The 210,783-nt window shown below is 41.8% G+C and overlaps 2 protein-coding genes across 10 annotated transcripts; both read right to left on the bottom strand.

The window, feature by feature from the left end:
* Positions 1–787: 787 nt before the first annotated feature.
* ush2a (Usher syndrome 2A (autosomal recessive, mild)) lies at positions 788–113,187 on the bottom strand. The gene is made up of 93 exons (XM_061276698.1): positions 113,104–113,187; positions 111,781–111,995; positions 111,456–111,677; positions 110,166–110,334; positions 104,383–104,518; positions 102,589–102,652; positions 102,036–102,137; positions 101,756–101,945; positions 101,440–101,648; positions 100,537–100,758; positions 99,424–99,517; positions 94,095–94,290; positions 93,597–93,727; positions 93,252–93,459; positions 90,562–90,845; positions 89,978–90,203; positions 89,767–89,904; positions 89,529–89,709; positions 88,758–88,921; positions 88,493–88,651; positions 88,186–88,414; positions 87,953–88,076; positions 87,705–87,852; positions 85,847–86,131; positions 84,542–84,717; positions 84,315–84,462; positions 81,013–81,119; positions 80,532–80,655; positions 75,283–75,413; positions 73,131–73,257; positions 72,392–72,493; positions 71,955–72,143; positions 71,597–71,727; positions 71,240–71,519; positions 70,448–70,672; positions 69,225–69,305; positions 67,718–67,906; positions 66,596–66,736; positions 65,673–65,748; positions 65,192–65,277; positions 63,987–64,146; positions 62,671–62,833; positions 62,448–62,595; positions 59,942–60,099; positions 59,285–59,432; positions 57,802–57,957; positions 56,546–56,693; positions 55,622–55,764; positions 50,583–50,653; positions 50,343–50,509; positions 50,044–50,210; positions 49,889–49,977; positions 47,240–47,574; positions 46,456–46,611; positions 45,928–46,091; positions 45,124–45,333; positions 43,543–43,745; positions 43,368–43,480; positions 43,062–43,290; positions 42,678–42,846; positions 42,368–42,589; positions 35,614–35,837; positions 34,696–34,996; positions 33,529–33,726; positions 33,278–33,432; positions 30,030–30,231; positions 26,302–26,409; positions 25,349–25,532; positions 22,890–23,047; positions 21,215–21,373; positions 20,627–20,789; positions 19,698–19,915; positions 19,491–19,627; positions 11,201–11,282; positions 10,975–11,120; positions 10,556–10,897; positions 10,116–10,477; positions 9,394–9,763; positions 8,948–9,229; positions 8,696–8,865; positions 7,778–8,108; positions 4,656–4,865; positions 4,464–4,556; positions 4,191–4,336; positions 3,976–4,094; positions 3,775–3,873; positions 3,509–3,685; positions 3,131–3,214; positions 2,850–2,991; positions 2,661–2,748; positions 1,903–1,971; positions 1,509–1,703; positions 788–1,381 (listed from the first exon to the last, which is right to left on the bottom strand). The coding sequence occupies exons 1-93, from the start codon at positions 113,185–113,187 to the stop codon at positions 1,295–1,297; spliced, it is 15,813 nt and encodes a 5,270-aa protein (XP_061132682.1). The 3' UTR covers positions 788–1,294.
* Positions 113,188–119,755: 6,568 nt separating this feature from the next.
* esrrga (estrogen-related receptor gamma a) lies at positions 119,756–207,462 on the bottom strand. Of its 9 annotated transcripts, none has more exons than XM_061277115.1 (9): positions 207,243–207,462; positions 169,965–170,123; positions 157,441–157,865; positions 153,731–153,859; positions 145,249–145,359; positions 142,586–142,768; positions 126,972–127,078; positions 126,733–126,895; positions 119,756–124,385 (listed from the first exon to the last, which is right to left on the bottom strand). In XM_061277115.1, the coding sequence occupies exons 2-9, from the start codon at positions 170,120–170,122 to the stop codon at positions 124,141–124,143; spliced, it is 1,521 nt and encodes a 506-aa protein (XP_061133099.1). In that variant the 5' UTR covers position 170,123; positions 207,243–207,462; the 3' UTR covers positions 119,756–124,140. The 9 variants fall into 9 exon arrangements, with proteins under 9 accessions (XP_061133099.1, XP_061133100.1, XP_061133101.1 ...); XM_061277116.1 differs by lacking the exon at positions 207,243–207,462 and adding an exon at positions 205,749–205,804; XM_061277117.1 differs by lacking the exon at positions 207,243–207,462 and adding an exon at positions 190,085–190,187.
* Positions 207,463–210,783: the final 3,321 nt, after the last annotated feature.

Here is a 210,783-nt window from a genome sequence, read left to right as displayed (position 1 = left end):
TCCATGAATGTGTGTGTGTTTGTGTGTGCGCCCTTGACTGGCGACCTTGAGTGAGGCCGTCGTTCTCACTGCCACTTTTCTTCATTTTCCAACTTGCCTTGATGCTCCCTGAAGGGACGCAGGGGCAGAAAGTAAATTAACGCTGCGTCTTTTCGTATAGTGAGGCAGGCCCCTGTGTGTGTGGTTGTGCACATGCGTGTGTACGGTGGACATGTGAACTAAGCCGTTGCTTGGCGAACTCAGCAGAAAACATCATTAGTGTGATTTGGGGGGAAAAAAAAGTTGCAGGTTTGGTCCCCTGGAAAGAGATGAAAGCAATCATTTCTACTGCTATACTAGTAGACCGTGTTATTTTATTTGCTCTATTTTAGATTATCCCTAAAGTTTGTCCTTGATCCCCATTACTTAAATGCCCTCAAACATTTTAAAATGATGGCTAAAACATTAAAGTGACACGACAAACTTTAGAAATCAATAAATGTGGCTTTAATATTTATATTAAATCAATTTAATATCAAGAGTGTGGAAAATAAAATTTAAACTAAGCAATAACGTTATTCACATTTTTATAAACAACATACGTAAGATACTATAAAATATGAAGTAAAATATGGAATATTTTAATATGAATCATAAATAAAAATGCAACATTGAAATAACCTGTGAAATATAAAATTAAAAATATTTTTTTGGTTCACCACTATCCTGGAGAAGACTTGTTTTTGTAGTTCCTATTGTGTGTGTGCATTCCGTAAAAGGAAAGAAAGAGCAGAGTGTGTGTTGGCCACATCGCTTATATTTGCCTTCATCTACACATTATTAATTTACAGCAAACATAAATAATACTGCCACAGTAACAAAATAAAAAACAATGTCATAATACATTAGGCTTCAGGTTTGTCCAGAACAAAAAGTCATCTAATAAATACTGGAGTCTCACATACACCGTATAACAAGCACCACAGCTAAGTTCTAACTGCACCGTATGCTCCACTAAAGGCTAAACTCGCACGAAACCTGTGCACAATCAAAATGACCTCACTGTAGTTAAATGAAAACAGCAGTTCATCTCAGAAATAGTTGGCATTTAAAAAGTAACATAAAAACAAGGCCTTAGAAGTCATCTACGGGGCGACTGGTGAGTCTTTAAATGAGGCACAGTAACTTGAAGAAGCAGCTAACAACAAGAAAATCAACTAAAACTACACATAAAAATGTGAGGCTAAATTAGAGCTGTTTTGTTGTGTATTCTTTTCAACCATGAATGAATGATACCTGATTGGGCGCAGTGTCCTTAAAGATGAGTGTCAGTGAAAGTGGAACGCTCCTTTCTCACACAACTTAAAGACTTGATGGTATCCGCAAAGTCTTCCTCCATGTACTGAAAACAACATGAAACTTTTTCACTATTAATATACACTAAGAGTTGTTCAACTCAATTGAAAAAAAAACAATCTTTTAAGATTTATATAATAGGAGCGGACATCAAGCTATAGTTGTCATCTCACCAGTGCCGGTCCCAGAGGGTTGTCCCAGCAGCCCTCTTCCGTCACCAGAGCTTTCCTGTCAATCAGCTGGCTCAGGCTGTGGTGCAAGGGATGATGGGAGTAGGCCTGGCTCAGGTCCGATTGCCTGGGGACCCTCAGGACGGACATGGGGTTGAATGCCGAGCCACCGCCCACTATCTTGGTGTCGGACAGGCCCTGAAATGTATATTTGGACTCGATTTATTGAATGAATATATAAAGCAGTGGTTTCTCAACCAAGGCATTTATTTTACATGGGGAAAATATCAAGGCACACGACCGAACAAAAACATCACAAAAATATTGTCTAGTTGACACACACAGCATGGACACGCACAACAATCACACGCGTGAAGACAGCATGCTCGCTCAGTACCTCAGTATACACAGTGTAGCTTTTAAGTGTTACGTTGTTGATCTCAACACAGTCTGCTACAGTGTCAAACTGCAGGGGGGAGGGAAACAATAAAGCGGACATTTAGGGTTAGCCCACAGTGGGAAGAAAAGTCTTACTGTGAGGCCATCGGGATGAAGCACAGAGCCGGAATGATGCTTAGAGCACAAGTCGGGATAAGGCCTCTGAGGGATGGACACAGAAAGAGGTCAGAAGAGGGGAAAGATGGAGGAGGTGAAGAGGAAGAGGTGTTTGAATTCAATGAATGATACAAAAAGGAAATGATGGCGACAACATAGGTAACCATGAATAAAATGCTGTCAACAGATCCGAAAAGAGATGTATTTTTTATATATATAACAACACTGTATAAACTTATAACATAATAAACTAAACTGCTAAACAGAGTTTCCTTTACATTACATTTAGACTGGAGGGACATATTATTAGTCTCATTACAGGTATTTTTTTTCATTAACGTAATACAATTCAATTCCAAACATTTTAATTTCTAAATTCAACCACATTGCCTTCTTGAGAGGGGTAGTTGGTTTCCAGCTCCCACTAGTGGCGGTAAAGTAAATTGGCTGGACAAAAACATTGCCATTCCAACGTGCAAAAGTTGCAATAAAAACAAGGATTAATAAAATTAAATTTAAAAACGCCATACCATTTACAATAAATACAAATTCCTTCTCTATCTCTTACTGGCTCACTGTCTCGCTCGCTCATTCACTCACCGTGTATGTCTCTCCTCCCGCCTTCCTGCTCTTCTGAAGCATGACCAGAGGAGGGCGATCTCTGGCTGATGGATTCTTCCTCAGAGCTCTGGGAATGATGGGGAAAAACATTCAACCTCTATCTACCCATCGATCTATCTATTATGTTTTGTATAAAGGCTGATTGGGTTTGAGTGGTAGTGAGAATACCTTTGCAGCAGAAGGCCCGACAGGATGGCCAGCACAAAGAGCCCTAGCAGCGCCAAAAGCAAAATGAACCACAGCTCAGAATAGACTGGAGCTGCTGGCATGCTTGCTCCCTCTTTACTTGCGTCCTCTGGATCAACAGGACCTGTGGGTAGAATGCCAGAATATTTGGACAGAAGTATCGGGACAACTGGGCAATTATCAAAAATATTTTGTCATTATTTCTTTTTTTTCTTTTTTTAATACAATGTCAAACGGTGTGTGCGTGGGTGTGAGTGCGCTACCCAGGCCTGAAGCGGGGCTGTATCTGACAGTGGGAGTGGTGGCACTGCCACTGTCTGTGGTACAAGTCACCTGAAATGACAGCGCTGCGGAGGACATGGGGAGAAAGACAATGTCGTTTGAGAATCTGAGTGGATAAAGCTGTTTTTTTACAGGTTTGAGGAATGACACACAAGGTGGGACGAATCCTCCTTGTGAAAACAGAAGTGAAAACACAACCCTGTCTATCCGAAAGGGATGCTCGTGTTTTGAGTGACTCTTTTTGGCGGCAAGGTTAAAAGGTAAAGCGTGAAAGCATATTTCATGTGCAAGGATTGAAGGACCAGGAATCAAACCAAGAACCTCAGGAATGTGAGGCAAAGTTGTTAAAATGCCTTCACTTTTCTCTGACTTGCGTGGAACATGAAGATAGCTGTGGAAGCCGCTGTAGATCCTGAGCTGGCTCTCCGTCACCGTATACTGCCTCAGGTAGTCGTTCAGGGAGAAGGAGCCGGTCCAGTCAAGCCAAATGACCGTCAGGTTGCTGCCCACCGACAGCGGCGACACATACTGAGGAGCTGTGAAGAGAGAAACATGACACACTTGCATCTACACTAACTGAATGAATGGAAGAGGTGGAACGAGGGAGTGCAGAGACGTGACAAACCTTCACTGAGGGTAACGACGGTGGTCCAGTTGGAGGCGGTGCTGCCCATGTTGTTAAAGCAGGCTACTCGAAGCTCATAGGCAGAATATGGCTGAAGACCTGCACATATGTATATCATTAGATAATACATAGAAAATCAAAACTTATATTAAAATCGACTGCAGAGTCCAAAGGGGCATTTTTTAGATAGTAACTTCAAACCTGTCACATTGTAGCTCCGCCTCTTGCCAAAGAACGTGATGTCTGCTGGGCCAGTGACACAAGGTTGGCTCACAGGCTGGGGGGGTTGCGGGCAGGCTGTTCTACGATGAAGCTCACAGCTGCACGGCGGAACGACGAACAGTGAGATGACATCATCGCTATGACCCCTGTGCCGTAACCTCCCTTCAAAGTACAGTTGACGTTCTCCTCCTCACCTCTCGATGATTCCGTTGGGTTCCAGAGGCTCAAACCAGGCAAGTTGAGCAGAGCGTGAGGTCAGTGTGACGGGACGGGGAGGTGGTTGGCGAGCTGGGGGTGCGGCCAGGGTGCGCAGCTCAACCACAGGTCCCTGGCTACAGCACTACAGTCACAGGCATTGGTCAATTTCACTTTACTCTTGACTTTTGAGTAACAAAATCACTCATACTTGAGTTCTTTTAGGGTATTTTGGTTTGAGTTTTAAAGGTCTGACTCCCTAGTTTCATTACCTGATAACAGGTGCAGGCCTCCACTCCGACCCTGTACTGCGTGTAAGGCAGTAAACCATGAAGTGTATGTTGATGGGATGTTCCCTCTGAGAGCTGTGGAAAAAAGGCAGAATGGAGTTTGTGTTCATACCACTTTAGGGTTTCAAACTGCTGAGCAAGTAAGTAGAGGGGAGAGAGCAGTCTATTCTTTACCAGAGTGACGTGGTCGTTACGGTCCAGCGAGAACACACGGTAAAGGCTGACGACACCATTGGGCCGGGCCGGAGGACGCATTTCCACCACGGCCGTGGTTGCCGAGACGTGTCGTAAACTAGGCGGAGCGACCCCCTCGGGCGGGGCGGGGCCGGTTCTCCCGCTGACCCACGGACTAGATGAACGGCCGGCCGAGTTCACTGCCCACAGCTGCCGGTCAACCACACACATTAGAATTTCAGACGCATGTTATCGGCTCTTAATCAAAGTGTCTCTTAATTAGGCGACATGCAACAGGATATAAGTCAATGTATCGGATCATCCATCAAAACTAGCATCGGGCGTGAGAGCGAAACCTTTTCACCATGCGAGCCATCGCTAACATATCTGCATGACAATTACTTTTCACCTTCATCAAGGAGTTAGACACACGCACGCACGCACGCACACACACACGCTAATCTTATTTGTGTGCTTGTGTTGGCCACAATTAGGGGGTGTAAACAGCGCAGGGTCACGCAGGGTGGAGATTTGCATGTGTAAGTCATCTGTAGCCTGTCAGAAGTAGTGCGGCAGGCAGATGGATGGGTCTGAGCTGAGTTGTTAAAAGTGTGTACGTGTGCGTGTGAATTGTTTGTGGGCAGAAACGGCGAGGCCCGCGTGTGAATGTGTGCGCGCAACATGTTAAGAGTCGAATTAACCTCAATAATAGTCAATTAGGGTGTGATCAATCAGAGTGATTGATCTAAGTGACAGCACAGATGGACTGAGAAGTGAGAGGAAGAGAAGGGGGGAGGATGGAAAGACTGGAAATGAGGGGGGAAGAGTGGCCAAAATATTTCTGAGCAAAGAGAACACAGAATTAAAACCAATAAATAAGATTAGTATCACTATTAGTAGGGAAACAAGTTGCGTCTTTACACGTGCTTGTTTTTTCCCATTGCAGTATAACACATAAAGATTATTTATGAGATATACTTATGGCAAATAGAAATAAAAACAAACATTTTAAATACACTTAAATTTACTTTGATTGCTTAACATGGGCAACAGCAGCAAATAAACGTAAATTCACTGAAATCACCCAAGCTATTACGTAGTGGTCAACTGTATAATTGCAGACAGGCATTAACCTTGGAATCTGATATAAACTCAAAATGAGACACATTTGGTTATGAACCCCCAGTTGGGATATTGTAGTGAATATAAAATGCAATAAAATATAAATTGGGATCTTGTGTATTGTGTGATTGTGCTCCCAGCTTCTCCATAAGGATCCACTCCATTAAAGTGTGTGCACTCTTAACTGGGCTCATTTCATGTCCATTATTAAGGCCCTAATCGGATTTATTCAGATGTTGATGCACCTTTTCTGATATCAGTTTAAGTGTTATTTCATGTTTATAATATTTATCAGAAAAGGTGCATCAACATCTGAATAAATCCAATTAGGATTTACTGATTAAACATCAGTTTAAGTGTTATTTCATGTTTATAATATTTGACTAATGTTGTACTTGGCACTGTTTGTAAAATATTTTTTTTAAAGTTGAGAATTTCTGAGTTTGTACATCATTTAAAAGTACAATTTTACTTTTGAAATATAAGTACAACAGTTATCTTGGGTTGGATGTAAGCATGACAACATCTAGGTAGGCCTACTTCTCTCTATTTGGGACAATGCTTTGAATATTGTGAGTTTCTTAACATCTGCACTTTTGTGTATAGAATTTGGTCACTCATTTACGGTTGATCCATGACATAACTCCACTGTTCTTTTCAATAAACTTGTATCTTAAAACAACTGATCTAGTTTGCCCAGCAACAACAATGCTCTGAGGTAGGCAGCAACACTGTTAAAATGTCTTGCGTTGCAATAAGTGATTAAAAAGTTGCTGTCACGCAGACGAAACGGCGATGAAAAAAACTTGCAACCCGGAGCGGGCGAGATCACATTCACCTTGATCCATCTCGTGGTCCTTAAATCATAAACAGACTTGTTACTGCGTCCACTCCTCTCTTGTACTCTCTCCTCCTATTGGGCCACCATTTGGCTTGTTAGACACAAAATAAAAATACACTCCGTTTGCCGCCATGGCAACAAAGGACTACGGGGAACTTCCCGGCTGAGTTTGAGTGCTTTTATTGGCCCGTTGGACCACAGGCGGCGTGGGAGTGCTCTGATAGGCCGACGGACGACTTGGCGGGTGCATCCAGTTGGGGTGAAGGGGCTAAGTTGTGTGAAAGTGGGCAGTAATTAAAACGACGCATAAAGCTGTCAATAGGAGCTTATGACCCAGTGTAATTAGCCTAATATGATTTCTCTCTCTGGCAGGGCTAAACTGAGCTGACGTATCGTCCTTGTGTACGCCTGAAACACCAAGATAGAGACGGTAACCGCCAGTAAACACGGCGACGTTGAAGTGGCTCCAATATTGCGATAGCGATGATTTCTCGCTGACTGCCAATGAAGAAATGTGACAAATGTGGAAAAAGAGATTTATCATTTGTTTAACTTTATGGTGTGACTCTGACACACTCACGTGGGGAACGTCTGGGTGCCCATGTGACCGTGGACAACACAAACATAGCGACACCTCGTCCCCACCGTCGGAAAATCCCCAGGGGACATGTAGCGGTCACCATTAAAAGGTCTTTCCAATACAAGCACTGTTACCAAGGGGACTAACGGCTAATTCGATTGGCTGGCCGGTAATCAGGAAGTGGGGTGCTCTGAGGGCGGCGTGATTAATAGCGCCGTTGCCCGCCCGTCATCTCCCAGAGCTCCTCCTTCCTCCCGTCATAAATTAAGACCCTCGTAAATAAAAACAGCACCGCAATCAGGCAAACTCAATCAATTACGCAGGTTCTCTGGCCTCGGTTCGTACATCTGACAGGCGGGGATGCTAATGTTATTGTTGCTTCCAAAGGGCTTGCCTGTCAATTAACATATCAACGCGGAGCACAACAGGACGGATATGGAGCCTTCTATTTACCACCTGTCTGAATGCATGGCTCCTGCATGTGTGGCGATCAACATTTGGCAACGAAAAAAATGTTAAGGCACACCAAACTACATATAAAAAAGATAAAATAAAGTGTGGCCATAAAGTTCAATATACCTGGTACTCATAAGCAGTAAATGGCAGGAGCCCCTCATCCTTGCAGCTTGTGGATGAAGAATTGTAGACAAGAGTCGCCACGTCATTTCCACGGCTATCGGCGGTGAGCTCCAGTCTGCGGTACACCTCGTAACCTGGGCTCCTCCCATTTGGTTGAGCTGGAGGGGACCAGGTAAGCAGGAAGGTGGTCTGGAGGCCAGTGTGGGGGTCAGCTTGCAGGTCTAACAGTGGCGCCGTCTGTCCGGTGGGGGGAGCCTCTGGCGTGAGAATGGACGCCCAGTCGCTGGAGGAGCAGCCCAGCTCCGTGCATGCCTCCACCCTCACCTCATACCTGCAACGTTATTCAACATGGAGTCATTTGTGTGGAGTTGATGGGCACTCGCGCTACTAATTGAAAATATCTATAATTGTGGTTTGAGGTGTTTGTACAAGTCAAGACTGGATAAGGTAACAAAAATAATAGAAACATCTGATACAGTTTTGTTGTGCAGAACACTGACACGTTTGGTTGAGCCTAATATTGTGGTCAGTGAGTGTATATTGCAACATTAAATACCAAATTTTATTGGGGAATGGCTATAAAATCCAACAAAACTAGGAAGGTGTTTTAATTCTAGCTTGATTCAGCAGTTCTGTATGCTCCACATACTATTTTGCATGAGTAATTTCAATTTGGGATCCAATATCGTGAAGGGCATTCTGGTCCATGGAATTTTCAGTGTAATTTTGTTATACTGTGGGGAGTGATAACCAAAGCAACTAAAGCGTTAGAGCTGTTGTAGAGAAATGCAAGACAGCAGGATTAAAAAAAAAAAAGCTTAAAAGACACACATCATGTGTGAAGTTCATTTGGAATTACCCAATGAACTTAGTTCCCTAACGGTGTATTGATAAAATAGGAAACAATTGGACAAAAACCTGCGGTAGGGAGCGAGCCCCTGCAGAGTGGTGTGTCTCTTGGAGAAGACGTCGTCCTTTGGAGTGTACACGGTGTTATTCCCACCGAGCAGGATGGGCTCCCTGTGATATATCGTGTAACTAATAATATCTCCATTAGGACGGGCGGGAATATTCCACTCCACTTTCACCTAGACAGGACACAGAAAACACAGGTCAACACTTTTAAACAGAAAGATAAGCTCATTGGCGACTCAGTGCGTTTGGGTTGACCTGATTGGGCCCCAGAGGTGACAGCAAGGGGGGCCCGACACCCGAAGGGGCAGCTGGGTGAGTCTGGGCTGAGGCTTCAGCGCTACTCACAGCTCCTCGGCTATTGTTGGCCCTGACAAAGTAGCTGTACTCCACATTGGGCACAAGAGTGAAGTCGTGGTAATGAGTCTCCGGGCCCACGTAGATTACTTGGCCATCTCTGCGGAGTTCGTAGCCTGTGATGATGCCATTGGGATTCTGTGGTGGTGCCCAGCTTACTTCTACTGACTCGGGACCGGTGACCTTCAGTGGAAAAGTTACAGGTCGCATTGAAAACGGTTTTCAATGGCCTTCAGAATGTACTGCTAATTGATAAAGAACAACGACGGGCTAGATATCTGCCTAAGCATCATGATTCTTGATAAATAGCTACATCAGCCAACTGTTGATTATGTATGCTAATGTACCTTTAGAGTGGGGATGTGCATGTCCAAAGGAGGAGCCTCCTCCGTCACTGTGGATGTTTTTGGACTGGCGGCGCATCCACCGCTGGTACATGCCAGCAGTACAAGCTGGTAGGACGTGTGAGGATGAAGATCTACCAGCATGGTCTTCAGTTCTCTACCTCGATAAGCCTCTTCATTGTTCACCTCGAGTACATATTCGGTTACCTCCCCATTCTGGGTGGGTGGTGGAGTCCAGGAAATGTCCATACTGCTGGATGTAATGGAGTTCACTGTGGGAGCCTCCACTGTTGTGGGGGGAGCCTCTAAGGTTGTAATGTTGGTGGGAGGGCTTGTGATGCAGCCCTCAGATGTGCACGCTGTGATTGAATAACTGGAGGAGATTGAAAAATAAACATTTTAATAGCTTGATTTGGTTATTGTAGTCATTAGCAGGTTGTTCATTTTACAGGCACGATTTTAACATAGGCCCAAAAAGTCCTCCGAAATTGTCAACATTGAATTATGGACTAAAAATTACATTCAAAATGTATTAATAGTCAGTCTGATATTGACAATTGATGATTCAACCTCAGAGAAAAGGGAAAGAGTGTTTTCATTTGTTTCATTTCTGGCATATGCAGATCTTACACTATTGACCTCTGTATGACCTCTGGTCCTTACTGTGTTTAGTGTGTATTTTCGTTCTTACGCTGTTTTAATCTCTCATTTTGAACAAGCCTTACCTATATCTCGCAAAAGGAAGAAGATCCTCGTCGGTGTAGCTGAGCACGGTTGGGTCAAAACTAAAGGAGAAGCTGATATTATTCCTCTGGATCCTGTAAGACTGGAGCACGCCGTTGGGTTCCAGAGGAGGCACCCATGACACCACCAATTCACTGGGTCGGCCCTGAAGGTGACTCACGGTCGGCGGGGCAAGGCCGCGAGGCGGGGCCTGCCTGGTCGTTACCGTTATCCAGGAACTCTGAGTGTGGCCAGCGGGGTTGTGAGTACGTACGGCGAACTCGTACCGAGTCCAAGGACGCAACCCGGTCACTGTGAAGGAGAAAGTGTCGTTTTCTTGTGGGGATGATTCTCGGAACAGCACCTGGGTGATTGACAATGATAGCAAATTACATCTTAGTCAAGGAAAAAAAAATAAACCAGGAAGAACCATTCCATGTACTTTTTCTCTCTTAGCATCCTCTTCTCTGCTTCTCCCCCTCCCCACCTGATCGGCATTTCTTCCCAGTAGGTGGTACTCGTAGATGGGCCCATTGGGCTGAGCGGGACCTTCCCAGGTGAGCCACACGTGGTCTGAACCCACAGAAAGGGGCGCAGGCGGGGGCTGTGAGGCGGGTGGAGCTGCAGCAGTGGTGACATGCTGAGGTGGGCTACGTGTGCACCCGGCTGACGTGCAAGCTTCGAGAGTCAGAGTGTACGTCGTCCAAGGCTCCAAGCGGCGAAACAGGAAGCTGCGTGAAAGCCCGCTGAACTCCAGGTTGTCCTCGCTGTACAAATTGTACATCTGATGGAGAAGAGGAAGCGGTAAGGTTTAACTGTCTTGTTAGCATGTCTGGATATGGTCTATTGAGCAGCATATACCGTGATGACTCCATTTGGAGAACTTGGTGGATCCCAGTTGAGCAGCAATGACCTGCCCTGCTCTTTCTGCTCCACACTGAAGTTAGCCAGTCCAGCAGGAGAAGCCTCCAGGGTCCTCGCGCCAACCCATTGACTTGACACACTGCCTGAAGGAGTTAAAAATGAATGTTAAAAAAAGCGAATCAGATGTTTGTAAAAGATTTTAAACTCAGTGGTCACAATCCACCTGCTTCATTTACAGCTTCCACTTGTAGACTATATTCACTGTCGGGCTCAAGGCCAAAAACGGTTGCTTCGAGGACTAAACCCTGAAGATGACAAAGGAAAAAACAAGTAAGCAGACTGTCATAGTCACGCAAACAAAGCGTAAATATTTTCCCACAACAAGGAAAGACTGGAACAATGACAAGCTAAAATAATGTGTCATGGGGATTTGCCATATCAACATTACAGCATACTGAATGAGTAGGAAGCGGCAACGACGGACTGGCAGACGGTCGTCCCTTAAGGCTGCCTTCAAAGCCTGCTGAGTGTTTGTATCACACGTGCATCCTTTCATAGCTCTCTCGCAAACAAACAAGAGGCACAGTGTGTCTGCCAGTAGCTTCGGGCAACGGGATTCAACCCAAAAAAGCTGGCACTCGCTCCAACAGCCGTGTGTGTAACATCATTTACGCATTGATAAGGAATGCGCTGTTTGAAAAGGAATGAGATGCTTTTTGGGAATGGAGATGGAAAGCAACTTCTGTATGTGCGTAGACGTTTAGGAGAAAATAATACAACATTATTTTTAAATATATTCAGGCGCTCACATAAAGAGATTAGCTGTTAGGCCAATTCCATGCAGTGGCGAGGGAATCCAAATGGCTCCGACTCAAACGGAATCAAAGGAGAACCCAGACAAATCAGCGTGCCGTGGCACCAAGGATGAAGTGCCCGAACAATGAGCCCAATACATGTCTTGACTGTCTCCATGTCTGCCAGCCGACATGTTTGTCATACGCAGTAAAATAGGATTAATAAATCCCCGGACACCCGAGACGCACGCTAAATCCTCCTGCAAGTTTGCAGCGGAAAAAGGAGAGAGAGGGACTTGAAAAGACCAATAAGACAAAGTACATAAGTAATGATATTGAAGGCAGGGAATTAGGCAAGAGTGATGGGGAGAAAAGCGAAGAGCTGAGTAGGTAAATAACAGGTGAAGCAAATAAAAAGCGGCGCGACAGACGGAGGGAGGGGAGGAGGAAGACCCTGAACGACTGAGCCACCCTGGCCCGAGAGAGTCGCAGGGAAAGAGAGAGATAGATGTTACAAAAGGGAGAGACGGATTAAGTGAGCGCGAATGCAAGATCTCTCCACCTTAAAAGCCAGTGAAATATGTGAGGCATGTGGCCTATAAAGCGCTTAACATATGCACATTGTCAATAGCAGCATCTGGCGCCGGCAGCTTTTATAGGAGCGCCGAGACTCTGCTACACGCCTCTAGATGGCAATACATTCAAACACTTTATCGCTGGAACGCTTCGCATTAATGGCCTCCTCGCTGCACGTGCGCCAGGAAATTGAGCACATCAGCTCACACACACACACACACACACAAGCAGGCTGTAATCAAACGCTTTAACTCGGAAGCGCACCACTATTACATTCCATTAACAGCCCCCTTCATAATAATTTGTCCCTTAACACACACAGACGCGCACATGCAAGCAAACACTTGAAGAAATCAACAAGATGAGGTAACACAAGGTTTAAGGTGCGCGATGGCAACAGGAAATAAAACTGTGCTGTGAAGGACAACACAAAAGAGGTTCACCTTGTTATGGATTTAATATAGTGCTGCATGCATGCAATTTGCAGTTTTCTGTTGTGTATATGTGTTATAGCGGTACGTATAGTAAACCCTCGCTTATTAGCTTAATTAATTAAGTTGGAACGTGGACGACAAATTCTTGCACTGTGTAACCTCAAAACATTTAATTGCCTAAATGTCTTTTCGCACTTGTATGACAGTCAAGCAAGTAAAGATGTCACGTTGGCCTGATCAGTTAAAAGTTATGATGTGACAGTTTGACTTGGGAACAGGGTTGCTGTTTGGGATTTTTCATTATTGTTTTTTTTTTAAAATATGAGTTATAGTATTCATTCAAATGTCTGCAATGGACCTTCTTGTGTACGGACGTACAGCAAAACCCAAATAAATAAATGTAAGATGAACCCTGAACGCTCATGTATGATATTAATGTAAAAGATGAAAATAAAATACATTTTTGTTAGCTATTTTTAACACAGTTTCTTTTCAGTTTTCAATTTTAGGTTTAGTTTATTAGTTTTTGACAATGACAACAATCTTGCCCGGGAACATTTTCTATTTGCATTATTCCATAGGGGATGGAGTGGGTTACCAACAACCGTTGAGGTTCCACAGCCTCCTATCTAATCACGCCGATAAAGTGAGTTACAGTTATGGTAATTAGAATAAAAGATCGCAGGTCAATGTGGAGAAAGCCAGACTGCCTTTGGTGTGAGATATGAAAAGAAAGGTTCAGGTTAACCTGAAATCAATGCGCAAAAGCACACGTATGTTGGAATGACCACAACCTCCAGTTAATCACGACAACGGAGGGGGAAGGGGGAGAGAACTGCGGAGAGACCGCGGAAGGGGGGGAAAAAAGTACCAGCGAGAAAATTGAGAACGATGCCACATTCTGTTTGGTGTGTCTGGACTGGCACACAAAATACTTTTCATAAACCTGCGGGCATGCCGACATCCGCGCGCATCTTGTTTTTGGGTTCTCTGCGTGTGTGCGTGATATTCAGGTGGAGAGGCATGGTGCAGCCGCGGGGACAAGTGTGTGATACTAATTAAGAGTAACCATGTGTAATTGTCAAAAGAATTATGCTGATTATCTCACAAAAGCCCCAGCCAGTACCGGGCCCTGCAGAGACACAGGGACAGAGCAATATTAGCATATGGCCACGTACTCACACGTGTACTCTTCTTCTCTCTTTGTCTCTCTCACTGACACGTGCACAGGTAGCAGTCAAGTGAGCGATCATACAAAAGCGAGCCGTGTCTAATGAATGGTGAACGTGGACCAACTGGTGGGTCTCGGGTATGTCCCGCTCCACAGGCCACCTCTGCCCTCCCTGCTCCATTCTATTAAGTCCCGGAGAGATAACAAAGCACCACGCCGGCCCGCCTCTGCTCATGTGTCGCAATTCTTTGTCTGTATGGCAAAGCGCAGACACGGATCACATTTGACTTCAATTCAACCGCGTCCTGTCGTCGGGTCGATTAGCGCAAGCTGTGGCGTGAGTGGCGCTGTAATTGTTTTTGGAGGTTTCTGAGGTGAGAGCACTTTGAATGCGTGCTGCTCTTTGGTGCCCCATGCCAAGCTGGCAAGCCTTCTTCGCATGTGCGTGTGTGTACGCAATTATTTGTGCATGCCTAATTCGATGTTGCTGGAACAATTGCCGCATGTATGTTTGCAAATGCCCTGCATGGGTGCCCCCACGAGTCATCGTGAGTTAGACAAACAATGACACTCACACACATTTTAGGCCACACACGCACGCAGACCCAAAGCGTGCCATTAGGCATGTGGGTGGCCGCCACAGAGGTAGCGAGGGTCTGGACCAGGCATGTCCACTTCACAGCGACATCCAAAAATAGCTTTGGCGGCTTCCAACCGCGGGAACACAATATTTACAGTCTTCATGCTATTCTGACAGTGCCTGTTTACCTATGACATGTGGTTAAAGACCAGTCAATCGAAGTCTGGTAAGATGAGAGTAGAAGGTTGAAGATGATGTGCATGTTGCTTTTTAACATTCTTGTTTTGATTCCAAGTGATGGCATGCCGTAGGCATTATTATTCCTCTATTATTCCATCGACGGTGCTGTGGTGGAGAGAGTGAGCAGCGCCAAGTTCCTGGGGGTGCACATCAGTGAGGATCTCTCCTGGTCCACCAACACCGCATCACTGGCAAAGAAAGCCCAGCGCCGCCTGTACTTCCTGCGGAAACTCAGGCGAGCGAGCGCTCCTCCGGCCGTCATGACTGCATTTTACCGCGGCACCATTGAGAGCGTCCTCTCCAGCTGTATTGCTGTGTGGGGTGGCGGCTGCACTGACTACAACTTGAAGGCCCTGCAGCGCATAGTGAACACAGCTGGTAAGATTGCTGGTGCTTCGCTCCCCTCCTTGAAGGACATTTACACCTCCCATCTCACCCGCAAGGCGACCACGATTGTGAGTGATGTGAGTCACCCCGCTCACTCTTTGTTCGAGCTTCTGCCCTCTGGGAAGAGGTACAGAAGCCTGCGCTCCCGCACGACCAGACTCTCAAACAGCTTCGTACACCAGGCTGTTAGGATCCTGAACTCGCTCCCCCGTTCTGCGTAGCGTCTTGTACTTTTACTGTCTGAACTGTCTGTATGCACACTGGCTCTTATTTGTTGTGTTATCTGTTTATTTATTATTTATTATTACTCTTATTATTTATTGTTTGTGCCTTTTTGTTTATGATGTTTTTTACTTTTGCGCTATGCTTGCTGGCTCCGTTTTGCTCCTCTTATTTATTGTGTTATCTGTTTATTTATTATTTATTCATCACTCTTACTATTGATTGTTTGAATTTTTTGCCTTCTTGTTTTTATATTGTGTCGCGTACTTGTATGTCTATCGTGTTATGTGTCTCGTCACCGTGGGATAGAGAAAAACGTAATTTCGGTCTCTTTGTGTGTTGTGACGTGGAGAGATTGACAATAAAGCTGACTTTGACTTTGACTTTGACTAGACAAGTAGCAGTTTCCTCAAAAAAAAAAAAAAAAAGGCAAACAGACCCTCACACTTTGAAGTGATGACCATCATATAGTGGCTGCCATTAGGACAAGTGAAGGGGCAGCGTACTGAATGGTCCAGGCTCTTCACAAGACACAATAACACCCAACCTGTCATTACCGGGACTAAGAGCTAGCGAGCGAGCTGGCCAAAGAAGCAATATAAAACCTGTCTTGAGAAATTATCACTTGCACGAGTGTGAATGGTATGGACGAAGAGAAAGACATAACAACTGTTATTTAGAAGTGAGGTATAGAAAAGCCAGACGGAAACGTACGGCCGGAGAGGGAGGAGTTGGGGAAAACACCAGACGATGGAGATTGCCGCAAAGAGGAGCAGCCTGATTATTTGGCCGCTTATGCAAAACGCCGAGAGCCCTCCAATCAGAGTTGAAGACCTCTAACGAAGTTGTCCGATAGGCCGGAGGCCCTAATGAACTCTGCATGCGAGTCCTCTTATCCCTTCTTCTCTCTTCACCTGTTTTCATCCTCCTCATCGTTCGCCTCGCCGCCTCTTCTCCCCACTCCTTTCTGTCGGCGGCTCGTTAAAAAAAGGAACGCAAGGGCAAAGCCCGAGAATCCGCCCTTCTTCACCCACGTCTGGTGGGTCATCTCCAACATGTAACTCTCAGGTGGGCGTGGCACTAAAATGATGGTATCCACCCTACGTGCTTGTACGGCATATGTTTATCACAATCATTTATTTCACTGCCACATCTTCCAAGGGTGTATGATGAAGTGTACGCGCGCCATATTTGAAAGCACATGTTGGCTTGAAACATACTTAGCTGGCTGGCCCGTGCTCTCTGATGGGCCCTTAATGATAAACTAACAGATTGTAAACATGCTGCTTGCTTGCTCTCCAACTAGCGCTCCCTCCATCAATCTCTTCCTCTTTTCTTCCCTAATTCCACTTCCATCTCCACTTCCATCTCTTCTCACCTCTTCCTTCTTGCCCCTTTTGCCCATCCCTCTCTCTTTCCCTCTCTCTCCGCCGCCTTTCCTGGGGTGTTTTTTAAACAATGTGTCCTTCATGTACGGTTGGTTACGGGGCGTACAGAAGGACATCATTAGCGCTGGTGGTTAAGCTGTAATTTACACCATTACCGAGGTAGGGGCCATTTTTATTGCCTAGTAAATTTCAGCTCTGAAATATTTAGACCATATGGCTCAATTTGTGTAATAACCTTAATTTCCAAGCACCCTTCAGCTCCCTTCCGCACCGGCTGTTGTTGGCGGATGATGTGTGTGCGCGTTTGCATGCGTGTGCACGGCGAGCATACATAGACACACACGCGCGCAGAGGCAGGTGCATGGTGAAAATGTAAGCGCATACACTTACACTTAATCTCTAACATCCACATTAAACAATGTCTTGGTTCACGCAGACGCGCACACACACGGACATACAAACGTACGCATACACACGTACGTATGCATGCCGCTAGCAGATTAATAGGGTGTCAGCTTGTGTTTGGGTGAGGGAGCGTCAGGCGTCGGCCAGATGGTTCTCAGGGATGATGACTGTCAGGGGTCCTGCTCTGATCAATGGCATGTATTAATACGGCACACATAAGAGAGACACATTCACATACTGATGCACGGGAAAAAAAAAATGTCATCCGTGAACACAACATCATGGAGTGTATCCAGAAAAAAAAGGATGCACAAATTCACACATACATACACATGATCTTCTTTCCCTAAGGGGTCCCGAGGGCCAGAGTGAAACATCTGGAGGAGCCGAGGGAGGGAGGGAGGGAGGGATATAGAGGACGGGACAGTAAAGAGGAGATAATGGGAGGGAACAAAAAAAATAAAAAAGTGATGCGACCAGACAGGGATGAGACGGTGGCCTGATTGGTCAATTGAGATGAGGAGCTGGAAGCACTAAGAAAGCTGATCAATGGAAAAAGACAGGCTCTCCAGCAAGTAAAAAAAAAAAAAAGAAAGAAAGAAGCAAGCCAGAAGCAAGCTCCACTAAACAAATGTGTGGCTTTTGTCCTCTAAAGTCAGCTCTCAAAATGTGGTGATCAAGCAAAAATTAAACCTGAGTAATGAGAATCGTTCTAGTGTGGAAATGAACTATAAAAAGGAGGGAGAAAAGCTTCGGAAGAAGCAGAATGGCACGCAGTAGAGCCTAGACCTCCGCCAAGGCTGAACAAACCCAAGCCTGTCCGTCTCCTCAGAACCTGCTGAGTTGTTCTTACTGTGCTTAGCCTCAACTTCAGAGGATGTTGCAACAGACTTAGTAGAGTTACCAGCATATGGAAAAAATCTGAACCAGTCACATAAAATGAGTGACGTGGTTATTGCTAGTGTTGTTTTGGTGAAATCCTGCTAACAGGCAAGCCACAAAATCCTCATCAAAGATATCAGCAGATATCGAATCGGATTGGAGAGCGTAGAAGAAAAAGAGGAGGTCCAAAAATAGAGCCTGAATGCAAGAAAGTGAGTCTGACAGCCATGTCAGAGTGACTAACACGTCTGTCACTGACTTGCAAGGCATGGCGAGAGAAAATGTGCGTTGTGAGATTGCACGTGCGTGCGTGTGTGTGTGTGAGCGTGCCAAACAGCGTGTCGGGGGCTAGCAAAGCAGGCCGCCTGCGCTCCGTACCCTCATTCCGTCCGATTGGCGTGACGACCCCATTAATCAGCCGGGCTGGCACAGAGCAAAGTTCCCAAACCCAGCTCCATATCAATACACACACAAATATATACAGGGCCAAAGGACATTCGTGTACATGAACACACACACACACACACTGGCAGCAAATCGAGGGATGTGAATAGAAGCAATTTAAAGGGTGTGTGTGTGTGTGGTTTTGGGGTAATTTGTTATTTGTTGCTTCTGAAGACTGCACAAGTCGCACAACCTCAGAACAGCACTGGAATGCTGCTCCTCCGAGTGCTGACTCACAAATCTGTGACTCCTAAAAATAAAGTCAATGCTATCATATCAAGGTTTCAGCCATGTCTTTTTTTTGCTAACTCTGACTAAAACACAAACTTCCTCATAAACTCCAAGTGGCTTCTTAACAACTTCCCATCAGTCTTGAATGCCATTTTATAAGCAAGTACAGTGAATAAATGTTGAACCCTCTTTTAATCCACCCTTCATTGACACCCTTTGTGTGTCTGTGCAGAGCTTCTGCGATGAAGGCAGGTGCGTGACAAATGACTGCCACCAAAATAAGTCTATGCCATGTCAATGAGGCCCCCCCCCCCCACACACACACACAGAGTGTTCCATATCAATGAGAAGGTGAAAGGTCTCCTTTTACATCTTGTATTAATTATGAGTGACAAGCCAAAGGTCACGGAGGGAGAAGAAGAAGCCACACGTTTGTCTAGAATATAGATCTCTACTTGTATCTCTTCTCCTGTATTCACTCTCCTCCCTCTTTTCACTGATCTATCACCCTGCCTCACCCTTCTTGAGGTCCGAAGCGCCTCTTTTACTTCTGCACCGACACTTTCCCATTTCTATAAATATATTATCGAATGACTGTTCATATTCGAACAATTATCTTGGGGCCTTCTGCTTTAGTCCTACATGTCATCTCCACAAATGAACATTATGATGACACAAACATACACATTACCAGAACTAGTAGAACGTGAGCGAATGTAACATGTATCAAAGAAGATATTTGGGAGTGTGAACATTTACCTCTACAGTAAGTGCAAGTGCGGCAGGTGAGTTGAATGTCGGGTCGGGCTGGTGCTTCTTGTAAAGTAGTTTATAGTGAGAAATGATACCGTTGGGCTGTTGTGGCTCACTCCATTTCAGGTGGATCGAGTATGCACCTGTGAGCAACACGTAAGGCTCATCATATGAGATATTTTCAAGTTAAATAAATAATAAAATTGAACTCACCAGTGGGTGTGGCAGCAGGGGTGGTCATATTTCTTGGCCGTGCTGACAGGGTCCGAGCTGACGTGCTTTGGCTTTGAACCGAGCCTTTAGAATTGTAGGCACAAAGTCTGTACTGGTAGTAGGTGAACGGCTGCAAGGAGGGGCTGGCGTCGAAAAACTCTAGTGGTCCACTAGACCAGATGAAAACCAGCAGTTCCTCCTCCGTTTCCATTGGGGACCTGACAGATCACAATTTGAAGGTAGAACAGATCAAATCAAGGTACTACTCAAGATTCAAGAGTTTTTATTGAACCAGACTTTATCAAGAATATTATTTAAGGATGTTTTTCATTTTTACTTGATGCAATATTATTTTTCCATAGGGATGTTCCACACCACCTTTTTTTCCAGACTGATCACTATTTGAGTATTCATAGATCTCTATTAATTATAATAAATGAAATTTAATTTGTTACAGTGACACAAAATTGTGAACAAAGGCATTTACTTCTAACATGTGATGATTCACCGTTATGTCAAATGTTGAAGGACTCGTCCTTTTAAAAAAAAAAAAAAAATTAAATGTACTTAAAACGTGAGAGAGAGAAAAGAATTATCGTTACTTTTGTGGCTGTCTAGCTAAGTGTCCTCATGCCAGGTGTGTCAGAGTGCCTATGTGTGCTTCTATGCTAATGTATGTTTTCTGAGGATTTAAAGGTCTTAGTCCAATCTGACCCTGCATCCAGATCACACACTCTTTGGTCAACAAGCAGAGCGCGACCTTCGATGGGACTAAAAACACACATAAGCACATGCACACACATAAGAGAAGGCTCTGCTTGAAGATGAATCCTTCCAGAAACCTTGAGGGTAATCTGAACTACATTCATCTGGGATCCACTTAAAAAGCAATAGGCCATCATTGAAATATGAGGTAAACATTGATATACCTGTATATATGGTAGGACGTGATGATGCCATTGGGCTTTTGTGGGGGAGACCAACGGATCTCCAGGAAACTCGAACCAGCTGCGTTAACCGAGGGCGGTGATAGATGTTGAGGTGAAGCTTCAAAAGTGCAAACATGCGCAGCTTCTCCGACGCCGCAACCCCCTACACGGGACAAAACAAGACAGTTTGGTGACATTTCTGAAAAGGTCACACCAAGAAATCATCTACATACAGCAAGTCAATAATTCCAAATATACAGTCAAGAGTTGTACAGAGCTTACAGAAGGACCTTTCGAACCGGCATAATGACCTCAACGCCATTTAACCTGGCTGATTAAACAAGAGACTGTAGTGACTCAATACTTTAACTTCAGGACAAGGCGCAATATGGATTTATTGCTGAGTAAGCGCCATGTGTGTGGAGCTCAGGAGGTGAATCAGAAACAAAACATTTTTCTTAGATATTGTGCAATTGGTAAAGCTTGTGGATGACATAAATATAAAAAAAACATAAAAAAAAAAAATTACTTGAAATTTAAATATATATATATACAAATAAAATATCTAACTTGAAATTTTACACTTACCATCTTGACAAGCCTGCACACGGACATCGTAAGCAGTGAATGGTTGAAGTCCTTTAACATCGAGGTTCTGCTTTTGGCCTGTAGCATGGATTGTGGCACCTTCACGTCCGGGATTCAACAAGATGTTATAATTGACGGGCTGGCTATTGTTGAAATAGGCTGGGGAAAAATAAATTACAAACACACACAATCAATACTATCATCAATCCACTTTTATAATCTCGATCTCAATTTCTATTGGCAAAAATGTTATTGTCGGCTGAGCTTCGAAAGAAAGTTCCCAAGTCCTGATTAATCATTCGGTACCTAATTTGATTCTGTGTTTACAGATAAACCAAGTCCCCTTTGCGAATATTGACAACAACTTGACCATACAAAATTCTACATTATATTTGGTCCTGAAAACTGCCAGGTCTTAACTGTGGGCTCACAACCCGGCACAAGCACACCAAAGTAAACAGAAACACACTGACCACACATACTCATAGACTGCGTTAATATTCCCCCTGAAGATTTTTACATAATTCAGGCCAACTGTATTGTGATGGGTAATTCAACATTCATGAACTCTGGATATCTTTGAGAAGGAACTGATTACCGGACAAATGAGAGACTTCAATTATTCACCCTCCCACCAACTTACATATGCACACACTGGTGCAACACACACTTCTGGACTTGTGTCTCTGGACTTTTAATAGTAACACACTAAAGATATTTATAAATATGCCACTTTCTCCCCTACATAAATCTGACGTATGATTTTCAAGTCATTCTTTCTCAAAACCTAGCTGTATACACTCATACACAAATGCAGCCACAATGAAAGAATTTATTCCGTCATATTAATGGCCACACGTCAGCGCTTTGACTGTTAATGTATGCATATGAAGACCCAACCACATGTGAATGTATGTATACCCAGACACACTGTCAGGAGCAAGGTGCACATGCACGCACACACAGACGCACACACACGTCGGAGACACTCCAGACTCTGGGAGTTAACCAAGCGTGAGAACCCAGACGATATTTCCTCACCTTTAAAATCAACCCGTAATGACAATAGAATAGACCTGCCTATGGAAATATTTCCACTGTGATATGCACACACACACACACGCAGACACATTGGAAATATAGCCAAGCAAAACCGCACACAAAGCTGAACAAAGTGAAGTGTCTGTGCTGGTTGGCCCTATAAAGCAGGTTCCGAGATAGGAAATCATGCTAATGAGACCTTAATGAGCGGCGATAGATGGGTTAGGGCAGACAATCAGTAGCCCATAAGCATGAAACTCATGCCACCAAAGTGTATGCAAGCGTGTGTGCACAGGTCCCGAGGGGCCAGAAGGTGACTAGTAAACTACTTTGGGATTTTGTTTGTGCTTGACCTGAGGAAGAAATGATTCAAATCGGAAATGCTCCCTGCTCAGTATGCTGTGATGTACCTATTATCACTATATGTTTTATTTTTTTACTTATTGATGTTAAATAATGATGTCTATGACAATGTTTCTTCACATGCACGCACACACACCTGTCATGATAAGACAAATATGTATTTCATAGTTCATTATATCATTAAACACAATGACAATGGTGACTAATTTGCATGTCATTTTGATGAAGACGCTGTGAAAATGACCATCCATCTGTTTGGACTGCTACTCACCAGGAGGGTCCCAGGCCAAGGAGATGGAGTGGGGGCCGGTGACTGTCACGTTGTGTGGGGCTGGGATCCCAGTGGGGCATGAGTATGGTGTTCTTATAACATATTTGTCACTCAAACCAGAGCCGCCGCCTGTGATGGCCTCCAGTTCATAAACATATCTGAAAAGGAAATATTGGGAGAGATGATTAGAATTCACTAAAGATAATGTTTACACATAACTATTTATTTCTATGTACAAAGTGTATGTTTCATCCTTAACTGAAGTGTTTTAGGCTCATTATCTGTCTGGCTGTATTATTTGGTGAGGGTAAAAAATATGTTTTTTTTTTCTTTCATGTGCCCTTTTTGACTACATTGCAGTTTGGTGTTCTTCAAGGTTCTGTTCTTGAGCCACTCTTGTTTTTATGGAAAAGGTTTTACTAGGCTATGTTGATTATCTGTTCTCACATCACTGACTATATACATATTCTCTGCTGAGAAAATCTGATCAGGTGTGATTTGAGGCAATTTCTGAGCCATTTAGACATTTGAATGCCTTAAATGCGGATCCATTTGGAAACCGTGCAAAATGGCTTTTAAAAATGTCAAATGTGAGACCTCTGACTATCTTGTGATAATTCAAATCAGTATCTAAAGGATAAAAACTCGTAAAGGCACAATGCCTGCTTAAATATTCAAGAAAGTTGGTTCAAGATGTAATACTTTCAACTTCAACCAGCCTTGGGTCCCACATTACAACTGCTCTTTCTTCACTCCACTAGCTGTAGAAGTCGGAGTCAATTAGAAGAGCCTGTTCATTACCCTTAAGGGATATATAACCTCACCCCTGGCAACATTAGGACCTTCACGTTCCTCATTCAATTCATAGAGTGCAACACTTTTTTTCAAAATCATTCTTGCACAATAACCACAGCTCAATCTTAATTGTACCCTCTAACATTTTTTCCTCTGTATTATTTTTCTATGGCACCGTCCCTTGAAAACAGCAATGTAAATAAAGCTTTACGTTTCACGAAAATGATCAAGTCAACATCCCTCTCTTCATCATCCTCATGCACTTTTCCATCCGTCCCGCCGCCTCGGCCGGCACGCTCGCTACCTCTCTCGGTCATGACATCATAAGATAGATTTACCTTTTAAGAGCGCGCGGCCGGCTGGCGCAAAAGCCTACATTAGCTGTGTAAGTGGGCCGCCATTTAACATTAAAAGCCTTTAATTTGTTATAAACTCGGGCACACATGCATTAATAGGTGGCGGTGCTGGGTTATTGTTCCTGGGCTGAGCGTTTTAAACAGAAGGCCATTAGCACCTCGGCGGAGGGTTAGAAGCCAGTCAGGAAAAAAGGGATTAAAACGACTCATGTGTTCACACCGGCATGGACATAAAAATATGAAACATATCGTCAACAGTCAACACGATACCAAAGAGTGATGGAAAGAGAAGTAATGAAGAAAGAATGGAGCATAAATCTAAACATTATCACAGTAAGATAATCGCTTAAACGCAAACACCACCATGACATATCAAAGTAAAATGACACACGTGTGAGTGGACTATTTGCATCAGTGTGTGTGTGTGTGTGTGTGTGTCCTGTGGGGCCCGCCACAGGGAATAGGTTAATTCTCTCGTCATCTTAGACACTTCCTGGAGTGCCGAAGCAAAGTGACAGCTAATCAACATTGTCATAAATAATCAATGGCCACTTGGTGCAGACTGGTGCACGTACACAAAGTCATGCCTGGACACACGAGTCTGCTTAGATAATGGGGCCCCTGCTCCCGGTGTAATTCTCCATTGCACGGCTAAATTGGGAAAAGAAGGAGGTGGAGGATGGGAATGAGGTGAGAGCGAGAAGATGGGAGGAGGTGAAGTGGATATTGGGAAAGTCGGGGGGGATGCCCTCTGGCAGACAGTATGGAATTAGGGAAAATGAAACGTCACACACGTACAGTCTTTACATTCTTACATCCATGATGATTTTGATCTATTCCTCTATCCACAAACACATAGAGAAGATGAGAGAAAACAGGTGGTGGGAGTGAAAGTATCGCTTTACACCGGCCCCCTATAATTAAAAACGGTAAATCCATCCCGGAAAGAGGCACAGATTAATAAAGGTTAAATGAAAATAAACAAATACATAAAAATCTACGCTCCGTTGCCGTCGGCAAGCAAAAGTCAGATCAGATTTGTGATTTCACTGCACAGGCAGCGTGTGTATGTGTGTGTGTTTGCATCATGGGCACGTCAAATATTTGCACATTAAATGGCACAAACAGACGTATAGAGAGAGCAGTCCACAGAGGGAAACGCGGACGGACAGAGAGCGGAGCCTTTAAAGCAGGGTCACCCCGGCTAAGAATACGCATAAACATGCATGCAAATCTAGAATTTAATTATCAATGAAGCTACAAACGCAGTGTGGTTTTTGCAGGTCCCGTGTTTATGATCAGATGTACCTGCGGTTTGGCAGGAGGCCAACGTCGGTATAATTCTGATCACGGTAGTCCCCGGTAAAAATGATGTGACCGCCTCTGCGCAGTCTGTACCGGGTGACCAGTCCGTTGGGTCTGACGGGCGGATCCCAGAACAGTTCCACTACAGATGCGTTGACGATCATGTGTCTGGGCCTCGACCACACACCTCCGGTTGGAGAGAAAGCACAGAAAGTGATTCATTGGTTGCTGTGGATTGGAGATGGGCTGTTGGATAGATTTTGATCCAGCACATCAAATTTAGAAACAAACAAAATCACAGAGGATACAAAACAGCATCGTGTGTTTAATACATATTGCATGACGCCGCCCCACTGATGTATAAATAAGCACAGCCTTTTAAATAAATGCTTTGAGACTCTCACAAGATTTTTTTTTTTTTGTGCAGCCAGACATCATTTTTAACCAAGAATTGCTCCACTGAGATATTTTATACTGTGACATTTAATTATGCACAAAGTGCAGTTTATTGAACAACACAGGCAACAATTCATTATGTTTGAATGACAGAAAAAGACAAGACATTATTTTCCAGGAGCTCAGGGAGACATCTAGTAAATCACATCCGCTCCTGAAGGATTTCCGGACTTTCAAAAAAGATAATAATTTATGATATTTTCATGATGTCAGTCCGTTTTTTTCAATTTCCAATTAAAACGGTTTTCTCATGATCAACCCGCTTGTCTTAGACAGAGAATACGTTACTGTAAATTACACAGTTTTAATTAATTTAAGTTGATGTGATTGATTTATGTGGCGGTGCTGTCAGTGACATGAAGACACCGGAATAAGCGAAGGGAGGGGCGTGAAGGGACAAACGAGTCACTAAAGACATTGAACGCAGCATGAAAAGATAATATAGAAAAGGGTTGCCAAAATAACAATGTGTGTTTGTGTGCGTGTGTGTGTGTGTGTACCAGTGGGGGAGGCTTGCAGGGTGCGTCCTGTGGAAGGTGAACTGGTGCCACATCCCACAGCTGTGCAGGCCACCAGCACAAAAGTGTAGTCTGTGAATGGATGCAAACCTACAGCATAAAAAAATAATAATAATAAAGTACAGAAACAAATTTTTTATTGAACTTACTCAATTTGCAAAAAATAAAATCATCTGGATCCAGATACTTTTTTTAAGTAGCCTATAAACCTTTATTTTGTTCATCCAGTTGATCATCCATTACAAATGGTCAAATTCAACACCACTTTTTTCAGTGTATAAATATACAAACTACATACTTATAAATCGGTTCTTGACTCAGACTGTTGAGTTTGAAGTTTAGAAGCTAAAGGTTAATTATGCTAATGAGCTTTTATTTAATGAATCTACACAAGTAAAAAAAAAACATAAAGCCAAACAAGGTGACGTGATTGCAAAAGTAGGAAAAAGGACAGTTTTCCAAACATATCCGTCCTCTCGCATTGAGTTCCCCCTCCCTTCGTTCTTGCCACTCTCAACGGATGGATCCATATCTGTCCGCGCTAAATTATGCATGCCATAACTCAATAATGAAACAACGTAAAGACAGGCAGCTGCGGCGCTGACACGGGATGAAAGCGGTCCGACGCTGTAATGTCATCAGCGTTTGATCTATGATAATTATGATACCTTGGTATGCGTTTAGGCTGCGGCGTCCTGACATGATTATTTATGCCCCCCCCCCTTGGTACGCAGTCTTAAAGAAATCACACAGCCACTTGAGTGGATCTTTAAGTGTATGTGAGATTTATTTGTTGGGAAATTTAACAGGTTTTCATTTTATTTTAGATAACGCAATACAAAAACTTAAAATTTTCCCGCATTCCTCACAGTGACCCAAAGAGCGAAATGCAAATGCTCCAAGGTGTGATAGACTTGACAGAATGTTTTATGGTCATTCACTTAGCAGCTGACTGCACACAACAGCTTGCAAATCAAATTCACGACAAACGAAAAGGCGTAAAACTGTTTTCGCTCAAATGATGACTCCAACAATAGACTGTGGCACTGCCATGATATGTGCTTTAGAAATATGAATATTACATATATTATACATATATTCATGTCAAGCTATAAATAATATTGATCTAATGGATGTATACAGACACAGTGAATCAATTCTTTATCCCCAAGCGGTTTAAAAACATGCTTTAGGATGATCTTTTTAATGTCTTAAAATGGACTCTAGGCTTGAAAATATCCAATAAGTGACTTTAATATTCATCGTAATATCGATTAGAATGGAACAATAACATATTGTAGTGTGATAATTTAGTCAATAATCTAACTGAGCTGCAGCTGGTCCTCCCCCTCGGTGCAAGTTTGGAGGACAGAAAAGGAGACGATCGCACGAATAACACACAGCGCCGTCTCCTCACTCGCAACTGCTTGGCCTGCTTAACATGCCTTGTGGGCCTACGTGCTTAAAAACCACTGATCAATGGGCATGTGTGTGTGTTCGCACTATTGCTTGTGTTTGGGTTAAATAAAGAAAATCTGTCAGCCAGGGTTGAATTGTAAGGCCACGGTGCACCGTTTAATCGCGTAGCTAAGGATGTCTGTAAGTAAGCGTGTGCCCATACTAGCATAGTAAATGTCTGGGGGTTCAATGCTGAATAAAGTAGCAAGCAGAGAATCACTCAACAGAAGTCCGTAAATTAAAACATCACTTTTCGGCAAGTATATAATGTAAAGAAAATAGAGTGTGCTTGGGAAGGGGTTTCAAAGATGACAGAAATTTGAATAAAAAATATGTAGACAGTGTGAAAAGTGCTGTAAGTAAATATATGGGAATAAGAGCAGACACTAAAGTCAAACAATTACGCCAGAACTCTTATCAACTTCATTTTTTGTGCTGTCTACTCAACACACAAGGATGACCTTTATCACTCATCCTAAAGAGGGCAGTGTTGTTCTGCTGGTGAAGAACTGGTAAGTGTGTGAGTGTGTATGTTTTTTGTGTATCCATGTGTATTGAGATGAAGGTGCACCTCCACACACTCTCATCCATACAGTACATGCATGTGCTTATATGCCTGATTATGGAAAGGGAAAGGAAGCTTCAATCATTTTAACAGTGATCACCAGCAAGTGAAAAGCGGATGGAGGGCATTGGGATGGCGGCGGGACGAGACGAGACCGTCATCCCAAGGTGTGCCTTTGTGAGAGATGAACTTTGAGAACATGGTATATACTGAAGGGCAAAGAAGCTGGTGGCTAACTTTGTGTGTTTGTGTTGTGGGAGGAGAAGACAATAAAAAAAGTAACTGATCCAAACTGGAATTTTATTGACAATTTGCCATTGGTCGTTTGCGTCAGAGAATATGACAAGATGATGGGCCCAACTGTCAGCGCAAGGAGTGAGCGTCACCTATTTGTAACATCAAGTAGGTGAGTTTACCTACTCTGATGAGTGAAATCATGATGAGGAGAATGAGTGAAATCATGATGAGGAGAATGAGGAAGCAAAGAGGGAGGGTGCTATGATAACACCTCTTCTAAATAATTAAGAGTTTGACTTCCTGTCTGTGTGCCTTCATCGGAACGCTGAGATCAGATATACACACACCGACTTGTTCGGTTGTAGAAGAGGAGCAGATGCAAAGTGAATCTAAATTGTAATGTACAGAAAATAAATGCATTTAGTATTCTTTAATACAACCTAATACAAGGTCATTCTATGTGCTTGTTTTGTGTGATGTGCTTGAATTCATTTTTGAAAAGTTTATTATTCTTTTTTTTAAATGTAAATGTATATAATTTGGGTTTTCCATAGAATTTGATGTGTTTTTAATTATGCTACATACTGTACATCACTGATACTGATGGAAGAAAATTCCCATCTTATTTCTCTCCATACACACTTTGGAGCCCACACCAATCAGTGCGTACAACGGCCCACGATAAAAAAAAAAAAAGACAGAAAGCATGAATAAATAAAATAACATACTCTATTCCCTGCCGTTGTGAATTAATAATGAGCCTACAAAAGGCCAATTAAACACATGATTAATGCCATAATCTATATAATTGCAGGCAATCATTCATTGCAAGCTAATGATGGCAATGCTTAATATCGATTCACATGGGGTACCTTTGAACAGCAGAGCTTAATTTTATCTATGAAATGTCATAACTCCTACCAGCTAAAAATTAATAAAGGGCCTATGTGTTGCTTTTCCTGATCAACAGCGAGAAGATGGTAGCTCTTTATTTCATGCAACTTCTATGTGAACCTGTCATGTTTTTTTTAAAGGGTTCTGATTTTGAAGTGTGTTATGTTAATTTTTGGTTGTGCTTTGCGTTCACATGTGGGCTGGATAAGAGAGTGAGCGTGGTGGAAATCAGATGTATATTCGGTCATTAGATGGCTTCCACCCAAGGAGCAGACATACATAAATGCATGGAAAAGATAGAGGAGAAGAGAGGAAGAGAGGGGAGAAGAGGACGTGACGGACAAGGAGACGGTTTGGAGATGACAAACGGAAGAAGGGAAGATGGAAGAGTATTAAGGGGAGTGACAAGTTTGTGTTGCGGGGGCAAAGGGATGGCAAGAAAAGAGGCTGAAGGAAACAAATTAGTGAAAGGCTGAGTACAAAAAAAGAACATGACAGACAAGCCAAAGAAAAATGAACATGAGTTAGAAACAAGAAGATGATAACTGTTTCTTACCAGTCAGTGTAAAATTTCCGGGTGCTTCTGTGTGTGTAAATATGGTGGTGCCAAGACCGGTTTGGTTCAGGTGATACTGCTGCACTCTTCCATTGAGACTCGTGGGTCGGACCCAGCTCAAGTGAAGAGAGGAGGGGCTCAAAGCTCTTACCACTGGAGACTGCACCCCCTCTGGGACTCCTTGAACTGTTACTGCCACCATCTGAACATATGGTGGACATGCACACATACAGGAAACACACAAGAAAAAATATTGATGACAAACTTGGAACTTTTTTTTTCCAATAGAGTCATCTATTTGGTTTAAAATGCATTATAATTATGTGTGAGATTTTGGTAATTTTCTTTTTAAGCAGAAATATGGAAATTACTATAAACAAAAAGTTCACAGAAGGACTGATTACAGCGATATTAACTTTATGAATGGAATTTAGGACTATACACGCTTGTAATTAAAACTTTCATGAAGGCACCCGGCATCAACCACGAGATGGCCGTGGACCGTTCCCGGTGGAAGAAAGCCACATCGAGAACCCAGTCCAACCCAGCGGCGCCTGGAAAGCGGACTTTAAACCGATGATGATGATGATCATCATCATCAATCATAACTTAACAACTGGACAAACAAATACTAAAATGAATGGATTGCGGTATCAGTAGTCGCCTGGCGGATGAAAGAGAGAGCGTCGAATGGCTGGGCAATCTGCTGCTAATGGCAACAGGGATATCCTGCCTTAATAGACTGTCACGGACACTTCGCCCACCTGTCCCGCACAGTGCTATGCAATTAGAACACTGCTACTACAGCTAAAGAGACGCTCGTGCGTCAACAAACAAACAAAAAAAAACAATTAAGTCAAACATTAATGATGGAAAGTTATTGTTTTTGGCTATGTTGACAGTATAGTGCTAATAGACCTAATTTAATTATGCCATTTGCATCCCCATAGAAATAAAAGGTATACATAAATATAAAAATATAAAATAACAGAAAAATATATATATTTAAAATGAAGCAAACTGAACAGTAATCTGTCTGCATATTCATTAAATATAATTTAAAAGATGAATTTAATCTTTCAAGTTGACAAATCAATATACACAAATAATCCTTTAGAAATGTTTTACTTTTATATAATTGTGTTACTCCATATCCCAACTATATTTTAAGTTGATTTTCTAATAACAAAACAACAAACAAAAACAGTATTATTTCATGTTTCACTCATTAATGAATATTAAAAAGCATTGTTCGCCAACTGTAATGAAGTTTGTACTTTTCCTATTTTGCTTGTGAAGTCACAGGAGTGGAATTTCAGCAACTCGGGAAAATGAGGTAAAATAAAAGGGCGAGGGGTGATTGTCACCAAGAAGTCCAAAGAGTGGCTAGAAGGGGCAATGTTGGAAGTAGGGAAGAAACCAAAGTAAGGACAGCAGCTGGGAGAGGTTGACGTTCCTATCACAGGAATGACAGCAGACAAATAGCAGAGGCAACAAGACTCGAGCATTTCAAGACAAAGGAGGACCAATTGCTCTACCAACCTCTCTAAGTGACCAAGCGTATTAGATCAGCACCTTCTGTTGTTGCGGCAGGCGTGCGTTCAAGTGTGCGTTTGTGTCTGCTGGTGTGTGTGGATGCCAGGTAATTGCGCTGGTGTATTAGGTTAGCCCACCTTGTCCCATAATTGGGAATGTTTGGCCAATTTTCACTGGTGTACAAACTAATCCAAGTCACTCCCTTTCCACTCTCTACTGGGACTGTGTGTGCTGGGTTGTGTGCTTCATGTGTGTGTGTGTGCGTGTGTGTACGAGAGAGATTGAGTTTGTTGTTTAACTGTGCTTGCTTACTGGGGGGCTCGCCTGGTGGTCATACGGCTGGATACTTGGAGAAAGTTTCGTCTTTAGGTCATGACAGAATGTTTATTATTGGTGACGTGCGGTTCTGAGATAAATACAAGACCTTAATGCAATGGAACCACTGAAGTTGACTGATTGTCAATCACTAATCCCTCGAAATATTTAACTCCAAACCACCACGCTTGACATCAGAGACATCAGATCAGCAAGCATCAAAGGATGACTGAACTGTGTGACAGTGGTTTTGCTTTTTGCAAGAAGTCTCGTCAAGCGGCGTATGAATGAAGTTTTTTCACATTCATGACTTGAATTTTGTATGATGATTATGGGGACACAGAATGAAGCAATAATACAAATTAAATGTGGCTAACATTTGCTAAACTCGCTCGCTCGCTCGCTCGCTCGCTCGCTCACTCGCTCACTCACTCACTCACTCACTCACTCACTCACTCACTCACTCACTCACTCACTCACTCACTCACTCACTCACTCACTCACTGTGACTAAAAATGACAACCAAAACACATGATGAGCGCAACGAAATGGAACATTTCAATTGATGCATCTTTCACTATTTATCTTTTTAGCCATTTATCCTCCTTTTAATGTTTCTCCCATGACCATAGACACTATCATTCTTCCAATTCCTCATTTATTGTAAACATTTATCTACTCATCATCAATTTCTGTAGAAACCCAAGTTGAAGCTCACAAAAGTTCCATAAGACCCTCATTATCCTCCATGTAGGCCTCCTGGTGACGCATTGGCCTCTTTACATAACTTTTTGCCAAATAATAATACATGTTCAGTCAGCTATAAAAGCAAGACAGACACTTTTCAACAGGAGCTTTCATCTGTGCTAAGCCGGCGAAATTAATTGTTGTGTTGATATCAGCTCAGCTACAGCTCAAGAGATAGCGGAAGGGAGTTACTGTGTGAAGCTATTATGGATGCTATCACAAACATCAGGTGGACTCAGCAAATCCAAAGCCTCACATACAGTACTGGGGGGAGAGCGCGAGCGGCATCCATGTTCTGACATGGAAACAGCAAAGCATCCATAAAGCGGGAAATTATCACGTTAGAAAGTAAGCAAAGCTGTAAATGGAGTACACGGACAACCTAAAAATGACAGAGTTCAGTAAGACAAGACTGAAATGAAGTGAGGTCCTTGAGTTCAATAAGCTAAACAAGAGATTAGATAAGAGCAAAAGGAAAGGAAATTCAACTAATTTGCCATTAGAGCTGCTATCTCGGCCCTCTTGTGTCAGATATTGTTCAAGAATGCTCAAGAAATTGAAGGCCTAAATAAATTTCACATGGATTGAAGAAATATTCTGTCACTTCACGGGCACTCTAAAAAACAAAAATCATACAAATGCAGTCTTACCTTTGCACTATCAGTGCACCCGGCCCTGTTGCAAGCCCTCAGTTGGTAACTAAATTCCTGGAAAGGTCTGATCCCACCCACATCTGTGAAGCTGTTCTCATCGCCGCGGTAACGCTCTTGTCCATCACGTAGTATCACATAGTGGGTTATGACTCCTAGCAAAAAGCAATAGGAGAAAAATTATAAGCGTAGATTTAAAAGATGAAGCGTCTTTAACCACTTAGGTGCAAAAAATCCGCATAAACACAAACCGTTAGGTCTAGCAGGTGCTTGCCAACGCCACTGGATGACATCCCTCCGCTCATTCAGGGGTCTCCACCGAGGTGGGGGCACTCCCCATGGTTTGTCTTCAGCGGTGGTCACTGTGATCACATTGCTGGAGCATCGGCCAAAACTGTTCCAGCCCCTCACTCTGTACTCGTAGGTGGTGAAGGGCTCCAAGTCTGAATCTATGGAAAATAAGTCGGACAGTGGTGCACAGTTTCGATAATTTGCAGCTAAATAAAATGAGCAAAAAAAATCCGTCTGCTCCCGTGCATTATTCTACATTGCAAACCATCCACAATAACAACATATTGCCAAAGCCCTCAAAATATTCCAAGCAATTGCGCACTCAAGTATAACATAGGGAGCATGTTAATGTGCAGGCCCTAAACATTATGTGCTTACAGTAACAGCAGTTCAATTTATGTAAACCACTAAGGGAACATTGCCAATGGCAGCAGACATGACACGAACATATAACAAATAAATGCGCCGGTCGCTCGCCGCTCGGCAAGCTGTAAATGTAAGGCGGTGACGGGGGCCTCGTTACAACCCTTCTGCCGGGGTACGCGTACAGAAGTATATATAAAGACTGACCCACTTGCCAACACTCGCGCACATATGTGGCAGAGCTTTTAAGGAGAGCTGAGGGACCGCCGCTGTAAATGAAAGCATGTTTTAACCACCAGTCTGGGACTATTGTCTTTACTACTATGAGAACCCAGGCTGCAAAAACACACACGTGGTGACATGCACATGCAAATGAAACAAAGGCTGTGCCCCCATAAATAGACACATGCCTCAAAACTGTTTATGTATTTGATTAAGATGTGACGTGTGTGTGTGTGTGTGTGAGTGGATGATACATATTTATAGCGTGTGTGTGAGATACATGCTTCTATCTAAGGGAAGTATAGCATGATAGCCAGTGTGTGCATGGGCAACATCTGGTGGATGGCGGGTGGTGACAGCTTTATGTGCCTCTGCCCAGATGGTGTCACAGCATCGTCTCGAAACCCATCTTAACCACCTCATGCACAAACACACAAAGCAACGGAAACACAGAGAAGCACATTGGGCGGACATTTTGGTTTTTGACCCACATAGGCCTAAAAAAAAAACCTACTACCATACAATGACACAAATAAAAATACCTGTATAGGTGCATCTTTGGGCATCCCCACTGTACACGACCTCTTCATGCGACATGCACAAACTCGGCTCATTCACCGAAATGACATTATTTAGATGACTGATGTTTGCGTGTGTGGGGGATCCTGTGATGAGTGCCTCAGATGTGGCATCCATTGTAGGCGAGTATGAAGCGGAGGGAGTGTCAGGATGTGCAGACATGACCCATGTGCAGGCGGTCGTAGATGGGTCAATGTCACAGGAACCACAGTATGCTGTGGAGGATGCTGACACTGGACACAGGGCACCCTGGAAACACTCACTCTGGGAAATAAGGGGCAAAATACAGTTCAGTATGCCAATATTTACTCCCTGAAGGTGTAATGGCAAAGTGTCCTAATACTTTTGTTCATGTAGTGTTTGTTTGAGGTATGTGATGCAATGACCTTAATGACATCATTACAGCTAATGGGTTGCAACCCTTTGTGCTCTTGTGCGCACACCATAGTGTGCATGTCCGTGTGTGTGTGTGTATGCTGACACCACATGACCCGAAATGATGAATTGAAGACGGAGCAGCCCCCAACTCCAAGAGTTGATCTGTTCTAACAGAATGTGACTCTTCCTCCATTCAGTGTCATTTCGATTGGTTAATACAATTACCACATTGACTCATCGAATGTTAATTTTCACAATAGCTGATCAGGAAAATTTGGTGAGGCAACCATGCCTACCTCAGATACAATGAAAATATTTCTTTGGTGCTCGGAGGAGCGTTAGGACGAAATCCGATTAGGCAGTTTATAAATTATGATCTTCATGCTATATTGTTTATCTTGGCATGGCAGGAAGAAACAAACAAGAAAATCTATCCCAGATGACTGTGCTATTATGTGCAGTTACAACTTTTAAGCACAATAAAAAAAAGTGAACAAACAAACCTCCATCAAAAGGCCCGGCGTGGGCCTGCTGGCACACACATGTCGTTGCGAGTCAAAACCAATTCCATTGCAGCACTCTTGCTCTTGAAGCACAACCTTTGACCCACAACACTTCAGTCTGACAGTACTATTGCCCGATGGATGTATTGTTGGAATTCCATCACTGTCCATGCAGCAAAGAGATGTAGAAGAATTGATATACTCTTGAGCACAGCAGGAAAAACCTGAGGAAGAAAACGAAAATGAAACAAAGCTAATGAAAATTCATTCAATGCCAGCCATTTTCAGAACCTCATTTATGCTCCTATGTGAGATTGATACTTCACTAAAACCTGTTAGTTGTGTGTGACATTGGTGTGTGTTGGCAAAAGGTGAGGTCGTAGATGTGAGGGTGAAACAAAAGTCAGAGGGAGCTGAAGATGGTCCCGCATCTCTCCCGTGGCTCTGGTAATTACCCAGGTTGAGGCAATCAGGTTAGTGAGACATCAACACGGCTTAGCTGAAGGGATTGTCATGCTCTGGCCTTTCAGTGGATTAGGGCCGTAATATTGTCCTGCTATAAAGCTGAGTCAGCAAATCACCTGCTGTGAGGATGCATTGGAAATGGAAATGAGCGACGCACACAACGACTTAAATATTCTTCCCGTTCTTAAAGGACAAATTGCATTTCAACCAGAGTCAAATAGTAAAAGCTTCTCATTCTAAATCAATGTGGGTAAAACTATAAGAAGCTCGAGCTTCTGGTTAAAATAATGCAACTTTCATGAGGTATTTAGTAAGTGTATGCCAACGGTTGATGACATGCTGATCCGCGGTGGCGTCCGCCTCCAGCTGTGGAGCTCATTTTATTTGACAGCCGACATTAAACACCAAGTCATTGCTTTGTGTCACGGCCTTGTCCTCTAATGGGGCTTGCAGCTAGTTGCAGCGTGATAAATAACTGATTGTCTAACACCTCCATCAGTGTTAACTCCTCATGCAAATCGAATGCCGCGGATTCAGAGCGAATCTCATCTCCTGCTCGGCGCATTGTAACCTCGGCACCGTGTGACAGCGCAATATGCGCGCGTGGACGTGTTTGTGATTGTGTGACATAAAGGCAGTGTGACGGCCGGTAACTCACTTAGCGGCGGCAGCTGTTGCGGAGCAGAGGCTCGCCGGCCAATTCCCTCAGTGACTTACTTCAGCTTCAATGACGAGCAAATAAACAGCTCAACACTTTTCCAAATAGCTTTTCTACACTCATCGCTTGTCCTCTCGCCATCGTCACCTTTACGCCAGGCTTTCTCCTCAGCACTGGCAGCCCTCGCTCGACATTACACCTCGACACCGTCTGCATATGACTATGGAGAGGTATCAACCTGGGGGGGGACGTAATCCTTAACTGGAATATTTATGGTTGCAAACAACCATTGTGTTTCACTGGGCGTTTTCCAATTGATACTGTATGTACCGTAAAAGTCGCTCAACAAAGCAATCAGGTTTCAACAAGGGAGGGTCAAATGAAACTTTGAAACTTTTCCTTTGAAGGGCATTTAGTCTGAGCAAAACATGCCACAGCTTCTTCAAAACTGAAAATAGATGAGAAAGTATTACCATATTTTGTGCGGTTAAGAAAAGTTGAAAAATGCACTTAACTTCATCTTTAGTGTATTAATTGATGCTGCGCTGTTAAAAATAGTATTGGTCAAATTCCATGTTTAAGAAATGTGCAAGCAGACAATGTACATACAAACACAAAAACGTGTATTTAATATCAGGGTGGACAATGTCAGGGTGGACATTTTGCGCTAATGTTAAAATGGATCTTTGACATCTATGGCCGTCAATGGCAGTGAATGAGTAACCACATAGCATAAGATACGTTTGGTTTGACAAATGTATTTCAAATTTCATTTTTTTTGTTCAAGTCACTTGATATTTTACTGACAGAGTGAATACATTAATAATTAAAATGTCCCTCTCCCTTCAAAACTTTTCTGTGGCACTTTTCCATCTATAATCTTCATTGTTATCAGCACACGACTGTATTTCCAATAAACAAAAACTCAGAATACATGTCACAAAGTTCCTCCAGCATTTGTGAATGCACTGTTTACTATTGTGCTTTTAAACTTTTGTTTCATATTATCGCGCATTAAACAGAAATACGATCCCTGCCTTTTGCGAGCATTATCTATGTTCACGTTTTGAAACATGCATCGGGTTTTCTCTCCTTCGTTGTGTATAGGTGTTTGTGTACGTGTTAACAGCGACTTATCACACACATACACACACCTCTTGTTTTCTCTGTAGCATCGCGGAACGCTTGGGCCCTAATCTTCAGATTTATGCTGGATTTGCATACATTCATTAGCAGCGTTGGGAGCGCTGCATCAACACAAGGTGCTTAGACAACGTGAATTATTATTAGGGGTTTCCACATTCCACTTAATGATAAGTCAATATTTAGCCCTGCCAATGAACTACTGATAAAAATGTGTGTTGTGGATTAGGGTTATCCGGGCTCTCTAGGAGACTAAAACCCCTCCACAACTTTAAACAAATCAAACACTTTTAAATACCTGAATATATTACCATGGCTTTGGCAAAGGGAGAAGTAAAATATAGACACAAATGGTGGGAAATAAAATGGTGTAACACATTCAAACCACATATCAGACAACTATTTCTTGAGAGTCTACTTTGGAAGATGTTTACTGCACAAAACATGGCCTTTTTTTTTGTTTGCGTTACAGTACACTCTTTCCACTGGGTGACATGTGAGATCACACAAAGCAAAGTTTCCCAGTGGACACACACACTTCTGTGTGGCTTGGCACAACATAATGTACATGTACACATGTCCCACGTGATGACTTGTCCTCTTGTCTTAATGAAGTCCTTCATCTTGTCAACATTACCAGTTATTTGTGTAACATCCAAATGCGTCCAGTACTGTAATAAAGTATATTTTTTGGCTTCCCATGCTACCGTAATTTTCGGACTATAAGTCGCACCGGAGTATAAATCGCACCAGCCATAAAATGCCCAAAAAAGTGAAAAAAACATGTATATATGTATATGTCGCTCCTGAGTATAAGTCGCCCCCCCCACCCAAACTATGAAAAAGAAACGCGATTTATAGTCCGAAAATTACGGTAATTAGTGGAATGAAGGCCTCCTGCACGCCACATTTTGGTATGTAGATCAATAATATCGTTTACCATACTCATCATACCACTACAGTGCTGCCGGCCAAATGTAATAAATTATGCAAATACTTCTAAAACAAAACTAAATACAAAATATACAGATTAACAGAAGTAGAACGTAAAACAAAGACAGAGCTGACTGTCCTTTACTGTGTGCAGCGGACAACCTCTGGATTTATTCTCGCCAGCCAATGTAATAGAAAATTCATCATCATAAGTACATTAACAGAGAGAGAAACGTCTCCCTGTGTTCAAAGAGCACTTTATCTTGCAAAAAGAAAATTACCCAGACGCTTCTGTTTGGAATCCACCACTGTTGGCCGTTTGCTACCCATCATTGATGAGGGAATTTTGGCAATGATTTGCATGGACAGGCGTACGTACGTACACTCTCACACCGACTGACATTTGTGTTATTTTGGCAGAAACCATAAAAGAATGTTTAGCTATATAGCATGAAACTAGGTAAATATATTCAGAATATGCAGAGACAACGAGTTAAAACAAAACATATGGAAGCACACATGCAAAAAAATAAGCCGCACAACTCTTGCACGCACACAGACACTAACACTCACACACAAGTACACACACACACCTACATACAAGCACACACACGCATCCACTCTCCCAACTCCACTCGGCTCAGACTGCGCAAGCTTAACTACTAGGATAATTTCCCCCCAGCAAATGGTCACTGTGCCCTTGAAAAACATATTTGATTATTACTTTTTCTCCCCCTTCTCTTTTTTTCTTTTAGCATCATCACAGCCATTTTCATCACGCGCACTGATGATGGCACGGCAAGGCGCGTTAAGATAACACCCCGCCACCGCCAGGCTTTTAACACTTAAACGGTGAAAAGGGATATTCAGATTTGTCCTTGAACGTTTGGATGGGGCCTGCTGGGCTGGGACAGAGGGAGGGAGTCAGTGAAGGAGTTAAAGAAACGCTGGGATTTTTTTTTTAAGCGAGGAAGACGTGAACTTGGGGAGGCTATTTACAGTGGCGCGCGCATACTGAGAAATGGGTAAGGTGGGGGCTGAAGGGTCAGTGAAGGAGTGCATGGTATAAAGTGTAAGTGTGAAGCGGAAATGATTAGCGGAGCTCACACTGCGGTGGAGACCGAAGTCAATGGGAGGCCATAGACACCACACGCGTATCTTTAAACACCATCTAATCTCACCTTAATCTTACAAGAACATCTAGCATGCAAACTCGAGGAGATGAAAAAGGGGGCAGAAGAAGAATTTTCAAAGTTGCTCTTGAACTCAGACCACACAGGTTAACGTGTAGGAAAAATTGCAACAATATTTCCTACAACTTGTTTGACGAAGAGGCATAGGTGACACTGTATTCAAAGAGGATTTGTTTCCTTCCCCATACAAAATGGACTATCAAGTAGGGCTGGGTGATATGGGGAAAAAAAAATCATGATTAAAAAACAATTATTCATTGAGTTAGAATCGTAGCATTTATTCGAATAACAAAATTCAATTTTAAATTTAACTTGAAAGAACAACCATAAAATAAAATTGTAAAACCTAAACAAATAACTAAAAATAAAATGTTGTGCTCACTCGCAACCCTAAAGAAGATAAGCCCCAGAGAAAATAGATGTATGAATAGATGGATGTTATTAGATGTTTCACCATCAACAGGGTTTTTGCTTTCGAAAAGCGACAATGCATGAAAGATTGAAGAAGAACAATTGAGAATTGCCGCCGTAAAGTGCTGACAACACTGAAAAGAATCTTAAGGTGGGATGCTGACATTTCTGACCCTGATTCTATTTCCTGTGATTGAATTGTCCCGATTCACAAAAAAACATTACACATTAAAGTCTGTTTTCCCAGTAATTGTGTTGCTTTAACTTTATATCTACACCCTGATAGTTATTGTGTTACCGTGCGAGCATCTCCGTGCGCGCACATGTGCATGCAGGCCAGCGTATCCGTTGCCAGACGGCTGTCTCCCGGCATTGGCGTTCCCCTGCAGCGCGTCTGTATGGTTGTTGACAGTACGGACGGTAATGTGTGATAGATCGCACTTCAGGGACCCCGTAATCACATCAGCCTAACCTAGTCTATCAGCTGGGCACAATGGGATACCCTTCACTCCTCCTTTAATCTGCTCCATCTAGTTCTTCGCTAGCGCACACTTTCTTCTTTTGGATCAGCCGTTTGAATTTGGCTGCATACATTTTAGTCATTCAAAAGAAAACAGACTGGCACTTTTTCGCCACTTTTTGGATTTGAATACATCTGTCATTAATCTGTCCATCATAAAAGCGACAAATTTGTCAGCATGTTGCGAGGGAGCATCACGACTGACCTGTGCCAAGGTTAAGCAGGCTATCCTCTAATAGGTGAGCATGTTGTGTTTGGGAGGGTCTTGAAACAGACGTGTGGGGTCGAGGTTGCATCGCTGGCCCCAGGGCTCCCCCTACACCGCGGCGCACCCGGCAAATGGCCCTTAGCCTCGCTAGCGCCGCTAGCTCTGCGATCCATCATACCATATGCTCTCAACGGGGAAGCTAACGCTAATGACTGATGAGTGGCTGGGAAGGGAGAGGGAGGGGGAAAAAGCAGGAAGAGGAAGAAAAGGTGCCTACATGAGTTCCGAGGAACACAAGGCCAAAGGATGGAGCAGTGAGAAACATGAAATGGCGAGTCTATGGAAAAGCGATTCTTGACTTTTGTGTGTGAAATTTTCTAGGCTAATAAAGAACCATAGGCCCCTTCAGATGGGGCCATTGCTCATATGAGATGAATTGAGTCCATGTGTCTGTATCTGGCACTCAACACAAAGTGAACCCCGCAGAGCGTACCCTGTTGACTCCATGCATGTGTGTCTGTGTGTGCATGTAATAGGTATAGGTGTGAAATTATGGGAGTGAGAATGTGTGTGTTATTTATCCTGCTGTGTGCTTGGCAGTGCCCTCAACTGAGCCATCCAGAGTGTGTTTCATCATCATCTGCCATGACAAAGATGTCTAATGACACACACATTCACCTATATGTGCGCAAACCCACTTGTGTGTATTCATATCCAAGCGCACACATGCACAGTCCCATCTGTGCCATGGTATCTGGGTGCGTCGGGACACTGCAGGGGGAAAGAAAGGGAAACGACCCCACGTTCCTGCACCATGTGTCTACCTCTTCCCCTGATGCTTAATTCTTCTCTGTCATTTTCTCTAGTTGACGGTCTTTTTTTGTTCCTTTACAGATTTAATTAGAATAGCAGACATGGTCATTCTTATGTGGGTCAGCACTGAACTGAACGCCTGTATAGACACACCTGTCAACTGCATGTGGTGCTTTAATTTTGACATTCAGATTCATCACCAAGAAGCTTGTTTAGGGGGAAACTGCAATGTTATACGTTATTGGTTTGCGTCGAAAAAGTTTTGCAAAACTCTTTTTGTATGCATACAAATTGGTGACACCTTTAAAAGTCTTTTTTTTTTTTAAATCTTATTTTCTCTGACCTGACTGTGCAAAATGCCTTTTGTGTTTGCTTGCTGTCACATCATGTTGTGTTCTTTATTCTCTCACCTGGAATGTACGCATGCGCTTGTCCTTCTTCAGCACCACCACAGCAGACGAGTGCATCATCTACAATGTGGCCTCCGCAACACTGGACTCTGTAACCATCGTGGAGGCTCCCACTGCAGCACAGCTGTCCGCCTTTGGTGGCGTAAGGAGCGCCCCCACAGCAGCTGTCCCCAGGCCCCACTGAGACACGGCCCTGCGAGTGGTCGGGGCAGCAGTATTCATCTACAGAGACAAGGTCGGATGAAGGGAACTGCTGTAAAGTCAAACAAAAGTAGGAAAAAAAAAAGGAAATCCCAAGGAAGATACTTACTAGCTTTCAGGTGAACATAGTATCCCCCACAGCAGTGATGGTGAGGCAGAGTTGGCAACAGTTTGCCATCACAGCAAACTGGATTGGTAGAATTAGTAAAGCTCAGATAGTGCCCGGCACAACAGTAATGATGTGGCATCTTCTCGTATAACATTCCAGTGCAGCAAACCTGGTCAAAAATGAGAAGAAAATAAAGTAATCAAAAGTGTAAAAATACTGCAAAAACGGATATGTTTGCTTTTTTTCTAATTCTACTTTTTTCCTTTGCTTTGACTGTGATTGCAACACACATTCGTAAAACAGAGAACCTTGCATTGAGTATAGAAGGAGACTTTTTGATATTGAGACAAAAGAAGAGGACAAAATCTATACAGCGCTAATCACCTGTTGGTCAGGGTGGAAGCAAGATGTGCCACACACATGATGAGTAGCAGGACACTGCAAGTAGGAGCATCTGAAAATCACGCCATCTGAATCTCCTGACTCTTTCCTCACATAGGGCGTGACCTCCGCTGACCTAGAGCCACATGACCCCAAGGTCCGTTTTAAGACATCGTAGCCGAGTATGATGCCATTCGGTCGGCCCGGAGGTGACCAATCCAATTTGACAACCCTGGCAGGAGACAAAAATGCTGATGACAAAGATGAGCTGAGCCAAAGACCGACGATTCAAAATATATTTAGCATCACCTCGGACTGAGTACTTGAGCGTGCGGTGTGGTCATGTCGGCGGGTAAGTCCTCCACGGTGGTTGTCTGAGTAACATTACTCCTCAAGCACGCATAAACAGTGCACACCTCCACCTTAAATACAAAAGCATTAGTAGACATACAAGACAGTACTTTGTGTTTCTCAATATGTGTACCTGAATGTTGTAAACAGTAAAAGGCATCAGATTGCCCAGCAGGTAAGACCCCGAGCTGTTGTCTACGCCGACATGTAGGCGGTCGTCAACGTAAACTCGATAAGCAGTAATGACTCCATTGGGTTGGAAAGGAGGCGACCAGAGCACGCGAACAGCACTGCCGTTAACCGGAACCACCTCTGGGGCAGACATCCCATCTGGCTCTGAAGATTGGTGCACAGATCCAAAAACTTCAATGAGCTCAGGCAAAGTCAGTCAGTCGAAACAAGGACAGCATCATACAGCAACTTTTGACACATAGTCACTGCACACTGATTTGATGACATCGCATATAAACTGTTAGACAAAATCCACAGTGCTAAAATTTTAAAATGCCCTGGAACTGCTCTATGGTTGAGATCATAAGGCTAGACTTGTAAAACTGTCAAAAAACTATAACGAAAAGTCTACAGAGTGTAGCAAACTGTTCAACTTGTAATAGTTCTCAATTTTAGTGTCCACCTCTGAACTGTTTTGGTCCAATTCTTAAAATAAAACTGGAAATGGATCGCTGAGCGATTTGCTGACAGCTAACAGAGGCAGCATATTATTGCTCCTAAAAGGAATTGACTGACGGGTGGGCACTGCCCTATTATTGCATGACAATAAAGTTGGTGGGTTTGGACCGTTTTGGTTCAGTTGTACTCGGTAATGTGTGTGGATGACATCTTAATGCTAAAAGAAAAAAAAACACCAAAATTACCCCGAGATTCCACTGAGTTAAACGAGCCATCCTTTGCATTTGGCGCCCAATGATCAGCTAATGTTTTTAATGCACTTTTTAGTCTACTGCACAGATTACAGAGGAAAAGAAAGGCATCTCCGTGCTATTATACTTCCAAAGACAGCGGGGTAATAAAAAGAAAGCGATGGTTGGAGCCAATGGAAAGGAAAGACAAGATAACCTTTATTAGTCCCGCAATGGGGAAAAATTGAAGAAACTAATGAGAAAAAAATACTTGTTTAAGTAATAAAAGTACAAAATAGCTTCTGTAGTGATGACAAATACTATTAGCTACTTTTGTAAAGCTCACATTGCTCTGTACAAGGTTATATAATTGAAATGCCTCTAAACCGTAAACTAAATCCTCAGTACTTTAAAAGTACTCCACCTAATTAGTGGCCGCTGGTAAATACCAATTATTATTGACTGTGTTTTTTTTTCAAATGTATAAACAATAACCTTGACAGAAAGGTAAAGTAACAGCAGCTGGGTTGCCATGTTTGCCGTCAAGCGCCGTGTGTATTTTGTGTGTGTTACGCCTGTACACACGCTTTTTACAACACCTTCAATCTGCCTCGCATGCACACTTTGTATTGATTTCATGCCCGGCAACATGTATTTAACATCTCCCCTGAAGCACCGAGACACAGCAGAATGTACATTAACGCAGACACTTAGCAAAAGTGTATTGAATTTACACACTTGGTGCAATAGCAGCACTCACGTTAACACTTGTAAATGATATATGCTTAACACACAAACACGGGAAAATTAATAATTCGGACTTGAAAGCTTATGACATGCATACATTTACACACCTCCATCCTCTGTGGTGACATTAACTAGCGACTTGGTTGTATTATGTGCACCATTAGACACGTGTATTGACACTGTGTAGGTGGTCCTGGGCCAAAGGTCAGTCACAACTGCGGAGAGGATTTCTGGGGGAAACACAAAGGTTTGTCTGGAGTTGGCAGAGATGACTGAAAGAAAGTAGGACTCCACGTCACCCTGCAGGTTGTGCAACGCTGAGGAAGGACAGAGAGTTTGGTTAAAATTATACTCCTATTGGTTATATTATTTTGTGATTATTATATGGTATGGACACAGACTGGACACTTCATTAGGTAAGCCTGCTCAATCCAGATCAGATCAATACAAGAGCTGCACCTTTTTTTTCTAGATGGGTTTATTTCAGGGTTAGAATAGTTGGGGATTTTTTTATTACAGTTAGTTCTTTTTTATTTTGATTAGATTTTTATATTCAGGATTAGTTTTTAGAGCAGGTCAGTTGGTAATTATTTTCTTAAATGTTCAGTTTTTTTTTTTTAACTTTACTTTTAATATTACATTTATATTGAGTATGTGTTGAGTGCAAAGTCAGCTGGGATATTGTAAACAGATGATGAATCTAAGAAAAAAAGCAAAATTATCATAAAATCATTATACTCTGATTACCCCGGTGCACTACAATACTGCTGTGTTGCTTGACACGGAAGTTACAAAATAAATGAAAACCAAACTACAAATCAGCCGACTTGGACCTTCCTATATTCAACTGAGCAGGTTGTACCTAAAAATGTGAGCCTGTTACACAATGTTTGAATCATTGTTACTCTCACAGGGTGGTGTCCAGTTGGCGTGAAGCGCTGTGTGATTGACAGCGTATGCAAATAGAGTTGGACTTTGGAGAGGAATCCCAGCCATGGTAACCGCAGTAACAATTTCTCCTGAAGTGAAGCCCGCATCATTCCATACCACTAACTGATATTGGTACTGGGTAAATCTGGCGAGAGATGACGACAGTATGTTTACACCTCAGTGTTAAGATACAAAAAAGCAAGCAGTGTGCTGATGAGTAAAAAGAGTATGTCCCTTGATTGCTTGAAGCAAAACGAAGACTCCAAACAGTACACCCAGATTGAGCAAAGTGAGAGTTAAAATAACAACAACAATAATACATCATCTTGCACCAAGTGCCAAAGCGAGATTAGGGTGGCGCTGCGTGAAAAACAATTTAATTCTTTGGAATATTTGCTTAATGTATCTTTGAGCGGTATTAAAAAGATCGGCATCAGCCGCGGCTCGCCGATCGGTTCTGCACACACGGCCGGCTGCGTTTGCTCTAGAGCTCATTTCAGTAATCTCACCTGCTTAGGCCTTTATCTTGGTAGAACAATTTGGTGCCGGAGTAAACATGGAACCAGCGATGGAGATCTTGGGAAGGGTTATGGGATGGGGCTGTTACCATGGGGACCACACTGACGGCCAGAGGCTGGTGGCTTTTACGTCGCAGCAACTCATATCTGAAGGGGAAATAGGAATAAAACGAAAGCACACGCAGGATTAAACGTTCAGGAGTGTGTTGACATACAACACGAGTACAGCTTTGGTTTTAGCGCATACGTGCTAGTGTGGCTAAACGCCTGGGAAAACAAAGAAACAACTTTAGCTAAGTCCTTATCACTAATTTCCTCCTCTTCTGCCTGCTTTCTGTTTGCTATCCGTTTATGTCGGCTGCACATTCTTCCCTCCTTCTCTTGTGTTTTTTCTGCAGGGTTTGTGTTTTCCTCTCCCCACAGTGATGCTAATTTCTGCTGTAATCAGAAAAGAAGGGCTTAATGCCACCTTTTAAGCAAGCCACTTAGACAAACATGCAGAGCTGAGCTGTGCAGAACACAGAGGCGGGCTCATGCATTTTAATTGCCTGTAATGAACAACTGACTTTTACATTGAGACTTGTTGCCACAGAAGCACTTGTCAGAACAGAAAACAGTGGCGGAGGGAGGACAATTATCTGGTCAACGTTAATATTTTACCCTTTCAAGACCTTATTGAGTACATAACACGCAGGAGGCTTTAAAAAGTTTTTTTTTTTACCGATGTTCAATATACTTTTAGGAATGAATGAAACATTTCCTGTCTCAGTACTACCTGATGTTTGGTCCATTAGGTCTGTGTGGAGGTTGCCAAGAGACCGCAAGGAAGGACTCACTGACGGCCACCACTGACAGCGGTGCGAGGCCTTGGGGGCTGGTGGCTAATGTGGTAGCCGGAGAGGGCAGACTTTCTGTGCATCCGCCAACATATCCACCCCCATTGGAACACACCAGCACACTGACGCTGTAGTTTGTGTAAGGAATTAAGTCCGCTATTGTCACGACAAGCTCAGACGTATTGCCGCCGTTGTGGAAGATGCGAGGCACTGGGAGACGGATTTCGTAACCTTCGATCTCACCGTTGGGAATTAAAGGTGGAGACCATGTGACCTGGAAGAGAATGTTAGAGTTGGAAATTTATATAAACCCTAGATCTAAAGACAGTAGGGGAACCTTTAAATGACAGTTTGAATGAGCAAAGATTTCTTCAGTCAGCATTCCTGAGCTCAAATCAAAACCGGGTGCAATTTCTAGGGCTGTTAATGATATTACAACATTTCAAAATACGACTCAAAACACTGCGTGAACATTTTCCGTCATGATAATTTCATACTGCCAACAGAAAATTCACTTTCCATTATTTCCCAAGTGAAAGATTGTTTCAAAATATGAACAAATCAGAGTTTCGACAGCGTCCTTAGAGGTGCCACTATTCTTAGCTTGCTGAGGACAGCAGAAAGCTTTTAGATGGATGAACTACTGGAAGTCACGGCACAGTGTGTGTGTGTGTGTGTCGAGAGAGAGAGTATCTTGATCAGAGAGTGGGCACAGTGGACAGCATGTTGCCAGAGTCCTACAAAGTGTTGTCTTGTGGGTGGCATTGCGTCTGCAATCAAATTTCTCGTGAGGAGAGATAACCTGACTTTGACTTGGACGGACGATTCTTTTCATCACATTTAAAACGGTGTGTGTTTGTGTCTACGCACGCACGTACAAAGATGCACGCGCACGCATGCACAAACGGCATGCTAAAATAATGAAAGGGCGGCCGGTAATGGAATTGCCGCATGCAAAAACAAAAGCTTGCAGTTGCCGAGCGGTGCATCTGATTTGGAAGCTGTTCAGGCTGTCAGCATTTTAGGGCGAAGGATGAAGGTAAGTGGTACACACAAATGTTAAAACACACAAACTCATTTGAATCTTTCGCGTGAATTCATAGACAACCGTGCAAATGTGTTTTCTGAATACATTCAAACAAAAACGACTGCAAATGCGTGTGTGTTTATACTTTTGACTTACGCCTGCTACTCTACTTTATGCTAACAGACTGAGAGTGTTAACACGCAAACTGTCATGTACAATAAGTCATCAGTTCAGAAACGCTTGAGACTTATGAGTGTAGGTGATTAGGTGGTCAAATGCTGATGAGAATATTATGAATGAATGTCAGGAACAATTATTTCTCAGGCAACCTTGATATTCATTTAACAAGTGTCACCGTGAGGTGATACAGGACACCCGCGCACCCACAAAGTTGCATACACACACATATCTATATATCTCTATATATATATATTTATACACACACACAGCCAGCTGCATATGTGCAGGGTCATGTTGAGTTAGGTAGCTCATTTCCCAAAGTGCGTGTAGGCTGCGCTTTGTGCTAGAAGTCATTTACAGATTGAATAGCCTGATGTAATCTGGAGATGGTGAAGACAGCGCAGACCCTCGGCTGACACGGACCACAGGGGCTAAGGCCAGTACAGTCTGTGTGTGTGTGTGTGTTTGAGCAAGAGAGCGCCAAATGATAATGTGGTGAGTGAGGTGTGTGAGCATCATGCTATTATTATATTCAAAAGAAGGCATTGGGAGAGTGCTTTTTGGCTGACAGCACAATTCTCTCCTTTCAACATACAAGCGCCAATGCAATGACTTGGGTATGCAGGTCAACGAGGAAAAAGGGAAATTATCTCTCTGATTTCCAATGTAAATGTTAAACAGATAAATAGCACAAAAACTACAGAGCTATTTATTCATTTTACCCGATTCTACAATATATATCTAGAGCGAATTGTGTAGAAAAAATGAGCATTTAGAGAATGGAAGCAAGTACAGTAGTCTAAATCCTCTCTGTTGTCAAGGTCAATTGGTAACCAGGAAGCGTCAGGCCTGCCTGTCCAATTAGCATCAACCAGGAAGAACATTTTCCTTCTTGGATGTGTGACCCCTAAAGCTTTGCAGCTGGAGAGATGACAGGGGTGGTTCTGGAATAATGATAAGCATTAGCATTTTTTGGCTGTTAGCATTAGTGCAAGGCTGTGCGTGAAAGTGTGCCTGCACGCTTTGTGTGCATGCTTAGTGTCTATGTGTTTTCTTGATAGGCCTTGATGTGGGATTAGCCAGAGTTGGAATTTAACGCTGGCCCCTCCTTAAAAATGGCCGACAGGAAGGAAGCCGTCTTCGACAGGGTCACAGCGCCGCCCATTTTGTGAAGGGGACCTTGAGTTGAATGTTTTTGCTTTCTCATTAAATCCCGAGAAGCAAAGACAGAGAAATGAGTGTGACATTGCTTTGACTTTTCAACACTGTCAATCTCACAGAGAGTGGATAGATGCACAATCACACTTTCTTGTTTGGGGGTATTCTACAGTTGAAGACACAAAGACACAGTTAATGAAGTTCACATCAAAGTAGCGATCACCTGTAGTGACTCCGGTCCCAACACTTTGACCCTTGGCGGAGTAACACCAGCAGGTCTGGAAGGTCTGGTGGTGATACCCACCCAAGGTCCTGCAAGTACGGAGATACGGAATCATTACCTTTTTAGTATGAAATGCCTTGCAATCACAATCTTACCTGTGGAAGTGCCAGCCTGATTTTGGAGAACAAGTCTATAGTGATAACTTGTCCATGGACTAAGTGCTGATGAGGAGTCCAGAAAGGAAAGAGGAAGAGGGTCTGGAGGAAGATGGCCTACTGTGGAGATCTGTTCCGTCCCAGAAACTTTCCGTTCAATTAGCCACCTTCACCAAGATTTTTAACATCAGAAATTCAGCCAGCAATCATAGTCAAGGTCAACAGCTGCTAGATTCTATTGATTCTCGGGTGTTTGATTTGTATGTTTGCAGAGTATAACATATATGATCATATCTCACCGCTCCAAAAGTCCGTTGGGGTTTTGTGGTGCACCCCAGGACAGAAGCACCGAGGTAGGGGTGTCAGAATAAAGGTGAGGTGCCGGGAGGCCTTCAGGAGGAGCTGGCAAGGTTCGAAAGTGCAGAGCTTTGGACACGGCGCAACCGACACTGGTGCAGGCTTCCATCTAGACGGTTGGATAAGGATACATTTATCAAGTTGAACAGAAGTTCCATCATAGTCAGAGGGCCGTTATTTACCTGAAGGTGGTAGGACTGGTATGGCAGGAGGTGAAGGAAAGTGTAGCTTGTGGTGTTCCCTGAAACATTAACTGATGAAAGGGATTGACTAAAACCTGTGAGTGGGTTTGATAAATTGGTGGAGCGGAGGACATCTTGATTGATTAAACGTTCACTATTCGGTCGGCTTGAAGTGTATCTGTTGGGAGTCACTACTGGGTTTTTATACACTTCTGAAAAATCTGTCTGGTTGCCCTTTGATCCAAGCATGGCAACATATGATGCTGGCTCCGAGTTTTGACTTGAGTACAGATGATCCTGTTCAGTTTTTGGATTAGAACGAAAGCTTGAGTTAGGTTCCAAATTGGCGCCCGCTTTGTGAATTAAATCAGACATATTGCCAGGATGTAGATAGAGGCTGTAACTTCTTATCATGCCATTTGGTTGCAGGGGTGGGACCCATGTGATTGTCACATTTCGAGAATGCACCCGTGCAATAGTCGGAGGGTCAAGGGGACCTGGACCTGTTGGGAAAATGGAGACAAAATAAATGTACACAATTGGAAAGCAGTATCAACATCTTAGTTACCTTAAAAGCTTCTCTTGCAATTCAAACCTAAGTGATTATCATTTAAAGATGAAAAAGGGGAATACGTATTTCTAGTAATTTCTCTTATACAATACTAAGCACTCACACATCTATTTTTAAAATGAATTGAAAATTGAAAAAAAAAAATACGTGGGGCTTTATTTTTGTAGACTGCACTGCACCAAATGGGCATTGTGGTAGAGCCAGGGCATATTTTTTTTTCTTCTTTTTTTAAATGTTTTAATCGTTCCTTCATAACTGCTCATTTAGTGACTGAAAGTAGATCAGCTTGGAGCAGATCTAAGTTGTGGCGCAGTGAACGACAATGCTTTGTAGTTTTCGATCTCTACTGTTGCATCATACTGATACATCCTGTCTAATTTTCATTAAGATTGAAGAGATGTACCTAATCAAGAATCCAGTAAGTGCAAGTGACTTGTATATTTTATGTGTGCCAAAAGACCTGTGAAACTGTTACGTCCTTTCCGTCACAGGGCCTGCACCACACCTCCTCTGGCATTTACATGCCACTGTACTGTACGCACTCACATGCTTACACTCACACACACACACACACCCACGCACACACACACACGCACGCACATGCACGATGCAGAGAGCAATAATGGGGCTCTGTGAAGGGCAAGCAAATCAAGGTGACTGAGCTGACTGAGGAAGCGTGCTGCGCCACTAAGTGCTACCGCTAACCGTTAACGGATTTCCTAGATGCAGATGTCTGTGTGCATGCATACTAGAAGGGAAAATATGAAAGAAGATGAGCAGTCGAGAATACACATGTATGACTGGTTGAGGAGTCAAGTATGAGATCAAGCACACGTGTAAAGATATACCATCGGCTGTGTGAGTGTTGTACCAGTATGTCCCCATTTTTGGTCACCTGGAATGAACCATAATTATCTTCTGATCTTTTTTGACGTCAGACTTGAAGGTTTTCTGATGGTTGTCAATAATGCAAAAACTCTGACTCTAACTACTCCCCTAACTCTTGCTACCTACCTCCCCCTCTGTCTCTCTCTCTCTCTCTTCCCTTTGCTCTCTCTGCTAAATAAACAATGCAGCGAGTTGACCTTTTGGGTTAACAGGTTTTTATGCTAGCTCTACTCAGCACTCACACTGATTCAATTACCAGCAAAGGACCAGTGAACCCCACGAATAAGCGAAAGCCCGTCTTGCTGACTGTCTTCTAGGTGCATGTCTTCCTCTGGTGCCTTACTTGCAGTTCCATCTCCACAAGTTGGGGCGCTTCTCTTTGTAATTTAATGATATGGATAATTAGACATGCGTCTGTCTGTAGGAGTGGCCGTAGTGAGTAAGTAAATTAGGGAGAGCTGTATGTTGCTTTACTCTAACATCGCTCTTGTGTTCACAGTACAAGCACATTTTTAGTCATTCATTTCAACAATCAATCATGGATTTCAACTTTCAGGCCAGTCTTTCCATCCAACAGTCTTTGAAAGTCAGTCACCTTGATCAAACCTCGCCCGCACACAAAGTAACCCTCGTCGTCGCCACGCTCCCCTTTCCCTCTCAACCCCCCCAAGTGTTGAGTGTTATTTAAGCTTTACTGGCGCGTGTAAAATTCTGCAATTTGAAGGGCTGTTAAGTTTTTCAATTGAAATTTTCATTTAAGATGCAGGTGATGCTTTTTTTTTTTTCATTTTACTGACACTTTACTACACTCCGGATAGGAGGAAAGGGGCGTTGCAGGAATGTGTGGTAAGGCCCCCACCACACTTATCGTGGTGTCTTGTTTTCCCCGAGACCGCCTCCGTTCCCGTACCTCGACAACCCTGCGTCTTACCTTCCTCCTTTATCTTCACCCTCCCTTACACCTCCTCTCTTCAGTAAAACATGGTAGCAGAAGGCTAAAGTGGGAGCGTGGGGGCCACTGAGCCCTAAATCACATTTATAAGGATTTGGTTAGCATAGTAATAACACAATCAAGTGACAAGAGGCGAGGGAGGGGGGAGGGTCGGATACGGTTTGCATCTATGTACGTATAGAATTACTTTCCAGTCCTTTGTGCATATCTCGTGCATTATTATTATTATTTATCATATTTGCCATAATATCAGTTTCCCTACATTTCAATATGTAACAATATCAACAATATCTATCAATATCATTTGGGTGCACGCGAGTATGGGTGACAGGTTTTCTGAAGGTGGATGGAGCTGCTAAAAGTCAGAACGGAAGCCAAGCTTTAGCGTTATCGGCACGCTTACGAAGCCATGTCAAAGCGTGACAAGCAATAGTGTGGGAATTTACATTGCATTTCATATCTTTACTTCCTAATGTCGACGTTGCTCGAGGAGACGCCGAGACGAGACGGGAAAAGAAGCCAGCGAGAAGGCGCGATACGTTTCCAAGGTCACGAGGTTGATTTGTATCCCTGACATGGAGAGTATACCTAATGTGCATTATATCCTTTCAAGAACTACGACTGAGCAAGTAACTCAGAGATGTCAGTCATTCAAATTTGTTTCAATAGAACTTTCAGCTGCTGACATTTGAGAGGGATTTATATAATTCCTGCTAACCTTCAGACCAATCTGTGGGATATAAAAGGGGAACCAAACATTTGAAAACCATATATGGCATTAGAATCAAATGTGTGTCTTAGCCAGGGCATGAAATAATTTAAATCAGGGAAGCTACATTTGTACTGGTGACGGCTAAAGATTCTCAGAACCTGAGAAAAATAAAGACTTTATCTTGCTGTCTTAAATAATATGGTAGGCTAACTTTATGTTTCCAAAAATTTCTATAAAATACATTTTAATTAATGGCGAAAAATAGCTGACAAAGCCGGTATACGTACTCTACCTTACCAGCAATCTACTAAAAGATTAACCCTTTTCCCAGAAAACAGGAAAAAAAAGATCACAATAAGCAAATCATTCATCATATTTTTCCCATCTTTTTTTTCAGTCATCCTTTTGGATATTCAACAAAATAAGGCATGAAAAAGAAACTAAACTACCAGACAAAAGAGTGTGCCTGACTAGCATGAAAGTGAAAATGCTTTATTAGTGCAGTCACTTCATCATTAAACAACATGAATTCCTTGTGTCGTGTCAGTACCTTTCACCTCTCCTTTTCACTCTTTCCTTTCAATTCAATTTGGTGAATTTAAAAACAGTCACTACCTCACCCATACGGACGAATCGTATGCGTGCTGTCAAATACTGCTAGGCTGAGAACATTTTGTCAAAACGGCGCTTTTAATCAGTCTCTCCAACATGCTAGAACACACTCACACTTGAATACACAGCTAGGCACACACACACACTCTCTTAGATCACTTAGCTGGTGCGAACATGCGAGTAGACAGAGGAAAGGGAGCTGTCCGACACGGCCGGAGTTTATGTTCACAGGAGCCATCTGTCTGTTCTGCAGCGGCAGGAATTCATAGGGACCAAATTACATTAAAAAAGATGGATATAAAACTTTAATGGAATGATAAAAAGGAAAGGAGGAAACGTGGGTCCCTCCATTTCTGTGTTCCGTCATTAGGCTTCTTCTTTCTTCCCTCCCCCATTTTTGTCTGCCGTTCCTTGTTCTATACCTTTGCTCTCTTTCTGTACTTAAATCTTGTCTTTATTTCGGATCTTCTTCTATTCTGTCTATCGCTACTTGTAAATAGTTAAAGGGCAAGTCAGTCAAGTAGGAGAGGTGGAATTCTGTTGAAATGTAAAGAGAGGAGGCGAGAGGAGATGAAGAGGTGAGGAACGTGGAGAGGGGGAATGGAAACCTGTATTACATAGTTTATATGAATTTAAAAATTCAACATTTGGTACACCACAGTAGAGTATATATAACAAATGGGGTCAGCAGGGTCACAGTTCAGACCAAGTTACATTGGAGTTAAACGAAATGGAAAAAGTACTGAACACAAAGAGCATGTTTGAAGGTGTGTTTTGTGATTATGGTTGCCATAATCATGATTTTTAGAATACGTGTGTGTGTGTGTGTGTGTGTGCATGCGTGTGTGTGTGTGTGTGTGTGTGTGTGAGCCTGGAAGCACCAGCGTACAAGGTGCATTTGTGTTCGTGTGAGCACCACCACTAGAATTTGTACAAACATCTTGTGTTGCGTACATGCGCACAGATCAAACGTATGCAAATCTCAGCTGCTTAATGATTATGTATGCCGCAATAATGTGCCGCTAATTAATATATAACTTTTCACTGAAGAGGCTGCACCAGTGGCTAATATGATTCTATTACCACAATTAGCCCACAATGACACTGGCGAGGTCACGCACACAAACACGGACACACACACACACTCAAGCACTGTACAGTACACTAAGCAGGTCTCGCTTTCTCATACTGTCAGTTTCAGCCTGTTCATGTCGCTATAGTAACTTCCTCATCTTTGGGTTTCCCCTTTTTCCCCTTTTTTAGAGTTACTCCAAATCCATAAAGAAAAATCACTGTGTACTTACGGTCCTCTGCTGTTCGGAGGGTTTCCCAAACGCCTGCAGTCTGTCCATGTGTGTGCGACACCACAAGTCGGAATTGATACTCAGTATACGGAGAAAGGCCCGGCACGTTGTAAGAGAACGTATCTGTCATGTTTTCCAGGAGCCTGATAACGAACAAACCAACAAATAGCATTAGCGGCACACATTTCATAAACCTGTTTCAATAAACAAAAGATAGCAGTTATAAGTGAAAGCAAATAATGCCCGGATGTTTTATCAATTTTACCATTGTGGAAAAGCTATTCATAGAGCCTCTAATGAACTCGCCATTAATGCAAGAGCACTCATATGAAGAAAATGGAATGGTGATAATCAAGTTTTCATTAAAATCCACAGACATTTGTCAGCGGTGCACGAGACATTCAATCAACAGTTCGGTAAAAGAGGTATCTCCCTCCGTTAATTGCATGAACCATCCTCATTGCTTTTAATCACATGGTACCCGCTTGGCTCTCATGTATTCGTACACGATGAAGAAAAAGCAGGCTAAAGTAAGAGAGCCTTGTCATAAATGAGGGACCAGCGGCCATTTAGCATTAGATGGACACAAGGGATGAATGAATGAATAAATCAGGGAACAATGAGATCTGCAAAGCAGAAGAAGAGGAGGGCATGCTTGTCTGATATATAATACATGTACCTAGTCATTTATTTATTACCACAGAATGAGAGCCTCCTCTTCTAGGATTAAATTGCAATTTGTTGTCAGGAAGCATGTAATGAATACATATCAGATGCATAGCCCCGCTTGCTTTATTCGGGCTCATGTTCTGTACCTGTCTGTTTCCTCTGTGAACTGAAATTCCTTTTCTGGTGGCTTTTTGTCTCCACTTTATCAAGTTAAATTTTCTGTAATTTATTTGCATGCGACATATTTTGCGCCACCTTATCATAGCTTTCTGGGGTGATGTCCTCATTTGAAGGCCGTAGCGAAGAGGGCCCGGGGCGTTGGCGCGGGTTGGTTCGGACCAAGACACATTTAGACTGGTGCTGGTAGAATGACTGAGTCTCAAGGCAGACAATCCGTCTGGAGCTGAAGAGAGAGGAATGGAGGAGGAGAGAAAGGAACAGCATCACCATGAGTGCTCCATGAGTGCATGTGGTATTTCTTGCACTCGTGTTAGCATTCCAAAGGGTTCACATAATTTTGTCTCCCACCATATTGTTATAAGACAAAATAACATAAAAGATGAACTGACAGCACAAGTGGTCTCTATTTAACAAACACAGGAAGCTTAACTCTTCAGCAGGTTACTTTTACTCTCAAGAGTGATCAAAGTATTTGTGCTGGAAAATGACATCTCGAGTCAGGGTGATGACCACACTCTTGGTGGCAAAGGAGGGGACCCGAGGATAGACGGGATGCAAATACGTTAAGAGGAGAAAAGAAGTGTGCCGGTTGTTTTGACTGCGTTAAAATAAGAGACGCTCTTTGGGTGCCAAGAAGTGACCCTTCAATCAAACACTCTGGTCTGGCGCGACTACAACCACACTGATTGCACAAGTCATTTTAGCACAAGGATGGCTATTAGGCGCGTGCACGCACAAACACGCGTACACACGAGTGAGCCTTTGTCTCTCTCATGCTGCGTTAGCAGGTACAATATCAGAGGTGTCACTAATCGTTTTAAACTATGCACTTTTATGTTCACTTCTCTGGGCCTGCTCTCCTCCTCCTCTCCTCTTGTGTCTCCCGCACGGCTCGCTCGCCTCTGTTCTTTCTCGGAACAAGGACGCATCAAGACAGTTTGCCTTAAAGACGTCTAAAGAGATGCCAGAGGCGCAGGTAGAAAGCCGGCTGGAAAGAGAGGAAACGTCTGCTATTTAAAATTTATACTTTCTCATGTCTTTGTTTTGAACTTGAACACTGGAACTTTTCCTGAGTGGGTCTTTTTGTTGTTGGAGAAATGGGCGCGGTACATTTAGTCTCTGTTCAACTCTTTAAAATTAACTAAAGCGCAAATGTGTGTTCTTGTTCCTTCACTTTGGACTTATCAGCTTGAACTAAGGTGACTTGTTGATGCACATGGAAAGTTATTATTGGGGATAGTGAATGAGATAAAGCAAATTTTCCCAGTGATGAGATTCGAGGACAACCAAAGTCAGATAGTTGCCAAAGAAGCTTTATACATTTGCTGTACCTGCTGGAGACGTAGTCACGTGAAGGGTCGGGCTCTCAACACACCCCTGCGTGTTGCAACCTTCCACCCAGAAACTGTAGTCGGTGTACGGCTGCAGGTCCGTCAAAGTCAGCCACCCGCCGGCAGCCGTGCCCGCGTCCAGCGCCGCGTCGCCATCTGACAGACAACAGAGAAGCGCCGTGAGAGGACGTCGCGTACGTCGACAGCCATTTTGGTCACGCTGCCATTTATTTATTAGCGTCATCCATGTGATGGCGAGAATGTGATTAATAAAACATACGCACGTGGAACGGGGAAACGGAGGCGGGAGAAAGAGTTGAAAAGAGGCGAATACTAACTGGGAATGATCAAAAGGGAGGTTTCCATATTGAGGTTATGCAAGGATAGTCAAAGAAAAGGGATCAGAAAATCCCACAATGGAAGCCTATCCAATATATTTAGATGGACAGACGCACACAAACACATATCAGGCCTGTGTGAACTGATGAAGGCACCGCGTGTATCAAAGCAAGACTGGCTTATGGGGAACTAGAGCGAGACACCATCTCTCTTTCTTCTGCATCTCTTCCATCCCTCCCTCCCTCCACTCGTTTTAATCTGTCTGTTCCTGAGTGAGGCGCAGATCAAACACTGACTAGAGTGCGTGCGTGTGTGCGTGCGTGACTTGATGAATCTGTGCAAGTTAAAGGACCACTGTGCCAGTTTGTGGTTCTTTTCTCATTTTGTTCAATTTTCTTCTTCCCACCTTTCTGTCGACTTTTCTTGTTTGCGTTGGCTCTCTTTCCACTGTTGTTGTTTGTCATGTGTTGCGTAGCTTCTACTTGCAATCTTTTTCCAACGCATCTATGGAAGCGGGAATCTCTCATCCTGTTGTTTTACAGCAACTTGACTTTGTTCTTCACTCAATCTTCATACTTTTGTTTTCTGTTTTTTATTTACTTTGGTCTCACGAATTCTCCCCAAGATACACAGGTGAAATCATTTCTACGTTTTTTTCCCAACCACCACAACAATTTGATTCTTCTTCTTATCAGGCAACACTTTTTTTTTTCTTCGTGACTTTCACCCAAAGTTACCGTGTTGGTTTACAGAGTCTTTGCAGTCGTATTCTTGTGTTTTACTTATTTGCCCTGAATTTATTCTCACAGGAAAAGCTGATCATGCTGAAGCACTGAGGTTTTAAAAAAAACAAAGTTAACTAATACAATTTAAGATTCAAGATTCAAGAGTTTTTATTGAATCTTAAGGTTGCATTGTTAAACTAGTGCAACACAAGGCATTATGGATTACCAAACAACCTCTTTTTTTTGTTTCAGAGGAAATAACAGAAATGGAAATAAAATATGTCACATCATGACAAATTGACAATATATGGCAATTTGACATCCAAAATGTTGTGCAAAATTTAAAGTATATTTTTTTCTGAGAAGTATCTACAATTTGAGATTCAACTGTAAATATTCTGCTTAAATATATGAATTACCTTGACTTCTTTGGTGTAGGGAGTAGCTCATGTAGCCATTAGGTCGAGGTGGTGCAGTCCAGCGGGCTCGTAGTGACCGAGAGCTGTGATTGGTCAATTCTAGCAGTATTGGGCCTTCGGGGGCCATCTCTAATGTGCGTACTTCCACCTGATTTAGAAAACAAAAATCTGTTAAAAGTGCAGATATACAACTTAAGCTAATCGCCAGAGTGTTTGTTAGAAATATGCTCTTTTCCTCTATTTTATTTGTTTGCCTGCGTCAGCTGTTTTTTTTTTTTCACCGCGCTTGACTAAATACAGCATCCGTATTGGGAAAATGCCCAAAAATAGGGCCTGTCGTCAGAGGCATCGTTGAGCAAGGAGTGACATTTGCCGGCAAATGTCAGTGTCGTCACGGCGACCCTCGTTATTGAGCTGAGAGAATCGATCACCTTTATGACACCCGGCAGCACGCACGTGCACATCAATGCACAGACGTTTTATAATGCTTGCAATAAGAAGACCCATATTTTGGTCAACCTTATTCAGAGGAGGAATTTTGGCAACATCTGCAGTATGTGTCGAATTCAAAATATTTAACAAAACGTGAAGCCAGTATCTTAAATGTTTGTTGACAAAAATCAACACATAGATGTGTGCCAATAGCATCTCACTTACCATTGGTCCCTTGCCACAGCCACGAGCCGTGCACGCCTGCAGCCTCAGGACGTGTCTGCTCCACGGGGAAAGCTCCGTCACCTCAAAGAAACTCTGGGAGGAACTGGCGTTGAATATAAGAACACTGTCCATCCAAAGGCTGTAGCTGGTTATGATGCCTGAGGAGAAAAAAAAAAGTGATTTCAGAATGTAAAGCTTGACATACTGGTGATTCTACTTAGATGAAAAGAATTGGGACACCTGTTCATTACATCTACAGGAAGTGAAAATAAAATATAGAGTAACATTGTAAAAAAATAAAAAATAAAAGAATAAACGGATTGGGGACGTGTCATTCAAAGACAAAGACAGCAGTAACACAATGGAGGGATTTAAAGAATAACCTAAGAGAGACCGATGCCATGCGCTCACACATACTGGTGCCTTTAAGTATGTGTGCATATAAACTACACACGGACACAAGATACAGGACTAGGGCAAGCGCGCATAGACGCTAGCCCAATAATTACATTACATTACCTCCACCTAATATAAAAAAGGAGAATGGCACCCAAATGTACCTTTCCTTCATAAAAATGCATACTGCGGGGGCTCAAAAGATCAGTAGTAAGAACTAAGAGTCTACTCTGCTTTAATCATGTGTGGGTTTTATTATTGCTCAATACAGATACACACACCTATCAGGAAAATGAAGACACAAAACCCTGTGGACCCCGGTTACATCAGGGGAGCTCTTAATGTGGCCAATCACATGCATGTGAGGGTGTCGCTATGTTTGTGTGTGCCGATGCGTGCGCGTGTGTGTGTGTGTGTGTATGAATAAGCCCATATCAGTATAGGCTGTAATAAAGACAGGTTGGGAAATGAAGCAGCCAATGCATAACAGGCTTATTTCCCCTCTTTGTCTGCGTGTTGCCCCGACCTAATCCCCGAGAGGATTATCCCCCACAAATCCCCCTGGAATTGGGGAGAAGGAGGAGAGAGAGAGAGAGAGAGACAGGACGAGTGAGGGGAAAATAATACAAAATCTCACTTCTCGGTAACCATCACCATTGTCATTTTCATTTCTTGACAAAAAAAAAGAGAATGGAGAAAAGGGCGTTGCGCTCCTCTGCCTTTTTTTTTAAGTTAATAACTGAAAGCTTGTTAACAATGAGGAAGTCAGGTAATCGTGATTAAGTGTCTCCCTTGTTATACATTTCTGTCGTCAGATGAGGAAAGGTTTAAGTAATTTACCCTGGCTAATATGCGCACACATCACAGGCTTTATGGAGCGAAATGCGCTCATGTGGCATTAAGCCTAAAACACACACAATCCACACCGCACGCGCACACACACATTATGGAATTACACATACGTTAACGAGCATGGCAATACCATTTGATAATATACGTTTGTATGTTGGAAGCTGTGAAATTGGCTGGCAATTCCTTATATGGTTTTCCTCACTCTATTTATTTTGTTTTGTTATCACACTGTAGTCAGTTCATCATGAATATGTCGGCGTATTGTGCGCTAAGTGGTGTTAGCCAAAGCTACAGGAGATCTTTGTTATGAAAACTGAATCTCATACATACATTGAAATGGATTCATAAATCCTGAGAGGGAGAGAGGGAGAGAGGGAGTGAGAGAGAGAGAGAGAGAGAGAGAGAGAGAGAGACTTTCCTCATGTTGACAGAGGTAAACAATTTGTTTTTAAAGAAACCAAATATGTTAGGAATTCTTGACTAAACTCAAACTCTTGTTGAAAAAAAATGTGAAAGGCATTCAAGTAGTTTATTTCATAATAAAATAAAATAATAAAAACTATGCCAAACAAAGTATGCGAGCAACTTATAGAGGCGACTCCTGATGGAAAACCCGAATGTCACGACATCGCAGCAACATTGCAAATCCTGTTTACTCACACACTGATGCCAGACAAACATTGAAGGGTGTAAAAAAATATAAAAACTCATAATTCATAATAATGTATTTAGTCTCAAGTTCTTCAATGTGGGGATTTTATGCCAGAAAATTTGTGGAATTTGCATTAAAACGTATTTTTGCTCAACCAAATCAATGCTTAATAAGTTTGAATGAAATTGGAATTTTAAACATTGCACATTGAAACTACAATCTTGTGCGTCCTCAATCAAAGCAGGTCTGTAGCATACAGACATTTTAATTGGCTGCGCGAATGGAGGTAAAAAGTACCAGACAGAGGAAAAGGGGCAGAAAAGGAAAGGCTGCGAGGAGACGCGCTCCAGCATGCAGTTCTCTTCTCAGTCAAAAGGGAGCACTTTTCCTCCACTTAAAGGAGCAAAGGAAGGCGGCGCGCTCTTCTCGCACGGTATGGTCTCCTGGTTTCTACCTCTCTCTCTCTCTTCATACTATGCATATTCATATGATTCATATTCAACCATTCTTTTTAGCCCCCATGTGTGGTCTCAACATAAATGTCTTCTACTTGGACGTTCTACCATGGATGGGGGATCATGATTGCAAAATTAAAACATGCCTCACCATTTGGAGTATCAGGAGGTGTCCACCTGATGTGCAGAGCATGCGGGGACAAAGGGGTGACCAGTGGTGCCGGGACATTCTCCGGGGTGCTTTCCTCAGTGACAGCCTGAGCGGAAGGGCTTCGTGTGCAGCCACCGCCTGTGCAAGCCTGAAGCGGACACACAAAAACACGTTCAAGGATTCAAGAGAAAGTAAGGATTGAAAACCAAATCAAAAGACTCACGGCCACTGTGATGGTGTAGGCCGTGCCAGGGGTGAGGTCGCGGAGCGTGTGCTCTTCAATAAGTTCAGAACTGTTGTGGACTATGGTAGGCTCCGCCCCATTCTGTGACACCAAGATGGAATAGAACTCCAGAGCACCATTGACCTGAGAGGGGCGAGACCACCTGATGATGGGGAGAATTCATTTGTTACAATAAAGTCAAGCATTTTGCATAATTACACTCTATCAATTTATCATATAAATCTTTCTAAAATTCATGTCAACCCCTGAGGAGCCCAACTCCTTTTAGTGTGTTTGCAAAGGGGTGGTAATTTTAAAGTGTGATGAATTTTTTGGTTCCGCCAGTTGTGGGATGACTGATAAGCATGTGTTAGGACACAATTAGCCGCTCTGACTAATCTATCACGTTCTTTATAAGATTTCTACTTTGTCAAGTGGCATTCAAAAAGCTTTATGTTTAGGAAAGCTCGCATTTCCCTGTGCAAATATCTTTTTTGGTGATCCGAGGGCAGAGGATAAATCTGCTGATATTGCTTCATCCCCATCCCGGAGCCTCCCTCAACCTTTCTCACAGTCTCTCACACTCACTTCCTTCCATTTCCTCCCCTCCCCGTCAAGCTTTCAATTAATCACCTTTCTCCCTCTTCATTTTTCTCATAGATGTTGCACATTTCTGTCTTCCTCGGCCTTTCTCACAGACATAATAGGGAAATATTGACCACGTGTGATCTTTTGACCCCTGCCTGTTGTCAATGTGCTAACAAGGCAATACATACTCCTTCCCACAGCAGGTGAATTTAGAGCCGAAATCACCCGCGGAACACCAGTTTTACAATTTGCCAAGACGTTTATGTTTACAGAATTAGAACGTGTTGAAGATGCAGTTTCGGTAACTAGTACAATTGTACACAAAACATTTTTCTTAACGTCATCATCTAGCGTCTGCTAAGAAATAATGTAAAAGGAAGAAATCAAATATTGTGTTTGCCTGCGTTTAGGTCTTTTTCATTTCCCATAACTTCTCGTGGACGCGCCGCACTCGTAAACACGTACACAAAGTCCGGCGACATTTCCAAATGACCAGGACGGTAAAAGGTGTAAGAGATTTATCTTCCTCTCTCTAGAGAGGAAAGGTCAAGTGCAGTGTGTCAAGTGAATATTCTGCATGGTAAACACAACTTCAGAAGGTCACCACAACCCCATTGCCCTTTCCCTCCTTCTACAGTATATGCACAGCTATGAGACGCCTTTATCGCTCTTCCGTCCCTTCATGCAGTCTCAATTTTCAGAATGTGTCAACAACAGCGAGCGCTTACTCCACCAGAATGGTCCGCGAGTCGAGCAAGGTCAGAGTTGGCGCTCGTAGCGGGCCGGGAGGAAGCTGAGAGGTCAACACTGTGACCTTTGAACTGTTGGTGCATCCCACAGCAGTGCATGCAGACAGCAGCAGTACGTGAGCAGTATAGACGCCAAGCCCTGAAATGCACAGCGAGGCGGCATGAAACAGACGCAGAGGATGAATGATGGCATCGTTTCATAAAACTAATCCAAGCATGACAAGAAAGCTACACGCCATAGCCACAATATTAGGTACACTTGCAGTAAGAAGACCAAATAAAAAACGCTGTATTGACTCATGCAGTCACCGAAATATTAATATAGCAGGGTTTAATTGTTCTCGTAGATTGCATTTACACATCAAAAAAAAAAGATCTGCTTTTTTATTGTATGTCTTTTGTACCTAACGAAGTGTCCTGTGAGGGAATTTTTTCCCCACTGTCTCTCAGGCCAAATTGCAGCCTCGGATTATTTGGACTAAAATATTCCTTGTTTCCTTTGTGGTTGTTTCTCTTAGTGTGTCACAAGCGCTCCCGCTGCCCCTCCCTTGCATACTGCATAATTACTATGTCCATAATCCTTCCAATCAACATGAACATCAGACACATTATTAAACCAGTGTGAATGATATATCTGTTGCCTTCATTGACCCAAATAGACACGCACGCACTGTATAATGTAAGATTCGGGGCTAATTTACTGTACTCTTATCAAATATGAGGAGATTCTTTCTGCTTTTTGTAGAATGTGTTTTTGTATACTTATGAGAGCTTCTGCATCACATAACCACTGTCTCACTATGTTTTTATTTGCATCCGATGTCTCAGGAGTGGATCATGTGTTTTGTCCCCTTTTTAAGTATCTCATGTGAACATTTTCAAACTGTGTGTTGGCAATTGTGCTGTTATGTAGTGTTCTTTGTTTCTCTGCTGCCGCAGTTTCAAGTGTGTGTATTTTAAAGTGCTATCCCCATGGTAAGAATAGCGATGCTCTCGTTTGGCTCTTTCAAATGCAAATAACCTCCATTTTGCTTTTCCTTACTCCCCCATTTTCTTTTTTTTTTACACTATGGCTGGGTCCTGAGGCTGGGACATGCACACACACAGACACGCACACACACACACACAAACGCACACACGCACGCACGCACACACACGCACGCACATTATTGCTCTCGGCATACCGGTAATGTTGTGGTGTCCCTCCTCCCCGCTGTAGACCATTTGGTTATTCTGATAGAGGCGGTACCTTGTGATGACACCATTGGGCCTATCAGTGGCACAAAAAAGTCAGATGGGGATCATTATTCACTAGTTAATACGGTCTTAAATATTGGCATTTAGATGCTTTCAAATTATTCTTTAAACACTGGGAAAATAATCCAAATGTTAAAAAAAATAATACGGGCAGAAGATAGTATGCCATATATTGTAGTGCAGGATATTATTATTAGTAGTATTAATGTGCGACATTCAAGGTACTGAATGGAATTCTGCATTTGCTGCAAACTCACAGCCAGTTGTTACATATTTAACCAACTATTAAATGCCTGGAAAGCCAATGATCCGCAACGTGGAAAAAAAATAGTGTACTGTATCCGCAACGTGGAAAACAATTGTGTACTGTATCCAAGTAAGCGCTGTGTATGCAGGTGTCCGTGTTACCTTGCGGGAGGTTTCCAGGTCACAAAAAGAGCTGAGGGCGAGGAGAGTGCATTTGGAGCAAAAACAGCATCAGGAGCTGAGGAAGAAAATAAATAATTTTGAAATAAAAAAAGTTAAATTATGAATTAAGTTCAAAGACTGGTATCACCAAAAAATATTTCAAACCCAAATTAATTCAATGTGGGACATTTGCTTTGTTCTAAGTGTCACAAGAAGCCAGAATGATGGCAGGACAACTTGAGGCTGCTTTACCACAACAACGTGGCTGCTCACAACGTCCCGACTACCGGAAAGTAGAAGATCAAGAAGTACATTGTTCTGTCTGTGTCTTGCTTGACCAGGCTATGTGTGATCGCCCAATTTGCAATGTGACACCGGTCCTGGAGCTTTCCATTTATTGTATGACTGTTGTCCTACAGCAGTGACCAACATTTAAAAGGCAGACTGATAAAAAACATGAAAAAAGAATCACGCAATCCCCAATGTTCTATTATTAAAATTGTTGATGTTGAGAAAAAAGTGATTTTCTTTTTTATGTGTGTGTATTTTTTTTCCTTATGGATATATTCTGTCTCGAACACCGGTATCCAGTATCTTAACTCAAGACTCAAGGTGGATCAATAGTAATCTTTTTTTTCCCTCTTTTACTTCAAATTGATTTTTGCTACATCTCCGCTGACCCCAACCGTCACATTAACACCCCAACAAGACACGCTAGTCCCACGGCAGATTCATGTAGAAGAGTGACATAACTAGTCCTTCCATTTGTCCTCATTTTCCCACTGCTGTTTAGTTAAATCTTTTTCTTTCGTCTTACAAATGTCAGATTGGTGCACGTGTGTGTGTGTGTGTGTGTGTGTGTGTGTGTGTGTGTGTGTGTGTGTGTGTGTGTGCTCGGTCTACGGTGAAGTGTTTGGTCGTACCTTCCTCTGGAGTTTTGAGGACTGATCTCAAATCAGTAACATCGGAGTGCTCATTGCCAAGACTCTCTGTGCAGCCAGACGTAAAACAAGCACTTACAGTGACCACGTATTGAGTGGCCGGAGTGAGACCGGACAACATGCCTGAAAAAGAGGAGCACTGACTTAAAACTGAGGAGTGATTTTCAAAGACAACCTATAGAAGGACTTTGTGTCTTAATAAAACAAAATATTCAAATATATAGACATATTTTTATACTTATGGACTTTAGCTGTAAAATTCCAATTTCCTTAAACGTACTAACTGCATGTATTACGCTTTCCGCTTGCGTGTCTGTGTCCTGCTCTTGAGGCTGATGTCGCCAAGTACTTTGGTCATCAGCTCTGTGACGCTGTTGCTATGTAGAAGTACGGCAGTTGGCAAGTGGAGTGTCCTTTTATTGTTTTTCTCTGTCCCCATCCACTTTTTCACTGTTCTCCCCACTCATCCTCAGTCAACCTCTACTTGTCTGATAGAGCCTCGCTCTCCCCTTCTCGTTCTCCCTCTCTGGTTGCCGCCCGTCTTTTAATTCAATTAGAGGCCAGGGCCCCACTCCGCTGCCATTACACCCTCATTTGCGTTCTGTGTTTTCCAGCCGTTGGTGTGATTCCACAGTCGGATGTCGAGGCCGTCATAAATTAACAGGAAGCCTTATCACGGATGGACATTATGTCTGGCAAAGAGCGAGGGGAGGGGAGGGGACACCGAGACGATTGGGAGACGTTGAGAACGACTGGGACGGGCAAGCTCATCTTCATATTTGCCCGGAGACATGGAAGTGTGGATGAGACCGGCGACGAATAGCAGGAGCGGACGGCGTCATCATCGTTGTCGTTGCAGAAGACGAAGTGAGGAAAGATCGAAAAATGAGAGAGAGTTGGAAGAAGCGATGCCAAGGTATGACATCATGGGGATAGTCTTGAGTGTCTTGCTCCAAATGAAGACGGTCGGCAAATGCTGGGCGCTCGCCAAGGAGACATTAACGGGTTTGCGTTTGTGAGGAAGACCCCACAGTGAGTGAAAAGGACAGTGGCGATCTGTTTTTACAATAAAAGTTGGGGAAAGAACATGCAAGAACATTTTACCTGTGAAGTTTCCATTAGCCAGGTGTACGGTTTTGATCGGCGGCATCTCTGGCTGATCTCTTTGGTAGGCTCGCAACTCATACCTGTCAATCACACCTCTGACATCACCAATGGGTGGAGCCCAGCTCACCTTGGCACTGAAACCATTCAGACACTGCATAGCAGAAGGAGGTGGAATGAAGCTTGGTACTAGAGTGAGAGAAATAGAGGGGATTATTTGATGTGCTGAAAAAAATAAATAACATGGTTATGTTTTTGGAGTAGCAAAAAAAATAATAAATTTAAGGTAGCAGAAAAGTAAAAAGGGACAATCATTCCCGTTTCTGACTGACCAATTAAAACAATTACGTCTATTAATTGAAAAGAAAAAAAAGAGAAATACACAGTAGTGAATATGTCATTAGTTAGCCAATCCTGTTCAAAATAAAGACCAAAAAAAACATAAAAACAAGCCAAAACAACAGGTTGGAAGTACAAGAGGTTAAAGTAAAAGCCTCCCCCATCTTTACATGGTTTAATAGGCCCACTAAATCATGCCTGCTATTAGCATAAATAGTATTTATGAGAGTAGTAACTTTTTGAGCGCTGATTTAGTAGAGCCGCCCATTCATTCTGGGCTATATTTCACTGTAATCAACCTCCCTCCTTTTCAGCCGTACTCGCCTTCCCTTTCGGGACATGCCAGGAGCGCCGTCTACTGTCAAACCAGCCTCATCCTCTTCACTTCCTGTCTCCATCCATCTTTGCGTGTTTCTATACATCTGTCGCGAGTCGTCGCTTATTCTCATCCCGGACGATTTACAATGGTTTTGACGAAACAACTTCAAGAGAATGTGTACAATTTTCTTTTTCTTTTACACCACCAAGCAGCTCTTTTATCATTTCTGTCTGACATGCAACTCTTTAATGGAAAACACTTCCAGAATCAAAAAATTATTTTATGACCGAAGAGTAATTTCCTCCCGATGCCAATACTACTTCTCCACTTTCACTCCAGCCATGATTACTCAATCATTTTGCAGCTTTTTCCTCCATTTTCATTCTCACTGTCCCTCCTCCATAAGCGCTCACCTTTGCCTCTCAATCCTCCCGGCTCGCCTCTTCCCTGGCTTCTTAATGTATTTATTAGCACCTCCCCTCCATTCCTCTGTGTGGTCACAGCACAGCAGACCTACCAGTGTATCGTTCACTACTAATGAGCAGCTTTATATTACACAAGGGAGAAGTCGGGCCATTCTGGGTTAACAGCCTTTTACTGGGATGCCCTTTATAGTGGCTTTATCAATCTCTCATAGCGTCAGGCGCGTGTAATATCACTAGCTCGGGATGACTCTCACATACTGTACAAGATGTAGTGTTTTTTTTTTCCGTCCAAAATCTCTTGAGAACTTGCAACAGGTGGGAGTAGTTCCCGTTTGCCTTGAGTCACAGCAGGGCTTAAACAGTTTTGTAGGAGAATTTGTGAATGGAAACAAAGTCGTTAAATTAGATAACAATATTGTCTTACCTTTGCCGCAGCTGCGTCCTCTTTGCCAAGGCGAGGCTGTCCAGCCTCCTGCGCCCAGAGCTATGATCCTGTATAAGTATTCTTATGTATGTGTGAATGCACATGGCAGCAGGAGGTTAGAGAGAGAAGGAAAAAAAAAGGCATGACAAAGATTTTCGGTACAACACTAATTTCATGAATGTAAAAACAGTACATATTAGTAAGTTCTGGAATCCTATTCTATATGGGAGGGAAAATATTAAGCCCATGATCATAAGCGTATTCCATCATGTGTCAAATGTGATGACGGCAGTGTGATGGCATCGGAATGTATGGATGCTAATTGAATGGGCTCACTGGTGTTTTATGGATGATGTGTCAGCTAAATGACAAGATTAATTGAAATGTACATAAGACTTTGCAAAACTGACCAAACTGAGCAAAAATAACGAAAAGACTGAAGCTAAGTATTTAACAATGAGGGAAGCCAATGCATATATACAAGGAGTTTATTTATCTGATCATCGTATGAATAAAATATATTATTATTATTATTAAAAATATTTTCTGAATTTTATGTGCGTGTCCTTTGAAAAAAAATTTTTTTTGTCATTCTGCTGACAAACCCTGCAAAGGTGTAGCAAGTTCCCTTTTGTGTCACTAAACATAATTCTGCGGCTTTCTTGGTGAGCTTCATATTCATTTCCCTTGACTTTGCCCCACACATTCGAATTTGCATTTTCAATTTTAAAACACAGCAAAGTAAAAAGTGCACTGCACCGCCTACAGCTCACGCAAGGTCAAATGTAATTTTGGAAAATGTATGTATGTGTGCGGGACTGTCTGTGAAAGCCACGTAAATCTCCGCTCTCAGTAATGTTTATGGACCAATGTCATGCTGAAAAAGCCTGATGTTCAGATGTTTTTTTTCCCCTCAGAGGACCAAGGAAGCCCAGCTAACCAATAAAGCTTCAGCATTTATCTGGAGTGGCTTGGTGCATACCTCATATTCAGTTTATTTGTTTTGATGTAATACATGTATGAGATCAAACTTGCAGTTGTCAAAAGAGTTGGTGACCTTGAAATATGCATCACATGTTGGCTACAGAAATTCACATTCCACTGAAGATATTCACCGGTAATTGCGGGCAAGTGTGACATCATACTTCCCAAATGCACTCATCTTATACAGTCTACGGGTCAGACGCAAAGAGTTGATGAAAAAGATGATTTGCAATTCTTACCAGTGAATGGCTGCAGACTGTAATCAAAGGCGTGTGTCTCTCTACCAGTGAAGGCCAACACTGAATCATTCCCCCTGCAGTTGTAACGACTTTCACTGTTAGGACACCCGTCGAGGTAGATTCTAACGGAGCGTCCCGAGGCTACGGAGAGATTAACACTTTGACTGACAGGAGGGCTTGTTTTATCACTTTGAATGGTGAGGCCTCTTATGCAACCTCCAAAGCCTGTGAGGACGGACAGGGGAGAAAGGGAAATGGAGAGGAGAAGAGGATAGAAGAATGAAGTTTGTGTCTCAGTATTGCATCTTGTTCATCAAGTCCTGACTTCATTTAGTGTTGGTAAATGTGGGTTATCATAATAACGGCCTAGAACTTCACTTTACTGACTCACCTTGTTAATTTTGATGTATGCAGTTTAACACCACAATAATATTGTACATGTACAGTGATATGAGTTGCACACATTCACTTTGTAACCAGACACATAATACAAAAAAAATATCTTATCATGTCATAGCAAAAAAAAGAAAAAAAGAAAAAAATCATCCGAACAACTGTTTAGATCTCAAAAAGTTCATAATCTGGGTCATATGTATCGGTAAATTAATGCCTGTATGAGCATTACTAGGTATTTCATATTTTTGACATGACTCTTATTATTACTAAGTTCTACAGGTGTCCCTTATGCATCATGTAAAAAAAAAAAATCAATGACAATTTAGAAAGAGACCTCAATATAATTAAATGATTGTGATCAAATTTGGCCGATTCTTTTAGGCATACATATCTCACCATGTCTGTGACTGTGGATGTCCAGAGCCCTGTGTTTGAGTTGAGGGGGCACCCCACCCACGTATAACGGTGAGTCAACCTGAAGCCTCCCCGCCGTTCCCGCTTCCCTCGTCTCCTCTGCCCAGTCATCGACAACAGCAGAGATGAGCGAGCTGTGTTTCGCCAAGGAAAGCTGCTTCCAGTCTCCATCGCAGTAGCTAAGCCCCGCCCACATGCTAAGCTCGGTCACGTGACCTCCGGTGGAAAGAAGGAATGACAGGAGACCGCTCTTCAGCTCCACCTAAACGCATGCATCAACAGAACTATCACAATGTTGTCCATTGTATAACAATCTGATCTTTTCTTTCAAAAACTTACCAGCATATAGTCATCTCTCTTTGTGTTGTATGTAAAGAGCAAAAGTGCATTCAGTTGATCTGTTCTGAACTCCATTGAAATGTCAAAGTCCTTTCCTCCACTAAACACATCTCTATTTAACTCCAGGTAACCTAAACACAAAAGGGGAAGAGCATTGAAAAATAAGTAGCTACGCTAAGTAGTCAGCGAGGGAGCAGATCTAAAACTCGATGATGAATTAAATGTGATTGATGATCCCCACTTAATATACTCCCGACTTGCAAATCTCAGCTTCCCTAAGCATTAAAATGACAAGTACAATAACATCACTCAATCTAGAAATCTGTACCATTATCAACAACAATCAAGTTTGTCCTACCATGACCCAGAAAATGGGCTCCCTCCACAGTATGAATGGGGCATCCCTCCCAGCTTTCATAGGCTGACATTTTATTTGTGGCTTTTGTCCAGTCCAGAGATCTCCACTGCTCCGAGGGGCTGTCAGTCATCTTGAAACGCAGGTCTCTCAGGCAACCAGAGAAACCCTGTCGTATCAGCTGGGCAGACCCTGGTGGGCACAGACAAGAACAGAAAAAAAACAAAAAACCTTGAACCGTCAGTCTTAAAAGGTTTTTACAACGTTGGTTCTATGCTTGAAATATGCATCCAAAGTGCAGACATAATTAAATTCTTGACCATAGAATGACCAGATGTTTCCAAGGAGACAATTACATCAGAAAAAGCCTTTAGAATCATTCCCCCCAAAATGTCAGCTAATTTCATTCATATGCCAAGAGAGAATAGAGTTTGATTCACCTGAATCTTTTCGCTGCAGAGCAAACTCTTTTGGCAGGCCTCCAACGAAAACTCCTGTATTCTCACCAATTATCTTGCTGCCACTGGATGCTGAGGAACTACCTGGTAGAGCACATGTGTGAGGTTATACATACCACTTTAAGAAGAACTGAGGGGTGAGGGTAACAAATATAAAAATATTCCAAAAAAATTTAAACAGCACATTAACTGCATTGAAGGTATCACCAATGGAACAAAGTATGGAAATCATCATCGATCATATAGTTTTCTCTTATGATAATGTGTTGATACATCATCATTAAATAACTATCACACTTTTTACTGGGTTCCAAATATTTAGTGAAGATTGATATGCAATTGAGTTACTATGGAATTCTCTGCTCTAAATATACTTCTAATTTAATTGATTAAAATAAATCTAAATGAAAGTGATAGCATGCTATACACTAACCAGCTGCTCTGGCATAGAAGGTTCAGTAGGTGTGTGTTTGTGTGTGTATGTGTGTGTGTGCGTGTCTATGAGTGTGCGTCTTAAGCAGTAGTTTCCTCAAAGAGTATCTGGGATTAACCTGCTTAATACCTTAACAACTGGAAAGTGTACACACAATGAAGCAGACACATACACAATTACTTCAACATCCCACACAATTTACATGAACAGACTTGCATGCGTGGACTCTCGCATTAGCACTTCCACACCCACGCAAGCAGGCGATACATGTCGGTATGAATGTGCTACCTCTGTATTGATTGTTCACAACGATTGTTCCCACGGCCCCTCGCCTTGTTGCAATGATGTGGTGCCATTTTCCATCGTTGTAGCGGCGTTCTCCGTCCCCTTGTGCGCTCACAGCCACGACTGAGCCCTACATTAAAAATACAACAATGTGGAATCCAATAAGAAGATGAAAAGTAAAAGGATTGTTTAGACACTTTATTGGGGAAATCAGGAGTTAATCAGGAATCTCGCTGTTAGCTAGCTCCTTGGCTCATTAGCGACACACAGTTAGCAACACTAAAATAAGAGTTTTATAGAAATTCTGATTGTTGAGCGGATCCAAACTACAGACTGGACCAATCTAAGGTCTTCTATTTCTTGTGTATCCAGGCAATACTACACGTCACTCGCTCATGTAAAATCACCATAAGCGCACTCCAGTGAGCCTGAAGATGAATGTCTCCATTAAGTCTGACATCATTGTTGTGATCAGCTTTTAGTAAGTTCCAGACAAGTAACGTAGTAAAACATGAGCACCAGATCGGTAAATGCTCACAAAAAGTCAGTGACAGCACAGAGGCCCATACAAACAGTGATGAAGATTTAATGATGGGATCAATAAATGTATGAATGCCAAAGTATATCAGCCTCTGGCATCTTTACAAGCAATGCTAGCTGGCTCTTCTTAACAAGACAGCGGGGCAAAAGGTGCTCTGCCTCATCCTCACTCTTTTAATGGGACACACAACCGGACCAAATTCATGGCAATTAAATACTCAACAAATGCTAAACAACTCACTGTTGGTGCCCTTGAGTAAGTCATTACGAGAATTAACTGCGCTACGGGCCAAGCTCTATGTGATTGATAGATTAAGGCCTAAAATATTAGAATGTGAAATCACAACGCAGAAGGATCAATCGTTAAAATCACACCCAGTTTTAATCCACTGTTTGTACCATAATCAAAAACAGACAATAAATAACAGCTTAGAACATCAAAAGCCATCTTTTAAAAGACTTCTAAAGAAACCAGTGAAAATAAACCTGCAAGCATGAAACACGTTGAAATTAGTGTTATTTTGCTCACCAAAGCAGTCATTGCCATCTGTTGTGTTAATCTCTTGACAAAATTAGCACAGATTTTATCAGGACACTGTATTACTTTTCCTAAATTGTGTTGATGATACACAAGTGTTTTTCTGCTTACAATAAAAAATAAAGAAGAGGGAGACAGCCAAAACACACTAAGCAGGCATTTCATATTTTGTAGTCCGCCATGTTTGTCATGTAGGCCCTTTGTAATCATATCACTTGCCTGCGTCATGCTAAATTACACACCGTGCACTAGTAATCCCATTAGCCTAGCGCAACAGGCTAATCGGGAAAAGTAATGGGCCTGGCCGGATGTATCTAGGGGAACACCAATAAACCGTGAGACTGGCCCGCTATTAATTATCCCAAACTAACCCGAAACAAAAGAGTCAGCTGAGTTGCTGAAAACACACACACACGCTTAATCATGCAGCAGCATGTAACCAACACATAAGCTTCAATTTGATTAAGACATTTGGATACGGATGAGGATGGCATATACTGTATGGGCTTGTATGCATGTTTTTTGTTTGAGAGCCTAATTAGATGGTCACCACATGGAAATACGTGCAATCATCTGCTATCATTGCTTTCATCATTCGAATCATTGACTCTTCAACCCTTCTACATGTGTCTGTAAGGATGGATAAGGGAAGAGAGGCTGCTGTGTGTGTGTGTGTGTGTGTGCGTGCGTGCGCGCGCGCGCAAGGGTGCAAAGCTTAATTAGCTTGCAATTGGTATTCACGCGTGGTGACTGCAGGGAATGAGTTAATTGCAGTCCAATTCAAACGTTGACACACTTTTAAAGTTTTTTTTCGCCCCCACTCTCGCTCCATCTCCCTGACAGAACGCAATGAGCGGGGCTACAGATCACATTTATAAGATGAGAGCAGGCGAGGGAAGAAAAGACAAAAAGAGCCAGGGGAAGACTTAAGAGGAGGTGAATTAGAAAAAAAAGGTGTGCAAATATGTCAAGTGAACAGAATTAGATTTGAAACTTAAAAATTGTCTTAAATGTTCACCGATACAAATATTATTATTACTTATGTGACTAATGGTGAAACATTTGGAATGTTCATACCTGAGGGTCAAACAAAAAGTAGGGGTGTCCATTTTGAATCTGAATAGCCAGAAATTCTTCCTGACGTCCAGGAGACAGGGCACAGAGCAGCAAGCCATCTGGAGAGTGAGTCTTGAAACTCAACTCAACACCTGAAAAAAAATAAAATGAGAATTTTGTGATAAAAGGAAACAAAGACATTCATTTACATTTCTCGTTACATCTCCATCAAGTTCACGATATCCCAATTACACCAAAGCACTAAGCGGACTTCATTTTCTCTATAAGCCAACTGTCGAGGATAATCTTCGCACTAAGATACTTTGGGAAAACATGAAGCTCGGAGGACGAGCCTCAGAGGACGGACTTGATTCCGCTATTTTAACAGATCTCACTTGTAATCTCTTGCTTTTATCTATGAAACCAAAATCCTCCTAAGATATTTTTGGCTTTTCCTCCCCACCTCAAATGCATCACATTACTTTTCATCGTCATCCTCTCCTTCACAGTGCTTGCGCAGAAAGTGAAACCCAACAAGTTTATTTTGGAACCAAACTCTTCTGAATTGTTTTCTCTCAATACTTTTTGTTGTCACCCCAAAGACTTTTTGGGGTGATTTTGAATCCAGTACATGTCTAGTTCCTCACTGATGCCCAAAACCTACTCAATAAAAAGTCTTCTTCACACTCAAGAATCTACCAGCATGCTGCGCTGTCATGTACCAAAGGATCCGAGATTGAATCTTAATCCTCGACTAGGTCTAAAGTTTCATGGGTGCGTCTCCAAACGTGTGTGTGTTTCTCTCTGTAGGGAACGCAAGTGTGGGAAGAGCTCAAGAGTTAAATGCAAAATGTTCAGGGTTCAACACGAGCCGCTCTTAGCAAAATAATTAAGAGTGGATTCACTTAGCATGGAGCAAAGTCAAGCAGTTACATGGACTAGTCAAGATGAGTGCAGATTTACCATTTCCAAATAGATTAGAACACTTTTCTGAAAAGGAACATTTTCTCACAGGCTACAATGTTGCGTGGTTTTATACCATTGAAAAATGAAATTACCAACCAGTTACATGACACAATACGTCGTTTAAAGCTAAAAAAAGAAAAATGCGCTGACTGTGACTGATTTGTTTCTCTCTTGAATGTTTTATAAGCACATGTACGGTATATAGAGTGCACAACATGCATCGAAGACATAATCAAGAATTCCTTCCATTCAAACATGCGTTGTGTACATCAAGCAAGCATGTCATTTACATTGCTGACCTTGTGAGTGCAAAGAAGAGTGAAGTCATGACAGATATCTGACATTACATTAGCCCCCTTTAACCTTCTCTTGGCTGACACTCTCCTGATCTCTTCCTCTTGCTTTTAACCTTCCCCCTTTTCTTCTTGACCTCTTTGGCATTACTCACTCTGTCTTCCATATATACGTACAGTATAATGATATATTTTTCCATTGTTTGCATTTCATTTTTTTTATCAATGTACTATATAGTACCTGTATGTAAAGATAGTTGTTGTCTGAATTAAAGTGACACTAATACAGAATATATCATTTTCCAACTTTATTTTTGCAATGTCACTAAACGTGAAAATCTATTTTCTCTCGCGACTAATCGAGGATAGCCCCACTACCCCATCCCACCTTAAAAATGCGTATATAAATGAACCACAATACTGGCTGCGTCCACTGTACTACTTGTTGGAAAACTTTCTCTTTCTTCCAGATTAATAGGACAATCAATAGACCTCTGTAAAATGTAATGTATAGCCCCAAAGAGATTTAGTGAGGAAATTGGGTAATTCCTTGTTCCAGTCTTTCACATTGTGCTAAGGAAAGCAGCAGAGGTCTCTGCACAATCTTGCCAACAAAAACTTCCTTTGCAGAGATATTGACACATTGTTATTATTACAAACAATAAACAAACCAATTTGCGCTAACTCAAATTAAATATCATCCTTTATCGGCTTTTGTCATAATAATAAAGCATTTTTTTCATGTTTTCAACTGATTGTGTTTATCTGCTTGGGAGGGATGGACTGTCAACACATGCTCAGGAAGGTCCAAGTGTACAACGGCTAAGTAACACTCTGCCCGTGCTCAGCATTACTTCCCTGGGATTCCCCCCCAGGACTTGTGCTACTTCACACTGACAACCACTTTGGAGCCATCAACAAACAGACCTGAGCACGCATCATGACAGGCGCGACACACACAAACGCACACACACACAAATCAGCTGAAGCGTTTTGGACAAGGATTCAGCTAATTGGAAAAGACTTATCAGAGTCTCGTCAAAAGTATCTGGGAGCGCTCCGTTTAAGGGTGCTTTCACACTTTTGTGTGTGCCTCATTTGGTAGAGGATGGCATTCAGTCACCGAAGGATCACAAGTTGACTGTCCGCTGTTCAGGTGTCCTTGTGCAAGACACTGAACCCCCGCTTTGATTTGCAAAGCACTTAGGACGGTATTTAAGTGCACTAGATTTAGCATTTTACCATTTATCTACCACATATAATTCACTTCCTTTGGTTGCAATTAAAAACCCATGTAAAGCAAAAGTGCATCACACCAAACCATACCGGACATAATTTTCTTTGTGTGTTGTAAAAATTGTGATTCCGATTCAGTGACTGTGTTCACACATTACAAAATGAACCCCAAAAAGGAAACAAATGTTATTAGAGATCATCACAATATTTCCATAATATTTCATGATCAACCTTAGATTTTAATATGTCGAACTCTTTCGATTTAGTTATTGAGTGGGTCCTATTGTTGCCCGTGTTGTTAAATGTTTCTGCTCTCTCTGTCTCGGTAAACGGACGAGGTTGTGTGTAATCATCTAGCCAACATAACCTGAATAACTCCAGTCATGTTAGCTCTCTGCTGGCATTAATCAGAGCTTGGCGTATTAATGAGAGCGCGGCAGCTAGCTAATTACACCCATAGATTCTGCTGCAGCCCATTAAATATACAAATGACAGAATTAAAGAGCCCAGCCTCTTCTGATTAATCTTTAAATGGGGAAAAACTAATGATGTCTGTGCAAACTTTCCTTTCACACATTTCTCCCCTCTCCTCTCAACATCAATGCCTGGCAATCAATCATATTAATTAGGGAAAAATAATTTGTATCATTTAACATTTCCCTCTTTCCTGCTCAGTCACTCCAGTGGTGCTGCAAGACCGTACTGAATTAAACGTGACTGGAAACGAGCCAAGTCTATTTGTTCCAGCATCCACTCGTTCTTTTTTGGGGGGGCGGGCCTAACCACTGTTTGTGATGTTTCATTTCTCTTCATTTAATGAAGGCTGAAGAAATACATCTGGATTAGTTGAAATATGAGGATGCATTAAAATCAGCCCCTTTCAGGCTCCAATACCAAAGAAATACAAATGAGGAGAGAGAACTGCATAATCTGTTTTAGAGCCGTGTCCATTTAAATCCATTATTTCTTTCAGTGTAATGTATTCCACACATATTCCTTCAACGATAAAAGTCGGAAGTCACATCATGGGAATTTTATGTAGAGACGCATCATAGAAAAGATGAATGGACTAACATGCATTTATGGAAACAAGCACTTAATGGGTATTCATATCAGTGCACTAATTGCATATACTTATAATCCTCTTTTAGCTAAAGTAAGATTCAGTGTGGTACATAGTAACCTTAAGTACCCCGGATTCGTTCAGGATTAAGAGACGTCGTTAATCACAATTGAAAAAAGAAATCTTTTTATGGAAGTGTGCTGTCCAATCACAATAAAAGCAACCTACTCTGAACAAAAATAATCATTTGGAGGCCATAAGACAAGGTCAAAGGTCAGACATGGGCGTACAGATGTAAAGAGTGGATACTTAATATTTCTCAACAAAGATTTAGCATCCTTGTAAATGTACCTTTAATTGACAGATTTGGAAAGGCGATCAGAGACTATGAATAATATAAGAAAAAAAGATTGCTGATTCAATAACATTAATAATAGCTCCAAGGTGCCTACCAAATGGGACGTGAGTTTTGTATGTAGAAGCATTATAAGACGATCCAGTATAAAGGAATCCAAATGTGACAATTGTCAGTGCACAAAGTTGCTTGGTTTCCGCAAGGCATCAACGATTGACGACTCTCTCCTCTGTGATCAATTGACTCTCGAGGGGGCATTACACTGCATTACATTCATAATCCAATTTGGCTTTGATTTGTTCACTGTTCCGTGCGCTTCGATGGGAATAATTGTCTGTAGATGATGCTATTAGTATTGATGGTTGGAAGAGGGTGATGGTTTGAGGACTGCTGACACATTGATGGTCTACAATAGATCCGGTCTGAAAGTGATTGTCTGATCCATTACCTTTTATGAAGAAGAAGATTGGAGTAGAAGAAAAGATTCCACTCAGAGAGAATAAGTTTTCTTTGTGATCAAGATGCATGGGTGGGACAAAATAAAAAACAACATGGCCTTGAGTGTTCACTAGAAAAAGGCCGAAGGCCAATGACGGGGTATCCGTGCATCCTTGAATCGTATCACACATCGGGTATCGAGATATGTATTCAATTGTCTTTTATGAGAGATGTACACCAAATATATGTCAATGATTTTGATGTTGCTGATGATTTGTATTTGTTTTTAATTTAATCAACTTGGCTAGTTTGGGCTTTGGGTCGCTTCTACATGTTGCGACAGCTGTACCACATCGAATTGAATCGTAATCCCATTGTGACCAGTTGACGGGGTTTTGCATCGTGAAGCAATTGAGACAAGTTGGAATGATCACAAATTTTTCTCAAAGTCGATTTCGTCAAATACCCCTTCCCGCATTAAAAATATGAAACACATACAATGAAGTTGCAATACAAGCAGGGCAATGAACAAGTTTCGGATGGCAGAGAAGAGCTTTTGTCGCTCAAATCGCACTGATTAGTATCAGCAGTCATTAATTATGAGCGTCAGACTGGCTGATGTTCTCAGATGAAGCAGAACATGTTTGGCTGAGCAGCTCAACCCTCTAATGATGCTAGTAAACAGAAAGATAATTGTCCTTTAAGATGACTGTAGAAGTCATCCGAAAGAATTGTCACGAGAAGACTCCGTTAATGCAGAGTAATTAGTCATAAATAAAAACAATAAAATAAAAAAATATAATTATAAAAATACAATTTAGTTCGTAGAGCTTGAGATTTAAAATACATCAAATTGTGTCACTAGAACCATGTTGCGTTTACTCAGCCCTCTTGAGTGAATCAGAATGTGACTTCTTACCAGTGAAATCGGTGTTCACAGGCAAGGTGTCACTAGGAAACTGGTAGTAACCACTGCCAGAGAACCTGGTGCCTCTGATGAAAGGACCTTGAGGGTTAGAAAGAGACACGTCTGTCCTCTCCACCTGGGAAAAAAAAGTATGACTGAATGACTACAACAATACTTCTACCGGAGAAACAATCTCCATTTCAGCCTATTAGACGTAGATTTCAAATCGTCGTAAATGGCTTATGAATAATTGAGCCATCGGAAAAAAATATGTGTTTCACGAGGCTGCCGTGATGGTGACCTTTGACGACCAAAGTTCCTGTTGACTAAGTGCATGTTTGCACTGGATGGATTGAAAGCCACTGGAGACTCACCTGGAATGTCATGCTAGTTATAAAGACAAACACATTGTCCCTCTTGTTATGCACAACTCTTTCCCAGGATTATTCTGGGGTGCGCATCTGCAAAAACCGACATTGACTTGTTTACATACCTGGTACATAGGGGGTGGTCCATTGAGTTGAGCTGGGACATTCCAGTCTATCTCAATGGTACTTTCGTTGACTGAGAATAGTCGAGGTGCAGACAATCCTGTTGGAGCTGCAAAAGGGCGGAAAATGCTCACTTTCCACTTGCTAGAACAAAACATGCTTGTTTAATTTATTAAACATATCTGCTGTGGAATTAAAAAATAAATGCATGTTGTGATATGAATGCCAATTACTCAACAATATTTTCACCGTGTGGGCTAAATTTTACAGTCAGAACGATATGGTACAAATACATAAATCAATATACTTTCAATCAAAACTGCTAAACTGTACTTCATGTTGAATCCTCTGAGTGCATTTTGTATACTACCTCGTTTTGAAAAATTTGTCAAAGTCCTTAATTGGACGTCACAAACACATTGGTTCCCCAGATGCCCGATCAGAATTATATATATTATATATATTTTGTAAGAAAATCTCATAATATCATTATATTAAGACTTTTTATTAGTATGCTATACCTACAGATAAGCCTGATAAAAACTAGGTAGGTAAAAGTTGATTGATTTACATAAAGTGTCTTGATTGTTATTTATAGTATACAATGATCTTGTTCCCTCCAGACCTCCAGTGTTTCTCAACATACAGTCTTAGCAAACGTCACAATTTCATTTAGCGGAGGGTCAATTTAATTCCCTTCCTTTAGATGTTGAATTAAATGTCTCGTTGAAACACACAGGGTGCTACCAGAACCGTGGCTTCAATATGTATTCTATATAAATCACGCCGAGACCGGCTGCCATGTTGAGCAGTGGTATATTTAAGAATGGAGAGAGGAAACGGCCAGTGACGGAATCGTGTACGGATGTGTGTGTATTAAGTGTCTGTCCATTCTTGTGTTTCTCGGAGTGTGTGTCTCCCTCTAATGGTCTAAATGGTTTTTGGTGGGCGTAAATTAACTCTTCGTGACACACGCGTGCGGCCATCTTCGTTGCGACTTCTAATAGAGCTCTTAAAAGGGGAGTGGACAGCTTCTCATCTTGGCACATCAAACCATAAATTACTGCCAATCAATAGCTTACCAGTCTATTGAAATTGAGCTATGGTGACATTAGGGACATTGTCTCCTGCACACACACACACACACTTGCAGGTATTGCTTTAACTCGCTGTAATAAAACTAAAATACAAAATTACACATTTACCTTACAGGCGTAGCCTCAAACACACATCCCTACACAGGCAAGGTTAAGAGTCCAGCAGAAAGGTTAATTTTAGCTGCCGAGATTGTAATGAAGTAGCCAAATCGTGGAGCAGCTCCCGGGAGCCAAAGTGCATGTTGGACTTTTCTGTTTTTGCAGCTCGTGACATATCTTAACAGGCTCTTAAGCGCGCCGTTACACCACACACACAAGCACGCAACTTATTGACATGGTCATCGCTTACCATGCATATTTCTCCCCTCAAGAAGGGCCTTAGGTCAATTATGCGGAAATCAATAAAGTCCCTGTTCTGTTGAGTGGTGCTACAGTGTGAGTGTGTATGTGTGCGAGTCTCCGCGTGTGTGTGTGTGTGTCTTGTAGAACAAGTCTTTATTGCTGTAGAATACATAAAACATCACCATCAGCCCCTGATTAGCCACTCACTTTACGTCGTGATCGATAAGTTACCAGAGAGACGCACGCATAGAAACAATTGCAAATGCTTCAACACATATGGACAGTTTGCATCTGTCTCAGCGTGCACGTTAATATTTGGTCATGTGCTTACTTGTAGCTCCGCTGGTTTTGCAGATGCTGCCTGCTCACTTACAACAGATGGTAGCAGCCTCTAATGGCCCGCTCGTATGTATGCTAGATTTATTAGTGCATCAGTAACACACTCAAGTGCACCTTACTAGCAGTTGCGCTTAATGTACCACTTAATGCGTTTTGTGGAATTTCTCCATAGTTTCCTTTAGTACACAACATTATGTTGCATTTGATTATGTTAACCTGATTAAAAGAGATTTTGAACCAAACATGCAAGAGGTTTCCATTTGAAACGAAATGCCCGGAGCGTGGAACATTACAAATTTGTACTTCAACCAAAGTTGAAGACAATATATAGTGATTTTAATTTTTTTATATTGCAAAAACATAGCATTTGAACAGGGGTGTGTAGACTTTTTATACTCACTCTATTTAAAACAATACTGAGAAGTTGTATGTACCTTTTACAGGGAAAGAAACTAACCAACTAATATTGGAATAATCTAAATAATGACATTTGTGGAGGAACCTCATGATTGCAGTTTTAAACTACCAAGAATAAAGTGATACACAGTATAATGCATCCTATGCAAATTGTTTTGGGTAAAAAAAAAAAAAAAAGCAAACGGCATATGTCGCTATCATTTCTTAGAGTTGAAACAAGGGACATCTTTGGCGTTGGATGAAACAAAATGGAGGCAACAGATGTGGCTGTTAAAAATACATTCAAAAAGTCAACTGGGTACAATAAGCCATATTGTATTGTACTGTATTACAGTCAAGAGAAGTCTTTGGAATCGCTTAAAACAAACATTGGAGCTGTGTCAACAGATGTAGCCATTAAAAATACATTTAAAAAGTCCACCGATTACAATACGACGGATCATTCATCATCATAAGCAGAGGAAGGACTTTTTAAGAATCGAATGGACTGAAAACATGACTATGTCGACAGATGTAGCTGTTAAGACTACATTCAAAGGCTGAACTCCCCGAGCTACTATTTATAGACGAAAGCTTGTTTTTGTCCGCCTCGACCATCCACTCACTGTCTACTCACCCAAAACGATAAACAACACAACACAAAATATAATGAGGAGTAAACGTAGTACTATCCAGAGTGAACAGATGGAAAAGTATGTGGTGGGATCAACAGTACAAAAAAAATAAAACACATAAATGCACACACTCTCATGAAGATTGATTCATGTTTCTCTACAACCGTGTTCCATTTTTTTAAAAGACAGAAATGACAAATGGAGTTAGTGAATATGGCAAAATAAAGTTGAAAAGGAACATCAATGCAAATGTATTTTTAAGGTGTATTTTAAGCTGAAGTGTGCAATACATCTGCCTACCACTTGGACTGACTGTCTTTCCTCAGCTGGTGTTAGGTGAACATCACATATTTTGCATATTCCATTCAACCTAATATAATGAGTATGACTGTAATAAATAATTATCCACTGAGTGCCAACTATATTGCTGCAATACAAAGCAGCACATGCATTATTGACTTTTGAAAAAAAATAAAGCACGTTTTAGGGTGTTACCTGCTGGATGTGTCTGTCCAGATCTTGCAAGACTAGTAATGCAGCCTTTCTTTGTGCAGAGTGTCACAGTAAAGTTGTACAGATGGTAAGGCTTCAATCCTTTTGCTATGTAAAGGGGCTGGGCAGAGGCTCCAAACCGCTGCAGGACCTTCAAGGAAAAAGAAAAAAAGACTATTTTATTATTTAGTTCAAGAGACCTTCACATAAAAGTGAATAGAAATACTAACCTGGCTGACAACTGGAGGAGCATAAGTGCTGTTGGTCTGTTCCGTCAGCATATTGACATGATATTCTATCACCTGCCCTCTGGCAATGACCCCATGACCTTCAGAAGTATTCCATGTGACTTTAAGACTGGTGGAGGAGAGCGCAGTCACATCCGGAGGAGCCATCAACTCTGGAACTAAACACATAAGTGGCTTTAGATTGTTGATCCGACTGATAACAGAGTCAGTCACAAAGCGGTTTTGGAATATAGCCTAGCATGTATACATGTGTGCACAGATTCAGTGACACACACGGCACACTTAAATGATGTTATCGTATGCGTTTTACCCAGAGTGATGTTGGGGGGCAATCATTTAGTCTTAATGAGCCATATCATCTCTTTGAAATTCAAATACCTTAATGAGTACCCCCCTAAGAAAGCACACATTGAACCCCCCACGCACACACACACACGGACATATTTTTCATTTCTTCCCTCATTTCCCTCGTTCTCACTCACATTATGTCTAACAGTCTGTTGTGTTATTTTTAAATAAAAATCGGATTTTATTGCGTCTGTTGAAAGCGGGTCATTTTTACCGGTAAGCTTTTACACACCACGTTCCGTTTCATTACAAGTGTAGTGAATGAGAAAATGCTGCCACAGCCAAATATAGATAATTGCTGAATGTTAGATGATGAGCTACAATTTTATCCCTCAAACATGTTTTTATTTTCAATGTTATAAAACATAGAACTAAAAAAAATGAAGAGAATAAAAGCAGAAGATTTAAAAATGATTACACAGTCACAGTGTTACTTCAAAAGAAATTTATTATTTTTTTAAATCTCGTATTAGGAGTTTAACATTTTATTTCTCTTGAAATTACAAGTTCTATTTTAACCAAATACCACTTTATTGAAATTGTAATTCTAATGCTTGATGGATTTTTATTGTTGAACAAAAAATTGATTCTGGTCATTTTAAGACTTGAATATTTTTGCATGACTGCTTTTTCATTTCAGTCAAATGGAAAACTAATTTTGATAGCTAATATGTTGCTGAGGTTACCTAATCAGCAAAGCTCTGAGCTTGTGTGTGTGTGTGTGGGGGGGTGCATTAAACCTTAATTGAGTCCAATGGATATTTCCTAAATATTCAAAAATATACAACGACAATCATTTACATTAATAATACATCAACCATGTGACTTTTTCATGTTTTACAATGATTAATGTTTATAATGTAGAGAGAAAAAAACCACCAAAAGTAAAACAATTTTTAAATGGAAACGAGTGAACAGGGCCAGAAATGGCGTACAAACCTCCCTCCGTTGTGCGTGCGGTGCTCCACCCTGATGTGACACTTCCTGCCATATTGACGCTAGCGACTCTCATCTGATAGGTGGAGAAGGCTTGCAGGCCGGCCACAACGGTGCTGCTCTCAGGGGGCAAAGCGCTGCTCCCGTTGACGAGCTGTGCTTGGAATGGGGTGGCGCTTGGATCCAGCCACCCGGTGCTGACAAAGATCCTCTTTTCACCAGTCAGAGTTGACAGGCTGTGAGACTCCGCCGGCCCCCGTAAAAACAGCTCGTACCTTGTGATAACTCCTGTAGAGGAGCAGTTAAAAAGGTTATGTGGAGTAGATTAAAATGCCGCCATCATTATTGATTGATTCAATGTTGTAGTATGCGATATAAAAAAAAAATCGCTTCGCATCATCTGGCTCTGGCTTGAACCTGTAACAAGCTTTTAACAGTGCGGGCCAGATGTGAGGTAGGTAGGGAGCATGTTGGGAGTAACGTTGCATGAACGTGAACTTTATTTCTCTTCAAAAGCAGGCTGTGGATAACTGCACCGCACCCTGCACCTGTCTAGACACTTTATTGCTGAATACTTAACCATCCCTGACAGAATGATTTTTTTTTTCTCCCACCCCCCTTTCGCTATGTGCTGGTATCTCTTACACCGACAACACCCGTTGACACGCGACAAAACTGCTAGATTATCGATCTCAGCACAATAAGACTCCAACAACTCTTTCCAGATACTCTGTACTCTATTGCCATTGCACTTTCGGAATAGGCCCAATTTCTTCCTACCTCTGCTTCCACTTTAATACATAAAGACTTTATAAAATTAATGGAAACAAAAAGCATGCTTACTACTCTTTTCTACTGGTGGCAGCAAAATGAAATCACATCTTTTTTTTTTTAACAAATGCTGACGCTGTAAGGCTATCATAGAGAGTCAATAGTGAAGGCCTGTCCTGACAAGGCCAGCTTTGTATTCAAAGGGGAATCACTCGCTCGTCTGATCTCACTGACTCCAATAGAATTTTTGCAGTAGGAAAATGACAGAGCTAGATTAGAATGAAGATAAGCCTGGCTACTGCTTTTTGTACAAATAAACTGAACAGAGAGTTGTAGCGAGGGTGCTTTCAATGTCCCTCCCCAACCAGACTAGTCTTTGACTCCAGTTAAGAAGAACACCATTAAAAAGGTTAAGGTTAAGTCTTAATAAACTGCGCTCATGGCAACCGATACAAAGGTGAGGGCAGCATGCTACTCGGTGTAATATATGACAAAGATTAACAGAGAAAGACTGAAAAGACACAGACACATATGATGTGAAAACCTCTGTCTTTGGAGGACACTGAGCCTTAGAGCCATCGCAAAGCCCTCTGGATTTAGCAAAGGCACTTGCGCTTGTGTGTAGTCCTGTTAAATGGAGCAAGGGGGGGGGGGGTCACTTGGAAGAATTGAGTGACAAACACAGTTGAGTCGTTCTTGATGAGAATAATCAGCATGTCAACAAGTGAAAGTGGCATACAGTGGTGACAGAAAACTTCCCTTTTTATTTCTGTTTAGATTTGTATGCATTTAGGAGTCATTTTAGTGCAGCACCTACTTTGGACTGCTGCCAAGCGTTGAAATTCATTCTACCTTCATTGCCTCAAGACTACACAATGTAAAGTTGTTAATGTGAATTTTAAAAGTAGATGAGAAGATGAAAAAAGATCTCCATGCTTTACAATGGCCATCCTGAGCAGGTTCTGCCTCAGGTTAAAGACACTTTAAGAGTGTCCGTTTATGGAGAGATTGTGTCACCGCTATAGATTCAACAGTACACGAGGCGGTCGTGAAACTTTACAGTTGTGTAGTTTGGTTGATGATGACTCACCGTTTGGCTGAACGGGTGGCTCCCATGAAGCAAACAGGGAGTGAGGTCCAGTGGCAGTGACCTTGGGTGGCGATTGGTTTTGTGGGGGTGCAGCAGCTGTCAGCAGTGACAAGGGTGAAGTGGAAGTGCAGCCTCCAGATGAACACGCCTTTCAAGAGAAGGGGAGACATCCCATTTAGTGCTGAAACAAATCCTTGCTAGACCCATAAAAATGCACGCTTTTGTAAAGTAGCCGTTTTCTGACCCACCTCCAAAGTGACAGTGTACTGGGTGAAGGCTTTTAGGCCACTTGCCACTGCCTCAGTCAATAAACCTGTGTAGTGGATGACAGGCTCGGCTCCACTAGATGATTCTGTTGACGACAACACAAACCTGTGGAAGAAAAATCAACAAATGTTAAGTGACAATCCCTTTTCTTCTAATTTCCCTCACGGATAAAATTATTGAGACAAAATCTTTTTAGCTCCTGAGACTTCCATACCTCTCCACTGGGCCGGTGTTATTCAGTGGAGAGCTCCAGCTAAAGCTGGCACTGGTAGGGCCGGGTCTTCCCACAAGATTGAAATTCAGCTGGTCCAATTTAGGCGGTGCGGCCAAAGTTTGGTAGTAAGAAGTGGCGCTAACTGTCTCACCGGCTACGTTAGCCGTAATTAGCCAGTAGGAATAGTTGGTATAAGGAGACAAGTTGACGTCTGTGAATGATTCAGCACCTTAAGATGACATGAGGATGGATGTTAGAGGACTTTCAGAATGATAGGAAATATACAATCTAGTGTGTTTACACTTACTGAAAGGATAGCGACGCTGTATGCTGTGCACGGGCTGCCTGTCTCTTATGAGAGTGTAGTTGAGGATGTTGGAGTTTGGGGAGTCAGGCTGATGCCAAGTCAAATTAATGGAAGAAAAGCTGAGAGCAAAAGCTACAGGGGCAGGTTGCTGTGATGGGGCTGCAAGGACACAAAGAGGCACAAGATCAAATTTGATAGACAAGACAGGAACTGTGTCAAACAAAATCAGAAATCTGCGCTCTTGTGTTTGTTTTGGAAAGCAGACCTTTACTACAGCCATAGATGTTCTCTGCACGTAAAAGGCTTGCTCCGTGTTGACACTCATCACATTTGGCCCCAGTAACCAGCAGCTTACACTGACACAGTCCTAAATCTAAATCACAGGAGCCATTGACACTGCCCACCGGGTCACAAGCACATGGTTGGCATCTGGACAAGCAGCAGGAGGGCGTAATTAAAAAGGTGTGCAAGACGATCAAAGCACGTCTTTTTACTGACAAATTTGAGGTATTGCACAGGATGATATGTTGATAGACAAAAATATTGCGTGATTATGACACCCGTTTAAGGGCAGACTCTTTTTTAACAAGCTGATCATATGATAAACATTTTGTCTAAAGATTGATAATACAATTCAAAATGATGAAAACAAAAACTAATTTGGTGTTTCTAATGGCACTTCATTGTAGTATTCATGAAAAAATATATAAATAAATTGAAAATCCTTCAAATATCACATCATGTAATTTGTTATACTGTAGAATTTTTACTATATACTGAATACACTTAAATGTCATGAAGTGTGTGAGTGAGTTTCACAAAAACTGGACTCTGTCAGTATGTGTGTGCATGTGTGACTAACAGTATCGTGTGTGTGTCTTGGTCACTCGTATGGTGTTACCCACACTAGGGCTGGGCAGTGGATGATTTTCGGGCCAACCGCCTCACACTTTCACACGTACACTGTTGAGTGTTTTGTTCCTTCTCACTTATGCATCACCTTTCTAAATCATCAATATTGTGTTTCTTAGTGTACCTTCCTAGACCAGGGTTGAAACCAAAGAAGGTCTCCTGACAGCGATCACAACGCCGCCCTCCCACCGAGGGATGGGCACACATACACTGGCCAGTTTGGCGTTCACACTTGCGTTGTACTGCCCCCATGGGATGGCAGTCACACTCCACACACATACTCTGACCTGGAGAAAGGTAGAAACCTGGGGGGAAAAAAAATTACATTCTTGTTTGAAATCCTAGTAACCGAACACACCCACCTGGTCGGCATGCGCTGCAGTCTTTCCCATAGCGTGTTGGCTTGCACATGCACTGTCCTGTCGAGCTATCACACACTGAGCCAGTCACTGTTCCTCTTGGGTCACATGTGCAAGGAGCACAACCCTGGACTGAGCCATCTGATAGGACAGTCAAACAATATTAATTTCTCTTTCACTTTCAATCCATATTATTATTATTATTATTTCTTACTCTGGATATCTAAACTTGTGTTAAAGTAGTTGGGGGCACAGTTGGTGCACTGCATGCCCTCGACCCCCTCCCTGCATGGGCACTGGCCAGTCCGCATATCACATACTCCCTCCGGCGCGGTGCCGTTGATGTCGCACGCACACGGCAGACAGCCCAGAGAATTTCGCCGTTCCATGGTGTGGTAACCTTGACGACAAGTGTCACAAAGATGGCCTTCCACATGTTCCTAAAAGGAGAGAAACATAAGAAAGATGAAATCTCATGGAAACACGGGAGCGACATGCCAACATGTGTGGCAACCCTAAAACAAATGATAAGCCTGTTTATAGTCTTATCTCCTATCGTGCTGACTGGGAAGCAGTTTCAGGCTATTTGTCATGTTGTGGCAGATCAGATACCAGTCGAGAGCCTGGACATAGCTGTGGGAATGATCTAAAGGAAAAAATCTACATTCTTTGTCCTAAAGTCAAAGTTTCTCCAACAATAACCTAATTTAGCCAAACAGTGGCCCGCTGCGACTTTTTGATTGCTCAACATGGTGATTTTTTGTGATATAATTAATAATGAACAATGAAAACACTTGCCTTGCACACGCATTGGCCTGTGTGAGGATCACAATCCGTCCCAGGTAGCGTTCCTTCTTTTGAGCAGTTGCAGGGGGTGCATGTTCCCTCCAGCCTCAAACCAGTCAAACCAGGACCACATGAATCACAGCGCTGACCTCCCACCCCGGGCTTACACTCACATTGGCCCCCCTCAGGCTCACAGAATGGGCTGAGGGAACCCATGGGGTCACAATTACACGGAACGCAGCCGTCTGCATGGGACAGGTTCCAAAAACCAAATTCACAACGGTCGCAAGACAGACCTGTGAGGAGAGCAGAGGAAAGGAGCGACGTTACAAAAAAGGTGTGTGTGCGTGAGTGTGAAGGGGGGGGGTGCTGAGTTGCGCTCTGATTTGCCTCACTTGTGCATGCATATACTATGAGGGAAAGTGAGAACAAGAGAAATGGTGTTTGAGTGTATAAAACTGCCATCATTAGGGCTAGGCCCTCTACATATGATGGATCACTTACCTAAGGCCAAACACTTAATTTCACTGAGCAGGAAAATAAATAAATTAAGGAACTACAAAGAATGGAGGGGGGGGGGGGCAAGGTGATGGAGGGATACAAAGATGGATGGAGGTACCTATAAATACACTCTGTTACAATCTACTACCACTTTGGGGTGGAAACAATAAGAGGTGAGGTCCGTTTGACATCTCAAGAGGCAATCTGACGTACTTATGTAGCAACACTTAAGCCAAACACAGAAAACATGTCTTCATTAATTATTATTTTTAGATTGTGTAAATGATAAGTTCATAGCAGAGGACTGAATTGTACTAGAAGCGGTTTTAGCGCAGCAATATAACTGGGCTGGTTAAAGTGTGATATGTGGTATGAGTGAGCTGTGCTTATTTGAATATGCCATACGTATTCCATGACAGGCAATCTGTCCCTAAATGGATGCCTGGGGGCAACACAGTCCCCTCAGCCCTTTATGAAGGGAGCCTGTGTTCATATATGCTGGGTGTGAATGTGTGTGTGTGTGTGTGTTCTGTTCTGCAAAGTGTGTGGCAGACACTTGGCATTACCCCCAGTGCTCCCACTTTAATGGTTTTATAGATATGAGTATTTCTTGCCATAGATCATATTTCATACTAGTACAGATCCACTAAAAAATTGTGACTACGACTATGTGCGTGGTGTTAATGTAAAGAATTACATCATGATATACTACATGGTACCGGACCCTCACAATAAAATGACAATATAATTACAGAATTTAAGACTGCAATCTTATATCAGAAAACCATTAAGTCGTGTCCATGGATTCAGGCAACCAATCACACTTAAGGACAGTTTAGAGTTTTTAATTGAATGTGGAAAGAAAAAGGCATGCACGGCAAGAACAAGCCGGGTAGGACCGGGATTCGAACCTGTGAGCTTTGGACTGTGAGGCAGACAGGCACAACACTGTTTTTGTAGGGGTGTGTGTGTGTATTTTAAGGATCTGACCTAGGCCTTTTATCAGTAGCCAGCTGGTTAACAGGCTCATGCATCACCATTTCAAACACTATTATACACACAGAGCACCCTGGCACCACGCTAAGAGTGTGTGCCCGCCTGTACACATTCCAGTGGCGTCCCTCTGAAGCGCGCCGCGCCTGCCATCGCTCTGCTCAAAGTATCAGCTTGGCGGTAATAAATTGCCATAATCAAATCTCATTTTTGAAAAATACCTGTGGGAGCGAGCAAACAAACAAGGACAGAAGAAAGGGAAAGCCAGCTCTTGTAAGAGGGGGAGGGAGGGGGAAATACAAGGGGCCGCGGCAGTTTGTTTTAATCAACTTGGCATTGAATTAGAGAATTAAATAGCAGCTTAGTCCTTGATGGAATGCGTTCACACCCACACATGGGTGTGAAAGGAAACTTGCAGAAAATTGATACCGGAAAAAAAAAGGCTAAACCCATCCACTTGCTCCCCCTTTCACATACGCTTTAACGGACATTACACATGTTAGCAACTTTGAACAAACACACGCACACACACACAAGCGAGAGGGGCCCTTGGTAGCGAGGCTTAGCTATAACCACGTTGCGTTGAGTTGAGGAGCGCTGGCCGGTTTTGCATTTCATACGAGCGCGCTCTTCAAAGACACACAGGGGAGAGAGTGAAAGTATTTATCACAAAGAGACGCATAACGGCTGCGAGCACCGCCGGCGGAAAAGCCTGTTTATTTTGGCTGGCATAACACTTTGGACTATGGATGTGCATGTTTATGAAAGCGGGTACACACATGCCTATTTTGAGGGCACGCACAGTTTATCTGCTTTAGCCTGGCAATGATGGGACAGTTGATGTATTGACATTTCAGGACTTAGATGACAAAGTTCATGCATCCATTTGCTACAGCCATTATTTTAATTAGGGTCGTTGATGTCATGGCGATAGTGATGGGAAATGAAGCTTCAAAGTTGCTTCATGAACCAGTTATATTTTTCCAGTCCTCTAAAGGGTACTCTTTACATTGGACTAAAAGTAAAAAAATACAATAACTAATTCTTGAAGCTTCATTTTCACATCACTACATGGAGGCTATGTCCTAAATAACTGTGCGAGAGGCAGGGACTGCTCAAGACTGGTCATCATATAGGAAAACATACAGATACCCCTCCATTCTTATTAAATGACTCACATGTGCCTAATGTAATGGCTGCGAATGTACCTGTCACATGGAGTTTGCACCGACACTGTCCTGTATGCCGGTTGCAGCTGGCAACCCTTCCCGTGGAGGAGATGACGGTCCCTATGCCACTGCAGTTACAGCGAGTGCAGCCCTCTGGATTGGAAGCTTGAAGACCATACCAGCCAGGTGAGCAATCCGCACAGCGCCGTCCCTCTACAGCGGCCTTGCACTGACACTGGCCTCCGAGCTTTAGGTGTGAAATGAAGGGGGGTGATGGCACATAAAAGCAAAATACATATTGATTCAACTTCTACTCTTATTCCCAATCCAATTACATATCAGTCATGGCAAGTGAAATTGTCACTGGTCAAATAAATGTGTTACCTGGAAACACTCAGTGCTGCCATTGACAGTTCCAGCAGTGTGACATTCACAGGGCTGGCACACGTGGACTGAAGTGGCATCTGACTGCTCCAGCCTGAAAAATCCACTTACGCACAGCTCACAGTTCCTACCTAATCAAGACAGGGACAAAATGCGCAAAAGCACAAAGCCATCAAATCAAGGGATAGGATAGAATCCATTTAAAGATCAAGAGAGTCACTAAGACTACGTTTCAACTTGGTTTGTCTCAGTTGTGGTAAAAGTGACTTTGCAGGGATGAAAAAAAAAAAAAAGGAGAACTGAGAGGTACAAAAAGCTCAATAAAGCAGGTGGGAGGAAGGTTCAAGGCACTGCCAATAATCCATTCAATGACTAAAAAGTATAGCTACTTAAAACATGTAACATCAAAAGGATGTTAAGTACCAGTACTTTTTTCCATTATTCATATTTTCAAAGAATGAATTAAGACTGTTCCGGCAAATGTGGCTAATACAGTACCCGTAGTATTGTGCATGCAGTTGTCACAGACTCCTCCCCCTCCGAGATATCGTTCGGTTGGTTGATCATCAGCCCAGACCTCGTAGTGACAGGAGTGGGCGTGGCCGTGGCACTGACAAGGCCGACAGTTCATTGGTTGGAGTTGATCACCGGGCCGGAAGGGTTTGTCATTGTAGAGGGATGCGCAACGTTGGCACTGGCAAAGAATATAGAATTACATTTGTATTTCACATACTACCAAAATGGACAAAGCAAGTTAATTTATCACGCATAATTGTTCTACAGTTGAACAATCTTGACAACAATTAGTTACTAGCTACAAGCATCGTCATTTTCCGGCCTTTCAGAAGCTTTTTGAATAACCATATTCTAACAATGATTTTGTCAACGCACCGGCCACACACAAGGCAGCATGAAATAAAACATTGGAAATGACAAAGGCCTTTTCTCACAGTTCATAAAAACAGTCCCGTGACATATCACTCATTTTAAAAACACAAAGATCGAGACACAATAGGAGATGGAAAATGAAGACAAAAATCAGCGGCCCTTGTTAATCATAATACAAAGCGTGATAGAATACACAACTGAACAGATAATCATGAGATATTGTATCCTTAATAATAGGAAGCCTGTGCATTTACACACAAATCGACTCATTCACACAGCGCAGGGAAATCAGAGCGCTAATGAGATATGACTTGCAACAGCCAGCGTTCTCTCACAGGCACACTTTCATGTCAAAATAAACATAGCAAGGTGTACGTGTGCGGCACATGGTGGGTTGGGGGTATGAAATAAAAAATGCATTTTTCTGTTGTAGAGAAACAGCAAGTACAAGGCCTTTGATTTTGTTCAGCAGTCAGTACAAATTATGGTGGACAAGGGGGGCATCAAATGGGGGTATTAAAAATGTATTAAAAAACACAGGAGTTCCTCTCGTATGTGACACGTGCAGACCTGCACTAGGCCTATTAGCTATGGCAGACGGAGGAGGGGAACTGTGGGAGGACCGGAGAGGAAATTGGGGGTAGGGTAGCCCCCATTATGTAGAATGCCAAGAAGCAAACTGGTGTGAACAGAAATGAGGTAAAGAAACAGCTTGTCGTTTTGCTTAATAAAACCGGTGGGGCAGTGGGAGAATATATTGGTAATACGAAAAACAAACAAGAAAATTCTCGAGATGCCTTTGTTTTAGCTTATTATTCAATCAGGGGTTGGCTGGACCTCTTAGATCCTCTGGAATAATAAATCTTAGAACATTTTGTACAATGCACTCTCGGGCACAAAACTGTGTCGACTGCAAGCTAGTTTCAAGCATTAATTATGAATATTCATCCAATGGACTTCGTACAAATTTTCATGGACCGAGTTGAAAACGACCACAATTCGGTGAGACAGGTGGGTTGCTGGAGATTGCAGAAGAGTGGATTGACTATTGTGTATTAAGGATCAAATAATACTGCATCCAAGGGAAAAAAGCACGAAAGTCAAAAGGTATCGTAATCATCCTCAAGAGTTAACAGGGGTGGCCACGACAACCCCTAGCCACCATTTAGCAACACCCCTGTACTCACACAAATTGGGTGCGATGCATGCTCACATTCTGCCACTGTTTTGTGCATGCCCAAATCTCTTCTCCCTGTCCAACTTGGTACATCTCAAAGTCCTCCAACTGCATCAAAGTGAATCCAAGTACTTTCCTCTCTGTACTTTGAAGAGACAGCTCGTGTAGTAACTTCCTTTTCTTGGCGTCATCCACCGGGGAAGGAGTTCAAGAGCAAGACGTAGCCAGTTTACAAGTCTCTCCCTTATCATGCCCCTTTCGTCTCCTCAACCTGAGCATAGCCATCTTCTCAGCCTTTCCCACTTCTCTCCTTCCCCCTCATCTCTGGCGTCCCCCAACAACTTGTTCTCATAGCTAGATGGAGTATGTGAGCAGGAAATATTACCATAGCAAATGAAAACGGGGATGACCCCCTCCCATTTTCTTTTTATTCAATGTTGCATTAAGCTCCCTTTCTCGCAGCTTGCTAATTAGTCGAGGGATTCGCGTTTGGGAGTTAAGAGTGCACACTTGCATTCTTTTCTTTATATCAAAAGATTTTGATGCCGCTGCTCCATTTTCTTCAAACCATATATGGCAGATGAAAAAAGTTGATATGTTATCAATTCTAAAAGTCTCTTTTAGTCGATATGTCTACAAATAAGATAAAGTACATATCAATGCAAATATCAAATTGTTACATGACTAAAATGTTAATTCTTAAAAAGTTAATTTACACAATGTTATTGATAATTGCTACAATTTCATGTCATACATACACTTGCAAATAATAACAATTTATACAACGAAAGGTGTCACATTATGTCCTAAAAATGACTTCAACAAAATTTATGGATCTGAGTTTTTACCAATAACAAATGATAAAGAGAACACTGAGGCCACGGTGTGTTCTTTTTTTGTTCATTACCGGAAGAGAGGCAAAAAACATAACGTCCTCTATTATACTTACAACAATGAAGCTCTATTTTGATTATAATGCTACAAAGCCATTACCTTACAGAGGTTGCAGTATATCGTGAAATAGAACTGCACAGCCATACCGTTTATTATATGCTTTTATGTAGCTAAATGAGAGGTGCTCTTATTTTCTAACACCTCTAGCCCGTACTACATAACACTTTTATTACATACTTTTATTCTAATTTGTTGTGTAAACTTTATCTGCATGCGTCTTCTTTACCCACTACACAGAATTTACCTCCAGGGGATCAATAAAGGATTATTTTATCTAATCTGAGTAGATGTCTTTGGACCAAGCAGATGTATCTAATGTAGAAGAGGTCATTGATTAGAAGTGCTTGTTGGCTGTAGGGCTTGACAGCATTACACTGTGTGCTGCATGCATGGATGGATGGATGCTGGGTAATATCAATTTCAGAAAATCTCTTTTTGTAATGTCACTTCTCGACTTATTGGAAAAGATCATTTGATGCAGATAAATGAATACACGAGTCAAAATGTAGGAAAGGAAAATATATTGTAAATTGTATTTTCCCTGAGAATGTTCTGGAAAAACCTGCTGAGTGAGAAACCTGCTCTAATAGATGTGTGGACATTCAGATGGCCTGTCACAAGCAACTGTGCATGTGTGCGTGTGTGTGTGTGTACAGCATCAGTGTGCAATAATCTGCTGGGGCAACTCATCTTATCCTAAAAGCCATGACCAATTTCACGCTCTCACTGGAAAGGTCGAGCCCCAAGAGTGTGTGTGTGTTTGTGCACACACTCGTGTTGTGTGTATCTAAAGTTAACCCAGTTAACCCCTGCCTAGGTGCAAATCTGCTGTTGAAGCAGATGTTTGCAGCAGAGATTGCGGGTGGCCCTTCTTAACGTCACAGCCTATCAATATCCATCTCCACAGATGCAAACGCAAACAGAAAAGTGCCAAATTCAACTAAACACAACACGTATAAATGCCTGCTACGTTAAAACAGCCATATTAGTTTATTAATCTTCTCGATCAATAAATTAGCAACTTTTTGTATTCACTGGTCGGCCAACTTCCAGTCTTCTATTTGACACTGGCATTTAAACAGAGGCTCGGAACATTTAGGGAGATTGCGTCCCCAAAATTAGATTTCTCAGTAATATGATTTTTTTTTTTTTGCTTCATCCACTAACACTATTATGCCATCGCTTCAAATTTAATTTTGCACTTGCAGAGCTCTCTCTTTTTTTTTTCCATTGTGCAAAACCTTCAGCGCTACATAAGGCCCAAAATTGTCTTCAAATATGGCGCACCACAAGACTTTTACACCTGTTGCCAACAGTGCGTGCAATCTATTAGCGTGAGTGAACATGCCATTTAAGCATGTTGCTACGGGGCGAGATCTTGCTAAATCAGGCCTACAGCATAATATGGGATGGTGCCATATGAAACACAACACATGATATAGTTTTCAGATATGACTGAATCCATCAGATGTGGAGGGGAAAGAATGACAGATTAAGTGTGACTCGGAGTGCGCATAAGAAAGCATCAAAAGACACGGTGAGAAAGCGAAGGGTGAGAAGGGGGGTGCATGTTTGAGTGTGTTTGAGCTTCCGCGAGTTATAAGTGTGTGTCTTCCGAGGCCCCCGTTGATCATCTTGACACATGTCTGAGCATTTCTGTCACTTTAATGTCACTGTGGAAATTCTGCAGATTAGTTGAACATCCGTCATGGTGCGGGGCCGATTCAAGTCAACAGAACGCATGCAATATTAAACGCTAATATTCCCCACAGCCTTTTATTACAGAGGTAGAAGAAAGGTCTTGAATATTCACTGTGAGGGATGACGCACAGAGGCTTTGGGAGAAACGTGCACAGGGAGTCACACACACACGCACAATTTGCGCTAAAGTATTTTGCCAAAATCTCCAGTGACAGAAATGTACATGGCATACGCACAACAAAGTATGTCCAAGTTACGGAATTATAGAAACTCAGTCAAAAAAAAACTCAATTCATTAGAGTAGGAAAAAAAATGTCTCCAAAATATGAACGATGTTAATGTTTCGCCACACCTGGGACAGAGGCAAGTTGGATTCAAATGAATCAGATGCCTTGCACCGCAGGCAATATGAATTGGGCAGCACTCAAGAAAAAGAGCAGTGAAATGGAGCAAAAGACAAACAGAGAGAAAGACATCTGATTAGAGATGCGTGCTGAGGGAATGTCATTGTTCTAGTCCATTTAAGACATTATTTCAAGTGAGACCCGGGAGAGATGGCATGAGACAGAACAGTCGACAAAAGGATGGAGACGGAGGGTGTCGTGCTAAAAGAGATAACAAGCGTAAAAAGAGAAACAGCAGAAGAGATTTTTTTCATGCGCATTAGTCAAGATGACAAACTCTAATTGACAATGTCTTATTAATTGCACGCCTTATGTGACAAATTACAATTTTGTCTACAGTCAAATAAGGCACTTGGGAATCAATTGGGAAGTTTTGATGTTTACTTATCAACATAAGAAATGATGAAAACCAAGTCACACGTGTATTAATTGATAAATTCAGGCAGGCATTTCTCAGGTGAGGCGTTGCAGGCGTACAGAACTTTTCACTGCTGACCAACTTGGGCGTGAGTCAGAAAAGCTCCAGGACTGGTGTCATAAAAAATATATTTCAAAATGCAAACTACATGTTTTCCTTTTCATTGTAATCACCCTGGAGTATCAACTGGACTTCTGGAGCTATTTATATCTTTACGTTTTTACCTCTAGTTGCATTTTGTCCAAATTTTGTCCAACTTTTACATATAAAGTATTTTCTACTCACATTGTTTCCCTCAGTGTGGCTTTCAGCCAGGCACAGGCAGCGGTAGGGTGATACGCTGGTATCGCAGTGATCTGCGTGGCCATGACACTCACATCTTCGAACAAAAAAAAAAAGATAGGCATAGTATAAAATAGGAACTCGACAACACTGCACAATCAATAATGATTCTTACAGATGTAAGAAAGCAAATAGATGAGAAGCTTTGCCTGCTTTATGCTTTGACCGGTACGTTCATGGAATGATAGAAGGGCCATTAGGAAGAGCCCATTCAACATTTATAAATGTCATGCTGAAAATGATCAGAGCAACAAAACATCCAGCAGACAACCATCTCACTCTCTCTCTCTCTCTCACTCTCGCTCTCTCATGCACGTACATACAGCGAGACAGCCTTTTTAATTATTCATTCAGACATTCCGATGATTTTCTTTCTTTCATTCCTTCTTCTGTGGATCCTTGCACCTCTTGCTCCCTCTGTGCCATTTTTCAGTTCTTAAGTACGTGGCTCGATTAATGGAATGTGATGCATGTCAGCACCCAGGGCTTTTCCCTACATAATTAACAAGTTGTATTGTTTTGATGTAGCCGAGTGACTGCCCCCGAAATGTGTTGTGCAGCATTTAGGGTTGATTTTCATTACACAAAATTTGCTAAACTAACTCAGATGACAGTTACAGACTCGTTTATGCTTCAGAACAACTGATAATAATTGCTTACAGTATGTTAGCCCTGTGAACACATGTTTAAAATAGCATCACCCAATCATTTTGTATTATGAGTCCAAACTTTAACAAGCATGCTATGAAATGAAGGAAAAAGGCTTTAATCATAACTACAAAGCTAGCAAAATATAAAACTCCAAATGAATAAAAAAACAGTAGCCTCTTTCTATTTGGTAGATATCAGATAGAAAGAGGCAAATTATTTAGAACAGTAGAATGCTACAAAAAACAGTGAGCTAAGACAAATTATAATCAATAGTAAAAAAATGACAATATTTCCAGAAAATTTAATTAATGCACTGCTTTGACATTTCACAGCTCATTTCTATATATAAGCAGCGAGGTTCTGTCAGTATCTCCTGTGAATAATAAGATTTTATTTGTAACCTACCTGCCACTGATTGTTATTTCATTGACAGCATAGTGTCTGTGTCGGTGGTCCACCCCGGCTGCTCTGGTGTGGTACTGTCCTCCCAGATGTAGCCGCACCTGAGTGGCATGCACCATCTCCTGAAGACTCGGAGTGTTGTAGAAATCATTATAGCCTGGCCTCGAGTTTGGTTCTGAGCTCAGCAGGCTGATTGTGATGTTACCGCCAGAGTAGTGCTCCTCACTGGAATATATTGAGAAAGAAAAAAAGAAAAACAAACTGCCTCTTGTGGGATTAAATAAATATAACAAGATAAGAGACTCAAATCTTCCAGATCAAACAAAGCTTTCCCTTATTGACATGATTATCAGCCGCTAAGGTCAGAAAGTGTTTTATTATGTTGCCAATGTGAGGTTCAACTGCTCTCCTGCCAAATTAACTCGTGCATGCAAGTGTGCCAGGCACAGTTGTGTGTGATATAATCTGTCAATCAAGCAAAAAATGAGAAGTGACTACATAATCTCTGATCTCACAAAGGTAGGGGACCCCAGCCAACTCGGGCCTTGATACCAGCAGAAGAGCCAAAATGTAGCCGGTGAGACACAGTGTGTGCGCTCACAAATATGTTAGACCGTGTTCCAATTTTGGTGGGTCTGCTATCAAAGGAGGGCCACGAAAAAGGAATCTGCCAAAGGCTGAAGGAAGGTGAGGTGAGTTATAATAAAGTGTGCCTCTAGTCTCGATGTTCATAAATCAGAATTCACGTTTAAGATTTAATTTGTACTTATTTTATGACAGCTTTCTGACCTCAAATCAAATCTTAGCAATATTACTACAGCTTGCAATGACTTGTCAAATAAAATTATTTTTGTGTAGAATGTTTAAAATACAACTTTTGTATTCGAAAGTATGTGTTGGGTCTACCTGGGCAGTTGTAGACAGTTGACTGAGTCCGGTGTCAGCAGCGGGCCATTGTTCTGCATGTCAAATACACTGCAGTCTTTGGCCACATACTGCCAGTCCAACCAGGGCTGCTCTCCGTTGGTGCTGTTCTGCTGATCAGTGAGTCTTTGCCTTTGGATCAAGAGCGACTCAGGCAACGGGCCAGCAAACTGAATTAAGACATAGAATACCTGAAACGGAGAGTTGGGAATAAAAGTCAAAAGAAAATAGACTGCCAAAATTGTATTGAAAAAATCTCAACAAGAGGTGAAGAAAGTTAAAAGGAGGGGCACATTACCTGGTACTGTCCATTTGCTAGATCCACAGTTATAGTGAAGCCTTCGTCCAATTCCTGCATAGTCATGAGCTTGGAGCGCCACATGGTCCCCATGTCTTGGTCGTTGATGTAAGCCAGTGGGTGTGCATTCAGGTTAAGTCTTAAAACTCTGTCATTGGTAGTGTCTTCAACGCCATTGGGGATACAATATCTGTTCATAAAATAAATAAATAAATAAATAAATAAATAAATAAATAAATAAATAAATAAATAAATAAATGATAAAAAACATTGAGTGTACCTTTCTACTAAGGGATGCACTCTGGGATGAGTGGCAGGGCAGCGACATTCAGACTGAGAATGGAGCTGTGGCAGGACACCGGAATAAATCTCTACTATTTCCCTGTTGAATCAAAAAGCATTACAAAGAAGTGTTTGATAAAGAAGGATAACTGCATGATTAAAATGTTTAAATGACACTTAGTTTTACCCAAACAGACACTTAATATTTAGCACAAAGACCCCAAGTCTTTGTTTTTAAAAGAAAATCTTTAAGCACTTGGTAATTGTTTTATTTGACAGAACATAAGCACAAAATAATCATAATTTGTCTCATTTAAGTCCTTACTATCTACATCAGTGTCAAAAGAAACACTAATTGTCTTGTATTGAATTTCTAAGGAAAATCCTCCAGAAGCAGTATGGACTTTAAGATGGAAGGATTAGACATTTCTTTTTTCCTTCAACTATTCATCATTCAAAAGTAATCCACATCTTTCGTTTCCCAGCATCAGACAGCCTCCGTCGATTCATTCACAAAAGCATCCATTGACACGTGTGTCTATCCACCTTACCTGTTGGTCAAAGTGGCAGGATAAAATCTAAAGTCCTGCATCCGCCCCATGAACTGATTGGACCCTGGAGGGATGAAAAGAACACCGGTAAGGTGTTAATGGGTTGGTACTAAAGTCGGAGAGTGAGAGGATTTCACAGTATTTAGTAGATTATCTTATCGGTTTCTTGATAACAGCTAAGTGAGGCTGCCCATATACCTGCTCATATAAGCTTGCTTCATGATCCAAGGCTGACAAAGATCAGTCACAGTCTGCATTTGATGCCACTAAAGAGCAGCAAGGCTTTTAAAGCATTTGCATTAGCCTGGCAAGATGCCAGAAAGTCATTAATTACTGAGAAACACGGTGTTTATCACACAGCTCTTACTCTATACCTGAAGATGTGATGTGTGGATTCTGAACTTCTGTCTATATAATAGAATACAATATAACCAAACTTTATTTATATGGCGCATTTTACAGCAGCAGCAGCTGTCACAAAATATTTCACATATAGGACAACCATAAAGTCAGTGAAAACAGAGAATTAAAGCAAAAATTATATAAATTAATATACAGTAACAGAACAGTGACAGGTGAAAGTCAAAGAATAAAAACGGTGTGCGAGGAAACGACTGGACTCTACAAAGAGGTGCCATCAAACCCAGAAGTGAACACATCTCAACACACAAGCTTCTAAATGTGACAATGCTGGCTTGAACATGAAAGACTAAAACACAAACGGGCAATGATGTCGATCCAAAGACAGCCCAGGTGTTTTCGTGTCCAACAAAGTTGACAACAACTGTTAGAAAAAGGATGTCGTCCCTAAGCGGCGACAGAAGCCCTGCCATATCTAGCTTTGTCTGAATGTGCGCGTTTGTGAGTATTCCAACAAAGTCCAAGCGTGAGCACGCTTGGGTGCGTGCGTGCGCATTTGCATTTGAGGGAGGCTTTGGCGCGCTTGGCTCGACTACACTGTCCAAGGTGGTTGAGTGTATCGAAAACCGAAAGACAGTACGAGAGTGTTATGGGATCTAAGTGCGTTCGAACAGTGTGTGGTTGTGCAGCCTGAGACTTTGGCTGAGGATTTCTTTAGCGTGTGGAAATGGGATTATGGCTTCCTCTGTAAAGCACTCTGCCTATTGTTAGTGGGATGATGCAAGGTATAAGCCTTAATTCTCTCTTCTGTGTGGAGGTATCTGTCTTCCAAACTGCACGTTTCAGTCATCCGCTGCATCCCTAAGTGGCTGTTTATGTATTTCGTTGGAATTGTTGAAAGCAGATACCGGCGACTATACGTGTTTTTTCTTAAGGCAAAAATATTACACATGATCCTTTGTTTCTTGTTATTCCTCAGACACAGATTCCTCCCACCAACAACAGACATAGTTGCTAATCAATACTTCTGATCAGCATTCGCACAATCAATTCTCTGGTCAAAATTCCAGACACAGCCCCCGGGGTTCGACGATCAGCTACACATACACACACACCGCCAAGCCAATCACTTGTATTGATCACAACCTCTGATGTGATCTTCAACTTATCAGATGCTACCTGCAGTGAACCAAAGATCAATGCCTGATAAACGAGAAGAAAAACACTCGTTTATCACTCTGGAGATGAACGGATATCATTTTTCTCTCAATCTCTCTCCTATTGACTTAGAGATGGCTCATGGGCACTACCAATCAATCACAAAAGAGAATGGGTGATATCATTGACATCATATTAACAAACACACACATTATGAACATGAGGCACATGATTAACTTGTCAACATTAGCGGTTCTCCAAATATCACCCGTTTACCTTTGGAGCCGAGTCCCACCCTCATGGTGCTGTCCTCATTGCTGTCATGCAATCTGAAGGGCAATGATTGGGTCTCAAAAGGTGTCCCGTCCTCCTCCAGCCCATTCAGGAACAAACTGGCATGTCTGTCGTGCACCTGAAAGTCAGTCAGAATGACACGTAGAAGTTGTCCGGCATCTTCAGAATTTTTTATAGCACTGCTCCGAATTGCAATCTCCTTTCGTCATAAAAGAGCAACTTGTCCATGCATTCAACCTGTGCAACAATCTAAGTATACAAACATTTTTTTTTTTGCATATCTTTGTGTGACCCAGTGTGCGAGTGTGAATTATGCATACGACTAATCTTCCAACTCATTTCCCCAGTAGCGGGAAAGCCTGGGGCTAAACTGCCTCAGCGCAAATGAGCTTTCTGTTTGACCAAAAATCTCTGCGCTCTTGCCTCTGTCCTCTTTCGATCTGCAGCATGAATATGGAAAACGGCACAGCCGACAACATTGTCAAAGCAGCGGCGGCTCCCTTTCACATCAAACCCGCGGGAGGGAGCGGGTAAAAAAAAAAAGACACCTTCATAAGAAAAACTTTAATGTGTGCACTCTTTCCCTTTGCACAATCTCCGAATCCGCTTTTTTGGGAAACACTCTGTGGATCCTGATAATCGTGATTCTTAAGACCCCCTTCCCTCCGTCCCTCATCCTCCATCTTTCATTTGGACTGGTCTTCCTTGCTTTGTCCATTGCATCATTTCACTACTTTTTGTTTCCCTTCTCTTTCCCTCAGCACCTTTATTAAAACAATTAAAAGGGATATTTACAAAAGTGATATCTTTCTGTCCACTTCTCTCACTGTCTCTCCTTTCCTGCCCTGTCGCTCTCATTTGTTGTCATCTCGAGGAAAGTTGAAAAGGTGTGAGGAGGGAAATAAGTCAAAGAAAGAAAAAAAAAAAACGCCTTTAGGGGATGAAGGCAGTCCCAGACAAGTGTCTGCCTCTCAGAGGATGGTTAAGACGCGCAGACAGACACTTTCATGATGGCTGATTGAAGACTGGCAAGCGCACGAGAGCTCAGGAGAGAATGGGAGTAAGAGGAGGAAGGGGAGGAGGAAGCAGAGGCAAAGTCAGAGAGAGGGAACCAGAAGAAGGGCCCACTTTAAGAATCTTTAAGCCCGAGCCATGTGGCTCTTGGGGACATGTGAGGCGGTTGTCAGAGCTGATGTAAATGAATGGTGAAGCGCTTCATCCTCCTTCGCTGCCACGTGCCTTTCTGAAACATAGCCAAGTCCTCTTTGTTAGCTCTCATAAACACTTAGTTTTTATTTCCTTTCTTCGATTCATCTGCTTTTACTGCAGTTCTTTCCTTTACCTCTACATCAGGAGAATTTTAGAACTCTTTGACAATGTGGGAAGTGTTTTTTTACTTGACTTTTAAAGTGGCGACAACTGGTTTCATTTGGACTGATGCCATTTTGTCTATAGTGAGATGAAAACGCTGCTATGAAGGTACCTAATCCGCCTCGTGTTTAAAAAAATAACTTCTCTTTTAAACAGAACAAATATTGAGTTGCTTGGTTTCTTCTAAGATACCATGTTGGCAAGAAGTAACTATTGTTGGCACCAGCTAGAGAGCCAACAGTGGCGTGATTGAACATTCTGGTAGCGGTCCGACAGGTGAGGCTCCTTGTGGGGTTGACACTGGAGAAAGCCTCTCAAGATGATTTATTAAAAATTAAGTAACTGAGACATCACATGTACACACCTTGAAATGTTTCTGTACGCTCCGCCTGATTTGTACGTTTAGGTGAGTACCTTTCCAAATCATGTCCAATCAATTTTTCACAGGTGGACTGAATTTAAGACCCTAACCCTATTTTCTGCCAATATCTGTCACTTATACAAATATTTCAAATGGAATAAGACAACACCTGGAATGCACATGTTCTAAGATCCTTTAAAACATCTTTTGCGTTTATATAAAAAAAAAAAAAAACACTGGCAAGCACCTAAGCCTCCGTGAAAGCGAGGTAAGTCATACCATGAGTGGAAAGCTTTTAGTGATCTGTAGAGAAGCATTTTGAATCAAGCTCTTCTCCGTTTTCACACTTGTGCCAAGCTGTGGCTAAGTACATAGTGTGGACCACAGTGTTTCCCCACTAAGCTCACTTGATAGCGGTGAGCTACAGATAGATGCGGCCGAGAGGAACTCGACATACAAAACAGGCCTGCCATGGTATGGAGACACCGCACACAAAGCAAATGCATTTTATCCATAAAGAAAACCGCCAAACGTGAAAAGGAGGATTTGATTTTTTCAAAAAGAAATCTCTACTGGCCTTGTCTTGATTAAATGTGGCACTTTCGTTCTGTATAAACACCAGCATGTTGTTTCTCCTCATCTCAAACATCAACTATCTTCTTCCCAACACCCTGGCCCAGACTGTCTTCACTTTCTCTTCACCCCCACCTAAGGCTTTACTAGTGACTGAATGAGTGACAAGCCACTCACTGATAAGACAAATACTAACACAGCCAGGGAAGCTGTCAATAAGGAGCAAGGGAGTGAGATAAAGGAGGGGGTGTGGGGAGAAGTGAATCAGGGATGCTGGAAGGAATTGTCTAATAAAAGACAGATTTCAATGTTGACAAAAGCAAAACTGAACAAGAAAAGAAAGAAACCTGACGATTGGTGAGGCTTTGAGCTTCTACGTAGACTCCAGAGAGTCGATTTCTGCTTCCGCTTTGTCAAAGACTGCGCAGGCCTGATGATGAATTTAATGAATGAGTAGAGCTGCTGTCATTGGCTAGAAAGTAAGTCGGCTGTATTCACTCCCACAACGACGCAGACACCCTTTTTCTACTCGCACCGGTCAAAAAAAACTATGCACAGCAAGACTGTACTTTGTTCCAGATTTGTACTGAGCATGAAAATGCGGCCCTAAATATAAAATCAGCTAGACATTTCAATAACACTGCACCTAAGTTGGGAACTGGTTCTCCTCCATTACCTATCCTTGAATGTGTCCTCAAAAAGGACCAGACAAACAGAGACCCTCAGGGCCTCAGTGTAATTTTATAACAACACTGAATGATCTCTCCTTAATGCCATTACATCGGAACTAATCATAATAAACTTAACATCATTTGAGCTTGAGACACAATTAAAAGTCCAATGTGATTAGTAGAACAATTGCATCATCTTCACTTTTCCTTCACCTTTCCTGCTCTCTCTCTCTCTCTCTCCTGTTTTGCACTTTCTCTTGTTTTCCCGAGCTTCTCTTTCATACCCCCTCCCCACCCATTGCCACAATGAACTGTTAGCAGCTCTGATGTACAGCCAATATTCACTCTATCGTATTACGTCGTGCAAGGCAAAAGATAGGAAGCGAAGGTGAGGAGCAAAAGGAATAAAAAGAGAAAAAGAGAGGGGGAGATACATTTGTTCTACTCATCTCAGTGCTAAAAGATACAATTACCTCTCACAGCATATTATCCATGTTTTATACCAGCCCAGGGCCCCGTGCCTTTGCCTCGTCGCGCTCGCCCCGTGTAAGGCCCATATTTTAACACTAGCTATGACAGTTTATTTAAGAAAAGAAAATTGTCCCCAGGGAGATGGAGAGGGGGAGAGAGAGAGAGGAACAGGGTGTGAGTGTAAAGAAAATGAGAGGCAGAGGGGGAAGGACGTGGAAGGTGGAGGCGAAGAGACAATGAAGGGGTGGTTGGCGGCGGGAGGGGGTCTTTGAAGAGATAGATGAGGCTGGGAAAGAGAAAAGGAAAGAAGCAGAGAGAGGGAAAAAAGAGATCGAGGGCATATATAAGGTGACATGCCAACCTTTTAATAAAGACCATTAGTCTAGAAGACTTTTTTTTCTTTCAATGCAGGAAGCAATGACGGGGGCGCTCTGAAAGAAATAATAATTAAAATACGAGAAAGGAAGGATGGATACGTGGATGGTTCTTTGTAGTGGCACAGATTACAGTTGGCTCAGTCATGCCCACTGCACCGACCTTAACCTTCGTCAACACAAACTACTGCTTAATTAACTAATAAGAGAATAGTGAACTAGAAACGCATGCATGCAAACACGGTCTTGTCCATTTGGTTTGGGGAAAGAGAGTGGAACCTCTACACGTCTAAGTTCATAACATTGAAAACTCAAGCAGAATGTTGGTTTAGAAACACCTTGAAGTTGAACAAAATGTGAAAAAAAAACTAGAACGGCTCTCACTTTTGCTCCAATCGCATTCTACCAATGGAAAAACGAGTTTCCAGCCAGTGTCCCAAAACCGCTTTTCTAATGTTGGCTCCGGTAACCCATCACTGCATGAGAGGAAACTCCAAGGCATCATCTATGAGACAGTGAGGACTTTAATAACCTAAACGTATGAACATGTGCTGCTACCTTGGCAAAATCCTGCTACGATGTTCAAATGAGCCACAGATTAGAGTCTTTGAAGTGAACTATCACTACTTCCTAAACCGCCCCCCCCCCTTTCTCTCTCTCGCTCCAGTCCCCTCCCGGCTACCTTTTCCTCCGCTACTCCGTACATTGTTATCATAATCAGATGAGACAACTACCTTGGGAGCGGCAGCCCCCCAACAGCACCTTGCTCTTGGCCCTGTGTGTGCACACATGTGATTGTGTGCGTGCATGTATGCGCATTGCTCCCGGCACTCGGAAACCCGTGTTCCTTTAGACTGTCTTTTTTGCTGTTTTGATCTTTTCAAACCGACAGATGACTGGTGTGTGTACGTGTACGGGAATGTTTCTAAATCTCCTTCATGGGGAAATATCTGTAGCGCGGCTGACACACAGCAACAAATTAGCACTAAACTGCAAGTTGCTGCGCGAGCGTGTGTTAGTGTGTGTGTGTGCGTGTGTGTGTGCACAGGCATGAGAGTGGCAGTATGCGAATGGTGTTTGAATGTCAAGGATGATTATGTTACTCTGAATGGTCAAAGCCGATCACATCAGCACACCATTAAACAAAAGGGAGACTGATTCACAGGAATACACGCGAACACCTCTAAGACATAACACCCTGGTAGCAAATTGGCTACGAGGGTTGCGCTATCTCAAGCACATATATTTGCACCGGCATTGTGGAGATACAGGAACCTGCACACATTAAACTTACAGTAGTGTAACATGCAAGTCAACTGCCTAAAAACTGGCGAAACAACAGCTAACTAAACTGAACTAGCTAAACAGATGTATCACCTGTATAGATGTATCAGTGTTGAATTGAGTGTCTGATTAAAGACACTTATACTTAACAAAAATTGATCCAATCACATTTTAAAGCCAAAAGCATGAAAAGCAACAGCAACAGGTATTGAAATGTTTTCTCCCACAGTCGCCTTGTTCTTGTTCCGAGATGCTGAAAGGGAGATTGTTCAGCAGAGCAACGCGTAAAACGATACTCTTCCACCAAGCACAAACATCCTGAGAGTCTCTTACAGACTAAAAATGTCCGCCCTTTCACAGGCGCCATTTGAGAAGTTTTATGGCCAAAGAAAGACTGCTTCTGTTCTTTGAAAACAATCCCTATGATATTTGTGGTCCTTGCTCCACTTGACTCCACTTGACTTGCTCCACTCGTATTTGAGGAAATCTCATCAATATGTTTTAATCAAGTTATGCTATGTCTGTATTTGAGAAAACAATTGTGTGCTGACTTCAGGAAGAAGAAAAAAAGTGCTGGCCCATCAATTTCATTTTCAAAAAAATAAAAAAGAATTCACATAGAACTAGTTTCTGAATGCATGTGTGTGTGTGTTTTGTTACCTGTAAAACAATGTGTGTCCACGTATCCACAACGAGCCGTCCCTCGGTTTTAAAGCTGACAATCAGAGGTTCTGAACTTGTGGACTGAGTGTACTTTAGACTGACGTCCCTTTCCGACACTGTCACTGCAAAGACTGACTGGTCCCTTGAGCTTTTCTCCAACAGCATCCTGAGAAAGGAAAACAAAAGAAAAAAAATGCAAACATCAATAAGAAATGACACGGGGTGAAGAGGCTTCTCAGCACCAAGACTTGAACCACAAACATTCATGTTGAGTTCAGCACCACTGGACGCAGTCTCTCATTTTGACATTTATACATGTAATATTAATATTTTACACGACTACTGGGGTTCTGGTGCTACACAGGTTGCGGACTCGCACAGGCGAACACCTTCCACGTGTCATATTAACCACCATCAGTGACATTTTATGGGAAATCACGGCTTTTATAAACCCAGGGACGCCTTCCATATAAGTCACTGATGGATGAATGAGACAAGAGCATCTGGGTGACATGATGTACGAGTGTGAAAAGAAGCGCAGGAAATATAGTCAAAAATACTTTGTCAATTTTTTGGGTGATTTTCAACTTGAATTATAAACATGTCATCTTGTTTATTCAGTCTGACACTGCTAAAGGACATTTTGAAATTTTGAAGTCATGGAAAACTTCTCATGGTATGTTTCATGATCATCTCTTTTAGGCATTGTAATAACTCTGCTAAGTAAAAACAGGTGGCTGGTTCCGTCCATTCAAATGTGTGCGAACGACCGAGGGACAAAATAGGAGATGGACGGAGGTGAGGATTGAGACCTCTTTTCATCTGGAGACTTTGATGGCGGCCATGGCTGCGCCGACTACAAAAGACAGTCAGCTGACGACAACATCAGAAAGCCACAGAGAGAGAGAAAGCCGGGTACAGGTGTCATGTTCAGCAGGACAACAAGACTCTGAATGTCCAGGGAGACAAGTTGCACAAACAGAAACTCAGGGTGAATCATGAATGAGATATGGCAGACGTATTGACAGTTACGCTGAAAAGATAAAACCCATTGAGCGGAATATATTGTAAATTCACTTTTTAAGAAAAAACACATGCAACCTGTGCAATGGTTCTGTCAGAAATGTCAATCAAACACTTTACTTTCTGGCCTCTGCATCTCTTTTCCACTAAGAAAATCTAAGTGTTCCATGACAAAAGACCAAGAGCAAAACCAATCAAACTCAACTGAGGCTAACTTGGATTTTTAACCTATTAACCCATAAAAATAGAAAAAAGCAGACTCACATCTCTCCGAGAGAGCTTGGTTTAATCCACAACGCCAGAGTGAGGGATCCCGAATCTCCCATCTTCTGAGAGGGAGGAGACAGCAGACATTCCTGCTGGCCTTGAGGAAACACAACACTACGGGAATCCCTGCTTGACATCGATGTGGTCAAGCGGTTCAACTGTGATCTCTGACGGAGGATAGGATGAATGTCTTTAGCATCTTCTGTGAGGCAAGCATCCCTGGTTTGAAAGAAAAGAATGAAATTGGTCAATATTGTCCCATGAAGATACTCACTGACCAGAATGCCTCGAAGATCTGGTCTTAGTCATGGATAATCATTACCTGTAAGCAGGCAATAGTAGTGGGGCATAAGGTGGCATGGAGTCTCTATAGGGACACTCCTGGATGCAGGAGGCCCGATGGCACGTCAGAAGCTCGGCTTGTGAGGAAGCCGTCCGGCAGTAGACGCTCCGATCCGGAACCCCACAGCTAAAACGAGGCGGCGAGGTGGACACGGGTTTGAAGGCACCAATGTTCTCCATTGGCGGGAAATGTCCCTGTTATAACGACAGAAGGTTGAACAAGTGTGACCGTTCCTATTTTGCCTGGACCTCGTGTACTTATTCTTATCAGCAGTAAGCCGACACACATGGATACAGTAATGACAATCTCGTTGAGAGCCACGCAATTTAACGGCCTGTGAGTTAACTAATGTATGTGGAACTCATCCGGTGGATGGCCTGTCTTAAAAGCACACCGAGCGATTGCTCGCGTACACTGAAAATGTGTGACATTAGTTAGCAATATAAAAACGAGAAAGTCTAAAGCAGTTGTAGCAAATACTGCTATAAGAAAAAAGAAATTTAGAATGGTAGCATTTTGGAAGGACTGGAATATTGCTTTAACCATTTAAGATGATAAGCTTGTAAAATCCAGTTGCAGTTGACTGTAAAGGTACAATTAAGGTAACAATAAAAAAAAGGTAATATTTTACCATTAAATGTGAAATGTGTCAATGAAATGGCTCAATGTTGAACTACCATTAAACAGTGCCACATTTACTATACTTAGTTTATTGCTAACTAGTGATGCTATATTTATTTTTTATTTTATTTAAAATTTCATATTTTGTACCTATTTTATACATTTTATAATTTTAGACATTTTTTAATGATTTTATTTCAAACAGATTTGAAATTGAGATCCTATAGAACAGTGCTTCTCAATTATTTTCTGTTACGCCCCCCCTAGCAAGAAGAAAACTATTCGCGCCCCCCCTTCCCCACCGTGACTATCCTAACTTGTCTTGTAAGTCGTAAAATGTTCCACTGTCGCAAACGTCACAGAAGTAACAATGAGAGCGCCACTGCCCCCTGCTGTGAAGATTCGCAATTACACTTTATTATCGTACTGCCAAAAAAAAAGCCTGTTCCCCAGGGTCACACGCGCCCCCCCAGGAATAGCACCGCGCCCCCCAAGGGGGGCGCGCCCCACTATTTGAGAAGCACTGCTATAGAAGAAGAATAAAATGCATGTAAATACTCTGCAGAAAAAGTGCTTGAGCCAATCGAAGTCAACACCACCTCTGACTCAATTCAAGCCAGAAACAACCCAGAGCAAAAAGGACTCCAAATAGTCACCAGCAAAGCCAAACATTTTTCTTACCTGTGATGAAGCAGGTTTTGGAACCAGGCCAATGAAGAGGACACATATACAGAAGAAGATAGCTTGCCACCTCATCACCAACATTATTTTATAGCCCTCCTTAACACGTTCTTCCGTACAATTCTTTACAGGATAGTTGTGGCTTCTGCTCTTATTTTGGTCCTGTTGGAGCTCATCTTCTCTTTGTACCTCAATGAATGAAATCCTAGCAGCTTCTCCCTCAACTTTTCCAACTTGCCAGTTGCAGTCAATCCATAATTGATCTCGCCATGTTCTTCTCTTTCCACCCTTTGGTGGTCTGTCATGTTTGCAACCCCCTACGACCCTAAAAGATGGTAGAATCCAAGATTTTATAACAGTATATGTGAGTTTTTGGAGCATTCCTAAGGCCAGTGGGATGTTCCAAGAGCTGGAGATACCTTGGAAGCCTCCCAACAGCGCTTGAATAAGTGATGACTGGCATGGTGTCACGGTGGCCGAGTTAGGGAGACATTTTTTGCAGGCCGCTGCCCCCAAGGGTGAAGGTGCAAAGCTTAGGTGTCGGTTACAGTGCCTCTGTCCGCCACACACACCGAGCACAACCAAAGCCTTCGCATGATAGCTAGGATTTCACAACCTGTGGAGGGAGGGAGAGCGGCAGAGAAATGTGGTCAGAGCGAAATCCAAAATGAGACAAATCTGAGGCAAGTGAAATGCCATGCAGGCTATTCCCTGGCCAAAGCCAACACTATCATGTACAGCTTGATGGAGGCACGGCTCAACTGATACTGCTACATCACTTTCCCCCCTTTTCTTCATTCCCCATTGAATTAAACATGCCCTGTTTCCTCCTGGCATCTGGCCTCCAGGTTCTCATACAACCCGACCGTTTTTTTTTTTCCGCATTGGTTTGCAGGAAATTGAGGCTTATGTCAAAATCTCTCTTCATTGCAATGCTTATCAGCTTCAATTTCACATTTTGACACACATACACACAAAAGGAGGCCAGCGGAGCAGTCGGGCTCAAGTGTTGAATTACTTGCACCCCGCTCACAATAATGTGCCTTGTAGAGGATGGACACAGTGTATCTAATAACGGTGGCTCACTCTGGCTGTATGCCGTCACAAATTTGTTGCAAATAAGCAAAAGCAGTTTGTGGCTCACCTGTTGCTGTTTGCTCCCGCTGCACAACGCTGTACGTAAAAATCCAATTTGTTAATTCGACGCAACTACCTGTACGTGCAGCCAAACAGCCGTCACTTGCCAGACAGGAGGGAGCGCGGCGGAGTAGTCCTTAATTTGACTCCTAATAGTTCCTTTGGCTCAACTTCTGGTATTATGAAGGGGGGGGAAGAAACTCCCCAATACAAAAAAAAAAACAAGCAATCCGGGTTTGCCAACTCGTCGCCGTGCTCTTCTCGTCTTTTACGGTGCAATCTCTTTCAAAACAAACAACACACGCGGACGCTGCACCTAAGTAGATTAGCAGCAGCCAGCCACCATCTGGTCACAGGCGCAACAAGCCGCGCTCATTTCAAAGTAACAATCGCCTCACATATTACACGATACTCTGGTATAAGTTACTGCCGCGGTAAAAGGAAAATAACGCTCACTAATGACAGCCGTACCTTGAGCATGTTCAATAATGTTCTGACGGTACGCCCCCACCTGTGTGGGAAGAGGCTGTCACTTAAGTGGCTCTTACGGTGGAGGGGACGCCAGCGCTGTTACTAGGCAACGAAGATTATTACTGGTCACTGGAAGCATGGTCACGCATTACGTCACTGATTAAAAATATGGACTATGTCTCATACTTTTGAGTGGTCATTTGATCAATGTAGGGTGATTGACAAAACAGGATAGACTCTAAAACGTGGATCAGAAATAATTCAACTTGGGTCAATTTGACCCAACTATCTGGATTGTTTTCAACTCATAAATTGTCTTTGGCTCTAATATTTTGGCATACTAACAAGTTTTGTTATCATACTAATCGTGTTTGAACAGCTGCAATTTGCTTTGGTGGAACAAAAGCATTCTAACTAGGTTTTAATTAAGTGTTCCTAATGACCTTAAGGAGATTAGAGGTTCGCCTTCTAATCAATAGCAGCCAGAGAGGAGCAAAGGGAGGGGTGGGGGGAAGGAGGTGACTAGGGGCTGGGGAAGAGTTAGAGAGGGTGGAGGAAATAAGGGAGGAAAAAGCAAATGGGGGAGGAGGAAATTGGGGTGAGTGAAAATTGATTGATGATGGAAGGAAAAATGGAAGAGTCGTGCTGGAGACAGGCGGAACCACACTACACACTTGATCTGAAATATTAGCCAAAAGCAATTAGGAGAAATATAATTAGAGAAATCAATATCCTAGATATGAAGAGTGGATGGATGACTGGCTGGAAGAAAAAGTGCTACATGGTTTGGGTGGAAAACGGGATCATGGATGGATGGATGGATGGATGGATGGATGGATGGATGGATGGATGGATGGATGGATGGATGGAGGGAGGGAATAATACATTTCTGGACTGAAATGTGAATGAATTCATGGTTGGACCAACCAAATTTAATTGTCGTAAGTTGCAGGACAAATGTGTATGATTGAAAAGATAGGAGCATACTGTACATGCTGGTTGGATGAATGAGAGATGGATGTTTTCACTGAGGATCAGGCGAACTAATGGGTGAATGGATAAAAAAGATGCATGGTTGCACTTAAAATATCTCTTGGTCTCCTCACAAGACATTAGGACAAAATGTTTCATCTCCTCCTACTTTGATGCATTAATTTATTCAGCCAGACGCATTAAATTCCAGAGAAGTGCTATCTCACAAACCGGATTAAAACTAGAAGACGAGCACCCAATTAATAATGTCTCATTTTGTAAATTACTTATGTATGACTTACATTTGATTAAATTGTGTTTGCTGGTCTAATAACATTAAGCGTAATATGGTAATGTGTGCAGTAAATGTATTATTTCTCTGAATCTCCGCAGCAACATGGATATGAGGAGACCCTCATGGCTGATTAGGACTCGTTGTCGCTGGCCACTTTACGATATGATACTCCTACCCTGCTAGATGGGAGGAAAACTGGATTGAAATATGTTAATATTTTTTTTTTTAAATATTTTTTACTCATATCGTACCAGTTACCATATAAACAAAATGCTGCTTCCGATTCATACCAGAAGCAGCATTAAATCTTACATTAGTAAACCTTAAATCTATTCTTTTTCCACAAGCACTGTTCATCCAATCCTCCATTCTACCGGCACCTCACCATGCCCCCAATCCCTCACAATTTTCTAAATGTCCTCCCATTTCTGTCCCTGTTTCCTGCCTCGTTTTCTTGACATAAATGAATATATTCTAATCCATGTTTATCATTCATGCACCTCAACTCAAAACGAAATGCACCAGAAAGTAGATATAAAAAACAATTTGGCTTTTCCTGGGCTTTCATACCCTCAAGTCACACTGTCCATATTGTGTGTGCACACTGTGTGCCCCTTATTGGGGCCGGGGCCAGTGGCACCCTCAGGGCTCTGCCGTCCAATCCCCTCCATGCTGCGTGTCTATAGGATTGAATTAACCTCCTGCCTCTCTTGTCGACGCACATGCGCATAATCATCCCTTCTCATGCACGCCCCCCCCCACGTCCCCCCCCCCACCACCATATGCCAGTTACCTATCTCCTATCCTGTTACAATTAGCAGTGTTTACGTCAACTTTTAAACGTTACACAATTTCTACATAGTATTTATGGTTGAAGGTTTTCAAGGCTGTTTTTTCAGACGTCGATTCTTGATATTTAAAATATTCTAGCCCATAAATGTTTTCAGTCTTTTCATATTGTTCTATAATGTGACACATGCTAAAGAAAGTTGAGATATTCTATATTGGTAACCAACCTGGTGAAAGATAATCTCGCCTGTAATGTTTGGTGTCTTGATTTTGTTATTAATAACGTTCATGCCATCTCTGGCAAGCTTTAATTGGTTCGCCGAGTAAAAGTGGTTGCTGCATATCAAACGCTCCAGCTATCTCTGGGCCGCTAGCAGGGGATTTAAAGTGCCACTAATTCACTGGCCAGTGACACGTCAGACTATTTATTAAAGTACACTAACTTAATGAATGGCCCATAGAATGGAGAGTTAAAACATTTAGTGTCCTTCGAGAGAGATCTGGAGAAATAGACGCACAGGGTGGGTTCGCAGGCGGATGGAGGGTGCTAAAGAGGGAGGAGAGCGTGAGAATAAATGGCCCATCGTATAGAGTTAAGACATTAAAAGTGCAAATAGACATCTGACCCTCTTATAGCTCGCAAATGCAGTTCAGATGCGCAGCCACCTATGCTGCTTTACACCCCGGGAGGTGGAATGGTAAAGGGATAGGGAATGGTGGAAAATGGGTTGACAGTGAAAGCGAAAAGGAGGGCTGTCATTGGAAATGTGAGACAGAATCGAGCAAAGATAATTTATAGCGATGATGAATTGAATGAAAAAGAGTGAACAGGAAGTGTCAAAAAAGGCATATAAAGGAAGAGAGCAAAGAGCGAGTGCATCAATCATGGAAGGTTTGTGCAAACGTGTGGACATTAATTGCAAGATAGCATGTAAGCTAATGGAGGGAGGGTGTGGTTGACCATAGATCATGGGGGCTCTGCAAGTACATTCAAAATAAGCGCAGACCTCGGCCAAGGCCGAATGATGGCAAGCCGCGCTGTAAATATGAATGTTCAAAGAACTGCGGTAGAAAATATTCCCCTCCAGTCCTGTAGGTGGGAGTAATTTGCATTACATCGGCCTGTGAGATCTGAACCAATCTATGATGGTTATTTCTCAAAAATGACTATATTATTTTTGGGTACAACAAATGAGTGATGAAAAAAAAAATTATGATTAGACCATATTCAATTATGGCAATTGCTATATTTTGGGTGTCGCTTACTATGAACCAATCAGGATACAGTGCTGTTCTTGGTAGGCGGGGCTTATGAAGACACAAATGTCTATCATTTCAATTCACTTGAAATCTTCAATCTCTCCGATGTATTCAGATATACTGTTGTTTTTTTTGTGTCTGTGTTCATGTGTCTACTGTGCAAATCAATCACTCTTTATCTGAGTGTTTAAGTGTGTGTGTGTGTGCGTGTGTGTGTGTGCGTGTGTGTGTGTGTGTGCGTGTGTTTGTCAGGGGGACTAAGAGATGTGAAAAACCATTACCACCACCAGGCCATGTCACTCGACATGTGAAACCCATGGGAACCACCCGACTGATACAAGGCCACAGACACACACACACACACACACGCACGCACGCACACACACACTCTAAGGTTACGTTAGTGCCACTGGTGCAAAGTTGCACATTAACACTTTTCCAAGGCCTCAAACAAAGATGGTTATCCTTCGGGACTGTCTACCACTGCTCAGATTGGGGGAGAAGTGAGGGGGACACCTTTTCGGTTACGCTTCATGCCAATGGCTGGAGTGCTAGATACATTTTATGACGTTCATAAATGTATTTAATAAATTGTGTGTGGTTTCCTTAAGTTGGGAATATGGTCCGTTTTCCACTGAATGGTTGGGCGATTGTGTTTTGCTATTACAAAAATCTATGAGAATTCACACAGGCCTTTAAAGCATTGAGGGGATATCAGACAGACAGATAAGAAAAGTAAGAGATGCTCGCCGGGAGACGCAGATTGAAGGAGCGATGTAGATGAAGCCAGAAGGTGGAGGAGGCGCAGAAAGAGAGAGGAGTTAAGTCGGCTATTAGCGATGCAGCGTGCGGCGCCCACTCTTACACGCGTTCCACAAGGTTAACGATAAGGGCCCCTCGGCAGCTGAAATGCTCAAGTAGCTTTTATCGTATCATAATAATGAATCAAAGATAAAATAAAATAAATGAACTCCAAAAGGCAAGCAAGTAAAATGAGACATATGCGCACGGAGCTGAGCAGGCAGACCGACGTGAGCGGGCGAAATGTGCGAGAGTCATCTGAGAAGGCCGGAACTTGTAGAGAAAAAACATAAGAATAAAATCTTGTTCATGATGGTGAAATCTTCTGATGTCATCTGGTTGAAAAATATTTGCCTGCAGGTCAGATCCCACCCTCAAACCCCCCTGTTAGAAGAAGGCTTCTTAAAAGGCTTCATGGCTCTCTGCTACATTAAATCTTTGGCCTCTGCATCCCATTTACTGCTGCTGGCTATTAGATGGGGGAACGGGAAGAGAATAAAAAGGGGAGGGCACAACAGACATGGCTGAATGTTATCGTCTGTTTAGTGCCGCACGCAGCATGTCTTACATCCCTGAGTGTGTGTGCCGTGCCCTTGGCAAGAGGAGAAGATCGAGTTTTTTTCCAAATGGACACTAGTTAGCCACCCACTGGAGCAAGCTGTTCACACTTGCCCACACCTCATCCTGCCCTCCCCCAATTTTATGAGGGCAAATCAACTTTTACTTGTGACTGACTGACTATCCACCCGTCCGTCCGTCCGTCTCTCCATCCGCTCGACTGTCCATCCATCCATCCATCCATCCATCCATCCATCCATCCATCCATCCATCCATCCATCCATCCATCCATCCATCCATCCATCAATGGTATCAGAATAAATGTCCTGGAATAAATGTAATGTCATTTGAAGGAGGAAGAGAACAAGATTCAAAACTGGAAGCCTGGTTTTAATCGATATTGCTCTACTGTAATAATCCTGAAAGGCATAGTCTGGAGTAACACATGTAATGCTTCAAACAATAGTCGTTTAACTTACAGAATCATAGGTCTCTCTTTTTGCATTGAACAATATATACAGTGTGAAATAAATACATTTACACAGATGGACATTATCATTGGAGCACACTTGTATGATACACATCACAAAAATATACAGGTAGTTTTTTTTTTCCTTTTTCATTTTATGATGTGAAGCACATCTAAAATCTACGAACATGTTTTTAATAACAATACAGGGGGTCTCCCCCTTCGTCCGGAACTCTTCACAAGGCAAGGGTCTTTTTTTTTTTCCTCGAAAAGTTTTTATCCAAACTCGCCCTCGCCCGTGAATGTAGGGGCAACTGGCGGCTACAATTAAATACAACAAAATGAGTGTCGAGCTGGGAGGGACAAACAATCCTTTGCTGCTCCAGCTACACAAGTCATAGATGGATTACATACAATATTTGCAGCTAATGCGTCTGAGTAACAGAAGAACATTTCTTTCATGGTGCTTAAAGTGCAGCCAGGTCAAACCACCCCACTCCTTTTCCCATTGCACCTCATGGAAAATACCAGACGGTCTATTTGTATCGGTTTAAACTTCAATAATTGGTCATAAGTGCAACTTGTCAAGAGTTCAGAAGTAAAATATTGCTTCTAAAAATGAAAACTTTTACAAAGTTGAAGCATCCTGCATATTGATGCATATTGATCTTGGACAAGAACGGTGATACCTTTGCGATCAACTGAATTGGCCCATACGAAAAAAAATGACATTAAAGATTGCTGCTTTGAAGTCACATCAAGTGCACAGTTGCGATCTTTGAAGGATTTTCTCTCGGTTGAATTTGACAGGTGACAATTTAGACTGCAAACACGTTTTTTTGTTAAAAGCCCCTTTTGTCTTACTGTATAAAAGAGAAACAAAAAAGCAATAATGTACTTTTACATTACATGTTGAACTTCAGGATTCTTATAAGAGTTCTAGTTTACATTTACAGACTTAGAGACAATTAAAAGATACGAGTTTAGGCCTCACTTTTCCTCAGAAGTGATTAAATACATATAAAAACAGCATTAAATCATTTCAAGAACAAATGAACAAAATGGTTGAGGTGTTGTCAAGCTGCGTGGAAGGTAGTTATGTACATGTACAGCGAGCCTATCAAAAGGTTCTCCTCGTCAGTCTGCCTTTTAAAAGATATACAGAATATTGTTTGTTCTACAGCAAAGTTACACAAATGACCCTTCCCCTTTTAATTACTTGTGTTTAGCATTTAGATACTAAATAATTTATTAACTATGAGTAGTCAGGTAAGAGCTGAGTGCTGAAACTTAACCCGATGCACTGATCCAACAGCCGGACCGGATGGCCTCTAGTCTACTGAGATTCTGCACACTGTATGAGGACGGGAGTCCGGACAAGGGAACCACTCACACGCGCCTCCGATTGCTCAGCGGAAGTGGGGTGGAGCCAAAACAGAAGGAAGACTTGAGGGGGTATTAAAAGCAAAAAAAAAACATTCCACCGCAGTAGACATGGCGTAAGGTGAAACTTTCGAGGTTGAGCTACGTTTTTTTTACTTTTTAAAAAAATCTTTTGTTTCCAATAAAATGTCTTATGTTAGAAGTGTAATCTGTCTGTATTTACAATATACAATGTTAACGAAGGCTGAGAAAATAGCCGCTAATATTTAATGCTGTTTGCGAGCAATGTTAGAGATGGACTGTTTAACTCCTCAGCTGCCAGGTTCTAGTAGGTTGGACAAATATTTTTATCCAGTTTTGCAAATTACATAAATAATGTAGATTATTATGTTTAAATCCCCAACTGTTAAAGCTATAATGAGTGATCAAACTCTGGGCTATGGTTGTATTTAAAAAGTGAACAAATAACGTGTTAGTCATTACAGGCTGTAACTTTTGTTTTTATCTTTGTCACTTGAAATGATTGCACTTTAAGAAATTCAATGTTCCAGAACAGGAAGTGTGATAGCAAACTGGGCAAATCAGTGAGTCTAGGCATGCTAATTTTTTTTAGCACCATTTCCCAGTTTCCCATACACTTTTGCTTATTTATGGCCCATTTCCACCAAGTGCTACAATTCAGCCGAGACTGCATAACCAACATTTCAGAGTTCTAACAGAGATTTTCGTTTCAAACAGAACCAAAATGGGATATTGCTGTGCGTGATTTTTTAACAGCAGTCAGTCACAGATTGATTCACTTTGACTTGACTTTCATCGCATTATATTCAACGACAAAAAAAATTGGAAATAAGTGAACGAAAAATACCAGATCATAATTATGGTTCCGAACAGAAGTGAAGCATAGCACTTGGTGGAACCATGGCTTTTAACTGTCCCTGTCTTTTCCTACTTAACTATGGAGAAAATGTTACAGAAAATGTTGCATTTGGTCACATGACAAGTTACAAACATGAGTTGAATAAAGTGAACACTGCTCATGTTGACGCCCATCACAATCTGACTTCATGCTACAATGTCATGACTGCTATGTATAAATTTCCAACTCACGAAAAGAGAAAAAATAAGCTACATATTCTCCCTAAAGCCCGTCCTTGCACACTCTTGTCAATACACTCTTGCTTGGAAGCCCCTAAGATAAACTTTGATTTGTTAATACATGATAAGTTGTTATATTTATACATACATGATGACCACTGAGGGTGGTCAAGCTGGTAGAGGAAAATACAGGATGACTTATTTACAAGCCTAGTATTGGTTACCTTAGCCACAATTATTATGAGATGGAAGCCAAGAAAGAAAAATAAAGCAACTTTTTAGTCACCTTTTATCCCGACAGTGGCCCGTCACACTTGTGGAACTTTTGCTCTGAGGCCATCTTGTTAAGATGATCCTGTGAAGGAAGCTGAACGAGGAGGGAAGCACTGAGGCGCCACTTGACTGTCTCTTGACTGAAATACGTGCAAGGTGAAAATACTGCAGATTGACAAAGACAATATGAGGAGTTGTCAGACCGTTGGCCACTTTGGCACTGCATGCTACCAACTTCCATGGCTTTCATGATTTACCAAATGTGCATGTGAAGTGCAGGTGTTATTGTTGTTTAATTGGGGTTGCTTTCCCCAACCCACAATATCTGTGTGTGTTGCTTTAAAAGGCGGGGCTGAATGGTAAATGACGTGGGAGCCAGCGAATAAGTGCACACAATTGGCAACCAGTGGCTCACTGGCTAAAATGTCTTATTACGTCTTTTTGTTACAATTTGGTCAGTAAGTGATTTATCCTTGACCACTTGTGTTGGGATCACAAAATATTCTAAATAATGGTGGTGGACTACATTGAATTGAAGTGTGGAATCATCCCACATTTTGGTCTTTGTCTGAGAATAAATCAGTTTCCTTCGTTAGCTTGTCTTCTTTCGACCGATAGCTTCAGTGCATGTTCAATCCAATGTGGTTTCCGTAGCTGGCAGCTGACCTAGTATGAAGCAGAAATGTGAGCTGAACTGGTACAATGCAGTGGAAAAGCGACATTTTTTTCCTTCTCTTAAATTCATCACGTTTATGTCTGACGTAATTTTGCCAACAGGTCACAAGCAGGTGACTTTTTGGGGAAGCAAGTCCAGCAACGAATTCCAACTACAATCTTTGGACACGCCTGCATGTTATCAGCACAAGGAGACCGCTTTTGAATCATTCGGAAAAGAGAACAGTCCAGGGCCTCAAATTGATAAATCAAAATAAAAAAGGCCAGAATTTGGGGTCATGGCATAAAGTTGCTGGCATCCGCTGAATGCAGTTCCATCTTTTGGCAGGCAAAGCTCCTCCTCACCCTCTTCTTCTTTGTCCATCCAAATGTCAATGTACACATAATGTGATTACAAATGTCTTTAATACTTCTTTAGGATTTTTTTCCCTTTATCTTCTTAAACCCTTAAAAAATTATATGAGGAGGGCAAGGGAGAAAGTTTCATCAGTTCTCCAAACATTTCCTTTTGAATTTGTCTTCATTGGAGCAAGTTCCGTATAATAACGTCATCATTAAATGCATATGTGAGTGCCATTGTCAGTGTTTCTGCACACAACAATAACAACAGCAGGAAGTGTCATCCTCTTCCCCCTTAAGAGGGGGCGGGGTTAAAGCAGTCAGCGCCCACTTCCCAAAACAAAACGTCAACCAAGCCTTTTCGTTTGCAATCAGAGATAGCAGTGGTTGAAGTTAAGAGGAGTAGCTTACTTGTTTAGTCATAAGGGGTGAACTTAAGGGACATATTATGGTGTGTGTTTGGGTGCGTGCGTATGTGTGTGTGTGTGTCAAAGATAGTTGGTTGGACTTTACGCCCTCACACTTTGGCCTCCAGGAGCTCCAGGAAGAGTTTGTGCATGGGCACTTTGCCATCTTGCTTGATGCTGTAGAAGTGCTGCACGGCCTTGGTGGATGTCTGACGGAGCAGTGGCAGGGTCATGAGCAGTTTGCCCGTCCGCCGGGGGTCCTCCTGGTGCTGGGAAGCCTCAAAGTCCTGCAGGGCCTCATGGAGCACGTCCTGGAGCTTCTGCACTGCATCAACATCCTCGATATGCATGGAGTCTGATGAAGAAAATGAGGATTTAGTTATGTTGGAACTGTGCATGAATGTGACTGTCATGTTTTCTTTTTTTGCCTTCAAAGTTGCATTAATTTTGTAATTTCATTTAAATTGAATTCAAAACATTAGTGCTCCTACTGTACACAGTGAAGGCCAATAAGTACACTGCCTTCATTTTCCAAACACGTCATCTGACCCATTAACACAGAACGTTGTGGCTTTTTTAGATTCAAAGCTCGTTCGAGCATGTGTCTTTAAAAGTGCGGAGCAGTGGGCGTGATGAATGAACAGCCACACAGACAGGTGGGCGGAGTCCAAAAAAGATGGAGTTGTAGGATGATGGAGGGATCGGGCAACACCTTAACCGTGTGTGTTTGTACACACACAGATGTAATCCCTCTTGTTGGTGGCGTGTCGTTTTCAGCACACGCGGCAGTGTGCAGGCTGAGAATGTCCCTCAATAATAATGCTTCATATTGGCCCTTGGGGACGCCGAGTCTTAATGTGAGCTGGCCTTTAGCTCCCGACCTCTGATCAATGGATTTGATCAATGGCTACATGCATGTTAAATAATAATCACAAGGCAACTGCTGATCCATACACCCACACTAACACAACATGTTGCCAGTTAGTGTGGCTGGATAAACACAAACCAGTATTAGCCGATCTGTGTGTTGCAAAATATTTACAAATAATCAGTTTTGATGGTAAAATTGTGTGTTGTGTGTCTCAGCCTTCAGTTTACAATACGGATGGATTACAATAAAATAGCAAGGGAGCCGCAGATGTCATATATACACAAGGCTGGATCTATAGAGTGTAATGCAAGTATCAGTATGCAGGAGCAGACCACTCGGGTTTGTCCTATAAGGATCAATAGAAAACTCAGCTTGCATCTTCACAGTTTATAAAGGACTGGGTGGTCCGAGCCCATATTTTATTTACTAGATCATTTAGTAGTTTTATTTGCATGACAATACACAAGATTTAAAATATGCAGTTTTTTTCTGTTTAATTGTGGATTCAGGAAATGTGAATAAAACACAAATGAAATACAGCTGGATTAACTCGACACAAGTGTAGTTAATGTTGTGTGTTTAGTGTTTTGCCTTCTAGTCATGGCTGCTGCTGTACACTCTCAAACTAAACAGCGTGACTTAATGAGCGGGAGCTGTTAAACCACAATATGGAATACGATTCATGCGCATACATGCGCACACACATGTCTCCTGTTTCCCATGGCTAGTTGAAGTGTCTTTACATGTGGGGCACGTTTGTTAACATTTCTTAAGGCTTGCATGGCTTCATTAATGCAGACGATTAGCATCCCGTGAATTAATTAGTGTCAGTGCCCTTCAAAATGCTAATGCTAGCGCTCTGTTGTCTTGACGAACACTTGGAATGATTGGCCCGTGATGCAAAGCTGTTGTGATTCACAGATTTTGTTTTCTTACAATTGAAATAAAATAGTTATTCCAGAATATGACCTGTTCAAGCTATTCTGACATAGCTGTATATTGGATAAAATTTAATGTACTGAAATTATAAATCTTGGGGAACACCAAGATGTGTCTTTCATTTATGCTGTGTACAAAAGAGAAGAGAACTCGGGTCCATCGCCCCGTTGGAACCCCCCCTAATCACACCACTGCTACACAAACCAATAAGGTATGTCAAATACTATTTCTAAATTTCAGTGGCATCTTTATGTGTTTCACACTGATTAAATTGTTGGAAAGTGTGCATGTGATTGGCAGATTTGGGCTGTCGGTGCATTGATGGTGTCAGGATTGGAACAAAAGGCCCCTCCCTCAACATTCAAAGCTCCCTCCATTGCATCTCCCATTTAAACACATTGTATTGACAGTTCCCCCTTGTAATTAAAGAGTACTGAGGAGCTGGCCGCCATCCAAGACAAAGTTCAAAAGACGGGTCATGGGAGGGGAGGGGCGAGCCTCGCGCCTCAGTATACGTGTGTGTGCAAGTGTGTTTGTGAGTCAGTCAGCTGTCGATGCAGCCGGACACATCAGAGGGGGGCCTTTATCGACAGACTTTGGGCTCGAATGATTTCACCTTATTTAACAGGCATCTGAAGAGACGACTATGCTAATTCTAAAAAGGAAGGCCACTTTGTACAAGGTGGGCTACAGGTCGCACAAGCTGCCGTGTGAGAATGTGTGTGTGGGAATAATTTTACACAGGTTGTTTATGCCAGTGTTACTCACTTTGGATGAAGAGAATTGAAAGGAGCTCTTTGATGGCTCCGTTTAAATGAGTCCCTCAGGAATGGAGATTCCTGGGATTAACTCTCTGCACTTCACAAACAAACGTACAGAGCTTCTATGTTACCTGAATTAGCCAGTGCGATGGCCTTCAGAGTGACAAACTCCTCCTTGTCCAGCTTCATGGCTTTGTACTTCTTGACCAGCTGAAGGATGGTGTTGTTCAGCTCCAGAAGTCCAGCCAGCTTTGACTGCTCCTCGTCCATGATGTAGTCCTCGGCGTACACCAGCTTGTGTCACAAACGTCAATAATTAGGAACCTTCGGCTGAATTTTTAAGCAGAGCTAGAATAAAGAGAATACAAACCTTGTCTTCGAAGGAAAGCGAGCGGTACACGACACGCAAGATCAAGATCTCCATCCATGCACTCTGCAAAAGACTCATCTGGTCTGCTAGAGACAGCGTGGAGAAACCTGGCAAAAAAAACAATAAGCACAACATGAGATCCATACTCCCTAAAAAAAGAAGAAGGTTAAAGGTTCAAGTCCTATTCTGGTGGACAGGATCAAAAATGTTTCCTCCTCCCTAACTGCCTTCCTCCCTGCATCCACCCAGCTGTCCATAGGATTCCTCCTCCTCATCGGCTTGCCGCCCTTCCGCCCTCCCCTGTGACCAGGGGCGTCCTCTGGGGACAGGTAAGCCTTATCTTCCCCTGACACAAGCCGTCTGGATCAATGTTGCCCATCGCTGCTGCACTGCTCAAACATCCTCTCTAATTGCACTTGTAGCTTCAAATTTCCTCCTTTCTTCAATGACAACCCACTCAATTTGTAATTGCCTATTCACTTTGTTGACAAAAGTATTGGGACACCTGGTCATTACATCCCCAGGGAGTGAAAAGCCATCCATTCTCAATAGTAGACGAGTTGGAGCTTATCCCGGGTAACTTTGGATGAGAGGCGGGGTATACCCTGGACTGGTCGCCAGCCAATCATGGGACACGTAAAGACAAACAATTCTTCACACCAATAGTCACACCTACAGACAATTTAGTCCTGATTGGTCCAATGCAACATTTCATTTTCCTCTCCCTTCCCCTTTAATGGAACACATGCCCACTCACACCTTCCTCACAGCTGTCCTCACCTCACACACCTGTCCACCCACACCTGCGCCAGAGTGTGCACGCCACATGTGTGTGCGTGGAAGTCTTTCATACCAGAGGTGGCCCATGTGAGCGCACCTGTCATACTGCACCGCAGCACTCCGCTATGTGTGTGTGTTTGGATGCACATCCTGCCAGGAGGAGCGCGCAGATGAGAAGGAAGATATTTCCTCAACAACATCTGCTGCCGTGCGCCTCCTCTCGAGTCGGGGGACTGCGTGCCAGTGCATGTGTGCGTGTGTTTGCGCATGTGTCTATGCGTTCGGGGGCTTCTTATCGCTCGGTGTGTTGATGGGTAATGGCAGACGTCTCATTATGTTCAGGTTGCAGTCTATTGTTGCTTGAAACATGCTTCAATTCATTCCATCTACAACTACTACTGACATCCTAAGCTCACTCAGATTGTTGCACACACATAAAAGCCCCTGAATGCATACACACTGATACAGTGAAAAAGATCGACTCATTGCCAAGTGGCAGTGCCTTCTACTTATGATATAGTACGTAATCAAACAGAGCAGGGCTCGCCAATGTGGTGCTCACAAGGACCATAGGAATATGACATGCATGGGCCTGTTCTAAAAATAGCTCACCAGAAATGGTGACATTGTGATTGTCTAGGGACGTTGTAGAAGTATTCAAAGTAATCATTTGCAAATGTGGAAAAAATAATAAAAATAAATATATACACTGCACACAAACACATGCTTACATTGCTGTCAACAAATGTCCCTCCTGATTCCAGCTGATACACCACAAACGCATGCTTACTCCAGTATAAAGGGAAACACCAATAATTAAAAGCCTCATGATTAATTTATCAAGGCCAAGTGCAGCGTTTCTTCTCAAAGTGCATCAATGACTTTTATCTGGTGGAGGCACTTCCTGCGCTTGTTCCACTGCAACAGCACACGTGCCAGTGAGAATGTGCATAACGTGTTGTCTCATCAGCATGTTTTCAATCTGTGTACAGCGCGTACACTGCGTGTGTATGCGTGTGTGTGTATTCCAGTGTGCAAATCTGAGCCCAACGCGAAAGCCCTTCTCCTCCTCCCCCCGATCCTTTCCTCACGAGCCTGTCTGTGCCGTTCAGCCATCCAATGCCTCTTATCTGTCTGATTAATAGGTGGCCAGCTTCAGGACAAATTAATTAACAGATAACGCCATCTCGCAACCCCCCGCCCCCTCGTCGCTCACCCCCCCCCCCGCCTCCTTCTCATGAAGCGATCGATATGGCAGAAGAAAAGAAACATCAATGGGAATTTAGTGCTGATGATGGAGAGAGAGAGAGAGAGCGGTATTGATGGAGCGAGAGCACCGGGATGAGTGAGGGAAGGGAAAGTAAAACTAGGGGGAGGGAAACGGGATGAAGGCTGGCTACCCTTTCCTTTCATACCTGTGACTTCACTGGACAAAAGGGACTTCCTTATTTGGCTCTAATTACATTTGCTTTCTGCTCGTTGTTGATAAGGCATCTCGTGCTGTGTTTGTGTACAGTAACCACATACAATATGTCTTTTAATTAACCCTTTGCAATGATGTCATAGCCTGCTTATGTTATAAATTAACTTGACAATCAATTTTTCACTATAAATATGTTGTTTATTTTTTCAGCACACTACAGCAATCCCCAACTTTTGTGTGTGTATGTGTGCGTGTGTGACGGTGTGACAGAAAGAGGCTGAAGTGCAGTCACGCAGACTTAACCTCCACCACTCGCTCTGACAGGCTCTTTTCTTTCTTTCTCCTCTCTCTCTTCTATCAAATACAAACACACACATACACACACACACGCGCGCAAAGGCAAACACACAAACACAAGTAGATTCCCCAGCCAGCCTGCGGCCTGTTTGTCTGCCAAATGAGTCCTGACTGCACGTTTACACCCGAGACCGCACAACAGCCTGGCACACACACACACACACGTACGCACACACAAACACACACGCACACAGGATAGCCCTCTCTCATGCCCCAGTTGCCACACAAATTCACCAACATTTGTTTTCTTGTGGTTTCAGGGCAAATGAGAACCAGTGAGGACTGCGTGTGATGCTTCTAAGTACCTGCATGTGTGTGTGTGTTCTCTTGTGCGCATGTGTGTGATGTTGTGTGCATTTGTGCATTTGTGCACGGCCAATAGCTGGTGCGTCCAAGAAGGCGATGGTGTGAGCGTGCAGTAATGTGACAGGTGTGAAAACAGGCTGCAATGGTGATCTTGTCCAAGTTATTAACACATGACTTGCTGTCGCCGAATTTGACACTTGGAGGACATTTGGATGTATCGATAGATTAACTATCAATCATCAGTTTACAAATTAAGAACATGAATTTTTTTATGTTAGTAGGTCACTTCCTGGTTAACAGAGGATGGCATAAGATTATGGGACAATGGGATGGGGGACATTGGCCACCTGGGGCAGTATTATAGGAATATTTATGTTAGCTTTATTAGCCACAATTTTGTAAATGTTTTTGTTTTAAGGTTTAAACTAAACTGTGAATAGCAATAAACAGCATAGCTTCATTTTTTAAGTCTTTTTTTGCTATCTGCTGCTTGTTGTGACGTTTCCTGCTACTATTAAGCACTTGTAACTCAATTCTGTTTTTAAATCATAGCTCAAGGCTGATCACTGGCCCTTATTCTGAAAATCTTTAAATTTGGACCAGTTTTAAGTTATCAAAGGCTGTGCTTTTGCTTTAAACAGGAGTAGTAACTGGATTTTTTTTAAAGATGATCTTATCTTTAATCCTACAGTGTTAGTTTATGAACAAATTGAAAAGTATTGAGTTGCTCAAATAGATGCAGCCATTTTATTTTAAATATCTCTTTCCTACAGGATGATGTAAAACGGATGTTCTGCAAGAAAACAAGAACCATTACAGTTCCTGGTTTTTGTGTGAAGAAAAATAGGAAACAAATATTAATATGTGCATAAAGACATCCTGCCTTGGAGCCATCTTCTCTGTGCTAACAATGACACTGAGCTCTTTCTTATTAGAGCGCCGCCTCAGGATACAATAAGACAAAAGTCCGTCAGACTGTCTGAACAATGAAGTCGCGGAGATTCGCAACGTTATCAGCAGCGTAGGAATGTGCTTCACACGCTGTCATATAAACGGAACAACTCATGGGAATATGGAGCATTTTGCTTCATTAGTTTAGTCAAGAAGCACGACAAGCCACATCGGTTTGAATGTTACCCGCAATTTAGTCGAAATTTGAACAAATTGTAAACAATTATATGGAATTGTAATAATCTGGCAACATGCTTGAAGACTTTTTCCACTTACACAAAAGAAGCAGGAATAACAAAGGGTGTTAAGTCAAAAAAGATCAAATATAAATGATTAACTTATTTCAGACTTTTATTACAGTAAGGAAAGTGAACGCTTATTGTGCCTCTAAAAAAAGACATAAAATTGCCAAAGATATGTTCGGTTTAGAATTTTTTTTTTTTTTCTACAAAACAGGTTCGGTGCTTTTACATTGAGAACATAAAAGAAACGTTTTGATACAAGTAACTCAAAATGACATGTTTTCTAGTAATAGTACTAGTTTGCTTTCGCGGCTTAATATATGCCGTGGAAAGATAGTGGGTTCTCCCTTAGTACTCGTTTTTTTCGGGGCATGTGTTTTTGTGTGTGTGCTTGTCAAACTGTTTGGTACCATAAGGCCAGACGCCGGCCCAAATGAACACGGACCCCCTGTGATCGCTTTGGCCAAGCCCAAACAAACAAAGTACACACACAAAAACACATACACACACCACTCACCAGCTGACCCAATTATACAGAGATGCGCAATGAGATGGAAACGCATCTTCGCAGAGAACCAGTTAATTTAGAGGGGTGTAAGTAACACACAAAAAAACACTAACTCATAGACAAACACACACGCACACGGACCTCAGGTTGTAGAGTTCAGAATGCAAGCCAAAAATGTATTTCGAAGGTTTCGTAAAACCAATGTCTTGGAAATGGCGTAATGTTTGTGTCACATGCAAAATTGAATATTTACAAACAATAAACACACAACAATAATACAAACAATAATGTGAAAATCACCAATGTATTCGCGGATCGAAAAAACTGGTGAAAATCGCAACTATATTTGTTTAGACGAGAAAATTTAAAAAAATCATTTATGTGTGGATGTATGTGTGGATCCGAAAAATAAGTGAACATCGCGGATTTATTTGTGTAAATAACTGACACAAATTTCTCCCTATACAAAACAGCTGTCAGTTGACAAAAACAAGAAAGCAAGAAAAACCTTTGAGGGCTCGAGTAAATAAACAAGCAGAAAACCCCATCGATGTTAGAATATTAACTTTCTAACAAACATTTCACCCCTCCCCCGTACAGTTAATAAAAAAAAGTGAGAGGTCAAAAGATGAACAGGTGAGGTTGCGGTCTACTCTGATGATAAAATGACTTTGGGAGCAACATTGAGAGAAAAGTGACACCACATCAGTCACTTTTATTGCTTAGGAACACATTCATTATGTACATAATCACCTTCACCACCTCTCACATTGTTGGCTAAAATATCTTTCCTCCATTTCCTTAGCCTCCCGAGCCCCTCCGCCACCTCTCCTTGGACCGCACCCCCACTTTCCGAGCGTGTGCGGCCTCAGGGAGAGTGGAGCAGTCATAGGGCTGCGCTCGCCTCTAATCAGTGTGAACAGCCAGCTAATTACCAAACCCTCAGCCCTGGCTGACTGTTAATTGCATACATTAGACACCATCAGCAGCACTGGCAGATTAACACTTAAAATCTTCCCATTGCTTTAGTGGATATGAGTGTGTGTGAAACGGAGAGGAGCTTGTGTGTGTCAACCGCGCTGCCTCGGTGGTTGCGGCCGCTCATATTTAATAGTTAATTAGAGCCAAACCGGAGACGCGGCCACACCGAGGTGGCTGCGGGGTGTGGGTGCACCCGGGTCGCCTCGGAGGGGGCAGCGCGGAGGCCGGCCGGGGTCTCTGCGGAGTCGCCAGATGGAGTGACATTAAGAGGACTGCAGTGGAGCCATTTCAAATAATAAAATATCAATATTTACATTTTAATTACCCACTTCCAGCTCCACCAGGGCTGTGTCAAATAATGTGCGCGTGTGGGTAGGCATGTGCCACTTGGGTCCTCTGAACTCCGTACAGTCGTGAGCCCCGCCCGACTGACAATCATCCACTCGGCTTGAGAGTGAACACACTAAATACACTCTTTTTTTTTTTATCTTTACTTTTTCCATCCTGCATCCTACTACTTACTGCCTTTCATGATTCAATGCTGATGCAGGCAGGAATGACCACTGTGTGTGTGAGCGCGTGTGCGCAGATGTGTATTAGCTTAGACGTGTTAAGTCTCTGTAGGTCTCACACACACTGACACTGCTGACAGACAGTTTTTCCAGAAAAAAAAAGGTGAACAGTGAAAAATGTAATTAGAGCTCCAGAATAAAGAGACAGTAGGAATAAAATGGATTAAAAAATACAGTAAACAAAAAGATTTATGAACAAATGAATCATATTCAGGCCACAGTTAAGTTCGTTTTGTGTTCTCTTTGAGATAATTCACACAATGAAGATGGCAATATATTGTTTTAAAGTATTTATACACTTACTCAATTTTTCATAATTTTTACGGTTTTAATCTACCAGGATCTGATCAAATAATGCCAACGCTAATGTTGTTTTAACTGCTGGGACGTGAATGAGGAAAGACTCCTCTGTGCCAAAGACTGATCGTTTCTCTGTTGGGCCTCAACAGCGGGAATTGCCAGACAACAAATATTGGGTAATAACTATAATCATAAATGTTGTTTGCTGATAGAGTGCAACACAATGCAATTATTGGAAGAATTCCATGAAGATTCATTCAAACAAGAGATGAAGCTTCCGAGAGGATTTGAGATCAGACGGCGGGGTTTTAAAGCGACTCACTCAGCTGTCTATGTATCAATCTGATCTGTAATGAATTCACATTTCCCAGTTTGTTCAATTAACCGCGTTGTGGCTGTCTATTGATCGCTTGCTGGATTACCTGCTCGGAGCAATTTCCTGTAATAACGTATTTTTCTGAAGAGGCCAAATCCCACAAGCATCAGAAAAAAAGGCCCATTGTATTTTATTCTCCAGTCTTGATGTTTCACTGAACTATCACGAATGAGTTTGTCTTCATTTTGATAGAAATGGATGGTTAGAGAGCTAAGAAATTAAAATTGCACATGTAATTAATTACAAATATTTATGTTTGACTGCTATAAAATCTACTCTACTCAAGATCTGATCAACACATGATGAATGCGTGAATAAAATCTTTTGATTGTAAAAAAAAATTCTAATTCTAATGGTCTCCTATCCACTAGTGCGGTGTCCATGTACGAGTTTATGAGGTGGTGTTGATTCTATCTTCTTAATCCCCCGTAGTTTCCCACAGAGCCACAAGCACACAAACTCCACAGGGATTAATTTAGCATTCACAGATTAGAGATATACTCTCCAATATATCAACATCATCATCATCATTCAGGATAAGCATGGAAGAGGGGATTCTCAACAAGGGAGGATTTGAAGACAGACAAAATGAGAGAAAAGATGAAAATCGACGCACGTGGAGCTTTCTAAGCGCCTCGTAATGTCCTAGCTTGGAGACAAGAACATTAGGACCTCATTCCACATTCTCATCTGGGCCTGACAAAAAAAAAAGAGCCCCAGCTGAAAATCTTAATTAATTGTCCAATAGTGCTGCAGGGTCATTATGCATTGCAATAAAGAAGCGTGTAATTATGAGATTTAACAGCCATTACAACGGCCAGGAACTCATATGTCATCATCAGCAAGCAAGCCAATGCTTTGCTTCGGCTGAGTGTGTGGCTTGATGGACGGCACACCGACACACAAGCGCACAAAAACATGTTTGGATTCTTTATGGCGGCCTTTCGAGTTCAAATAAACTCACAAAGGGAATGCCCAAACATAACTTGACCAATGTAAACGTAGATACCCAAAAGTACACCCCAAGATTCATTTTGGGTAGACGATGAGGCACGTAGCTACGATAGCGGCCTGCAGATGAAACATCCCATCAGCATGCTTATAAGGTGTGCTCAGATCGAACACAAAGAAAATGTAGAAGGTTTATGGTGCGTTGGCGTCGTAAATTAGCGCGTGCCCGAGTGCGTTTATGGACGCTGGCTGGAGCTGCGCCAGCGAGCGTGCAGGGTTATATGAGGACCAATGATTGTGACCTGACCGGACCTCACCAAATACATAACAATAATATTGAAAAAAATCTTTCAACTGCTTGTTTGCCGCTGAATGATCTCCTGAACTATGTAAATTTGTTGCATATTTGTTATGACTCATGATTTACTGCTTGGTTGTGAAGATGTGAAGAGGACTTTCAAAAATGTAGCTATACTGAGTTAAATAAATTGACATTAAAAAAAAAACATTTGGTGTCTAAAGGTGTATAGTTTGCCTGATGCTAAATCAGTTTCTACTTTAATCTGCTGTCTGAAAAGAAAAATCCTCCACAGTAAAAAAAACAAAAGCCACTCGCGATCCCTTTCTTTTGATAAACCAAGTCACATTAACATGACTGATACTTATGGTGTTGTTGTTTTTTGGTGTACTTTTATGAAAAAACAAAGGTGACATGCTGCAGACTGTTGATAAACAATAATGGTGACAATAATTAGTGAACGGAATGATTGCAGTGAACAATATCATTACAAAGACACCGGCACACACACATACAATTATCCAAACTGTTTCCTATCAGCAGCTGAGTCTGCATGAGGTATCTCTTGTGTATACGATGTTTAGATGATTCCCCGTATGCGCGTGTGTGTTTTGTACGCGCACAAACCATACGTCCTCCTCAGCTGCTGACAGGCACGCTCTAATCCCATTTTACGACCTGCTTATCCTCTGATGGAATGGATGAATCATCCCGACTCTTATTTAAGAACAATGGATGGAAAATAGGGGAGAGGGGATGCGACAGACAAAAGAGAAAGAATATGGATGAGGAGGCCGAGGAGACAAAATGATGCCGAGGTAAACAATGAGGAAAAGTAAACAGATAAAGAAAAGCAAAAGGGAGGGAGGGAAGAACTATTTCATGGCTGTCTGTGAACTTTGCATGAACCGGCAGAAATAATGTGATGTCATGACAACCCCTTTCCGTCTTCCACCGCATTTGCTTCATGCATAGGTGAGCAATAAACGTATGTGTGAACTTTTAGATGGATTTTGATGTGTGTTTATGCTCGGCACGCCGGCAGCAACAGAATCCGATGAGGATTTTTTGAAATGGAGTTTGGCCCCGTGCGTAATTATGATCATCTATCTTTATGCCCTCCGCCATCATATCATATCAAATCACATCATATCGTCTATCTTTCTCTTACACACACACATAGCGAAACAAATTGAAAGTAGTAAAAGCTGACTGTTTGCAAGTGACAACTCGGATGATGATGATGGGCTCCGATGCTGATTTATTTGTCACTACTCATCTCGTGTCACATACTGTGAAACTGTAAACGCCGCGCTGCGTGTTTGGATGTGAGCGGCTCCACATTGGATGTGTGACAGACACTATTCGATGCAGATTAGCCCGCGTGCTCGCATTGCGGGCTTGGTCTCGAAAGGCTGACAGATAAATGGATTTGGTTTGCTAATGTAATCAAGATAAAACAGCAATGGGCCGTTGAGTGCAGTATTGGTTTTTACACACCTACTGACAGTGCTTCCTGACTTTTACAAACAAAAACCTTAATTAATCTTGGCACTTTTAATGGGATATGAGCTCATGGCTCTAACACTACAACTTGCATGGAATATGCTATATATCCCGTGTTTGTCCAGTTTGTCCTAATAAACAATTCAGAAATATTTGCGTTATAATTTACTGTCAATGATACCGTGATGTGAACTTCGGGCTATATTAGTCAGTCCGACTACTACTACTACTCAGGGGACTTTTGAGTCGTTTTCAGTGTTGAAAGTTAATCTAACTTGGTGCGACACACGTGAATACAGTTATTGTGGCACTTGGTAGAATGTGTGAAAGGAAGAGTCATGCGTGCATATGCGTGTCTGTGTGATGTGTCGACTCACACTGCTGTAAAGATGTTCAAGGTGTGTCACCAGGAACGTGTGACCTGATGAAGGTAAGTGTCACTGTGTGTGTGTCCCTTGGTCAGACACACAACAGAGGCAGACTGGCCCTTGGTCACATTCACGTTTTCACCTTGTCAAAAAGTAGCCACACGTTTCTGCACATGCTTTGCAGTTGTACAAACTAACTGCAAACTACAACTAATGCTTTCTCATAAAACTGGTCAACAGGAAATTTTAATTAGAGCTGGCAAGTGTTCCGAAATTTATTTTTGGTGTGTATTTAAAATAATTGTGTTAACTTATTTGTTTTGAAGCTATTTCTATTTTTGTTAACTTTGACCAAGCGCAGTACGGATTCTAATGAGTTGTAATTTATAGCCATGATGCTTCTGAAAAAAAACGACATAAACCTAACTGCCACGAATATTAATACATATATTATAATATCAATATTTCAATTTTTTATTATTTACGTTTTCTATTATGATAACCTGATGTGAAGAGACAATAATAATAATAATAATAATAATAATAATAATAATAATAATAATAATAATAATAATAATAATAATAATAATAATAATAATAATAATAAATTATATTTATTAGGCACTTTATATTCGGGGGAATCTCAAAGTGCTAAAATAGACAAAATAAGGGCAGATTTGCAATCAGTGCATAAAATATGATCTTTTTGTAAAGTCCGATTTTGAGACTTACGTGAGCTCTAAACACATTGTACAGTTGTTCACTTAATTGTTGTAGCTAGTGAGTGCATGTAGAACAACACATTTAGAAACAGATTCTAACACAAATTAACCATTAAAGGAAATACCAAAAATACACAACAATGGAAGGAAAGAAGAACATGCTTTCCTTTGTTTCCCCATATTGATGACGTGCTTCAATACCTTCAAGCTTTAACCCAATAAAGCAAGCTCGGCTTAATCCAAACATAAAGATCAGATATCACATATTCTCACGCTAATTTGATTCCACCAATATTTGTTTTCATCTGCAAACAGGCACGCGCTTGTTTGTGTGGGCCGCAATAAGCGAGATGGGACGTCTCCAATGCAAAGATAAGAAGATGGACCACAAAAGGGGCCCATGCAAATACACACATAGGCACACATTTGGAACCAAGACAGCGGCCTCTAAACATGTTACGCTGCGCCGGGAGGAACATGAATGGAAATCAAACACGCCTAGCAAGGCTATGAGAAAATCAACAGCAAATGGAGACACATCCAGGTTGATAAGCAGTGAAGGGCCGAGCCGAGATTAAATGCAATTTCAAACCCTAATATACTATATTAAAACCGATTTGGATTGAATATGAGAACTTAGAAGTAGATTATCACAAAGCACTGCATACATGAAAGATATATTAGTAATCGGTGTCAACTCATTTTCTACTTACCCCCGCCCAAGTGTTAACAGCTTGACATGATGAATAGACACAAAATAAGCAGGTACAAATACAGTCGCGGAGTGTGTCAAGGTGAGCGTTTGCGTGTTTGAGGAGGCACTGAGCATGCTGTGATTGTCAAGGTGAACTAGTGTCGGAAGACAGAATGGGGCCAAAGCTGCCGCTGACTTTATAGTATGTGCGTGTTGTGTACACACCTGACGTTTTATTGCAGGGAGGTAATGGTACTGAGACGACAGCACCGGGCGCAACTCACAGATGAAATGTGTGCGAGTGCGCAGAAGAAGATGTTAACAAAAAGTATTGTATAGTGATGTCACGATATAGTGCTTCAAGAGTTTAAAAGGATATAGTAGTGTATGTGTTGAGCGATTGATAATCAGCTTCCCTAGGCTTCACTGAGGAGTTACATCACTACCACACGTTTATGCGATGAAGTGTCATAATGAGTGTCAGAGTTAATTTAGGGGGCTGCAGTGTCGCAGTCAAGTGCAGCCATTGATGAGAATATCTGCGTGTGTGTCTGCTGAGACCCGACATTTGATTTGCTAAAAGGAGCTGGACACCTCTATGAATCAATATTTGGTGAGAGTGTGAGTGCCTGACTGATTGACTGACTGCGAAGTCACTTGACTGACTGACTGACTGGCTGATTGGTTGCTAGCTAGCAAGCAAGGTTGGTGACCTGGCTACATGATCCCCAAGATGGAACAACGTTGGCTTGATAATAAAGAGGTTAAAAACACAGTGGCAAGAGGGTGAAGAGGGTCAGAGCGGGAGTGGGAGAGGGTGAGGAAGGTCACATGAACGGTTGAAGAGTTGGCAGGGGACTACTTGGCCATCAGGTCAAATGGTATTGTGTTAGAGGCGCTTTGGGGCTAATGGAGCTAATGTATATGACACCCCATATCGTCACAGTCAGGTGGACCCTCCAGAACCAATTTTAGTCTGTTTTAAACTATCTATTTACATAATGCAGATTTTGCTGTCCGTAGCTGGCAAAAGGTTGAAATTTATATCCAAATGTATTCATTCAACATTTCTTGTTTTAATAAACAAATCAAGACTTTTGGTCAGTTTCCTTGTGGGGTTTTAATTTCTATTTTCAACTTATCGATCATTTGAAAGAGAATGTGGTTGATTAAATGTCATAGGATTGACAATCTGTGTAGTGATCAATAATGGGTTAAGCCAAAATGACAGATAGTACAAGAAAGCAAGGCGGCCATTTTAAAGTTTAGAGTTCCCAAATCCCCATGCAGATCACTTAAAAGAACAAACCTCCTTCCCTTCAACCATTTTTACAGCTCAATCGAAATGAATCACGCTTATCCAGAGTGTTAAAATTGAAATGGAATGAAAGAAAGAGGAGGAGGAGGAGGAGAACCAAAAGTATCAGGAGATAGTGACGCAAGTAAATGGGGGTGGAGGTAATATCTCCTCTTGAATAAAGAAGAAAAAAGCAGTCTTATTGAAGACCTGAGGTTTTGCTAAAATACGGCATTAGAGCTTCTTGTTGGCCGATTGGTTCATTTGTTCGCTTCCTCGCTCCTCTGTCAAGTCAAGTGCTCGCCTTGCCTGCCTGTCTTGGCCTTTTGTGTGGCCATGTCTAGATAAGAGCGACCGGCATGACTGGCCGCTCCCTCGTCATTTAGCTATTATGAAGAGAGAGGGAGACAGTGGATGAAAAGAGCAGACAAATTGCCTTTTCTTTTCATTCACACTCTCATTGGCTCCTGTTTAAATATTTGCCGAGCCTTCTCTCTCACCTGACTGCTCCTCATTCCTCCTTCATTCACACGCACACACTTGACTGTGACATGTGGCCTAATACCTGGCTGCAGTTGTCTCCTGGAGAGCAATTAAAATGAGGTCTTCTCTGCGCTAACTCATATTATTGGACACCACAGGCCTGGGATTCATAACATTGCATATTTCCTCAAATTGTGGCTTCTGCTTTAATTAATCACCAGGTATGCAGTTTTTACCCACCTCGTCAATTGCTGTACACATTCGATCGCCATAATTCACTGCTTCATTGTGTGCTACTGTGAAAACCTGCTTAATCATAAATTGTATTAAGTATTGTTTTAAATCACAATATTTATATTTTGGAGAATATAGACTGTGGAGAGTTATTTACTCTAAGCTGCTGCCTTGATTGCCCACTGACACGTTGTACCCATCCATTTTGACAAGACGCTTCTTTAGTTTACCCACTTATAGGCCGACAAATATAATCATGAATTTCATCAAGAATTGCTATTCTGACATAGAATGACGCATGTTTTATTGGAATATCTTGTCATCACCATTATAATTCAATTGCGTTAAAATATGCCTATGAGTAAAAGTTACCAATCTAAGAAGAAAAGTCTGTCAATCTCTGCAATGGCATAAATGAACACTCTTGGCAACTAAATGAGGAAATAAAGTCAAGTACACACAACTTTGAGTGTTTGTCTCTGTGATACAGAATTTGCGTGCATCTATGTAAATTCTCAATGCCGTTTTTATTTCTCATCCCATTACATCTCTCTCCTCATCCACGTGTGTGCGCTTTAATATTCTTTGCGGGATATCAAGAGACACACACTAGCTGAAACCTCATTTTCCTCCTCTAATGACATATCAAATGTTTGCATATAGGCCATATCAGTATGGAAATGCACGCAGGCGTACAAACCAAGCCTTAGAATAAAAGAAGCAATCAAAGTGATGTGTGCGTGCGTTGTGCGTGCGTGAGCGTGCGCGTGTTGTCACCAGCTTGGATGAGCCTGTGTGTCAAACATGACTTGCAGCGCATATAGACACACACGCGTGTACACACACAGCCCGGCCTTGTTATCCGGGGGCCTGTCTCGCAGGCAGCCTCTCTAACGCTGAGTGATGTTTAAATTAGTTTACAATTTAGCCTCCTCGCTATCTGCAGACGGCTCTTAACTCAGCGTGCGCGCGTGTCGTGTTGTTGTGTGCGGGCCTTTGTGCATGTGTGAGCGTAACAAATTGTTGCCAGTACGGCAGACATCTAATGACTTCAAATTAGCTGCCTGGCGCTCGCCTTGACACGTTGTTACCACTGTTCCCAGCCTCTGTGTATGTGTCACCATGCGTGTGTGTGCGTGAGCAGCGCAGCGCAACCATATCATGAAGCATAAATTGGCTTCACCTCTCCTCACTCTGCCTCTGTCTTTTTTCTCTTTGTCTCTCTCCATCAATTTGATTAAAAAATTACTGTAGCATAGCAAGAAAGGGGCGCCCGCGTGTGTACGCGTGTGCGTTCATAAGAAAACCGTCTACGTGTGCATGCACACTCGCGCAAATGAATAGAATACAGTAGCATTTATTTGATAGAAAAGAAAAGAAGAGACGAGTTAACCTTCTTATCTCACACGGAAGAAGATAACAAATGTTGAAGTCCGGCATTTCGCTCCGAGAATCCTTTCCACTCAACACTAGATCACTTGAGAAGTGTGTGTGCACGTGTGTTTTGTGTATGTGAGCGTGAGTATTAGATCAGTGTTCAGTGTTGTAAACAGAGCTGTGGATTGCCTCGCTCTGTCGTCTAATCACGCCATCTCTCCGGCGCCGAGCAATCGTTGCTCTGTGCGCGCACACAACCGCTCACATGCACACTTTAGCCTGTGGATAACCAGGTTGAGGTGGCCTCGTCTCTTATAAAAGAAGGGGAGGAAGCAAAAAGGAAAAGGAGGAAACTGAACAAGTCAAGTTTTTAAATGCAAAAATAACTTTTGGCATGTGGATCAATGACCGACATGCTTGCTCACTGTCTGCACAGAGATCAATGCAAGCCATGTTCATCTCTCATCTCTGTTTCCTTCTCTTCATTCATTTCAATTTTCACATTTATTGATAAAAAGAATTCGATATTGGATCGGAGAGCCTTGTTGGGAATGCCATTGACTGCATCGTAATTGATTGAGACGGTTTGATATTCATTCTGATCTGCGTATCATTGCAATGCAATAAGACCATCCGTCTCATCAACCCACCCACCCTTGTACGGATTGAATATACATGTTGTGTACAATGTGAAAGCAGTTGGTTGGCCAGATGGAGGTGTCAAGAGTTCAAACTGTCTGGGTGTGGGGATTGAGGTGAAGGGTCACATCATAAGTGTAAGCAAACCCAAGTAAGCATTGGCTGTGTTTGTGTGCGTGCGTGTGCGTGCGTGTGCGTGTGTGTGCATGGTATCGCAGTATGCACACAAATTTAGCAGGCTTCTCCTACCTGGGATGTGCTTGGCCCAGCCAATGTTGACCACCAGCTCTCTGTCAGCCAGGTCGCACAACGTAGTCAGAGCCTTGATGTCGCTGTCAGGTACTGTCGGGTCGGGCATGGCGTAGATCTTCTCTGGTTCAGCCACCAGCAGGTGAGAGACGATTTTGTTATCTGCAAGGCAGCCAAAGGCAACTGACATGACCACCAGACGAGGAGAAAGACACAAAGACAGAGAGAGAGTGAATATATATATTTTTCTACATTTGAGCAAGATGTTTCACACCAGTGCAGGCTAAGAAATCATCAATACAAGAAAAAGTCGCATGTAAAGACCTCAAAGAGATGACACGGATATTTGACACTGAACAGATGCATACATAATCATTCAGATACACAATTTCACATGTAAATCACACGGTATAATATGCCACCGCTTATGATTGCAAGCGCGTCTGATTAGCCATGAAATGTTCAGGCAAAACACTCATTATTTGCTCAAGTCATTTTTATAGACAGTGTAAAAAAAGACTAATTAGATTCAATAATGTGAAATGAATGGCGACCATTAGGAATGGAGGCAAGGCATTCTCGTGCATTTTAGAGCAGAGGGAAGGCCCATGTTTATTTATTGTATATTTTTTTAAATAGTTATATTTTGTGTGTACTATGTCAAATAGTTTATTATTATTATTATTATTCAATATTGTATTGTATTTTCTACAATGACCAGTTATTTAATAAGAAAAACAAATGCATAAAAAATACTTGAACTGACTTTTTCTTTCTTTTTTGGGGTGATGGGGAAGCTAAATAAATGCAATAAATACTTCAGTACTTGTGACTCAATGAAAGCGGACCTTTGTTTATATTTCAAATCTTTACGGTAATCCAGTGTTTTGCTTTTCTGGTAATTTAATATTGATAGGGTTTGAATGGTATCATTATCTGCCCTTTCATTGCACCAATCAAGAACGGTCTTCCTAATTTTTGCTCTACCACCATTTGTGCAATGACAATAAAGGTTCAAATCAAGTAATTCAATGTTATCATAGAAAGAACATCATTATTGCGGCGATGCTTCAAAAGGGCACGCGGTGCTGCCTCTCGTTTCCCACCTCAAAGATGATCATCAATAACATGTAAGAGGGAGATAATAGTAAAAGGCAAACAGCTCAGCCAGTAATAGTGACATGTGGTGATGAGATCTCAATGGCCATTAGCAACATAGATATCCTGCTCCCAAATTAATCCACTGACTAATCAAGCTGAGGAATGACAACAGAGAAGAGCTAAGAGGAGTCACGACAAATAAGGAATTGAGTGTTATGGTTTAAAAATATCAGTTTATACACATGTAATTGTTCGTGTTGCGAAGGTAGAAACAGGCGAACAAACATGTACACCCACAGCTCTATATCTGCAAATAAATGTTATTTAATGTTTCCTTAATGAGAATCAATGCAAGACCATTTCCAAACACTGAGCTATTGTCCTATTCTCACACAATCAATGTGGACATTGTAGATTTGGTTAGACATAAATGGGCTGCAGGAGAAAAATAGGTACTTAAATATATACATGGAGTGTTATTTATATTTTATTTACTTTTTTTGCTGGTGATTTTTGTGGGTCTCGAACAGTGGTATTTCATCAACCCAAAACTCAAAAGCTTCAAATTTTCCACCCTCCAACAAGTCAGTGTTACTCAACCCTGGGAGGAAGTTGAAGGAATAAGTACCTCTTGAATTTGTCAAAAATGCTCTAAATATTTTAAAACCAAAATTTAATCAAACTAACAACAATCCGAAGGTCAATAGGAGTGGGCATATGTCGGGGAAGTTTGTCATTCTGTTTGTGGAAGCTACTGAACAGAGTGTATTTGTTCATACAATAACACGGCCACAATCGAATGATCCCTTCATTTCTATGATTAGTGGTGCAGAATTTAGCCTAAGATCCCATGCAGCCATTCAGCATATTGGACTAAATCAGAATATGCTCCAGATTTAAGCAAAATGGGCTTTAGGGAGCAAGCTGCTAAACACCACTCAATCTCCACTGCATGTATGCATGTGTGTGTATGTGTGTGTGAAACCAGACGGTTAGCTAGAGAGCTAACTGGAGTTTGATGTGGTTGCCAGATTGGATTTAATCCGGATTAAATTTCTGGCTGGTCTCTCCCTCCCTAACGTGCGTGCTCCTCCTCTTCTCCATCTCTGGGTTCACCTCCCATCTTTCACTCTTGCTCTTGTTCATTTTCCAATCATCAGCTTCTGGCTCAGAGTGGACTTGACAGTAAAAACAGCAAATCCGGCCAGAGCTAAATGAATATCTTTAGAGTAAAATATGACACGTATAAAATGTTATGACCCTAAACTGGTAGCTGTAGAAACAAGGAAATAAACTAAGTCCCAAACAGATGGGCTTCTCACCACCCTGCGTCCGTTTATGTGTGAGCGTGTGTGTGTTTGTGTATGCGAGTGCGTAGCCCTTTTTTAACGGTCCAACTGTTGTCTACAAGAACACGGCCTGCGTGCAATCATGCAATATTAGTGGAGACATTGTTATTGTTGACCTCTGCAGGTATGAAGAATCCTACCCTTGAAATCCAACCTGGACAAGGAGTACATGCATTTGTATGTGTGTGTACGTGCATATGTGTGTGCTCTTACATGGCTTCTTGGCAGGCAGAGCCAGCTGAGGGTTCAGATAAGGACTGTTATCGGCATCTATCCGACGTTTATACTTCTGTCTTCCACCGCGGACCCTGTCCAGACGAACACCTGGAAACAACGCAGGGATATAATAAAAAAATGTTAATTGCAGCACTACGCCAAGGTTAAACTGAAAACATTCACTCAGTCCAAGTAAAAAGTTTGCTTTCATGTGAAGTCAATGTTTTTGTTTGTAGAGGGTAGAATATGCAAATAATACAAACAAACTTGCTCTTAATAACATAGAGAAATCAATCTGAGAGCAAAAGTAACACACATCGTTCTTGTACACTCTCACTACTTCTTTTTCTGAGGCCAATTGCTATCTCGCTCTTTCTTCCTCTGTCACCTTAATTAATTGACACAAAGGAGCTCTAATTTAATTAGGCTTGTCTCTCGGGGTATTGGATGTTACCGTGGTTACCACTTAAAAATGGATAAGGAAGACATAGGTGTCATGTGCCCTGGAGAAAAAAAAAAGGACTCCTTTTACGGTAATGTAATGGGATGAATAACAATATTTTTTGCATGGCTTTTGACTAATTAATTGGACTCCAAACTGCTAAGCCTTTTGCTAAGACTTAGCAGCTAAGTCTTAGCAGCTAAGTTGACCTCTGGATACCGGTTTCATTGTTACAGTGATACCTTGAGAAGCTTTTTCAGATACAAGCCGTTGTTTGGTTGATAAAAAGTTTGAATGTCTCTATAGTTCCCCCAGGAGGAATAAGTACAATGTCCTAAACTGAAGCAAATGATGCGGCAAAAAATAATGATTTTTTTCATTTTATTTAATCATCACATGAATTCTATTTTTCTGAAAAATTTGTTTTTTTAAACTGGATAAATGACATTTCGACTTTGAGTTACAAGTATGGTCACAGAACAAATTAAACTCCTATCTCAAGGCGACTCCGTTTTAGCTGATGTTTTTGTTAAGAAGAATATAAACCAATACATTATTGCTTGGTTTCACAAAGTATTTCCGTAGTGTGTCTGGTTTTAAGACAAAACATTTGACAGCCAAAGAATCACAGAATTAAGCTTGCTTAGATAACAAAATGAGAACTAATCATTTTAAAAAGGCTCACATGCATTTGTTTAATTAAGACACTACTTTTTGTGGGTGCGTGCGCAAAAAAAGAGACGAGAGTAAAGGCATTTTAAGGATAATCCAGTGAAGATTATTTTCTTAGTTTAACAAGCAAAACTAATCTGTGGAAGAGCTGCACTTGCTATCTTGCCAACACACGCAGACAATGATTGTGAATTAGTGGATTATTGGCAAAAAAGAGGGAGTGAATATTAACGGAAATGTATGTTGTGCCAACATGTTATTTACAATTAGTAGTAAAGTTCATGCATACAATATCGATAACTCATGCTAAAATTGAAAAAACATTTTTGACACACAAAATAAACATTTATATAACGAACTAAAAGTAACTATAATAATATTGAATAAGTCCTTCCTTTTTTATTTTCATCAATTAATATCATACATGAACTTTTAGGGTTCATTTTCAATGTATTTAACTTGGTATTTTATTATTATTTATTATTATTTATTATTTTTGGCAGTTTTCTTTATTACACAATAATTAGTGACCATTTCATTTTTAATCTTGCACTCAACAAATCATTTACATTAAAAAATGAACTATTACTAAAAGTAATACAAACTGAATTGAAATAAATCATTTTCAAAAAACAAAAAAACTAACAAACCAACACTAAAAAAATGCATAAAAGTAACTAAATAAATAAAAACTCAACACACAAAGCAAAATAATCCAAAATAAATCTATAATGAAAAATCCCAAAACTATTACAACCTGATGGGAGGAAGCCGAAATACCCTGAGAAAACTTTTTGTACAAAATCCTACTAAATGTTTGTATGGATGGACAGAATCTGCCCGAGAATTAACCCCTTCAAAAATGTTTGTGTGTGTGTGAGTTAGAGAGTGGGGTGACAATCCAGTTGCAGTGGGGGAGCAGTGTCAGCAAACGGTCAAGAAACTCTGAACAGCAGGAGTTCAAAAAGCACTTCTCCATCAGATCTACATGCGCTAAGCATCTACAATGACCCGGAACACACGAGCAGCCTGCTCAGCCCTGCACCTGCACGGACAAACGTTTGGGCTCATTTTGGAGTAATGGCTTGCCGATGCACGCTAATCTGAAAGAATTAGAAACACTTTCTTCCGGAATAACTGTGATGAGCTGATCCCCCCCTTCCCCCCTATTCTCTCTTGTAACTTAAAAGGACCGGCAGTCACTTCATAAAGAGCCTTCTCTAACTACCTCATCTATTTTCCACCAAATTAACTCTCCCCCGGTGCTGATTAATGATCAAATCTAAATGAATCAAATTAAAAATTGAAAATTATATTTCCAAAGCCTACAAAAAAAGAGACGGGGGGGAGGGAAGGGCGGAGAGTGGAAGTGCTTTAGCTCATCCTAACAAATGAGCCTTCAAATCATAAAGAATGGCGTCGGGAAAGAGAGGGCAAAGAAAACGTAGGCTAGATGTGGGCTGGTAGCTAAAAATGCACGAGGGAGAGCACAATAAATGAGTTCATGGGAGCCGAATGGAAATAAAATGTTGATAAAAGATGAATGAAGAGAAGATTGTGATGAGGGGGAAAATTAAAAGGTTGGGATGGTTGGGGGTTGTAATGCATGGCCCAGTTAAAGGGAGTCGAACATTTAAAGGATGGAGAAAGAAAGTGGGAACGTTAGCGCTAATAAATGAAAGGTTGAGAATAATGAGAGTGGATTGAGACTGAAGAAGTCCTCAGATGGACAAAGCATGGGCCAATTCACTTCTGCTTGACAGATCTAAGAGGAAGGCTGGATAAAGATTTCGCATCGCCTATTATGTTGTGAATTGTTTTTTATGGAAGCTATATGATGTAAATGCTCATTTGTGGTAATGGAAATAAAAGTATGTTCTTAACTGGATAAATAAAGGCTAAATGAATATAGATGTGCGGAAAACGTTGAAGTCGATAAACTCCACAAAAAATTATTGTCCTAAACATGTGAGTGAAAAATCCTATGTAAATTATCCAATCTGAAGATGAATAGGCAAAAAATATGATTAGCATTAAGTTGACCTCAATCTTTAAAACGTCGATACAAAATAGCTAAGTCGACCAATGTGACTTTAGAAAGAACATTTATAATTTGGCATCTTTTTTGAAAGCTGATGATGTGCCCTGCCCGTTGAACAACAATGCTGAAATACAAAAGAAGAGTGATTTCAACGGGCTGATGATGTTAGGTAAGTCGTGTTAGAGTCAGGGCAAATCGAACGGATTGAGGGGTGACAAAAAAGTCCAACGAGAATGTGCTGACAGTGAGTGAGAGAAAAAGAAGTCAGGCTGAGAGAAGACCTTAGCTAATGCCGAGACAAAAAAAATAAAGCCTCTGACTTTGTCAAGACGAAAAAATATATATATCTGCCCACACGGCAACTCCATATTCTAAAAAATGTGCTTGTTTCTGCTGAGGACATTCAAGATGACAGAATTTGCATTTTCTTTATTGCTGCTGTAGTTTGACGAAAGGTAAAGGAGGGCTTGAATTAAAAGATAAAAATAAAAAGCTGATATTGAAATATTGAGGTTATGGCACGGTGAGGAACGTGTGTGTGTGTAAGAAGGTGGCCATGTGTTTGAGTTCAGTGTTAGGTCCCTTAAAAAAAAATAAAAAATACAAATACATTTTTCCAGTAAATGTTTCCCCGTTTCTATGACCCCAAATTGCGTTACATTGACTCGTGTTGCCCCCCCCCCCCAAAGAAATAAATAAAAGCAAGTGTTTGTGTGATAGTGGTCCACTTAGTCTGAGCTCACTCCTTTCTGCAACCAGATGCCGCATACTCACACACACAGATCCACATTTACATGCACACACACTTAGTGAGGAAAGACTACAGGCCAGATTTAGCTGCATGCTTCCCATGAGGAAGCACCAGAGGCCACCAGTTGTCTGGCGTGTCTCTCCTCCTTCATTTTCTCATCTTGTCTCTTTCCCAGCATCCCTCTGCTCTCCTTTTCCTTTCATTCTATGCATTCTTCTTATTTCCTCCAACCTATTAATTTTCATTAATCTGGTCTGCTAATGAATGAAAGTTGCTAAAAGTGGCAGGGAAATATTGAATTAATAAACTGGGATTGTTATCAAAACAAACTACTACCTTAATTCCATAATCATAAAAATGTTAAAAATCCGCATTGCCCTTACAAGATCGACAGATATGGTGGCCTTAAAGGGTCAAAAGATACCCCAACTGGTTGTGCTTTAGTTCGGGATGTAACCTCCATGAACTACAATTACTTTCTTTGCCTCTGAACGTCACATGACCGAACCCAAAAGACAGCTACGAGCCCATGTGCGCTATGATGTCATTTTCAGTTGACAGCAAAGTGGTGGTACAAGGTAAAATGGCCGCTCCTGAGCTAAATAAAAGCATGTAGTCTTTTCTGCTGAATTCTTTCCATAGAACCAATATTAATCACAATACCGTGTTTACACTGAGAGCTGCGAGGTTGGGGGCAAGCGAATATTTTATTATAAAAAAAACTTTTGAGTCGACTTTCACGTTAAAGTTTTAAAGAATTATGACTCACAAGAGGAGCAGCATAGAGACAAAAATCACACACACAGAAAGAAAGTCTTATACACAGATTGTGGCATTCCACCCAATCTCCCTCATTAGGTCTTGGGGAGCATGACCAGAGTTGGCACGAGCTACAGCGTGTATGTGTGTGTGTGTGTGTGTATTTGTGTGTGAGGCCGCATGCCAGGGTTTATATGAGCGGCGCGTGGTCTTGTGTCCCTGCTAGTGGACCATCTGAATCCAGCTGGCCGTTTACGACTTGATAGAGATGAAGGCTCTGGTCCCGGCCCGGACATGTTGCGTCTCTTTGAAGCAGGACGCGTGTGACGTGGCGTCATCAAAGCCAGCCGCACTGTTGTCAATAGCGGCATATGCACGGTACACACGCACCCGCCATTCCTGCCAAAACCTTTCATGTTCAATTGTCTGCTGCGCGTTTTGTATTCACATCACGGCACTTTATTTCGATGCCAGACCTGTTTTTCGGGGGGTCCAAATGCACATAAAGTGCGTTTAAAAGGGAGCAAATCAAATAGCTAACACAGACTCCCCTGGTGATCGTTTAGCCCTCGTCTGCTTCATTATTTTCTGCCAATCTTTTACCTGCAATCATCCCCACCTCATTCCCGCCACACGTAAATACTTCTCCCTAAGCCCCGCCCCTACGACCTTTCGGGCTTCAGCTGACGCATCATTATGACCTCATTAAAAATGGACAGACAGTCTTTGCCAGAGGGGAAGTTCTCATAATAAAGTCAGGCTTTTTAATTGCCTCGCTCCAGAAATTAGCTGTTCCATATTGGTGGGTGGGCGTCCCCGTGTTGTTTCGCTTGCCGCCTGCCTTCCTCTGCTTGTTTACTCCTCTTCCTGCTTCCCTCTTTAAAGGGCTGCATGTGCTTGGAATTTGAATGATACTGCTGATCAAGCGCATAAACTCTAAGGTCACTGATGGTGCAGTGGGTCAACCCCCTGACTACCATGCAGGTGAGCAGTCAAGAGTGTACTGCGTCCAAAGTCAGCCGGTTTAGGCTCCAGCTCACCCGACATTCTAAGCGACATCGAAAATGGATGAGTGGATGGATGTCAAACCTGATCGATGCTGTTGCTGATGTCAGGGTTGTACATAACGTTATGTCCGGCCAACCTATGAAAACATCTTTTACTATGTTACATTTTTTCACACACTGCCATTGGCGTCAGATTATGTATACAAATTTATCATAAGATTTTTCTTTTTTTTTTTGAGTATATTTTTGCATCATATTGCTTTGTTTTACTTTTTGTAAGCTTTAAGTGCAAGACAACTATAAAAGTCATCCATCATGGATGGTTTCTTTAAAAATAGGAATTATCGAATAATCACAGTTATGTGATAATAAAGTTAGGAAAATATTGCAATAAACACACACTATCAGTGTTTGCTCTGCTGTAAACTCAGCTAGTCCTGTTATCCTTGTAAAGAAATAATTTATTCTGCAGCGTTTATGTTGGATTGTAGTAGATTGCAGGCTAGACAGCAGTTTGCAATAATCCCTTACAGATGAAAGCAACGATAAAGGACTATGTTTACTTCCTTTAAAGTGCTATTCATCTTCTCCCATTCTGCTTTAGGATGCAAAATGTGAAAAACTTCAATGAGCCATGTTGTTATGTAGAGTGGGACCCTGTGTATTAGATTCAGACCTACCGGTACAAATGGGATGGCTGTGGTCTGTCAGCTTGATGTATATTGTATTAAAATAAATATATATGGGCCTAGTATTGTGTGTGTGTGTCTTTGTGTGAATGATGTATGTGCAGCCACTAAATGCTGCTATTTGTTTTCCTCTTTCAAACGCGATACAATGAAAGCATTTAATAATAAATTGTAATACTCAAGTTGAGTTTTTCACCTTTCCTCAGACAAATAATATGAGTTGAAGCTGCCAATAATATGTGGATTGGTCCGATACACGTGCATGCAAGGAGACTTATTGGACACAACGGGAGATGAAAGATGGCTTCTGCCAATGTGAGATTGACTAGGAGAACAAACGTTAAGGGAGCAGCTTGTTGGGAGGGAATAAAGGGCGGGGGGGGACTCAAGAAGAGATGAGTTGGCATTTATAGTGGAGGGAAAGGTTTTGTTGCACTCCTGGGAAAAATATCGTTTCTTCTGCTTATTTACAACACCATCTACATGCTGTTTGCTAAGGTTTTGCACTATGTCATGTCAAAGAGGCAATACAAAAAGCTGTATCAGAAAATTGTCACAAGAGGTGCTTATGTTTATGTGTGCTTGTAGCTTTACGGTTCACTGCATGATAAGGAAATGTCTTTTTAATGGTTGGGTGCCTTTTTTTGTTTGCTAAGTAACATTTTGGAGAAAGTGGCATGATTTCGTGGAGTTCACTGCAAACTACCACTAGAATAATTGATGCCAAAGCATCTCCATTGTTTGTGAATTGAATAACATTTTGTGAGTGATCTTCTTGATCCTAACTCGATTGTGTCCAACATTTGCTAAGGCTTCCTGATCATAATGTCAGTCCTAATTATTTTTATCCTGACTTCATGCGTACAATCAAAGCAATATTAGCAATATGTATGGATTTGTGATTGGCTGAAATGGAGATGATGGGACCTGAAGCGTGAATATTTCTGCTTAAATGACATTTGACGGCTTTTGTGTTTGAACTCTAGTTTTATGAGTATAAAAAAAAAACATTATCATCCCTTTCCAACTCTCTTGTTTCGTATGTCACTATACTGTAGGTACGTAAACTGTACCTAATGAAATGTCTGGTCAGTGTACATCACCACGCTGGGATGGAGGGGAGCGTAAATGTAGAGGTGAGTGGATGGATGAAGTGGTTGCACAAGCATGAGTGGGAGAAGAGGAGGGCGGCGGAAAGACAAGAATGGATGGCGAGGAGGCTGCCGTACGGACCACGGCCGGGAAAAGGGAGAGCGGGGGGCGTCGTCCAGGTCTCCCATCAATTACAACCTTGACCCTCCTTCTCCCTCTGCTTTCTCTCACACACACTTTCTACTTCATTCGGCCACCCTGCCCCCCCCACCTTGCCTCTCATCCTCCCCGGCCCCTCTCCTCAGCGCCTATAAATCAATCTCTTCTCCCAAGCCTCCTCCCTCCCGTTAGTCCCGTTTCTTAGACTTTCTCTATCGGCCGTCCTCTTCCTCCTTGCATGGCAGAAAGTGTGGTGGGAGTGGAAAGGTCAGAGGTGGGAAGACCAAAGGCAGAAAAAGAGGTAGAGGTACCAGGGGAGTGTGAAAAAGAGAAATGAGTGTATTTAATCAAAGTGGTGCCAGGGCAGTCATATCAGTTGTTCCTTTTCAGCACTGCTGGAGCAACTAATGTTACCTCATTTAGACATCACATATGTGTTGTGTGCATACTTGTGTGTGCGTGTGTGTGCGTGTGTGTGTGCGTGTATGTGTGTGTGTAGGGTTTGAGTGTAATGCATCAATACAGACAATAAATCATGTGTAACAAGTGAATGAAAGCAATGAAACAGGAAATGAATCTATTGCATTACATATCGCATCCTCATAAAAAAATCAATCCCTGGAATGTGTCAAGAATTTCGTAGAAATTTATACAAATAGCAATGGGTATTTTTAACTTTGTATTTGATGACAAATAATTCATTTATTTATTTTGGTTCAAATGTATATGAACCAAAAGAAGCAAAATGAACATTTTATAGGACTAAATTCTTGCATTTATTGGTTAGTTCTGCTTATTCTGTATTTGAATGCAACGTCACTCGTGATTACTTTGCTCACAGCTAACGGAGAAAGATTAGGAAGAGACCTTTTCCCTTACCCTCCCTCAGCATGCCCACGGTCAGACACTTCATGAAGCGGCAGGCCTGGCACGACTTGCGTCTCCTCTTGGTGATTTCGCACTCGTTGGTGGCCGGACAGCTATATTCGATGTTGCCTGTGAAGGGAAGCGCAAAGTAGAAGGTTAAACTTGGGAAATGTGGTTGCTTGACGTCAGAACATGCTATAAGAGAAAAACACCTTAGGAAAAGAGTTTGTACAATGAGCATCTATTTGATGCAAGAAGCTCTGTTTTAATAGCCAATATTGATCATTTTGCAAGCCTGATTTGTTGGTGTTATGTACCTGTTATGTATTTTGGAGACACAAGCTACAAAATTGACTTGAAGAGTTATATTGAACAATAAGATAAAAATATAAAACAGTTCTTTTTCTTCCCAAAGTTAAGTACATCCCCTCAGTAGCCGAGTAAGGCTCAAGTGTCTCCCAGTGAAAGAGAATAAACAGTGATTACTATTGACTGCTGCTGTGGGGAGGATGTTTTCTCATTACTCTGCTGATTAAGGGGGCTAGTTAGCTTGGGAAAAGGCTAAATGCACAAACTGGTCTTAATGGCTAACAAGACCCTCGTTAATTGGCCATGTTAGCGAAAGTAACTGGCTAAACATGCTAAACGCCAGGGAAACCTAATAGACGCCGCTAATGAGACATGTTAGCTCGCTATGTGGAAGATACTGGTGGAGCACATTAATTCAGCAATTACTTTGCGCTAAGGCTAGATGTGCTAATGACACCGAACCATAGTTCGTAATGGGCCTTGTTAGCGCACACAAACTAGCTAAATGAATAATTGCGCTAAAGAGACACTCGCAGCTGGTGATTTGCAGCACCTTGACTCAAAACTGGTTTGGATGAAGGATGCTACATAGTAAACATATTATATCGGCCTGCATTAGTAGCGAGTGGGCTGCTCTTTGTATGCTATGACATCCTTCATGGAGAGAGGTTAAAATGTAGCAAGATGTAATAGCTCCACAGGAGCGCATGCGTCTTTAGTTCTGCCTACATGCCTCTTCTTGGAAACTGAAGGTGGGCTTATAGAAGCCAATGATTCTTCTTGGAGGCTTCTTTGTATAACGTGCAGACGGCCGGTGTCCAAGGGGGGGGATATATGAGGGCCTCAAATCCCCTGCAATCTCCTCTGAGGTGTGTGCGTATGTGTGTCCACATGCTGCATTACAATTGACCGCCTTTGTTGAGTGTGTGTAACATGAAGGCTTGAGTCTACAAAGTGCGCAATATACAGCTGGTGATGAATTATGCTTTCGTTTGGAAGCAAAGCACCAATCCTTAAATTTGATGGATATCTTTTCTGCCATTTGGTACTATGTAAAATGTTTGCATGTTGTGTAAATCTTGTAGAAATTATATTTACAATATCTTTACCACCACTTGGTCTGACCAAAAGGCGTCTTTGGCTTTGTACCTTTCATTCTGTGGCTCTCATTTCATTTCATCCTGTCATTCCACACCCACACTCGCCTATATGCATCCCCCCTCTCTCAATAAGGGGGTGATAGATGCTCGTTGTCAGGTGTTGCTGGACTGACGCCACAGAAACAGCAGCTGCCACAGCCACTTCTTCCATGCTGTGATGCGCACACAAACACAAACTCTCTCTCCTTCTCACACGCACACATAGAAAACACAAACTCTACATCCACGTGCCTGGCTTCCATCCTCCATCATCTCCATTCCAATATTTCTTCTATAAAGGCATTGTTTATTCAAAGGCTTGCTTGCTCTCTTCCTCTTCTACTTCTTTTCTACTCCACGCTCTCCTCCCCGTCCAGCTGGAGGTGTTTTTTTGGTGATTACCTGCGGTTTTATTGGCTAATGGCTTGAAACACACCAATATGGCTGCCACTGCCCATCTGAGCCTGGCCCCGCATCCAGCCAAGGCACACAACTTTGAGACACACAACTCGTGCATAAACACGGGCACATGTGCACACCCATATTACTGACGTGCATGCACGCCAACGTGTGCAGACACTGTGTGGAAGAGTTTGGCTTGCGCGGTGGCCAATGATAATGTCATGACCCATTTGCTCCAAGAGGTCTAAGAATAAATGCGAGCCAAACATATGAACTGTAATGATAGCTAAATCTACATACTCTGATTTGTGGGAATAGGTTGGAAAACAAATTGTTGACTAGTTATAAAAAGAATACTTCATAATGGTATGAATTGAGCCCTCCCCCAAAATCTTTTTAAAAAGGGAAAATAGCATTATGGTGCAAAACATATTATAAAAACCCCAATAAAAAAGAATGTAACATATCAAGCAGCAGAAATCAGGAAGTTGGTTCAAAATTCAAATTCAAGCCCCAAAAATTGATGCAGCGACAACTCCTGACTTCAAAACTAGTCCAGTCAATATCCAAAAGATTAATAATTCATATTTTTTTAATATATTTGGTGTTTTACATATTTTTTTTTTTTAAATACTGTAACTCCTATATTGAATCCCATTACATCGTCCAGCTCTACCTGAAGTGTCCATATGCACCTTTCGTGACAGTGGCCCAATAATAGTCAAGCATTGGGACCTCGAGCCTGACCTGCAACATATATCTACAGTAAAAGAAGGGTGGGGATTACAAGTGGAGTGAAAATGATGGAACAAAAACCAGGCGGACGCGCAAGGTCACACTGCCAAATAAGCTGGGCATCATATCTAGACAGTGGCAGTGCGCTTGTGTTTAATCTGTAAGCGAGTCCTCACCTATTGAACTTTTAACAAGCTCTCCAAATGAAATGGGCCACGTGGACAGTTTAGACAGGGCAGCAATTGCGGATGAATTAAGGGTCAAAGCAACACACGGCGTGATTACAAGGTCATGTGTATGTGTGTGCGTGGGAGGTGCGTGTGACAGTCTATTTAAGTGGGAGTTTGTGCGTTTATCTCGACACGTGTGGGGCCCAATCTCTTTGTCGGGCATGGACCTGATCTCATCCCATAATAAACACATACAGGTCATCTGCGGGTTGTGAGCATCTAGTGGATATAAGGCGTCCATCCCCCTTGTGTCTTGTCCCCTTTTTTTGCTCCCCACCCCTCTGGGGTTTTACTGGGAAAGCTGCTTATCAGAAGCAAAAGAAAACAGCGACGGCCAGGTGGATGGATGGATGGAAGGGCAGATAGATGAATCCTGTCTGATATGACTGACCGACTCAATAGATCAAAGATGGCCAGACCGCTGACTGCTAGGAAACAGAGTTTTCCTGTAGCGAAATGACTGACAAGCGTGCTGACTTGACAACTGACTGACGGGCCCATTAGTCCTCTCTAACTTGAACCAATCTAGTTAATCATAGACACCCACCAGGTCACTTTGTTGTTCATGTGGGGGAGGTGGGGGGCATATTGCACAAGACTTCAATTCGAGTCTGGTCGACTTACTCAACTATCATGACCATACCAGGAAATTAAAAATGGTGGCAATAGCTTAATTTATAAATAGTCATTGTTGTAGATTAATGAAGCCGTAAAAATAGGGGATCTGAACTGGATTCTTGAGGGACTCCTGTGTGAGATCCAGGAAAAGACCCATGAGCTGCATCCTCAGTTTGACATCCTTCCTCAGAATGTCCTTTCTGTGCTATATTAAGTGTACCAAGTCTAAAAAGCAAATATGGATGCAGACAAGAGCAAAGGGGATTAAGAAACCAACCTTGAATGGTGCGTTTGAAGAAGGCCTTGCAGGCCTCGCACGATGCCACACCATAGTGGTAGCCGGAAGCAATGTCCCCGCAGACCAGACACAACCGCTTGGGCATGGAATTCAACATGTACTCGCACTTTATCTGCGAATCTTCCCCGATCGTTGACGAGCAGTCCTCGTAGCGCTTTGATCCGGGGCCACCGGCGGGACCCAAGGGCCCCGCGCCGGAGCCGTAGAGACTCGGGGAGTCTAAACCGTTGGGGTGGCCGTTCATGGTGGACGAATAGGAGCCTGACGCGTCACTGGAGCCGCCGGGGGAGTGATGGTTTAGACTGTCGGTCAGGGAGGCGGGGCTGGATGGCTCGGTTTTTATATACGAGGACGGACAGTTGGACTCTAGGTGGCGCTCCTTACTGGACATTCTGCAGAGAAGCCTGGGGAGAGAATCAGAAAACAAGAGAGAGAATTTATTTAAATGGGGTGCAATTTTGATGAAAACTTGCCTCCGAACCAACCTTGTTTTTCTTTCGTTCTGATTGGTTTAGAATGAAATGAAAAATACTGGACTGACGGCCATTAGAACTGTGGAAATGTGGAAAGTGGAAAGTGGAAAAGTGAAAATGAAGCAAATCTCTGCAGCTATTTTTTACATCCATTACTCTACGTAACGTAAAAATCCTTCTCCAAATTGTTCCTAAGTTACAAGAAGCATAGACTTGTCTAAAATGTCTTGGTTGGATAAAAGAAATTAAGATTCAAAGGGGCCTAAGACCAATCTAGTAATTGATTAATTAATTGATTGCAGGTCGTGTCACTCTGCTTATGTATGCTTCCTCACATGCTACAAAGCTCTTAAAAATCCATCCATCGTTACGCTTTTTTCACCTCGTTCATTTGACAAAGAGAACATTGGTAGGTTAAAAAAAAAGAAAGGGAACCACTAGGGGCAGCCTCTGTAGGACAGACCAGCAGGGAGCCATATGCACTATCACACACTCACTCACACACACACAGGCAGCACATGAGCGTGCTTGGGGCCGGTCGCTCATCCGTCACTCACCAGTCAATAGGCGCTTGTTCAACATGAAGGTAATCAGTAAGCAGCCTCTTTGCTGCTCCATCATCACAAAGACACCCACACACACACACTCATCCACACCCACAAACACACATTGGTGGCTGAAGAATTTAAGAGCTGCACAGAATACTTGAAAGGACAACAATAACATTTGCTTTTGTGATCAAATCGTTTCCTCTTCTTTTCTCGGTACAAATCTTTGACATACTCTTCGAGGAGAGTGTTGTTAATGCCAATTGCAATTAACAACTATCTTCTCGCTGTCTATTTCTCCCCTTCCCATCTTTTGTCCACTTTACTATCTTTCTGCCTGTCTCCCTATCACCTCCTATTCACTGCCATCTATCTCTTTCTCATGGTCTTTGCATTGCCATGCTCTTTCTCTCACTCTGCCACTAAACCTCACCCTCCTTTCCCTCCTCTCTCTCGTCATTGTTAAAGGCAGAACGCACAAAAGGGGTTTTTAATTAAGGCAGGATGCTGCTAAACGAGGGGCTTCTAAAGTCCAGTCGGCCTGTAAAAGATCCCCGTTCTACTGGGACCCATAAAACACAGACAGTGTCTTGGCAAAGAATGGGCTGCTTGGGAAAAGGAAGGCTTGGGTGGGGGTTGGGGGACACGGAGTGGATATAGACAAGGGAAGCAGGTAGGCTGACTGTCAACCAAAGCGGGAGATGGTCAATATCAGGAAAGAAAATTGGCTAATTAACTAGACATTTTAAATACCTAATGACAATATTTTTTTCCTTGTCTGCTTTGAATGCAATTTTGCCAACTTCGATGCCACATTCAAAAAATATATGGAGTAAAGCCAATACTAAGGGATAAAGGTGCAGTCAAAGTATAGACATAAACCTAATCTTGAAGATTACCAAAATGGCCGCAGAATGGTGAAACATGCCTTAAAGGACTTTGATTTTAACCATCCAATATTTCTCCCTTGGCCCAGTCCTTCTAATTCGGCGGGTCCATTAATGGAAGCTTTGTGCTATCCAGCAATGCTCATAAATCCATTTATCTGATGCTCAGGCAGGCCTTTAGTTAAGGATGAAGGAAAAAGTTTCCGGATGCAAATCAAGACAGGGGAGAGATGTTCTGTATATATACAGGGAAGGTGTTAGAAAGGGTGGCAGAAATGAGTGAAGGGATGGAGATGGATCACTCTGATTCATCGGCTGAAGGAAGTGAAAACACAGTGATGACAGAAAAAAAGCCAGCAGATCCATTTAAGCAGATGACGCGATGGCGATGATTTAATCTCGCTCTTTATGCACTTTTGTGCCCCTCCCTTTCCAACGTCAATCCCTCAGAGTGTCATTAAGTGAACGAGTTTAAGTGCCAAAAGATCCCATTTTTTCCCTCTTTTTCTCCTTTCTCCCTCACTCACACCTTTTCTCTCTGCTTATAAATGAAAAATAATGGCCCTGGAAGGGGGAGGAATCAAAGAAGAATGGGAGGACATGCGAGGAGGTGGAGAAGTGGAGGAAAGAAGATTAAGAAATCAGTCAGTGCACTGTGCCGAGCGAGAGGTTGAATGCATTTATGTATGTATGTTATCAGTATAATTATGTCGCTATGTAGCGCCGGCTCACTGCTGAAAGAGCAATCTTATTGTGCCTGTGTGCTCTCCGGATGAGCGTTAAAAGAGGAGGAAAGGCTTGGCGCTCATCGTTCCTTTATGTTTTTAAGTGTTTCAAAAGATTTCTATAAAGAGGAGAGGTCTGGAGGTGTGCGTTCAAAGACGCAAGCTGAGAATTACCAGATGAGGCCAGCGTGTATCGATGTTTTGCTTTTGTCATTTAAAGGGTTTAGTTTACATTAGTCATTAATAAATGATCGGGAAAGTGAGCGATCATCAAAATAATAAACATTTTATCCCAAAAATGTCTTAATAATTATAATTTTGGATTGACTCTGTGGGGATGGTAATAATTGAATGTGATCTGTTTGAATTTTCCAACTTTAATCGACACTACATTATATTCACAGATAATACCATGGGGTTGATCAAATAGTTAGTTACGGAGTCCCGCAAGGGTCTGTCCTTGGACCACTTCTTTTCAAATCTTTATGGGCTTCCCATTAGGAAACACTGCACTAATTTCCATTATTAAGGAAAGTTGATTGATCAATGCCACTGATTCTACCATCCAAATTTCAGGTGACTATATACAGCCAAATTATTGATCTGAATTAATACATTACTAGTATTTGTGTTTCCCCCTCTATGTTAAAGTGAAGATTTAAAGTTTGTATATATTCATGGTTGCGCCTCAAATACCGTTAAGTGTTACGTAATTCCTAAGTTACTTTGACATCATATATTCAGGAGGTTAATTTATCTGTCTTTTAGTATGAGGCAACACACACACACACACACATGCACACGCACACACATCAAAACTATAAAGCTGACTGCCTTGCCTTGTCTCCATTCCCTGATCAAGCTGTGTTATTTTCTCCTCCTCGTCTTTCCTCTTGCGTCTGTTTATCACCCTTCTCTTCTTGAGGGAATGGCAAGTAACAGAGAGAACAGAGTGATGTTTGGAGTAGTGAAAAGGAATGGAGGGGCAGGAGGGAACGAGTGTTTTGTCTCTGTGTCGTGAGTGAAGGTGGTCCAGCAAGCTGTCATTAGAGTGGCGGTCTGATGCAGCGGCCTGACAACTGGCAGAGGCAAACATACAATCATCGTATTAGAGCCACTCTGCCTCACTCTGTCCCTGTGCCGCTCGAGCTCTATTTTTCTGAACACACTCTTTTATTATATGAAATCTGTGGACTGCCACCTCCAAAGTGAGTCGGAAAACAACTCCAAACTGTTTGTGAACCACCTCGAGGAACCGGGGAAAAAAATCACCTTGAGCAAGTCAGACTTTTAGTTAAAAAGACCATCTTGAGAAAAATTGCAGTTCTTCATTCAGAAATTGTGTGTTGAGAATTGTAGAAGTTGAGCAGGAATGCCAAAAGAAAAAAAATGAGGCTGTGGTGAAAATCACAGCATATCACCTCAATCTCCAGATATCATACAAATGGTACAATGATATGGCTTGGCTGTGAGCAGCATGAGATCTGACACCAGAACAATCTGATTGGTTGCTTGGTATTGTCTTAACGTCACGTATTTTGCATTCAATTATTTATCTATTATTATTTATTTTTTATGTATTATAGTGCCACCAGGTGGCCAAGGCCCGTACACCGGAAGGAGCAGCACAATTGCAATTAATTAATCATGATGTATAAACTTTTTTATTATTTATATTATCTTTAATTATGTTATTAGGCTGCTATAATGTTTTATAGTGTGCAATATTATAAGTGCTATTTTTTGGGGGGGATGCTGGATCGGATTCATCGCATTTTCTTTTATTCTAATGGGGGAAGATGATTTGTGTTTTGCATCGCTCAGCCTTCACACATGAGGGGAAAACATATTTTTGACACATAATGGAATTAGTGACAATGCAATTCCCTCTGTGACACACAAAGCTAGCAGATCAGAGTATAGTCATTTCTCAGTATTCAGATAAGAGATCTTTTGATGCTTAACTGCCATTGTGAGAAAGCACCCCAAGTGAGCCTAAATTCCTCCAGTGAATCTTTTGTTTAAACATAACCGTAAGTCGATGAAAGCCACTTGTAGGAAAATACATTTGACAAACATAAGTAGAAAATCCAATCTATACGGAGAAGAAGAGGAGGCATGGAGGGGGAGGAGGGGGAGGAGCAAGCCAAGGCAAAAGAGGCTGAAGAAAGCATTAGAGGAAGAGACGGCAGAAGTGCTGACAATGTCGCCACTGCAGGCTGGCTAATACCTTTCCATCACACCCAGCATTGTACTCGCCATGCTGATAAGAACACACAGTCCAATAAGCAAAAAAAAAAAATTGTCACAATTCTATCTGTATGATACTAGCAATGCTTTGGAATGGAAAAGACAGACGGGGGCATGCATTGAATTAAAGAATGGGGTACGGAGAGGAGTCAAAGAAAGTCCTTTTATATTTCCATAGTCAAATGAATAAAATGATTTCATCAATAAGCTGAATTGCCTTTTCAGGGGCTTATGTAGCAGGGTTGCTGAACTGCTTGTCAGCTGCTTAGTTCGATGCGTGAGGGTGCCAGCATGCACAAACAACACGGCCTGCACATGGTGTTTGTTCACAGGGTGTACACTGTACACTGTCTGGAAAGTTTCCCATTGGACATGATGTGTTGTTAGACCCGATTTTATAGAGTATAGAGTTTATTGAAAAAAATAATTCACAAAAAATATGTGAATATGGGGGGACATGAGTTTAAAAAATGTTTCCAAAGACCCGAAACAAGCATAGTTTTAAAAAATACGTTTAGAAGCATTCTGCAAGCTGACTTCCCTTCCGTAGCTAAATCCTGCTTCACCATATTTGCTTTGAACTGCAGACCTCCAACCACTACTGGGTTTATACTCCATTAGCGATTCTTTAATGTTATCAGGACCTAAACCGTTCCGCAATTTACAGATCAGCACCAGAATTTTAAAATCTATTCTACAGCTGCCCGTGACCCAGCGCAAAGCCTTTAGGATACAAAATTATTGTGGTCGACAAAATAAATAGCATGCAGTGCCTAAGCTCCAAAGTGTGATATTTCCTATTTTGCAGCAGTCTCAATTGGATCATTTGTCCCCCTCCAAAAGAGTACACCAACATTTTGCCTGTGTGTCAACGCAAGCTTCTGTTTATTTATATAGAGTCACAGTGTGTAGATGATTATAGTTGTTACACGGGACAAAAGTGAATAGAGGAAAATAAAATCCAACAGCGAGAGTTGATTCAAACCACTTTCCCTCCCACTGAGCCCACTTTCTATCATCTTTTGGACCTTTTATTTTCTCTATGTCTGCATCTCATACAAACACACTCTTGCCACGACACATCAAACACACACACCAGGGAGCAGATCAATTGTTACAGTGTTAGGCGTGGAGGAAACCTGTAATTCTCTTCATTGGCTGCAGAGTAAACCCCTGATTACATACAATCAATGCCATAATGGCCAACACGCGTTCTGCCCAATGGGCTGTCGGCCAGTGAAGCCAGCACGTGCGGCGCTATTTTTCTGACTGATGAATATCAATCATTACAGGTACTACACATTCAAAAGGATACATGGACAAAAGTCACAGTCAAAAGTCAATGTTTGTCTATGTTCATTTTTAAGCTAACGAGACTATGCAAGAAACGAGTGGCACGATAAATAAAGCAATGCGGTGCATTACTTGCTATAACCAGCAGAGGTGCTCTTGTTTCAGAAGCACAATGTGATATGAGCTAAAGGGCAACTATACATACACACAGACCGATGGCACACCTACTTCTGGCATCATTATTCCTTACAACATTGATTGCCAAACAGGCGTTCGAAACATTCATCGAGATTCTCCATAGAAAAAAAACAACTGTCTCAAATCGTCTTTCCCCATTGAAATGAACCGATATGCTACAAATGTCTTCCTGCTCCATATTGTGCTCCTTCAGGTATGCACACCTTGGCCAGCAGAAAAAAATGAAAGAGAATAAAAAAATATGAGCATACTGGATCCAAAATACGTTTTTAACATGTTCCTGTATGTGAACAAAAAAATACAATTGTATAGTACACTAGAAAGCCACACACAAACAGAGACGCAGGTAGACGCCACACAGTGCATTTGTGATGAAGGCTAAGACTTACAAGAGGCCCACTAGTGGGGCTATTAGGATGCATCCTGGGGTTTGTAAAGTTTACACACCCACATTCTTCACAAGTGAATGGATGAGCAGTCGGGGGTGGGGGGGGGGGTTGCGCACACACGCAGGGCAAGCTCAGCCAAACGCTATTGATTAGGAATTATGAGCTTTTCTAACAGCAGCCAGCAACTGAGGAATTTTGAGTTTATCGTCGCACGGTGCACATGTTAAAAGCGCTACCACTGAGGAGACTTTCTTCTACATTCCAAATGAAGACATTCCCCTTCTTCGTGCGTGAGTGTAGTAAAAGATGAGCTGGATTTGACGGTCGGTGTGTGTGTGTGTGTGTGTGTCAACACATGAGCAGGGGGAGCTTGTTTGGTGTTCAAACGTTGTCAGATGAGAATCATAATGATTTAGGTCATTTTCTGGTGAGCGCCAGCTGATAAATGTGTTGCTGTCTGCTGCTATCTTTGTCACCCCGTACACTTCCCCTCTCTCTACCCATTCCTTGGTAACCCCTCCTTCTCTGTTTTTTTTTTTTATCAGCTGTGTCATTGTGTTCATGAGAGTGGTTGTCCACTGTGAGAACAGTGTTGAAAAACTCAAAAATACTCACAGGCACATATTTTTTACCTACTGTGAAAATAATGACTATTATTATTATTACAGCTTACTGAGTACCTGAGAGTAACTAAGACTTTTACTCATCTGTGTTTATATGATTACGGAGGGAACACTAGAAGGAGCCGCACAATGAATTGGATTGAAGCATGAAACGGATGCCCAAACTGTTTAACTCTTTAAATTAATTCCAATTATTTTTTTTACTTTGTTTTTATAACTTACAATACTATAGAGTGCTATTTTTAAAACACACAAAAAAAAACATTCGTTGATTGGGTTTGGAAAGTCTGGAACAGTTTACTGGCATTTCCATTCATTTCAATAGGGAAAGATGATTTGGGATACGTGCGCTTTGAGTTACGAACACCGTCGTGAAAAGGATTAAGCTTGCATGTCCCAAACAATATCTGTAAGTGATTTAAATGAGTAGTGACTTGATCCAACGTGTTATGTGCACGCCTTCAGATGACGGTGGACGAAAATGTGCATACATAAAAGGATGAAAATTGGCTGGTGCTTTTAGAAAAGTAAGGTCAATGACAAGGTTAGTGTTCGTCTCCTGTGTGTTCAAAGTGTTATCAACAAATATTTGTGGAGCAACAGCCTTTTTTTTCCCCCACATACTTCTCGTGACATTTCTCTTCCCGCTACCTCACACTTGGACAGATAGAGAGCCGAATTACAGATGAAATTGCACAGAAGTATAATAAAAAAAAGCACTTAAAAAAAAACAAAATATCCTGAATCAGATTAAAAGCACATATTTTTATTAAGCAGATGGTGAAAGAGGATTTCCACTTTAGTAAATATGACAGGGCTTTCAAATGTGAGACAGGAGGGAGCGCGAGGGCAGGATGTGGAGAAGCGACAAGGAGGAAATGTGGAGGCAAAGGAGAGAGAAAGGCCGTAAAAGCCGGGGAGCGGAGTGCGCGTAGTAAAAAACGGGAGTACATTTGAGGCAATGAGGAGGGGAGGGGGCGAGTGCAGAAGAGGATAAGTAGAAATGGAGGCGAGGAGACACAAGTGAGCTGAATTCTTTAAGCAGATCAGATTGGAGGAAATTGGGCTGTCACGACAGGATTGCCATGATTTACACCTATCCATCACACTCGATGACGACCAGAAGAACGATGGACAATAAGGCACGCCGACCCGAAAACGTCAAAATCCTGCCTAAATATTCACCCTTTCCCTCCAGCCACCCTGTTTCCATACTAACTAATAATTCCAACAGGCATACTTTTGGAATATGGGAGGAAGCGGGAGTACCTGGAGAAATTTGGATTCTATTCAGTTTGTTTCATGTTTTGGTCAGTCCTACTCTGTGTCCACCATTCAGGTCCCGCCAGCCGCTTGTGTGTGGCTTGTTCTGGTGTCGCCCACAAATTTATTTATTTATTTTTTATTTTTTTTTTAATTTACGGGTCCATTTTTTGTGGGAGGATATTTCTCTCAATTTCTCAGTGATTAATGTATGACTCCTAATTGAAAGTTTTCTGATGTTCTTAATCAAGATTGTCTAAGGTCTCTACTTGATGCCATTCAAAATATCAATATCATTAATCAATATGAACAGCTGTGTTCATGAAGTGAAGAATGTAAGGTGAAAGAAGAAAATGTCCAGTAACCACCATCCAGTATATTTGCTCGCAGCACATTTTATGGTCATATTCTGCTGACATTCCTCCTCCTCTCTGCCCCTGATCTTGCTGCTTTTACCTCCCTTGCACTCTCACCTCCCCCCTTCCTCCCCCCTCCCTCCTCTCACTTTGGCCCATGCACCTTCAAGCTTGGTGTCCGGACCATCTGTTAAGGAATCTAATTCACATCCACTCATAATCAGGTTTGGAGAGTCCGCTGCCACTGTCTGCTGCATCTGTGCTTACGTTTTGTAGGGAGGAATATACGTTGACTTCTGACCTCCACTCTGTATGTTTGTTTCTGTATAAGCATGCGTGTATGTGTGTGTGTGTGTGTGTATGTGTGTGTGGGCGGAGGTGAAGGGGGGTGGAAGTTAATGAGAGGTGAGTGTCTGAAAGTCTGTCTCTCTCTTGCTCCCTCTCGCTCTCTCTCTGCCCCGCCAGTAATCCTCTTCTATAAATCTGCAATCCAATCAGCGTTGTCCACAGACACACACAAACGCACGCTCACACAAACACACACTCGCATGCGCGCATCCATGCTCGTGGTGCTGTTGTGAAGCCCATCTGTGTGTTAAGGCAATCTGCTTTATCATTATGATTACATTGGGCTCAGTTTACAGCAAGTCAATGTGTGTATGGTGTGTGTATGTGTGTTGGCATTTGCGTGTATGTGTGTGTGCCATTGGTGCGTGGCTGGCTGACATTAATCACATTCCCATGGTTTGATGGCCTAAATAAAATGGGGAATAATATTGTTGTTGTCCAATGAAAACAGCAGAACTCCAAACACAAATTAAACATATCTGCCGAATTACCTTGCAACTTTATGGCACCATCTGAAAATATGGCAGGACAAAACTCAACAAAAATAAAAATGAATAAAATATGCAAGAAGTATTCATTTTTCATTAATGAAGTAAAACATTGTCTTTCTAAAAGTATGACGTGAATTGTAATGTCTACAATCTATAAGTCTTATAAACTATTTCACATGAGTTTGAATTTCAATCCGTAGGCACAGCAATTGCAGTGTGCACATGTGTGTGTGCACGTGTGTGTGCGTGCGTGTGTGTGTACTGTAAACAGTGTAAATAAATCCCATCAACACAGTTGGAGTCCGCACACCGTGAGTGCTCATGAGATCTGATGCTGACCTTCTGCTCGGGTGTGAATGTGATGATCGTCAAACATTTTCTTTTTGATAGCCTCTGGCAATAACACAAATTATTTAATATTGGGAATAAGTACATCATTTACTTTATCTGTGGTTTCTGGGTCCAGATATAGTTTTTAAAATTTTGATTACCTTATGTTGCTGCATGTGAAGGGCAAAATATTAAAACGGCTTATCAAATGCTTTGAGGGCGTTTGCCAGAATAGTGTAAATATTGTGATGGATAGCATCCAGTTGTATCTAATGACGTGTCTTATTATGCAAAATATCTTTTGAGTATGTTAGGGTGGTGCTCACTCTAACTTATTTTGCAAGAACCACACAGGAGACAAGCACCCTAACAGAGTACAATATGAAAAACAAGATAAAACAAAATGTAATAGTTTTTTCTGTCTAAGGCAATTGTGTCACACACTCACTCACAGGTACACACTGGCGGACACACACACACACACACAAAGAGGGCGCATGGAGCGGTCCCCTCCATGATTGGCCGAGAGACTGCGTGAGAAAGGCTCGGCAGACCTCTAATTGGCTTGACCCAGACTAACCCTGAAATCCTATTGGCCTAAGACTTCCAGTCTCCACACGAAACACACACACAGATGCACACAGACACACAGACAGACACACACACACACACACACGAACTGACACGCGCTTAAAACTGAAGGGCTACGAAAGTTCCGGCCTGATAATACAGTCGTTTATCGATAGCGCGGCAAAAGCTTAGAAATGAATTTAACAATAACTGACATTCATTCATTCATTCATTCATTCATTCATTCATTCATTCATTCATTCATTCATTCATTCATTCATTCATCCATTCATCCATTCATTCATTCATCCATCCATTCATCCGTTCGTTCATTCATTCGTTCGTTCAGTCATTCATTCATTCATTTGTTCGTTCGTTTGTTAGTTAGGGTTAGGGTTAGTTTGTTCGTTCATTTGTTCGTTCTTTTATTCATTCCTTCACCCAATTTCCAAACTGCTAATCCTTGTACCATGAAAAAAATAATCACACTTACAGCCCATGAGGCTTTCGGTAGACTAGCAATGAAGACAATAAACTCCAATTTCATGCCATACATGTTTGCATAAATGCCACGACTCAATAAAACCATAAAATGCTAATTAGGAGTAAATCGCATACTTACAATGAGAATACGGCGTGTCTACGGCTTGGTCACACAAACTCAGAATGATTAAAAGACTGAACAAGTGAGAGACGTCAGGCAGCGAGAGAGGAAGAGGAATGTGCTCGCTGTGTTTAGACATGAAACAAGTTGCGTATTTACAGTTGTGCTTCTAAATATGGAAAGTTTCAGTTTACTTGGTTGGTGTTAGTTAAAGTTTCTTTTAAGGCTTAGTTCTATTATTGTCTTGTCCTTGAGTCTAAAAATTAAGAGCACAATGTCGTACGTTATGTAAATATGTACCATTACTAGAATAATGAAGCTGTGTTTAATAGTTAATTGTAGACTTTATCTCAACATTACGTTTTACACTATAGAGGATTTTAGATTTCTAGTGCCATCGTTTAGATTTGTATCAAAGTTCACAAAATACTTCCGGGTTCAAAGAAAATTGATGGTCAGATGGGTGGAACCATTATGATTTTGCCGAACAGATTGTTAATAGTAAATTCCTGAACCTGCACCTTTAAAAGACAAAAATCGTTTTTCTCCTTCATACTGCTAATCTTGCAGGATATTTCAGAAAAGTTCCAGGACAGGTGCAACCAAAGATTTATTTCAAACTCAAACTACGAGTTATCCCCTTCAATGTGGGCCAGACTAACATGTGGCTGCTTCATTATGACAACGTGCCTGCTCACAATGTACTGAGCATCTGACGGTTCCTTGCCGAGAAGTCTGCCATTGTGCGGGAAAAACCTCCCTACTCACCCACACTGTATGATTTCATTTTAATTTTTTGCTCAATCTCAAGATCATGGGGGAGGGTGATCAAAAAGACCTGTTTTGAAGAAATGGACAATATAAAGTTGGCCATAATGACAGAGCTGAAGAGGATCCAGGAAAAAGCCTTCCAGGATGGAATGACAATTTGGCAGAAATGCTGGCAAAGTGTGTTCGACTTCAAGGAGATTACGTTAAAGGGGAAAACCTTTAACTTGGATTTGAAAAATATCAGTCCTGGAACGATTCTCTTTGTCCAACCAAGTACTATGCCAAGTGTTATGCCAGAATGACTATGGTGAAAATAATTATCTCAACAACAATGTTATGGTGGTCGAGTTGCAGAAAGGAAGAAAGTCTTTCATTATGTGTTACCTTGGATTGTAGAGGGCATGTGGGTCTCTCATGTGGTTGGCCTCGAGAGGCTCGTAGCTCTGGTGCATCCTCCAGGCGCCAGCACCGCATTTAACGTAAGTTGATTTGGAGCTGTCGTCAGTGCTGCTGTTCACCAGTGGGCCCTTCGATAAGTTCATTCTGGAAGACAGCAGTGACATTTTTCAGTTTTACTTGTTTGCAGAAAAGGTATAAAGACAGAAGCAATTATGCTTTTTGGCTAATACGTGTTTCAGCAATAAACAATCAAATAGATGACAATTTCAGTTCAAAAGGTACACATTAAATGGTTAGGATGAATGACAAATGCATATTCTCATGGGTTTGCACATGCAGACTCTATGAATGTCTCCCTAAAATAAAACAACATTTTGTGGAGTTAAACATTGGTGGTATCAATAAAAACAATGACCAGGAATTAGCAGTCCAAATCATTTAAACATGGTCCCTAAATATGTCAGTAAGTGCTTTTGTCAAGCAGGCTGCCAGTTTGAGGCTGCGAATAAGGCCATCAGATGGAGGGACTAAAAAGCAAAAAGCCCCGGAGGGTGACGCACGATGTGTGAAATCAAAGGCAGTGCAGTGTCAGGGGAGGGGTTGTCGCTGGAATGATAAGGTCACCGCAGTCAATGCAATCAAAATTCTCCTTTGCGAAAAAACTTAAGTGATTATAACAGAAGGACTGCCAGAGAGGAAAACGAGGCTTCTGTTGATGTCTAAGCATATTTTGCCTCTGTCATGTTGCTAACTAGCAAAAACCTAAAATGATGCATGACGCTGTAGAGTTCAAACTACAATAATGAACATAATTCCTATTCTGGATGTGCCTAATATTGAAAACTGTAATGACAGTGCAAGTAGGGAGGAGTCGACCAATCCAGAAGCTCCCCCTCTCTCCATGTAGAGAGTGAAAGGTGGAGGGTGGGGTTGTGTAATTTGTTGGTTTTAGTTCCACTCTGGTGAATAGGACCAATCGATATCTTGCCGCTCCACACTCTTATTGGCTTTGCTTGCCATGTCACAATGCTATATAGACAGAAAACACTTCATAGTGCTTTTTTTTTCTTCCATCGTCCTGATGGTGCTAACAGAGGCCTTTTTAGTACAGTGCTATTAGTATTGCATCCAATCCCATAGACTTAATTCAGCCTAAAATATCCTAGAGTTTTGTTTTTTGTTTTTTGTTTTTCGTAAAATAGTGTACTATATATTTTGGATGGAACAGTTGCGTTTTTATTTGTATTAGTTCAAAACAATCAAATCAAATATATACTAAATTCCTAAATACTAAACTGCTCGTCATTTGATTTGAATAATGTAAAAAGTGATCGTGAACTGTAATTCTGCTCATCCTATTCCTATCTTCACTGTGTGTGTGCGTACGCATGTGTGTGTGTGTGCGTACGCATGTGTGTGTGTGCGATGCTCTGACTCGCTCATGTGTTGCTGGCCCATCTGTGAACAGAATGACCATGGCAGTGTGTGAGTGTGTGTGTGTGTGACATGCAGATGTAGTGATTGATGAGACAGTTGCCATTCTTACTAATGCAAAAGGCACCTACCCCTGAAGGAAACAAATGCCACCGCATCCTCACACACACACATACATACACAGACACACACACACACACACACACACACACGCACACACACACACTGCACCCTAATTACCCTGCTACACAATGTGATGTCATCACAACACACTGACATACAATAGTACTGCAGAAAATGCTACTTGTATTATTTTAGTATTACTAAGAATGTCTCTCAATGCACAAATTTTATCTATTGGAAATTGGTGCGGGAAATTTAACAGCCGGAATCATCAGATGAAACCCAGGAACAGAAACCACTTTGACCTTATTATACACCACTGATGGGCGATCAGTGAGAAGTTCCTATTCTGCCTTTTAAATGTAAATAAGACATACGTACAACATTGGAAATTCAAATAGTCTAATGCCGTTCTGCACGTGCATGTTATGGTCATGTGTGTTAGGAAATTCATGCAAAAAAAGGATTTTGTTAATTGTTTTAGAGTGCTATTAATAGCTCTATTAATAAGTTCCAATACAGATTGTTTTGCATGTGCACTTCAGGGAAAGGGCTGTTTTATGGAGTTCATAGTTCACTAAACATAAATCAAGGTTATATGACGATTACTTGGAAGAGATTTGTTTTTTATTAATGACTTAAATGTTCATAAAAGATCAGTGGAATTTTTTTAATGGTGACTGCGGACAAACGGTTTTAATGAACAACAAAACACAGCCGAATGCTAATACTTCTGCAACTACATTTTAGGGAGTTCAGACATGCACATCAAAAAGATTTTTATTGATAATTGTTCTGAATGTGAATCCTTTGACTGCAGCATGTCTTTTTAAAGTGCGTCACTGCAGTGGTTTTCTTTTGTGCTCCTGCTAATGTTACGTTATGTCATGATAAAGTCTTTGCACTCTTTCTAAAGGATGACAACTTCATCTCTAAAGGTGTGTGCCTTTATTGTTCATGTGTCTGCATCAGGGCAGATGGAGCTCAATGCAGTATTCCGTAGGTGTGTGCGCGAGTGCAAGCGGATGCACTTGTGTGTACACGTTAGCGTTAGCGACGGGAGCTGTTAGCGGGGCAGGCGGCAGATGGGCTGTCGTTCTTAATAGGGACTGAGCGGGTGCCGAAAGGTGACAGCTACGCACGGGAGGGGGAGGGATGGGGGTGCGGTGTTGGGAGGTAAATGGCGGAGGAAGTATGGGATAAAGCGGAGATAAATTATCCGCGGTGAAGAAGAAGAAGCGTAAGGATCACCTGCGGCGAGGCCTCCTGAGGGCACGCTGTGTTAACATTGCTGCCTGGATATACATTGTGGTCTACTTGTGTATGTGTGTGTATAATGACTTTTTATTCATTTATTTATTCAAGATAAAACATTTTAACTTTTAATTAGGTATGAATGAAAAACACTACATTTCCACAACCATGTCATTGAATTCAAAAGAAAAAATATATATATTTTGTTGCCGGTAGCTGTTAAATCCGTAACTTAAGAAGAGCATCCTTCATATCCACACTAGAATTGAACTTGATTTCAAGATTTGATATGTTGTTGAAAGTTATTGTAAGAGTAAAAGTACTTGTCAGCTTGTTTTTGCATCGAAAGTTCAGTTTTATTTGGTTTAATAAATCGACGCCATTAAACACATATTGACATTTTGTTAGGGTTCATTTATTTCTCAATAACATTTTGTTAAGGTTAGGGTTCATTTTTTTCACAATACAATGCTCCTCTTTGCTGTTGAATGAATAATCTTGAAGAAAAAAAACAGAAAAGTGCAAAAAGATTTGAGTGAGACGGAAAAGAATCTAAAGTGAGACGTGCGTCTGCCACATGAAGCATGATGGCAAGATGAGTGCGGGAATATTTCACTGTCAGTCTGCAGTTGGCATGGTCATCCATTTCTTTCATTCTTTTTGCCCCCCCGCCCCACTTTCCGCACGTAGCCCGACAACCGAATCATACAAGGCAGGACCTTTGGATGTCTCCTCTTCCTCTGTCTCACCTGCCGTCCCTCACACACGCCACCTCTCTGTCTAAATTTGGTCTAGTGTGGCCCGGTCTGCGCTGTCTCCTCCCATTAGGGTTAGCTTTACAAGCCGCGAGCATCACATGATACACACACACACGCACACACACAATTTATCATACACTCGCCACATAATTTTTAGATTTAGTTTTGAACTTTTAGTGATTCTTTTAAATCACCATCGCTTCAAATCGCAAGATGCTTAACTGGTTTTCATTGTTGTTGTGACTGACAACAAACTCAAAACAACCAAGTGCTGTAGATAATGTAAAAATCTGATGAAAATAAAAAAAAAACTGTTAAATCTATTATTTAAGTAAAACAGAACATAAAAGCCGAGTTAAAATACAAAGAAGAAAAATGAGTTAAAACTAAATTCTATTCAATTTTATAGCGTACATATAATGTCAGTTCGCTGCATATTTTTTGTGCTATGTGCATTACATTGTGTAGAAATATGTCAGTGATGAGGCACGCTGCAGCTGTGTCAGGGGTTGAGGGTTTGGGTGCCTTGCTCATGGGCACCCCGACATGAGGAAGCTGATGAGCTGCTCTGAAAAGGGATTCGGGATAAATAACCGCAATGAAGAAAGCCAGTCTTGCTTTTGTTTATTCAAGATGACGGAGAAAAAAAATAAAGCAAAGCACGTTCTTCCACCCCTTAAAACACTGTGCGGCTAACAAATATGACACTAAAATTATTTTTAGATTAATGAAATTAAGTCTTATCATATTTTCAGTTTTTTTTTCAACTATTATGATGCTTTTAGAAAACTTTTTTTTATACTGCAACTTCACTTTAAAATAAGTGGAACATTCTCCTAATATTGCAACTTTGCAGTTTAGTAGAGGTAATCAAAACTCCAACTGTGATAAGTTTCAAGTGAGGGTGGTGGAAAAAAAAACAAAAATAACATTTCTACCACATCACGTAAACCTGTCAATTGAAGAAATAAAGTCCAAATCTCCATCAAAGTACATGGAAGGTAAGCAGAATCCTTGAGAGGAAAATGACTTGATAGGAAGTAATAATCACCATAATCATGAATGCACATCGTGATGTATGGATCGGCCGGGCCGATGGATGGAGGAGGGGGAGCAGGGAATGGGATACAAGAGGATGGGGGGACGAGCAGGATTGCCCCTCACTATACATCAATCTCTGGCTCTGTGTTCTTTCAATCAGCTCTTTGGCATTCAATCACACAACACACACACACGCACACGTTTGGCTCGGCGACAGTCTCACGGCTAATTGCAGTGAGTGTGTGTCACAGCTGGTACAGTCCCCTCGCACTGCTCTTTCAACACATCAAGGCCGCCATTGACCCATGACACGCGCACACACACGCTGACACGTGCGCGCGCTGATTGATTGGGGGGGTCAAATTCAAAACATCAAGGCTTGTCGTTTGACCGTCTTGACAGACAAATACAAAGTGAGACTTTTTTCTATAGCCGCAACTATGAAGACGCGAGTCGGGGAGCATGTTCTAGAATTTGTGTGTGCAGCCGTGTATGTGCTCATGTGTCCGGCAGACGACGAGGCTAAAAGCTGGGGGGGGTGTCAGACAAAAGCGGCCACCCCCACCCTCTCGTCTTCCTTCCTCCCACCTATCCCTCCATGTCTGACTCCTTTGCATCCCCCCCCCCTCCCTCCCTCTCTCCCTCTTTACGGGGAGCAAATTACTGCCGGAACGTTCGGACCCTTCACACCACAGCGAGGGCCGACGCTTGTGTGCGTGAGTGGACGTGAGGACAAACCTGAGAGAACACAAATGCCATCGGGACGGCCGAGCGGACGTATGAAAAAAGGGGAGGAATACCTTCTCTCTCGGCCAGCAGTGGGTCACACACACAAACACACAAACACACACAGCCAACAAATCAGCACGGCACATATTGACATGCCCTGACAGATGAATTAAGTAAATGATTTTATAAGGAGATTAAAAGGATTTTAATTTACGCAATCTCTCTTTGGTCGACACCCCCCTCCTCCTTTTCCCTCCTACCAGTCAGCTTCTCTCTTTCTATTGCTCTCTCTACTGCTCGCTTGAGAATTTGTTGAAAATAGAAATACAGGTATAGGAGGAGGAGAATGCATGACAGTTGGAGATTTTTGTTGAATTGAGTACAATCGTTTTTTTAATTTTTATTTAAAAGGAGCAAATGCAGTTCATGTGCATCATTTTAAGTATTTTAGCCGTTTGAATACATCATCATTAAATCTTGAATTTTACTAATTTCAAAGATTCTACATAGCTGTGTAATGGCTGCTTATGAAGTAAAAATGTGTATATATATTATAAAATGTTAAAAATTACAATTTATAAATTTGGGTGTAATATTTAGGAAAACGTACATTGGGGAAAAACTCCCCACGATTCAGATTTTATCATTTCATATTATTCTGTTTACACCTTGTGTAAAAAAGTGAATTTACGCTCTCCCTGTTTACATTTGTATAGCAAATCCCACACAAAGAACAAAATCAAATAATTCGAATGCCAGTCCTGAGAGAAAATCATTGTGATGGAGCTCATTTGACTTTGCGTTAGTCGCGTTCACGACGTGCATGCACGGCCGCTGTGACGATTCTTTTTCATTTTGCTCGCCGAGGAAAATTTGATACTGAAGAAAATATACTTTAATGATATGCTAATGGTATGTATATGGTGTGTGTGTGTGAGTGTGTATGGGGGGGTTGCGGGTAGGGGGGTAATTATGTTAATAGCTTAAGCGGCACTTGTTGTTGATGTTATTATTGTTATGATTATTATCGGTATCATCATCAGGATTCTTAAGACTTTAATTAGTGTTAGAAAGCAGCGCCTGAGAGCACAGCAGGGGAGGCGAATAAGGAGACGAGAGGAAAGCTTTGCTCAAATTGTCGCAGTGGACTTTTCAAAGAGCTCAGTCTTTCGATACATGTCTTGTTTTACATGACACGTTTGTTCGCAAATGTCACATGGCTGCTTAGTTGCACGATTCCCTTCAATTGAGCGTCGGGCCGATGATGACGGAAAGTGCTGAAACTTCAATTTGACTGTGTGCGCTTCGCTAACCGGTTGCACTGGTTTGCATCTGACAAATCAGCATGTGTGTGTGTTTGTGCGTGTGTGTAGTGTGTATTTTCAAGCAATGTGAGTGTCTTGTCTTTTGTGCCAGGATAGAAATGGTCTTAAGATTTTTTGTCAGTTTTTAAATCTTCTATTAAAGAGTGGAAATTGAAGTGATTGGGGCAAATGATTTAACTGTATGCCTTTCATGATCAAAGTGTGGAAAATTTTGGGGAGAGAATTCAGAAAAGGGTTGTGAAAATTGAACATATCCTTGCTCAAGTCAGTCAAATCATGATTAAATTCTACATTTTAATTAAATCTGAAGGGGAAAATGCAAATCGCTAAATTCAAATTGGCCTCCGACTAGATTTTCTTTCCCCTTTCCACTTATACACATGCAACTTCTGATTTCAAACGCATTCTTTGCTTCCGTCTAAATAACTTGAACCTGTTTTTTCCCCTGACAAAGCTTTGACACACATGAATAAAACCGAAATGCACGATTTTGCCCTTCTATTCTCTCATGTGATAAGATCCTGGCCTGGAAAAAACGTGTGCCTTGCAAATGTTGATGCAAACACAACTGTCACTTCACGCATCCCTCTCATCACTCCAGTTCCACCCGCAACACATTCAGACTGCTTTTGCATGGAAAGTACAGAAAAGAATATATTCTTTACATTTCCATCTGCTTTTCATGCAACAAACACACTCACACAAAATGAGCAACTTGATTGACTCCAATTCATGTATGTGCGTGTAATTCCTGCACGGGGGCCACACGCTGAGTCGGCCGTCTGTAATGCGACCTCCTCGGGCATTTAAGAGCGCACTTCCCCTCTTTTCATCTTACGGCCCTTGTCCTGCCGTCTCGGAGTGTGAGACGTGTAACCTCAGCGCCCCGCTACCTTGTTCATGCTCTGCTTGGATGAACACGCTTAAAACATGCACACACATGCATGCAGATGGAGCTGGGTAAGACTTCAGGGAAAATATGTCAAACTTGGAGTGTGTGTTCTAAAGTGTGTCCTCTACACACACACACACACAGACTGCATGCAGAAACAACCTTCACAGCAACATTTCAAACACTGACAACCAACGCAAGACAATGACAGGTACGGCGATGAGCCAATTAAAACAAAAGGTAAAATTTACCTACTCTTGTTCAGAGTGCATTAAAAAACACTCGGAGAGCGGACGTCCTACCAAATCCATCGGCGAAAGCGGCTCATTGTCATGTCAACCTCCTCCAGAGAAAAAAAAGGGGGGGGTTGCGAAATTGATGTTGAAAAGTTTCAAAGTGTGTCCTTCTCTTCTTCTTTCTCCAGTCTCGGTCCTTGCCTCCACTTGGAGGGAGCGACACTATTTGAGCGCCGCCTGCACTGATCTGCTCTGCGTGCGTGTGGATGGGAGTGAGTGAGCGAGCAAGCGTGCGTGCGTGCGGTGAGTGCGGGGCTACAGGCGCTCACACACAGTCAGCCAGCCAGGCGGGCAGTTGGGACGGAAAGCTGTGCCGCTGTCCTAATCAACGACTTAAAGCCCCAAATGTGGCTCATGAATATTAAGCGGCGGGTTTGCATATGCGCTCCCTCAAGGCTGCCGCTCCGGCCGTCATTGGTGGACCCTCGGCCAATGACTGCGGGGAGGGGCGGAGACCGCGATGGCGGGAGTTGCGGGGGCTGAGCCAGGGAGGGAAGGAGGGAGGAGAGCAGGTGGAGAGAGGGAGGGACCGGACAAAGAGGGATGCGGGGAAAGAGAGATGAGCAAGAGACAGGTGAGAAGGAAGATTTAAGGCAAGACAGCTCTTTATTTTGCCTTTCTGTCTCTTCATTATCGCCCGACACGGGACGCGGTGATGTACGGAAGCGTGTTAACGAGAACATGTATTTTGGAAGACAACCACAAATGAGATTGAAATTGTGAGATGATGGAAATTTTGAGGCCCTAAAATTCTTTTCTTTTTTTTTGAACAGCTCTCTGCCATTCTCCACATTTCCATAATTCAAGACAATTTGGATTGTTGGAAGTGGAACTCGCGCGTCCTCAGAGAAGGAAGTGGGCATAAGGAGACTTCTTCCACCACAATGGGAAACAAATATCCAGGAGACTCAATTTCCAATGTTTCTTCCTAAAAATCTGACATTTATGCTCTACTCCAGAAAGGGGAAGGAGGGGGGGAGCATCAGAATGGAGATGGGGAGGAATGGGGGGGATGCAAAGATGAAAGAAAGTGCTTGTGATTAGCAGCTTTGCAGCAGCGCTGATAATAAAATATTTCCTGAAACCAATCTTTTGCTTTGATGTCAATGCGTGTGCACGCGTGTGCATAGCTCGATATTACTCGGTTGCGGAAACTGGAATTATGGGGTCAAATGTTGTACATGTTTGTAAGTTGTACTTCTTGTTGTTGTACTATGTGAAGATAGTTCAGGGAAAAATGAGTGTATATTCTTAGCATATTTGTCATTTTTAACATACTAAACTTTGTAAAAAAAAAAATATGACTGGACTATATTTTCAAAAATATAATAAGGTTGTATTGGAAAATTCTGGATGGATGCTTCTATTGCTGTGCACACCGGGAAGCATCTTTTGCTTCAATGATGTCATTGTTTAGCATTTTTAAGCAACATCTTAACTTTACCGTTAATGACTCACTCTTCCTGACAAAAGTGCTCCCAATTTTCAGAATGTAAGGAAATCTTTTGTGACCAACCAATTTCAAGCCACACTGGGCATCGTGAAATGGATTTAGGTCTGGGCTCTGTCTGAGACATTCCATTGCTGTAACATTCTTCCGACAATATTCCATTGATATGATCTCAATGACATGCTCAAAGACAAATGAACATCTTCATTTTTGTCCTTTACGGATGTATTTATTTTTAATTGACTTGCACAACTGATCGTCTGTCAACATACTTGCAGACAGACATGATACTAATCTCTACTCGTTCATTGCTGACAAGTGATGATGATCGCATTCGCATCTGGGGGAATTCTCACTTCCCAACGCCAATCTTGACAAAACAAAGAGCCGGATGTTTCCTAAACACACACTCAGATGCGTTGCCTGCTGCCCGCACAGAGGCGCACGCAGTCAGACACACACACACATTTGCTCTGAGGTTCATGTACACAAGCACACTCTCGCACACACACAAACACACACACACAGTTATGATGTATCCAGGGACTTATAAGCATCGACAAAGATGAGTGTGAATCAATGCTGCCGTCACTACTGGGCAAACAAATGCTTTACCAAAAACCTCTGTCTGTTAAACGCACACACACACACACATGCACACACACGTTTTGTGCTGAAAACACAATACAAAAAAAGGGCCAATAAGGAAATTATTTTACTTATTCAGGTTCATGATAACTAGAAATCACAAACTTTAACTACTTCAACAACGACATTTTGCATATTCTGGATTTGTACAAACATAGAATCTGAATGCAAATTTCTTAAAGTAGACAAGTTAAAATGAATCTGTTGTTCAATCCTTCACCAATTAAAAAAAATATTGGTTCTTTTAAACAACCTGGACTCATTGTGTCTTTTCCCCCTTGCTGCTCTATCCTCTCAGTGACCCCCCTCCCCATTTTCACCTTTACTCACCCCCCCCACCCCGGACTATTGATCGTCTCTCAGTCAATGTGCATGTTGACAGTGACCCCTTTAGGCCACTTCTCTCTCTCCCTGGACAAAAATGGCATGTCTCTTAAACACAAGCCTACAACAATTTAAAGACCCCGAAAAAAAAAAAGGAAATAAATACATGGTGTGTTTGTGTACTGTACATGTTTTGATTTGTGCAAAACTGTGAACGAAATCCATACAGATAAAAACCAAAATTCTAAATTGTATGAAAAAATAGTCATCTGAATTGTTCTGTCTGCTATGAATTATTGAGTTGACAAAAAAAATAGACCACACTCTCTCAGTCTTCTGCTGTTAGTGTGTGTGCGCGTGTCTGTGTTTGTGCGCTTGCGTGTGCAGAAGAATTATCCCTTGCAAGTCATAGTGTCATCAATCACACCACTCAATAGGCCACAGAAAGTTCACAGGGGTGCGATCGGGTCAGAATAGTATTGTAGAAATTCAAGGAGCTGCTCACTTAAGTGCCTGACCACAGGCCGCACATTGATGAATGTCTGGCACTCATATAAACAACATTACATCTTCATGACGGCTTGGTTTACAATACGTATAACACAAAATTAAAGCAAAGCCAAAGGAGGGAGGGGGAGGAAGGTGAGGGGGGAGAAGGGCTGTAATTCGCTTCTGGCCAACAGAGGGAGCTCTGGATTATGGCCACTTAACAGACAAGGACTGCAATTGCATCCTGAATAAGGAAAGGTAGGACAGCACATTCAAATTCTATTGAGTGGCAGTAATATTACAGAATGGTGAAGATTAAATTAAGCAAATAATTGAAAAATTTGTCCAGTTTTGTTTTGAATGTGGATGGCGTTGCAAGTCAAAGGTCTGAGACCAATTTGGTTTCATCATGCTGGGCATGCTTTTTGTGAAAGTCAGGTTGTGGCAATGACTTTAAAGAAAGTTAGTCTGAAAACTGAGACGTGTCCTCTCTTATTCTTGATATGTTCATATGATTCTGTCAATAAACAGTTGTTTATTGTTGCTTTGAACTTGCAGTTTGAGGGAGTCTTTTATATTTCAGCATTGATTTAAAGCAGTGGTTCTCAAACTTGTCTCAGTAAATGTTGGCCCACGTGCTCAACAAAAACAAAGAGCGGTTTTTAGTCCTAAGAATAAAAACTGAACATAAATTATGATTCAATTACAATGGATTACATACAAGTTACATGAAAGTCTTGCCTTAATAAATGTTTGAAAACAAACACAAGATGAAGCCACTGTAACATTATGCACAAATTTAACATTTAATTCAATGATTCAAAGTATGTGGGTGGGATAAAACATTTTTTTTTTAGATTTCACAACAGCATAGCCTCCATATTGCGTGCCACATTCTTTTGTTCAGCGGGCAAAACTACACAATTCCAGCTCACGTCCATCAGCAGTGCAGCAAAGAAACAGTGGCACATACACCCATCCCGACTGCCTTCATTTCAAGTGAACGGCTCCATAAAATCAAATACGTTTTTTCTCATTTACTGGCCAGTATCCATACTGGAGATAGAATGTTTCGGCCTGACACCAATTCTTAGATATATGTCTCTCCTAACATGGACTCAAGACAGCAGACAAGACATTTCCCACATCACATCCTGCAAAACACATTCACCCACTTGAGGTCAACTGTGCTCTAACTACTGTCGGTGATCAGATTGTATCGAGTTGTGACCTCATCCCAAGTGGACGTTGTTGATAGATGTCAAAGGTACAGAGTTCATTTTGTATGGTCTCTAAATGCATGTGTGTCCAATCAGATATACAAAAATGAATATCTCATCGTACAAACATGGTGAACGGTTGACAAATTAATATTTTGAATATCAATTGCCTGACATTTGAGCCTTTGTTTTCTAATGCAGTAAAAATGTTTTTCAAAGTACTCCAACTGTTTGGAACGGTTTCGTTCCATGCATCCATCCATCCATCCATCCATCCATCCATCCGTCCGTCCGTCCGTCCGTCCGTCCGTCCGTCCGTCCATGCATCCATCCATCTGCAAAAATTCATTGTCACCATAGGCAAGCTAACAAAACTAGCAATTATGTTGCAGTAATTATAAACCGAAGAAAAATCGTATAGGTTTGTTTTATTTTGTTGTTGTTGACATATGCAGAGTATTACAACACGTCAGCCACTTATTCTTTATCATTGGAGAAAAATGACTAATGTTGCAGTCAAAATCGCACAGTGCACTAGGCCCTTTCCTTATACAAAGGTTTGTATTCAATAGTTCTGTGTCATTTATTGTCCTGATTTTGTGTTGTACACACTAGTGAAACGTAGTTAAATTGTAATTGCAGTAGTCTAACGGTAACACACACGTGCGGGTAAAGAGCAGTTTGCAAGAGACACAGAACATAAACACACTCCACTTCATCTGTTTTAGTGTCTAATGACGTGTGTGAGTAATTACTTTTGAGCCAATATGTGTGTGTGCGTGGGTGTTGGAGTGCATGCGGTGCAAATGCTCATGTCTTCATGTGGGCTTTTGTCTATGTGTTTGCCGCCAATGAGCGGGTTTAATGGCGTGTGTGGAAATAATCACTTAATGGTCACAGCGCTCCGTCTATTGAACGCATGTTTAGTGCTGTGATGATTTTACTGTAGAATAACTTGTAAGATATCGTTATAAGAGGAAAAGTAGGGGCAGAAAAAATAGAATCAATTGAAACTATTAAAGAGGAAAACAAGCAGAAAGCTCTCGTTTATCTCATCTGTATTTCTCCACAATAACCCCTCCTTTCAATGTTGGTCTCTAGAGCGTCAGCCTGTGAATTTATCGTTGCCCCAATGATTGCTTCTTGGGCCATGATGGCTGTAAATTGCTTTGCCATTTGGTAAATGCTGGCAGTTAGAAGGTATACAAGTAATTATTTCCGCCTGTGCTGATTGAGACATAATTCCAAGACGAGGGAGTGGGGGGGGAAAAAATGACAGTATTTCGAAACAACTATGTTTTAATTTCCTAGCATTCCTAATTAGAATCTGTAACAACACGGCGGGTTTTTATGCGATTTCCTGCAACGAGGGCAGAAATAATTAAAACGTCAAGAGGAAATAAATATGTATAAACAAGGTGTAATTTTTACAGTGCACTGCACCTTGTCAGCGTGTGACTTTTCGAGAAGCAAAACAATGTGTGGGCAAACAATGCGGGGACATAGAGGACATGTTTTCAGCGCACACACATCAGAGTCAATACGCAAACCTCATTCTGCGATCATTTATATTAAAAAAATAATATGCTCCCAGATTGTTTCATCAGAAACCTGGTCAGCTCTATTCAAGCAACATTTTAGAGAAGCACAATTAAGAATGTCAGATGTGATTTCTTCATTCGTTTTGTTCTCAAGTTTTTAATATAATAATAAAGAAAGTTAAAATGCAACTTTGGCAGTGATTGGATAAACGTGACACGTGCCAATCTTAATCTTTATTTTTCAAATCCCAACCATCAAGACTCAAGAAAGCCCCAAGTCTTTTTTGTCATTTCAGAGTCATTCAATCCAATTGGCGTTATAAATGTTATTCAATTTATACAACTCTGCTCTTCAGAGAGGCCAACGATGGTCAAATATTGACACCGTTGGCTGATTTATATCCAAACTGTATGCATCCAAAACACTGCAACCCTTGACACAAGACACTGTGTGCCAACTTGTTGCAGGACAGCAACACAGACTACATCATCATTTAATGAGCTCCATCTCCAAATGAATAACAGAAGTGAGCATTTGAAAAGAGAAAGCTGGAAATCCTGCTGCCATTCCCGGTGCGTTAGGAACGTCCGGCGGAAAAGAGGCAAGACGCTCACACTGATGGGGAGCGCTGATGGAGATGTATTCGAACTGGGCTTACTCAATTACAATCTGACAACAGCTTGTAGCCCAGCTTCGCCCGAGTTCACACACAAACACACACACACACACACACTTAAATGAATGGCGTAACACAGCAGATATCGCAGACTTCATCAAGCCCTCAATGAAAGAGGTATCGGAGACAAAGTGTTTGAGCGTTACCTGGTAATTCCATTTACGAGGAAGCATTTTGCTGACATTTTTATCTAGCATGGAAAGCAATAAATTAGGGCTGCGAATTGCTTTTTAAAAAAAAAAAAAGGTTTGGCCACCCTAAAAGCAAACGGCTCGTATGTGCAGGAAATAGCGTGTTTGTATAATAAAAGCATTTTTGTGTGTGTTTTTCTAAAGATTATTTTGAGAATAAAATTAAGACATTTTAAAAAATACAAGTGAGCTAAGATAAACCGGGTTTTTTTCCTCCCCAAAAAGTAGTATATGAACAGCCTTGGATATAAATACTACACACAAATAAAATGACCGCAGGCTCAAAACACAAATATGAGCAATCGACATGTTTTTACTCACAAAAAGGTCAACGGTGTGCTCAAATGCTAACAATTCTCTTTTAATATTAATACGATATGCCGAAGGCTAACGCACTTCTGAGGGTGTACGCGTTTATTAGATTCCTAGGAGAAGCATGCCGTAGGGATAGAAGAAAAATTCAAGATTCCGTAACGATACGTTGGAAGCTGACAAATGTACAGGCATGCTGATAGAAGAGGTCCCTATAAGCCATTTGCACATATCTGTTACATTAGGTTAATGACGAACACATTCGACTTGCATTGCACGGAATTTGACCTCTGCAATTAACCCATCGCAGCAGTGGAGAAAGCAAGTACCCGCCATTAGTAGGCAGTTTTACAACACTACGACTGAGCTATTAGGGCAGCGAGGTGCCTTGCTCAAGGACACCTCATTCATTATCAAGGGCGTTTATTTTTACAAAGTATTTCATGGAATATGTCTTAATTCTTGTTGGTGATTTAAAAATAAAAAATGTCATCAAATCGCAAATAATTCATGCTCTAGTCTGCCTTTGGCCCTTTGACTGCTGAGATGAACTGGGTAAGCGACCGGAAATGGTTGAATGGACGGGGAGGTCTCATTTGACATCACTCATTTGGCTGATGGCAACCATTTTTGTAATGTGTGTTAGCACCACATAGAGGCCTGGGGTGGAACAGTCACGTTCTTTGTAAATAAGCATTAATGCACAGCCAAGTGTATGCCAAAACGATAACATTCTTGATACAACATTTATATCTTTGCTGTCTTGCTTATTTATTCGTGTGTGTGTTTTCAGTCATGTGTTTTAAGAGGAAGAAGGTAAAAAGAAAAAGAATGGAGCACTTCTAGCATTTCTAAGACATTCCCAAGACTGATGGTGTGTGTGTGTATTGTCCCCTCACATCTCCACGCCTCCATCACCTTTCCTCTAATCAGGAGTTCAAATCAATGACATTGTCCAAAACAATAATTGCCACTCCTTAAACTGCTTCTCTGGCAACATGCTTTCACCAAGAAACCTTTGGGCAGCAGAAATGTGCCTCCCAGCCTGTGCCGGCATTTGTGCACGCGTGAGGAGGATTAAAGAAGTATTTTCTCATTACCCGGGTGTCTGAATGTGAAGAAAGCGCTTCTCACATTGTTTTACAGCATCCCGGAAGCTCAAAGCTCAGCACTAAGGAGCTGAATGCCCAGCAGGCCCACGTAGAGGCCTGAGGGGTCACAAAGGGTTCATGAGCATCCATGTCATTTATCAAGCCACTTTGGAAAAGAAATGGCTCCTAATGAGCAACGCTTGCACAAAAAAATTTAACCACTTTGTCATTTTATTTGTTTAGATTTACAATTCCAATAAAATAATTTGCTTTAGGTTGATCAGTATGACCAGCACACTGAAATAAATGAACATTCCAGACTATTCAAATGTATTGAGGTCCAAAAAATAAATAAAACAACACAAAGGGAGTTTAAAAGTGATCTGGGGAACGAGAGAATGTGCAAGACGGTGACCGAAGAAACAAGCGAGAGAGCTGAAAAGAAAGATGGAAATGGAGATGGAAGGAGAGATGTCTGCTTTAACAAGGTGCTGAGCACGACAAGCCCTCGGGAGTGCACGCTCCCTTACCCTCTAAGATTAGACATCTCTCTCGCTCTCTCTGCTGTGGCCACGCGGGGGGAGGGTAGGGGGCGGGGGGACACTATCACAGGGGGACACCTCGGGAGCCTCTCTCGCTCCCCTCGTGCAAACTTCTCCATCTTCCTTTTTTTACAAATACGAGTGAGGCTCGTCATTATAATCAGGTTATTTTGATAAGTTGTGTTGCATGCTAACAAAGTTGTTTGTCCTGTTTCATTTTGTCCACCCCCTTTCTCTCTTTCTCGGCTGAAGTTGTTTGACACCTCTCTCCCACCTGAGCATCTCAATGTGTCAGGACAAATTAGCTGAGACTCACATCTGTCTCGCTCCCTCCGTCTGCTCGCCACTCAAGCGCAGAGAGTGCCAGGCAGTGAAAGGAGGGGGAGAAAAGATTGATAATGTGTGTATAGGGGGGGGACAATACGCATCAGAGGAGACACCGGGATGGCTGAGGAAAAGTAGAAGGAATTAAGTTAGAGGAGAGGGGGACACGAACGTGTGCATTTAAATTTAAATAACGTATGATGGGGGGAAAGGGAATGGAAAAAAAAGGTTTATAATTGCGTAAGGTATTATAGTATACTATTTTAAAGTGTTTTTGTGTGTTCATAGCAAATAGTTGAAAGCAAAACAATAAAAATTGTATGAGTCTGTCTCTGGATTATCATTAAACAATTATTACTTGTACAGTTAATATATTTTAAAAAAATATTATTAACTGTTACACAGGCGAAAAAAAGGTAAAAAATGTATGATCAAACTCCATTCAATTTTGGATTAGTGTGCGTGTGCAAGATTGTGTCAAAGCCTCTCCTTACAAAAAAGCAAGACGCAAATTGAAATTCCGCTAAACTGAGTTTTTTTAAACATCATTATCAGTGTTCAGCATTATGGCATCCAAAATCAATAGTACCGGCAGTGTGCCACTTTTATGAGAATACAATATAATTTATGTTAGCCAATAACGGCGAGCTTTTTTTTCTGAAGCACAATAACACTTGAATACTAGCAGTAGATATTACGCCGTTTCAAAACTTTGACATGCACTCTCACATATTCACATCTATCACACGCACACACGCACACACACACACACAAAGGCCTATAGCAATGCGACAAAGAGATCAGAGAAACGAGCAGAAAATAATAGAATCTTCATCCCAAGTAATCCATATTCATTCTTCTCATCCCTCCTTCGCTGCACGTCACACTCCCTCTATCCGACATTCAAATGAGTTGTCTTTTCTCCCTTGTTAGACACACACGCACACACACAAAAACACACTAACACCCACTTGCCATGTCTCTCGCGCGCACGCTGACGCACACACGCGCTCTTTCTTGGATACTTTCTGCCCCGTTGCACCCCTGATAGCAAATTGAGCGCCTGCCGTCTCTCTCTTTTCTCTCACTCAACCATCTCTGGTGACTACTCTCATCTTCCCAACATCTTCACCCTCCACCACTGCCATCTTTCTTCGCCATCCATCCGGCCCTCTATCCGTCCATCTGTCTGTCCATCATTCTTCATCCGTTTCTCTCTGGTAATCTGTCGCGATCCTATTAGTGGAAGATGGAGGTGTGATCATGGTTTCTGTGTGCTAACAGGGAGCGTGCTGCCATGGATGACAAATATGGCACATGCGCAACGCACACACACACATATACACACTCACATACAGTCATGCAGGGAGAGACCACTTGGTAGATTTCATCACCGCTCGTAATTATGATCCTGTCAAGTCCACAACGTGCCAATCCATAACAAGACTCCCGCGTGCACACATACACACGCATATTTTGTTACATCGCCTTGCTCATATACTTAAATAGTAAATATTTAAAAAAAAAAAAAACTCTTGACAATGTCAAAAAGTCACATACAAAGCACTGGTTGTAAATAGTAAGAGACGATGCAGTTTACATTAACTCACGGTGGTCATATTAGTGTGTGTATTATTTGCTATAAAAGTTTCGATGACATATTTCATGAACTTTGAACTCAATATATGCCGTAGAAGTCCATACACGTGTTTATGTACATGCACATGTACGTGCGTTTGAACCAATGTGTGTGTGCTCCCTTCCATCTCAGTCCCCAGTGTCGACACTTCATGTGTCAAGGGAACCTATTAGAGACCCTCACAATGTTATCCCACACCTGACCTCCACCCTCATGGGCCTGTGCAAGATTTCTTTTTCCTGAGTTAGTATCTCAAAACATATGTGTTGTAATTTCATATCAACTTCATAAATGAAGTCATCAAAAGTGACATAATCTACATGGAATGGTTTCTAATTCCCATGTTTGAGAGTGTGTTTACATGTGTTTGTTTTAGACTCCCAAATAAACTAAGGGGTCAGACCTCAGGTTACCCCTCCATATCTGACCTCATGACACCATTGGCTCTATAAATCTACCAGGCCACACTGTGTTTATGAAAGACAGAGTGAGGAACTTAACATGCCATTAAATGTCTTCCTTGTGTTGTTTTTTGTGGGATAAATTAGCTTTATCATTTCCTGAAGATGAATTTTTGTTTATATTAGGATCCACTTCTTCATGAGTGTCAATGCTTGACTAAATCACTACAATTGACCGCAGAGCAAATGTGAAACAAAATCTGCAGTTTAAACCATAATCATGTGAGACATCAGCAATTCCAGCAAATGTGTGAGCCTCAGAGTGGTTAATTAATTATGAAATATATATTCTTATGCCAAAACTAAAGGATACCGGTAAAAAGTAATGGTCTGGCTTTTGAGTAAATTACAATTAGTTGCATTAATATCAATTCTATGAACAAATTAATTTAACATCAATAAATTGAAAAAAGTAATGGCTAATGCTAGCTTAAAAATGAATAACGAATGGTACAATTTGATGATGCGGGAATCGTGTCACTCCATGCGTATTCTCCCATTAGTATGAAAGTGAAAAATATTAACACGTGACATAACTAAGTTAAAGCTTTAATGGTGACTTTTTGAAGCAGATACTTTTATCAGTTGTCATTCAGCATGCCAATCTGTCCTCTTCCCCATCACATCCCTCTAGTAACAACCAAGCTTGTGTTTACTCATCCTACCACTTGCTAAGCTTCATTTCCACTTCCAAACTATCGGCCTCTCTTGTTGCACACTCTGCTCACGCCCCGTGTTGCTTCCTCATCCGTCTTCAGACAAACACGCGTGCACGTGCCACACACACACACACACACACACACACATACACATCTCCCCGTTTCCCTGCCTTGTCTCTCCAAAGTCGCTCAAGCACAACTAAGCCAGGGGTTTGAGTCCCAATGAGAGTGGTTAGGGCAATCAGTGCTTTTCACACCCTCTGATGTTCTTAAAAGGTGGAGGGATCAGATGCCCCCTGTTGTACCACTGCATCGCACGCACACACACACATGGACAAACTTACTATCCAATTGCACTTGTATGCACATTCTCCACAAATGCCTCGACACACTCACAAATTCACGCGTTTTCTTGAATGGCCACATCCAACATACACAATGAACCTTTACCTCCTTCCTGCTGCTCTGCAACAATCTTAAAAATTAAAGAGCCCACAGCATACACTGTCAGATGACATAAAATGTAATTCTGCATTGAAATTTACGCACAAAACTAAATTCACCCTCACAGCCATGCTTGTTATAACGCCATTACATGACTCCTCACTGTTGGAAGGCAAATAAGCATTTGAAAAGCAAATAACATGGTAGCTTTGTCACATTTTCTTTGCTTGCCATAACTTACTTCTACTCTCCTATCCTCTCTTCATCAAGCGCTCGTCTCACTCACTTCAGCCTCAGCCAGCGGGCCTTGATGAGCGGAGGCTCTTAGTCACATTGAGGTCAGTCTGCGCACACGCACACACAGAAGGGAAGGGTCATCCTGGCAGGGTTACGCCGCACAAAGTCAGCTCGCCGTAATGTGGCTGCTGTCGCCTGCATCACACCCTCATGATCCAATTAGGAGCCCGCGTTCCTCCAATCAGCTGCCGTGGCAACCGGCGGGCAGACGAGCAGGCAGTGGCAGGCGGGCAACGCCAATCTCATAAGTGCTTTTAAGGGATTAGAAGGTGGAGGAGGAGGAGAGGGAGGGGCGCACCTCGCTCCCTCCATTCTTGGCGCCTCAAATTATTGTCGGACTTCCAAATACGAGTGGGAGGAGAATGGAACAAGGCGGCGTGGGTGTTTGGAAATTAGCCACAGATTGAAATGGAAAGAAGAGACAATGGGACGGCTTGGTCAATTAAGAGAAAATATATTTGCCAACTCTTTACCTCTGCAACTTGATGAGACAACCAGATGAGGCACCAAAGAGTGAAAACTTTTTTTAAAGCAGCTGCTCAATGACAGAAAAACAACTTTCAACTATCACAATTACAAGTTTGCATTAACTTGTGAGTGGCCTGACAATTGACTTCCATAAAAAACAGACTAGATGAAAATAAAACCAAACATGGTATTTTCCATTTCAGCAAAATTTGACATACAATTTTTTGTCTTGTCTCTTTTTTAAGAAAATTATTTTCTTGAACTTGTTTTGCAGTGTGATGACATGAAAAGCAACTTTAAAAAAAATAGATTTGTTTCAATATTAGCCTCCTAATTGTTTAATTTATATATTAACTCAGGGTAGCCCTGAATTTTTAGCTCTAATCTGGAAACTTTAAATAATTAAGAAGCTCTTTTTATTAAATTCACAAATAATGGTGTTTGCATTTGAAGTCTTCATTTTGTCTTTTTGAGTTTTTTAATATGAATGTGATTTTTTTCCCCAAATTAGTCTCATAAATTTCTTAGTTCTTATTAATACCCCGAATAAAAAAAAAATAGCTTTAATCTAAAACATTAAAGAATTTTTTTTAAAATCTTTTGCATTTTGTAGTCTCACTACTCGGTGTGCTCAACAACAACTTTTATTCACTCAGTTGTGTGTGTGTGTGTGTGTGTGTGTGTGTGTGCGTGTGTGTGTGTAGTAGAGCAGCTGGACATGTTTGTGTGTCCTGTGTGTGTGTGGTTAGCAACACTCTCCGAAGCATTTCGCTTGAGGCATCGGGACCTCAATTAAAGACACGCAGCACCTCTAAAGTATGAATATTTCACTATATCTAAGTCCTTTTACCTTGGAATGACCTGATTGTCCCACCATGTGAGTGTGTGTGTCACTTCATTACCATAGAGGTGTGTGGAAGTGCATTCAATCTAGTGCTCGGGTAAAGACATGGACACTAATACAGGCACAGAGGACTTAGTCCAATGACACAGAATATTCAGAACATTAACGCCCTTGTTGGCCTTAGAAAGGCATCTTGAGGTCTCAGCGATATAGTTTGTCATACGTTCTCAATGAGCCGAGACAACTCGGAAAACAAATCACAATGTAATGCAATGGGAACTACATAAGTTATCTTACTTTCTTGAAAGTGACAAGTTAAGTTTGTTATACGTATGTTTTAACTACATTGCAAAAGTGGAAAAAACAAAACAACAAAATGCATTTCAATTTGAGAGGTTTTCTTATGACCCGCATAACAAACCAATCCTAAAAAAAAATTATTGAATCAAGTAACAAAATGTTGATTAACTGTGATGACAATAAAGGAGAAAGATGATTTTTTCAATTTAATAACTTTTTTTTGCACAAAACATTTTGTCCTGATCAGAGATATTCGTCATCACCCACCACAGTAAATCGACATTACTCCGTCCACCACGTATGCTGCCTGCCTTTAAATTCTCCTAAAGTAGATTAACTTACTATGGAATCTTACTAAACTCTTGCGAGGACAAAGTCATCATTGACTGGGGGCAAATTGAAAAGAATGACTCACAAGCTTCTGTTTAAGTAATTTGGCTATTGATCACCTAGCTTTTCCCCATAGAATTGACCATTACTTATGGATTACCAATACTTGGGCCACTTAGACCCTGTAGAGGTGTTTTGGTAAAAAGAACATTGTTGCTACTCATGAATCCAGTCAGATTTAATAAATCTGTTCCAAATTAGTACATACGTACGTATGTGTGTGTAAACCAGATTGTAAAAACAATAATGTGAGTGAATGGAAGTTATTTTAATTGACTTATTAGTCTCCCCCCCAAAAAATGAATGGGTAAAAGAACAGTGTCCAATTCAGTAGTTTTCATACAGACACATCAACACACACAGGCAGCGGTGGGAAGGGAAACCCGAGCAGGACCGGAGTGGGATAACAGAAGTCCAGGAATAGTTGCAATCGATGAATGGATATGGACAGAAGGGAGGGGGGAAGATGAGTGGTCTCCTGGGTGGAGCGGTGATAGTCTTGCTGGGGCTATGCGAGACCCAATCTTTTCCAAAACCAGGGAAGGAGAGGAGATATGAAAACAGGAAAGAGAAGAAAAGTGAGCAGAGACACCTAAAAGAAGCATGATGTCCACTATATGAAGCCAAAGATGGAAGCACAAGCTCGATGCCAACGGAGTGAAGTGATTTTACTTTTGAAGGGACACACCAAACTCGAGAGTAGCTCTAAAAACAACTATTGATGAGAAGACCCAGTCAATGGCCATCAGTGGAAAACAGAGCCCACCATTAGCCAACCAGTCAATCGCTCAAGCGTTGAGGGTAATTCTAGCACACAAAACACATCAGCGGCAAGAGGACACCCTACTTAACAATCTACAATCCTACCATGTGACATTAGGGGTCTCTTGCTAACTTTTTGGTATAAAGTCTCTGTCACGATAGGAAAAGTGTGTGTGCATGTTTGTGTGCGTGTATCTGCTTGTACGCATGAGAGGTGGGAAAAATTGTGCATTAGCCAGCCAGCTAATCAATGGAGGAAAACCATTGTGCCTGGGACCATGCTTATGTTACATCCATCACTATTTATAGGCAATCATGTGTGTGTGTGTCTGTGTGTGTACACACATGCATGTGCGCACAGTTGAATTCAACAGCCTAGCATGAATAAATCAGACATATGTGAACCATGATGGCAAAGTAGGTAAAACATTTGAAACCAAATCCAATGTGTTTATACAGTACAAGAGCTATGTGGATCCATTTTTGCCACCACTTTTGTGCTTCGTAATTGTGAAGAGAATCTCTTCTGACTTCTGGCTGTGGTAAGCAGTCAACTCACAAGTTTTCTAAGTTGTTTTACCATTTTAGTTTGACTTTGAAAAATCAAACTAAAATGGTCACTTTTGGGGAAGTGAACAGGAATCGGTCGGGTGGACCACTACACTATCACTAACTTCATGACGACACCAGTACAGCACTGAATCCTTAACATGGCAAGAAGACAACTTCTTTCAACAGCCTCCACCCCGCCCGCCTTTGCCCTCTTATCTATCTTTCCTAGTGGGAGGGAGACAGATTAACGTCACCGCTGGTGTACTTATCATACTGGTACCAGCGCAACCCTGGGAGGGATCGAGCAGGAGCGCAGTGCATCACCACTTAGTCTTGTCAGAGCGTGGATGGCGGCCACTTGTTTAGTAGTCTTTACTGCTGCTGTGATTGACAGCAAATAAAAAAGAAGCTTTGTCCTCTTTAAACCAGAGGGCCTGGAGTGAGAAACTGTTGCCTCACCGAACAGACGTAAAACACATTTACAGCGTACTGAGCATTTAATCATACCTTTACCTTTTCACTAATGTTGCAGTCTGTAAATGTGCGCACGGCTGTCTTTGTTACGTTAACCAGGGCCGCCCCCACTAGCACCGTACGCAATCGCAACATGCGCACACAAACACCGATAGCTTAATGAAGCAGAACTCAGCCTAGTGCCCATTAGCCTGGTAATTAATAATTTCTCCCTGCCTCTTAACAGTTATCTCACAATGGGGGGGGGGGGGGGGGGGGTTGTTTGTGTGTGTGGTTTAGGTGCTGTTTTGTGCCTGACAGTGCACGTGCATTTCAACAGATAAAAATGTGTGGGTAAGGTTTTTCTTCATTACTTACCTCTTTATGACAGTAGTTAAAAGTTGGAAAAGTATTGTTTCAAATCGACCGAGCTTCATTCTATGCCGAAAGTTGAAACATTCAGAAGCATGCCGGCAAAAGCAAGTCTCTCCTCAAGCTCCTCACAGAGCGTCTCCCTTTGTGCACTTGTGTCAAGAAACAGAAAAAACGAGACAGACGGCCAAGTTCAAGACTTTCACTTATGTTCCATTAAACTATTGACAGGAATCGGCTCTGTGGACTCATCTTCCACTTTGGTTTCCTTACTCCCCATCAGCTGTTTTCCTTTTCCCTGTGATCTCAATGACCAAGAGGGAAAAGACTAAAGGAATAAAAATGAGTAAATGTAGAAGTAAAAGGTCAGACAGCAATGCTCGTCTACTGAAAAAAAGAAGAAGAATCACTTGTCTCTGTCATCCTGTGAGCTTTATTTCTTCCTTCTTTCTCTTCCTATTTCCTTCATCGTGTTCACTCTTCACATTCGCATCACCGACTCGAACATCAAAAGGATTCGAGTCGGATGGGGACTGAGAGTATTTGCGATTGGTATGCGGACGCACATCTGTGATTCTAAAGGCTTCCACTAAGTGTTTGTCAAGAATTAAAGACAGTGTTTTTTGACAATCTCTGAACTCTTCCTTTATCTCCTTCTGGTTCCAAGCCCTCCCTCCACTTTTGAACTCCACTGTATTGTAGCATGTGAACCTGCACAACAAAGATTTTCAGGATGTCCAACGAAACTGTGCACCAACGTTGAATAATCTAAAAGAAGTGATTACGACGTCATTAACGCTTTGCTCTTCATTTCTACAAGCTGGATTGATTGTGATCATCACCATCGCTTGTCTATATTGCTCACAAGTGTGTACGTGGGTGTGTGAGTTGGAAAACACATTTGGGTTGCACTCAAGGCCTGGAAACAATGAGCAGCAATTTCTTTGAAGTCCAATGCAATGTTCTATCGGCTGGAACTGTTAATGGCTGATAACAGTGCTGCATCTCATCTCCCCCTTCTCTCCCTGTTTCTTCACCTCCTACTTCTCACTTTTCTTTCGACTACTCACTCTTCTCATCAAATCTCACAGGAGTAAGAATCCTGTTTGGGTTCCTTGAATGGTAAGACAGCGAGCGAGCCTTGCGGTGCCAGCAAAAGCGACTGGAGTTGATTCTGTTAAACCAACAAAGACGTTCCATTAGCCCCCCGCTGGCGTGCTGCAAAACAGACGCTGTGGCGCTCCCAAAACACAAGAGCACAACTAAACATGCCAGAAACACACAAACACACCCACTTCAGAGACATGTCTGTACTGTGTGAACAGATGCGCACACATTTAATACAGTTTGAGAACACTATCGAGACCTAAGCATTGTGATGACATAATTGATTGACCTTACTGTGGTATACAAGCCTATATCATAAACATTATTGAATTTTTTTTCATAATATTATGGTGAGGGCCAAAACGTAATGTAGTGATTAGTTTTATTACTCCGTTGCTCCCATTAATGGACTTATGTTTAATTCACCACTATTTATAGTTAGAAAATCAAAAGTCGAGTTGTACATTTACTCCAAAATCAATTTATATTTCTTCCAAAGCCCATCTCGACAAATTGAATAAAGCTCACACCGGTCGCGACATTTGGCATGGTGGCATGTTTGGACATACTGAGAGTAAAGCAAGCAAGCTGGCAAACAGAAAAAACAAATGATAGAATAGCAGTCACACACACCAACAGTAGATTTGAGCTCTATGACGTAGCGCTATGGGACACACACAAGCACACAAGCGTACCAGTTGGGATATCCAGACCTGCCAATGTACAGGATTACCTCTGGCATGGGAGTACTGGTATCCCCTCATCAGCCCGCTAACACACACGTACGCTTTGCACACATCCCATGCTAATGCTTCACTGGGCGAGCTGATAAGAATGTGTGTGAATGTGTGCTCGCGCAGAGAAGTCTCTGATGGCAAGGATTAGAGACTCTTGACTCTCTCAGTCGCTCAGAGAAGAACTAACCGGCGGCAACATGCTCGCTCTGCGCATGCAAAACACAAACAGGAAGTGCAGTGCAGCACACTGAAAATAGCGGGGGATAAATAAAACAAATGAATAAATGTACAAATATTTTTTTTCTATATTAAAATATAAAAATGTAAATATATATATATATATATATATATATATAAAACATGAGTGACATTTCCTCTCAAATCTGAGTTCAACCAGTATACACAACTGATTTTGTTTCACTTTAAAGGTTCTAATGTCAACATGTTCCCTTCCCTTTTCTTTACAGTGCTGTGTTGGCCTTGCTTGTACAAATGAAAACAATATCAGTCAGTGCGCCTCTTGCAGCAGAGACGCAGAGAATGAGTCAGAGCAGGAGAGCAATGCAAGGATAGGAAAATAGAAATGGGAATAACATGTCAGAAAGGACAAGACAAATGTTAGAGAAAGGGAGAAGGAGCACTTAACCCCTGGTTAGTGGGGTCACGTCCCAGGGGTCATGGGGAAGAAGGTCCTACGCGCGCACACATACTCACATAAACACACACACACGCAAATGCACACACATTCTTGTACGTACGTACAAACAATAAAGCATATTAACACACAGTGCCTCTACTGGACAACCAAAGCACAACAATTCTTGCCCCAAACCAGAAATCAGACAGTACTAAGATTGAACTGTGATGTAAATAAAAGAACATTAAATAGTAGAAAATGAAAAATGTCTGTGAACTAGATTGCAGTCACAAACTCCTCTTGTTCATTTTATTGTGGTGAGCAAGTTGTGAGCGACACACAAACACACAATTCGATTTGCGTGTGGCAACAGCGTGATTACTAAGGTCACCTGCTGCCTATCATTTTGCTTCAATCATACAGTTCATGGTTCAGCCTTGAATATGTTTAGCACTATCGGCCACAACTATTTTGATGGCTCATGGGACGCCCTACAACACCAAATAATAACTCAGGATGAGATATCAGAGACAATTCTGTATATACTTTGACTTTGGCCCCTCAAATTTGGCCAAATCATCCCCAATTTACGAATCATATCCAGGCCCATGCTGAAGACATGACTGCAGGACATGTCCATAGACCGCAGTGAGAATTAGAGCAAGTGTGTAATTTGTGTGCAAGCCTGTTTAAATGCAAAATGTGAAAACAATGAGACAGACAATTGCAGCAAGTGGACAGAAAAGACTAAAATAGAGAGCAAGTAAGTGCAATTTAAAGTGAGAAAAAAAGGGACAGAGCGACAGAGAAAAACTGAGAGACAGAGAGAGAGAGACAGAGAGACAGGGAGACAGAGAGACAGAGAGACAGAGAGACAGAGAGACAGAGAGACAGAGAGAGAGAGAGAGAGAGAGAGAGAGAGAGAGAGAGAGAGAGAGAGAGAGAGAGAGAGAGAGAGAGAGAGAGAGAGAGAGAGAGAGAGAGAGAGAGAGAGAAAGAGCATCAATTATTTAGGGGAGGTAACATGAAGCTTCCTTGGATCAGGCAAACCGCCGTTTGGTCCCCAGAGAGCAAAGAGAATGAATCAGGTTGAATTTATTAGAGATTCTTTGAGTGCACGCATGTGTGTGTGAACACAACTCAGGCACCCACCTTGGTTTCTGCTATTAACACACACACACACACACACACACACACACGGACACATCCTGAGAATCCCAAGCCTGTTTCTAGTTTCATTAATAAAACAGCAGCTCTTTATATGTGCTCTTCCCCTCTCTGTCTTGCCTTTCATCCTCTGTTTGTTCACACACACAGAGGGATTTCACTTATGTGTGAGTGTGTGCGCACGTAACCTCCGACTGGGATTTGGGGATGGCCCAACTGTTTGTTCATCAGTCTGACAATAGTTGGCCCCGCTGTGGTACATATAAAATGTGATCTCTCTTTCATGACAAGTGAAGGGGGGCGTCACTCAATACAGGCTTTGTCATTAAATGTTCCCTATGGATATTAGTTCGTAATATCAACCAGCTTTGTATATTTTTCTATCGACAAGATTCTGCCATCTGATTTGCATCTCCGTCTGGTTTTGTTCATAATATATATCTATTTACATATTATGTATGCATATATATTTATATTAAATATATATTTATATAAATAAATATAATATTTATATATTGTATTTATATTTATGTATATAACTATATATTTAATTCTTGAAACTAATTTGATGATTCTATGCTTTTCTATGGATTTTTTAAAATTCAGATTATCTGGTACCGCAGCCTCCTGCAACTCATTGTGTTCAACCTTTGAGATTCTATTAGCTTCACTCTTCCTTGAGTCTATTTTCACTGTGCGTTTTGACCATATGTGAAGCTAAAGCTGAATAAAATGTATCGACGCATTATGTTCACCTGCGTGTCTGTATAAATTTAGTGACTGTCTTATGAGTGTGAATACATCTGGCTGACTCAGTGCTTCTGTCTCCAGCACGGCAGTTGAATCTTATCTGCACCACCATGACGTCTATGTGTGTGTGTGTGTGAGTGTACGCATCATATCAGGAATAGGAATCTTAACAACACTTTTTCACATTAGAGAGCAGGAAACGTCAGAATGCTATTGTAAGAGAGCCACTTCCTGTCCGATAAACAAAAAAAAAATCTATCTCGCGCACGTAGACAGACAGGAAGAAATCCTGACAAGCAAAACTTGCTCTGCGTGTGTCTGTGTTTTATGCCATCACTCCCATCAGTCTCTGTTTCTCTTTCTTTCTCTAATAAGCAGAAGTTTGCCGCTGAGGGCAGATGGGGCAGCACAGATGAGAGAGGAGAAGACAAGCATTCAAACAATACAAAGCAAGAAATGCCGTGCGTCGACACATCAACTTTTAAGATTGTTAACAATGCTAATAAAGTTTCTTTTTCCACAAAGCAATGGCATATACATATTATTCCATCCATTCTATACAGCTAACTTGTGGAGAAAGACACCCCCAAATTGGTCACGAGAGATTTCCTATTAAATCACAGTCAGGCCAATGAACACAAATAAATAAGTAAATCAATAAATAAATCAATAAATATATATTTCCTTTATAGTGTATATTATATGGATACTGCATGTATGTCCTAATTAGTATCTACACTCCACTGATATGTACCCCCCCAAAAAAAAATATTTATATTTGCCTCATATCAAAACGTGGGTTAGACCATGTGTTTGTAATTTTGCAAAAGAACCTAAGCTGGCGGATCTGCACAAGGGAGGTCTGCGCCGCTGTGGGCAATCAAAGCAGCTTCTCCCATTCCCTTGAATTGTGGAAGACAAGTCACACACTGACAGTCTCAACCATGGGGATCCAAAACATCAGCATATATCACAATTGTTTCCCGCTGAAAATGCACTGTCTACAAAAACAGAGCCCTCAGTGGTAATCAGAATCATAACTGCATGCACAGCATTGTCTCCCTCTGGGTCCACAGAAGTCCCGCTGTGTCTTGAGGCCACACAAATTGCCTCAATGTAACACCCTCATCAAGATAGATTTAAGTCTCAGGAGTAAAGAACACCAACGTTTGTGTTCATCAGTGTTAAACTGAGGCACTCACTGCCATTAGAGAGAGCGACACAAAGTAGAGAAAATATCTTATCATACATTTTGATCATAACATGGCTAAAAAGCCATTTTAAACTGAATACCGTTTTTTTCCGTGTATAGTGCGCCCCCATGTATAGTACGCACCCCTAAAAATGGCATGCTGATGCTGGAAAAAAGCTTGTACCCATGTATAATACGCACCCAATTTTTATGAATTTTTTTTAAAAAAAAATTTATTTTTTATTTTTATTTTTTTAAGTCCCAATGATCGTCACACACGCAGGGAGGCAATGGGTCCCATTTTTATAGTCTTTGGTATGGTCTTAACTAGGCTGGATGTAATTTTTTTTGTTGGCGTTGATTTCTCCGACTGCCCATAAACGCACCACCGCGCTCCGTGCGCATGGAGCGTGTTTGAAGTGAACAGCAGAGAAGAAAGGAACAAGGCAAAGTGTTGTGAAATAAAATATTACCTGTAATACGGATTTAGGTAGAGAACTGAACTCTCGCTCTTTATATAGCTGACGTGTCTTGCTCATCCGTTCTGCGCATCTGTAATGGCGGCCTCCGTATGATATCCGGTTTGCGTGTGTGCGAGAGCGAGAGAGAGCGAGAGAGAGAGCGTGCGAGAGAACGCTCAATCGTAGCGCGCCGACGACCGCCCAACTGCACCGGGCTGGTCGATTATTGTGACAGAGCCGTCGCTGAAATTTAGAAGATATTTTTAAAGTCCTGATGTACTTTCTAAAATTTAAGTGGACCTCAGTGCGCACTGCGCAGGGAGCTTAATTTGGTGCGGTCGCGCAACCGCAGCGCGCCGGGCGCTCACTGTCGCATTGCTTAAAGAGCGCGTTTGTGTTTTAGGATGAACAGCAGAGACCAAAGGAACAAGGCAAAGTGTTGTGAAATAAAATATTACCTGTAATACGCATTTTGTTATTTGCTGATTGAAACTGCTAATTAAACTGTGAATTGAAACTAATAGGAAGAAAACAACTCTCGCTCTTTATATAGCTGACGTGTCTTGCGCATCCGTTCTGTGCATTTTATTTCACAACACTTTGCCTTTCTTCTCTGCTGTTCACTTCAAACACGCTCCATGCGACCGCAATGCTCTCGTATCAGACGCTTGCTCGATCACCTGCTCGTTTGCTGTCCCGTGCGCGCACGAAGCGCGGTGGTGCGTTTATGGGCTGTCGGAGAAATCAACGCCAACAAAAAAAATTACATCCAGCCTAGTTAAGACCATACCAAAGACTATAAAAATGGGACCCATTGCCTCCCTGCGTGTGTGACGATCATTGGGACTTAAAAAAAAAAAAAAAAAAAAAAATTAAAAAAAAAAATTTTTTTTTTTTTTTTTTTTTTTGTACCCATGTATAATGCGCACCCCGGATTTTAGGACAATAAATTAGCAAAATTTTGCGCACTATACACGGAAAAAAACGGTAACTGAACGTTTCTTCACCATTCCTTCAGAGAACTAAACACGTGGACAGACTCTGTCCATGGTGCTGATAGTGTGCAAACATGAAATGACGTAACACACAGTCCCTGAAGTTAAACACAGAGAGGCATCTAAAACACAATATCCTTTATGAATGGAGGACATTCGGTTTTTCTTCCGTGTGTAAGCAAACTATCTCATATTCAATTTAATGATTAATGGAAAGAACAATTACAATTAGGGTCCGACCTGCTTATCCTTCCTAATAGCAAATGCACTGTGCAGTCAAAACAAATGTCTGTGGGGTGGTTTAAATTCGGAAAAAATATTTTCCAAGTCGTTTTCTCTTTTAGCCTATAAGGATGGTAATAAATATGCATGAAGCACACAGCTCCGTGCAGGTGACTACTTGACTCCATACATTCTTGTTTTTCTCGGGCACAAAGGAAGTGAAGGAGATACGAGAGCAATCTCGGGGGAATGAGCAGTTGTGTTTTCACACCATCACAAGCTGAAAACCGACACACTAGCGATGTCGATTTTAAAATGCTCCAGTTGAAAGTGTATTTCAAGGGGCACCATCATTATATAAATTGCGTGATTATTTTTTACTAATTCATTTGGAATTTGGGGCGCAAATAAGCAAAGCACAGATTACCACAAGAGGGCAGTGAACTTCTCAACAAGCAACAATTTGACAGATACTGATCACTTCTCTAAGCTTCTATTGCCTCACGCCATTTCCAATTAAAATTAATTGTGATACTAAATATAAATGTAAGAGAATTGGACAGTTACACACCCTTGTGATACAAATGTCCATTCTTCCTTCTGGTTCAGCAAACGTTCAAGCCAATAATGACTTAAATGTCTAAAATGAGAAAATAGTTCAAAAGTAATGGATGACATGAGGGGAAGAGAAAAGAGAGCAGGAGGAGGTACAGAGGGGATTTGGGGAGAGGGAAAGAGTGCGGAGGGAAGACGAGGTAGGTGAGCAGGGTCAGACAGCGGGAGGAAGCTAAGGTTTTTATTTCCTGGCGAGGTGGGACCTCGCATTTACCCCTGAGGTCATTGGTCATTGGCAGGGTCGCTTGAGAGCAGGGAGGGGAGGGGGAGTATGTCTCAATCGTGAAGAAGGGAGAATATCTTTGCAGCAAACAAGACAATGAGACAAGTAATGGGAAGAAGATGGGGAGCGAAAGAAGTGGGAGACCTAGTTTCACTCAGGAGGGGAAAGGTTGGAAGAGGTTGAAGGAGTGATAGTCCTCAAGGGAAGATATATGTAATACGCCAACATAACCCCATAAAGACTCAATTGAATCATTCTACTTTAAAATGAACCACCCTTGATATTACGTGAAATATATTGAGGTAGACATCAAACCATCTTTCATTGGAGAGATGCTCACCCCGAATATACGTACATACACATTGAATATTGTTAAAGCGGCTAAAAAAAAAATACTTTTTAGGAATCTGCCTTTTTTTATAACCCACTACTAGTGTATGTAATTATAATTTGGAGGTGGTGAACAATCTTTTTCATCTCACCAAGACAGTGTGCGTAATTCAAATTTAAGCTTCCAACTTTGTGGTAATAGTTTAAAAAGGGTCCTGAACGGCAGAACAATTCATGAATGTCCGGGGGGAAATTCACATTTCTTCACAGTTCTGGTGTCATTAGTATCATGACTCAAAAAATGCATGGCTCTGGTTTCTAAGACCCACGTTTCTATTTGTTCTTAAGACGGCCAGTCACACGTCCCAGTACGTTACTAGACATCTGTAAGACAGAAGATGATTCAGTCAGCTAAAAATATGAATGGCCTTTCAGCTCCGCCAGCCACATGGATTAACAACTCTTGCAGCTTTTCCACTGGGCTCAAACTCTGCGGCAGCATTGGCGCTGACCCACACTGGTGGAGAGACATCGCGTATCAAAGTGGTCAAGTGTGATCCATCGTTGTCTCTTTTGAAATTCTGCTAAAGACTCGGAAGATAAAAGTCTACTATTTGCAGAGGAAAAAGTGCATCCCCTTTCTTTTTTTAGATGTTGCGCATCGTTATTGGTGTGACAATAAGATAAAGGATCACAGCAAAGTATGAATCTAGTGAGTGATGAGAAATTCCATGTAAAGGTTTATCTATCTTTAGTAATTCCATGAAAAGAGTGCTGAGGGGAAAAACATGCTGTCCCCCTTGCTAATGAAGCTTTCAGCCCTGTGCCACATCCCTACAATGACAGCTGGTAGGGGAGGGGCAGGAACTACATGCCATGAAATAAGAGGGGGGAAAAATTGATTAGCAATTTTCATTTGCTGCAAGCTAAACAAAGGAGCTCTGCCGGCGGAAACTCTCTTGACGTTGTTGGGACAGGAAAGTGATCTTTTGAGACCTCAAGGCATCTATTGTTTAGTTAGAGAGGATGTTGGGGGTGGGGGTTGTTGGAGAAGGGCAATGGGGATTGGAAATGGGAGGGCTGAGGTGAGAAACTAGTGGGGCAAGCAGGAGAGATGTTAAGGGCAAAAGGGAAAAGAGTGACACGGTGGCAGGTGAGGTTAAAGACTGGAAGGAGTAAAAGAAACATCTTAAATGTACAGTTTAATACATTCTCATCAACAGCAATACCAATATAAATTTCTCTCTCTCTCTCTCTCTCTCTCTCTCTATATATATATATATGTATACGTTTATATATATATAGATATATATATATACGTATATATGCATACGATCATCATGAAGTACAAAGTATAACGAGGGAAAAAAGACACCCTAATTCATGCAAAACAAATAGAAAATAGCAGCTGTTAAGTGAGTGAGAGGCGGGGGGAAAATCAACTTTTAAGCAAAACACTAAAGAATTCTAAATTTAATTTTCTGCAAGATTAAACACAATAATGACTAGCTTTATAAAAACCCATAACTAATGGCTTCCAATGAGCTAATCTATAAGCATTGATCTGCTGGGTATCTCACAGACTTGCGGAGCAAAGTGGATAAATGAAAGAGAAAAAGGGGGAGGGATGTATGAGGGGAAAGAGGATGGGAAAGAAATTACAAAACACACACAACTACATTGAGGGAACAACTTTTTTTTCCGGACAATAAAGTTATGCTTGTGTTTGCTCATATAGAGCAACAAATATAATAGGTAGCAAAGCAAAAGTACGGTTTTATTATAGCCTTGTTTTGATACTGAAATCAGCAAAAATGTTTGGGTTAAATGGGCCATATTTTCTCGCTTCTGGCTGATACTGTATCAGATCGATTATTGGTATCTGACTACTCTAGGCTGCAATATCGGGATCAAATCGAAAGTGAAAATGTAGGTTGTGGGTCCTGAGGACTGGTCCCCAGTCAACTGCAGACACGCGTACATTCCCAAACTCTAAAAGTAAAAATGATTTATCCTCTTAAGGCATGTGCTAATCCTGTAGCAGCTCTTTTGTTTTATGCAACGAAAGAAGAAAACCCCACAACATATCTGAACAGAATGCAAGGTCGATTTGCAAACTAGCAATATTTTATCTAGTTTATCCGGCACTTGACAACTTTTTTGAAGCTCACTGCTGAAGAGCCGAAGGTGGTGGCACATAAGGAGAAGGAAAGCAGGAGGGATGGAGTTAAATGAAACAATCCTCATTTGAGAATGGGCAGAATCTTAAAACCAGAGAGGGTTTCTTGCGTTAATCCCTAGGGATTAACTTTCTAAATACTCCTATTCAAGACTATTAATTCATGCATATATCACTCGCCGGCTCTTTTCATGTCATTTAAGATGATGGAGGGCGTCTCTGTGGGGAGGTCGGATATGTATATGGGCATTAATGCACACGACAATTTCACTATGGGATCACGCGGCTATGTAAACCGTGACGCAGCATATGCACACACACGCTGATGTATACGTTGAGATCCTAAAGAGCAAATGAGGCTGCGACTGTGACGCCCGAAAGGGGGGGGGGGGGGCTCTAAAAAGTTGACTGACGTATTCTGACAGCTGAATACTAATCAGGAGATCAACCTCTGGCTAAATCTACAGGATCTCACCGGGGCTTCTGGCTGGGAGAAGCATAAAAAGGATTAGTAGTAAATACAGCAGGCTTAAGGAGAACAGAGAGACAGCAGTGGACAGTCTCAACAACTTGAAACTAAAGGTTGAGAGTCTGAACCAACGGAGACGTGAATCACAGTTAACAAATGAACCTTCTAAAGCTGATAACCATTCCGATGTTGCCAACTGTTTGGTCACTAAATCAAAGCAGGACATTTTTAGAAGACCTCAGTCAGTCAGCTTGTGGACAAAACAACAACAATAATGAAAACGAGGCCGCTATAAATCTGACATTACATTACACGGTCTCACATATTGGCCGACAAAGCTCACAAACGAACCAGTGACACGCTTAAATTATTGAGTGTCTGACCTCAATTGGTTGGTTGGAGGAGGCTCAAGCGCACTGAGCTGACCTAGGCCACTACGATACAGCGCAGTCAAAACATGCTCACCCTGCAGACACGGGTTTATAAAGTCTAAAAATAAACCGTGGCATCGTAGAGTCACTATGTAAATTCATAAATAAGTGCAACTGATTGGACACCTGAATAAATATAGCCACAGACATGCTATCAATGCACACATGCTATAATTTGATCTGCAAACATATTTGCTGAGTTGGTGGCCGTGCTTGTCCCGCCACGAATGATCAAACAAACTGGACACGCGATTCCCACAAGGCCTCATATGACACGATGCAACCTGGGGATTTTTTATATGGGGTGTGATGGCATCCGCATTCCCACTGGCCGAACATCAGAGTCCATGTGAAAGGAGAGAAAGTTTGGTTTGGCTGCCAAATGTCATGATGTCAGTCATTTGGCACTGCGTGTGGTAATCTTCCGCTGTAATGACACTTAAAACTCTTTCAGAAATATGAGTAAGACATTGGCTCCTACTATAGATGTTCATGAGTGTAACCCAACTAGTGCTACGACATGCTGTGTGGATTATGTCAGATGATGTTACAAATAGTTCAGTGGGACAAGTTTTTTGGCAAACCTCATCCGGTTCAGACACGTCCCTTCAACCACAAGCCATGTTTTATATGTTAGCTTTAGAAACACTTAAAAGTAAAGTAAAGTGAGTTTTAACGTACTGTCAAAAGATCAATAAAAAGTACCAATATGCTTGCTAAAAACTGTTTTGTTTTGGGAGGTTTTCAAATATGTGTTCCAGTCATTCAGATGATGATAATCCGCAAAGAGTTGAAAGAGGCAACTGGACTTTTGTTGTTTGAGGAATTTAATTGTTTTTCCCTCATTTTCTGAAAATGATAAACGATAACTTGGCTTAAAAGCTAATGATGTGCCTTGTGATTTCTAGCCACATTCAAAGTTGACTATTTCATTTATCAAAAATAGGATTCCTCAATTAACTAGGCTGAGCAAATCGTCGCCATCACGATACTTTTATCATAGAGACATTTTTGAGGTCTTGTGATCTCATAGTGATTTCATAGATAAAGACAGTTACAAGGACAAATGTTTGTGTGACCGTTTGGACAAACTGTACCACTCGTGGGATGTTGCACTTTAGATATTCCAGTATGTGAACGTTTTCATCTTGAATGTTGTTGTTTTTTTGCCACAATCCTTGCGATTGCTGCAAATGTAGTGGTTGACCTTTTGAAACATTTTCTACAGTCGATTGACATTTGGATTTTTGGAGCAATGGCTCTATGTTGTTTCTGCCCACTTTTGTTGTTTTTAAATGTGTCACAAACTTTAACGTCTCACACTGGCAGAGATGCAGCCAAACACAGTGTCACCAGTTTGGCAGGTCAGACCACGAGTAGGAAAACACACAAACGCAAATGAACACACACACACACACACGTCTTGTAGCGATGCATGTTACTCACTCCGTCCTCCGGCTCTCTTCAGAGTTGCGGTGCAGTTCTCAAGGACGCTGTTGTCTCACATCTCTCGTCACTCTGGCAGAATTTGTCCCTCCCACACTCTCATTTTCATTCTCAGCTACAGAACATTGCCGTCCTGCTCTCCGGTCGTGGATAGCAGCCGAGTAGAGGGGCTCATTCTGGAAAGCCATGGGGCAAGGCTTCACTCTTTCCTCAAGTGTCTGGTAGTACGAGAAGGAGGAAGTGAGACACTGAGAGGGAGGGAGGGAAAAAAAAAAAGAGGCGCTGGACCAACTGACCACATGGATGTGCCACTTCAGGACAGCTACCCTCTGAAGAAATCAGGACAAAGTCTCTGCAAGGAAAGAACAAGCGGTTTTAGTGGAGAAGCTTTATACAAAAATGTACTTGTCGAAAATACATTACCAGTTAATCTAGGTTGGGAAAGAAGTTAAACATGAGTTACTTATTATTATGCATCACAAACCAGATTTGCTGTAAATTCAGAAAGTTCAGTTACACAATCATTTATTTAACCAGAAATTAGAAAATGAAATCATTTTTATCATTGAGGTTTTTCTTTAAAAACAAAAACCTGATGATTGAACTGCGTAGATTTTTATATACAATGTGTTAAGTAATTTAAACTAAAACGATACAGGTGTTTTTTTCTTTCTTTCTTTGTGGGGACTGAAAGGTTACATTGATTTATAACTGGCATGTGCTCAAAAAACTATAATACATAGTTTACAAAGTCAAGGTTTCAATCACCGCAAAAACTGCCTGTCAGCGTTTCTTTAGGGGAACGTCCGGCTTCAATATGATTGGCTGCTTGGAGAGATCACTAAACGAGACGCGTTTTTGAAGTTTTTAATGAGAGGCCAAACGCTTTTTTCCCCCGTCCTTTCACAAAGAGGGGATGGGCGAGCAGTTACGCACACCCAGCAGAGGAAGTTCCATGTTTTACATTTTCAAATGATCACTTCTGTCTAGCCTTCCTACGATATCACAGTGTTCAATTTTCACTTGCCATCAATTCACACTAACTGAACTATTTTTAGAACAGGCCCACGAGCCCACTGACGTGATCTTAAAGGCTGACCTGTTGCTTGTGGCCCCCATGCTGGTGTCCTCTGTAGTTTAGCACAATGTTGAAACCTTCAGTGCAAATACTCTCGCCTTGCCACAGGGCCAAAGGGAAGCCATGCTTATGCATTTATAAAGAAGCAACAATTGATTTTGCTGTGGGAAATGCAACACATCAGCACTGGCTTAACACTCTCGGGATCAATCGGCGTACTTTTACAGAAACATCACCACTGAGTGTTTTTTTTCCCCCCCTCGCACAGTGATAATAGTGTTCACATACAACTTAAGTCAGTCCTGAGCCAAGTATGGCTCTCTGACCAGCTCCAGCAGTCTTTAGGAAGACATTTATCTTATATTGAAAGAAGTCATTTTATTTTGATGTTGTACTGTATGAGGGCGGTAAACGTCTGGACAACCTTCCAACATTGTTGTGCTAAATTTAGCAATTTTTCCAACCCCTCGAGTGGCCACTTCAAATAGTTTAATATTTATATCCTTTTATTATAACATCCATCGCCCATACACTGATGAAAACAAAACAATATAATACTAAATACAAACGTACTGTTAATACATTCAATCAAGAAGGAACTCAATTGAGGTTGGCACATTGGCATGGTGCTCGACAACCATTCCAGTTTCTCACATGGCCCCTTTGAAAAATTAAATGCCCTCCCTTGACGTTAACAGCTGCTTACCGAGTTGCCAAATGCCTCTGAAGGTCGTACACATGGATGACAAAAAAAACTTGCAAAAAAAAACGCATTGATAGTAAACTAGCAAAATAAACCACTTTAAAGGATTAATTTGCGCAATTTTTCCTTTGGCATTTTGAGTCTTTTTTTCTGATATTATTCCAAAAGACGTCATAGCCTCAACAAATATGAGTAAGGAAAATAACAAAAACAAAATCAAGTGTTCACTCGTTATCCAAGTTCAAGTAGTCGTGTGACACATTTCCATTTGTGTGAAGGACGGTTCTTTGAGTAAGTATGAAAATGTGACAAAGTCACTAATAAACATAGTATAAAGAAGAAAAGAAGAGCTCACAGAGGAAAGAGGCTAAAAGTGAGAGTGTGGAGCAGGTAAAGATGGTGGAGGGCAAGGACAGGGGTGTAGGGTGTAAGTCACTCCTGTCCCCATCACCCAGTCCTAATTTACCCGGAACAATCAATCACATGAGGAGGCAGACACTGATAGAGGACTAGCGTGCAACAGGATCCACCTCACACACATCCACACGCACGCATACACCAGGAGACTGAGGCTTGGAATGCAACAGGATCTGTCCGTGCACACACACTTTTTTTGCTGACTTGAGCAAATAAAGTTTGCAGCTCATATCTGTAGCCTCCACGCTGACTTCTAGCAACTAGGCTGTAGTGTGGACCAAAGTCACCTCCAGTCTGTGAGGTCCGCGGCATGAGGTCAGGGCCCACGGGAGATGCTGCACACGAGAAACTCAGCTGCGCAATATAATATTAGGACAGACACACTGTCACAAAAATAACGCAATAAAAAATATCGAGACACCAAATGATACCTATAAGGAAATATAACCTGATTAAAGAATTATATCCATGTCAACACTGAAGCTGAACTTTGGCAGTGACTTATTACAACAGAAACCAACACTGTGAATCTTCAACTCGGTTTCTTATTTAGGACTAATTTGACTTAAGACTAATTGAACTAGTGCTTCATTTATCCAGTAAAACATCCTAAAGTGCCGCTCTGTTTGTGCGTTGTCTCCATTATTTATTAGAAAAGGATGTCACATTTAATTTAAGACCAGAACAATATTAATGAAAATGGAGCACGGGCTGGTTAGCAGACAAAATAAAATTATCATTGCTTGTAAATAAACAACTTTTACAGTAAAAGTCAAAGTTGGGCACGATCTGTTTTTCAATTCAATATAGGTTCCACGGTAATCGATTAATCGATGAATAAAGCCCATTTACCTTGAATGTTACAAGGTGTTGATGTGACAGAGGTGTGTAATTCAAAGTCATGTTTACCTCAGCACTGTACGAGTCATTGAGGTTGTAAATTGATGTAAATCTTGCCTTAATTTTGCGCCAGGTTTGCCAATCTCATGCCATTAAACGTATAGCCTGCGTAGCACTTCCATTGATTAACAAAACGACAACAGCGTCAATGTGTCGCAATGTGCACTTGAGGTCAGGGACTTATTGCCTAATTTCAACTCGTTCCCCACCCTCCCGTTGGCTCATACATTCGCTCATTCCGCCCCCACCCCCTCCCCTGTCTAAATAGATATTGAAGTTTTTCTATTTAGGGCAGAAGGCGTTTAACTTCGTGAAAGGCAGGCAGAGGGCCATCCATCTCGCTATCCACCTCCTGACATCTTTAAATGCTATCGACACACACGGCGAGCATTAACATGCAAAACTGCGCCGCGCGTTTGATTCGATTAGCTCATTGCACGCAT

Source organism: Syngnathus typhle, linkage group LG4 (assembly GCF_033458585.1).
Source record: "Syngnathus typhle isolate RoL2023-S1 ecotype Sweden linkage group LG4, RoL_Styp_1.0, whole genome shotgun sequence".
NCBI classification, from domain to species: domain Eukaryota; kingdom Metazoa; phylum Chordata; class Actinopteri; order Syngnathiformes; family Syngnathidae; genus Syngnathus; species Syngnathus typhle.
The sequence above is the reverse complement of the archived record's forward strand: the minus strand, read 5'-3'. Positions and strand labels throughout refer to the sequence as shown.

Coding starts and splice junctions, on each gene's coding strand:
- ush2a (XM_061276698.1), bottom strand. CDS start 113,187: ATGTTGGTGATGAGGTGGCAAGCTATCTTCTTCTGTATATGTGTCCTC. Junction 102,653..104,382: donor GGTGGGACTCGGCTCCAAAG/GTAAACGGGTGA, acceptor TCATCCCTCCAG/GGTCCAATCAGTTCATGGGG. Junction 84,718..85,846: donor CGCACGCACAACGGAGGGAG/GTTTGTACGCCA, acceptor TTATGTGTTTAG/TTCCAGAGTTGATGGCTCCT.
- esrrga (XM_061277110.1), bottom strand. CDS start 177,846: ATGGATTTGGTAGGACGTCCGCTCTCCGAGTGTTTTTTAATGCACTCT. Junction 145,360..153,730: donor GAGGGAGGGTAAGGGAAAAG/GTCTCTTCCTAA, acceptor CGTTGTTTCCAG/GTGTTCGTCTGGACAGGGTC. Junction 142,769..145,248: donor TCTGCCTGCCAAGAAGCCAT/GTAAGAGCACAC, acceptor TGGTCATGTCAG/TTGCCTTTGGCTGCCTTGCA.